Here is a 288,358-nt window from a genome sequence, read left to right as displayed (position 1 = left end):
GTCAGGAGGCAATGCAAGGTATCAGACACAATTACTCTGTGATGTGAATCTATGTGACACATGGACAGCTTAAGTAGTGTCTTGACCACCAGGCCAAATCCTAACCCCACAAACTGTGTTTTAGTAAGATCTTCAGGAGATGTTGAGAACTAACAATCTGATGGGAGTGGGTCTGTAGCATCAGGCCCTCCAAGCTACCTTGATACAGAAAGTGGTAATGAGAAAGAGAGCTTCGCTTGTCAGAAAGGTTGCTGATGGGGTTCTGGGGATTCCTATCTGTCTCTTTGCCTACACAGGTCATTGTACTTCCGTGATGCTATCTGGTGCATGTGATCCCAAATGCTTCTGTTCACCAGAATGACTAAAGTGCTGTATATCTATCCATTCATGTGCACATTCATTTATTCACCCTACAAACTATTATTGGCCATTTGTGTTAGGCACTTTTCCAGGCATGCCAATACAGTACAAAACTAACTAACTAAATAAATAAATAAATAAACAAATATTATTCTTACTCTTATGAAGTTTTGATTCAAAATGAGATTTCAGAATATAAATAGCAACAGTAACAAAATTACCATTAAAATAATAAAATAAAAACTACGGGACAGAACATGCCATGTTGGGGGAGGAGGATGGTGAAAATGAATGAATCAGTAAGTACCTCTATGAATAAGTACTTTTTAAGCTGACCTGAAGGAGGAACAGACGGTAACTGAAGAGAGAAAGCAGCCTGCACAAATGTCTCCAGAGAAGCAAAACCTGGGTGTGTTCCATGATCTAAAAAAGCAAGTGCAGCCAGAGTGCAGAGGACAATGCAAAAGTGGTATGGTTTGAGATTGGAAAGCTAGAGTGGATAGGTCAAAGAGTGCAGCCAGAGAGGCCAGGAGAAGGGGAGATTTCCATACAAGTCTGAAATGATCATTATGAGAGCAATGAGAATAATGGATTTCAGCAGAGGATTGGATGCAGAAAGATCAGTTTGAAAGAGCCTGCAGAAGTAGCCTGAGTAAGCATGGAGTGATGGACAGTGGCACAATGGAGGGAGAGGAGGAGCAGGTGACGCAGTGACAAGTTACCCTGTATCTCAGGAAGCTGTTGCTCACTGGGATGACTTCCAGCCCCTGTGGACTCATAGGTGCCCCCTAGACCTGGCAACTGGATCAAGAAGGGGTATGCATCCTTTTTGTACTCCTTCAGTGCCATAAAGCAGATCCTTGCTCTGAAATCTCTCCTCCTTGTGCCACCAATTCAATATTACCTCTGAGTTTCTTTCTGCTAAGTGTTGCCCTCCTACTGTTCTTTTAAAGTGCAGGTCCCACAGGAAATTGAAGCTCTGAGCTGTCTTTGAGAAAGCTGAGTACATGAGTTCCCTCCAGATAGAGGCAGGTTACAGGAGTCCCTTGCTACAAGGCTCACACTCTGCTGTGACCCCGCTTTCCCTCTAACCCAGGTCAGGACAGGGATGTGATGTGACTGACACTTTTTACCATGCACATGGCCTCTGGTGATTGGAGGCTGACACTTTCCCCAGCCCTCCCTCCAGGGTGCCCCGTCATCTCTCCCTGTGCAGCTGACAGCCTCTTGGCACTGCTGACAAATGACTCATTTCCAGCCACATAAAATGGCTTCAATCTTCTTTTTTTTGAAGTCTCACAGATTACCTCCTCCGCCCCCTGCTTTTCTGACAACTTCACTCCAGCAGTGCTTTATGTTAAAATCCACACTTATTATGCCACAGTGGGTCTCGCACAATTAGAGTTCAGTTTCCATCACAAATGTTGATGCGTCTGCAATGACCTGCAATGGCTTGGTGCTCCTGCAGGTATTTGACCTTCACAGATAGAGCCATTGTCTTCCACACTGTACACCCACTCTCCAGGGTGAAAGGAGACTGTTCCTCCTTCTATAGCCGCCTTGTTTTTGATCATGCAATTCCAGCCTGAACTGTCATAAACCAAGGTGTTACTTCATATGCCTTTTCCCTCTTAGCTAATCATTTGCCAAGTGCCCTTATTTCTTTTGCTTTGACAGCTCTCTGCAGCTCACTGCCATGCCCCTGGATCACCATCGACCTTTTTTGGAATATTGAAAAATTCTCTATGTCCACCTTGCTGCCTCCTGTCCTTCCCCTTCCAAAACAGCCCTCCAAGTAATTGTTCTAAAATTCAAGTCACTTCATCTGCACTAATTGCTATAAACCTTTTCATAGCATCTCACTGACCTTGGGACAAAGTCCTCAGCTTAGAATCGAAAGCTCTTCCTACATATCTCTTGAGCTGTTATTCAGATCACCCTCACCTGAACCCTACTGTGCTCTTAAGGTACTAAGCTATCACAGATGCCCCCTCTGCCACAAACACACACACACACACACACACACACAGATACACTCTACTTGTTGGCTCCATCATGTATTTGCTCAAGCTCTTTCTTAACTGAATTGCCTGGTTTTCTTCTTTCTTTACCTCACTCTTACCTTCTGATCCTACAAGGCTCATTTCACCTCCAGGAAACTTTTCATGGCACGCCCTCCGTAAGGGACTGAGGGCTTCTTCCTGAGACTCAAAGACTCTGCCCTCCTCTCTCCTGCCATGAATTTCATCGATATTGCCTTATTTGTCTTCTGTCCCACTGAGCTATAAGTTCATTGAAGGCAGTATCGGTGCCTTAGGCAACCCTGCACACCCAGAGAAAGGTAATTAACCACAGAATCAACTCATTCTTTCAGCCTGCAGCTCAGCTTTGATCACAGTTAGTGTGTGCATTATGGCCTTGCATATGTGATGCACGTTAGACTCAGTCACCCACTGAATATTCACAGAACACCTGTAAAGAAGTCATTTTACTGACTTCATAGATGAGAAAAAACCAGGCTCAAGGTATTGAGTAACTTTCTTGTTTTCACGTACCTAGGAAAACCCAATGTAGTACTTACTGAGAGACATCTATGTGGATTCAGATATAAAACAGTCATAGTTAGGCCATGAGAGTTCAGAGGAATTTGTGAGCTACACTGAAGTTGGAGTCAGTGTGAAAGTTACTGCAAAACAGAGTGTTACCCTAAATATCAACACTGTGGTGAACAAAGGTGGAGGGCTCTGAGGGATAGAGAGAGGCAGGTAATAAAATGTCCTAGTACGAATGCACAGTTGCCAGTTCCCAGCTATGTGATGAGAGCCAAAGCCTAACTCAGCTTCCTCATGGGCACCATGAGAATAATGTATACAGTAGGAATAGTAAGTCATTTGATTATTGCAAGGCACAATTTTACACAAAGATACAATTGAAATGTGTGTGTGTGTGTGTGTGTGTGTATCCCTAACAGTGTACTCTGTACGGTGACAAACAACAAGGCTAAGTATATAGTAGCTATTTTGTGTATTGCCATTCTAATTATCTATTGTTATAGAAGAAATTGCTCCAAAACATAGTCTTATCAAACACCAGTTTTATTTTGTGCATCAGAAGAGCTCAGTTAGTAAATTTGTTTCTAACCCATGGAGCACTAACTAGCGCATCCAATCCCAAAATGACTTCCCTCACTTGTCTGGTGCCTGTAATGCGATGTCATTTGTGTGAGGAAAGGACCCCACTTGTCAGTGGATCACACAGCTCAGACTGCTGACCAGAGTGCTTACAGAAACCAAGCAGACCAAAGTAGTCTCTCCAAGTAGCTTGAGCTTTTTCCCAAAGCTGTGACTTGTTTTCCAAAGAGGAAAAGAAACTGAGCAGAATCCTCAAGGCTTCTTATGTGAGCTGCAGAAGTTACAGCAAGTCACTTCTCTTTTTTACTTAATAAATATAAATTTACAAATACAACTTTTGAATTGTTGCGGCTTTTCCCCCCATAACCTCCCTCCCACCTGCAACCATCCCATCTCCCACTCCCTCTCCCATCCCATTCTTCATCAAGATTCATTTTCAATTATCTTTATATACAGAAGATCAACTTAGTACATACTAAGTAAAGATTTCAACAGACTGCACCCACACAGCCACACAAAATATAGAGTACTGTTCTAGTAGTAGTTTTACCATTAATTCTCATAGTACAACACATTAAGGACAGAGATCCTACATGGGGAGCAGGTGCAAAGTGACTCCTGTCGTTGATTTAACAATTGACACTCTTATTTATGACATCAGTAATCACCGGAGGCTCTTGTCATGAGCTGCCAAGGCTATGGAAGCCTCTTGAGTTCACCAACTCTGATCTTAATTTTCACAAGGCGATATCAAAGTGGAAGTTCTCTTCTCCCTTCAGAGAAAGGTACCTCCTTCTCCGATGGCTCGTTCAGAAAGTCACTTCTAACACATTCTCTTCATTAAACGACTGACAAAGATCAGTCAATATTAAATTAAATTAAATTCCATCTTTCAATTGCAATTTGGCAAAAACTTGTGGCCATCTTTCATCTGCACTACACAACTGATACTACAAATGGTACTTGTGATGCTAACATTTAGAAACAATAGTAGGGGGCATAACAGCACAGCATGTCAAGCTGCTGCCTGAAACACCAACATCCCATATGGACACTGGCTCCAGACCCATTTTCTCAATTCCCTGTTCAAGCTATCTGCTAATGGCCCTGGAAAGCAACGAAAGATGATCCAAGTGGCTGGGCCCTTGCTACCCATGTGGGAGAACCTGATGAAGCTCCTGGCTCCTGACTTCAACCATGCCCAGCCCTGGCTGTTGCCACCATTTGGGGAGTCAACAGGCAAATGGAAAATATCTCTCTCTCTCTCTCTCTCTCTCTGTCTCTCTCTCTCAACAGGCAGATGGAAGATCTCTTCTTCCTCTCTCTCTCTCTCTCTCCCTCTGTGCATGTGTGTGTCTCTCCTTCTGTCTCTAATTCGTTCAAATAAATAAATACATTTTTTAAAGTAGTAGACACTCCACTGCAATGAGCATGTTAGAGTGTGCAGAAAAACAGATGACTGGGAGATGAAACTACCAAGAAACTACTGTACCAGTGTGATAGAGTACAAAGAGCAGCAACATTCTGATCACTCCTTTACATCTGCAAAGCCAGTGAGAACTTAACATGTGGACTTTCCACCCCCATGGGGTCTGCATATAAACCAGGGAGTCAAGGACAACAGCATGAAAGGGAAAAAGAATGATAGGAACATTCCTGCGATTTCTTTTCTGACTCACACGAAAGAAAACAGCCGACTCTCCCCAGCCTCCTTCTGTCTCTTGCCTGATGGAGGTCACACTGAGTTATTTTTCTAAACTGTAGAGGTAAGAGGATAAAAGGTCTCAGCTATCTTGGCCATCACAAGCTGGAGTTACTCATGGGGAACAAGGCAGGAGGCATAAAAAGGACACAGCAAAGCAGATGTTGTACATGAAAGACACTTTCTAGCACAATGTAGTTCACATTTCTTCCCTTATGGTGTGCGCTCATTTTTGTTTAACCATGTGGGTTTTTGTCACCACAAGATATGTATGGCCTCTTTTCTAGTTCATTGATCTTGTGAAAAAAAAAATGTAACATATCTCTTTGGGGCTGACCTATTCTTACCTGTTAATTCTATTAATGTCTCTGCTATAAGCCTGAAACCTAGGAAAGACATAAATAATTTAATGCCTTCCCTTGTTCTTTTTAAAATGAAGTCCTGATACCAATAAAAACACAAAATTAAACACATATAAATGTCCATTTACACACATACATACACACACACAAACACTGACTCACACTTTTCATTCTCAAACATGCCCCATTGGGACAATGAATTATAGTTGCCTTAACTTTCAAATATACATGGCATATACCAACATATACAGCATGCAAATATAACAATATCAAAAATATGACACACCAATATAAAAACATATACATACTGAATTTCCTGTCTCAAAAATACACATAAAGATATTCAATCACTCTAAATTGTCCAGGTACACACACACAGAGATACTTGTGAGAACATACAAATGCCCTCAATTTCAAACTTTCAAATCCCTGCCTAAATCACCTTTCCCATACCAAAAACACATGCCTGTTCACACAGACCTTCAAACCCTTCAGTAAGATAGAAATTGAATAAAACTATGCACAAAGAAAAGAAATAGTAAATACATATTGACAAGTAAACTGACATACCCCTCAAACCTTCCTACAAAAATGGCACATCCCAGGTAACTATAAAATTGTCATGAACACAAAAAGGTGCTCATGTTCAAATGAACTCCTTCATATATACATACATGTACCACCAACAAATCAAAACATCATCTATATACAAAAATTATTGTGGGGGCCAGTGTTGTAGTGTAGCAGGTAAAGCCACCAACAACATCCTGTATGGGCACCAAGTCATATCTTGGTTGTTCCACCTCTGATCCAGCTCCCTGCTAATGTCTTGAGAAAGCAGCAGAAGATAATTCAAGTACATAGACCCCAGCACATATGTGCAAGATACAGATGAAGCTCCTGGATCCTGTCTTCTGCCTGGCCTAGCCCTGTTTTGTTTTTTTTTTTTTTTTTTTTCAGCCATTTGGGGAGTGAAACACTGGATGGAAGATTCTCTCTCTCTCTTTCTTTCTCTCTCTCTCTCTCTCCCCCCCCTCCCTCTCTCTCTCTCTGCCTCTCTCTCCCTCCCTCTCTCATGTGTGTGTATATGTGTGTGTCTCCCTCTTTCTTTCTCTGTAACTATTTCAAATAAGCTTAAAATTTTTAAGTAAAAAATTACTATAGATATGAGCATCTTTTTTAAATACAAAAATCATACCAAGAATATAACAAAGAAAATATGCCTATGCATAATGCCTCTCTCTCTCTCTCTCTCTCTCACACACACACACACACACCTGCCCATAGTTTGTTTTCTCCTCCCACCAACATATACCCTATTTCTTCTCAAAGCTCAGCCTTCACTCAGAAAAGCATCACTGCCAAAATCTCCCTAGAAACAAAAGAGTCTACTTTTCTTTTCAACAGAGACCTCTTAGTGCAAATGATCCCTTTGCCTGAAATGACTCCTGCCTCTCTTGTGGCCCAGGCTCACTGCCCAGGCCACCAGCATAGATCCTGGAAGCACTTTTACAGTGCTTTAATTGGTCCCAATCTAGACAGCCTAATAGATCTGGAACCCTCAGAGGAAAGGAAATCACACTTAAGATGGATGACTGTTAATATTGAAAGCCAAGGGCCAGGTGTTGAGGGAAACCATTGAAACCAGCATCAGGACCTCAGCTTTAGTGTTCCCTTTGCCACACATTTGTAGACGGACCTGGGGCAAGCTTCTGTCACTCCCTGGTCTGACTCTCTCCACCTATAAAATTAGAAGTTTGGATTTTATGGGTTACTTTATAAGATCCCTGGCTGTGATTCGTAGTGTATGAAATTAGTTTCTGAACCAGAACCTGCTAGCAAATAAGAACTCTTATTTTGATTAAATAATATACTGAATCCTTCTGCATAAGTGTTATGGGGAGAGCTATACAAAGTTCAGACTCTTTACAACTCATATCAAATCCTTGCTCTGCTCTGAATTAATTAAATAAACCTGTACTTATTTGTTTAGTAACCGCTTTGTGTCAGATGCTGTGCTGAGTAGGAGATAAGAGACTCATGAAACAACCTCTTTGCAGCAGTTTAGATAAAGGGGATGCATCAACAAAGAATCTTCATATAAGTAACATAAATGCAGTGAAAGTGATATTTCTGCCTTATTATCATCCCTACAAAAATCAACCTCTATCTTCTTTTTCATATTATCCCACTTCAGGCCCTGGGTTACATACAGATCAACTTCCAAAAAACTTGAGGCAAGCTCCAAGTTGTTTCACAACCCATCCCTGTTGTGGTGCCAAGTCACTGCTTCTCGTACAGCAGGAAAGGCTAAGCAGTTCATACCCTTTCTTGAGGTTATGCGGTATTGCACAGCACTGATACTTAATTTTATTACCTTTATCCATCCAGCCTTTGGTACTTCAGCTCGTTGGGTTCCAGCCGCGATTAATTGGTAGAGCTCCCACTGACTCCTGATTAGCTGCTTTTGATTAGGGCCTAATGACTTCATTCGGCCCCTAATTCTGGGGGACGAGTTGCAAACCTGCCTGAAAACTGCTCAAACATAATTACATTTTCCCAAGCCCTGAAGACATCACTTAAACGCTGCATACACAACATGCTCCCTCTCTTGTCCCTCTTCCTCATTGCCTCCGGACCACCCTGCACAGAAACAAGGCAGAAAGGCAGCTTGTGGCTCAGCTCCTGGCTGCTAGAGCAGATGTCACAAGAAAAAAGCCTGGAAGCCAACAGCCTGGCTCCTAGGAGGAAGTCACCCCCCACAGCTCTAACTCCACACACTGCGTCCGAAGGAAAGGCATGGTGTGTAAGACTTTCCCCGAAGTCTTCACCTTTCACACTTGCAGCTTGCCTTCTACAAGAACAAAATGACACCGACACCCTTGCACTTGGCCTTGATTTCTGGCTACGCATACCTGGAAGCCTTCGACCAGTGACCCACAGCAGAGGTCAGAAGACGTCAAGAAAACAGTCTGCATCCCAGATCTGAACAGTCCATTTCTCCTGCTGCTCACTGATGCTGATGCTGCCTCTGACCTCGCAGACCACAGATGCTGACATCCTAAAGAGCAAGATGGTCTCAGATACACAATCTTGCATAAGCATTGAAATCTCATTGTGGTGCATTTGAATATGCAGATTCTCAAGCTTTGGAGGCTGCATACAGAAGATTCTTGTTTACTTCAACATTTCATTTTACAGATGTATTTTTTTAATGTAAGTCATTTGACAAAGTTATTGAACAATCACCACATGCCAGATGCTATGTTAGGCTCCAGGCAAACTCAGAGGACCAAGACTCCATCCTTTGTCTTTATGAGCTCACAGTCTACTATGGAGGCAGATCTTGTGATTGATAGATCAAAACACTACAGTAACAGTCTGGGATGTAAATGGTGTCAACTACTATATTTATGTGTGTGGGGAGTTATGGTGTATATAAATTTGTATAAATGTACAATATGTATACATTTGTACATATGTATATGAATATACTGAAGTTTAAGCCATTTAAAAGAAAGGAGTATTTAAAATAAGGAGAGTATTCTCTCTTTCCCCTATCCCTCAAGGTGTTCCCAAATATTATCAGCAAATACTATCAGCATTTTATATTCATGTGTGCACCTGCTTAAATTAGGGAAGTGAAATTCAGCTCTAAAAATATGACTCGCCCAAAGTCACAGAGTAATATGATGATGACAGAGACCATTATGGCTTTTGTACTCTCAGTCTAGTGCTTTTTTAAAATGGTTTTATCTGGCTCAGGAGACTTGCCCAGCAATCTTAATATTGGCTGGATATGTGCTCAAGAGCACAGCACCTTGCAAACCAACAAATGTCTCAAAGCAAGGTGTAAATGGAGGACATCTCCCACACAGATCCTTCTACAACTACCCAGTTTCTCCCTAATTCCCTTATATTGCCTTTTTACCAGGGTTCTCTACAGCATTGAACAATCTATCCATGGGTGACGCTGGCTACCACATGGACTCAGTGTACCACACAGACCATCTCTGAGGCTGGTTCTCCCTACACAAGAAAATGATTGTGTTCCATTCACTCCTCCTCTGTATCCCAAATCTCCAGCATTTGTTTTTGAATTTGTGTGTGTCTAGGCTGACATCTTCAGAGACCCCCTATACCATGTGTTTGTCATAATAATAGATGATAGTCCCATTTGGGGCAGCTCTGCAGTGAGTAGAGGACTATTATTACCATGATACATGGTAAACACAGGGCATGTCACAGAACTTCTATTAAATTCAGTAGAGAATGACCATACCTGCCTATCAAGCTTTTTTGTGGATTAAGTAACATAAGGAACTTGTAATGTCAAACATCAAATACTGTCTGGCAACACAATGAGGTTTAATTAAGTAGTCACTGAAAAAAAAAAAAAAAACAAATGAAAGATGAACAAATGGCAGTTTCTAATTGTTCTCTGAGTCAATAAAATAGCTAGCTCTTAATTTTGGCTTTAGAGAGGATTGGAGAGCATTTCAAGCACATGGAATGGTAACAACAAAGGCAAGCAAGTATGGAGAATCGGGTATTTTAAGTGTCTATAGGAAAATCAATGTGTTTAAAGTAGAGGATTTATTCACATCATTCATGAGAGAGATACTCTATGACAGCTACCCGTACTGAGTTCACTCTTGATATATGTTTGATAAATAATACTAAGAATAAGCAAACACCAAACTGATGAGAAAGTTTAAGATGATTATGGAAATTTTGTAAAATTCCCTCAAAATTCTCATTTGGTAAGGAAACTAAATGGGGTTGCTTTGTGTCATGTTCCTGAGACCCCAGGACACTGACACCTCCTGGTAAGTAACTCAAAGTCTCACAGGCCAAGAAGTAATCACACAAGGAGTTTTAGCTGAAATAGACCAAAGAATAAGGCTGCATTTGGGTTTTGCACAATTTTAAATATGCTATAGCTTGCTTTTGAAGTATTTACCTGTCTTTCTTTGCACAAGCTGAACAAATTGAGGTGGCAATAAATTGATGAAATGAACCAAACTGCATTTTCTTCAGTTTGCTGAATTAAGGTTTCTCTCTCAGAGAACTGAAACTTGGGAGATTTCAACAAGCATTGTTTCTATGGGAATTAATGATACATCGGTGGCAAATCGAATTTTTTGTGATGTTTGGTGATCAATGGGGGAAGAGTTATCCTTGGAAAAGACAGAGAGTACTACTGCAAATAACCTGGCTTTTGCCCAAGCCCTGATTCTATGATTCAATGGTGACACATGTTTTCTTTGATACCATTATTTTTAAATTACAGCTTCATTTATTGAGCACTTGCCAGGTGTAAGGAACTGTGCTAAGGACTTTACACACATTTAATTTAACTTCCAGAGCCACTACTCTGTGAGGTACAAATTATCACCCCCATGTAGCAAATAAAGAAATTTTATATCAGAGAAGCCAGTCAATTTGCCTAGTGTCCGTTGTAAACTGGTAACAAACTGCAACTCAGATAGGGATCTCTATGATTTCAAAACCCAACCTAATTCACTTTATTTACTTCTATGGCAAGGCCTGATATGAAGTACTGCTTTGGGGTAGAGTGAGGGTATTTACCCAATAATGAAACAAACAGACCAGTGAAGAATTATATTTGCAATACTTTATTTTGGAGCTAAGAAAATTTGAAGTATCTTTCAAAAGTACATGCAGTACAATTGAAAACTGCAACCAAAAGTAACGTGGAGGATCTACACCAAAATAAGAACTACTAAAACACAGTTGTATGGTGTCTAGCACCTAAAAGTGATTATATTTAATTAGTAAAATCAGCTTTGAGCTTTGTGCCTGCTAAAGTGAAAAGGGATACATAAACAGTTGCTTATCTCCAGTATTTATAGAGAAAAAATACCAAATGTTCAGTGGATACAAAACCTTATCATCCCATAAAGAATGATAGTACAGTCAACAGACATGCATTGACAGTTTACTATGTATCAATCACAGAGAAGTACCAGCTAAGGATATGATGGGGAAACAAACAGGCATGATACTTGTCTCTTCAAGCGTATTTGCCTCTTAGAACTTAGCCTATTTGAAGATAGGTCCCCCAAAAGAATCTGAAAATTTCAACTATGCCAAGGGGTACTGAAACAACAACTCAATATAGGAGCCCAAGAAAGGCTTCCTAGTGAAAAGTGATATTTAGTCAGAACATCAAGTCATATTTAAGCAGAGGTTGAAGAATGAGTATTAGTTCAATAAAGAGTAAGGAATCAGGGTATTGGGCAAGAAGAATGTGCCTGGTAGAAGAATGGCGTTTGTAAATGCTCAAAGGTATATTAGAATATGTCATTTACAGAAGTGAGAGAAGTCCAGTGTGGCTATAATAACACAGGAGTCAGAATGAGAGATGAGGTTAGGATGCATACAATCAGGTTATATTTGGACCGATTCACACTGGCTGTTAAGAGCACACTGAGCATTTCTCTTCCATCTAGAGTGCTAGCCTTAGATAAGCAGTGGTGGAGATGTTTATACCAAGTGAATGACGAATACTATGCATGCAAATTTCTTTCACCAAGATGTACCAGTTTACCTCTCTAAAGGACCGTATTTCAAAATGGCATTTCTGAAAACAAAGTACTTTGGAGGAACAATTGGTGGAAGCTAAGATCAGAGGAGACTTCTTGGAAGAGTTGGTGCTTGGCTAATGGTAACTCTGAGCTAAAGTTCAGTCTAAAACACTGAATTCAGCATCAGTCAGCAGTGAATAAGTGGTGGCAAACCATAACTATTCAATCTAAGGAAGAGCCAATGTGCTAAGACATAGAATCTGCTTAGTCATTTGAAAATTATAGTAGGATATTCAAAAAGCAGTTTGTTTTGGAAGATCCAGTAGGCAATTATTACTAACAAACAGTAATCTAGTGCCTAGAAAAATGGGCAGGACTGAAACACCCAGCAGAACTTACGTAATTTAGATAGCAACCCAATAATGATATCTGGGACCTCAGAATGTGCCTTCCTCTTAGGAAAATGCAGAAACTCAATAGCTGAATTATAGGGGGAGAGTATATAACTTAGTCTTATGTCAAAAAATCCATAATTTTTGTTCTGCATCTTCTCCTTATTTTGTGGTGTATCAAATAGGTTAGGGCAGAGGCTACATGTGAGCCTGCAACTGACCCATTTATGTAGAGAGAGAAGACACAAATAGGAGTAGGCAAATATTTGCTGAAATTGGAGTGTGTGACTGGGTAAACAAACTGGTAAAGATAGAGAAAGGTAGGTAAATAAGTAGTGCGGTTTTGTATGAAGAAGATGGAAAATTCTGGTAGAAAATGTTGGAAAAGTTAATAGCCAAGTATTTAAAGCACTAAACAGCTTGGCCCTATTAACTTAGCCAAGTATTTAAAACACTAAACAGCTTGGCCCTAAGATGCTTCTACTTCACCCAGCAGTGAATGGGGGCCATTGAGAGTATTCAAGCTGGAAAGCCAGTGATGTGCTAAGAGTCACACTTGGGGATGAATCTGGTACTGATGCATATATATGGAATATGAAAGAGAGAAGAAGAGGACCGAGAGGCCTTGTATCCCTAAGGAAATTAAGAAGTTTCCACACCAATAGAGTAGACTCCTAAAAAGTAACAAGGAAAGTGGCATTGGTGAGTACAATTCCCCATTGTTTTAAACACTTTTCCTCTCCCCATGTCTCCTTCCTCTGTTCCAATCACTCACCAGTTTATTGATTTCATTTTCTTTCTCTCTTTCTCTCTCCCACTCAGAAGATTGTTTCATGGGAAACTAACACCTTGAAAATTATGGGAGAGGTTCCAAGATGGTGGAATAGAGAGGGAGCTTATTGCTCTGGTCTAGGAGTGGATAACTTAAAAAAAGTGGAGAGAATGTAGTCTCAGAAGAGTTAGGGAGAAAATGACAGAGGAAATTCTACACAAGAGAGAGGGACACAGCGGACCTACGTGGAGTGTGTGGATGCCCACAGCTCAGGACTCCAGCAGCCAAGAGCTTTTGCACCAGCATAGGAGAGTGAGTTGAGGCCAGACTGCAGCAGCCCAAGCCACTCGCGATCTAGCTGCAAGAAGACCCCAGAGGGAATCTGGCTTGGAGCCCCATGGTGGATAGTGTTCCTACCAAACTTTAAAAAAAAACGGTGAGGGAGGGACATGTTTCTCTCGTCCCAACCAACTTACAATGCTGTCCTGTAACAAGCTGATAGAGCAGGCGCCATTTTGGATGTATGTTAACAGCTATGCCAGCTTCTGTCCACACCCAGCAATCAGCCAAGTGGAAACTCCTGACTCTGGTGGGGAAAACTAACAGGGGGCTGAGTGCTCATAACAGTAGGAGACTTGTGTGCTGGACCTGGAAAAAAAAAAAAAAAAAAAACCTGAAGCTGGGTGAGAGGACTCACAGTATGGCTGGGACTGTGGGCAGTCACTGTGGGAGGACTTCACACATTTAGGGCTTCCTGGTTACCTGCCGGGAATTTGAGCTTTCACTGTAGACTGCACAGATCCTTTGTGTGGTCCTTGGGACAGAGCAGACAAATATTATACCCACTGAGGCTAGTGCTCAGGCACTGATCTGCTTTGAGGAGAGGAGCTCAGCTGAGTAGAATAAAACTCCCTTCTGATAAAAAGAGACCAAGTAGGATTTCTCCCTGGTGTGCAGGATGGTTCAATGCTCGCAAATCAATGTGATACACCACATTAACAAACTGCAGAAGAAAAAATATATGATTATCTCAATAGATGCAGATAAAGAATTTGATAAAATATAACACCCTTTCATGATGAAAACTCTAAGCAAGTTGGGTAGAGAAGGAACATTCCTCAACACAATCAAGACAATTTATGGCAAACCCATGTCTTGCCTGTTATTGGATGGGGAAAATCTGGAAGCATTCCCACTGAGATCTGATACCAGACAAGGATTCCCACTCTCATGATTGCTATTCAATATACTCCTGGAAGTTTTATCCAGAGCCATTAGGTAAGAAAAAGTAATCAAAGGGATAAATATTGGGAAAGAGGAAGTCAAACTACCCCTATTTGCAGATGATGTGATTCAATATAAAGGGGATCCAAAAGACTTCACCAAGAGACTATTAGAACTATAGAAAAGTTTGGTAAAGTAGCAGGATATAACATCAATACACAAAAATCAACAGCATATGTACACTCAGAAAATGCTAAGACTGAGACTGAACTTCTTTTTTTTTTCTTTTTTATTTAGTAAATATAAATTTTCAAAGTACAGTTAATGGATTACAATGGCTCCCCCCCATAATTTCCCTCCCACTCACACTCCTCCCATCTCCCACTTCTTCTCCCATTCCATTCACATCAAGATTCATTTTCAATTATCTTTATGTACAGAAGATCAATTCACTATATATTAAGTAAAGATTTCATCAGTTTGCACCCACACAGAAACACAAAATGTAAAATACTGTTTCAGTACTAGTTATAGCATTACTTCACATTGGACAACACACTAAGGACAGATCCCACATGAGAAGTAAGTGCACAGTGACTCCTGTTGTTGACTTAACAATTTGACACTCTTGTTTATGGCATCAGTAATCTCCCTAGGCTCTAGTCATGAGTTGCCAAGGCTATGGAAGCCTTATGAGTTCACAGACTTCACTCTTATTCTGACAGGGTCATAGTCAAAGTGGAAGTTCTCTCCTCCTTTCAGAGAAAGGTACCTCCTTCTTTGATGGCCCCGTTCTTTCCACTGCGATCTCACTCACAGAGATCTTTCATTTAGGTCCTCTTTTTTTTTTTTCCCCAGGGTGTCTTGGCTTTCCATGCCTAAAATACTCTCATGGGCTCTTCAGCCATATCCGAATGCCTTACGGGCTGATTCTGAGGCCAGAGTGCTATTTAGGACATCTGCCATTCTATGAGTCTACTGTGTATCCCGCTTCCCATGATGGATCGTTCTCTCCCTTTTTGATTCTATCAGCTAGTATTAGCAGACACTAGACTTGTTTGTGTGATCCCTTTGACTCTTAGACCTATCAGTGTGATCAATTATGAACTGAAATTGATCACTTGGACTAGTGAGATGGCATTGGTACATGCCACCTTGATGGGATTGTATTGGAATCCCCTGGCATGATTCTAACTCCACCATTTGGGGCAAGTCCAATTGAGCATTTCTCAAATTGTACATCTCCTCCCTCTTATTCCCACTCTTACATTTAACAGGGATCACTTTTCAGTTAATTTTAACTGAGACTGAATTTCTAAAATCTATCCCAATGATAATAGCTACAAAAATAATACCTTGCAATAAATTTAATTAAGGATGTCAAAGATCTCTGCAATGAGAATCAAAAAAACATTAAAGAAGGAAATAAAAGAAGATACAAAAAATGGAAATATCTTCCATTTTCATGGATTGGAAGGATCAATATCATCACAGTGTCCATTCTTGCCAAAGCAATTTATAGATCCAATGCAATTTCAATCAAAATACTAGACATTCTTCTCAGATATAGTAAAAATGAAACTGAAGTTCATATAGACACGCAGGAGACCTCCAATAGCTAAAGCAAACTTATTCAACAACTACAAATCCTGAGACATCAAAATACCAGATTTTAAGACATTTCAAGACAAGGCAGTTATAATCAAAACAGTCTGATAGTGGTACAAAACCAAATCAATAGACCAATGGAATGGAATAGAATCACCAGAAATCAATCCAAGCTTCTACAATCAACTTAAATTTGACCAAGGAACTAAAACCAATCCCTGGAGCAAGGACAGTCTCTTCAACAAATGATGCTGGGAAAACTGGATTTCCACATGCAGAAGTATGAAGCAAGACCTCGACCTTACACCTTACACAAAAAATCCACCCAAAATGGATTAAAGATCTAAATCTATGACATGACACCATCAAGTTATTAGAGAACATTGGGGAAACCCTGCAAGACATTGGCATAGGTAAAGAGTTCTTGGAAAAGACCCCCAGAGGCACAGGCAATCAAAGCCAAAATTAAAAAATGAGATTACTTCAAAATGAGAAATTTATGCACTGCAAAAGAAACACTCAGGAAAGTGAAGAGGCAACTGACAAATGGGAGAAATTATTTGTAAACTATGCAACTGATAAAGGATTAATCACCAGAATATACAAAAAGATCAAGAAACTGGACAACAACGAAACAAACAACTCAGTTAAAAGATTGGCAAAGGACTTAAACAGACATTACTCAAAAGAAGAAATTCAAATGGCCGACACATGAAAAAATGTTTAAATCACTAGCCATCAAGGAAATGCAAATCAAAACCACAATGAGGTTTCACCTCACCCCAGTTAGAATGACTTTCATACAGAAACCAACAGATAACATATGCTGGCAAGGATATGGGGGAAAAGGTACCCTAATCCACTGTTGGTGGAATTGTAGACTGGTGCAGCCACTTTGGAGGACCGTATGGAGAGATTTCAAAAATCTTAATATAGACATTCCAATTGGCCCAGCCATCCCACTCCTGCAAATTTACCCAAGGGAAATGAAATAAGTAAATAAAAGTTATGTGCAGGGTGGGAGCTGTGACGTAGTGGGTTAAGCTGCTGTCTGCAGTGCCAGCACCCATATATGGGCACCAGTTCAAAACCTGCCTGCTCCGGTTCTAACCCAGCTCTCTGCTATGGCCTGGGAAAGCAGTGAAAGATGGCCCAAGTCCTGCAACTATGTGGGAGACCTGGAAGAAGATGCTGGCTCCTGGCCATTGCGTCCAATTAGGGAGTGAACCAACAGATGGAAGACCTCTCTCTCTCTCTCCCTCTCTTCCTCTTTCTCTCTCTCTCTCTCTCTCTCCCTCTCCTTCTCTCTCTGTGTAACTCTGACTTTTAAATAAATAAATCTTTAAAAAAAAAGTTGTCTGCACTTCCATGTTTATTGCAACTCAATTCACAATAGATAAGACATGGAATCAATCTAAATGTCCATCAACCAAAGACTGGATAAAGAAATTATGGGATATATACACTATGGAACACTACATAGTGGTAAAAATTAAAAAAAAATGAAATCTGGTCATTTGCAAAAAAATGAATGAATCTGAAAAACATACTTAGTGAAATAAGCCAGTCCCAAAGGGAAAATTACCATACATTCTCCCAGAACCTAAAATGAAATCTGCAGAAGTGAAATTGACACTGAGAAGGGATGACCTGAGCTGTCCCTGTCTTGACTGTGGTGGAACAGTTTTGGGTTTTTTTGATTTTTCATTTTTATCTCTTCATACTATTTGTTGAACTCACTACTTAACATGGAGTTATCATATGTGTATAAAGTCAAATGAGGATGGATCTCAGTAAGAAATAAGAATGAGATAAGAGAGGGAGGAGGAAGTTTGTAACTGTAAAGCTGTATAGTTCTGTATATAGTCCTAAGGACTAATTTCTAAGAGTACAGTTTAAAAGCTTGTCATGGGATCCCAAATCCCATTATGCTGGGTTATAAAAATGTCATCTTAAGTGTTAAAGTGATCATATGAATAGGATTAAGTGTTAAAGTGACCATATAAATAAAATCAAGTGTTGGGTAATTATAATAGAATTATAAAGGAGAGAATGTTCCAACATGGAAAGCAGTCCACACAGCAGACTCAAAGAATAAGAATTTCTTTAAGTAACACTCTGACCTCAGAATCAGCCTTTAAGTCTTCCTGGTCTGGCTGAAAAGCCTGTGAAAGCATTTCAGGCATGGAGAGTTGACTCAATGACAAAAAAATATTCTACATGAAGAATCTCTGTGAGTAAGATTCCAACAGAAAGAAGCAGTAATCAAAGAAGGATATACTTTTCTCTAAAGGAAAGAGAGAACTTCCACTTTGCTTATAGCCTTGTCTAAATGCTAAAGGAGTTTGTGGATTCAAAATGCTTCCATAGACTAGGCAGCTCATGCCAAGAGCCTCGAGTGGTCACTGACATCAGACATAAGAGTGTTAATTGTTAAATCACAACAAGATTCACTGTGCACTAACTCCCGATGCAGAATCTCTGTTCTCAATGGGTTGTATTATGAGAGTTAACTGTGATACTTATTTTCAAACAGTTTGTATGTGTGTGTGTGTGTGTGCAAATTGTTGAAATCTTTACTTAATATAGAGTTGGTCTTCTGTGTACAAAGTTAATTGAAAATGAATCTTGGAGAATGGTACTGGGAAAGGTAGAGGAAGTAAGAAGAGGGGTGAGAGTGTGAGTGGGAGGGTGGGTATTATGGGAAGAATATATTTATAAGTTGTACATGTGAAATTTGTATTCCTTAAAAAATAAATTAATTAATTAAAAAACCATTCAAAGAAAACAACAAAAAGTTATGACTGCTTTATAATTTACCTCAAAGTTTTAAATTTTACTCTGTGTAAGTATGACAATTATTTTTCCCATTAAGTTGGCAGTTACCAATGCCATCTTACTAGTTGCAGCCATCTGGGGAGTGAACCAGCAGATGGAAGACCCCTCTCTCTGTCTCTACCTCTCTCAGTAACTCTGTCTTTCAAATAAATCTGTCTTTCAAATAAATAAAATAAATCTTAATTGATCATAAAGACAGGATTAAGTGTCAAAGGGATCACATAAATAAGACCAGAGTCTGCTAATAATAATTGATATAATTAAAAAGCAGAGAATGATCCAACATGGAAAGCGGGATATATAGCCAACTCATAGAATGGCAAATGCCCTAAACAGCACTCTGGCATCAGAATCAGCCCTTAAGGCATTCAGATCTGGCTAAAAAGCCCATGAGAGTTTCGCAGGCTTGGAAAGCCAAGACAAGACACTGTGGCAAAAAAAAAGATTTAAATGAAAGATCTCTGAGTGAGACCCCAGCAGAAAGAACGGGCCATCAAAGAAGGAGGTACCTTTCTCTGAAGGGAGAAGAGAACTTCCACTTTGATTATGGCCTTGTCTAAATAATGTCAGAGTTTGTGAACTCAAGAGGCCTCTATAGCCTTGGCAGCTGATGACAGGAACCTCGGGTGATTACTGACGTCATAAATAGAACTGTTAAATCAACAACAGGAGTCACTGTGCACTTGCTCCCCATTTAAGCTCTCTGTCCTTAATGTGTTGTACTATGAGAAGCAGCAGTAAAACTAGCCTTTATACTTTGTGTGTCTGTGTGAGTGCAAACTGTTGAAATCTTTACTTAGTATATACTAAGTTAATCTTCTGTATATAAAGATAATTAAAAATGAATCTTAATGAAGAATGGGATGGTAGAGGGAGTAGGATATGGGATGCTTTGCCTGTGGGAGGGTGGTTATGGGGGAAAACCTGCTATAAGTCAGAAGTTGTACTTTGAAATTTATATTTATTAAATAAAAGTTTTCTAAGAAAAAATATTGATATGTCATGTTCTGTATTCCTATCTTAAACTACAAAAAAAAGAAGACTGGGTATGAGAATGTTAATTTGTCAGCGAGTCCTAATTCCTTTTAAAGTGCTGCATGGGGCCGGTGCTGTGGCACAGTGGGTAAAGCTGCCGCCTGCAGTGCTGGCATCCCATGTGGACACCGATTCGAGTCCACTGCCAAACTAGCTGTCTGCTATGGCCTGGGAAAGCAGTAGATGATGCCACAAGTCCTTGAGCCCCTGCACCCACTTGAGAGACATGGAAGAAGTTCCTGGCTTCAGATAGGGTCAGCTCCAGCCTTTGCAGCCATCTGGGGAGTGAACCAGCACATGGAAGACCTCTCTCTCTCTCTCTCTCTGACTCTCCTTCTGTCTTTGTGTAACTCTGACTTTCAAGTAAATAAATAAATCATCTTAAAAAATAAATAAAGTGCTGCATGCAATTTCCTATTAAAATTTCACTAGGGTAATCTATAACGGGGGCCGGCGCTGTGGCACTGTGGGTTAAAGCCCTGGCCTGAAGTGCTGGCATCCCATGTGGGCGCCAGTTCTAGTCCTGGCTGCACCTCTTCTGATCCAGCTCTCTGCTATGGCCTGGAAAGTAGTGAAAGATGGCCTAAGTCCTTGGGCCCCTACACCCACATGGGAGACCCGGAAGAAGCACCTGGCGCCTGGCAGCTGTAGCCATCTGGGGACTGAACCAGCAGATGGAAGATCTCTCTATATATATCTCTACCTTTCTCTGTAACTTTTTCAAATAAATAAAATAAATCTTTTTAAAAAATCTGTAACGAACTTAACCTAAAGCTCTAGGGTAGGAGCTAAAGCAGAGACCTACCTGATCAGGGCAATGTCTAGTGGAGCTGCAAGGTTGTGGCTCTAACCTGTAAGAAGTGAATCATAGACAAGCAAGGCAATAGGGCAGGGCTGTCTAAGGTATCGAGAGCCTGGCCCCCAACAATGTGATAGGATGCCATAGAACTTTAGAACCTAATATTTGTCTTTTCTGTCTCGGTTTGCCTCCATTAAGCCTTTTCATTTTCTTGTCTCTCTTGTTCGAAATGAAACAGCACCATGGCTCAATAGACTAATCCTCCGCCTAGAGGCGCCGGCACACCGGGTTCTAGTCCCAGTCAGGGCGCCGGATTCTGTCCCGGTTGCCCCTCTTCCAGGCCAGCTCTCTGCTGTGGCCCGGGAGTGCAGTGGAGGATGGCCCAAGTCTTTGGGCCCTGCACCCCATGGGGGACCAGGAGAAGCACCTGGCTCCTGGTTTCAGATCAGCATGGTGCGTTGGCTGCAGGGCGCTGGCTGCAGCAGCCATTGGGGGGTGAACCAATGGAAAAAGGAAGACCTTTCTCTCTGTCTCTCTCTCTCTCACTGTCCACTCTGCCTGTCAAAAAATATTAATAAAATAAAAAAAGAAAATATAGGAAAAATAAACAAAAATAAATTATGAGAGTTGGGGCAAAGAATGTGCAGTATGTAATTAAAAAAAAAAAAGAAAAGAAAATGTACATACTGTACCTGCCCCAAATTGTGTTTTGGAAGTAGCTATATTTTGATTGTATAGAGACTCATAATTTAAGGAGTTTACCTTGAAGCTCAGATCAAAATATGGATTTTGAATTTTAAATCCTTTTTGCACTGAGTTAAGACATTACAACTTTGAGAGATGGAATGAACGTATGTTGTGTGTGAAAAGAACATCAGTTTTACACAAAAATCCACTCAAAATGGATCAAAGGCCTCAATCTATGATCTGTTACCCTCAAATTACTAGAGAACAATGGGGAGACTCTGCAAGACATTGGTATAGGCCAAGACTTCTTGGAAAAGACCTCAGAAGCACAGACAATTGACCCAAAATTGACAAATGGGATTATATCAGAATTAATGCACATTGAACAACACATTAAGGACAGCGATCCTACATGAGGAGTAAGTCCACAGTGACTCCTGTTGTTGACTTAACAATTTGACACTCTTATTTATGGTGTCAGTAATCTCCCTAGGCTCTAGTCATGAGTTGCCAAGACTATGGAAGCCTTTTGAGTTTGCCAACTGCGATCTTATTTAGACAAGGTCATAGTCAAAGTGAAAGTTCTCTCCTCCTTTCAGAGAAAGGTACCTCCTTCTTTGATGGCCCCGTTCTTTCCACTGGGATCTCACTCACAGAGATCTTTCATTTAGGTCCTCTTTTTTTTTTTTTTCCAGAGTGTCTTGGCTTTCCATGCCTAAAATACTCTCATGGGCTCTTCAGCCAGATTCAAATGCCTTAAGGGCTGATTCTGACGCCAGAGTGCTGTTTAAGACATATGCCCTTCTATGAGTCTGCTGTGTATTCTGCTTCCCATGTTGGATCATTCTCTCCCTTTTTTTTTATTCTATCAGTTAGTATTAGCAGACACTAGTCTTGTTTATGTGATCCCTTTGACTCTTAGACCTACCAGTATGATCAATTGTGAACGGAAATTAATCACTTTGACTAGTGAGATGGCATTGGTACATGCCACCCTGATGGGATTGAATTGGAATCCCCTGGCACATTTGTAACTCTACCATTTGAGGCAAGTCAGCTTCAGCATGTCCCACATTGTACATCTCTTCCTTCTCTAATTCCCACTCTTATATTTTGCAGGGATCACTTTTCAGTTAAATTTAAACACCTAAGAATAATTGTGTGTTAATTACAGAGTTCAATCAATAGTATAAAGTAGAACAAACAAAAAAAAATACTTAAAGGGATAAAGTGTTAAGTTGTTCATCAACAGTCAGGACAAGGGCCAACAAGACACTATTTCTCATAGTGTCCCTTTCAATTCAAAAGGTTTCCTTTTTGGTGCTCTGTTAGTTGTCCCTGATCAGGGAGAACATATGATATTTGTCCCTTTGGGACTGGCTTATTTCAGTCAGCATGACGTGTTCCAGATTCCTACATTTTTTTACAAATGACCAGATTTCATTGTTTTTTACTGCTGTATTATTCTATAGAGTACATGTCCCATAATTTCTTTTTTAATTTTTTTTTTTTGGCAGGCAGAGTGGCCAGTGAAAGAGAGAGAGAGAGACAGAGAGAAAGGTCTTCCTTTTCCATTGGTTCACCCCCCAATGGCCGCTGCAGCCAGTGTGCTGCAGCTGGTGCACCGCACTAATCCGAAGCCAGAAGCCAGGTGCTTCTCCTAGTCTCCATGAGGGTGCAAGGCCCAAAGACTTGGGCCATCCTCCACTGCACTCCTGGGCCACGGCAGAGAGCTGGACTAGAAGAGGAGCAACTGGGACAGAATCTGGCGCCCTGACCAGGACTAGAACCCAGTGTGCTGGCTCCAGAGGTGGAGGATTAGCCTATTGAGCCGCGGCGCTGGCCCCCATAATTTCTTTATCCAGTCTACTGTTGATGGGCATTTGGTTTTTTTTCCAGATCTTATCTATTGTGAATTGAGCTGCAATAAACATTAAGGTGCATACAGTTTTTTTGTTTTTGTTTTTGTTTTTTTGCCAATTTCATTTTCTTTGGGTAAATTCCAAGGAGTGGGATGGCTGGGTTGAATGGTAGGGCTATATTCAGGTTTCTGAGGAATCTCCAAACTACTTCTATAGTGGCTTTACCAGTTTGCATTCCCTCCAACAGTGGATTAGTGTCCCTTTTCCCCACATCCTTGCCACCATCTGATGTTGGTAGATTTCTGTATGTAAGTCATTCTAACTGGGGTGAGATGAAACCTCATTGTGGTTTTGATTTGCATTTCCCTGATTGCTAGTGGTCCTGAACATTTTTTCATGTGTCTGTTGGCCATTTGGATTTCCTCTTTTGAAAAATGTCTATTGAGATCCTTGGCCCATCTCTTGAGCGGGTTGTTTGTTTTGTTGTTTCGGAGTTTTTTGATCACTTTGTAGATTCTGGTTTTATCAACCCTTTATCTGTTGCACAGTTTGCAAATATTTTTTCCCATGCTATTGGTTGCCTCTTCACTTTCCTGACTGTTTCTTTTGCAGTACAGAAACTTCTCATTTTGATGTAATCCCAATTGTTAATTTTGGCTTTGACTGCCTGTGCTTCCGGTGATTTTCCAAGAAGTCTTTGCCTGTGCCTATATCTTGCAGGGTTTCTCCAATGATAGTGTCGGGTTATAGATTTAGGTCTTTAATCCATGTTGAGTGGATTTTGTGTAAGGTGAAAAGTAGGTGTCTTGCTTCATGCTTCTGCATGTGGAAATCCAATTTTCCCAGCACCATTTATTGAATAGACTGTCCTTACTCAAGGGATTGGTTTTGGATCCTTGATCAAATATAAGTTGGCTGTAGATGTTTGGGTTGATTTCTGGTATTTCTATTTTGTTCCATTGTCTATCCATCTGTGTCTGTACCAGTACCATGCTATTTTGATTACAACTGCCCTGTAGTATGTCCTGAAATCTGGCACTGTGATGCCTCTGGCTTTGTTTCTGTTGTACAAGATTGCTTTAGATATTTGAGGTCTCCTCTGTCTCCATATGAATTTCAGCATCATTTTTTCCAGATGTGAGAAGAATGTCTGGTATTTTGACTGGTATCACATTGAATCTATAAATTGCTTTTGGGAGAATGGACATTCTGATGAAGATTCTTCCAATCCATGAGCATGGAGGATTTTTCCATTTTTTGGTATCCTCTTCTATTTCTTTCTTTAAGGTTTTGTTATTTTCATTGTAGAGATCTTTAATGACCTTGGTTAAGTATATTCCGAGGTATTTGATTGTTTTTGTGGCTATTGTAATTAGGTTTGATCATAGAAGTTCTTTCTCAGCCGTGGCACTGCCTGTGTATATAAAGGCTATTGATTTTTGTGCATTGATTTTATATCCTGCTACGTTACCAAACTCTTCTATGAGTTGCAATAGTCTCTCAGTAGAGTTCTTTGGATCCCCTAAATAAAGAATCATATCATCTGCAAAGAGGGATAGTTTGATTTCTTCCTTGCAATTTGTATCCCTATAATTTCTTTTTCTTGCATAATAGCTGTGGCTAAAACTTCCTGAATATTGAATAGCAGTGATGAGAGTGGGCATCCCTGTCTGGTGCCAGATCTCAGTGGAAATGCTTCCAACTTTTCCCCATTCAATAGGATGCTGGCCGTGGGTTTTTCATAAATTGTTTTGATTGCATTGAGGAATGTTCCTTCTATACCCAGTTTGCTTAGAGTTTTCATCATGAAAGGGTGTTGTATTTTATCAAATGCTTTCTCTGCTTCCATTGAGATAATCATATGGTTTTTCTTCTGGATTTTGCTTATGTGGTGTATCACAATGATTGATTTGTGAACATTGAACCATCCCTGCATTTCAGGGATAAATCCCACTTGGTCTGGGTGGATGATCTTTTTGATGTGTTGTTGCATTCAATTGCCCAGAATTTTATTGAGGATTTTTGCGTTTATGTTCATCAGGGATATGGGTCTGTAACTTTCTTTCAATGTTGCATCTTTTTCCAGCTTAGGGATTAAGGTGATGTTGGCTTCATAGAAAGAATTTGGGAGGTTTTGCTCTTTTTCAATTGTTCTAAATAGTTTGAGAAGAATTGGAATTAGTTCTTCTTTAAATGTCTGGTAGAATTCGGCAGCAAATCCATCTGGTCCTGGGCTTTTTTTTGTTGGGAGGGCCTTTGTTACTGATTCAATTTCTACGTCTTCATGGTTCAATTTAGGTACATCGCATGTGTCCAGGAATCTATCCATTTCTGATAGATTTCCCTGTTTGCTGGCATACAAGTCCTAGTAGTAATTTCTGATGATTCTTTTTATTTCTGTGGTGTCTGTTGTTACGTTTCCTTTTTCATCTCTGATTTTATTGATTTGGGTCTTTTCTCTTCTTTTTTTAGTTAGTTGGGCCAATTGGGTGTCAATTTTGTTCAAAAATTTTTTTTAAAAAACCAGCTCCTCATTTGGCTGATTTTTTGTAATTTTTTTGGATTCAATCCTGTTGATTTATTCTCTGATTTTAATTATTTCTCTTCTCCTACTAGATTTGGGTCTGGTTTGTTGCAGGTTTTCTAGATCCTTGAGATGCATTGAAAGCTCATTTATTTGGTGACTTTCCAATTTCTTGATGTAGGCACCTATTACTATAAACTTTCCTCTTAACACTGCTTTTGCTGTATCCCATAAGTTTTGATGTGTTGTGCTGTTATCCTTATTTACTTCCCGAAAATTTTTGATTTCTCCTTTGATTTCTTCTATGACCCATTGTTCATTCAGGAGCATGTTGTTCAATCTCCATGTGTTTGCATATGCTCAAGGGATTCCTGAGTTGCTAACTTCCAGCTCCATTCCATTGTGGTCTGAGAAGATGCATGGTATGATTTTGATTCTTTTGAATTTGCTGACACTTGCTTTATGGCCTAGTATGTGGTCAGTCCTAGAGTAGGTTCCATGCACTGCTGAAAAGAATGCAAATTCTTTAGTGTAGGATGAAAAGTTCTGCAGATATCTGTTAGATCCATTTCGGCTATAGTGTCATTTAAATCTGCTGAATGTGTCCTCAAAGAAGGCCCATTTTCCCAATTTGGTGTCCAGAGGACATGCAAACTCACCACCAGTGTTATCCAGATGAGTCTAAACCCACTTTTCCTTCCATAAATAAGCAGTGACAGCAGTAATAATAATAATCCCAACACGACAGTGGTGCATGAAGCCCTGTGTTCAGCGCATACCTCATCGCTTTCCCCATAATAACTTTGTGTGGTCAACACTAGCACATCTCTTTTATAAGTAGAAATGATAAGGCTCACAGTACATCTTACAGGTCTTAAATGTCTTGCCCATATTCATATTGCAGCTAAGTAGCATCACTAAGATAAAACACAAGTTTTTTTTTTGTTTGTTTTGTTTTGTTTTGTTTTTTTTTCACTCTCACATCTAACATTATCAAGCACACTTAGCTGACTGGGTCATTATACAGCCTTGGATCTTTACATGACCCCTGAATGAACACTTCTCAGGTTTCACAGCCTTTAAGCCACTGTGTCAGCCCCCTCCTGATTTATATATCTCTAGAGAGGGTTGAACCATTTACTCTCCACTGGCCCAATCAATTGAAGACTGAAAGTAGTGCAAATAAAGACATGGAGAAATAAATGCAGGAGAAAATAAGTGAGTGAATGAAGGAGAGATGCAGCAGAACACTGAAATCGAGCTCTTAAATCAGTGAGTCATACCGTGGAGGCTGGTGTCTGTGCCAGGTATGAGATAATTATACAAGTTTGGGTTGAGGACAATTCTAGAAGAAAGGGGCAGAAAAATCTCCCAGAAGTATCTGAAAGCTGAGGACACAAGTCAGTCGTATAGGACAGATGAATGCACAGTTCAGGGCTGGAGCCACTTCAGATGTATCCAACAGATAAATAAACACAGGCAGAGCTTTTCATGCTGGTGAAAAGGATGGGTAGGGTGGAAGCTCCAACATCCTCCTGGTGCCTTTGTCACAGGTTTCGCTACAGGCTTCACTCCAACCTGTGTCATCAGGAACAGGACACAGGTAATGGAAGAAGCACAGGTCCCAGGAAGATCAAAGGCGCATGCTTTTATGCCTCAATTAAAGTTCTCCTTGCAAGGCTTTTAAGCACAATTTAGTCCTTTCTGCACTGGGCTGAGCCAGATGCAAGGACAGGAACTGGGTTTTTTTGGAACACAGAGCCCCATAGTGTCTATAATTAATTGTTTCCTCCTGCTAAACGGAATATAAAGCATGGCCTGCGTGTGAGGATGGAAACTGCGCTATTCATAGGGCACCAAGTGGGTTGTCTGTCCAAGACTGCCTGTTACAGCCCGATAAGGCTTCAGGACACAGAAGTTTGAGGTAGGGAATTAAGAGATAGAGTTCTAACCAGGAAGAGAGGGGAAGTGGTAGGGTAATGGAAAATGAGAATTCGCCATGTGTACTGCAGTGGAAAAAACTTCCACTGAGAGACAGAAAACACATTTTGTTGTGCTATGGAAGCAGTGCTTTCTGTGTTGCCTTCGGAGTTCACAGAGATCCTGAAGTCCTACTTTATTGCAAGAAGAGGATAACAACACCTCCCTCAATGATTCTTGCATTGGATATATACTTTGTTTTTAGGAAAGTTTATTTTCATATTCTCTTTCAGGTTGATAGTCACTAATAACCTTCCTATGGAACCCTGAGCAAGTAACTGTCCTTGAAAACAAATCTCCCTAGAGTGGAGTACTCATGTTTTCTTTCTAACACAGGTACAACCATGTTCCTCAGATAGGTTTGTGTGGTGGGTACGCAGGAATGACTTGGAAAAAGTTGCATTTGCAAAAGTATCCTAAGGTATTAAGTTGGTTACACGAAGGAAATACAGCAAGATGAAAACCAGTGTGAAAGAAAGCACTGGGGATCAGTGAACTGTTGGAAACTGAACCTTTTATGCACAGAAAGTCTAACCTAAACAGGACTCAGAGGTTCATTTAACTTAGCATAATGCCCACCGGGGCCATCTATGCTGCTGAAAATGGCAGGATGTCCTAGTGAACAATATTTTACTTTATACCTAACATTTGCTAAAAGAGTAGATCGTATGTTGTTTTTCACTATGAATAATAATAATAATAGTAATAGTATAAATGTGATAGAAGACTTTAGGGAGTGATGGATATGTTTAAAGCCTCAGTGATGACGATGGTTTTGTGAGTGTATACTTATCCTCAAACTCATGAAATTGCATGCATAATATATGTACAAAGTTGTATATGTCAATCACACCTCAAACAAATGATTAAGAAAAAAAGTAACCAGGAACCAGAGGAGATACAAACACACACAGGCAATGGTCCACATTTTAATGATGCTTTATTTTTTTTAACTTTTATTTAATGAATATAGATTTCCAAAGTACAGCTTATGGACTACATTGGCTCCCCCCCCATCACTTCCCTCCCACCTGCAACCCTCCCCTTTCCCACTCTCCCTCCCCTTCCATTCATATCAAGATTAATTTTCAATTTTCTATATATACAGAAGATCAGTTTAGTATACATTAAGTAAAGATTTCAACAGTTTGCACCCACGTAGAAACACAAAGTGAAAAATACTGTTTGAGTACTAGTTATAGCATTAAATCTCAATGTACAGCACATTAAGGACAGAGATCCTACATGAGGAGTAAGTGCACAGTGACTCCTGTTGTTGACTTTACAAATTGACACTCCTGTTTATGGCAAATGATGCTTTATTGAAGAAAAGAGCAGAAGAGCTACTGTGCATCCGACACCTTCTTAATGTTAAAGAGATTTGATGAAAGTCCAGATGCAATCTATCTGGTTGCATAACTGTGTTCTCACCACTATGTCTCCCTTCCCCCTATTCTGTTGCGTGGAAAGAAGCCTCATTCAAACAGGGGCTACAAGGCCTGGAGCAACATTGGGGGTGAGGGGAATGGGGGTGGGGGATGTGTGGCAGCCACTCTCTCCCTTCTCTAACATAAATCGTATTTCCTTTTTTAGAAAAAAAATATTTTTTCATTTGAAGGGCAGAGTTACAGAGAAAAAGGGAGAAACAGAGACAGAGAGTGAGGTTTTCCATCACCCAAGCTGAAGCCAGGAGCCAAGAAGGTCTTCCAGGTTGCCTACAAGGGTGGGAGGGGCCCACAGACATGGGCCATTTTCTGCTGCTTTCGCAGGTGCATTAGCAGGGAACTGAGTGGAATTGGAGCAGTGGGACTGGAACCAGCGCCCATACAAGATGCCAGGGATGCCAGGTATGCAGGGAGTGGATTAACCTGCCATGTCACAGTGCTGGCACCAAGAAATTGGATTTCTAAGCCTCAAACATGGTTTGCACCATCCCATGTGCATCCCATGTGTCCGTATGTTCTGCCCCCCCCCATCCAGGCGGATCCCTGAAGTAAAAAGATACCACTGTTTTCAGAGCAAGCTATATATATATATATATATATATATATATATATATATAAAATCTCCAAAGAAAATTTTCAATTCTTTCACTTCAAATAACCCATTCATTCCCCAATGGCCAGGGAGAACTCCAGGAGTCGGAACGTTTCCTCAGTAAATAAAGGGCTGGAAAGCAAATGCACCAATACCACCAGCTTTCTTGCTTTCATTCCCGCACCCACGCAGGCGACAGCTGCAGAGGCAGGCACGTGCTTGCCAGCCAGTCTCAGCTAAAAAGCGGGCTCCGTGCTCCAGTGCAGAGTCAGGGGAGTCCACCCTTTCAAAGTCCCATTTTGAAAGCAGCCGGCTGCTTGAAAGGCGGCTCAGATGTCATTTGCTCGGCCGTACAAGCTGCAGTACAAGCTGCACAATCCACTCGCCGCGCCGCCGGGTCCTGCGGGGCTGTGCAGACCCTGGGAGGGAGCGAGCCAGCGAGAGAGTCGCCCTGCCCCCAGCCCCACGCAGCCGGCAGGAGAGTCCAGCCGGCAGTGCAGGCTTCTGGTCCTCTGGGGTGACTGACCAGGGTGAGCCTCTTCCACTGAGACACGAGGCCGCTGCAAGAATGCCCATGGGATTTGGGGCGTGAACTGACGCCCCAGTTCTTCTTTTAAGTTTCCTTCCTTCAAAGTTTTCTATTTGAAGCTGTTGAGTTAGCCTGATAGAAGCGTAAGAAGAAAGAGTAGCAAAGAAAACAAAGGGGAGAAAAAAATCACTGAAATTTTTCTTGGAGCAAAGAAAAAATGATAATTAAAAAAAGGGGGGTCTTGCAACCAAAAAGACAAGGATAAGCACACGGAGAGCTCCTCCTACCCACACGTGACCCTCTGCATTCCAGGGGCTACACCAAGAACTACCCTGTTGGGAGACAGGGCTGTGGGAGCTGAGGCACAGCCAAGGCAGGGGGCTCCCAGGGAAGTCACCCACAAGAACTGCCCCAGTTAACCCTGTGTTTCCCTAGGAAGCTTGGCAAATTACTTTTGTAAGCATACTTTTAGTTTCAGAGTAATTTAAATTTACAAAATATAAATTATGAAATAATATAGAGTCCCCCTGTATCCCAGCCTCAGCTTCCCCATTGTTAATGTGCCCTATCAGTGTGTTCTGTTCATCACAATTAATGAACTACACCCAGCTTCCCCTATTTTTTATACAAATGCTCTCTACCTCTCCCACCTTTTCCATTTTCTAGTAATTATCATTCTGTGTTCGTATTGAGGTTTGCTTGTTTGTTTTTTAATTGCAACACGTGAGAGAGAACATGCAGTACTTGTTTTTCTGTTTTGGACTCATTTTACGTAACATGATATTCTCCTGTTCGGACCACTTCACTGCAAATAGCAGGATTTCATGCTTCTTTAAGACTGAAGAGTATTCCATTGCATATATTTTTACCACATTGTCTTTATCCATTCATCTGAAGACGCACATCGTGGTTGATTCCGTATCTTAGTTATTGTGAATAGTGCTACAACAAACACTGTGGAGTAGGTATTTCGATACTATGATTTCATGTCATTTGAATTTATACTCACTAGTGGGATTGCTGGATTATTCATCCCCAAAGAAGGCTCCCCTATCTCATTGACAGACCCTCAAAAACAAGTTTAACTTTGTTTAATTTATAGAGGAATAAAATAAATCTCAGAAGTAGTAAGTAACTTTCTCAAGTTAAACCAACCTGTGGTGCTACTAAGGCCTGGATTCAAATACAGTTCCTGTGTCCATCAATACATCATTCTGTCTGCAAGCAAAGAAAACTAAGAGTGCTAGCCCAGTCTTCTAAAGAGATGGGAATCTCGATGCAGATCCACAGACCATTGTCTGTATAAGACCTTGTTAAATAAGCAAAGTCACTGTACTTGTCATTTACTCACTCAACATGTGGACAATATCTGTCAAATGGAAAGGCTGCGTGTGGCTGAATAGAAAAAAGTATTAAGACACTGAACAAGGTTGTTCTCAGAGTTGTGGGATCTCAAGAAGCAAAGAAGTCGTATGCACAGTAGTCCCCTCTTATTCACGGGAGATATGTTCCAATACTCAACTGGATTCCTGAAATCACAGACAGTACTAAATTCCATATTCATTACATCATGACAGTACTTTTAGGACCAAAATTAAATGATGTGAGAGTTCCTTGTATACAAACCCTGAGACACCAAGACAATCAATCTGGGGACTGAGATAGCTACTAAGTGACTAATGTACAGGTAGCATATGCAATACGGATACCATGGATGACGAGATCTGTTAAGTCCTTAGCAGAGAGGGAAGGATGGCAGGAGTTTTACCATACTACTCAGAACATTGTCCACTTTAAATCTCTTCAATTATTTGTGACTGTGACTTTCCACTTCATATATTTGGACTACAGTTGGCCACAAGTAACTGAAACTGAGGAAAGAGACCTCTTGGATAGGAAAGGGGACAACTCTACAATGATACATATAGCAGAGGAATAAAAGAGAGGAAAGTATGGAAATTAGCCTTTATGAAGAGGAAAGTTGAAATGATAGTAAGACACAAATGATAGTCAAAGTTTGTCTAGCACAAGTCAACACTGGTCAAGAGCACTGGCTCAGTTAACTTCTTAGTTCCTTGGAATCATATTCAGCAATAAAGTGATTGTGGATATTAAAATAATCATATGTGCAGAAGGCGTAGAATGGTGCTTGGCACATTTTAAGTGTTGAGTAAATACCTGATCTCCCTTTTCAAGCCCTGTTGCAAGCATTTTGCATTTATAGCCTCACTTACAATCCTAATGACAGTGCCATGAGGTATGCAAATGGATTCTATTTTACAGAAGAGGAAACTAAGGTACTAAGAATTTATACCACCTGCTGATGCTCCCTCACATAGTAAACAAGGAACCAGGGTATAGACTCAAAGCAGTTTGATTCAGGGTCATTCTTTTTCTATTTTGCCAGTATTGTGCCCAGGACTCAGAAGTGTGCATTTAAATTTCACTCAATCTAGAGGTTCACAAGCATGCCTTAACACTTCCCCTGTGATGGGTATCTGCTAAGTATTGGGAATGCAGAGTAAAACAGCACCCAACACCAGGTTCCAAAGAGAACCTATCATATCCCTGCTGTAATTAAAGACTTTCTTTAAGATTAATTTTTATTTATTTGAAAGGCAGAGTGGATTTTCCATCCACTGATTCACTCTGCAAATGGCCTCTCTGGCTGGGGCTGGACCATGCCAAAGCCAGGAGGCCAGAGGGGTTCAAGCCCCTGAGCTGTCCTCCACTGCTTTTCCCAGGCCATCAGCAGGGAGCTGAATTGGAAGTGGAGCAGCCAGGACTCAAACTGGTGTCTATATGGGATGCTGGTATCATAGGCGGAAGCTTAACCTGCTACGCCACAGTGCTGACTCCAATTGAAGACCTTTTATAAGGAGTGGTGATGCTTGCTGCAGGAGTTAAGATGTCACTTGTGTTACCTAAATCCCATATAAAGTGCACAGGTTTGAATCTCAGTCCCACTTCTAATGCGAGCTTCCTTCTAATATGCACCCTGGCTCAAGTTATCTGTGTTATTACTTCCTGTGGAAAAGACCTGGATTGAGTTTGGCCTGGCCCAGCTCACCTGTTGTGGGCATTTGGGGAGTAAACTGGCAAATGGAAGACTTCTCTCTGTCAAATAAATTGAATAAATAATAATAAAAAATCAAGTTACACATATTCCAATATTAACTCTCATAGCTATCTAATACCTTTATTTCAAACAAATTCTAACCCTGGACTTACATAAACTTCTTTCCTCTACTTTTTCTATGTTGTCTAGCACACTGAAAACTTGAATGTAACTCAAAAGTAATAGTAAAGCAAAGATCTTAAGGAGAGGTGATCTTAATAAATCACTTATCCAGTACAAAGATATTCTTACCACATCCTCAATGAGTTTCGAATGTCTCTGGAGATAAAAGAATAACCATGGTTGGGGGACTATCTCTTTCCATAGGCACACAGTTCCAAGTCCCAGGTTTTATTCTTACAAGAAACTAGGTTCCACCCACAATTCGACTTCTGACACTTGGAATATACAAATCTAACCTCTTTGAGGATGACTTTTTGTTTAGCTGCTCCGCCTCCCCCACTTTAAATTTTTCTTCTCTAAAGTTCACAGCTCTGTTAACAATAGATCCTTCCTCAGAGAATGTTATTTTTAAGGTTCAACCCAATCATTCCCTTCAATAAGCTCCAGAGCTTGTCAGAATCTATCTTAAAATAAAGATGTAAGACAGAAGCAAAACTTTTGGTCCCACCAGAGCCTTGTAGCTAGCCTTCTGTTTGAGCATTCTACTTCCCTGAATGTAGTCTGAGTATGCATTCATTTTCCTCCGCCTTGGGAATGAAGATTTCGGTGCCAGCAGCAATATTGTTAGTGCATCTGCATCTCTGTTGGGGACAGGGGAAGCAGGTAATTAATTGTTTCTCTTCTGCACAAGGCAGCCAGCTTTCTTTGGAAAAGTTGAGCATTCCTCATCCAGCAGTGGTTTCTGCAATTAAAGCTATCCACAGCCAGGAGTTTGATTAATAGCTAGGAGGTTTCTCCTTTGCTGACAAATGAGAAAAAGGTAAATCAGATAGGGAGAAGCTGAGTGCATTTGCTTAGCACCGGTCTGGCTAATGTTCTCTCTGAAGAAAGAGCTGCAGTGATTTCCTAGGGACTGAGAGGGGCAAAATTCTCATAGAAGTTTGCACAGTAATGGACTCATGAAAACAGATGTGCCTGTTCCTCCACAGCAGAACAGAAAGGGCTGTTATAAGGAATCTCATATGGCCCAAAAGGATAAAGTTAATGGTCCCAGTGTTCCTAAGGTCATGGAAACTGCAAAGAGTCAAGGCTACCTGTAGCAAGATGGACATTTCATGAAGTCACGGATTCACTTGGTTAGATATGGAAGGGAGCAAGGGGACAGTTGGACACAACAATTACAGTGGAAGAAACTTGGGGCCAGTGCCGTGGTGTAGCAGGTTAAGCCTCTGTGGCACCAGCATCCCATGTTTCCCAGTTTGAGTCCCAGCTGCTCCAATTCTGATCCCACTCTCTGCTATTGCCTGGGCAAGCAATGGAAGATGGCCCAAATCCTTGGGCCCCTGAACCCACATGGAAGACCTAGAGGAAGCTCCTGGCTCCTGGCTTCAGATTGTCCCAGCTCCGGCCATTGTGGACATTTGGGGAGTGAACCAGTAGACAGAAGACCTCTCTCTGTCTCTCCCTCTCCCTATCTGTAACTCTGCCTTTCATAATTAAATAAATCTTAAGAAAGAAAGAAACATAGCATTGAATCCAGTTTCCAGTCAGTCTTCTTGCTATGACACCATAACTGCTTGTGGCAAAAAGTTCATTTAATGACTAGAATAAGCTGTGTAAGAGAGAAATCATTTCCTAAATCCTGCTCATGGTTCCTGGGCTTTCCCTCTGCAAGTATCCCAAATAATGAACATTCCCTGCCTCCTAGAAGGTGAGAAGACAGGGCCCTCTCTCTGGAGCACCAAGGGCATTCTTTCCCCTCTACTGAGCATCCCAAGTTCCCAGAACATCTATGGAGGTATGGAGGGGATTAGAGGTGAAAGATGGACCCCAGAAGGCCAAATATGAGCCACGGAGCTAAGCTGTCAACAAGAAAACAAGCCAACAGAGGCAAAAAGCAGAGGCTTTTTGGGGGCAGGCTAGAATGCTAAGCGCTCCCCTTGGAGCAAAGCTGAGTCAGAGGCTGTGGATGTGAAGGTGACATTACCTAGCCCCAGGCAAAGGAAAATCAGAGATTCAGGCCAACAGGCATTATCAGGAGTCTCAGGAGTTAGAAGTGGTATGAATTCCTTCCCAGTGAGTTACTTTGGACCTGGAAACATTCTAATCATTGCAATAGGAAGGCTCTTGGATGTCCTGTGTTCTGTTCCCATGAGTGAATCACTGGGAGTTTCAGTGGTCCAGATGTTCAAGGGTAGGTAAGGCTTGAGAACCAGGTAGATGCAGACTCTTTCAGAGGGTCAGAAGGTGGGTGCACCTATGAGAAGAAAAGTCATGCTGTATGTATAAGACAGAACTTAGATTTAATTGGCAACTTAACCATCTCAGTCTCTAAGGCCTGCTTTCCAGCTATCAGATGGGTTTTGTGATGATTGAATTTGATGATATATATGGTGCTTGATACAGTGCTTGACACACGGAAAGGATAAGAATCATAATCAATAATTATAGCAGTATAATGATATTAATGTAGCAGTAATATAGTAATTATGATAAACTAACAAGCAACAATAATAACAATCCATTAATGTAGCATACACAGTTGGAAACATAAATTAAATTAGGAATTGCAAACTATGGCCCATAGACCAAATCCAATCTGCCACGTGTTTATACACAGCCCTTAAACTAACTATGTGCTTTACAGTTTTAAATGATTGGTGGGGGAGGTGAAGAAAAAGAATACAATTTCATGGCACGTGAAAAGTGTTCCAAAGTCAAATATTAATGTCCATAGATAAAAGAGTATTGGGAGTACAGGCTACCCACTCATATTCATTAACTTTGGGGACTGAAATACCAGGGTTAAATTGTTGCAATGGGGATTCTGTGGTTCTCAAAGACTAAAATATTTACTGTTCGGCCCTTTTCAGAGAAAGCTCGCTGGCCCTGCCTCCTCTCAGGCTTCCTACCTGCCATCTCTCTTAACTCAATGTAACACTGATTTCCTGGTTCTACAAGCTGTGTGTGGCAGTGCTTTTCTCACCCTGGTGTCCACTGCAACCACCAGGAACTGCACCTGCATCCTCTGACACAGGAACAGTGCTAATTCTCCATGTGGATGTAGACTGATAGACAACAATATCCAACTCCCCACAGGCAGTTGAAATAACTATTTTCCCCAGAGTGTGTCTTCCTCCTCCCCTGTGCAAACGCACGTGCTCTTTGCAAAGTCCTAACAATTCAAGTCATAATGGAAGGGAATCTCACCCATTTTATTGCCATAGTTACCAAGATTGCAAGTTTAGATGCTGTATTAGCAGTAAGAGCACGGTAATAATAGAAGTCAGGGAGGAGGGGACAAAAAGGATCCTGGCTCCTGTTTCTCCCTACAGCATCCTTCAGGGCAAATATACCAGAGACAGTTTGCATTAAATTGCAAAGTTGGCTGTTTTCTTAAAAAAAAAAATAATTGCTTTAAAATCTCTTGCCTTCCCCTGACTGATTAACCCTCACATAGCCCACCTCATCCTGAAACAATGAAAAGGAGGTTAAAAGAAGAGTAAGTGGCCAGGGTTACCATGGAAACCAAAGTGGAAGGCAAGTGAAAGTCAATTTAAGGTTTAAATGCATATGAAGCAGATGTATGTGTGCAGGCACATTTGCATATAGATGTCCATCTCCCTTCCTCTCCACGAACTATAATGTGTTCTTCTTTCCGGGCCCACCTCTGGACCTTTCCCCTCCAGGGAAATTGTCCTGACAATTTCAAGCCCCAGTAATCTCTCCTTTCTGGAACTCCATTTGCACTGCAGTCTGGACACAAGAATCCACGTCTTAATATATGCTGTCCTGTTGAAGAATCATAAAAGCCTTTGAGGTCACTAAATCCTCTGTGTTGTCTCTTTGCTGTGCCTTTGCTCTTGCTGTTCGAGCCACCTGGAATATCATGTCCACGCTCTTCACTGCTTAACTCCTGCTCTGTCCCCAAACCCTGTGTGGACAGCGCTTTCTCTGCAGTGCCATTCTTGATCTTTTGCTTCTCTCCAGCCTCCCCACATTGCTCACACTGAGCTGTAATTGTTGCTTATAGGACTGTCAACCCTTCAGACCCTGATGCATCAGCAGAGAGTTACTATGTGTTACTTTGTATATCTTCATTGCCAGGCACACATGTGTATACACACAGAGACATGGATCCTTCAAAAAGTCCATGGAAGATGTGTGTTATGAAAAAATGCACGAATTTCCTAAATTCTTGCACCCAAATAATTAATTACATTTTTATATTATTTTATATATTTTTAAATATTTTATATTAATTACATTTTATATTAATTACATTTTTCCCATAAATTTTTGAAGTTCATCTGTCTGTGTTCATGTGTGTGTCTTATAAATGAATGCTAGGTTAATTCAAATCACATATGCTGGATCAAAACATCCATTTCCATGTGCCAAGACTAGTTGCTAAATTTTACCATTAAGCTTTCTAATTTGTTAGGGTCGTCTTCAATTAGTAAGTTGCCCAATGTACAGTTTTCCCCTGTTGATTCTAAACAGCATTTTGAATTGTACGGAAGGTGCAAAAAGAAAAAACCTTCCATTCTTTTCTGAAAAATCTTCCATTTTTTCTGAGCTATAAGAAGTGCAAGAAAAGTGCTTAAAAGGTCTTGGGAGTTCTGGCACAAACAAAAAACTCAAAGCATAATGTTTCACTAAGTTCACTTCTCAAAAGAGAAACCCAAGACGGAACATTTTCTAGAGGATACAGAGAGCAGCTTCAGAGACAGCAAATGTTACTTATGAAGCAGAATTTCTATGTCAAAAGGAGAGACATGTACAGCTGAAAAGTTGTTTAATATTAGAAAAACCTGTCATGCAAGACAGTGAGTCCCCCAGCCCAGGGAGAATTCAAGTGAGCATTGCATGAGCATATACATCAGAACACAGCATAATATGTGTTCAATAAATTTTAAAGAAGAAATTGGACTCTGTGGTTATGGAGGTAGCAGTGGCTAGAAGTGATGGAAAAATATGCAGCACTAAGTAACACATGCTAAAATGAAGCTTAAAGACCAAGCAAAAAGAACTGTGCTTTCAGCAACAGTGGTTCTTCAGGAATCAGGGGTTATGGAAAGATTTGACGTAGAAAGTGACATGGTCATTGGTATGCTATTTGAAGACCACTCTGTTGGAATGGAGGATACAAGCCCGGAAAATGTTATTCAGCTGTTGTAACAGCCCAGGTGATGGAGGCCTGAATTAAAGCAGAGCGGCAGGGGTGAGAGAAGGGACATTAGGGACATAGTATCAAAGTAAAAGAGACATTCCAGGTAGCTTCCACGCGCTGTCTGCCTCTCCTATGGCTGTCCTCCTGGAAGACAAGACCGCCTTCCTTGTTTGCAAGAGCAGGCTTGCACTGTTGGCGGGGCTGCGAAGGTTGCAGTCACCTTGAGTGGATTCCCCACGCAGCTCAGTGAGAAGCAGAGCCTTCTCTCTGCTGCTCTGTCAGCTCCACTTTGCATCAAAACTGCTTTGTATGTCACCAAGTTATTAAAGTTGCGGATTGTAGTGCTGTGTCAGGCGATGCTGTGCTGAAACTGGGTCAGCGAGGACTGCCTCGCAGGCAAGACGTGGGCTCCTAATGTCCCCACGTGCTATCCCCAATTGCAAAGACTCCGGCAGCCTCTCCCCAAATGCCTTTGAGAGGAGGAGGGCAGAATAACCCCCATAGCTTGGCCTTTCTATTCAGCAGCTCTGGTGGTAAATAATTTCCTACACGAAGATTTGAAAGGGGCTCCTCTGTTCTCTGAGACAGTCTTTGTACTTACGGAGATGGCAAGGTCTGGCTTTTCAAGTCTCTTTTGAGCCCTTCCTTTTCACAGATAGAATGTCTAGAAGAAATGAAGAATCAGCTGTTTCAAATGCTGGGCATCTAAGTTTCCTCTCTGCTGATCCAGGCATTCCAGGGACAAGGGAAACGGGGGAAAGAAACAAACAGAAACGTGGTCAGGCACGAAGGGAGTACATCAGGAAGAGACGCAAAACTCTACTGTAGAAGGAAAAAGCACACAGCAAGGGAGGCACAGAGATGGAAATTTGGGGCCATAAGAAGGAAAGGATTCCTGGTGGGCCTGTTTAAAGACAGGGGAGGCTCCCTCAATTTAATTCAATCTGATGTGTTTCATTCAATTAAATCCAGTGCCTGTATATGGAACATCTACCACGTAACAGTTTTAAGATTCATCCATGAACAAAACCAGCAAAATTCCTGTCTCTGTTATAGAAGTTTATAGTTTAACAAGAGAAAGATAATAAATGATAAATAAATAATGAAATAATAGAATTATATTGAATTTTAGAAAATGACAAGCTATGGCAAAATATTATAATTTATGCAAAATTTCCTAGGTGGAAATCTAGGGGAAAATTCATGGTGAGAAGGACAATAGTTACAGAAATGGACAGAGAGAGGGAATGATGAAAAAGAATGTAGGAAGGACAAAGTTGTCATCTTAAAAAGGGTATCTGCAGTGACCACATTAAGTAGGTAGTATTTAAGCAAAAATTTAAAGAAGGGAAGAGAGTAATAACCAAATGGATTATGTGTGGGATGAGAAATAGATAGGGAGAGACAGGGAATGGTGAAGAGAAATGCCAGAGGACTAGGATACAATCACAAAAAGGGTGTCTGGGGAAGACCCTATAAAATAGGTACTATTTAAGCAAAAATATGAAGAAGGAAGAGAGAATGAAGCAAGTGGATTATGTGGAGGAAGTGTGCTCCATAAAGAGGGATAACTTCAGCTGATGGTAGAATATCTGGCAGATTGAAGGCACAATGAGGACACAGGTTGGAGCCACATAGTTAACAGAAAGAATAGTAGGAAATTAAGTCAGGGAGAGCTTGATAGGTTCGTATAAGGGCTCTAGCGTTCATCAAGAGATACAGGGAGCCTTTTCTTCAGAAGATCATAAACTGTCAGGAGAAGGTAGAAGAACATCATCTAGAAAGGGTATCCTCGAATAGAGACTGCATTTGTACAACACTGTGTTCACCAAGGGACACTAAGCAGTGTCTGAAGAGATGTTTGATTGTCACCACTAAATCTAGTGTGCAGTTAGCCTCCAGTAAATACAGCCCAGGCAGGCTCTTTAACATTCTACAGTGAACAAAATAAAGAAGTATCCAGCACAAAGTCCGCAGTTCTGAGGTCAAGAACTTCCACTTTAGAAGAAAACCAGTCTTCAGTTAGCTAGCAGTCTACATGTTCTTTGGGTAAAGTATATCATCACTTTTAGTGGAACCAAGTAGGACAATTTAATAGTTGGGTAATATAGCATGTAGGATCTATGGTACTTTCAGGTATATCAAAAGAGAAAATGTAGTTGATGCTGAACTTTGTTCATTATTATATCAACATGCTCACAGAATATAGTTTTTCTTTAATATAGGAATAAATCCATGGGGGAAAATGTGGGTATAGTTTCAAAATTTATGATGTGTCTCTGGAACCCAGTAGCCATGTTGTCCTCCCCTGTCCTTAGATCTGCAACTCCTCTGCTCTCTTGAACCTTCCATCTAGCAGCTGTGTTCCCAGGCCAAAATCTTGTCCAGCCATTTTTTCTTTCCAGGCAAGCAGAGTTAAGCTGAGGAAAGCAGTAGTCGTGGAACCAGAGAAGAGTGCCCTCCGAGCTACAAGGGTCTCAAGATCATGTTCTGACTACTCAAAATCTGTTCTTATTTTATAAGATAAGGAGGTGAGGTCCTGAGAGGGGAGGAGAACTGACTAACTTGTGCCAGAGTTGGAACATGGGCAATTGTCTCAGGGCTCATTTTACCAGTTTTAATTTTCAAATCTCATGTTTGGTTTTATACTGACTTCTCAAAATCCTGATACTTATGGGAAAATAAACCAACCCCCCTCAATGTCATTCTTTGTAATTTCCTAACTTCAAATTTCCAAAGCTCTTTAATATATTATCTCATCTGGTAGTTAAAATAAGCTTGTGAGATGGAGAGACAGCAACTCTTATCAGGCCTTTTCTGAAATGTAGAAACTGAGAGTCAGGGCTTCATATAACTTGTTCTAGGTCGTATAATGGTAGACCCACAGATTATAATTGCACCTCTTTCAAGACTGCCTTCCAGTTTACCACTTTTTATTATTTCTGATATGTCACATGGTCCCTGGAATACATGTTGCATTCAACAAATTCCTATTGAATAAATAGTTGAACCACTGAACCAATTATAGATTAAAGCATGTTTCCAGAGAAAATAACTACAAATATATGGAAACAAAATGAAAATGAGTCAGTATCAAAACTCCAAACAGTCTAGAAATTACTGCTTGAAAGAGTCAAATAAACTAGATTATTCTACTGACTTATTCATCTGTGTGCTCTGTCTTGCTTTTGTCTTTTAGACCAGGGCCATTCCCATTCTCCTGTCTACTTCACACTTGAGAAAAGGTCCTGTGTCCCAGCTTAGAAGTATGCTATGTCCTAGATCAGGACTTAGGGCCTCCCCAGCATGCCAAGCTTTTAGGTCCAGTCTGACCTTCTCCTACACACTGAGGTCACTTCCTGGATGGCCCATATGTATGCCTTATGCCTCTACCTTTCAGTCTAATTATAAGAACTGGCTCTTTATCCCCACTTATTCATTTATTATTTCATCACAAACATACAATGATCACCTACCATTGGTCCTCATTCATTCTCCCATTTAGTAGCAAATAAATCTAGAGCACTTACTACTTTTGGGGAATGTTGTCTGGTGCAGAGAAATCAAAGGAAAAAGGAGATAGTCTACCTATCTAGAAGCTGATAGTTTAGATGGATATTTAAGAGTGCAATAAAATGACAGCTCTGAACTAGGGTGATTAGACAGATAAAGCATGGGCGAAGTCCTCCAAGAAGAAACAGTGACAAATGACTGATGCTGTTTGGAACAATAGAGTGCTGGGAGAAGGCTTTAAAAAAGAGTAGAAAACACTTTAGGGATAAAGTGGAAGGATACTCAAGACAGAGAGAACAGTACGAGCAAACTCAGATATATAAGGACCTGTGTCAATTCTGAGAAAGGTAGAAGCATCCTAATAATAATCCCACTACTGAGTTCTTGTGATAGGCTGGATAGTGGGTTAAGTATTTTCACACATGGGATTAACAAGTATTCCCTTCAGCTCTCAGATTTACCCATTTACCAAAGAAGCTCTTGCCATAAAGGGGATGCAAGTGACCCAAAATTCTATTACTAATAAGATGAGCCAGTCATTGCACACAAATCCTTCCATGTCCAAAGCCCCATTTGTAGACCCAATACTAAGCCTTTCCTTCATTTTATAGAGGACCATGTAGGTAAATTTCCTTATTCAAAGATCACATGGCTATAAGCATTAAATGCAAAACTAGGTCTGGGTTTTCTTTCTTTTCTACTACCTCACATTGCTGTTCTGTGAAAGAATTTGGTAAAGACATTTCAGTGTAAAGACAGAAGCATTTCGACTTCTGTGTTTCCACAAGTTAGTGACAAGAATTAAACTACATAGCCACAAAAAAAAAAAAAATGTTACCCTTCTGGTGCGAATAGATCTATCAATACAAATTGCTTCTGAGCCTTTTGCATCATGAAAGGGAAAATGCACTAAGCTAGAGAAATTTCAGCAAACAATGAAAGGGAAAGAAAAATAATGGGCTGAGGGAAAGCTACTGTAGTCCTTTGGGGAGAAATGGGAAAATGAAGGTAGTGGATTTCAGATTGAAGCAGTGGAAGCAAGCACTTGAGAATTCAGGGAGTCCGTAGGCAGAAGCAAGGAATGTACAAGATGCATGAAATAAAGAGGACAGCGAAGGCTGCTCTTGTATAGAGAAGAAAACACAACACACATCAGTAAAGACGGCTTTGTCTGAAATCCGCAGAGGAAAAATGGGAAGGGGTATGGTAAGAAATTAATGGAGGAAAAAGCAGAGTTGGGACTAAGAGTCCCACTTGGCAATGGAGCACACATCACAGAAGAAAGAGAAATGCATGACAGATAAAGTTACAGTTTGAGACAAAAATATAGTAATACAAAAAAGAAAATCCTTAAAGGATGAAAATAGAATCATACAAATAAGGAGAGATCACAAGTCAGAGTAGGGGGCATATAACACAGATACAAAATAAAGAATCTGGGCTCTGAGAAAACAACAAGTGGGGATCATTTGAGCATGAGAAAAAAGGCAATGTGGGTTGAGAAAATATAAATGATTTGGGAAGAGAGCCAGGGATGATAGCTAGTACTTCTTGATATTGATTTTACATATGCTGTATTATTTAATTATCCTAACCTTTCTAGGTTGCCAGCATGTACAGACATGGATGCCAGGTCCAGGAAGTTTTAAAGAGCATGGCTAAGAGGAAGTTCCACCTTCAACAGTAGTAGGACTTGGAGAAGGATTAGGGTACACCTATGTCCAGAGTAATTCCTTTGCCCATACTTCAACCTGCTTCTATCAGGGTTGGTGGGCTCTACATCCATCAATACAGAAGAGCATTGAGTTTGGAAACTCTATTTAGAATACTGTTTAATGCTAAAATATAACAAATAATGATGTTAAACTGTATCATGCAATGTTCTCAGTATTGGGAACACAGAGGTCACTCCATAAATGTTGGCTTTCATGATTACACTAAACCAAAAATTGGACTTGGAAAATTTATGCATTTCAGGTATATGGAAAAATAGAGATTTTTTTCAAAGAGAGTGGAAAAGATGTTACAATTTCCAAACATTTGGTTCCTGAGAGCTGATTATAAGCATCTTGTTCCAATTCCACATTATTGACATAATGTTGAAATTAGCCATGGCTGAAATAATTACACCACTGACACTGACAAATAGTATCAAGACTTTTTACTTCTCTGGTCTCACCCACAAAGAACCATTTATTAAATATTCACTTGTTGACCCTTGAACATAGCCACAGGAAGGTATATGATGTCAGTTACATACTAGCAAAGAGAAAACAACTTGTTTTGTTAAAATGAATTTGCTTTTCCCGTAAAACATACACAAACATACTTGTAGAAATAAAATTATTATCTTTAAAAAGTAAAGATGAATTATTTAGAAGATTTTAATTCTCAGCAAAAAGCAAAGTGTTAGGAAATGGCTGTGTACAACCCATGAAAATTACTTGTTTAAACTTGGAATTAGACAACAGATATTGAGACACCTACAATAAAATTCTGAAACATAAAGACCCAGAACAGTCAAGGTGATTCTGAGCAAGAAAAATCAAGCTGGAGGCATCACAATACTTGAATTCAAAGCATACTACAAAGCTGTAGTGATTAAAACAGCATTGTACTGTCATAAAAATTGCTACATAGATCAATGGAACAGAACAGAGAGCCCAGAAATTAACCCATTATGTTTAGACTGTTGATTTTTTACAAAAGTGCTCGGACCATATATTGGAATAAGGATATTCTTGTCAACAGATGGAGCTATCAACACTGGATGTGTATTTGTAGAAGAATGAAATTATATCCATACCTCTCACCATATATAAAAATTAACTCAAGATGTATCAAAGACCTAAACTTAAGACCTGAGACTACGAAGTTACTGAAAAAAAATGAAGGAAAAATGCTCAAAAGCATTGGTGTGAGGGACAACTTCTTGGACAGGACTCCCAGAGTTTAGGCAACAAAAACAAAACTAAACAAATAGAGTTATATCAAATCCAAACACTTCTGCATGGCAAAGGAAGCAAGCAATAGAGTGAAGAGACAACAACAGAATGGGAAAAATATTTATCAGCTACTCATCTGACAAAAGATTAATATACAGAATATGTTAGCAACTTAAAAACTCAACAACAACAGAAAAAAATGAACAAACGACCTCAATAGACAGTTCTCAATAAAGGAAAAACAAACAGCCAACAAATATGTGAAAAATTATTCAACATTACTAGGCATCAGAGAAATGCAAATCAGAACCACAATGAACCTCACCCCATCAGAATGGCTAAAATCCAAAAGACAGAAAGTAACAAATGCTGGTGAACATGCAGTGAAAGTGTTAGATAGGAAGTCAGATATGAGCTTATGTGTGTGTGACAAAGGCCTAAAGAGTTGATATCTAGGTCATCTGTCTCATGCTGAATTCTTGCATGAAGCCAAGAACCCTGCCATTCACCAGTAACATTTTGGCAACCATGAAGGGATTTTGAGAAGACATTGAAGGTCAGTATTCCTTCCCTCAAGCAGGACCAGATCTGTGAAAGTGACCATCAAGTGTCTGGCACCCCACAGCTCTCCGAGAATGAGGAGTCCCCCCCTCCCTGTCCCCTCGGCCACAGCTTAGCTAGGACTGAAACTCCAGAGGTATTGTAAGGAACAGGAGGGGCAATTGGGAAGAGTAGTTGACTGAGAGCCTGGAGACTCCCTGAGCTGGTTTTGGCTTCCTGGTGGCCAGATGGCAACCTGAGAACCTTGCCTCTCTCTTGGAAGGATGCCTGGTTATGCTGCCTACTGCTACGCGAGCAGGGCTTTGCTTCAGTCGAGGCTAATATTGACCCTCCAGGCAGACTTGGACAACTAGGTAGTGGGCAATCATGAGCGACAGGAGGCTTCGAACACTCACGCAGCCCCCAGACATCAGGGCCTTTCCCTATGCTCTACTCCAGTTGAGATGCCTCAAGGGCACAGCTGGAGATTTCTGAGGGAAGGTGAAGGCACTGGCTCACATCTTTTCCTCTGTCACTTTCCCCCTTCCTCCTCCCAGTCTCCCTCTCTTTGTTTCTCCTCATCTACATTCCTATACCACTAACCTTGGGGAAGGGAGAGGGAAATTCCACAGGTCTCTCAACCTAGGGAAAAGTTTTGACCAATAACCCTTTCCAATCTGGTAAAAGTTTTTCTGTCTTTGCAGCTTATGGTAGCTCTGGTACATCTTGAAAAGTTTTTGTGCACTGTCTATTTCTGTTGCTAAGTTTTGATTGCCTGAGGACTGAATCTAAAAAGGAGCTAAAGTTAACTATCTGTTTTTAATTGACTGATTGCAGTAGCCCTGATTGGATCTGGCTTTGGCTGAAATATTCGAGTTGAATGGATTAAGATCTCACCTTGGCAGCTGTTTTACTTGGACTAGGTGATGCAAACTTCCGTTGTGTTATAAAGCATTTGCTATAGGAGGTTCCCAGCACTCTTGGTGAAACAGCATGCCAACCCAACCCCACGGGCATGCACAGTCATCCCAGGCCTGCTGCACCCACATAGGCACAGCCAGATATCTCTGGAGAGAGCAAGAGCACACCCCCAGATGCTTTTTTTCTTCCTCTGCATTTCCAATACAATACCCTTCCTCAAGAGGAGGTGGGGAGGGAAAATGCCTCCAGCTACTGTTGGCCTTACAGTTTTCCCCACCTAAGGGATCCAGAAAAACCTTAATCCATTAACCCTTTTCAACCTGATGGATGGGTCTTTTTGCAGTTAATGGAAACTTAAGCAATGGGCTCATACACTGATGATTAGCTCTTTTCTGTGCTGCTATAGATAACTTTTCTGATGAGAGTTTACACGTGTCTTGAAGGTTTCACATTTTTCTATTGCCAGTACTGAGTCTTGATTGGGAAAACTGCAACGTGAAGTTGTTTACATTATTTGTCTGTTTTTAATGTTTCAGTGATTACCTTAACTCTGATCAGATCTAGCCCACAGCCTTGGTTAAAATGCTCAGGTTAATCTTCTATGAGTTCCAATAGTCTCTTAGTAGAGTTCTTTGGGTCCCCTAAATAAAGAATCATGTCATCTGCAAAGAGGGATAGTTTGAGTTCTTCCTTCCCAATTTGTATCCCTTTAATTTCTTTTTCTTGCCTAATAGCTCTGGCTAGAACCTCCAGAACTATATTGAATAGCAGTGGTGAGAGTGGACATCCCTGTCTGGTCCCAGATCTCAGTGGAAATGCTTCCAACTTTTCCCCATTCAATAGGATGTTGGCTGTGGGTTTTTCATAGATTGCTTTGATTGTATTGAGGAATGTTCCTTCCAAACCCAGTTTGCTTAGAGTTTTCATCATGAACGGGTGTTGTATTTTATCAAATGCTTTCTCGGCATCTATTGAGATAACCATATGGTTTTTCTTCTGCAGCCTGTTAATGTGGTATATCACATTGATTGTCTTGCGCACATTAAACCATCCCTGCATACCAGGGATAAATCCCACTTGGTCTGGGTGGATGATGTTTCTGATGTGTTGTTGCATTCTATTGGCGAGAATTTTATTGAGGATTTTTGCATCTATGTTCATCAGAGATATTGGTCTGTAATTCTCTTTCAGTGCTGCATCTTTTTCTGGCTTAGGAATTAAGGTGATGCTGGCTTCATAGAAAGAATTTGGGAGGATTCCCTCTTCTTCGATTGTTCTGAATAGTTTGAGAAGAAATGGAATTAGTTCTTCTTTAAATGTCTGGTAGAATTCAGCAGTGAATCCATCTGGTCCTGGGCTTTTCTTTGTTGGGAGGGCCTTTATTACTGTTTCAATTTCTGTCTCAGTTATGGGTCTGTTTAGGTTTTCGATGTCTTCCTGGTTCAATTTAGGTAGGTTGCATGTGTCCAGGAATCTATCCATTTCTGATAGGTTTCCCTGTTAGCTGGCATACAAGTCCTTGTAGTAATTTCTGATGATTCTTTTTATTTCTGTGGTGTCTGTTGTTACATTTCCTTTTTCATCTCTGATTTTATTGATTTGGGTCTTTTCTCTTCTTTTTTTAGTTAGTTGGGCCAATGGGGTGTCAATTTTGTTTATTTTTTCAAAAAACCAGCTCCTCGTTTGGCTGATTTTTTGGAATGTTTTTCTTGATTCAATCCTGTTGATTTCTTCTCTGATTTTAATTATTTCTCTTCTCCTACTAGATTTGGGTCTGGTTTGCTGTAGGTTTTCTAGATCCTTGAGGTGAATTGAGAGCTCATCTATTTGGTGCCTTTCCAATTTCTTGATGTAGGCACCTATTGATATAAACTTTCCTCTTAACACTGCTTTTGCTGCGTCCCATAAGTTTTGGTATGTTGTGCTGTTATCCTCATTTACTTCCAGAAAGTTTTTGATTTCTCTTTTGATTTCTTCTATGACCCATTGTTCATTCAGGAGCATGTTGTTCAATCTCCATGTGTTTGCATATGCTCTAGGGATTCCTGAGTTGTTCATTTCCAACTTCATTCCTTTATGGTCTGAGAAGCTGCATGGTATGATTCTAATTCTTTTGAATTTGCTGAGACTTGTTTTATGGCCTAGTATGTGGTCAATCCTAGAGAAGGTTCCATGTACTGCTGAGAAGAATGTAAAATCTTTAGCTGTAGGATTGAAAGTTCTGTATATATCTGTTAGATCCATTTGGGCTATAGTGTCATTTAAATCTACTGTATCCTTGTTGATCTTCTGTCCTATTGATCTGTCTATTTCTGAGAGTGGAGTATTGAAGTCCCCCAGTACTATTGTATTGGGGTCTAAGTCTATGGAACTCATAGAAGATTTTGGCAAAGTAGCAGGGTATAAAATCAATGCACAAAAATCAACAGCCTTTGTATACACAGACAATGCCATGGCTGAGGAAGAACTTCTAAGATCAATCCCATTCACAATAGCTACAAAAACAATCAAATACCTTGGAATAAACTTAACCAAGGATGTTAAAGATCTCTACGATGAAAATACAAAACCTTAAAGAAAGAAATAGAAGAGGATACCAAGAAATGGAAAAATCTTCCATGCTCATGGATTGGAAGAATCAATATCATCAAAATGTCCATTCTCCCAAAAGTAATTTATAAATTCAATGCAATACCAATCAAGATACCGAAGACCTTCTTCTCAGATCTGGAAAAATTGGTGCTGAAATTTATATGGAGGCACAAGAGACCTCGAATAGCTAAAGCAATCTTGTACAATAAAAACAAAGCTGGAGGCATCACAATACCAGATTTCAGGACATACTACAGGGCGGTTGTAATCAAAACAGCATGGTACTGGTACAGAAACAGATGGATAGACCAATGGAACAGAATTGAAATACCAGAAATCAACCCAAACATCTACAGCCAACTTATATTCGATCAAGGATCTAAAACTAATTCCTGGAGCAAGGACAGTCTATTCAATAAATGGTGCTGGGAAAACTGGATTTCCACATGCAGAATCATGAAGCAAGACCCCTACCTTACACCTTACACAAAAATCCACTCAACATGGATTAAAGACCTAAATCTACGACCTGACACCATCAAGTTACTAGAGAACATTGGAGAAACCCTTCAAGATATTGGCACAGGCAAAGAGTTTCTGGAAAAAACCCGGGAGGCACAGGCAGTCAAAGCCAAAATTAACTATTGGGATTGCATCAAATTGAGAAGTTTCTGTACTGCAAAAGAAACAGTCAGGAGAGTGAAGAGACAACCGACAGAATGGGAAAAAATATTTGCAAACTATGCAACAGATAAAGGGTTAATAACCAGAATCTACAAGGAGATCAAGAAACTCCACAAAAACAAAACCAACAACCCAATTAGGAGATGGGCCAAGGACCTCAATAGACATTTTTCAAAAGAGGAAATCCAAATGGCCAACAGGAACATGAAAAAATGTTCAAGGTCATTAGCAATCAGGGAAATGCAAATCAAAACCACATTGAGGTTCCACCTCACCCCGGTTAGAATGGCTCACATTCAGAAATCCACCAACAACAGATGCTGGCGAGGATGTGGGGAAAAAGGGACACTAACCCACTGTTGGTGGGAATGCAAGCTGGTCAAGCCACTATGGAAGTCAGTCTGGAGATCCCTCAGAAACCTGAAGATAACCCTACCGTTCGACCCAGCCATCCCACTCCTTGGAATTTACCCAAAGGAATTTAAATTGGCAAACAAAAAAGCGGTCTGCAGCCTAATGTTTATTGCAGCTCAATTCACAATAGCTAAGACCTGGAACCAACCTAAATGCCCATCAACGGTAGACTGGATAAAGAAATTATGGGATATGTACTCTTTAGAATACTATACCGCAGTAAGAAACAACGAAATCCAGTCATTTGCAACAAAATGGAGGAATCTGGAACACATCATGCTGAGTGAAATAAGCCAGTCCCAAAGGGACAAATACCATATGTTCCCCCTGATTGGTGACAACTGACTGAACACCAAAAAGGAAACCTGTTGAAGTGGAATGGACACTATGGGAAACGGTGACTTGATCAGCATAGCCCTGACTGTTAATGAACAACTTAATACATTATCCCTCTTAGTAGTTTTTTTGTCTGTTCTACTTAATATGACTGGTTTAATTCTGTAATTAATACACAGTTATTCTTAAGTGTTGAAATTTAACTGAAATGTGATCCCTGTTAAACACAAGAGTAGGAATAAGAGAGGGAAGAGATGTATAATTTGGGACATGCTCAAGCTGACTTGCCCCAAATGGTAGAGTTAGAAACATACCAGGGGACTCCAATTTAATCCCATCAAGGTGGCATGTACCAATGCCATCTCACTAGTCCAAGTGATCAATTTCAGTTCACAATTGATCATAATGAAAGGACTAAGAGTCAAAGGGAGCACATAAGCAAGTCTAGTACCTGCTAACACTAACCGATGGAATAAATAAAGGGGAGAGTGATCCAACATGGGAAGTGAGATACTCAGCAGACTCATAGAATGGCAGATGTCCTAAATAGCACTCTGGCCTCAGAATCAGCCCTAAAGGCATTCGGATCTGGCTGAAAAGCCCATGAGAGTATTTCAGGCATGGAAAGCCAAGACACTCTGGCAAAAGATCTCTGTGAGTGAGATCTCAGTGGAAAGAACAGGTCTTCAAAGAAGGAGGTACCTTTCTCTGAAGGGAGGAGAGAACCTCCACTTTGACTATGACCTTGTCTAAACAAGATAAGAATCGGAGAACTCAGAGGGCTTCCATAGCCTTTGAAACTCATGACTGGAGCATAGGGAGATTACTGATGCCATAGACAGGAGTGTCAATTGGTAAAGTCAACAACAGGAGTCACTGTGCACTTACTCCTCATGTAGGATCTCTATCCTTAATGTGCTGTGCATTGAAATTTAATGCTATAACGAGTACTCAAACAATATATTTCACTTTGTGTTTCTATGGGGGTGCAAACTGTTGAAATCTTTACTTAATGCATACTAAACTGACCCTCTGTAAAAAAAAAAAAAAAAAGAAAGAAAAGAAAAGAAACTATCAACTCCCAACTTGACTCTCACTGGGATTAAACATGACAATAGGTCTGATCTGATTTCATCATCATTAAAAAAAAATCATCTATTATTTTTCACTTTATGTTTCTGTGTGGGAGCAAACTGTTGAAATCCTTACTTAATGTATACTAAGCTGATCTTCTGTATATTAAGATAATCGAAAATGAATCTTGATGTGAATGGAAGGGGAGAGGGAGTGGGAAAGGGGAGGGTTGTGGGTGGGAGGGACGGTATGGAGGGGAAGCCATTGTAATCCATTATTCGTACTTTGGAATCTTATATTCATGAAATAAATAAATAAATAAATAAATAAAAAATGCTCAGGTTAAACGTACTAATTTTTGGCTAAATGGTTTGACTCTCTGACAGTTAAAGTTCTAATCTGAGTCTTGCAACTTTGAGGCTTCCAGAGTTCCCTGGAACTCTCAAAGGATGAGACTCTAAATTTGTTAAAGTAACAACTGTGGCGTCAACTCAGATTATGCAAAGTGCATTTAAATGTTGTAAATAATGTCAGACCTATGTTGTATTCATGTTTTTGCTTTCCAGTTAGAGTGGTCTTATAAAAATGAGAGTAAATTATGTGTATACAAGCCTTTATGTTGTTAACTAAAGTAAGCCAATACAGATTGGTTCAGAAAATGGGGTTAATCCAAATGCCCTCCAGTTCACTCAGTTTTACATATCTTTGATATGCTTTAAACTTGTTTCTTTTAAAGATGAAGATCTTTTCAAAGTTGTAAACACACACTAGTGTCCATGTTTACTGTTCAGGAGGTGTTATCATTAGTTACTTAAAAGCATGGATGTAATTTTGACTTTTAATTCAGATAGTGGTGTGGTATTCATTAGTAACTTTGTCTTAAGTCATCTATGCATCGGTGCTAAGTAAAACATGGGAAAATGTATTATGTATACTTTCAACATCTTAAATGCTGTAGGGGAGACTGAGTTTGTTAGCATGTAGCCTCATAGGATGTCTATACATGACAATTCAGGACTATGTAAAAGTAACTATGGATGTAAGTTTCAGAAGGTGTGAGCAAGTCACAAAAAGTTTTAAAAAGTTTATGATTTTAAAATATTGTTTACAGAGTTTTCTATAAGTTGAGTGTTAATGCCAAAATTATACTGACCTAAAGTTGAAGTCTGATCTTCTTTACAACAATGTATATGCAATTTTAAATATGCAAATTTAATATGCAATTTTTAAAATGCATATTAATATGTAAGTAAATATCTGGAAATGGCCTGAATTGTAAATCTTAAAATCTACCTTTGTAAAAACTGTAACATCTCTTTTTAACAGTGTCTGCTTAATCAGTTACTCTGCCATTTCTAAAGTTAGGTCATGTAAGCTCTTTTTGACTCTGTTAAATAGTTCTAAGTTATGTGATGATTTCATGTTCAGGGTTTTTATTTCTGGTTTATTCGACAACAAGAGACATAGAATTCTTGTTCTGCCAAAGTAATCTATTGTGTACTCTACTGTCTCTGTTAAGTTCAAATTGATGAAAAGCATTAAGTCATAAAAAGTTTAAGTTATTTTAAATATCATTATGATTAGATCTGGTCTAAAAGTGTCAAAATAACCCTGACTAAATGAATGGCTATCATTTCAGGATGTTAAGGAATTCTATTTTGACCAGATACTCTTGGTACCTTTAACAGATGTTCTGAAGATCAAAGTTCTGAATTCTCTGGACTTTTGATATCCCCAGAGGGCCCCTGTAGATGTTTTAAGATTTATCTGTCATCTTGCAGAGATAATAACCAATCGGGCTGTTTAGATTAAAAGTGCTGCCAATATGTGAAATGATGCTAAACTTCAGTTATAAACGTTTTTCTACCTGCTCCAGTCTCTGGCTCAGAAGCCAGATTATTTAAAGAGGAACTGACAAAGTCTCTATCCAGCTAATGCTGAATAACCAGGCATTGCTAGTTCAAATGTATTGCTAGTTTAAATGTGGATCAAACAGAGGTCTAGCCAAAAGGGAGAAAGTATTCCAAAAGAGACTTACAGATGATTGGAGATGGTTATGTGGCAGAGGCTAGCGAACTGGGTTCCAGGAGCCCAAGAAAGCTCTAGTGTCCACAGGCTACACGGTGATAACCCAGAAGCACAAAAATCTAAACTTATGGGTTACACCATAAGACTAGTTAAACCCGGAAACCCAAGCCCATAACCCACTGGCTATGCGGTAAATATCTGCAAGCCAAAGGATGACAGAGATGTCCGCCACAATTTCTCCTCTAAGTCAGGCTATGCAGTAAACACTGGCTATACGCTAGTTAAATCTGAAAGCCCAGGAGGTCAGGCTAAGCAACCAGAGAGACTCGACTCGCTGCCTCACTTCTCCTCTTTTCTCTTCCAGAAGGGAAGTTACTACTGTTCTTCAGGACTCTCCACTGTGATGGATGGTTGATGCCCAGACCTTATATAAGGGATGACTGACCTTTTCTGTAATAATGCCTGGGCGCAGTAGAGAGGACCAAACAGCATAGCCAGAATGAGAAGTTAAACTATGAAATAATATTACAGCTAGATTGATTTTTCTGTGTACAGAGTAAGTGGGCAGAACTCCCCTTTTAAACCAAATTGGGGGACAGATAGGAAGTTGTACTGATGACCTCAAAATATATAAACAGGTCACCACAGTTAATCTTACCTAAAAGGTAGTTGTTCTCCTAGGCACAGTCTTAACATGTTTTTTTTTTTTTTTTAACTTTTAACTTTTACTAAGTGTCAGAATTTGCCCATGACTATAGTTTTCAATGTCACCCTGATAATAAAGAAATCTTCAAAAACCAGGATTGGATTGAGCACCCCCTTGACTGACATCATAGAGGCTGCCTTCGTGGTCCACTTTATTAGAGACCAGGAGAATGAGGAGCAAGCTAGCAGCAGGAGCAATGTAAAGATAGGCAACAGGCCAATCAATGGCTGCTTAGCACGGTGATCTGCCTTCAAGGAGACCCAGCAAGGCCAGTGCTCCCCAAACGGCACCTGTTTCTGATATGAGGAGCAAGGGCATTGGGTGAGCAGCTGTCAATGACAGAAACCACCTTCTGTCAGCTCTGCCAAGAGCAAGGCCACTGGACATGGAACTGCCCTGGGTGTCGAAGGACTCCTGATTCAGAACCACAGACCCTGTCACTCGGAGCTAAAAAGCCTTTGGCTCTGCCCAGCCTCTGCCCAGCTTCCAACTCTAGCCACTGCTATTGAGGGGATGGCCTAGGGGCAGTGAAATGTAAGTTGCCTATTTGTACCAGCCTCCTATTCAGCTCTCTTCCTAGTCCAGCAAGTCAACAGGGTGCCTCCCTTTAGGGAGATTTGCATCTCTTGCAATTCTCTTCCAGCACCCCATGGATAGGTCTGAGCCTCACATACCCAGCCAGGCCTTAAAAGTCTATCCAAATAGTATTCAGCTTGGAAAGCCTGTGGGGAGCAACTCGGACTAGACTAAGTTACTGGAATTAAGACTTATTCTATGCATCTGCTCTCCCACAATATGGTGCTGAGAAGGGAGTAAACAACTTCTACGCAGCTGCCTCTCGCCAACTTGAGTGATGACCTGCATGAGCTGATCCTGCTCCTGATTGGAGGAGAGCAGCGTACTCGGCGTGTGGGTAGCAGAGTTGGGATTGGTGGAGGAGGACTATAAAGGAGGAGAGAGACAACATGCACCAGGAACATCTATCTGAAGGAACACCTGAGCAGCCCCCGAGAGAGCCGGCCAGCGGTGTGCCGCTCCCCCGCGGAAGTGGGGAAAGTGGCAGGGGAAGCCGCTCTTCCACGGAGGTGGAAGGATTGGCAGCCAACCCAGGAAGAACCAGCAGCAAACCCGGGAAGGGTCCAGCAGACAAAAGAACAGCGCAGGGTCCAGTGTCATTCCTCCGCGAATGGGGGAGCAACAAAAGCCCTTCCTGCCAGTTCCTAAAAAAAACGGGGCTTTCAGTAACAGCAACTTAGATAGTCCTGCACCTATTGGACAGGTCCTCACTGAGGACTTAAAGGGCCTATCTCTTAAGTGGGGTGCACAATAATCTAAAATGTAGATGGTTAAGTGTAAATAATTTGTTAGTCTGTTTCCTTTCCCAGACTGAGACTCTGATCTTATACATTGGCTTAACTTCTAGACATCCAGAGGGCAAAAAAAATCATAGCCAGTCCATTAGAGTGTTAATTGTATCCCTTATCCTCACCCCTGGGGAGAGAAATCCAGTCACAGAGAGGATATGAGCCATGCAGCCAATTCCTACTTCTGCAAACTTTAGGCAGTCCCAGCTTTTCTCTATCAGGTTACAGGTTCCTAGATACAGAGAAATAGCACAGTTCCTATACCAGGCTCTCAACAGGGAGCCAAAGCAGAGCCCCCTCCTTTGGGAGAAAGAGCAAACCACAGCCTTTGCTAAGCTAAAGGACTAAAGCCGGCCGGCGCCACGGCTCACTAGGCTAATCCTCCACCTTGCGGTGCCGGCACACCGGGTTCTAGTCCCGGTCGGGGCGCCGGATTCTGTCCCGGTTGCCCCTCTTCCAGGCCAGCCCTCTGCTGTGGCCAGGGAGTGCAGTGGAGGATGGCCCAGGTGCTTGGGCCCTGCACCCCATGGGAGACCAGGAAAAGCACCTGGCTCCTGGCTCCTGCCATCAGATCAGCGCGGTGCGCCGGCCACAGTGCGCCGGCCGCGGCGGCCATTGGAGGGTGAACCAACGGCAAAAGGAAGACCTTTCTCCCTGTCTCTCTCTCTCACTGTCCACTCTGCCTGTCAAAAAAAAAAAAATTAAAAAAAAAATAAAAAATAAAGGACTAAAGCCCCTGCACTAGGATGCCAACATAAGGGACCTAAAAGCCCATTGACTAACACAGATTAAGTTTGGTTCACAGACAGAAGCAGCTTTGTCCTAGATGGAACCTTCTTCTCAGGGTATGCAACAGTTACAACATGGCAAGCTATTGAAGCTCATGCTCTGCCCCCAGGAACTTCTGCTCAGTTATCAGAACTGATCACTTAACCAGAGCTCTAAAACTAGGTAAGGACAAGAGAAAATAACTCCCAGGGGTTTCGACTTCCACCTTTATTTAAACCTACTCAGGAAAGGGAACTTACCCCAGGGAAGGCTGGCAAATAGATTTTAAGCAGATGCAACTCAATCAAGGCTGCAGTAAGGAAGGTTAAGAAGAAAAGAGTTCTTTGAATATAAAAAGGACATGGCTTATAAGAATGACTTTATCCTGATGGCTAGTTTACTCTAGACTGGAATGGAAATGATGGAATGTTTCAAGAAAGTTGAAGAGGGTATGTGGAAGTCACAAAAGGTTCTGAAAAAAGAAATATTGGACATGCTGGCACCATGGCTCACTAGGCTAATCCTCCACCTGCGGCACCGGCACCCCAGGTTCTAGTACCGGTTGAGGTGCCGGTTCTGTCCCAGTTGCACCTCTTCCAGTCAAGTTCTCTGCTGTGGCCCAGGAGTGCAGTGGAGGATGGCCCAGGTCCTTGGGTCCTGCACCCGCATGGGAGACCAGGAGGAAGCACCTGGCTCCCGGCTTTGGATTGGTGCAGCACGCTGGCCACAACACACTGGCCGTAGCGACCACTTTGGGGGGGTGAACCAATGGAAAAAGGAAGACTTTTCTCTCTGTCTCTCTCTCTCACTGTCTAACTCTGCCTGTCAAAAAAAAAAAAAAAAAGAGAGAGAAATATTGGACATGCTAACTGTCATTCATGGACGTATCTGCCATACTCCAGGAATAGTGTTTCTGAGTCAATCAGACTGGACAGGTACAAACCCAAATTTGTACTTTCCTGGACAAAGCCAAACAGCTCCAGGACCAGGCCAAGCAAGGCTGGGACTTCTGGCCTGACATCTGGTCATGGAACTCCTGGCTATTTCCTCTCTTTGGCCCAATAACTTCTGTAATCTTGCTGCTTCTCTTTGGACCGTGTGTTTTTATTGCTCTTGTTCTTTTTTTCCATAACAGAATAGAAGCTGTTGAACTCCAAATGGTCATCAGACAAGGCTTCCAGCCCATTCCATTGGACAACTTGAGCAGCCCTCTGGAGTGAGCAGGACAGTCTTTCCAAGGCCATTGTCGCACACCATAGGACAGATAGCAAGAGGAAATACCCATATCTTTCTCGACGCCCATATGTCAGCTTTAAAGAAGCTACAGAAAACAGAACTCCATCCATTATCCCAAAGAAGAATTTTGGGTATTCCCTCTTGAGGGGGGCATGTTAGGTAGGAAGTCATATATGAGCTTATGTGTGTGTGACAAAGGCCTAAAGAGTTGACATCTAGGTCCAGCATATTCATCTCAAAGTCATCCCAATAACCTTCCAGGGGCAGCCCAGTATTTGCATCCTGCCCTGCTCCTTCTACCCGATAACCTGCCAAGTGGGGGTCCCAGCCCCTTCTGCCTGATAATCTTCCAGGTGCAGCCCAGTATCTGCATTTCAAATATGCACCCTGCCCTGCCCCTGCCCTGCCCTGCCCCTTCTACTCAATAACCATCCTTCCTCTAAGGCTTCCTCTAAGGCTCCTCTAAGGCAGGACAGCACCAGCCAGGCTTCCCCCTGTCTGATAACTTCAGGGGAAAACTCAGAAAGGAATTTTTCATATTTACATCCAAAAAGTCATTTGTTCCAAGAGGAGCAGAGGGGGGAGGCAAGACCCATCCCCTTAAAGACCCCCAGCCTCAACCAGACTGTGCACCCAGCCCTCTGCCTCTATGCTGAGGCACTGCCTGGCCTGGCCAGGTGTACTCTCTCCACTCAACCATGTAACACTGCTCTCCCCCAGTCTGAGTGACTGAGCACTCTCTCTCAGGTTCTGTCTGGAGAGGTGCCTATCTGTTCTTATAGATGTCCCTTCCCTAATAAACCTTGCTATTTTACTTTCCACTACTCTCTGTCTCACGCTGAATTCTTTCTTGTGTGCCATTCACTGGTAACAAAAGGAGAACACTTTAACACTGTTAATAGGAATCTAAATTAGTGCAGCCACTGGGGAAAATGGTAGGGATATTCCTTAAGAAACTAAAATAGACTTGCCATAAGATCTAGCAATCCCACTACTGGGTTTATACCCAAAAGACATGAACATGTTGAATCAAAGAGATATTTGCACCACCTTTTTTATAGCAGCACTGTTCATAGTAGCCAAAATTTGCAATCAATTTGCAAGGTGTCCATCATCAGATGAATAGATAAAGAAAATGTGGTATTAAAAAAAGAAAATGTAGTATATATATATACATATATATATAATAAGATAGTATTCAAATATGAGAATGATATTGTACCATTTTGTAAAGATCTTTTTATTTATTTGAAAGTCAGAGTTACAGGGAGGGGGGATCTTCCATGTGCTGGCTCACTCCCAAAATGGCTGCAATAACCAGGACTGGACCAAGCCAAAACCAGGAATAGGAGCTTCTTCTGGATCTCCCACGTGGGTGCAGAGCACTTGGGCCATCTTCTATTGCTTTCCCAGACACATTAGCAGGGAACTGGATTAGAAGTGGAGCAGCCAAGACTCAACCTGTTGCCCATAAGGGATTGCAGATGTTGCAGGCAGGAGCTTCATCTGCTATGCCACAGCACTGACCCAGAAATCCTACCATTTGCAAATTTGATCAGAGCTGCATTGTAAATGCCAAGTTGAGTATTGTCAACTTGGTTATTGTAGAACAAAAGGAGAGAAAGATATTCCTGGATTGGCTGATTCCACAATGGCTCATCACCAGGGTCCTAAAAGAGCCAGCAGAATTCACAAACTCTTCAATCTCTCTAAAGAAGATGGAAGTATACCAGTGTGTTGTAAGAAAGCCCTTAAACAAAGAAGTTTAGAACTATATGACCAAAGCACCCAAGATTCAGCGTCTAGTTACACCACGTAACCTGCCACACAAATGCCAGCTTACTGCTCTGATGAAACAGCACACCAAGAACAAGGAAGAGGCTGCATAATATGCTCAGCTTTTGGCCCAGAGAATGAAGGAGGCCAAAGAAAAACACCAGGAACAGGTTGCCAAGAGATGTCGGCTCTCTTCTCTGAGAGCCTCTACTTCTAAATCTGAATCCAGTCAAAAATAAGGCTTAATAACAACAAATAAATAAGATTGGGTTTCAGGGAAAAAAAGAAAACACAAATGCACGAAGTAAAAGAAAGAAATGCCTGTGTGTAGCAGTATTTCTGTAAATACAGTTTTTTAAAGATACATTTAATTATTTATTTATTTGAAAGGCAGAGAGTTACAGAGAAGCAGAGGTAGAGAAAGAGAGAAGTCTTCCATCCACTGGTTCACTCCCCAGGTAGCCACAACGGCCAGAGCTGAGCCGATCTAAAGACAGGAGACAGGAGCTTCTTCCTGGTCTCCTGTGTGGATGCAGAGGACCAAGGACTCGCGCCATCTTCCACTGCTTTCCCAGGCACAGCAGAGAGCTATATAGGAAGTGAAGCAGCCGGGACTCGAACTGGTGCCCATGTGGCATGCCAGCACTGAAGGTGGTGGCTTCACCCGCTATGCCACAGCACCAGCCCCTGCAAATACAGTTTTGTAAAACATTGTTTTATACCTCTGTCAAACCAATTGTTGAGAATGTCATACTACTATAGTTTTAATGATCTGTGATTTAAAATGTACTGTAAATGGTGAAATGATCATTTTTTCCATTCAATTATTGTTTATAGCCATTGTTTATATTACTACTAAACTAGAGTCTTTTTGGTTTGTTCTTCTTAAGCTTGTCTGGTGAAGCATTAAGCCTTTTTACTGTAATGTAAATTCAATATACATTATCTCAAAAAACTAAAAAAAGAAAGGAAGTGAAAGGAAGGGAGAGTGGGTGAGAGTTACAGAAATGGTGGGAGGGAAGGAGGAAGGAAAGATCATTGTATTCTTATAATTGCATTAACTAACTATACTGAATCTGTAAAAAACTAAAAATTTTTAAAAATCTTAAAATTAATTTTTTTAATTCCTAAGCATAATAAAACATTTATACATTTCCAGAATAAATGTGCAAATGGTCAAATTCTGGCTTTGCTATTTACTAGACATAGGATCTTAGGCAAAGTAATTAACTTCTCTGCTGTAACTTCATCTGTAACATGAGAATAATAATAATGCTTCTCAGTGGAAGTCAATAGGACTTAGCGAAGCAATGCAAGTCAAGTGATTCACACAGTGGCTGGGACATGGTGATTACTCACTACATGCTGGCTTCCATAACCATACATATAACCATGCCTGGGAAATTGGTCCAATGCCTGTGCAAGCACAAATGGAGATGCACAAGAGGAAACAATGTTCCCTTAACTGATTAACCCAGGGTAATAACTGAAATAGATCCCTCAAATGCTGAAGTATTTGAAACATCATATTATGTATGCTTAAACTCCTCCTGAAGTAGGCAGGCATGCAGGTTAAAATTGATTAGGTTTGTGAGCTGGAAGACCATGCCTTCGCCATGCCCCTGTGTGACCTCATCACCCTACCTGGCCACACCTGGGTGCCCACCAGCCAATCAGGTTAATTAACCACTCCCTCTTGGAAGTGGGTTAAAAGCCGGGACACGGTGTGGCCTGGGCCCACTCTTCTTCCCTGGCCTCTTGCCAGGGCGGGGGCTTGCTGTAGCCCTGCGCCTCCAGGGTGCATGGCCTTCGGGCCATGTGCTCTAGGCTTCCTGGCCTAGATGCTTTTCCATGTGGCTTGTTCCTGGTGCTTGGTATGGACCCCTATTTACCTCTCTCTCTTAAATAAAGCTCTCACTCTCCTGTGCATCTTTCTCACTAAAGCTTAAAATATACCATGCTGCCTCATTTATCTGTGTCAGTATTTAGAATTCTTCTCTAAATATTAGGCAAGAACCCTCTTGGGCTTATTAATATTGGGGATTTAGTAATAAGCCCATGGTGAAATCATAAGGCACCCCAAATTCTGGTAGCACATGTGGTACCCCGGGTAGCATTTCCAGGGAACTTTAAGGGGCCACATTTTAGTGTAGATTTTAGGGGGTCATGTCCTATTTCACTCCCAGAGCAGGAGAGGACTGAAAATACATTAACTTCCGTCCTGTGTAACAAGATGAAAGAGCTTTATCAGTGCCTCAGTATCTGATCACCCAGGGAGCTTTAAAAAATATGTACTTTTGGTTCATAATTCAGAAAAGTTTCCAGTCCCTAAAGGTTCGTTTCTACAAATCTCTTTTTCAAATCACTCTCCTTCAGAAGATTTTGGCTACGAGTTTGGTGAAAACTGAACTAAATCTTGGTTCTGTATCTGTACACCAAAGCTTGGTTATTTCATGTCTAGCTGCAAGCCTGGTCCCACCACTGGAAGCTTTTCTTTCATCAGACTATGCACCAGCATTCAGGGCTACCAATAATCAAGACTGAGGACCATTTGGAAAGCCACTGCCTCTGGGGAAGTGAGTTCCAAATTTGGTGAGGTTTGGTTATTAGTACGCTGGATTATGTCGGACCAATACCTTTCTGTTCCTCTATAATGTACAATCATTGCTTTTAGCATTATCTCTCAGGGTCAAGCAGAGTCTACATGGGTCAAAAGTCAGCATATGACCTGGCTTCCTAGGTGTCTTTGGGAACTATCCAAGAGAGCCTAATAGGCCAGGCATACTACCTGGGTATAATACACTGGTAAGCATTTGTTGTAGCTCCCATCAGAGAAGGCCTCCTGGGGACTGGCTCTGTGGCATAGAGGGTAGAGCTGCCGCCTGCAGTGACATTCCATATGGGTCCCAGTTCGAGTCCCGGATGCTCCAATTCTGTTCCAGCTCTCTGCTATGGCCTGGGAAAGCACTAGAAGATGGCCTAAGTCTTCAGGCCCCTACACCCACAGGGGAGACCTGAAAGAAGCTCCAGGCTCCTGGCTTTGGATCAGCGCATCTCCAGCAGTGGCAGCCAGATTGGGGAGTGAACCATTGGATGGAAGACCTCTCTCTCTCTCTGCCTCTCCTTCTCTCTCTGGGTAACTCTGACTTTCAAATAAATGAATAAATCTTATTTTTATTTATTTGAAAGACAGAGTTACAGAGAGAGATAGAGACAGAGAGAGAGGTCTTCCATCCGATGGTTAATTCCCCAATTGGCTGCAACAGCAAGAGCTGCGCCGATCCGAAGCCAGGAGCCAGGAACTTTCTCCGGGTCTCCCACATGGGTGCAGGGGCCCAAGGACTTGGGCCATCTTCCACTACTTTCCCAGGCCATAGCAGAGAGCTGGATCAGCAGCCAGACTAGAACTGGCGCCAATATGGGATACCGGCACTTCAGGCCAGGGCTTTAACCTACCGTGCCACAGTGCCGGCCCCTATGAATAAATCTTAAAAAGAGAGAGAGAAGGCTTCCCATAAGAAAAGGAGTTTTAACTGGACCTTAAAAGAAAGAATCTGGGAAGTTGGGAATTAAGTATTGGGAAATGGTGAAGCTCTGCTTTTAGGAAGGTACAAGCAAGGTCAGGGATGAGTTGCAGCTCTGGCACTCATGAGATGGTGTGGTGGATGGATCGCAAGGGAAAGAACTGGAGGAAATAGACCTTCCCCTGCATGGGCTTTGCGTACAGGGAGACGCCACACACAAGCATGGATCAACACTTATTACAATCCAAGAGAGCCTGAAATATTGTCCTTCCGGATACTATATTCCAGGGCAAGTTTAGGAGATCTGGAAGAGAATGACTTGTCAGTGTATGGGAAATGAATGATAGCGTGAGAGTCACTGACAATCCCACTCTTCTCTTTCAAACCCTCCAAGGGACTAAGAAGCACGTATTTTTTTTCTTTGTTTATAAAAGGTTTCTTTCCTTTTGTAACTGCCAGCCTAGATAGCATATCTTTTCCCTCTGGTGTTCAGTATAATAAAACCAGATGCAAAACCATGACCAGACAGCCTCTGCTAGTGGATACAAAAGTAATAATAATAATAATAATAAGCCCAATTTTATGTCATGCATGCTAGGAGTTCCCATTCTGAAGGGCTCCTCTCTCTACCACTTGGGGCCCTTTCTCAAATTAAATTACCCTCTACCTGTTGTCACCACAGATATATACATAGCTCTTGAGCTATTGAGATAAATGACCAGAGCCCAAGTTCTTGGGTCAGGCCACTGGAGACATCGCAGTTGCCGTCTTCTCCCAGAAAGAAAAAAAAAAATGTGTTTCTGGCCTGCAATTTTCCACTTAATGCTTTATGGGAAAAAGCTAAAAACGGCTAAGCTTTCTATGCTTCCTGATCTTTGAGTTCCCTTGGTAAAAAGGTCAAAAATCCCTTTGACATTCATCAAAGCAGTTGAGGGTACATTTGTGTATTCTACTCACTGATCTCTTGGGTCCAATCTTTCCTCCTTTGATTCATCCACCAAACCATACCCTGTGTAACTGGGTTGAAGTTCATTTTGCTTATTTTGCTTCTTGTTCCTTTCCCAGTTTTCAACACCTTAGGAGATATTTGGGGCCCTTGTTAGCCTGACTCCCTGCTGTCTATGAAACATTTTGTTCTTTACCTCATCAATGTTTTTATTAATAAAAATAATTATAATAATAGCATCACAAACTGAGGTTTCACTATATAACTTTGTGCAAATCATTTTCTATTCATCATAGTCATTTATTGTGTGCCATTATAATTCTCTGAGGCAAATGTCTACATTATCCTCATTTTGCCAGACAAGATGAGGAAATTTAGAAACCGTAAGGGTAATTAACGTGGCCCAAGCCACACAGCTTATATCTGTAAATTAGGTCTGTCTTCTGACAAACTCAAAAATCACTAATCTTTGCTTCTTTTGTATTGAACTATAATAGAACCTCATTTTACATGTCTGTCTCTCTGTCATTTAAATCATCAACTCCTAGAAATTAAGAATAATATTTTGTTCCTCAATGTCTCCTGTCTTAACTGGAATAAAGTCATAGTAGGCATTTAGCAAATGTTTCTGAAGTATGTTATATCATATTATCATATTCAATTTCCTAGAAGTAGACAGGGGTGAGCTTTGAACCCAAGTCTAGTGCCAGACTGGTTCAAATCTGACTTCTGGATACATAAAAACCCAAGGTTGGGTTCTTAGCTGATCTATGTCTCAGTCAGATACCGTTTGTATAAGAGCCCAGATGAATTAATTCACATCAGGTACTTTGAAGAGTGCCAAGCATAGAGGAACACCTCCACAAATGCAAGCTATGATTGTCAATTGGCTACTTGATGACTCAAAGTCCTCTGTATACATTTTGAGGAATGTGCCCATCGCACTGCTCACCCGGTCAATCCAGCTAGTCCTAGACAATCCTTTTGTTTTGTTTATTTTTCTTTTTTTTGCGGTATTCCCATTAAGGACTGGAAAGATTTTTCCATCCAGGATATGAGGGGTAAAGATCTTACAAGACAGGATTTTTTTTTTTTTTGAGAATTATTGATTTACTTTACAAAGTCAACACATTGCAGCAGGAATAAGCAGATCAGGCTTGAATCCAGGCCACACCTGTCACTGTCCCTGCGACATCAGGCAGAAATGAAGCCAGCTGGGAGCCATGGGAGAAATCAGACTAAGTCTAGCCAACGTGCCCTGTCATACAGAGCTCTTTGGAAGGTTTCCTTTTTTCATGTTTCACATTATTTCCCAACAATGAGTGCCTCCTTGAGGGCAGGAAACAGTTATTTCTTCTCTTCATATGATTTTTTTTTTTTTTTTTTTACAGGCAGAGTGGATAGTGAGAGAGAGAGACAGAGAGAAAGGTCTTCCTTTTGCCGTTGCTTCACCCTCCAATGGCTGCGGCAGCCAGCACACTGCGGCCGGCACACCACGCTGATCCGAAGGCAGGAGCCAGGTGCTTCTCCTGGTCTCCCATGGGGTGCAGGGCCCAAGTACTTGGGGCATCCTCCACTGCACTCCCGGGCCGTAGCAGAGAGCTGGCCTGGAAGGGGGGCAACCGGGACAGAATCCAGTGCCCCAACTGGGACTAGAACCCGGTGTGCCGGCGCCGCTAGGTGGAGCCTATTGAGCCGCGGTGCCGGCCCCTCTTCGTATGTTTTTGCCATCTGGTATAACACTTTATATTCAAGGAGTAACCTCTGGTTGCTGGTTCTACAGCTGTTCATTTCTAGGGGATGCATTCTATTCATCTGGAGTGTCTATTCTGGAGAAGCAAAACAGCCATGTCATGAATCTTTGACTCTTTAACATAAAAATAAGGGAAGGAGAAATTACATAACCCTGTTATGCAATTAGCAACAATTTTTACAGCTAACAAGATGTTTGCTTTACAAGAGTGATGCTCAGGCTGGCGCCTTGGCTCAATAGGCTAATCCTCCACCTTGCAGCCCCGGCACACTGGGTTCTAGTCCCGGTCGGGGCGCCAGATTCTGTCCCGGTTGCCCCTCTTCCAGGTCGGCTCTCTGCTGTGGCCAGGGAGTGCAGTGGAGGATGGACCAAGTCCTTAGGCCCTGCACCCCATGGGAGACCAGGAGAAGTACCTGGCTCCTGCATCGGATCAGCGTGGTGCGCCAGCTGCAGCGCACCGGCTGTGGTGGCCATTGGAGGGTGAATCAACGGCAAAGGAAGACCTTTCTCTCTGTCTCTCTCTCTCACTGTCCACTCTGCCTGTCAAAAAAAAAAAAAAAAAAAAAAGTGATGCTCTTATCCTGATGGCGCAACTTTCCAGGATGTTTGTCTATTTCTTGAAAAGGAGGGTGGGGTCACCTCAATTCCCGGAAAGCATGACAAATCACAAGTCATATTACATCAAGTCTGAGTTATAACTTCCACAGTGTCATTCAGCAAGTTTGTAGCAATATCAGGTTGAGAATTTGGGCTCTCTGAATCATAGATATCGCAAAATAGAGGAATTAGTGCTAAGAAATTATTTGGCTTTCCTCCTGGTTATAAACTCCCCATCTTATAATAAGAGTACACCAAAAATATTCATAAGTCTAAGTGAGACCTAAGTGCTCTACACGGTGCTAAACTCTTTGTGTAAACACTCATTTAATACATTATCCTTAACTGAGACATATGCAAATTAAGATGTCCGTGCTGTTCTTTTGCTTAAGTAAATGTTCCCTTTCCCTCATCCTCTACCATGGTCCTCCTACAGAATGATTCTTTCAAAACTTCCAGCTCAAACAGCGCTCTTCTTCTGTAAGGACTTTCTGGAATGTTCCAATAGCCAATTGTTGGTGCAATTCTGAGTGTGAGGTTGTGTGTGTGTTTCAACACATCTTTCTTGCCAAAATGAATCTGAACTTCACAACTTTGAATCATGTTTTTATTATTTATTTCTGCAGCATCATGGGTGTTGTAGTACACTAATAGCAGAATACTTTCTTCATACATATTAGATGGCAAGATGAGTAAAATGAAGAAAAGTTTCCCAAGGAAAAAGAAAATGAGAACCTTACTTCAACAATACCAAACTGTCCAACAAATATGTGCAGTAGATATTATCCTCATTTCAGCTGAGACAAACAAGACAGGCAATGCAAGACTTAGAACACAGGTTTGTCTGATTGTTGAAGCTTTGATTCTCCGGAATACATTCAGAAAAGGGAAGGAACAGTCATTGTTACGCAGAAACAGTTAATGGTGTTTCCACATAAGAAGGGAAGGAAAAGAGTGAAGAGAGAATAAGAATCATAGAATAGAATCACTGGAAGACTGACAGGGACAAGAGAAGGAGGGAGAGAGAGAGAGAGAGAGAGAGAGAGAGAGAGAGAGAGACTGGGCAAGAATCAACTTAGTGTCCAATAAAAATGTACAAAATAAAGGATATGATGGTGACATAACAGACAGGTTAAAAGGCAGTCAAATTGAATTTCACATATTTGGAAGAGCTTTCTTTAAAACTGTTTTGGCAGCCAGAAGAGTGAAGGGCAGAGGCTTGGCCCGCAGCAGGCAAAGTGGGAGAGTGATTTAGAGGCAGATGCTACAGCTCAGATAGGGAGTACTTATTCCCACTGCTTGAGAAGGGAAGTGCCTGGGTGTTCTGGCAGCCTGGCAGAGTACACCTTCAGTAATGATTTGCAGTGGTAAATGGATGAGGGATGGTTGTAGCCCCATAGTGACCCAAGGGACAACCATGAATGGCACTTTATAAAAGCAATTGGGAAGAAATGAGGAAGCTGAAGGCTCTGCTATTACCAATCTCCAATTGTGAGATTTATGAGGAGAGTTTACTGTCAACTAGAAAGAATTCACAGATGGTGAAAGGCAGAAGGGGTCAGTGGTGACTCCATAGCAAAGTGTAGGAGCCTGTGAGGTATCATTTTAAATGTCAAACTGGGGAAACAGGAAGGATAATTTCAAGCATTAGTCCAATGCTCAAATTTAGACCAGCTGTATTTTTCTCCTTAAGATCATTTGAAGTGGCCAAGTGTACATATTGCTGAAATACAAGACTTGTAAAAATGACATAGAGATTAATTTATAAGCTTTCTAAATACATAGACAACATAGAAGGTATTCTTGGGATTATATGAGGTTACTTCAAAAAGTTCATGGAAAATGGAATTAAAAATAAGTTTATTTTAGTGCAAATGTTTGAAACCCATGCATATGTAAGAAGTCTTCCAAAAGGTCATGGAAAATGTGTACGATGCAAAATCTGCAAGGGTTCCAAAAATTTTTTGCACAAAAATAAATTAGTCTTTTAATTGAATTTGCCTTGAATTTTGTGAATTCCCCCTCATACAAGGCCACAAGGAAGTTCTTCCTTCAGGGAGTTTTCAGTCTAGTAGAATAACTCCTCATATTCATATAGCACTTTCCTAGATGTCTTTGAATCTTCTATTTAATTCTTAAACTTGTCATCAAAATGACTGATTAACTAATTTCATCCCATAGATGAAGAAACAAAGAGACAAGAGATCAGGAACTTGCCTTTGTCAAACAGCTAATCAGTGGTGAAGCCACTTCACCTTCTAATCATGTAAACTTCTGTCTCCATTGCTTTTTGCCTCTACTCATCTGGGTTGATAGCTAAATCCTTTTAAGAAGAGGATGTCCCATTTTTATATGGTTTCATGAGGCTTAAAATGTTAGAACCACGTGCTCAGGACACTGAAACATCTGTGTGATGGAGTTACACCTTTAATCATGGAATAGAATTGCTGGAAAGGACATCTGCTCCAACTTCAGCATTTTAGAGATATGAAATCAGTCCTGGAGAGATAAATATGTTAGAATATCAGAGAACTGACATAATCCTCAAAAGTCATTTAATCCATCACTTTCCAGTTGGCCATCTTTTTCGTGGTATCTTCAGATGTTTTCCCACATCTGCATACCCTTTACATATTACATTTTGTCGTCTCCCTTTTTCTCTTAATAATAGCTCCACATTGCAAATTTAAAATATTTTCAAGCATTATTGGTTTCTAACCATTAACAAGGCCCTAAATACAAAGCAACAATTAAAATAAAAACAATCATCAAACATAATATATTTTGGAATAGCACGTAAACCCACACGTACAACTTCAGCATCACATCTGGGCACCGATTCATGTCCTGGATGTTCCATTTCTGATACAGATCCTTGATAATGGCTTAGAAAAAGAAGCAGAATGTGGCCCAAGTGTTTGGGCCCCTGTCACTCACATAGGAGATTCATATGAAGCTCCTGGCTCCTGGCTCCTGGCTTTGGTCTGGCCCAGAGCTGGCCATTGAGACCCTCTGAGAAGTGAACCTCCAGATGGAAGATCTTCTCTGTGTCTTTCTGTCTCTCTCTCTTGTCTGTAACTTTTGAATTTCAAAATAATAAATAAATCTTAAAAATATATTCATTTTATTAACCAGTATATTACACTCTAAAAACACTAATTCAGCTTAAATGTTCCATGTTACAGGTAAGAGACTTGAGCACAGACTTTTAGTGAGTGGCAAATATACACCTTTATCCACACTACTTCCATTTATACTCATTTTTCTCATGCTAGCAACTGGCAAAGATGATCCCTGCTCTTAGGGTGTTGGGTTCTCAGGCAAGACAAGAAATTGACACACAGTCAATCCAGACAGTGATGGATGAAGACAGCAAAGACTCACAGGACCTAGCAGTGAGCTGAACATAGCACTAGCTAGAGATCCATTCCCTGATGTTAATTTCCTATTTGCAAGTAGAAGTGTCTAGTCCAGTTATTTCCCCTGGGGAGTAATAGACTCCTTCGGAAGATCTGGAGTCTCAGAATTAAAGGCCAAAATTGTCTGTCAGGGCTGACTGCATCCCTGCCCCCTCAGTGGTAATGACAAAGTGGTTCCTGGGACAGAAAACTGGCAAAGACCCAGCAGTGTCTGTCTTTAAACTAGTGATCTTGGTGTTTTCCAGACAAAGTCATATTTTTAATCAATAGTAAAAGGCAAGCAGAATGCTCTGTTTGCAAAAAAGCAAAAAATGAAGCTAAGTTTACTTTGATTTATTTTGGACTGTAAAATCAGAAAAACTAAAGTTGGCAGCAGGAGCCTCAGGGTAGATTATGACATTTATCTAGTATAAGTTTATGCTGGGTTTCAGCTACCAAGGACAATGAAGAAGGGAAATGGACAACATATAAGGTGGAAATGAGGAAAACCAAACAATTCCCAAGTCACAAGGTCTAAACAGATATAGTATGCCAAGAATCAAACAAACCAGCACTAGTATCTCAAGAAATCTGTTCTGCTGGAATTCAGAAGAATCAACTAGAGTTATATGAATCAAATAGAGTTATATGATCAATGTGATGCCTTCTTTCTTTTATCAAGAATTATCACACATTCTGTTCTGCTGACCTTGCCTTGGCTATCATGAATCTTAGCAATAAATCTCAAGGACAAAATCTGTAACTACATTAAACATGGGCTATTATTCTCCATTTTTATTAAAGCAGCCATTCTCAAACCTGCACATACATGAAAGTGAATTTATTTTAGTATATAGATTCATTAAACCCAACCTCTTTTACTGCATCAGAATTCCTAGCAATGAGAGTCATAAAGATAGATGACAGATGATAGATAGACAGAAAAAATCAAGATTTTAAATATCAGGAATCAAATGTTTAAAAGTCAGAGTGTGAGCATTTTGAGTCTGATGAACTTTATCATTTTGATTTATTTCTATTTTTAGTGGTTCCATTGAAAATATCTCAGTTGTAAGCCATCTGACGTTCTGGATGAAAATAGAATACAAATGAATGGTGGGAGAAGAAGCTAGAAAAAGATGTAATAAGAGGGAGTGTCCCAGTGACCCAGAAACACAAGGGAAAAAAATCAGATTGAGCATTTTAACCTGACTTCAAGATCTCAGAACAGAAAAGACTTTTCAAACATTTGAAGAGAGACTTTTGGTACTCTTCTGAGAAATGAAATCAGAGACAATGTGACATAATATTTATTTCCCCTCCTCAATTCAATATACTGCCTTTCAGGAAAACCTTTAAATAGAAAAGAGTGTTTATTCCTTTCAATGGAAGTGGGCTGACCTTCAAGAAAGGGTCTAAAGAGAAAGATAAGGCAGAATCCCAGGAACAAGATGGGTCATGCCTGGACATCTCAGAGGTGGACCATAGGAAAATGGAGGAATAGGGATCAGGAGAAGCCACTGATAGGCCTCAAGTTGGCTTGTTTTCGGTCAGTTCTGTCTTGCTTGACTCATGGGAGATTGAGTGTTGTTGGTGTGAGGCAGAATTCAAATTGGCAACTGACTGGTTTTGATTTAATTACATGGTGAAATAGTTTCTTAGGAGCATACAACACAATCTTTTCTCCTAAATGTGGGTTTAATTTTCAACAAAACGTTTCTCACATAAACATCATGTTGTTTCTAAACACTTCTTTCCATTCCCAGAACTGCTTGCAGCCTTTCAGAAACCCATTATTTTATAATTATAATCAAGACCATTAGGACAGGACAATCTGTGCCAAAAAGCACATTTACACTCAGAATTGTCACTTAGCCTATCACAGGAGGGATCATCTCTATTTCTGTAGAAATCAAGGAGAGTTGCAGACTCTGCTGTTTAAACTTTCCATTTCTAGATAGCATGGGAGTTACTGACCTTGCCTTGATTATTCTCCAGTCACTTCTCTGACTACCCCAGGCAGAATAGGCCAGGATGCTGTGGCAAACAGTTACTTGGTAGAAAGACTGCAACTGAGGATCAAGGCTAATTTGTGGACACATCCTGATGCTGCCCCTTCCTATTAGACAATTCAGTCTTTGCATGGTAATTTCTTCATCTGTGAAATGTGAAAATTATCAGTACATACATCATCAGAGATCATGTTAACATGTATTAATACATTTGATTGTTATCAGATGCATTAATACACAAACAGCCTCAGTCACATAGCAAAAGCTTAACGGAATTTCATTATTATTGTCACTAATACACATAAGCTTTGTGACCTAGGGTGAGTTTCTCATCCTATGTGTGCATCCATTCCTCATTGCTAAAATGAAGAGTGGCCCCTAACTCTCAGGGTGGCTGTGGCAGCAATCAAATGAACACATGGGGTGCTCAATGTACTTAGTTCCTTTTGATCAATCACTTACTCCGCAGGTTTTGCTTTGAGCTGAAAAGTTCAGGGATCACTCTACTGGAAACCCAGAGTGTGTGATCATATTCCAACCAACTGGAAAGTTTCCACCCTCCCTAGCAGTTCACTGTTCACTGCAACAGCATTGTGTTCCATTATAAATGAGCAAGGTAAGGCTTCTGCACCTGTGGAATTTCTGGAAGCAGCAGGTGGTAATTCAGTGTGTCTTTCAGATCCCAGAAGCTGCCTTGTCCTTCCATTCTCCTTTCCTAATTGCTGAGACTTGAATTTGTCTATCAGTGTGAAACCTCCAGTCTTAGAAATTCCCAGGATCTGGCATACAAGGTTTGGGTCTTATCTGTTCTCAACAAAGCCTCTTCAAATAGTTGAATTTCACTTCCCTCCACTTTCTATGTTATCTTTATAATAGACCAATAGTAACACATAGAATGGCACTAACAATTCAGAAATACAAACTAAAATTAGAGTGATTTAGAAACTCATGTGAAATTACATTGTGAGGATGTGGTAGAACCAGGATTCAAATTCAAGTCCACTGTATTTATTTGCTACACTGGCGCCTACACAAAGGAAGTCTATATAGAATTTTTATTTACACTCTCTATACTTAGTAACTATGACTAAAATAGTCCCTCATAGAAATATTGAAGTTAAACTTTCAAGGCACTCTTCTCACGCTTATCAAGACTTCTACTTTCTTCTTCAATTAGTGAAATAGATTGTTAGTGTTCCAGGCATTATGGTCGAATTATAAATCTAAAGTTCTGTTATTTGGGTTTGTTCATCTATCCAAGTTAAAATAAGGGAGAGTAATGGTTTCCAAGGGACATGTTATCCTGTTCCTTATCCAAACAGTCGGACTTAAATCCTCTATTAAGATGCATTGAGAATTTACATACTCAGATAGTATCAGCTTAACCTCCTCACTGAGTTGATTGCAATGACACATACTTGTCATTTGATGAAGTCATTGAAAGAAACACCTCATTTAAAACTATGCAGCAGAAGAAATCCCTGAGTAAAGGATGTTAGATAACTGTTATAAATGTAGAAATAGCTGGACCTATGAGGAAATAATTAGGATGGGTCAAATAGGGTCCATTTGCATGTGTGCCCTTGGAGCCTGTGGAAAATAATTTGTTCTATCAGAAAAGAGATTTGAAGTTGGAGCAACTTAATCTATCATTCTTAGAGTAAATAATTTATTTCAAGCCATGCTTGGTGTTTTACACAGTTCATCCTTTAGTCCAATGCCAATCATTAAAAATAGTTCTTTCTTCCTTCCTTTCTTTTTTTCCTCCCTCCCTCCCTCCCTCCCTCCCTCCCTCCTTCCTTCCTTCCTTCCTTCCTTCCTTCCTTCCTTCCTTCCTTCCTTCCTCTTTCCTGAGGAAGATGGAGAGAGACAGAGACACACACACACACACAGAGATAGAGAGAGAGAAAATCCCCATCTACTGATTCACTTCCCAAATTTCCACAATGTCGAAGACTGGGCAAAACTGAAACTTGAAGCCAAGGATTCAACCCTGATGTCCTATGTGGGTGAAAGAAATCTAATCGCTTGGGCCATCACCAGTGTCTCCTAGGGCCAGCATTAGCAGGAAGCTGGAACCAGGGATCAAAGCCAGGTATTCCAACATGGACCACGGGGGTCTTAAACAACATCTTAGCTGCTAGAATAACATCTTAAACAACATCTTGGCTGCCACCTCCCAACAGTCATCCTTGCTTCAGTCTTTATATCTGGCTTCTAGTTCTGAGCCCTGGCCATAGCAATGAGAAGACAAAAATAAAGAGCAGCAGCACTTACATCACATATGAAATAAGAGGAAGGCATTAGAGAAATCATCTCATATAGGTGGCTATTTACCATTTGATTGATTTGGGATAGGTTACTGAAATTCTTACAGCCTTGGTTTCCTAATGTGTAGGGATAGTCTGAGAATTTAAATTAGAAATCATATGTAAGGCAGTAAAATAAGACCTTAATAGCCAGTGAGGGGAAGCATTATTAGGAAAGTGGCTGAGAATATTGAAACAGACAACAGCAACAGTAGGAGACAGCGCTGGCAATCTAGAGTGGCCTGAGAATGGGGTCCTTAACTGGGAAGCACAAAGGACAACATCACCAATAGAGACAATGCTTTGCTCATTCAGCAATTCTTCCAAAAACAACGTTGCCTGTGGATTCTTTGCCAGTCATCATGCTCAGTGCTAGAGAGGTGTAGGATAAAAGCAGATGTGCTCCCACCCCTCCCAGAATTCTCAGGTTATCACACAAAACTCTACTGTTGGTTTCTAGAATGGCAACAGAGTCTAGAAGAGATTTTTGGTCTGACAATGCCAGGGGTAAAGGTTGAGTCAGAAAGAAACTATCTAATTACAATTATAGTATCTTTTGTGGTCCCATATATTGGGGAAAACAGCAATTACCATGATGCTGCTTTGTAGATCATGCAATACTCCCCGTTGTATCCCTTTCCTAAAGCCCCAAAAGAGTACTCACACCTTTGTGTTGAATGCATATTATTTTAAACAACATTCCTATTACTGTTTTACACTCTCAAATAAGCAAAGCTCAAGGCATGCAGCTGGTAAACAACAAATCTTAGTTTTTGGCTTTCCCAAGATACCGCACTACTCATCATGGAGCTAGCGGAAAAAGATTATGCTCAAGCTTACTTCCAGTACCTTTCTTTCCTCTTTTTGGTTAATTGTCCAGACTTTCTACTGCTAATTGATTAACCCTGTTGTCTATGTATGCTTTGTTTAAAGTTCCCATAAGTCTTTTATGGTAAGAGATGTGTTATAAATGAATCATTCAGCATATATAATATATAGATATATACATTTGCATTTGCATTTGCTTGATGATTCATGGTTTCAGTTGAAGAGCCCTTGACTAGTGCCAGCCACAAAGAGAACCACAGAGGTTTCACTTCTCATTTTGCCAAATTTAAGCATGAAGCAATGGAGTGTAGTAGAAAATGAGCTTCCCTGAATAGGCTGGAGGCCCAGGTTCAACACTTGCCACTTGCTTACTCTGTGGTCTATTGGCAATAAATGAGTTTCATTGAATCTCAGGTTTAACATCAGTACAATGGGGAAAGTAATTCTTTATCTGCTAATTCATCCATGGTTATAACGGTGTAAATACGTCCCAGGATTTGGGTTATCACAGGAATAATGTGTTCTAATTAATATCACTTTCTCTATATTCTATGAGTTCTCCCTCTTTCACTCACAGGGTTTAAATGATTGCAAAGACCCCATCCTAGCCTGATTTTTCTTTCTTCCCCTTCTATTTCTATTTGCAGCATTGTTTTCCCTTCGTATTCACTTAATCTAAGATTTCCAGAATTCTTATCTGGGAGGCCACTGATGAGAAGGAGACCAATGTCAGCTTACTTTATATAGGCAAAATTCTAGTTGAATTTGTTATTCTGTTGAGGATCCTTGTATAGTTGCTTTAACTAAAACACATACATAGAGTGTATATTACATCATGAATACAAGTACATTCACATATGGCATGTGCATACACAAAATCACATGATCTCCAGCATTCTCTGAAACTTACATAGACATTTGTAGATAAACAAACATGCACAAACAGAAGAGTGGAAAACATGTTTCAAGCAGCCATAGATGTCCACCTTAAATTCACATATTCTCCAGGGAATATAATTATAGTCTTTCCCACATACCTATGATTGCAGATGCAAATTTGCATATACACTAACAGCTACATGAACACATGGGCATGTGCAAATACTTCTTCCATTTCCACTAGCATGTAGTGTATAGATGAGACATATACACACATGCAGGTATGTACAGCTACCCTAAAAATGCTCAAAGCAAATAATACACAAATGTAGTCCTGCACGTAGTTGTATTTCCAGTTTTGACACCTGGATTTTCTTCTCTTTTCCTTTTTACAAGTTCATTGTTTTATAATTGATATACAATAAAACTTGACATAAATGTATTTAATGTATCCAATTGATAAGTTTGGGCATATTCATATACCTCTGAAACTATTACCCACAATGAAGGCAATAGATATACCTATCATCCCAAAAGTTTGCTTGAGTCCCTTGTATATATATGTATGTGTGTTAAGTACAGTTAACGTGAGATTTACATTCTTAACAAAGTTTTAGGCGAATAAGACAGTATTATTCTTTTTAAGCTTTATGATAAACAACAGATCTTGAGGACCGATTCATCTTTCACAGCTTCAACTTCATAAAAAATTAACGATTGCCTATTTCTCCGTTTCCCCCACTTCTGGCCCCTAGGAACCACAGCTACATTCTCTGCTTGTATAAGTTTGGCTATTCTAGAATTTCCTGTGGAAGCAGACAGTATTAGTCTTTCTATGACCAGCATATCTTATTTAACATAATGGATATCACTTTCACAAATGGTGGAATTTCCTTCATTTTAAAGCCTGAATAATATTCTAATATACACATATAGATTATGTTTTCTTTACCCATTTATCTTCTTATAGACATTTAGGTTCTTTCCCTAACTTTGCTGTTGTGAACATTACTGCAATGAACATGGAAATATGGACATGTACCTCGAAGTGGGATTGCTGGATTATATGATGGTTCTATTTTTAATTTTTGAGAGTCCCCCATATCTATTTACATAATGGCTGTAGAAGGGTGTCAAATTCTTCACATCTTTGACAGCCTTTTTTTTTTTTCTTAAATTAATAGCTTTTCTAACTGGTATGAGGGAACATCTCCTTGTGGTTTTGATATAAAACTTCCCTAATGATATGTTCTTTGCTTTCTTTGAATATACTGTTTTGATGAAGCTGAATGAATGGAGTTTTCTGGGAGCTTACCTAAACAGGAGTGTGATCAACTGTGTCTACATTGTTTGCTCAGTGAAATCCTTTCTTTCTTAAATGTGGTCAGAGGCGGATGTCCAACAGGAAACAGCAGTGTGTACTCCCCACCTTGAATCATTTCATAAGCAGATCTCCCACCAATGGGGAAGGTCAAGGGAGAGACCCATGAAACACCACCTGGTCTAAGAAGAAATTTCTGCTGAAACTCATTTCAGGGGTCACTGCCACAGTATCAGCTCAAATGTGTTTGGAATCAGCAGGAAGAGGTGACCTAAAGTCATATCTACATCTAGAGCAAATTGCTCTCTGTGAGATCAGGAAGTTGGACTATATCCCCTCCCTTATTAATAAGATGCCTCTTTCAAACACATTCCTTTAATATTGCCTCCATGATAATCATAACTTAGTAGGTGAGAACTTTAAAATGATATCAAGTTACAAAGTGACAGTTATTTTTAGTATTTCCTTGAAAAATAGTGGTTGAATATGGATATTTCCAGTATGTTTCTAATAAACTTATTTATGATGTGGGATTACAAATAAGATATAAAAAATTAAAACTGATATTTATTAGACATATGTCAAGAATTCTTAGTTAATAAATAGAACTTGCTAAGGAACAACCAGCTTGTATTACTCAGATTTCCTCAGGAATTAGTTACAAGACTATAGCCTTTGTAAGGAAATTAATTTAAAATACAAAGGGAATTCTGAATCCAAAACTTTCTGAGTCATCAAGTGGAATCTAAATTGTATTCAGTATAAAAAAGGGAAAAGTGAGTAAATACCAAGTTCAGTTGAAACAACCACAACTGTTTTTAAAATGGCTTAAATGTAATAACGTAATTACCACCTGAAAGATTGAGGAGGACAATGTCCCTTTCTATCCCTATTGAGGTTCATTCTTTTTGTTCTAATTCAACTTGATGGGGTAAAAATTGAATTGACTTTCTGAATTTTAACACAGTTTTTATTCCCTCAGCCTTGTAAAGTTCATGAGACTCGCAATCCTATGTATTTTGTTCACTATTGAATCACTTGCCTTTAGCATAATGCCTGGCATTTTGCAGCATTTGATACTTGTTAATTGAAAAAGTCTTGGGTTCAGCCGGGCAGGAAGCCCCTCAGGAGTATTTTCCTCCTCAGATCAAAGTCATTGCTTCTTGTTGGTTGTTTTCTGCCCTTGCCATTCCCTCTGGACTCAGTGTTTTTCCATCCAGTAGGGCTTTTCTGAGCCGTCTCCAGAAGATATGCCGCCCCAGGACAGTATCTTCCCACTCCAAGTAAGTGTTCCTGCTGAGAAGGCGATACAGCTCCACCCGCTGCCGGAGTAGGGACTTCTCCACCTTTTGCAGGACAATGAAAATGATACCCGCATGGCTGCTCAAAAACTGCCAGGTCTGAGCAATCTCATATTCAAAGATACACCAGCGGCTCTGGATGAAGTGCTGGGACACTACAACAATAACCTTCCGGCTCTTGTGGAAACCTTCCTGGATGATGTTGGCAGCGATGGCCACACCAGGAATAAAGTCTCTATAGTGAAGGCAGAGCCGAAAGGGAGGCACTCCTTCTTCTAAGTTCTTTACTAACTCATTTCTCACCCAGTCCTCATCCTGGCTTGAGTAGATAACAAAGGCATCATAGACGCTTTCACCCCTACCATACTTTCTTCGGCCAACTAGAAGCATCAAAGGAAAATAGAACTTATAAACCAGAACTACAGCAAAAGATACCACAAGCACACTGAATACTGACACGCTAATGATGGTCTTGCTTATCTGACAGGTGGCATTTGTAAAACTCAGCACAGGCATATTTGGAGGTGTGATGCACACCATTTGTTCAACTTCCACCAACAGCCTCCTCTGGTCTTTGATCCACTGCATGAAAATCTGATGTTCACAATCACAAACAAAGGCATTCTTAGTAAGATGTAATAAAGTTAGATTACTTGGAAAATGCTGCTGCCCTGGCTCTGTAATATTTCCTATGTGATTGAAACTTAAATCCAGAACCTGGAGGGAGTAGAGACATTTATAAGTGAGTGTATCCAATACCAACAGGTTGTTGTGACTCATATTTAGTGACTCCAGTCTGGGGAGTGACTCAAATGCTCCCTGGTACACCTGTTCTAGTTGACATGAAGAAAGGTCCAGGGTGGTCAAGCTAGTCATCTCTGTGAAGATATTCAGAAGCCTGTTGTCCTGGAAAGCATTTCCAGCCATTTTTAAGACTCGGAGACTGTATAAACCATCAAAGATGCCACGGAAGGCAACTCGGATGTGAGTATAGGAAATGTCAAGGTAAAGGAGGTTGTTGAGTGATAAGAATATTGAAAATTCATTGATGTTTCTCAAATTGGAATGTTGGAAATACAGATGTTCCAGTTGTTCTAAGCCCACAAAGTTTGATGTCATGGTAATAACACCATTGAAGCTCAGATTTAAATGCTTGAGTTGGGTCAGTCTCAAACTATTCACAGAACAGCAGCTTTGGAGACTCAAACCATTATTGCTGATATCTAGAAACTCAAGGCTTGGTGTGTTAAGTTCTGGAAAAGTTCTCACACCTTTGTTGGCAGTGAAAATAAGTCTTCTGAGAGATGAGAGCTTCAAGAAGAAAATATTTTCACTAAATTCACAGTTAATAAATTCTAATGATTTCCAGCTGAAATCTTTAGGAAAAATTTCTTGGTTGTCTATATACATATGCACCAGAGCCATTACAGAAACATTTCCCAAACAATCAAATAAGTCAGTAATATTGCCTTCGAGGTCATCTATGTATGCTAATCGGAATTCTTCAATAGCCAAATTGCAAAGTCCCTCCAGGGCAGATTTATCAAAATTTTTCATGTTTCTTTCATTTTTAAATTCTCCCAAAACCAACCGGTGAACTTTTAAACCACTCAGCCCTTGAATACAGATCTTCATTATATTTGTACTTTTAAAATTACTTTTCAAAATCAGTTCGTGGAGTCTAATTGCTTCAAAGGCACCGGGTTGGATAAAATCTATAGGGTTCAAAGACAGGTCTAAAGAGAGTGTGCCTAGGGGCATTTGATGTAGAACACGCAAGTCTTTATGATAAATATTTTGAATCTTGTTATTTGAAAGGTCCAGGTGCTCAAGGCTAGACAGGTTAGAAAAATAGTCAGGAATACTGAAGGAATGGATAAGATTATGGGCCACATTAAGCTCCTTCAAGGTTTTGAGATGTCCAATAGGGAAGTCCCCTAGAGAGGTCAGGTGTGTCTCCACAGCCACTAGTTTCTGCAAATTTGATAGTCCAGAAAAAGCTTGTGGGGATAAGCTTTGGATAGGGTTTCCTGTCAATATCAAGGTAGAGAGATTCTTTAGGCCTTGGTATGCATCATCTTCAATTGTATGAATTTTACACCTGCAAGGAAAAGAGATACATAGTATATAATATTTCTGTTGACTAAAAATCCAAAATGCAATAATAAAGTTAGTCATTCAGCTCTTTCCATGGATACAGTGTTCCTTAGGATTCACATAGGCAAAGAGATGAAGTAGGGAAGAAGATAAAGCTAAGAGCAACTAAGAAGCCTTACAGATTCAGTATTATCATGTTGATCAGAATGATGAATGCTTTATTATTCACACTAGATAACGTGAGAAGTAGAGGCAGAAAGTCCATTAGAAGGCAATCAACTAAAGATCAATAATAAAGCACATCAAAATTTTGTGGTTGATAGAATATATAATAGCCCTGAAACAAATTTAGCCATACCACGGCACACATAAATATGGTCATACACCTGACTGGTACAGATGATATGATGGATGTTAGTTGCTAGCCAAATCACTGATGAATGTCAATTTCAAAGATATAAAAAATTACACATAAGTTTCACAGATACCCTTAATGTTTATAAAAAGTGCATATTTGAGAGCCAGGTGTTTGAAAATGTTAGTGACAGGTGATAGCTGTGAGTTTCATGGAAGAAAAGGAAAGTGTGTCATGAGAATTTGCATCAGGGGAACTGATCTAAAGCAGGCTTCCCTGAGAATGCTGAAATTAAAATTTGAAAGGTCAGTAGGCGGTAATTAGAAAAGGAGGTTAAGTGAACAGCAGATAAAAAAAAACTAAAATAGACAGCAACCATGGTATGTAGAGTGCTGTGGTGTGATGTGAATATTTGTCTCTCCAGACTTAGGAATTTAGTTTCCAAAGTCATATGTTAATGGTACTAAGCAAGTAGAAACTTAGTCTAATTATAGTGTTTAAAGGCAGGGGCTTTTACAACTGATTAGGTTGGATTAGGCCATTAGATTCAGACTCCCATGATTGAATTTTGATGCCTTGAAAAGAAAGCACATATATATGGAAAGATATGCATACTCCCTGTATCTTGCTATGTGATGCCCTGTGCCATTTCAACACCTTGCCTAGTAAGCATGTCATCACCAGAGGCCAAACAAATGGGATGCAACCAACCTTGGACTGTGAACCTCAAAATCCATGAGCTGCAATGAACTTCCTTTCCTTATACTCAGGTATTCCATTTTAGTAATAAAAATAAACTAATACATACCAGACCCATGAGAAACAGCTTCTTAAGCTTGAGGCAAAAGAGGGAATTAGAGAGGTATAAGAAGGAGTTGCAGAGAAAAGACATTTACAAACAAAGCAGAGGATTACAGGCCAGATAAATTGTTTCAAGAGAAATGGAAGCCTTGTGACATACTATATTCATGGAGATTTGCTACAGATAGGACTTTTATGCAGTCAACAAGCAGCAATTTTACAGGAAAACTCCTGTTAGCCTTGTAGGTGCATGGCCATCACAATTTTCAAATGAGTCCTTTCCTAATACAACCTGATTTACACTCACAATGTTTTTAATCTGTCCTTTTCTTTTCAGGAGGCACACGGTTAGTAAAATCCTTTTGGCCAAGCTTTTGTTATTTATTGGTAAGTGGGCAGAGTTTAATGGGAGCAGTAGTAAGACCAAAGGAAGAAGGAGCAAAACACTGGGTGTTGGTGTCTCTACAGTCCTTTCTCACACATGATCTTGGGAACCAGTTTTTTCTCTTTTGATTTCAGTTATCTCATTTCTAAGTGAGGCAGCTGAACATGATTATTTCTCAAGTTCTTTCTTTTAGTTACATGATTGTATATCCCATAATCTTACATAAATATTGCTATCTATATATTCGGCAAGAAAGGAAAGGTCTTGCTGTGTCTCTGTCTTTACGTGAGACTCATCACTTTAGAGAAGTAGAATAGTAAGATGAAGATATCATTTAACTTGAAAAGAGATACGAACTTGAATCTCTAGTCTTCTGCCACCAAGCAATGTCAATGTAAATAAGTCATTTAAAATCCTGAGGTCTCAGTTTCCTCATCTATTAAAAGGATCACACACACACACTTGAAACACAAATTACACAAACACACACACATACACATACACATTAGGGGAAAAAGGCTGGCTGCTCTATCACAAAGCACTCTGAGAAAAACAGTTGTCTACCTGAGCACTACACAAAAAGGCAAAGGAAGTATACTTTATTATTTTATTTTTTTAAGATTTATTTGTTGATTAATTTGAATGGCAGAGCAACAGAGAGAGAGAGGGAAATACAGAGAGGAAGAAATCTTCCATTCACTGGTTCACTACCCAAATGACTGCAAGACAAAGTGAGAGCCAAGCTGAAGTTAGGAGCCAGGAAATCCACCCAGATCTTCCACATGGGTGGTAGGGTCCTAAGTACCTGAGCCATCATTTGCTGCCATCTCAGGCAGGCAGTTATTAGCAGGAGGTTCAATCTGAAACAGAGCAACCAAGACTCAAACTAGCACCCCAATTCTGGCTTAGCCTGCTGCTCCAGAACATTGATCTTTTTATTTTGCTATTGTTTGTCCTTGCATGAATTCAGAATCTTATATTGGCTAATTTCTCTCTCAGCATATATTTAAGGTCTCTGAGAGAAGTTTCTTGTGTATTTGTAGAATTTAAGATGAATTCTAAGGGGCACTGTGTGTTAAGAAACCACTTCTTATGTTACAAAAAGGGATGAGTATTGGTTTATCTACCTCAGTGCAGTTCTTTACAGAATTCCTAGAAAATAGACATTTAGGACCTAATAAAAGGATGTTATAATATTTTATACTCTTAAATGTATTTGATAAAGCTTACATACATGTATATATGATATTTATATTCAGTCTGACATTTAACCCTGTTGGGTTATCAATTTTACAGACACAAGAATTCAGACTAGAGAGACGAACTCTCATGTCTCAAGTCACCTGATCATAAATTTTGGAGGAAGACTTGCTTCAGGCCTTTTGATTCCATTTAGTTCTATACTCTATACCATTGTCCTAAAAATGTTCTACTCCGTCTTTGTTATATTTTCTCAGTATCAGAATTAGAGTATAAAATATCAGATGCTTAATTTTCAATAGGAATATCTGCTCTGAAGGTGACTCAGGAGTGTTCTTTTGGTGCAGCAATTAGTATGTCACTGGAAATGCCTGTATTTCATATTATGGTGCCTGTGTTTGGGTCCCAGTTCCACTTACAATTCCATCATAGTGTTATTGTGCACTCCAAGAGGCAGCAGGTAATGGACAATATATTGGGTCTCTGTCACTCATGTGGGAGACCCAGATTGAGTGCCAGTGTCCTCATATCTGCTTGGCATAGCCTAACATCATGTGGGGGGGGGGGGTGAATCAGCAGATAGAAGTTTTCTCTCTACCTTTCACATAAATAAATAAATAAGCTAATAAATATTTATCAAGACTTTTTATAATAAAAAGCATATGAAATGTTTCTGCATTTTGCCTTATCCCTTTTAGAGAGTATGAGCCATTATCTAGTTCAAATTTTTAACAAGGCCTCTGTTAAGGAAAACTCTTTAAGGGTTTGGTTTCCCCCAAAACAGTGTTAATGACTTACCCGCCCTATGAATGACACACTTTCCTGCATCAGAAAGGAAAATCTTAGTCACTGCCCAGTTCACTGCCTGGAGCAGATATGTTCCTTGTTCTTGACATCTTGTCTCCTCCTTGTTCCCTATTCTCTACCACACTTTCAGCATTCCACACATTGTTTGAATGCCACCCAGGACACAGCAGTCCTCTTGACTCTTCACAACACAGAAAGCCTCTCTTCTAAAATATACAATATGTTATCTCTAGTTTCCACATAGTTTATTACCTAATGTCCTATGTTGCCACCCTTATCTCAACTTCACCTTCTAAAAAGTCACAGTTAGATAACGTTTGTCAGAGGTCTATTATGTGTCCAGCACCTTGCAAGGACTTTAATATATTAACCCTTTCAATAGGTTATAGCTCCATTAATAACACTATATTTTAATATACAAATGCATTTTATTAATAAGACTATTTTATATAAAGTATAATACATAAATATATAAATATTTTTGTTTCTTGGCAGGGTGTACAACATTGATCAAGTAGTTAATAAATATCTAGTCTTGAAATAACTTATTAATGTACTTTCATTTCTTTAAAGAGTATACAATATAGATCAAATGGATAATAAATATTTGCTGGTGAAAGAGTTTAACTTAATTTCTCTCTTTACTTCAAAGAAAATCCAAAGATAGAATTGCCTTAGCTGTCTTATGAAACTGCCATTTTGCAGATGAGAAACAGAGACCTGTGGAATAGAAGTAGCTTTCCCAAGGTTACACAGCAAATGGGATATATGTTTAATGAATAAATAAGTAAATGAAAATGAGACTGCAGCAGCCAAAGTCTCTGGCTCAAGAATGAAATGATAGAATAATTCACATCTCACCTTCTGGAGAATTCAAAAGCTGATTCATTACCTGGATAAATCCAGAAAGTGCAGTTCTGAGACATGCAAGAAGCTATGGCTGCCTAAATGCTCCAGGAGGTTAAAACTCAGATCCAGGTTCTTGGTTGAGAAGGGAATGTTGTCAGGGATTTTGTAGAGATTCTTCTCCATGCACTGGTAAGTAATATTGGGAACGACCTGGAATGATCAGACATTAAGTGCAATGTTTTCTGCTTGTACTCCCCAACTCTCCTCTATACCAGAGACTAAGATGCCTCTGGTACAAACACCAGAGCTAGTGGATCTTCTTTCATTCATCCATCTATCTATCCAACTAGCCATCCAGCAGGCCATCCACTCGCTTAATACTTATAAAACATCTTACTCTAGATTAGGCAGGAACTAGCACACTACTACACACTTGATATTCTAACCCAACTATAACAATGCCAACATTTACTAAGAAATAATGAAATCAGGCAGGTGTGATAACTGGCTAAGGCTCTTTAGTCTGAAAGCCAAGTACTTAATATCAGCTCTTCTGCGTGTTTTGAAGTAAAGTCTTAAAAAAAAAAAAAAAAAGAAAAAGAAAAACCAGTGAACCTCATTTTACCATACTTAAAACTCTGTTAATAAAATATTCCTAACATTCTCAATACATCCTTCCATTGCCTACACCCTTGAGGAGACTTCTATTCAAGATCTCCAGGACTCCCCACAGCCATTGTTTAATCTTTGTCAGTTATATTCTCTTCCTTGGCTCACTGACCTCTGAGAAGAGTGATACAGAAATGTGGGAAATCTTTGGATGCATGGATTCCAGTGGTGGAACAAAGCTAGTAAAGGCAAATATTTCATACTGCTGTGGCTCCTGCACTGATTTCTGGTATCCTTTCCACATTCTTTCTAAGCTTTATTCTCTAAATATTCATCTAATTTCTAATTTCCTTCAACAAAATCCTTGCTTAAGTGAGGTGATTTTGATTTTCTGTAGCTAAAACCATTAGAATCTGTTTAAAGAATTACATAAGACAAGTATTCAAACAGTTGTTCAAAGCCAACTTCAGTGTAAATGGGCAATAACTATTAATACTAATTACTTTAATTATTATGATTCCTTTACTATATGCCAGAATATTTCTTTTGTTATATACTGTAACTTAATCTTCATATAAACCTTTTTTTACAAAGATCTAGAAAATAGGATTTGAGATTAGCCTATATGTCTAAAGTCACAGAATTCATCCAGACAGGTTCTTACTACATTTTTATGTATACTTACATTTTACCTACCATAAGTGCTTCAAAGATAATACTACTTAATAGAAGCAGGGCCAGGCACTCTTCCATTGCCCTCCTTCATTTTACTTCCCAGGACGTAGCACTACTCAACTTTACAGTGTCCACGTGATTGTTCCCTACCTGTTGTTCATCTTCTGCACTAGATTGCAAACTCTGATGTTTTCATTTACCACCTTGTCTCCAGCACTCAAAAGAGGGCCTGGAAAATGGCCAATTCTCAGAAAATAGGTGTTGAATAACTGAATGAAAAATTGATGGTTACTGATTGAAAGAATTTCCCTTTAATATGAATAGTACATATTTTCTGCTAAGCACACTGGCAATAAAAAACAAACATGATATGGTTCCAGATTTCAAAAAACTCCCTATCCAGTATAAGAGTGAAGATTGGAAGAAAACTAGCATTGTCTAAAAGGATCGTAAAACAGGCTTGGAAAACTTTCTTCTGGTTCAGAGTAAATAGAGATCATTTTTTGTTCCAGGAAAGGCTTTCTAAATGGGTTTTGAAAGGTAATTAAGGCCTAGATACATGGAAAGAGGAAGAAGGTTATTTCATGAGCAGAGAACAGCATAAGTAGGGAAAGGGCAAAAAACTAATTCAAAATAGCTGGTGAGCAGTGGAAGGAGTGAAACCTAAGCCAGGGGGAAGCCAGGGTGTAACTAGACGGCTTCAGTCTTTGTACTACAGAAATGCTTTCAATCATTTAACACATACAAATTGAACAGCTGCCATGTGCTAGGCATTGGGGATATAGTGATAAATAAACCAGCAATGATCCTACTTTTTTATAGATTCTATCCCAAAGCTAAAGACAATGAACTCATAAACAAAAATATATGATATGCTCTAGAAAAAACAAGCCATTTGGGGGGAGTAGAGGTAAATAAGGAGGATTAGGGAGTTGACCATAGAGCAATCTGGGAAGACAACCTTGAGGAAGAGACATGTAAGCACAGATCTGAATGACAGGAATGATTGAGTCATAAAAATGAATAGATCTGTACTGTCTGATTTGGTTGCCACTAGCTATGCAAAGTTACTGAGTACAAGAAATGTGGATAATCTATAGCGAAATGTGTGATAAATGTAAATCTTACACTAAATTTCAAAATTTAGCACCAAACAAGAGTGTAAAACATTTTCTTAATATTAAAAGATACATTTTGAGTGCTCACTTCCGCAGCACATATCCTAAAAGATACATTTTGAAATAATATTTTGTCTATACTAAGTTAAATAAAATATTATCAAAATTAAATCCACTTGTTTCCTTTACATTTTTAATGTGACTACTAGGACGTTTAAAACTACATATGTGGCTCATGTAATATTGTTGTTGGACAGCACTGATCAAGGGGAAAAAATCCTGGATAGAGTAAAATAGTCAGTGTAATGGCCTTGTGTTGGGAAACTGTCCTAATTTAAATGGAAAGTTATTGAAAGTCTTGAAAGTGAATGATTTCTTAGATCTGAACCTCCAGAAAAAAACAATCACAATGAATAAATAACAAAGCAAAGGTTGCAGAATTCTTCACAAAGTGGAGGAGGGAATGGAGTGAGGCAGCAGCTACCATGCACGCTTCACCACCAGGGTAGCCAAGGGTCTATCCTAGGATAGCTCAGCAGATTGCTAGGGCTGTAAGTTTGGATGACTGCCAGACATGGTGCATGGGGGAAGGGAAGAGTCAAATGTAGGTGTGATTTTATGAAAGGAAAGCCCTGACTGAAGGTCCTATCCCAGTAACCTAAGAGCAGGAGGAACACAGAGAGGAAGACAAGGAGTAGCGCTGGGCGGGGAGAGGACACTGGTAAGGAATTTGTTCTTGGTGTATTCTGAAGTATACTGTTTTCTCCCATGTCCTCACCTTAGAACACTTGCTATGCTTCTCCTGTTTCCTGCCTCAACCTAACCGACTTTCCTGCCTGTTTCAGAGGCGACTGTGGAGCCTCTGCAAGGGAAAGTAAGAAGTGAACTCTGTTGAACTCTTTTACCCTGTATGCAGTTGCCCAACAGCTCACTGTTAGTTCATGAAGAAAGAAACCATTGCATTAACTGACTCCCTCCCTCCCTCTGTCCCTCCTTCCCTCCTACTCCTTTTTCTCTCTCTTTTTCTTTTTCATTCTACTTTTTTGCAACCTCTGGAAAAAAGTATATGACTGGATACAAAAGTCTGAAATCTACTTAGAAAGTTCTTTCTCTTGAGAGACAGAAAATGCCATCTTCTTCCTGGGGCTGACGTGAGCCAAACGTAGTCTTGAAGCTGAGTATGCAAACCACCAGTGGGAAACAAGGACATGGGAGCAACATTTTTGCAACCCTTTGCTGAAGGAAGCCCTCTTAGAATTATTTTACAAATGTGAAAGCTAGACTTAGAGTGGCTTAAAAACTACTTGTAGGCCATATATCCAGGAGGTCACAGAACAGTGATTTTAAACAGGTCTATCTAACCAACAGCCCCTAATAGCCCTCAAAAGCCCTAAATGAGAAAAGACACCACTGGCTGCCTGTTAGTGCCCTGTTAACAATGAATTATTTGCTTCCTGTGGTTTCTTGAGTCCTTTAGTAATTGAACTCATTTTTGCATAATAAGCAAACTAGGATTCGCAGCAGGAAGTTCTGAGCAAGGAGCAGAGTTTTTAAAGCAAGGAAAAGCTTACAGGAGATGAAAGGACCCCAAGAACATACCTCCACACAGGGCTCCCAGATTTCTGGTCTCAAGTAAGAAAGGAAGGCCATGGCTGGGACCAGAGTCCCAGCCAGGCGCAGGCGAGGCATCATCCTGGCATTTTCTGTGAACAGCAGTGGCCGTGTGAAAACATGATGCCCTGGACACTCCCGACTGGGCAGACTCTCGGAGGTACTGATAGCTTCTCTCCTGCTGAGTCGATGCCCCACAGCAATGACTGCTTTTAAAGTAGTTCTGGGCTAAGGGGCAAGAGGAAGTGAAAGTGCCAACCTTAGCATCTGGACTTTTGTTTCTCTAACATTTGTCGCCCCTGCCACAGAGGGGAAGTCAGAAGAAGAAGAAAACACTGGCCGGCCAGGGGCAGCAGCAACAGCAAGAGGAAGCTGGACTTAATCTCAGGAAGTCATCTGATCTCTGGGCTTGGCCAGTGTAGGAAAACAAGCAGACTCTGTACAAATAGTCCAGGACAATGGTGGTTTTCCACTTTCATCTTAGTATTAGCTTGAAAAGGTTGCCATCCCAAAGTACTGCAGGCTGGGTGCATACGCTGCGGGGGGGGGGGGGGGGTATTTCCTGACAGTTCTGGAGTTTCTAAGTTTGAGTTCAAGGTGTCAGCTGGTGTGACTGTGTCCTAATCCCTCTTTCTTATAAGTCGCCAGTAACACTGGATGAGGGTCTACCTATATGATCTCATTTGAACTCTTTAAAGATCCTGTCTCCTGCAGCAGGCATTGTGGCACAGATTAAGCCAGAGCTTGCACGTATTGCCAGCAGTCCATATTGGAGTTGGGTCAAGACCTGCCTACTCTGCTTCCAACCCACTATTCTTGCTAATGTGCCTGGGAAGGCATCAGATGATGACTCCAGTACTTGGGCCCCTGCCACCCATGTGAAAGGTTAGAATGGACTGCCTGGCTCTTGGCTTCGGCCAGGCCCAGTCCTGGCTGTTGTGACCACTTTGGGAGAGAAAAAGCAGATAGAAGATTCTCTCTCTCTCTCTCTCTCTCTCTCCTTCTCACTCTGCTGTTCTTCCTTTCAAAAATAAAACAAAATTTTTGAAGAGATCCTCTCTCCCAATGCAGTGCCATTCTGAGGTTCTGAAGCTAGGACTTCAATGCATGTATTTTGGGTTCACTCTATAATACCATTCAATCTTCTGAAAACACTCAAACATAAGAATGTGTCAGTCTAAAAAGCAATCAGAGGAGATTCTCCAATGAATAATGATATTTGGGGTGGGAGATGGGGATTGAATAGCAGAATATTACAATGAGAAACAACAGTATTGAGAGGGAAACAGGCCTATATAGCAAAATATAGGTGTATCCAAAGAGACTGAGACAAAGGACAAATTGTAAAGGCAAAAATAAAGAGTATTATATCAGACATCTTGAAACAATAATCTTTGGCCACAATGATTAATAAAGAGGGTGATGTTGGTCCAAGGTTGAGCAGACATTTGCTAAGCAGATGTCCTTGCAAAATGTTATCTGTGTAAGTCTGTGATTGTCTTTGTGCAAGCTTGTGTTCTAACAGCTTTTTGTGATAGTTGCTACTAAGTAATCATGCATGAGAATCTTCCTTCGTAACCTCCCTGATTATTTATTTATAGAGTTTACACAAGTGATTCCATTCAAATCTGACAATTTTCATATTCTTTTCAAAAAATCAAAAGCAATGTCACAGTGAAATACAATTTGAAAAGTACAGAGATGTTGACAGAAGTTTGTGATTCAGCAACAAATATACTAAAGTTCAATTCCAGGCTGGATAATTTTTATGGCTATGTGGCATTGTTCAATTCACTTACATCACCAAGTCTTCATTTTTGAACCACAAATGAGATAATCATAATTCACACTTGTGGAATTCATATAAATAAAGCGATGTGGCGGTAGGCAAATTATACATAATTCCAAACCTCACTTTTACAATCTTTAAAATGGAGATACAGTGGCCCCTGCTTATCTAGTTTCACTTTCAGCAATTTCAGTTGCTCACAGTTAACTGTGGTCTGTAAAACATTAAGTGGAAAATTCCAGAAGTGAAATGTGTACCTTTCTGAGTAGCGTGTTGAAAACTCATGCTGTCTCACCCTGTCCCTTCTGAGAGTGGAATCACCCTTCATTCGATGCATTTATACTACGTGAACAACCCACTGATTAGTCATGGGTAGTAGCTGCCCTGTTGACAAGATCAACTGTCCCAGTATCACAGTGCTTGTGCTCTAGTCACCCTTAAATAGCAACCCTAAGGCTACATCACAATACCTGCCACATTCATCTCACTTTATCCAACAACATAGGCGTTGTAGCACTGCACATCCTCACAAGAAGAGTGAGTACAGTATATTGAGACATTTTGAGAGTTCACATTCATATAGCCTTTATTGAGTATATTGTTCTAATTATTCTATTTTGTCTTGTATTACTCTCTTTCTGTGCCTAATTGATAACTAAGCTTTATAATGGATACACATGTATTCACATAGGAGAAAAATAGGATATACATGTTTTTACCCTGTCCAGGTTCAGGCATCTACTGGATGTCTTAAAACATATCTACTTCAGATAAAGGGAGATTAGTTAACTTACATAAATGCATAGTTCAGTACCTTGCTCTTCAATGTATCCCACAAATGATAGTGCAGTGCTCTGAATAAAATGGGGACAAAATGGGCATAATAAAATATACCTTGAAGGATTTGCATGGGAGCAAATGAGTTGGCATTTGTAAAACTTTCAGGAAAGTATGTAGAGAGTAGAAAGTGAAATGTAAATGAGAACGTAATTTAAAATGAGGCTATTACTGGCACTGTGCCCTAGATAGCTCTATCAAGATGTCTTGCAGGGACCTCAAAGCCCACGTCTATAACCAGGCTAGTGAGGGGGCCAATCATAGTGGACTGAGCGCAAGCTTTTGTAGACTCCTTCACCACACCTGTAAAAGTAGCCTAAAATTATGCCTGTAAAAACTTTGCTGTAAGGATAAACTTAGACTACTTACATAAAGATTTTAGAGAAATGCCTTCGGCAGAAGAGGTACTCAATAAAGTTGAGCCACCTGGAAAGTTGGTAGTGTTTCACTTCCACATAATCATCCAACACAGGATCTCTTTGAGTTTCCTCCTCTCACTGATTTAATTTTTTCACTAAATGTGGAGAAGAGGGCTTCAAAAATTGATGGAAAATATTCATTATCTTTCTTTGTTCCATTAATTTTTGAAACAACCTTATATTAATGCTATTTTTATTCATTTTCTGTACAGATCCTTGTCAACACATAAGGGCATATATCCCAATGAACAATCATAAATTGAAATTAATCCTATATTTATGTCCAAATAATCCCATCAAAAGTGGAAAATATTCTAAGTCAAAAATACATTTAACACATATAACCTACCAAGCACCATAACTTGGCCACACAGTATGCTGTAGAAAGTCATTTGTTTTCCCTCAAAATCATGTGGCTAACCTGGAACTGTGGCTTACTGCCAATGCCCCGTATCATAAAAGAATGCCCTACTGTATTTTACTATCTTGGGAAATGCAGAAAATTCAAAACTGGATGTATAGTATCTTGTGACTATGTATTACTTTTGTATTCTGCAAAATTGAAAAATCCTAAGTCCAATCATCATAAATCAGGGACAATCTGTGTATTTTTTTCTGATTTAAAAAATCTGTTCAGAAGGCAGAGAGACACACAGAAAGACAGATAGACAAGAAAGAGCATCCACCCGCTGGTTCACTCACCAAATGCCCAACATGATCTCAGTGGTATTGGAGCCAAAGTCAAGATCCACAAACACAATCCCAGTCTCCCACATGGGTGCTAGAGTAATAATTACTTGAGTTTTCATTTACTTTTTCCCAAGGTCTGCAATGGCAGAAAGCTAGAGATAGGAACCAAACTGGGATTCAGGAACAGGCACTCCAATATGGGATATGGTCATCACAACTGGCATCCCAACTACTTGGCCAAATGTCTCCTTGCACCCTATTCTGTGCTTGGTGTTTTAGCAAGTGTTCTTACTTACTAAGAGAGACTGCATCTGCTGGGAATAGTTGCTTCTTAAAGATAGCAAATGATGAACTCTAAAGCAATCTCATACACAAACTAATCAATCCAGATCTATAATTCAGAATCACCTCCTGTGTCTGGCTCTTATACACAAGGAGGCAACATTATTCTGCCTGAGTCATCACAAGGACAGGTAGTAGACAACTAGAGACAGTCTCTACACCTCAGGGCATGATGAAATGACTCAAATTAGTCAAATCATCCTATCTTCGCTTGATTTTTCTCACAGACACCAGAATAAAGGTCCATTTCATGCATGTCCCTAGCTTCTTCTGCTTCCTATGGTGCTTCTTCATGTGGCTTTGCATGGTGTGGCTTTCCCTATCCTCTTTACTCCTAGTAACAAGCTATCCTTCCAATGATCATCAGCATCTTACCTGTTGACCTTACTATACCAAAACAATACTAAAACCTAAATTTTTTTAACTTTTATTTAATGAATATAGATTTCCAAAGTACAGCTTATGGATTACATTGGCTCCCCCCCCATGACTTCCCTCCCACCCACAACCCTCCCCTTTCCCGCTCTCTCTCCCCTTCCATTCATATCAAGATTCATTTTCAATTTTCTTTATATACAGAAGATCAGCTAAAACCTAAATTTAAAAATGTTTTCACTAAGTGCTAGAAATTTTATATATAAAATAATTCTAATATATCAGTTTTTATATCTGTTGGCCTTGATATTAAATATTTCTCATGGCCTAGGCAAGTACAATTTATAGTTAATGAATGTCCCAGAGTTCAGGTTCACCTCTTCCAATGTCTCAATTTTCACTTCTTCCAGTTATTCACTCATCAAAGCCATAATCCTAAAATACAAATAGGATCAAATCAGACCCATAATCCTAAAATACAAATAGACTTATCTCATGCCATGTTAATAATATTCTGAGACTGTTTATTTGCCTAGATTCCAAGCCTCCTGGTCTCCTCCCTACTCCCATACTCACATACAGACACACTCCAGCACATAAGAGTAGTATTGTGTTATTTCAGTACAAGTATAACTAAACCACACGACTAAGACACAGCGCCCAAGTACAAAGAATGACATAAATGAATAATAAGCAAATATTCTTTGTTCTCAAGGGGAGAGGACATCCTTTGATGCTGAAAATGAGACCCAAGAGAGAGCTACAAGAAGATCCTCTAAACTATGTTTCCTGAGATAAGAACACATTTGTTTTATAAAAGTCTTCTCAACAATTTTCTGACCAATTTCTGAAGAATTCCTGCTGGTGCTCTATAAATATGTTTCTTTTTCATAAGAATGAATGAGATTAACACATGTTATGCAACAACTTTAGCAATGACTTTACTCAAAAGTATCTCAGTTCTTTATGCCTCTTCCAAAAGACAGGTAATGGATGGAATACAAAAAAGAAATTGTATGCCACTTGGTTTTCAAATTGCATTTGATAACTTTGATGGAATTACTGATGCAGTATTACAGTAAGGTTAGACAAAGGTGATTATTTATCATCATGGGCTCATACTTTCCACCACAATAGAGTAAAATCAAACCCTGAGCACAGTATAGTAGACGTGACCAGAGGCATGGCAAGACTCTTGGTTTTTTATACCCTTCATGAAGAGCATGATCAGCTCAGGAACATAATCATACAGGCAATAGAAAAATTCCATCATTACCAGAGAGATGAAAGAAGTATTTGATAATGTTTATCATATACTACATGATATTATTTTTTTTAAAAAAAGGCAAGACTGATCGGTTTCAGGTTAAGCTAATTGTTATAGCAACCTCCAAATTTCAGTGACTTAACAAAACAAAACTTTATTTCCAGTTCATGAAATGCTCAATGAAGACATTTTATTAAAACTGTTCCCAGGAATGATTCATGTATCTAAACACTTTTATCGCATTATTCTGTGTAAGTTGATGTGTTTCTTCTAAGTTTCCTATGGAATGTGAAAAGAGCAGTGGAAGTGACCCAGATATGTAGCTATCTATACTGCATCATTTTGGACATGCATAATCACCTCTCTTACCCTGTTGGCTAGAACTAGCACAAAATCATATCAATAGCAAGCGCTCTCTACAACCTAAGCTTAAGCCTCCATTCCCTATTGCAAGCACACATACACACATACACACATACACACACATGAAAACATATATGCAAACACATGCACACATGCACACACACTCACACACCAGTGGCTGCTGGGTTTTGCTTCACAGCACAGATCATATACAATGGAAAGGGAACACAAAGTTTGTTTATTAGTGGCACCATGACCTTATTTCATTTAATTTATATTTCATGGTGATTAAAATATACTAATAAGAGTGAACAGAGAAGAAACTTGGTGTGTTTCCTTAATTGTAACAAAAATATATCGATATGAGACTTTAATAATAGGAGGAGCTGGGTTATATGAGAATTATTTGAAATACTTGACACTTTTTGGTTTGTAAATTTAAAACTATTCTAAAGTAAAAATTTATAAATAAAGAGTCCCTTGCTTAGCATATTTTAGAACCAAGTGTGATTCCATCCCACTATCCAATGTTTCTAAGTTTCACATTTTTTCATAAGTTAACACCTCTCAAGCCAGAGTATGTATTTTAATTGACAATACATTATGATTGGCAGACATTTTATTTCTTTTTTAGTAGCAATTAAATTAATAATACATTTTTATAATTAGTGGAATATCATATTCAATAAAGAACAGTTTGTGTAAGAAGCAAAAAATAAGCTCTGTTCAAGTAAGTTAAAGGAAATAAATGGTTAAACATAGAAAAACAGATTTGTTTCCTAAGGATTCTTTAGAAGACATTTACTAAACTAATGTGTATTTTGCATCTATAAAGAAGGAAGAGCACCCAGTGTTTTCTGAATTTTTTGACCCGTGCAACTCTCTTTTATCTTTAGATACACATTACCAGTCCAGTATCCATTAATGTGCCAAGGACCAACGTTCCTGTGGTGTATAGAACAGAAAATGCTGCTGTTAGAAACATTAAGCATATTCTCCTGGTCCCGGTGACCTAATTCCTGTCTATAGAGCTGGGTTCTTACATTAAGTACTGCCCTGTACACCTCAGTGCTTTTCTCCCAAATATCTCTAGTGCAAGGGGCAAGTGAGTGCACCCAACACTATAGGAGCTATCAAGATAAACACCCTAAGTGCCTACCTCTATTCAGCCCAAAATATCTATTATGCCTTCAGCGATTTTTAAAATTTATTTTGAATCTATCATCTCTGCATGATCTACATTTACCAACAGAAAGTAAACTCCATGAGGCAAAAGTTTTGTCCAAATTCATAACTCTTCAGTTTGCTAGTAAATATTGAGTTAGTCAATGAACCATATATCTGAATTTGTTTTTAATATGTATCTGGTATTTTAGAGTAGTTACCATGCCATATTTCCAAACTGAGTAATATGACTTTCTTATAAGATGTAGAGTGATTACTCTAGAACTTATATTTTTCCATCTTCTTATCTGGGGATACATGCAAACCAGTTTAAGCAATTCTCAAAAGCACAAACATGTAGCAAAGGGATCAGTATGCAAGTCTTTCTTGCAGGAAACATTGTTTCATTTCCTTGGGTTAGAAAAATCCTGGGGCCAGCACTGTGGCATGGAGGGTAAAAACTGCCATCTGCAGTGCCGGCATTCCATATGGGTGCTGGTTCCCAGCTGCTCCACTTTTTTTTTTTTTTTTAACATGCAGAGTTAGACAGTGAGAGAGAGAGAGAGAGAGAGACACAGAGAAAGGTCTTCCTTGTTTCCATTGGTTCACACTCCAAATGGCCTCTATGGCCGGTGCGCTGCAGCTGGTGCACTGTGCCAATCCGAAGCCAGGAGCCAGGTGCTTCCTCCTGGTCTCCCACGTGGGTGCAGTGCCCAAGCACTTGGGCCATCCTCCACTGCCTTCCTGAGCCACAGCAGAGCCAGCTGCTCCACTTCTGATCCAGCTCTTTACCATGGCCTGGGAAACCAGTAGAAGATGGCCCAAGTCTTAGGGCCCCTACACTCACGTGAGAGACCCGGAAGAAACTCCTGGCTCCTGGCTTCAGATCAGCCCAGCTCCAGCCATTGCAGTCATCTGGGGAGTGAACCAGCAGATGGAAGACCTTTCTCTCTCTCTCTCTCTCTCTCTCTCCCCCCCTCTCTCTCTTCTCTCATTCTCTATCTCTGCCTCTGCCTCTCTTTTTCTCTGTCTTTCAAATACATAAATATATCTCTAAAATAGAAAAAAGGGAAAATCGTTATTGTCATCATCAGTTGTGAAACTGAGAAACAGTAGATGCATCATGGCCAGGATGTTTTTCCCTACTTGTTCTCTCTCCCTACATTGCTTCCAAGCTCCACAGTGAATCCCTGCTTCTCCAGTTAGACCCTGAAAAACACTGTGAGTGATGTAGAGAAGGCTATTTTTAAAATGTTTCATCATTCTATTTACTTCTTGGCATCATCATTTCCTACTGTGTGACTTATTTTTAGTATTACTGAATTTCCTTAACTATACAATGAAAACAACTTACACAATAGCCTAGTTAATATTATTTGAGGGTTAAATGAGTGCATATATTTGGATAAAAATGTAAATATTACAGTTTTATGAAGGTGTTGACTATCATCTGTTCATTCACTCATTCATTCACCAAATATGTACAGTGTACTTGACATATGCAGGTACCATTGTAGAGTCTAAGGAGACAACAATGAACAAAACACACTCCTGTTTGCATGGAGTTTGTGTTTTAATGAAAAAGTCAGTAACAATTATATGTAAGTACATGATACAATACACAAAGACAATAGAGTCCATGAGCGAAAATTGAAGAGAGTAAGAAGGATAAAGAATCATAGATGGCATGGAAGTTTTTTTTTTTAAGATTTATTTGTTTGAAAGGCAGAGTTATAGAAACAGAAGGAGAGACAAATCTTCCATCTTCCAGTTCACTCCCCAAATGGCCACAATGGCCAGGGCTGGGCCAGGCTGAAGCCGGGAGAAGGAGCTTCATTTTGGTCTCACACATGGATGCAGGAGCCTAAGCACTTTGACCATCTCCCACTGCTTTCCCAGGCAGATTAGCAGGAAGCTGGATCAGAAGTGAAGCATCTGGGACACAAACCTGCACTCAAATGGGATGCCACCATGACAGGCTGAAGTGTAAACCACTATACCACAACATTGGCCCTAATTACTGAAGCTTTAAAAGGGGGTAATTGGTATGGTCCTCGTGAGAAAGTGACATTCTGAGCAAATTCTTAAATAAGTTGCTAGCTAGGCAGATAGCTGGGGAATAACATTCCAGTTAGTAGTGGTTTTTATCCTCAACTGGAGGCAATATCGTCCCCTGAGAAAATTTGCCAATGTCTGAAGACATTTTTGGTTGTCATACCTTGAGGGTATGGACTTTTGCTACTGGAATCAACAGAATATAAGCCAGGGATGCTATCAATCATCCCTCAATGCACAGGGCATCGGAAAGACTCCCAAATCAAAATATCTGTAAAGCCACAATTGAGAAATACTGAGTTAGAGGGAAAGCCTATGCCAAGATACAGAGAGAGGAAAGTGCCAGAACCAAGAAGGACAAGAAAGAAGCTGGCAGAGAGAGGTGCAGATGGCCAGATAGATCACTTAGTGCATTAAGCCATTAGAAAAACTTTGTATCTGGGCCAGCGCCGCGGCTCAATAGGCTAATCCTCCACCTTGCGGTGCCGGCACACCAGGTTCTAGTCCCGGTCGGGGCACCGGATTCTGTCCCGGTTGCCCCCCTTCCAGGCCAGCTCTCTGCTGTGGCCAGGGAGTGCAGTGGAGGATGGCTCAAGTGCTTGGGCCCTGTACCCCATGGGAGACCAGGAGAAGTACCTGGCTCCTGCCATCGGATCAGCGCGGTGCACCGGCCGCAGCGCGTCGGCCGTGGCGGCCATTGGAGGGTGAACCAATGGCAAGAGGAAGACCTTTCTCTCTGTCTCTCTCTCTCACTGTCCACTCTGCCTGTCCAAAAAAAAAAAAAAAAAAAAAAAAACCAGCTTTGTATCTGAACACTGTTTTATACTTGCCCACATTCCCTAGGTGAGTATTGTCAATCCCTCCTCAGTATAATCCCAACAACCACCTATCATACTCAAGAATGATTGATTTCCACAACTAGGCTTCTGGCTCCTTGGTGATAGCAGCCAAAGCTGATCAACCTTGGAGTTGGCGCCGTGGCTCACTTGCTTAATCCTCCACCTGGGGCACCGGCATCCTATATGGGTGCTGGGTTCTAGTCTCGGTTGCTCCTCTTCCAGTCCAGCTCTCTGCTGTGGCCCGGGAAGGCAGTGGAGAATGGCCCAAGTGCTCCGGCCCTGCACCGGTGTGGGAGACCAGGAAAAGCACCTGGCTCCTGGCTTCAGATCGGCGCAGCGCACCGGCCATAGCAGCCGGTGAACCAATGGAAGGAAGACCTTTCTCTCTGTCTCTCTCTCGCGCTGTCTAACTCTGCCTGTCTAATAAAAAAAAAAAAAAAAGCTGATCCACCTTGGCATATCCAATGTATATCCCCGTGTCTAACACCTTGGAAAAATTTAATGGATGTTAGGTATATCAATGGGTATGATAGTAATTTTGGATAGTAATAGAAATTGTTTTGGATCTCATATATAAACTTATAAGATAGAAGAGAGGACAGATTATGTATGTTAAATTCATACTTCTAGTTCTAATGTGTCTTTGTTACTAGTACACAATAAGTGCTCAATAAACATTGATTGAATAGAAGAATGAAGGAATGAATAGTTTATATGTAGTCAGTCCTTCTCTTGATTGCTGGTCAGTTTAATTTCTCCTCTTTTTAGACACTATACCACTCCCTCCACCAAAAAAGGAAGGAAAAATGTAAAAATAGTATTTACTCTTTTTCTCTATAAGACACATATGGCAAAATAGTCTGAGCTGGTGTTTGATGAGATCCTGTGCTAGACTTGCAAGTCAAATCATAATGTGTCATTTTGGACAGCATATGCTTCTGTAACCCAGACTTCTGTGAGGCTATCTTTGAAAGGAAGATGGTAGGAACATGAGAAAATTATATTTGTCAAGTAATTTGTTCACGCTACAAGTGATTCTTCTTCACAAGATAGAATCTAGGAATCTTCAAGAGATCAGACTGGAAAATGATGGACAAATACACACATAGGGAAAAATGCATAGAACACTGAAATGTATCCAGTGAGCAATTTCTTTGAAATTTGAGAGATAAAATTCAATCCCTATGAAGTCCAAAGGATGATGTAATTTTCAAAGCAACATCGATTATGAAACAATCATATTTCACAGGTCACTAGCTTTATCCCTAGCTATTGTGAAGCCATGTGAGAGTCCTTTTATGAGTTATTCCTTTCACTGCAGAAATTGTGCTACTTCCAAACCCTGATCATTATGTGTTCTTTCCTATCTCCATAGACCCTTGGTCTCAGCCTTTCTTTTTCTTTTAAAGTCCTGGCATTATATTTTTACAGACTTACATATGTATTGTTAGTTATTCCCTGCGTGAGTTGGTACTATTAATAGGTAGAGACAAGATGAACCCTCAAATCTGAAAGAGCATGACTCAAACAGGTTTCCTTGGTAGATTGACCATCAGGGAGAGAGGCGTAAAAACTAAATGTAAACCAGAAATAAACAAGAAAACTAGAATAAAAGTAAATAAAAGAACAGTATTCAATTATTTTATAATTTATGCTTATGCAAGTATTTCACTCTTTTCTTGATTTGAATGAAAATCGGGGAGAAACAAAAGGGAAAACCCCCCCTACTGCCCTGAGGCACCAGTGGAGAGGATGCTGCAGAGGGAAAGAAAGTGAATAAGCAATTGGATGTGACACTGTGGAAAGGGATGATCACAGGGTAACATAAAAATACGTTTTGAATACTAAACACAAACATGGTTCTATCTTAACTCTAAACTTTATTCAGATCAAAGGAATCACACCTTTTTCAGCTAGTTCCTGAGTCTTCTCTGGTTATTTGTTAACCATACCCTAAACCCAGTATCACTTATTCACACATATCAGGTCAAATGATCTTGCTTTTTATTAGAAATACTACCCTGGCTCATATCCTTCTCAAATCAGGAATGCTCTTAGGATAGTACCTATGCATTTAATGTATATGCAGTTTACATTACATCATACTCTGAAGTCAAATAAAAATAAACTGGAAAACATGGAAGGAAGGAGAGAGGCAGGGAGGAAGTAAGGAAGGAAGGATGGAAGGAAAGAAGAAAGGAAATTAATTAGTAAACTTGATAGCTAAACACATTTTAAAAGGTGAGCACTGGGGAAAAAAAACCTAATACAATTGCACCCCCTACAAAAATAAAATTATATGATCTTCAATAAAACATATGTGGAATCTAAAAAAATGCAAATAAAAGTAAAAAAAGGCTTCATTCTCTAATAACTTAAGTGAATGATATCTCCATTTCCTTCTAAGTTGTTCTTGGATTCCATAGTCTGGGATACACAATGAAACCTGTAGGCCTAGTTTTTTATAGACTCTCAACAGGCATTTGATTCATTTCTACCAATAGGCCTTTGCTTCCAACTCCTTTCTGGTCCAACTGGAAAATACATGTTAGGGAACTGACCATTTTAAAATTTCTTCTACTCTTAGAAAATGGTTTCCATGGAGGTAGCTCATTCCTATCTAAATTCCTCACCTTCAAATGTGCTGAAAAGTGAGTTTGAAATTAGACCCTGAGCCATATGGCAAAGCTGAATGGTAACATATGGTTGCAGATTGCTCAATGCTTATCTACAGCATCTTTAAGCTCGCCTTCCATCTTTCTTTACCCAGGAGGCAGTGGTAAGGTTGGAGCTCTGTATCCTAGACTGCTCTGTCCTTCATGTGGGAAAATGAGATTTGTAATTCAGCATCCATGATAAGCTTATTTTAGTTTTTTCGTCATGGTGTGAAAAAGGTGCAGAGAAATATCTAAATTTCCCCTTGAGATCAATTGGACATAAACTGATAGAGGATTCAGTCTGTGAATTTGAGTGGACTATCCAACAAAAATGTGACTTTGGCTATCTTGACCAGGTTTCACTTGCATATTCAGGTTTGCTCACAAAAATTGCATGTGGGAACAAATTCTCCATGCAAACAGGAATCTACTACTGCACAATTAATATGAGGAGTCTTCTAAAATTTCCTAAAAAATATGTGTCATAATAAAACTGCATGGATTCAAAAAGCATTGCACTAGAATAAACTTACATTTTAATTCCAGTTTTCCATGACAAGGGGAGAGAAGGATTCTATAGACAAAATATGAAAACTATCTTTTATTAACATGAAGGAATGTCTGAAGAGAAGGATATACAAAGGGAAACTGAATCAAAGAGAAAGAAAAATTAGATTTTCAGGACTGATATCTGAACATCCTGGTCCACATCCTTCTCTGCTCCACCACCAGTATCATCGTTACAGCAAGGATGAAGAGTACTGCTGTAATCGAGTCAAAATCTGGAAAGCTTGATTTGGTCAGTTGGTGGTCTGGCCATGTTCTACCATGAGTTTTTTTTTTTTTTTTTTTTTTTTTTTTTTTTGACAGGCAGAGTGGACAGTGAGAGAGAGAGACAGAGAGAAAAGTCTTCCTTTGCGGTTGGTTCACCCTCCAATGGCCGCCACGGCTGGCGCGCTGTGGCCGGCGCACCGCACTGATCCTAAGCCAGGAGCCAGGTGCTTCCTCCTGGTCTCCCATGGGGTGCAGGGCCCAAGCACTTGGACCATCCTCCACTGCACTCCCTGGCCACAGTAGAGAGCTGGCCTGGAAGAGGGGCAACTGGGACAGAATCCGGCGCCCCAACTGGGACTAGAACCTGGTGTGCCGGCGCCACTAGGCGGAGGATTAGCCTATTGAGCCGCACCATGGCTTTTTTTATGGGACCAAACTGCCTATCAGGGAAGCTCCTATTTTCATGAGCCTGGAGAAATCACTTGTAAAAACCAAAATGGATAAACACATGAAATTTTTCATACAACTAAATCTAGTAGAAGTAGGAATAAGCTGTATTAGAGAATTTGTCATTATTTTAACCAAAATACCTGAGCAATGCCACTTATGAAAGAAAAACATATTTTAGCTCATGGTTTGGAGGTATATAGTGCAAGATCAGGAGTGGAGGCTAGCAATGGTGGAAGGTGTGCAGAAGAATGATTTGGCGAATCAGAAAGCAGAGATAGGGAACACTGTTAACATAAAAGAGGCTCCACCTCAGCAGCTTAATCTAATCTAATCAATTCCCAAAACCTCACCTTGTCTATCAACATAATACTCTGAGGATCAAGTCCTTAACACATGATACTTTGGGGGATACATAAGTACTAAGCAAATTGTAACACAAGTCCGACTTTATTATTCCAACTGTATCATTACAGTATGCAAGAGTAATTTAAAAAGTTCTTGTAACACAGAATTAAAAAGATAAAGTTATCTGGTACAAAAAGTTTTGAAACCCATGCATAATTCTTTATAGTTTATCATAGCCACAAACTTTGTGAAGAATCCTTGAACTAACAAATAATGAGGAAATCTTTTAATTTAGAAAATGGGAGACCCATCTCAAAATATTCTGGTAGAGAAAAACATGAGAGAAAAGGGGGCTTAAGAACTTTGAAAGATAACAAATCAGTGTGATTCGTATCATCGTAACCATTGCTATCATATTTGAGGTACAGTGTGTATGCCAGAGAGTCATTTTGATAGCCATCAGTCACAGTGCTATTCAGATTTACACCACAAATCTAAAGTGTATGTACAATTCAATGGTTTTTATTATACATAACAAAGCATTCAATCATCACATCACCACAGTCAATTTTAATACACTTCTGTATCCACAAAAGGAAGTTCAGACCCTTTAGTTTCACTGGTCTACTTCTTCTCCATTGTCACAGCCCCAATGGTTCCTCCAAAATTTACATAGAAATAATTTGCCAATTTTTCACACTATTTGTTGAACTCTACTTAACATAGAGTTAATCATATTGTGTAAAGTAACTGAAAATAGATCTCAGTAAAAAGAGTAGGACTATGAGAGGGAGGAGGAAGAGGGTTGGGAGAGTGGATGGGAGGGCAAGTACTGTGGGAAGAATCACCATGTTACTAAAGTTGATGAAGCTTGTATTTCTTTTTCTTTCTTTCTTTCTTTCTTTCTTTCTTTCTTTCTTTCTTTCTTTCTTTCTTTTTTTTTTACAGGCAGAGTGGACAGTGAGAGAGAGAGACAGAGAGAAAGGTCTTCCTTTGCCATTGGTTCACCCTCCAATGGCCGCTGCGGCTGGCGCGCTGCAGCCAGCGCACCGCACTGATCCGAAGGCTGGAGCCAAGTGCTTCCTCCTGGTCTCCCATGGGGTGCAGGACCCAAGCACTTGGGCCATCCTCCACTGCACTCCCGGGTCACAGCAGAGAGCTGGCCTGGAAGAGGGGCAACCGGGACAGAATCCGGCACCCCGACCGGGACTAGAACCCGGTGTGCCGGGGCTGCTAGGCAGAGGATTAGCCTATTGAGCCGCGGTGCCAGCCTGAAGCTTGTATTTCTTAAATGAAAGGTTTCTGGGGAAAAAAAAAAAAGAAATCACTTGCCACTGTGATAGTAACAAGAGATGCAAGAGACGGGGCCTCTGAGTGTCGATTAGATCATGAGGACCCCAGCGTCATGAATTCATTACTACCATCATCAAGAGAGTAAAATATTATTATGGCAGTGGCTGAGTAACCAATTACCCAGTCTGTAAAATTCTCTTCTGGCAGCAGAAAACAAAGACACTAAACAACCACGAATCCACTTTCTACCTTTATTTTGGTCTGAGAAAGAAAAAAGAAACAGAAAGAAAGAAAAAAAAAAGAAAGAATGTAATAAAAAAATAAGAGAGCTGTTCTTCAGCAGTCTAAACAAGGGCTGTTCTTTGTTATCGCTTCTCCAAGGTGATTTTGTATTTTCCCCTTCCTCTTTTCTCTTTCTTCCTCCCCCTTCTTTCCTTTTTAAAACTTAATTGTCTTTAAAGAAGAACCCAGGGATGATGCATCTTTTGTGAGCTCTTAGACATAACTATGACTCATGTTCTGTTGCTGTTGCTTTTGGCATTTTATCTAAGAATGCAGTGTCCTAATCTGAGATAATAAGTATTGATCACTAGTTTTTCTGATAAACTTTTACAGTTTTCATTCTTATATTTAGGTGTTTTATCCATTTTCAGTTTATTTTTGTATATTATATGACCTGAGGATTCATTGTTTTGAATGTGACTGTTCATTTTTTCCAGCATTCTTTGTTTAAAAGGTCTTATTTTCCCAATTGAATCATCTTTACATCCTTCCTAAAAATCAGTTGAACAAAAACACATGGACTTATCTCTTAACTCTCCATTTTTTATACATTATTTATACATATATTTGTATGTACATATGTATGAGAGGCAGAGAGAGAGAATACCACACTGTCTTCATTACTATTGCTTTGCAGTATGTTTTGAAATTGAAAAATAACCAGTTCTCCAATTTTACTGCTATTTTCCATATTTTTTAAATCTTCAGGATCTCTTTAAATACCATGTGAATTATTGAATCAGTTTGTCAGTTTTTGCAAAGAAGTCTGCTAGGATTTTGGTAGGGATTGCATTGAATTTGTAGTTCAATTTGGAGACTATTCTTGTCTCAATAATTTTCTATCTTCTAATTAAGGAATGTGAAAAATTTCCAATTTATTAAATGTTATTTTATTTCTTTCAACAATGTTTTCCAATTTTCACAATATAAAATTTGTAGCTATTAAATTTACTTCTTCTTTTTTCTAAATATTCCAAACTCTACATTGCAAGCTTTTAGAAATATAATTGATTTTTGTGTGTTGATCTCAAATCCTGCAATCTTGGTGAACTCATTTTCTAATTTTATTAATTTTTAGTGGATTTCTTATATACAAGACTCAATCCACTGTAAAGGGAAAGCTTGTGTGCCTCCTTTTCAATATGGGTGCCTTTCTTTTTCTTAATTTATTCAGTTAATCTGCTTGTATAAAGTTAAATAAAAGTGGTGGGAGCATACATTTTTGTTTTGCTCCTGCTCTTTGAAAGAACCATCCAGTCTTTCACTAAGGATGTTGCTGTCTCTGAGTTTTTCATGGATGCTCTTTATCAGTTCTGAGAATAATGAAGAAGTAGCTATTGTTTTTATTATGTTGACATTATCTTTCAATATTTATGGTTCTTTTGAATTGTTCCTGTGTATTAATATTATCATATAGAGTCATTTCCTGAATCAAGTACCATTTTCCTTCCATTTCCTTTGTACTGTTATTGTCAAATATGTTAAATTTCTGTATGTTATAGGCTGAACAATGCATTATAGACAATTTACTTATAAAAATCTTTCCTAAGTCAATCAGGAACAAAAAAAGAAGAGAGTTGTGCATTTATACTGGTTTTTGCATTTACATAAATAACTTTACTGGTGCTCTTCTGTGGATAAAAATTACTTTCTAGACTGGCAAAAAAAAAAAAAAAACACCTAAATGAAAGATCTCTGTGAGTGAGATCCCAGTGGAAAGAACGGGTCTTCAAAGAAGGAGGTACCTTTCTCTGAAGGGAGGAGAGAACCTCCACTTTGACTATGACCTTGTCTAAACAAGATAAGAGTCGGAGAACTCAAGGGGCTTCCATAGCCTTGGAAACTCATGACTGGTGCATAGGGAGATTACTGATGCCATAAACAGGAGTGTCAATTTGTAAAGTCAACAACAGGAGTCACTGTGCACTTACTCCTCATGTAGGATCTCTGTCCTTAATGTATTGTACATTGAGGCTTAATGCTATAACGAGTACTCAAACAGTATATTTCACTTTGTGTTTCTATGGGGGTGCAAACTGTTGAAATCTTTACTTAATGTATACTAAACTGATCTTCTGTTAAAAAAAAAAAAGAAAAAAAAAAGAAATTATCAATTCCCAACTTGACTCTCACTGGGATTAAACATGACAATAGGTCTGATCTGATTTCATTATCATTTAAAAAATCATCTATTATTTTTCACTTTATGTTTCTGTGTGGGAGCAAACTGTTGAAATCTTTACTTAATGTATGCTAAACTGATCTTCTGTATATAAAGAGAATCAAAAATGAATCCTCATGTGAATGGAAGGGGAGAGGGAATGGGAAAGGGGAGGGTTGTGGGTGGGAGGGACGGTATGGGGGGGAAGCCATTGTAATCCATAAGCCGTACTTTGGAAATTTATATTCATTAAATAAAAGTTTAAAAAAAAATTACTTTCGGCCGGCGCCGTGGCTCAATAGGCTAATCCTCCACCTTGCGGCGCCGGCACACCGGGTTCTAGTCCCGGTTGGGGCGCCGGATTCTGTCCCGGTTGCCCCTCTTCCAGGCCAGCTCTCTGCTGTGGCCAGGGAGTGCAGTGGAGGATGGCCCAGGTGCTTGGGCCCTGCACCCCATGGGAGACCAGGAGAAGCACCTGGATCCTGGCTCCTGCCATCGGATCAGCGCGGTGCGCCAGCTGCAGCGGCGGCCATTGGAGGGTGAACCAACGGCAAAAGGAAGACCTTTCTCTCTCTGTCTCTCTATCTCACTGTCCACTCTGCCTGTCAAAAATAAAAAAAAAAAATTACTTTCTAGAGTCACTTGTTTTTAGTATAAATAATTGCCTTTAGCATTTTTTAAAAGCAGGTTGTCTAACAACAAATTATTTGCTTTTGTTTATGTGAGAATATCTTTATTTTAATTTCAGTTTTGAAAAACAGCCTTGTTGGATACAAAATTCCTGATCAACAGAGATTTTTCTTTGTTTTCGTTTGGGTTTTATTTGAGTATTTTGAATACAATTGTCCCCTTATCTGTGGACTATTCATCCCAAGACCTCGCATGGATGCCCAAAACAATGTATGGTATCAACCTCTCTATATATAATGCTTTCTTTCATATATACAAACATTTGTGTCCTCCATCCATAATTGCAATACCTTCCCCATTTCAATTAAGCACTTATCATGTTCTTTGGCTATAATTTTTGCAGTTTTCAATGCACCAGCAAAATTCAAATGAATTTTTCCCCAAAATTCACATTTTTTCTTCTTTCTTTATAATTTCAAGGATATAAGAATTATTATAATCATAGGTCTTAGTAACCTCAGTATATGATTTGTTCTTTCCATATTAAGTTGTGAACTTCCACCATTTCCATTAAAGGAAGTTCTTTCCATATGCAAACTGCCAGTATTCTGGCATTTTGGAGTCATTATTTAGTTAAATAAGTGTGACTTAAACACGTGTATTGTGAAACTGAGACAGCTGATCTGATAACCAAGATGTGTATTTAGTGACTAACAACAGATGAATAGTGTATTCAGGAAGGATATGCTAGGCAAAGCAATGATTCACTTCATAGAAAAAATGAAATGGGACATTGTGAAATCTCTTCATATTACTCAGAATTGTGTGCAATTAAAAATTTATGAATTACTTATTTCAGGGATTGTTTTCCATTTAATATTTTTTAGACCATGGTTGAGCAAAACCAATGCTGGGCAGGAGTTACTATAAGCATCCCAATGTTTTCTGGTCTCCATTGTTTCTGATAAAAAGTAGATTGCTAAGCTCATGGAACTGAAATTTCAATTTTATTCTTGGTACTTTTAAGATGCTGTTCTTGTCCTTCACTTTCAACATTTTTGCTATGATATATCTATGAAGAGCTTTACATTTATTCTACTTGGCATTCATTGAGCTTTCTGAATTTTTTCACAAAAAAAGTGGAGAAATTTTCAGGTATTATTTCTATATACTTTCTGTTACTTTCTCTCTCTCCCCTTCTTCTCATTCTCCCATCATACAAATGTTGATGTGCTTCATAACATCCTACACACCTGAAAGTATCTCCATTTTTCTTCTTTTCTTCTGTGCACTTTGGAATACATCCTCTCAATTGATTTCTCTTCTAGTTCCCCTGTGTTTTATCCCTGCTCATTCAAATGCATTGCTGTTTCCTTGCAGTGAATACTTCATTTCAGGCCAACTTTTCAACTACAAAATTCACGTTTGCTTCATTTTAATAATATCTCACTTTTTGATATCTTTTTTATGTGCTATGATCTTGTCATTGTGTCCCTTTTCTGTTTTCATGGCTTCTCTTGATTCTCTTGGTATGTTTATAATGGCTCCTTTCATACTTTGTTAAATCCAACACTCTCACAAGCAGCTTCTATTGCTTTTATTTCCACAGTGTACGAGTAATACTTTCTGATTTCTTTGCTTACCTCATAGATTTTTGCTATTGCTGGAAACAGGATACACATTTTAAATAACACATTGTAACCACTCTGAATCCGGTCCCCTCCCCTGGGGCTTACTTGTTATTTGCTGTCCTCTTCTTTAGTGAATGGCTGGATTTTATATAAAAGTCTCGTCTCCCACTACCACCTGAAGTTTCTGTTGCTATTTCGTAGCAGGTACAGCCTTGAGTATGACACCATTTCATTCTGCGAGGACAGTCATTCTGGCAGGATTTATTCTCAGCATCTTCCTACTGCATATAACTGCTATGCTCCATTTTACTGTTGTGTTCAAAAATCCCCTGAGATGTAAATTCCTCCATAGGCTTATACAATCCAATTCAGGGTCTTTTAAAGGGATAGTTGCTTAGTTCATTTTTTGAAATTTGTGCTGACCACTGAAATACTCCTCTTGGCTGACTCCTTCTTTGCCTCAGAAAACTAGCTTATCTTCAATTTAGCCTATATCTAAAAAGAAATTATCAATGTACTCTCAAATTTCATCACCAAAACATTCACTTGTTTTGAGAGAAATTTTAGACATGAATTTCATACTATTTTGCAAGTCAAGATTGCTCTTTCGGGGAATGATTAGGCACTATGCTTTTTTTTTTTTTTATGATCTGTAATTCTGTTTTTAATTCTCTTAAGTCTTGTGATCACATATTTTAGAGGTTTTGTGCTGATGGTATCTCCTCTACCTTAGTCCTTCCATTGAGTTGGCAAAAGCACCATTACTAAACACAAATATACAGTAGTTCCTCAGTTTTATGTGTTTCCAAATGGCTGCTTATAGACAATCCTGAATTTTAACTTAGTCTAAGGTAGTAAAGAATTCAACAGGAAGTGTAACTTGTTACTCCACCTGGTCATGCTGACGTTCAAAGCACCTGACCTTACAGATCATCTATGAAATGTGAGAAGTGTTAAATATTCTTTATTTGATATGCATAAACCACACTAAAATGCCTTTCAGTAAGTAAAAGGCAGAAGTTTAGATACAGGAAATTCTAATGAGATTGCCACAGCTAAGACCAAAAATACGAAGTAGACATTTCCAAATGTCTTCAGCTCTTGCCTTAGGCAGGTAAAGAACAAGTGAATCTTGTTCAGTTCTGAGACAGTGAGGCAATTTCCCCAGCATTTAAATCTAAATCCAATCTCCCAACAGGTTTCGGGATGGCATTGACAAGTTTTGTTAGGTAAGTCCAATCATATCCTTAGAAGGGGAAAACAGTGAGGGCATTCACTGAACTGGAATTACTACCAAAATTTCCTATTTAACCACACAAGGCAATATTAGACTATTAGACAAAAATATTCTGTCAGCCATTCATGATCTGAATTCTGGTGTATGAGAATTAAATTATGGTGCACATAAAAAAAGTCACAGGACATTGCTGTTTTGTAATAAATAAGGCAGTGGTCAGCTATTACTCATTCGTAGCTTTTTTGAGATAAGCTATCAAGTCTGCCCTTTCATTCTTCTTCTTAATGCCAGCGAAGATCATTTTGGTTCCAGGGATGTATTTTTTGGGATTCTCCAAATACTCCATCAGAGTGTCCTCTCCCCAGGTGATGCCTTTGTTCTTGTTGGCGTCTGTGCAGGAGAATCCAACGGCCTGACCTGTCTTCCGCCCGAACAGACCATGGAGATTTGGTCCAGTCTTGTGCTTGCCTCCCTTTTCCACAGTGTGGCACTGGTCACATTTCTGAACAAAAATCTTCTTGCCTTTCTCAACATCACCTATTTTTAACTCTCTCGCTAGTAGCTCACGCCCCAAAGGACCGCACTGGGAAGCTGGACGTCCCGCTCTCTCTAGGCACTATGCTTTTAAGGCATGTGACTTTCCTCAGAAAAAAATTCTGAGCCAGTACCCTTTTCAGTTCTTCCTGGTTTGCCTCTCCCAGCATGGAACCAATGCCTTACCAACTGGAATAAGGGTGATTGGGATTCCATATTCTTAGTAGTGAACATGTAATATAGAGCCACTATCTCATTAGTAGGACTCAAGAGGGGGGGAAAAAAAAACACCTGATCTCTTCGGTAAACCCAAGCAGAACTTAGTTTCACAACAGGTAGTGGCAGCATCATGAGAAAAGCTGACATCTCTTCCCTCTAGGCAAGACAGTTCCTCATCTACAAATTGGGGGTGCACAGGCAGGGAAGATGGAAGCTTCTACTCTTGAAACCATCAGTTCAGAGTCTCCCTTCTGTCTCCCTGGGAATGGGGAGTGAGGGTGTAATATGGGGTCCATATCACATAGGTTAGCATTAATGCCTCAAACTTGAATGAAATTTCCTGAATAAATAGGTGTTGATTTGCTCTGTGTACTCTGGATCATTTCCAGAGACACTGAATACTTGTGTGGTGTGTGCGTATTAATAACTTTCATCAGTATCTATGAGCAACGTGTTCATAGAACTCCTCATATTGCCACATCAACAGTGGGGTTCAAACACAGATAATTTTTACAGCAAAGTTCATATCCCAGTGTGAGGGCAGTAGTCACAAGGCAGGCAACGAGAACGAAAAGCAGCTAAGAGAAGCAAATGGTGCATAAAACAGGAAAGATGAACAAAGATGAGTAATGGACAAAAAAGAGGGAGAAATAAGGCAAAGAAAATAGAGGAAGAAGAGATGTAAGAACAAGTGCCACATCGTCATAACTGCCTGAGGCTGAATCAGACAGAATTTGAGTGTGGATCAACTGACAAAAGATTGATATCCCTCATGCTGGTCTTTCAACAAATAACAGTTTTCTTTCCAATATCACCCAACTTTTCACTGTTCATGTGCCAAGTTCCCCAGAGGTGATCTTGAGAGAGTGAGAGACAGACAGACAGACAGAAATCCTTCCTACATTAAAGGATTAGCTCAGAGACCATCTTCTCTATAAAATATTTCCTTATTTACACACTGCTGCTTTGACTTATTTGATTTTTTTGTAATATGTTTTTTAAAGATTTATTTATTTATTTGAGAGGTAGAGTTACAGAGAGAGGGAAAGACAGAGAGAAAGGTCATCCATCAGCTGGTTCGTTCCCCAAATGGCCACAACAGTCAGAGTTAGCCAATCAGAAGCCAGGAGCCAGGAGCTTATTCCAGGTCTCCCAAGTAGGTGCAGGGTTCCAAGCACTTGGGCCATTTTCTATTGCTTTCTCAGTTCATAGCAGAGAGCTGGATTGGAAGAGGAGCAACCGGGACTTGAACCAGCACCCATATGGAATGCTAGCACCACAGGTGGCAGATATACCTGCTATGCCACAGCACCAGCCCCTACTCTTTTCTAATATTTACCTGTATCTCTTATGAAATTATCACTTCTTCCTCCCCTTCAAGTTTCCTCAACTCCTGCTTATTCCTATGTCTAATCTTCTGAGATATCTGCAGAAATCCTTCAGATATGTTCTCTTTCCTGATGTTAGCCAGAACAATTTTATAATTATTAATTCTAATACATATATATATATATATAGAGAGAGAGATACTTTTGAAATTTACAGAAGGAAATTAGCACAATAATATGCTCATATTCTTCCATCCACCAAATGAAGGAATAATGTTGAATGAATGAATTGAATAAAGTAATGTCAAAAATAATGAAATGTGCATTCTCTCATATTGGAAGACTAAGAAAAGCAACTCAGTAACCTTAGAGGAAAATGGAATAAATACGGAACAGGGAAGCCAGGATTCTGTTCTTCGTGGCTCAGTCACTAAACTTGCTATGTGATCTTCAGCACAACACCCATGTCTCTCCTTCAGTTACCTATCTGTAAAGGAAGGAGCTGTACTAAGGTTTCTTTATCTTTGTTTTTCCTGCTCCGAGTTTCTGGTATGCTATGCAAAGAGTCCTGCATTTAAAAAAAAAAAAAAAAAAAAAAAACACTGAAAGGGTAGCACATTTCCAGGGAATTTGAAATTTAAGGACAAGATCTATTTTTTTTAATTAAGTGAAAAAAAAATATAGAAAAGCTGATGGCAGCTACAAGGTGCTGACTCCACTTCAGCTTCCAAAAGGACATTTTCCTCTCCTCCCTCAATTACACAACCAATCGAACAAAGAGCCTATAACTTAGAAATGTTTATTTTTCACAAGGAGAATGCTGCACATAACATCCTGTCTCTCCAGAGTTTTCAGCCTAGATAATTGGATCAGTCTCATCTCACAAATGCTGCTAGCACCCAAGTCTGTGGAGAACTCTGTTTTAAAATTGCCACTCAGAGTTGTGAGGGATTTTAACATCTCAATTGAATGGTTAGCAAAAGAACAAGATTTGAAGAAAATGAAAAGATGGACTGGATAATACAGAGGAAGGAAATTCATGTCCTTCATTGCACAAAATGTACTCTTCATTTAAACAGAGGTTTTCACAAGTTAAAAGGTCCAAACACAAACACATAAAAGTATAATAACAATTAATCCAACAATAAATGGTAATCAATTTCTACATGAAGGATTGCAAATTCAATAGCTAACTTTACAGAGGAAATTGGGTCACTTCAAACTTCTCCCAGATCACAAACTTCATCACTGTTGCTATAATAATAAAGAATTCTCCAAATAAGGCCAGATTTCTAAACAGCAATTTTCCAGCACCTGTCAAATGCCGGTAACACATTAAGAATCTCACTGAGGGGGCAGGCACTGTGACTTAGGGCTAAGCCTCTACCTGCAGCGGCGTCAGCATCCCACATGGATGCTGATTCAAGTCCCTGCTGCTCCTCTTCTGATGCAGCTCTCTGCTATGGCCTGGAAAAGCAGTTGAAGATGGCACAAGTCCTTGGGACCCTGCAGTCACATGGGATACCCAAAGGAAGCTCCTGGTTCCTGGCTTCAGATAGGCTCAGCTCCAGCCATTGTGGCTATCTGGGGGAGTGAACCAATGAATGGAAGACCTTTGTCTCTCTCTCTCTCTCTCTCTCTCTTTCTCTCTCTAACTCTACCTCTCAAGTAAATAAATAGAATCTTGGAAAAAAAAAAAAAAGAATCTCACTGAGGGGGTGAACATTTGGCCTAGTGGTTAAGATTGTTAAGACACTTCTTGGGACAGCTGAATCCCAAATTAGAGTCCCCAGGTTCAAAAACTGGCTCCACTCTCAAGTTCAGATTCCTGTTATTGTGAATCCTAGGTAACAGAAAGAAATGTCTCAGGTACTTGTGTCCCTGCCATCCATGTAGTGACCCAGATTGAGTTCCAGATCCTTGCTTGGGTGTGGCCCAACCCCAGCTATTTCAGGCATTTGGAGAGCGGACCAGTGGATGGGAGTTCTGTCTGTCTTTCTCTCTTGTCTGTCTCTCAAATAAAAAAAAAAAAAAAAAAAAGCTTTAAAAAATGAGTCTCACTAACATCAAGGGAAAAGGATATCTAAGGAGATGCCAGGGATATAAATTCATCAAATCAGAGTTTGACCTTCAAAAAATATTTTATTTAGAGTTGCTTCTCTATTCAGAAATATTGTGACATTGCCTATTGAATGAAGAGGTATTTCACTTAGGAGGAGGAAAGGAAGATATATTGTCCAAAAATTAATTTCTTGTGAAACCAGTTAATCAAGATTCTGTAACCAAAAGAGTTGTGGTCAAATGTAGAAGGAATACATGATGGGGTAGGAGCTGTGGTATAGCAGGTGTATCTGTCACCCTCAGTGCTGGCATCCCATATGGGTGCCGATTCGAGTCCCGGCTGCTCAACTTCCAATACTGCTTTCTGTCATGGCCCAAAAAAAGCAGTAGCAGATGGCTCAAATCCTTGGGTCCCTGCACCCACTGGGAGGCCTGGAAGAGGCTCCTGGCTCCTGGTTTAAGATCAGCTCAGACGGTGCCGTGGCTCTCTTGGTTAATCCTCCACCTGCGGCACTGGCAACCCATACGGACGCCGGGTTCTAGTCCCGGATCGGCACAGCACTGGCCATAGCAGCCATTTGGGGGTGAACCAATAGAAAGAAGACCTTTCTCTGTCTCTCTTTCTTACTGTCTATAACTCTGTCAAATAAATTAAAAAAAAAAAAAAAAGATCGACTCAACTCTGGCTCTGGCCTTATAGCCATTTAGGGAGTGAACCAGCAGATGGAAGACTTCTCTCTCTCTCTGCCTCTCTCTCTCTCTCTGTAACTCTCCCTTTCAAATAAACAAAATAAATCTTAAAAAAAAAAAAAAGAAGTAATGCATGGTAAGCACCAAAACAGAATACATGTAGCAGATTCTACCCAACTTGAATGAAGGTATCATGATAAAAAGCAGACGATGTTGTAGGAGACAAATTTGAGTTTGAAATTTTGCTTCATGATTTGCCAGTTGTGTAACTTGACCTACCACTCCATTCCCATCTATACAATTGATTTTAAAATGTTTTCTTCATGAGATTGTGTAAGGCTCACATGAAAACATAATACACAAAATACACAGTACAAAGCCTAATGTACAGGAGTTATGCGAGACGTGTAAAATGCTATCTTCATTTTTCTTTCCATCAAATTAAACTTAAAGTGGTTTATATCCCTGATTTTCTTCTCTGGATACTATTGGTGTGTAATAATGATGTTGACTCATAATTGAAACCCTGTTAGCCACTCCACTGCATCTTGTTTGTCATTTCCCTCAGGTTGTATATATACTTCGTCAGCTATATTGAGGTTACAGGAAAGGGTACTGGCTCCAGTGTCAAGAGACTTGAATAATTTCCTAACTAATTTGCAGTATTGCTTCAAGCACATCACTAGATCTTTCAAATAATAATTATTCCATCTGTAAATAGGGACTCATAATTCAAGCTCTATACTCTCTCATCTATCTGGATTTTTAAAAATGTTCACTAATGTGGGACTGGCTCTGTGCCATAGCTGGTAAAGCTGCCACCTGCAGTGCCAGCATTCCATATGGAAGCCAGCATTCCACTTCCAATGCAGATCTCTGGTTATGAGTTGGGAAAGCATTCTTGGGCCCCGGCATCTGCATGGGAGATCCAGAAGAAGCTCCTGGTTCCTGGCTCCTGGCTCCTGGCTCCTGGCTTCAGATCGGCCCAGCTCTAGCCGTTGCAGCTATTTGGGGAGTGAACCAGCCAATGGACAATCTCTCTCTGCTCTGCCTCCCTGTAACTCTGCCTTTCAAATAAATAAATATTTTTTTAAAAAATTCACTAATCTGAATCTTCTTCCCAAATTACCTCTTTTACATGCAATTCCCAACACTTATATTAAGTCTATAAAGCATTTTGCAATTGAGAAAGTGCTTTCACATTCATTGATTCATAAGCCCTGCCAACCAATTCACTTTGAAAAAATGATTTCACTTTGTTTGGCTCAGATAAACTCCATCAACCATTCTCAAGTGTGATGTGAGAATTAAATTTCTATTCTATTCTAGCCCATATATATGTATGCATATATTTATAAATATTTACATATATAATATTTAGTTTAATATATCTCTTAGTCTACCATACTTAGCACACTTTATTTTTTAAATATTATCTTAATTTTAATTTTTTGAGTTTTTAACACTTTCAATATAGTTCATAGATTCACATCTGAGAATATAATCATATTTCCATTCTTTTTCCTTCCCACCTCTTCTCCTACTCACCCTACCTCTCTCTTTCTTCACCAATCTCCCCTTCACTCTTTCTTTTTAAGATTTATTCATTTATTTAAAAGTCAAAGTTACAGAGACAAGGGGAGAGACAGAGAGGGAGAGAAATCTTTCATTCAACCCCCAGATGGCCACAATGGGCCGAGCCAGTCAGGAGCTAGAACTTCTTCCAAGTCTCCCATGTGGATGTCAGGGGCAAGAGCACTTGGGTCCTTTTCCACTGCTTTTCTGGGCCATTAGCAGGGAGCTGGATCAGAAGTAGAAGAGCCAGGACTCGAACTTGCACCTATATGGGAAGCAGGCTCCACGGGGGTCAGTTTTACCTGCTATGCCACAATGCCGGCCTCTCCCTCACACATTTGAGGGAATGTATCTTTAATTTACAATGCAATCAAGGCCTTAATTCTCCAGTAAATAAGGAGTTCAACAAGTAAAAAAAGACCATAGTATAGTAGAAATGTAGACAAGGGCTGTAAACAATACTCAAATGGAAAAATGACTGTTTAACTCATATACAGTCCATTTCAAAGTAATCACAGATCATTAAAACTATGGTAGTATAATACTCTTAACCATTAGTTTGGCAAAGGTATAAAACAAGTTTGACAAAACTATATTTCCACCTAAGGGAGAACATATAGTACTTTTGCTGTCTTTTCATGCCTAGCTTATTTCATTCAACATTATGTCCTCCAGTTGTATCTATTTTGTTGCAAATGGTAGAATTTCATTCTTTTTTGTAGTTGAATAATATTGTATTGTTTGTATATACCATGTTTTCTTTATCCATTCATCTTATCATGGGCACATTGGTTGATTGCATAGTTTTGCTATGGTGAACAGAGCTGCAATTTTTTTTTTTTGACAGGCAGAGTGGACAGTGAGAGAGAGAGACAGAGAGAAAGGTCTTCCTTTGCCGTTGGTTCACCCTCCAATGGCCGCCGCGGCCAGCGCGCCGCACTGATCCAATGGCAGGAGCCAGGTACTTATCCTGGTCTCCCATGGAGTGCAGAGCCCAAGTACTTGGGACATCCTCCACTGCACTCCCTGGCCACAGCAGATAACATGGTGGTGCAGGTATCTCTTTGATACGTTTTCAAGTTTTTTGAGTATATAGCCAGTAGTGGGATTGCTAGATCTTATGGTAAGTTTATTTCCATTTATTTAGGAAATCTCCATTCTGTTTTCCAGAGTAGTTAGACTAATTTACATTCCCACCGACAGTGTACAAGTGTTCACCTTTCTCCCCATCCTTGCCTGCATTTGCTACTCTGTCTTGGATTTTAGCCATTCTGATGAGGTGGGGTGATATCTAATTGTGCTTATGATCTGCATTTCCCTGATAGTTAATGATGTTGAGCATCTTTTTCTTTTTTAAAGATTTGTTTATTTATTTATTTGAAAGGCAGTGTCCCAGAGAGAGAGAGAGAGAGATCTTCCATCTGCTGGTCTACTCCCAAGATGCCTGTAAAAAGCCAGGACTGAGCCAGGACAAAGTCAGGAGCCAGAAGCTTCTTCCAGGTCTCCCAGGTGATGCAGGGGCCCAGGAAGTTGGGCCGTTCTGTGCTGCTTTCCCAGGCACATTAGCAGGGAGATGGATTGGATGTGGAACAGCTGGGGTACACACTGTTGCCCCTATGGGATGCTAGTATCCCAGGTGGCAGCTTAACCCACTATGCCACAATGCCAGCTCTGAGCATTTTTTTTAATCTTTGTTGGCCATTTGTATTTCTTCTTTTGAGAACTCTCTATTGAGGTCATTTGCCCATTTTTTAACTGGGTTGGTTATTTTTTAGTGTTTTTGTTGTTTTTTAAGTCACTGATATACTATGGGTATTAACCCTTTGTTGGGTAGATATCACAAATATTTTTTCCCATTCTGTTGCATGTGTCTTCACTCTAATGATCATTTTCTGTGCTGTGAGGAAGCTTCTGGGGTTAATATAATCCCATTTGTTTACTTTTATTTTGGTTGCCTGCGCTTTAGGATTCTCATCCAAGAAATCATCACCTATACAAGTAGCTTGGAGTGCTTCCTCTCCATATTCTTCTAGCGAGTTCATAGTTTCAGGTCATAAATTTAGGTCTACCTAGTGTTGATTTTGGTATATGGTGAGAGCAATGTATCTAACTTCATTCTTCTGCATATGTACATATACTTTGGCCAATACCATTTGTTTGAAGAAATTATCTTCTTTGGGGCCAGTGCTGTGGTACAGTGGGTTAAATCTCTGGCCTGAAGCACAGGCATCCCATATGGGCACCGGTTCTAGTCCCAGCTTCTCCTCTTCCAATCCAGCTCTCTGCTATGACCTGGGACAGCAGTAGAAGATGGCTCAAGTCCTTGGGCCCCTGAATCCATGTGGGAGGCCCGGAAGAAGCTCCTGGCTCCTGGCTTCGGATTGGTGCAGCTCCGGCAGTTGCGGCCATCTGGGGAGTGAACCAGCAGATGGAAGACCTCTCTTTCTGTCTCTTCCTCTCTCCGTAACTCTGACTTTCAAATAAATAAATAAGATAAATCTTTAAAAAAATTATCTGTACTGCAATGTATAGTCTGAATAATTTTGTGGAAAATATGTTGGCTGTGTTTACATGGGTTGATTTCTGGACTTTTTATTCTGTGCCATTGAGCAGTTACTTTAGCAAGCAGTCATCTTTCCTTTCCCTATCATACAGCTTTATTTTTTAATTAATTAATAGAATCTCTCACACCTTTGATACATGCATAGAGAAACAGACAACTTAAAACAATGAATCATAGGACGGAGCTCTCAAATAATAGCAGAAAGCATGGCTTTGTACTATGCTATATCAAAAGTAGAGAGTCCAAAGTACATAAGTACATTTTAAGATTTTCCCAGAGTGCTATTTCTACAAGTTGCATCTACAGAAGTGAAAGTATATTAATACAGAATTAATCAGTAAGCAGAATTCTCCATTCTTGATTGACGTGGTATTAATGGAAAATGAATAGGCAGTTATCACCTAACTTTCAAAGTGAAACCCACAGTGTTGAAGTCAAAACAACCAAAGTCAAGGAAATGAGTCTTTGAGTGATCCATCTATAGAGAAAGGGAAGCAAAAAATCTGAACATAAGTAAAGATAATTTTCAAAGTTGTGTTCAACCTAAATGATAGAAACAAAACTATAAGCCCAACCATTCCTAAGGACACTCAGACTATATCTGTCATCATCACTAAATGAATCAATTACAGGATATTGGTCTGAGTTATTTCCTTTGTGCACACAACATCTTCATTCTGCAACTAATTTACAGATCACACTATCAACTAGTTGTACAGAAGTTCTTAAATCTTTGTCCTAATCTGGTCTCTGCCACCACCTACTGCTGAGGCTGAGGAAACTGGGCTTCAGTTTCTCATTCTGAGTTGATTTCTGAATCCTTCTTATGTGACTGTTCTATGTTTCTTTTTTATATTTCTTGTTATCATACAGAAGTATTAATACTTTTGATTTTTCTTTCTTTTTTCAAAGATCTATTTACTTATTTGCTTGAAAAGCAGAGTATCAGGTCAGGGAGGGAGAAAGAGAAATCTTTCATCCCCATATGACTGACAGCCAGGGGTGGGCCAGGCTGAAGCCAAAGTAATGAAACACCATCTTGGTCTCCAAAATGGAGTTGGGCCATTGCCTACTGCCTTCCCAGGTGAGTTAGCAGGAAACTGTATTGGCAGCAGAGTAGCAGGGACTCCTTCTGTCACTCAGATATGTGAGACAGCAATCACCAGTGATGAACTAACCAGCTGCACCACAATGCTAGCTATATCTTAATTTTTTACTTGTGAGATTTATATTTCTGCTTTTCTTGTTACTATTTGAGTGCCTTTGGAAAAGTTAATAAACCTCTCTGTGCCTAAGTTTCTTCTGAAAAAGGGGGGAGGGAGGGACAGTAGCTACCTCACAGGGTAAGTATGAGATTAACTAATCTGGAACTATGTTGACAATAGTTTTGAAACAAGGTTGGATTAATAAATGCAAAATATAGTTGTGATATCTCCAAGTAAATTAAAGTTCTTTTGTTTTCGTTTGGGTGTTTGTTTTGTTTTGCTGTATTTAATCAGACTATGACTTATATCTCCCAAAGTAAATTTCTGCAAATCCCATCATAGTTAAGACAGTGATGATATGAAGAAAAACACCCAACAAACCAGAACTAACTAAATAGATACATTAGTGATTCAGATATCTTGGAAACTACCTTTGAAATGTGCAATGGTGCAGGTTTGCAGTAGGGAGGGAAAGCATCCTTCTGAACAACAGGCAGTTTAAATAGTTGTGTGTGTGTGTGTGTGTGTGTGTGTATAGTACATCCTCCAGGCAAAGACTGGCTACAAGAAGACAGCAGATCTGTGCAGAGGCCTGTGCATCTGTGTTTCTAAGCATTCATTACTAGAATGGTCTGCAGATTTCAGGAAGCCCAGTGTAGAACTGAGACTCAGATTCCACAAGACTCCAATAAGGAACGTGTACACAGGAGCACACAGGAAGTTGCTTAGATCTTTTCGTTTTACATGTCCTTCAGTTCAAGGTCATCTCTTTAAAGCTTTCTCAACAACCCATCTAGAGGTATTTTGATCCCTTTTCTGAGTTCTAGAGGAACAGGAACTATGCTTCTCCTAATTTTTAGATGTAGACATAATGTCATGTTATTTATGTGCATACTTTACTTTGAAGCAGCAGAGTATGGACTTTGAAGTCAGGCAATCTAGGTTTTTATTCTAATTCTTATACATACCATCTTATCCACTTTGGACAAATTCTCTGAATTTATGGAATTTACATGTAAAAGCTGTTGTTGGGAAAAAGAAACAAGAAAAACATGTAGAAATACAATATGCATTGAGTTGTCATTCACATCTTTTCTCACTAACTGTATGTCTGAAAGTTCTTTGATGTCAAACATTGTTCTATTACAGTGAAATTCTCTCGTGAAAGAAGATTGAGCATTTATTTCACTTGATTTTCTGCCTCAGATACTCTTCGGGCATCATTTGCAGAATAAAACACATTTGAGATGTTAAAATGGTATTTTCTATTGCAATGTACACAAAATTCAGGGTATAGAGCCTTCTGCTATGTAGTCATCCCTAGGAGAGTAGACATGTACCAATTATATACGGTGGTATCAGTAATTTCTAAACTCTCCAAGCATCCGATGAATCAAAAAATAAAACCTCCAGGTACACACAGTGACTATTCCTGGAAAAATCGAGTCAGTTTTCAGAGGACTTCAAAGAATTGTTAAATATAGAACATTAAATGAAGGGGGATCGTAGATTATTCCTGATATTCTGCTTTCATATTGACACAGGGTTAGGAATCCTTAATTGAAATATATAGTTTTACTATATGCAATGAAAACTGGGTCTTAGAGAAAAACAATTAAAAATCCAGATTTAACTGCAACGTACATTCACACACACACACAGATATACACACACACGTGTGCATATGCACATGCACACACCAAAGTCAGGGACCTGATCTGTACTGCAGGGGGAAAACAACCAATTAAGCCAACAGGTAATGAACATTCAGAGATAATTACCTGTAATACTCAAACACAAGTCTGATGATTAATAGCAATAGATTCCATGGAGGTGATTAATAAAGAGTCAGGCAGTGTGGAGATAATATATAAATGATTAATAATGAAACTTTCCTCAAGACTTGAAGGAAAGAGGAGGGAGGACTAAGGAGTTTGTCTTTCTCACCAGCTGCCACTAAGACAGTTTTGTGGCATTGAGAAATACCAAGGAGAAGTTGAAGACAGTAATTTACAAACAGAAATGATTCAAATTGAAATCTTGAGCAAGTTATTTAACCACTGCTTTGATGCCTTTTGAAAATGCAACAGAATGATATTTCAGACTATTCCTAGCTTTACACACAGACTATCACTGTTTCCCTTAAATGTTGGTTTCTAGATAATGAAAATGTAGTTACCGAGAGATAGAAGAAAGATTGGGTCAAAATTAAGAGAACCTAATGTTGAATATTTGCCACCATTTAAAACTGAGAATTTCTGAGATTCAAACTTCAGAATGATGATTCACATCCCTGAAAAACATGTGTTGAAAATTAGTCACATTTGTGCAAATTAAACTATGGACCCATATCCCTGAATGGGTTATCTTTCAAAACTCACCTCTCTAAGAAAATTCAGAAAAAAAAAATCCTTCCTTCCAGAAAAAATAATAATTCTAAAATGGAATGGAGACAGTTAGGAAATCTGTCCGGCTATCATCTAATGTGCTACATGTGGAATCTCAAAAGTTTTGCCAAACAAAATCCTTGATTCCTTTGATGCCAAGGTTTTTGAACCTGAAGCACAAAATAATGAAAAAGAAGCATTTTTCATGAGGAACAATTCAAAAGAAGTGGATCTAAGTAACTAAGTGGAAGGGACATTCTCGACAAATGTAGACCAATCTTCACAATTTCTTGACAAGGAAAATGATAACATTAAACTGATTTTTCCCCAAGATAGTAAGTTGTGAGGAAAAACCACAGTCCTGTGTCACATAATGAAGTATTGGTCAATGGTGGCATGCAGGTACCATGGCAGTTCCATAAGATTATACCACCCGGTAACTCCATAGCCATTTTAGATTATGTAAGTAGACTCAATGGTGCTCACACACCAACAAAATTGCTAAAAAGTGCATTTCTTAGAATATATCCCTGTCATTAAGTGGCATATGACAGTAAATGAAATCCAGTCTTGTACTGGATCCTGGACTTAGAATAAAAAATTCCAAGTTATTGGTACCTACTTTGTCACTCACTAACTGAGAAATCAAGGAAGTGAAATAAATTTCTTTTCTCATTGTTTCATGTCTGTCTTCAAAGACTGCCAGTGCAGACATTCTGATTCTGAGATTCATTTTTTATTAGACATATTCACAACAAACAAAGTACATCAATGTTGGTCCGAAAACTATGACGATATGGAATTAGAAGGATTTTCTCTTTCCAAATTCTCATTTTATATTTCAAGCATAAGGCGAAAGTCATGACAAACAGAGCACTGACTTTCCTGATTTTTACTACTTTTGTGCCTATTAGATCCTGGAAACTTAATACCCATTGGAAAAAAAAAAGTACTCTCTGCTTGCTTGCTATGTGGGGATCTCTTAGGGCAAAGATATTTGGCTATATATTTTGAGACATTAACTTGTTAATTATAATTTCCATGATATTTTTAGAAATTTTTTATTCTGCTAGAATAAATTAATTAAAGGACTACTCATTGTGCAAGTCCAAAAATGTCCACAATCGAAAATGTCCTTATTTGGTCATTCTTGGTAGTATCTTTTCCCAACATTATGAGACAATTTCATTCCCAAACTTTTCCCTTACTTAAAAGCTACTACAAACCATAATATATGTTTGGTGGTTAAAATTGGATGAACTGGAAGGCAAACATACTTGTCTTCCACACTTTTCATTAAATCCCCAAAATGTCATTGTAACTTATCTCTGACCCTTTAGAGAAAACTGTATTACTCAAAATGTCCAGCACTACCAGAAGTTTTTACTCTTGGTCTTTTATTCCTGGGAGCTGTAATCAAAAACTAAGTCTTATGTCTTCATTAGGATGACTATTCTGGTTTAGCTTACAGAACTTGTTATCAAATTAAATATGAAGAAATGAAACATACAGATAGTTATTTTGACCTCATCATCTTCATTCCATCATCATCTTTATCATCATCACCATCATCCATCATTGCTGCCCATATAGCGTCATTAAGTTTCAAGAACTATCTTCTTTTACATATACTAACATAATGAAGTAGAAATGAAGATATATTCTTAGCTTGAGTTACAAAAACTTAACTTGAAAGCATCCTATTGAAATGTCCTTTTTTACCATTCTAATAGAGACTCATCCTACACACAGATATCTTAGAATAAGAGTACCATCCAGTGGTTATGTGTTTACCCATTAATATTTCTTTCTCATAAAAAATGCATTATTGCAGGGGCTGGCACTGTGGTGTAGCAGGTAAAACCATCACCTGCAGTGCTAACATCTCATATGGGTGCCAGTTCCAGTCTCGGAGGCTCCACTTTCGATCCAGCTCTCTGCTATGGCCTGAGAAATCAGTAGAAGGTGGCCCAAATCCTTGGGTCCCTGCAAACACATGGAAAGACCCAGAGGAAGCTCCTGGGTCCTGGCTTCGGATCGGCACAGTTCGGCCTTTGCAGCCAACTGGGGAGTGAACCAGAGGATGGACAACCTCTCTCTTTCTCTGTGTAACTCTGACTTTCAAGTAAACAAATAAATCTTTTTAAAAAAATGCATTATTGCATCCAGTGGAGATAGTCATAATGCTTTTCACTAAGTAGAGTTTTGTTATTTTAACTAGAGGTTAGTTCTCTGATTCTTTTTTTTTCAGATTTTATTTATTTGAGAAATAGAGCCACTTACAGTGAGAGGGAGAGACATAGAGAAAAGTCCTCCATCTGCTGGTTCACTTTACAGATAGCCACAACGGCTGGAGCTGCTTCGATCTGAAGCCAGGAGTCAGGAGCTTCTTCCAGATCTCCCAAGCAGGTGCAGGGGCCCAAGCACTTGGGCCATCCTCCACTGCTTTCCCAGGCCACAACAAGGAGCTGGATTGGAAGAGGAGCAGCTGGGACCAGAACCAGTGTCCATATGGGATGATGGCGCTGCAGGCAGATGATTAACCTACTACTGAGTACAGCGCCGGCTCTGTGTTCTCTGATTTTTTTACTGGTTGTGATTTTTTTCCTCTTTCCCAAATTTTGCTATTGTTCACTGAGAATGAATTACATCTTTGCTTTGATGACTCAGGCTTGGTTATATGGCTCACTGGGACAATGAAATATATTTGACTCTAAAATCAATCATAGCAACCAGAAACTTTGCATTGACTTGTATTGTTTAGTTTTATCTCATGCATCCTTGCCCTGCACCATTAAATAAATAAACCAAAGAAAAGCACAGCCTACAGGCACTGCTTCTTCAACTTGAGTCTTGGAATGATAGACAGTTGAAGCAAACTGACCAAACTCAGTTTACACAAAAGCCTTCCAGTTCACATGGCAGCCTGTAAGGGAAAAAATATTTTCTATAAACTACTGAAATTTGGGAGTGGCTTGTTATGCAGCATTGTTTTAGCAGTAGATAGCTAATACATTCCTATATTCTGTAAATCTTATTAATCATCTCTATTGCTCCTACCTCTTCATCGCTCAGATCTTATTGTTACTTTCAGTAAATAGATATTCTCCCTTTAATATTTTCCTCAAGGTTCTATTTGGGAGTATACAAAATCTCTTACAATGATTAATAATCATATATATGTTTTTCTGATAAATTTTCATCAAAAGGTAAACTTAATTAAAAATATTTAAAAGTTTTAGAATGACTTTATATACAATATGGCCATTTTACTATGTTTTCAATTTTAGTCTTGTAACACTACCTCCAGATTGCCTGATTTTGAGTCCTGTGTTCATTCCTTAGTAAATGTGAGCTTTCAGACAAATTTTTAACCATTTAGTGTCAGTATTCTCACTTATAAGCGTGAAAAGCGGTAGCATTTCTAGTCCAAGGTTTTTAGCTAGATAACGTTAGTTCATATGTTTAAAGTGGTTTGAACAGTCCTGGAAAATGGCAAGAGCTCAATAATTTTGTCAGTTTCATCATCATTATCATCCTCTTCATCAATCACATTTCAAAGCCTATGAATGGTGTTTCCTTACATTAATTAGGTTTATGTCAGTGTGTTTGCAATTAGCAGATACTTCAAATTCCTTCTAATGAGAAGATAAAATTACTACCCATAATTCTGGAAAACATATTACAATATTCAATATGTTTTAATAGTCTTCAAATAGTCTTCACAAGAAATCTCTAAGGAAAAAAAGTACAAGTGGTAATCACTCAAATTTTAATGTAGAAATACTGGCTGAAAGAAGTTAAAGGATTTACCCTAAAATGCTGTAAATGTTTATTAAAGAACCGACTTACACTTTTTAAAAGCAGCTTGCCCATGAGTTGAATCTAAACCAATTTGGGATTTAAATATCACTGGGAAAGATATTTGTTAAATAAACTTAAAAGTCTATAGCATGGGGCCAGCGCCATGGCTCACTTGGTTAATCCTCTGCCTGTGGCGCCAGCATCCTATATGGGTGCCAGATTCTAGTCCCGGTTGCTCCTCTTCCAGTCCAGCTCTCTGCTATGGTCCGGGAGTGCAATGGAGGATGGCCCAAGTGCTTGGTCTCCTGCACCCACATGGGAGACCAGGAGGAAGCACTTGGCTCCTGGCTTCAGATAGGCACAGCGCGCCGGCTGTAGCGACCATTTGGGGGAGTGAACCAATGGAAGGATGACCTTTCTCTTTGTCTCTCTCTCTCACTGTTTAACTCTACCTGTCAAATAAAAAAAAAAAAAGTCTATAGCAGGCTGCTGGTGTCTATATTTCTCTGGAGAAAGGAAAATCTTTTTTCTTCTTCTTCTCCTAATTGAAATATTTGATCAACTTTCATTGTCAGTAAATTCAGTTGGGTCTGAATTTAAAAAATAGGGAATTAAAAGAGGCATTGGGTATTTGGTTCTCAGGAATTCAACAGTCCCTATTGTATTTATCATTCCTTTAAACCCTCCACTAGATGGCTTTCCTATAGCCTGTAATAGTTCAATTTTATGTCTTAAATGCTGTAGTCTGTCTTCTCTGATTTCTACTATTCAGAACTCATCTGTATGTATTTTGTTTATTTCTACCTTTGTAATTTTAGCCCTATCATACTCCCTCCAGTACGTCTCCAGCTCTCTCTTTAGTGGGGCAGTGTTTCTTGAACATCATAAAATGAATCTCATTATTTACAAATAATTAATTTTAATTTACCCCAATACATACTGATCTACTTTCTCAGTTTAAATCTCTCAGTCCCACACAATAAATATAAAAAATGAGAGTTTTGAGAAAGTGATAATTCCAGTTAAGAAGAATTCCATTATATGTTTTTATGGATTTTTAAAAAGATTTTTTAAAATTTATTTGGAAGACAGAGTTACAGAGAAAAAGGAGAGATAGAGATCTTCCATCTACTGGTTCACTCCACAGGGCTGAGCTAGACTGAAGCCAGGAACCATGACCTTCATTTAGGTCTTTCACAGGTGTGCTGGGGCCCAAGGACTTGCCATCCTCTGCAGCTTTCCCAGTTGCATTAGTACAAAGCCGGAACACAAGTTAAGCAGCCAGAACTTGAACTGGCACCCATATGGGATGTCATCTTAACTGATTATGTTACAACACTGGCCGCTATGGATTTTCAAAAGAAAAATAACATAACATTAAATATTTTGTATCAATTCAAAGTGTTGAAGTCATGATATATTTCAGTATTTTTCATGACTGAATCTAGGAGGCAGAGAGCTATACTAGCATTGCTATTTTACATTTATACAGTATATATCACACTTCTTCAAATATAAGTATCATGAAGGCTAAGACATAAGAAAAGTTGAGGGGTTGATGTTGCAGCATAGTGGGCAAAGATACTGTGATACCAGCATCCTACATGGGTTCCTATTCATGTCTGAGCTGCTCCACTTCCTATCCAGCTCCCCACTAATGGCCTGGGAAAAGCATCAGAAGATGACCCAAGTGTTTGGGTCCCTGCCACCCACATGACAGACCTGGATGAAGCTCCCGCCCCCTGGCTTGAGCTTGGCCAAGTCCTGTCCATTGCAGCCATCTGGGGAGTGAACCAGAGGATGGAAGATCTCTCTTTCTCCCTCTCTCTGTGTCTCTCCCTCCCCCAACCCTGTAACTCATTTTTTAAAAAAAGAAAATTCGAATGGCCTTTAATATTTAAAATTAAAGCATTTTCTCTCATTATAAAATAGTATTATATGACTATCATAGAAAATTCATTAAATATGGAGGAAAAATTAAACAAGACAAAACCCAACTTCATTGGCTCAACTCAGACTGACACATATGCCAGACTATTTGGCAAAGTATTGTTAGTTTTCTTTTATTTAACATTTTCATTTTATTTGCTGTTTGCTAATTAAAATGTAGAAATAGGTAATGATTATACAAGGTATCTTCAAAAAGTTCATTGAAAATATGTATTACTTTAAAATTATATATCTTATATTCCATTTTTTTCACAAACTTTTTGAAGTACCTATTAAGAGATATCATTATCTTGATCTCACATAACAAAAATAACTGACTCACTCAAGTTTGTGAGAATAAGCCAGAAAGACCAGTCTCTTCTATCCTAGCATTCTGTGTTCATAATCTTCTCTATTCTGTTTCAGAAACTCCCTCAATGCCTAGAGAATTTCCTTTACCTCTCTACCTACAAAATTTTACATATTCTTAAAACCAACATTAGCATGGTACATAACATTTACCTTTGCAGTTAGAGCTGTTTGTACATAATATGCCTGTATTCTGGAATCAGATGCCTATTCCCCTGGAACCTTAGATTCCTCACTTATAAATGGAGATAGCATAATATACCTAAAAGGGGTCATGGGAAATAAATTAAGCAATACATGGATGGCCCATGACTAATAATTAACAGAGTCGTGATTCAAAGCAAAACTAAAAATACAGTGTTGCCTCACAAGAATTTAAAGCTTCTTAAAAACAGCCCTGTCCCATTCACCTACTACAGATCTCTCACACAACCTGTGTTATGAAGGAAATGCCATTCCCAGATTTGCTATGCACCAATTCTGTGACCTTAGGCCAATTCTAACCTCCTGAGCCTAGGTTCTCATCTGCAAAGTAGACACACTAATAGTGTCTACTTCATAGGAATGTGATAGAAATTACATTAAATGATGCACACATCCGGTATACAGTACGAACTTCAATAAATGATTGTCATTTTATCATAACAACAAAAAATAATGAGCTGACTAAACCTATGCCCTTTTTGTTATTCATGACTTTCTTCCGTCTCTGCAATTTTCAAACTTTGTGCCTGCTGTTACTACTCTTCAGGGATGACAGCAAAACTCCCTCAAAAGAAAGCAAAACAGTTGTGAAAGAGATAAATTTTTGCAAAAGAAGAAAGAAAATAGGGCAGAAAGGACAAGTCAGGTTGTCACATGAGAGCTTTTCCACAGGCTGGGTGCTCACCATCTGTCTCCTTACGCTGTAGCATTCCTTGCTTATATCACATCCACTCCTTGAGATGTCTTCACAGAACAAGGAGGAAATTAAAGCAGCTATCTTCTTTCTAGACAACATATGGGACAAGACAGATGGGAGAAGAAATGAAGACATACATGGGGAAGCGTAAATAAGTTGGGGTGAACACGTTGTGGCACAGAAGTTTAAGTTGCCACTTGAGATGCCACATCCCATATCAGAGGGTATGAGTTCAAATTCACGTTCTGCTTCCCATCCAGTTTCTAGCTGGTGTGTTCCCTGGAGAGCAGCAGGTGATGGCTCAAGCAACTGGGTCCCTGCCAACCAAATGGGAGACCCTGCTGAGCTGCTAGCTCCTGGCTTTGGTGTGGTTGATCCCTGTTTATTGTGTGCCTTTGAGGAATAAAACAGTAAGTGGAAGATCTGTCTCTCAATCTCTATGTTACTCTGTACCTTTCAAATAATTAAAGTTTTTTGTTTGTTTTTTGTTTTTGTTTTTGTTTTTATGAGTAAAGTAGGGGCCAGAGCTGCTGTGCCTGTGGCACGGGCATCCCAGTTAGAGTCCTGGCTGCTCCACTTTTGACCTAGCATCCAGATAATGGCCTGAGCAAGGGAAGATGACGCAAGTGCTTGGTCCCCTGCACCCACGTGGGAGACCCGGGAAAAGCTCCTGGCTCCTAGCTTCGGATACACCCACCTCCAGTTGTTGCAGTCGTTTGGGGAGTGAACCAACAGATGGAAGACCTCTTTGTCTCTCCCTCTTTCTGTCTGTAGCTCTGTCTCTTGAATAAATTAATAAATTTTTAGGGGAAAAAAGGGTAAAGTAGGCTATTCAAGGAGAGGTGGGGGTATATGAGAAAAGAAGAAAGGAAAAAGGGAGGACAAGAAAAGGAGGAGAAAGTAAAGAGAGCAATGACAAAGTGAAGCAGAGAAAAAATATGAGCATGGATTTAAATCACAGGAAAGTGAACACAGAGTACAAATGAAAGTGACAAAAGGAAATGTGAGAAAAGTAATGAAAAGAAGACACAGGAAGAAGCAAAAATTGAATGAGTGAAGAAAATGAAATCAATGGAAACTAAAACGAACAATTAAGTGAAATAAAGGCACAAGAGCAAAACAGGGAAAAGGAAAAGGGAAATTAGATGAAAGGTCAAATACAGATAAAGAAGGAGAAAAGGTAATGACATTGGTGCTAGGTATTAAGACACTGCTACTTCTATCACAGTCAGCTTGGGCTGATATAAGCAAACACACAGAGTGGGTGGCTTGAGCAACAGAAATTTATTTTCTGGCAGTTCTGGAGAATGAAAATCCAAGGTTAAGTTGCCAGAATGGTCAACTTCTGAGAAAGGCTCTCTCCCTGGGCTACAGATAATTGCCTTTTCATTGTGTTCTTACATGGAAAAGAGAAGAATAAAAGAGCATTCACTCTCAAGTCTCCTCTCCTAAAGACAAAGTTCCCATCTAGAGGGTTCTATCATCATGGACTCATCCAAACCTAATCATCTCCCAGAGGTCTTACCTTCACATCCCGACACATGGAGATTATAGGGCTTCAACATGTGAATTCTGGAAATTCAGTCCACAGAAACTACTATTAGGAATAATAATAATAAACACAATAACAATGGAAAGTAGGAATAATGGAGTTAATGTAGCTCATATACTTTGTGCTCTAAATGACTTATTCTGTTATAGCCACCTTAATAATGCCCTAAGGTATACATAGTGATTTTACAAATAATTAAAGATAGGTATCCATATTTACTTTACTGCCTCTGATAGTAAGTAAGAGCATATTTTGTCCTAAATGCCTCTGTATCGATTTTGCAGAGCACTAACACTTTTTCTATATTGTGATTTTAAATATAAGATATCAAGTGATTTTCTTTCCCCAAGGGTCATGCCATATAAAATCATCTCAGGATATTCTAGGAATTCCTTTTCTTCCCAGGCCACAATGGGTATTTCCAGACAGAAATGTGGAAGCAAGAAGGATGGATAGCCCTCAGCTCAAGGATATGAAACATCTTTATCTAACCTGAATCATTTTTTAAAAGATTTGTTTATTTATTTGAAAAGCAGAGTTGCAGAGAAGCAAAGGCAGAGAGAGAGAGAGAGAGTATTCCATCCATTGATTCACTCCCCAAATGGCCACAATGGCCAGAGCTGGGCCAATCCAAAGCCAGAAACCAAGAGCTTCTTCTGAGTCTCCCATGTGGGTGTAGGGGCCCAAAGATTGAGCCATCTTCTACTGATTTCCCAGGCCATATCAGAGAGCTGGATCGGAAGTGGAGCAACTGGGACTTAAAACTGGCATCCATATGGGAAGCCAGCACTGCAGGTGGCAGTTTACTTGCTATGGCACAAAGCCAGCCCTTCTCTGAATCATTTTTACCAACTTAAAAATTGATTATTTAAGAAGCAGAGAACTAGAGTGACAGAAAGATAGCAACTTAATAGCTAGGTTTAATACCCACTCCCCATTTATATCAATATTTTCAGCAATGCTTGATCTATGCTTTTCCTGAATCAAGGACCCAAAAGAGATATTATTTAAGATAGGTATTTAAATGAGGTCTGAAGTAACTCCAGGTAGCTCAATAATAGACAACAGGGAAGATGAAGCTTAAACCCATGGATCGCATGGGTTACAGATTTACCTCCACACTTAGTCAAAACAATCCTACATAAACAATTCATCTCTTTCTCCAGATCCAAGTGATAATCACTAAAATTCTCTGACTTCTCTGGCAGATGCAGCAAGTTGAGATCTGTCGAATTTTATAGCTTATAAAAACACAAGAGGGTTTTGCTTATCCATGTAGCTCCCTTTCTGGCCTCTCCACCAGGAGGTCTCTGTCTTAAATAAATCTTGCTTTTAAATACATCTTGCTTTCTTTCCATCTTGTCTGTGTGGAAATTCTTCTTCCATGTGAGACAAAGAGCAGAAGTAATCTTTTCTCTGCTGCCATTTCATTCATAACCTTTTGGTGCTGTGACTTAGCTAGCAACTCCAATGTGACTCGGATCCCACTGGAGTTGGATTCAAGCCACAGTGTTGCATCATCATCTAACTGGATGGGTGAGCAACCGGACTGCTCTTGCTTCTGTTTTTACTTCTCCATAGTAACTCTCATTTTCTCGAAAACACCGGGTTCCTTTAGCCAGTTAAAAACAATTAGCATGGGTGCCAGCCTTAGGACCCAGAGGCTAGGCTTGCTGATTAGGCTAGAGCAAACCCCTGGAGCTGAGACTCTATCCTAAGCCCGCTGGTCTCCAATGTGGATTGGCCCTTCCTGAAGGAAGTAGGAAAAGGCCTTGAGATGAGTAAGAATTCTGGTCTAGGGGCGGGCGCTGTGGCTCAGTGGGTTAACGTCCTGGCCTGAAGCGCCGGCATCCTATATGGACACCGGTTCTAGTCCCAGCTGCTCCTCTTCCGACCCAGCTCTCTACTATGGCCTGGGAAAGCAGTAGAAGATGGTCCAAGTCTTTAGGCCCCTGCACCCGTGTGGGAGACCCAGAAGAAGCTCCTGGCTCCTGGCTTCGGATCAGCGCAGTTCTGGCCATTTGTAGCCAATTGGGGTGTGAAACATCGGATGGAAGACCTCTCTCTCTCTGCTTCTCCTCTCTCTGTGTAACTCTGATTTTCAAAAAAATAAATAAATCTTTTAAAAAAAAAAAAACCCTCTGGTCTCCTCAATTCCTACAAACTCAAATTCCTAGTCCGATTAATGGGTATTTCCTCCTAACTGACCTCTTTGTTCTATTTCCCTGCATTGCTACAATATGCATTCAATTCTTTTCCAGAGTCTGTCATAGGATCTTTGGGTCTATTTAGTAAACCACCAGAGTCCCTTCCTTATTGTGTTTGACTATTGCTGAGGCTTTTAATCCCCTGTGGAGGAGAGCTTTTATCAGGTGACCATTGCCCTCATTGTTGTAGTTTTGCCTGAGGGTTTCTAGACAGGAATCTAGACCAAATAAATTCAGATACTATTGAATATATGTGGGTTAATCCATATGATGAAGTCTTGGACTTCTTGAGACACCTCTTGACCTTAGTTGCCATCACTAAAGCTGGTTTGACTGACAGCCCCATGATTAGACATTTCCAGTATTGGTTTTTGACCTGGAGTATAAGGTTATTTTCTCTTTACAGGGCCTCCAGTTTATCTCCCTCTAGCCTGCCTCTTCATGGGCTCTTACAGGATCCTCTTATAGATCATTGCCCTTTATTCCATCGCCTAACAAATTCTCCTCCTTAGGAATCTCTGGAGGGTGCCCATCTGCTCTGATGGATGCCATCTCCCATTAAAATTACCATAATGGTGAATAATCTCCTGTGGACTTCTCATCCTTGGTATATAGGCCCCTAGTCCACAGTCACCCTTGGGACTTGTCATGCAGCTGCCTGATGATTGCTTCTTTCAGAGGCAGTCCCAAGCAGCTGACTGTTGAGTAGGCATCATTGGCCTAAGATATTTTGGGTGAAAAAAAAAAAAAAAAAACCTAGACTCAAATTCAATTAGAATCTACAAAGATGTCTTTGGCAAATAACAAGTTCATGCATGAGAATTTGGTTCAACTGTAATAGGACATTGGGTTTAAGATCACTGCCTAAACATTTTGCATTGTAACTTTCCAAATTCGTTTTATAACTTGTTTTTTTTTTTTCATCTTTTATTTAATGAATATAAATTTCCAAAGTACGACTCATGTGTTACAATGGCTTCCCCCCCATACCGTCCCTCCCACCCACAACCCTCCCCTTTCCCACTCCCTCTCCCCTTTCATTCACATCAAGATTCATTTTCGATTATCTTAATATACAGAAGATCAGCTTAGTATACCTTAAGTAAGTATTTCAACAGTTTGCTCCCACACAGAAACATAAAGTGAAAAATAATAGATGATTTTTTTTAAATGATGATGAAATCAGATCAGACCTATTGTCATGTTTAATCCCAGTGAGAGTCAAGTTGGGAATTGATAATTTCTTTTTTTTTTTTTTTTTTTTACAGAAGATCAGTTTAGTGTACATTAAGTAAAGATTTCAATCGTTTGCACCCCCATAGAAACACAAAGTGAAATATACTGTTTGAGTACTCGTTATAGCATTAAGCCTCAGTGTACAGCACGTTAAGGACAGAGATCCTACATGAGGAGTAAGTGCACAGTGACTCCTGCTGTTGACTTTACAAATTGACACTCCTGTCTATGGCATCAGTAATCTCCCCATGCACCAGTTATGAGTTTCCAAGGCTATGGAAGCCCCTTGAGTTCTCCGACTCTTATCTTGTTTAGACAAGGTCATAGTCAAAGTGGAGGTTCTCTACTCCCTTCAGAGAAAGGCACCTCCCTCTTTGAAGACCTGTATAACTTGGTTTTAAAAGTTTCTGATGAAATAGCAATCGATAATCAGCTCTTGTCAGGCCCCTAAAATGGATTTTGCAGTCTCTGGTTTTTGACACTGATCCCTAGCTGGTATTGTGATGCCTCCGGCTTTGTTTTTGTTGTACAAGATTGCTTTAGCTATTCGAGGTCTCCTGTGTCTCCATATGAATTTCAGTATCATTTTTTCCAGATCTGAGAAGAAGGTCTTCGGTATCTTTATTGGTATCGCATTGAATCTGTAAATTGCTTTTGGGAGAATGGACATTTTGATAATGTTGATTCTTCCAATCCATGAGCATGCAAGATTTTCCCATTTTTCGGTATCCTCTTCTATTTCTTTCTTTAAGGTTTTGTAATTTTCATCGTAGAGATCTTTAACGTCCTTGGTTAAGTTTATTACAAGGTATTTGATTGTTTTTGTAGCTATTGTGAATGGGATTGATCTTAGAAGTTCTTTCTCAGCCATGGTATTGCCTGTGTATACAAAGGCTGTTGATTTTTGTGCATTGATTTTATATCCTGCTACTTTGCCAAACTCTTCTATGAGTTCCAATAGTCTCTTAGTAGAGTTCTTTGGGTCCCCTAAGTAAAGAATCATACCATCTGCAAAAGAGGGATAAGTTTGAGTTCTTCCTTCCCAATTTGTATCCCTTTAATTTCTTTTTCTTGCCCAATAGCTCTGGCTAGAACTTCCAGAACTATATTGAATAGCAGTGGTGAGAGTGGGCATCCCTGCCTGGTCCAGATCTCAGTGGAAATGCTTCCAACTTTTCCCCATTCAATAGGATGTTGGCCATGGGTTTTTCATAAATTGCTTTGATTGTATTGAGGATGTTCCTTCCATACCCAATTTGCTTAGAGTTTTCATCATGAACGGGTGTTGTATTTTATCAAATGCTTTCTCGGCGTCTATTGAGATAATCATATGGTTTTCCTTCTGCAGTCTGTTAATGTGGTGTATCACATTGATTGATTTGCGTATGTTGAACCATCCCTGCATACCAGGGATAAATCCCACTTGGTCTGGATGGATGATCCTTCTGATGTGTTGTTGCATTCTATTGGCCAGAATTTTATTGAAGATTTTTGCATCTATGTTCATCAGGGATATTGGTCTGTAATTCTCTTTCAATGCTGCATCTTAGGAATTAAGGTGATGTTGGCTTCATAGAAAGAATTTGGGAGGATTCCCTCTTTTTCAATTGTTTTGAATAGTTTGAAAAGAATTGGAGTTAGTTCTTCTTTAAATGTCTGGTAGAATTCATCAGTGAATCCATCTGCTCTTGGGCTTTTCTTTGTTTGAAGGGCCCTTATTACTGATTCAATTTCTCTCAGTTATGGGTCTGTTTAGGTTTTCTATGTCTTCCTGGTTCAATTTAGGTAGGTTGCATGTGTCCAGGAATCTATCCATTTCTGATAGGTTTCCCTGTTTGCTGGCATACAGGTCCTTGTAGTAATTTCTGATGATTCTTTTTATTTCTGTGGTGTCTGTTGTTACATTTCCTTTTTCATCTCTGATTTTATTGATTTGGGTCTTTTCTCTTCTTTGTTTTAGTTAGTTGGGCCAATGGGGTGTCAATTTTGTTTATTTATATTCAAGGCTTTATTTCCAATTTTGGGGATGATAAAAGAGACAGAGATTTCGTGTTCTGTTGAAGCAATCTATTATATTATGTTTTCTTAATGTCTCCTTTAAATTCTGATTGTTTAAAAACAGTTTTTTTTTTTTTTTATTAAGAGCTATGGCTTGTTTGAATATATACTTGTTCTAAAGCATTTGAGTAATCACTTTGTAACAGTGATCAAATCTGGCCTAGATTATGTCATGATGTTAAGGGGTCTTGTTTCTACCAGATATTTTAAACTTTCTTGGCATCCTTGACAGGCATTCAGGAAAAACTGAAATTCTAACTTGTTTGGACTTTGATATTTCCAGTTGGCCCTTAGAAATATCAAAGGATAGAGCTCTCATTGTAAGACACTAAATAATAAGGCTATTTGGATTATATTAAAGGTGTTGTCAAGATGTGAAGTGGTGTTAAATTTTAAGTTACAATAATTTAAAGTGCTACTGACACAAATGTCCAAATGTTACAAAAATCTAATGATCTTGTGTTGTTATCAGACATGATGGTTATCTTAACGAGAAAGGCCCAGAGGCCTAAAAGGGACAACCATTTTTATAAAACCTTGCAGGTACTTTCAAAAATGCTGTGTGCAGTAAGCAAATACCTTTTCTTGTTGAATAATGAATTTATAATTTTAAATATGGCTAGTTAAGTTTTTTTGCATCTACAGTTCTGTATTCTCCAGACACTAAAAATCAGATTTATTGTTTATGAAAGTTAAAAAAACATTGTTCTGTGTTTAAATGCACCTTCTTTTAGGTTCCAACGACTGTTTTTTTCCCTGACTTTTAGTATATTCAGTACTTTGTGACAGTTCTGTAAGCAAATAAAGCCAATAATGGACTAAAGTTCCAACTGAGGAAAAGTATGGTTTATTCAGGTTACTAAGAACAGGAAGCAAGTTTAATCAATTGATGGCAATTTAAAAAAAAATAGTTAAAGATTTTAAGAAGCTATTACTGAAACTGCTTTTTGTTCTATCTTGTATGTTATATTATACATGTGTATATATTGTATGTCTCCATGTGAAAATTTAAAGAGCTTTGTTTTATTTGGATTATTGATAAATGATTACTCATAAATTTAAACTGCTAAATTAAATAAATACACCTTTTTTTAGGTTCACATGACCTAAATAAATCTCTTTATCAGATATTTTAAATTTATCAGATATTTTAAAATTTTAAAATTTTAGTAGAAAGAAATTAAAAATATTAAAGTCATTGACATGTTTGTGCTTGGGGTTTGCTAGTCAAACAAGTTACACTTATGTTAGATATTTTAGCAGTGTTTCCAAATGCACGTACTCTTGTATTGAAATTTATAGAAAGCATTGAAGCTTTTGGAAAATGTTTTGATAAGTTGTTATTTGACAGTTAAAATTGCTTGCTAAGTTTTCATTTGATATTAAGTTATTGACAATAAGTGATCTGGGGAGCCTGACTTTTTCCCTCAGTTCTCTATTCTCTTCAAGATGGGAAAATGATTCTATTCTGAAGGACTCTTTGGGATGTACAATTTGATCTTTAGACCTTATAAAAGGGATGACTAACATTTTCTGTAATAATAACATAGTCAAAATGAGAGCTTAAGTTATGATTTCAGTTAGATTTACTTTGCCATGGGGGCAGTAAACAAGCAGAACCTCCCTTTTCAAACCAAACTAAGGGAGAGAAAGTTTTATTAATGACCTAATGACTTCAAAATGTATAGATAAGGTGGTCATTATGTTTGATCTTAAAGTGAGGACATAGCTTTCTTCATGGGCACTGTCTACCTCATAGAAAAACAACAATCAGAACAATTCTGTGGCCATAAATTTCTAGCTTAGGCCACCAAAGGTTAGGGATGTGACTGAGCATATTCTTGGCTGACATTAAACACTGAACTTTTAGGTAGGAAGTCAGAAATTTAGCTGATGTGTGTGCGAGAGAGACCAGAAGACCAGCACCTAATTGGGAACTCCAGAAGCCCAGCATCTTGCACTTCAAAGTCCTGCTTAGACCCTGATAACCTCCCAGGTGGTCCCAGCCCTTCCCCTAAGGAAAGCTCCCAGGAGAATTCTCTCCTCAGGACCAAATGGGTTACCTGACCTAATAACATGGGGCAATAAAACCTTCACAGATGCTCTAAGGGAAGCCCCTTTACTCTTCCCAGCACCAGCAAACCTGGGGAGGAATTTGCTATTTTTCACCCAACAAACCCTTCTGCTAGGACTCCCCATCCTTTGTCCTGGAGGAGAGGGCGAGGTGGCTAAACAGATTCCCTTAAAAATCTAGGGAGTCCAAACAGACTGCGCTCAGCCCTCTGCCTCTCCGTTGAGCCGCCTGCCTGGTCTGCCCAGGTGTATTCTCTCTATTCAACTATGTAACCTCGCTCTCCCTCAGGCTCAGTGACTGGGCGCTCTCTCTGTTCCTTGCATTCTGATGGATGCCTCACTTCACTCTTTGTCTCACACCTCAAGTCAACTCAAGAACCCTATGGCTTCCACAGCCTTTTCTCCAGTGACAAACGCGGTGGTCCACTTCACCAGAAACCAGAAGGAAAAGGAGCAAGCCTGGCAGCAGGAGTAAAGTGAGGATAGGTGGCAGGCTTTACACACTGATTTGTCATCAAGGAGATCCAACAGGCCAGGCCACCCCAGATGGCATTGGCTTTCAAATGTGAAAAGCCAGGGCTATGGCTGGACAGAGGAGTCAGCTTTTGAAGAGCCCTGGCAACTCTGCCAGTCAAGAGATGGGTCACTGGGAACAGACTGCCCTGGAGTCAAAGGACTCCCAGGTCAGAGCCACAAACCTTGCTGGCTCTAAGCTGAAAAGCAGAAGTGAAGATTCTGCCCAGCTTCTTCCCTGTTAAAGGAACAGCCAAGTAGGGTCAGGGGCCCAAGCACCTGGGCCATCCTCCACTGCCCTCCTGGGCCACAGCAGAGAGCTGCGCTGGAAGAAGAGCAACCGGGACTAGAACCCGGCACCCATATGGGATGCCGGTGCTGCTGGAGGAGGATTAACCAAGTGAGCCATGGCGCTGGCCCCGGTTCTTCTGTTTTATCCTGAGCAAACCAGGCAGAATGAAAAGGTTATAAATCAGGTCTTTTGATGGATTTGTCCCTGCCCTGTAAGGATTAACAATTTCGTCCCTAAGATCATGCTTGAAAACCCCACTACCACCAGCCCCTTTGGGTTTTACCTCTTTTGGAACCCCCCTCCTAGCCACCTTGCCAGAAGGTCTCTGACTTAAATTAAAAAAAAAAAAAAAAGTAAGGAACATCAGCTTCATAAAACACAGAATTTCTTTACATTAATTTAATTTGTTTTAATTGCACTGTAAAAACTTTGTTGGTTTTTATGTAAAGGAAAATAACCCCAAATTTAATTCCTGGAAAGAAAGAAAAAAAAAAAAAAAAACAGTAGCAGATGATGGCATTGAATCTGCCCCAAACAAGTCATGTAGTTGTGACTGGGTGTTGGATCTAGAACACGGGAGAAAAAAAAAAAAAAAACATAAAATAGAAAAGCATTTCTTCAAATCAGAAAAGACAAGAACAGAGCAATTTTTCTTCTAGAAATTAACCCTATTATAACTCAGGGTCAAGTTCTAAAGATACCTGTAAAACAATATATGTTAAAGCATTCTTTAGAAAATTAAAACAAGCACATGCACAAACATTTGAAAACAATCTCAGTGCCCATCAATAGAGCACAGATAAAAGAATCTGTGTTCATACAGCAAATAGAGAGTATTCATTAACAGGATGTTGTGATTCCATATTTAGTGACATGGAAAGATAACATCTTCCTAAATGTAGAAAGAAGATCACAGGAGACATGTTCTCATTTTTGTAAAATTCCTCCAAATGTGCACACACATGTGTGTGTGTGTGTTAGTGCATGTGTTCAGGTGCAGTCAGAGAAACATAGAGTGAGAATGAGAATACTCACGAGAAAGAATAGATGTCCAGGAAACTTTTAGCCAAAATATTAATAGCAGTGGGCATTTATGTGATTTACAGAATATCTTTCCTGTACCTTTCAATATTATTTGAATTCTTTTTCTAAAGCTTAAAAAAACTTAAATACACTATAATACAAAAGTCTATGTGTATATATAATGTATATTATACAAGTATGATTTTGAAATACAGTAAAAGAAAAATTTTGCTGGGTTCATCTGAGCCCAACTTATAATTTAAAATATATACCCTTCAAAGACCTCAAGGAAACGAAATTGAAACATTAATTTATTTTGGTTCAAGAATTTAGAAATCCATGCATTTAAGACACTCTTCAAAAAGCTGGTGGAAAAAGTATTATGAAAAACTATTCCTGAATTTTAAAAATTTTGCACCAAAATAAACTTACCCTTTAATTCTATTTTCCTCAAAGATTTTGCTGTATGCTCATGTTGTTCAAATTCTTTCAAGTGATTTAATATGAATTTAATGAATTTATAATCAGAAAAATGGAAGGCCACACAAGTACACACTCCCCATATTGATGAACATCCTCTCTTCACACCTGGTTTTGTTCTGTTCAGACTATTACTGCATATTACACCCTCCCCACCCACCATTCTCATTAAGACCAGACCAAACTAATTGCTGTCTTAAGTCTTTTTTATAAATTCTTTAAAAGTGTCCCTGGTAGCCAGTGTAGTGCCTAGCACATGATAGATGTTTGGTAAACTTGAGTTGATAAACAAATAGAAAGCCATGGATATCCAGGTAGAAAGTTGATTATAATTCAGTTATCTCTTCAATACACCAAACTTCCCTGCTTTTACTCTTACTCTTCTGTTTTCCCACCAAAATCAGGGCTCTGCCTATTAAGTATCTACAAACTTTCCAAAACTTGTAATAATCTATCCATATCTTGTTATAGTCTTCTGTCAATACCTGCTAAGCATCTTCTACATGACATACACTTTATTAGATTTTGTACATAACTTGGAGGAGTTTGTGAAAGGAGTTTCATGCACCCAAGAGAATAATTAAAAGAACAAACACTAGAAAAAGAGGTGAAAATCAAGCTTTAAATAGAACATTTATTTTGTATATAAAAGCCCCAATATATTCTATAAATTTTGAATACCCTGTTCTTCCTTAAATTTTGTTTCGAGTGCTGCCATTAACTAGCCAAGTTTTTTTTTTTTTTTTTTTTTTTTTTTTTTTTTTTTTTTTTTTGCTCTTGGAGTCTCTCCTACAACTTCCAAGTCTTTTTTGTGCTATTCTCCATTATGGGACACTTTGGTATCTTGAGGCTCTGAAGTATATTCTTTTTTCTCATATTTTGAAAAGACCAAAAGAAAAAATGCCATTCATTCCTTGTTCAACATCTATGTTCCAATTATTGTACTGTTTGTCACATAATATCCAGTGATTCTCAAAATGAGAACACTGCATGCTCTGCACAGTTATGATGCTGAGATCCTCCATGTCTTCCCCTTCAGAGATGAAGTTGCTCAAGGAAGCAGTCAATACATCCTGAAACCGGGGTTGACATCCTCTTCAGGCTGTCACTAAAACTAATTTTTTGCACTGTACTCCTCTAAAATGCAGTGGGTCTTTTGACAAAGGTCATTAGAACCAATGTAACACAATCACATTAGAACTTTCTTTAGGGGATATTGTAACATGCTCTGATTTAGCATATTTGTAGTAGGTAGATGAAGATGGACATTGGCGGAAACAAATTCTGGGAGATGATTCCATTTTAATTTACTGCAAGTGCTCTTTATTTTAATGGTTTAAAGGTCAACTTTGCCTTAAACCCAACCACAAAATTACTTTGAATTCTTATTTTTATGCTATTTAGATAGTGATAGTCTCCAGAGGCAGCATGATAAAGATGGAGTCAATTTTGCTTATTCCAACAATGAAGTCCTCAGCATGGGACACGGGGACACTGGTGTTCTCAGTTCCTCTCCCTAAGCCTGACAATTCACATCCTTCTATTTTTTTCTTAATCCTAAAGGTTTTTCAAATGTATTTACACACAACTACTAAGTGCAAGTTTATCTAAACAATCCATTTCCATTATAATTTGAGGGGAATTTCTTCTTTATTTCTCCCTCTGGTCATAAACTTGTTTCTGTGTTTAAACTTCCCAAGAAATGTTCCTTTTAACATGCAAATGTAGTTTGAATAAAGAGTCCTGAAGTGTGTAACTATCTCATGATTCAGATGAGACAATATGTACCGTAGAGATTGAAAAAACAAATGTGGCAAAAATGTTAATAATTGATTAGCTTAGAGAATGTTATGCAGATATTTTATATCCTTCTCGCAAATTCTATAAATACAGTATTTCAAAACAAATTTCTTTGAAATGGCAGGAAAAAAGAAATATCATTTTCCAAGGTTTTTTTCCCTACATAATCCCAGTCTAAAAAGAAGTAGCAACTACTTGATGATTCATCCTCCCCCAGGAATGAATATGTTAAATAACCCCAGTTATTTCTTCTCACTCTCTGTACACATATCTAGGCCAGCCTAATTAGGGAGGTCTGGATGTGGGGGCCAAAAGTCTAATTCTATTAAGAAATTAGTGATGGAAGATAAACAACTGTACTTGATTAGTTATCTCTTTCATAAATCTGATACTATAAGAATTATTAATGAATGTCTATTTAGGGGATGAATGAATGAATAATTAAATGTCACTCATCATCTCTTTGATACCAACCCTAAACCTTATTTTTTAATTGCCTCCCTCCATTTTCTCGAGGTTCACCTATTTATGGAAATACATAGCATGCTTACCTGCTCATAAACTATATAGACAGCACTTGGAAATACACAGGTGCAGAATATCCAACACCTTTAGGAACAGGGTTAGCAGTGGAGTGATTTACTAAATTTGTTGTTCTTTTTTTTTTTTTAATTTTTTGACAGGCAGAGTGGACAGTGAGAGAGAGAGAGACAGAGAGAAAGGTCTTCTCTTGCCGTTGGTTCACCCTCCAATGGCTGCCGCGGCCTACGCGCTGTGGCCAGCGCACTGCACTGATCCAATGGCAGGAGCCAGGCACTTATTCTGGTCTCCCATGGGGTGCAGGGCCCAAGCACCTGGGCCATCCTCCACTGCACTCCCTGGCCACAGCAGAGAGCTGGCCTGGAAGAGGGGCAACAGGGACAGAATCCAGCGCCCCGACTGGGACTAGAACCCGGTGTGCTGGAGCTGCAAGGCAGAGGATTAGCCTAGTAAGCCGCAGCGCTGGCCAAATTTGTTGTTCTTGTTGAAAGTGCAATGACAAACAGAATGTCATACCCTACTCCAACATTTGAAAGCATATATAAATAGTGATAAACTATCAGTTATATTTATTATGCACTTGGTAAATATCAAGCATTGTTCTAAGTCTCATTTATGTGTTAATTCATTTATTCCTTACGATAGCCCTATGATCTGTGTTATCATCCCAGTTTTACAAATGAGAAAACTGAGGCACAAAAAGGTGGTTATTTGCCCAAGTTTGCACAGGGACTAAGTGTCTGAGCCTAGATTTTAACCAGGGAATCTAGTTCTCCAGGCAACGATCTTGGTACAACCCACTACCTCAATAGACACAAAGAAACCCATCTAATCTAAGTACATATGCACTTTTAGGTTCAGACAAATACTCAATTGTGATGAAGACTTTAGGAAAGCATGCTACTAGCCCAGAGATATTTACTCTTGGTTCAAGGATTAAACCCATGCATATATAGTTAGACCAAAACAAGGCAAGCTGGGGCAAATGCTATGACATCTGTATATACAAAGACTAGTTGCCGGGTGGAAGGTAGCAGCAGTCAAATCACTGCTGTGACACCCATATGGTATATCTGAGTGCCTGGTTTGAGTCCCAGCTCAGCTTCCTATCCAGCTTCTTGCCTTTTGCACTCTGGAAGGCAGTGGGTGAAGGCTCAAGCGGTTGAGTCTCTGCCACCCACATGGGAGATCCAGATTGAGTCCGGCCTGGTCTGGTCCCGGCTGTTGCAACATTTGGTAGGTGAACCAGCAGATTGAAGCTCTCTGTCTCTGCCTTTCAAACAATCATTTGTAAAAAGAGCACCTGGAAAATAATAAATGAAAATATGTAAGTTAATAATCCAGAAATATATTATAAGGATTCCCCAGAGCCTCAAGTATGAAAGTTCACATGATGGTTAATTTTACACGTCCACTTGGCTTGGCCGTGGTACCCAGATACTCTGTCCAATATCATTCTACATGTTCTGTAAACATACTTTTGATGAGATTAGTATTTAAATCAGTAGCCCTTACATGAAACAGATCACCTTACATAACATGACTGGATCTTGTCCAGTTGAAGGCCTTAAAAGAAAATGTTGCATGAGAAGGAAATTCTGTTTCCAAACTGCCTTTATACTAGCACTGTAATTTTAATTCTTCTTTGGGTCTCCTGTCTGGCTTGTCTGCAGATTTCAGGCTTGACAGCCCCAAAATGAGCTTCTTAAAATGAGTCTTACTCGTTTAAGCGCATATTATACTTGTTCTGTTTCTCTGGAGAATTCCAATGAATACAGTTCATATTGTTATCCAGTGACAAGTACTATGGTATGGCTGAAATGTAACACTGTATAAAGATTATGCAAAACATAAGACCAAGGGGCTGGCGCTGTGGTGCAGCAGGTTAACACCCCAGCCTGAAGCACTGGCATCCCATATGGGCGCTGGTTTGAGTCTCGGCTGCTCCTCTTCCAATCCAGCTCTCTGCTATGGCCTGGGATAGCAGTATACCCACGTGAGAGACCTGGAAGAAGCTCCTGGCTCCTGTGTTCAGATCAGCACAGCTCCAGCCATTGCGGCCATCTGGGGAGTGAACCAGCAGATGGAAGACCTCTCTTTCTGTCTCTGTCTCTACCTCTCTCTGTAACTCTGTCTTTAAAATAAATGAAATACATCTTTAAAAAAAAACATAAGACAAACAAGATTGACCAATGTCAGATCATGGAAGATCTTAATTATCAAGTGGAAAATCTTGTTTTTCATTCTATGTATAATGGGGTCTTAGAAAGATTCTGTGGAGGGGAATGACACAAAGACCTTTAGAAAATCTGATTTAACAAAACTGTGTAGGATGAATCTGAGATGGGTAAGACAGAAGGTAGTTTCTCAGTTACTTGAATATTACAACAATCCAAATGAGAAAACCCAAGAACTCATAGAATACTACCAATAATTGAATGAAGGTGATAATGAAGACAGATGAGTGAATGATAAAAGTTTTAGGTTGTTTTTTGATTAGTAATTTTGAGAGATCGTTCACCTAAAATACTTTGCAACATACATAGCTTATTCATGCTCTTGGATAATCTTAAATCATCTCACCAGGCTGTTATTTTCCTTCTTTTCCTGCTAACCATAAAGATCAGAACCTTCAGTCCTAATCCTATTATAGGAAATCCTCTAACACCCTGGTACCCACTAAGTGTGACTGATAGATTTTTAGACCTTAAGCTCCATCTTCTCTAAGGATCATGCCCTGATTCTTCCAGAAAGAAACTATCTCTAAGCTCCAGTGATGAACAGCAAAAAGAAGAGATATTCAGGATATCGTTTTAAGAGCTCTCATGATAACAAAATATACCTTATTTGGAATCTCTGCTCTTAAGGGTAGGAAAAAATATTATTTTTAAGATAATAAATTTTATATTTACATTACAATTAAAAGCTTAATGATTCCACTAAATAAAAATATAACACATAAAAAGTAAGATGTTAGTAGCATAGAAAGTGAAGCCTTTGCCTGCAGTGCCTGCATCCCATACGAATGCCAGTTCAAGTTCCGGCTGCTCCACTTCTTTTTTTTTTTTTTAAGATTTTATTTATTTATTTGATAGAGTTACAGACAGAGACAGGCAGAGACAGAGAGAAATGTCCTCTATATGCTGGATCACTCCCCAAATGGCCGCAATAGCTAGAGCTAAGTCAATCAGTAGCCAGGGGCTTCTTCTAGGTCTCCCACATGAGTGAAGGGGCCCCAGCACCGGGGCCATCATCCAGTGCTTTCCCAGGCCACAGGCAGAGAGATGGATCAGGACAGGAGCAGCTGGGACTGGAACTGGCACCCAGATGGGATGCTCGAGCAGCACCCACAGGCTTAGCCTACTATGCAGCAGCACCAGATCCCCCCACCCCACCTTGGTTGCTCCACTTCTGACCCACCTCCCTGATAATGTGCCCAGGGAGCAGCAGAAAATGGCCAAAATACGTGGGCCCCTGAACTCATTTGGGAGACCTGGAAGAAGCTCCTGGCTCCTGGCTTCAGCTCTGGCCATTGTAGCCATTTGGGGAGTGAAACAGCAGATAGAATATGTCTGTCTCTCTGTCTATCCTTCTCTCTTTCTGTAGCTGCCTTTCAAATAAATAAATAAATATTTTTAAAAAGAATTATTTATTAAAAATGATCATATTCCATCAGGAAAATAGGCAAGGGCTATAAAAATGATCAAAGGAAAAGATATTCTTTGCTTCTTATGCTTCTGGAGATCATAAAGTCTGGAAATCTTATGAAAATCACGCAATTAAAAATTCACTTATGGGCCGGCGCCGTGGCTCACTAGGCTAATCCTCCGCCTTCCGGCACTGGCACACCAGGTTCTAGTCCCGGTCGGGGAGCCGCATTCTGTCCCGGTTGTCCCTCTTCCAGGCCAGCTCTCTGCTGTGGCCCGGGAGTGCAGTGGAGGATGGCCCAAGTGCTTGGGCCCTGCACCCCATGGGAGACCAGGATAAGTACCTGGCTCCTGCCATCAGATCAGCGCGGTGCGCCGGCCGCAGTGTGCTGGCCGTGGCAGCCATTGGAGGGTGAACCAACGGCAAAGGAAGACCTTTCTCTCTGCCTCTCTCTCACTGTTCACTCTTCCTGTCCAAAAAAAAAAAAAAAAAAAAATTCACACTTATACAGTACATGAATTTACTACACACAATATCAGAGATTCACAGAATATGCCTCCTTTATCCATATATCATCCAGAAATATGTGTCTAGCACAGTGCTCACCAACATCACACCCAATGCTGAGTGAATAAATTTATTTAGAAGAGTCTTGCTCTCTAAGAACTCTCTCATCCATATCCAAATGTACTGTTCTGAGCTGTTCACCCATAAATAGTAGGAAGATAAGCCAAAGATCCTTTCTCCAAAGAGTCATATTAAGAAGATAAAAGGGATACAAACTCAAGAGAGACAGTGGTTCTAAGAATCTAGAAATAAAAGTCTGCTCTCATGTGTTCCACCAGCCTGAAATCAAATCCCAGGTCACTCATGACTCTTCTGAAAATCTGTCTCTCTCTTTCTTTTTTATAAAAGAGTTAGTTAGTTAGTTAGTTAAAAGTCAGAATTACAGAAAGAGAGGGAATGATATGGGCACAGAGAAGGGTGGGGGGAGAGAGAATGTTCCAACTACTGGTTCACTCAAATGGCCACAATGGCCAGGATTTGCCCCAAGCTGAAGCCAGGAACAACGAGATTCTTCCAAGTTTCCCACATGAGGGCAGGAACCCAAACACTTGGCCATTTTTCACTGTTTTCTTAGATGCATTAGTACGGAGCTGGATCGGAAGTGGAGTAACTGGACTCACACCGGCACCATATGCGATTCTGGCCCTGCAAATGGTGGTCTAACACACTGTACCACAGTGCCAGTCCCCTGAAGATCTCAGTCCCTTGGTGATTTGGCATCTTTCCTTAAAACCATGAATAATACCATCCTGAAAAAGATATTCTGAAGGTTAGAGAATATGTAAGGAGTACAAAGTCAGTAGCACTGATATCAAATACAGGTAATGAAAACCAGAGATAATAGTGATTTTGTTTGTTCATCTTCTTCCAAGAGCATTTGAAATGTACACATCTCAGTGTGCTACTTATCCCTGAATGTAGCCCTGCCCACCATGAATGAGATTTGTAATCCCCATGGTCTTTCTTGGGAAGCCTGAAAGAAGGTATGTACCAGGTATGTACCATGGGCTCACTGGGTAACTCATGAGGCACCAAGTTTTATAAAAATGAAAACTCATTTGTTTCTAAATCCTAAGGATGAATTAGAATCACTTGAGAAGCTTAAACACACACACACACACACAAACACACACACATACACACACACACACAAGTACCCAAGCTCTCCTCTGATCTAGAATCTGAATCCCTAAGAACAAGTTTTAATTATTCCCCATGTGATTCTAAGACACCAAGAGGGTTGGGATAAATTTCTCAGTCTAATGCTATCCTTGGAAAAATAGGAAAACTGAGACATAAAGAGTGGGCTGCAGGTGTGAAGTGCAGAGTCAAGTCTCTTCTCCAGGTCACCTGATTTCTAGCCTACAGCTTGTTAGGACGAAGTTTGTTTCTCAAAATGCCTCCCTGTACCCATGTATGTCAGAACCAGCTGGGACACTGTTAAAAATGTATCATTTCCAGGCTCCATCCCATGTTTATTGACTCTGAATCAGAACTAACAAACACTTCAGATAATTCTCGAGACTGAATGTGAAAATCACTTTATGACACGACACTGCCACACGTTGAAAGTCCCATTACTCTTTGTAGATAGAATCTGATGTTTTTGGCAAATATAAATGAAAACGCAGAGGAAGGAGAGGATATCACTAGATGAGGAATTCAGGGTCTATCTCTAGTTCTGCTGTCTACTAGCTCCTTAACCCAGGTGCATGATCTGGAAACCTCATAAAAATGAATAAGAAACACACACTTTCAAATTTAGGAATTGGATATCAGTCATTAAGAAGTTTTACATTCAGCTGTCATGACTTTCTGCAGCATAACTTCTATTGCTCCAACTTCCTCAAATGTGAAATGGCAATTAAACATGGGCATCACAGAAATATGAGTATTTGATGTGATATTGTACGTGAAGTACCCAGGACAGTGTGTGTTGTATAGCAGATGCTCAACAATATTCCTGTCTCTGCCTCCAGTTATGAAATTCTAAGTGGTTGCTACCATGATATTCACCCTACAGTGGGTGCTGCTGGTGTGATTGGGGTAGAACTGGATAAAGACGTACTTACTCCAGACAGCGTAGACTGAAGAAGTTGTAGCCACTCCAGAATTTCTACATAGGAGCCACAATTAGAATAGCAATAGGGCTTGTGAGATTTGTCTTGAGGCTGTATTCATTGTACTGAATATATTCCATTTACCTAGATTATCTGTACTCAAAGGGTGCTCCACATAATAGTAACATCAACATTAGAAAGGAACATGCTAGAAAAGCAGAATTTGAGATCTCACTTTCATCTTAGTGAACCAAAATTCTTGTTTTAATAAAAATAACTGGTTGAGTCTAGTGTACTTTAAAATTAAGAAGTTCTGGGGGAACATAGTCAGTAAAAGCCGCCACCTGCAGTGCCAGCATCCCATATGGGTTCCAGTTCGAGTCCCAGCTGTTCCACTTCTGATCCAGCTCTCCGCTATGGTCTGGGAAAGCAGTAGAAGATGGCCCAAGTCCTTGGGACCCTGTACCGGTGTGGGAGACCCAGAGAAGCTCCTGGCTCCTGGCTTCGGATCGGCCATTGTGATCAGCTGGGAAGTGAACCAGAGGATGGAAGACCCCCCCCCCCTCTCTCTCTCTCTCTCTCTCTCTCTGCCTCTCCTTTCTGTGTGTAACTCCGACTTTCAAGTAAATAAATAAATCTTTTAAAAAAATTAAGAAGTTCTGGATTAGTCTGTGTATAGCAGGGTTTAGAAGGGTATTTATTGAGATTATAAGGCAGGAAAAAACTACCCTGCTATTTCTCCATGCAAATTCTATGTTAGAAGCAATATAACATAGAGGTTTAGGGTAACCCCCGGATTCACCATCTTTCAGAATGCAAGAGCTAGATTAAGAGGGACAAAGAGCCTGAGCAATTCCTCTAAACAGTCATTTCTAAACATCAATTTTAAAATGAGCACAAGAATACTTTTTAAAAATGAAATTTTATAGAGAAGCTAAATATAAAGCAAATATAAGTACAATTGTTCTACTTAAAATAGAGGAAGATGCACTGGAGTCCAACACATTCTCTCCCCACATTCACCCAGAATAATTCAAGGCCACCTCCACAGAGGCCTGGTTTAAAAACCTCTGACATATAAGTACTTGCTTTTATAGGTCAATTGGTGTAAGATATGTGAGGGCAAGGGGAAGTGGCTTGAACTTAAGGCTGTGTCCTGAGTTGAGCCAAGTGAGTGAATGAGTCACTTACCAAGGTGTTCCATGTTCTGTGTGATTGCACACTAGATTAGGGTCAGAAAACCAATATTTGCAGCATGTGGCATCCAGGTCAGCTCTACACTGAGGTGTAGTAAATTGGTGGATAGCTCCAGTACTCAGTAAGGAATTAAGGCATTCATAAGCAACTGAGACATACAGCTTCTGTCCAAGCAGTACATCACCTTGATGTCTGCTAAGGTGGTTCTTAAATAAGACATATTTGTCAGAACTAATACACTGGGAGGTAAATGAACCTACCAAGGAAATGAATTTTGCAGCTGCTAGTGCAACTATCTAAAGTGGGGGGGGGGGGCTTAGAATCAAATTACTATAGTCAATCCCTCAAACACATCGTGAGAAGTCAATGAGAGAAGCAAGTTAGTTGCACAGCATCATTTTTGTAAATACATATGGAAGCAAAAGATTTTCTAGGGCTGAAGGTCTGATTTTCCACTGAGCTTCTTATTAAACGGAAATTCAGAGGCTGGAGCCAAGGTCAAACACAAGGTCCCCTAGAAGATGAAATACATGCAAATATCTAAAAATGGTAATGTTTGATCCCAGTGGTCTTTGCAGCCTACTGCAGACTGTTCAGACTGACAGTGTATTAAAACCAAATATGCACAAGGAGATAAACGCTTCTGGTAGGGGAAATAGTCATTTTGAATAGATATGTTAATACTAATTATTATTATAACCAAGTTTGATTGAGGAGTGATATCAGGTCTGCTATAATTATTAGTACCATGAGGTTAGCTTACATTTATTAAGTTCCTACTCTCTGCCAGACACTTTACATGTATTATGTCACCCTTATTCACTGCTGACTGTCCAGCAGGCAGAATATTTCCTGGTGCATAAGAAAAGTTGACATAGATACATGAAACAAATGTATAAATTGAAATCACCTCACTAACCCCTAAGGATAGTTATTATCATTTTCTTTATACAGAGAGAAACAGAAATTTGGAAAAATAATGTGTCTTTCCCAAGATCCAACAGACACCAAGCTTCAGAGTTGATATAATACCAGATCCCTTCCAGACTGGATTAGGTATGGATGGTAATGATAATAAAAATTTTTGAATATCTACTTTGTGCCAAATAATACAGAAGCAATTTTACACATTTTATTTCCTCTTATCCTTCTACAAACTTCTTATAGTGTCAGTGTTAGGATTACCCTCACAAACAAAAAAAAATAAGGCTTTGCAATATTTTAGTCTGTTTTTTTTTGGTATTATAAGAGATTCATTTTGAGGGCCAGCATTGTGCTACAAAGGATTAAACTACAGCTTGCAACACTGGCATCCCATATTGGAGCACATATTTGAGTCCCAGCTGCTCCACTTCTGATCCAGCTCTTGGCTAACACATCTGGGAAAGCAACTGAAGAAGCTCCAAGTGCTTAGTGGTCTGCCATCCATGGAGAAGACATGAATGGAATTCCTGGCTCCTGGCTTCAGCCTGGCTCAGCTCTGGATGTTGAGGTCAACTGGGGGAGGGAACCAGCAGATGGAAGAATTCTTTCTCTCTGTGTCTCTCCCTTTCTCTCTGTCATGCGGCCTTTCAAATAAAATAAAATGTAAAATAAAAAAATGAGATTAATTTTTTTAACTTTTATTTAATGAATATAAATTTCCAAAGTACGACTTATGGATTACAATGGCTTCCCCCCCATACCGTCCTTCCCACCCACAACCCTCCCCTTTCCCACTCCCTCTCCCCTTCCATTCACATCAAGATTCATTTTTGATTATCTTAATATACAGAAGATCAGCTTAGTATACATCAAGTATGGATTTCAACAGTTTGCTCCCACACAGAAACATAAAGTGAAAAATAATAGATGATTTTTTTTTAAATGATGATGAAATCAGAGCAGACCTATTGTCATGTTTAATCCCAGTGAGAGTCAAGTTGGGAATTGATAATTTCTTTTTTTTTTTTTTTTTTTTTTTACAGAGGATCAGTTTAGTATGCATTAAGTAAGGATTTCAACAGTTTGCACCCCCATAGAAACACAAAGTGAAATATATTGTTTGAGTACTCGTTATAGCATTAAATCTCAATGTACAGCACATTAAGGATAGAGATCCTACATGAGGAGTAAGTGCACAGTGACTCCTGTTGTTGACTTTACCAATTGACACTCCTGTCTATGGCATCAGTAATCTCCCTATGCTCCAGTCATGAGTTTCCAAGGCTATGGAAGCCCTCTGAGTTCTCCGACTCTTATCTTGTTTAGACAAGGTCATAGTCAAAGTGGAGGTTCTCTCCTCCCTTCAGAGAAAGGTACCTCCTTCTTTGATGACCTGTTCTTTCCACTGGGATCTCACTCGCAGAGATCTTTTGCCAGAGTGTCTTGGCTTTCCATGCCTGAAATACTCTCACGAGCTTTTCAGCCAGCTCCGAATGCCTTTAGGGCTGATTCTGAGGCCAGAGTGCTATTTAGGACATCTGCCATTCTATGAGTCTGCTGAGTATCTCACTTCCCATGTTGGATCACTCTCCCCTTTATTTACTCCATCGGTTAGCGTTAGCAGGTACTAGACTTGTCTATGTGCTCCCTTTGACTCCCAGTCCCTCCACCATGACCAACTGTGAACTGAAACTGATCACCTGGAACAGTGAGATGGCATTGGTACATGCCACCTCGATGGGATTGAATTGGAATCCCCTGGTATGCTTCCAACTCCACCACTTGGGGCAAGTCAGCCTGAGCATGTCCCAAATTATACATCTCTTCCCTCTCCCATTCCCACTCCCATGTTCAACAGGGATCACATTTCAGTTAATTTTCAACACTTAAGAATAACTGTGCATCAATTACAGAACTAAACCAGTCATATTAAGTGGAACAGATTAAAAAACTACTAAGAGGGATAATGTATTAAGTTGTTCATTAACAGTCAGGGCTATGCTGATCAAGTCACCGTTTCCCATAGTGTCCACCTCACTCCAACAGGTTTCCCTCTTGGTGTTCAGTCAGTCGTCACCGATCAGGGAGAACATATGGTATTTGTCCCTTTGGGACTGGCTTATTTCACTCAGCATGATGTGTTCCAGATTCCTCCATTTTGTTGCAAATGACTGGATTTCATTGTTTCTTACTGCGGTATAGTAGTCTACGGCCATACCACCCTGAACGCGCCCGATCTCGTCTGATCTCGGAAGCTAAGCAGGGTCGGGCCTGGTTAGTACTTGGATGGGAGATTAATTTTTTAACTACTCTGGAGGTGGAAAGTCCCAGGATCAAGGGCCCTATCTTTTGGGAAGGCCTTATTGATGCATCATCCCATGATGGAAGATGAAAGGGGAAGCCAGCATGTTCACAAAACATGGAGGAAGGTATCCAAATCCATCCTTTTTATCGGGAAACCATTGCCATAATAACTTCCCACTACCAGATAACTACTTTACTCTACTTATGAGGGAAGAGCATTTCAAAGGTTCCATTGCTCAATATTGTTGCATTAGGGATTAAGTTGCCAACACATGAAATTTGGGGGAAATATTCAAACCGTGGCAGTTAGATTAAATTATTGCCCAAGTCCTCATAACGAGTATGTGATACAGGCAGGAGTGGCTAACTCCAAACCTAACCAGTCATCTCTGGTCTACTCACTTTGTCCTACTCAGCACACACACATGATTCACACACACAATAAAACCCTACTCGCAAAGACAAGATTTAGCCGCAATGCTAACACAAGCCTTAGAAAAGCGTATTTGAATGCTTGCAAGGAGTTAGTTAGGAAGTGAGTCTACGTTACAAATCTTTTGGAATTAGAATGCAGCAGGTTATTTTTTTAAAACCTGGTCATTAACTAGTAATTTTTCAGCATTTAGAAAACAATGTGTGGAATTCCTAAAATGAACAGTATTTCTCCAGTTTTGAGCCTTTGGAGAGCAGGAATTCTTGTATCTTATTTTTGTCTCCCTGATCGTTCACTCAGTACCCACCACACAGAGGTTCTTAATAAATGGTGGAATTAAATAAATATGAAAATCAATAATTAGTTGAGATGTAAGTGCTTTTTTTCAGTTCTAATGTTACTATAGGTAATTCTAATAAGCTTGAAGATTAAAATACTCCTTTTCAGAACCATTATGTCTTTTGTCTTATCAGTGAACAACCCTAAAGGAGATAATAATACACACTCCACACTTTCCAGCCCAGATTAAGAATTTAATACACTGGGAGGTTGGAATCAGAAATAATCTCTTCCTAAGATTTGATACCAAAAATGGTAGATGTGCTGCTTTTAAATGAGATTAAATTCAACAAAAGTCTGATTAATGAGTAGTTACTTAAGTGAAATTTTCCTTATACCACTCATTGCCAAGAATACAATTAGCTGGTTCCCCTACACTAACCCGGAGGGATTTCTGGAAGAAGAAACTAAGTCATATTCTCACCTGCAGTCTCTTGAATATCAGACAAAATTGAGTAAGATTTCCTTGAGTAATTTTCATATCCCCCTTTCTTAAAGCACCTGACAATCAACCACGCTCTTTTGCTTTCATTATTCCATTTGATCATCAACAAGAAGGAGATGTGCAAGTGTGAGCAAAACAGAAGTCAAAAGAGTAGTAGTATTTTCTCAAGTGTGCAATATATCAGAAAAATAAAATATCTGTCTTATGATTCCTGTGGTGTAATCATTTGGCCTTTCCTAAATGCAAAGCAAGTCCCCATTGTCTCTGAGCAGCATCACGTTCTGGTGAAGCTAGCATTGACTTAGATGTCGGAGAGGACAGTCAAGGTTCATTTCTGCCCACTACCATCAGTACGAATTTAGATAAATAACTTAAGAGCACCAATTTCCTTATCCATGATCCAAGGATTTTACTCTCTTCATCCCAATATCAGTTTGAGGACTAATCATGATACTGCATGAAACATACCTGCACATGTCAACATACCACATATAAGTTCTTTATTTTCCTCTCGAGTAATAAGCTTACTATGCAAACAGATTTTTTTTCAGAGTGGTAAAGAAAGAGATTCTGAAATGATGGTGAATGTAGGTCAATGGTGGACAGGACCACAATGAGGAACCCTTGTTAGGTTGCCTGGGGTACTGCCTTCATGAGGTGCTTCTACAAGGGAACCCAGGATCAAGGTCATTTATTTTGTGGCTACTGAGGATCTACACAGTTGTAGATTGACTATTTCAAGGCAACATAGAAATACAAAAGTTAGATGCCTCATATCAAAGAATTCCACGAAGCTAGCATGAGTAATGAAATTGGCCTATATTCACTTCAGGGACTCACTCCTTTATTTTTACCTGCATTCTAATATAGATGTGAAGGGACATGAAATCTTGGAAATGTTGCTTGAATAATTTGATGAAAAAGTATGCATGGCACATTGAAGTTTCCAAGATGCTTTTCACAGACAGGTATTCTTACACATAGCTCTCCCAGCAACACTCTGGATTAGGATTGTACTGCCTTGTTAAACTTATATAAAATTGCAAGCCACTGTCAAAAAAAACCATGAAGTTGGTAGATAATAGAACTAGAGCCTGGGCCTAGTTTCCTAGAACTCCTCCTCAATGTTCTGTTACTTCTATAACATGCTGAATCTGCCATCCTCCTAAGTCCCAGAGTTATGAGACAAGTCATAACTCTGCATATGAAGCTATCTTTCTAATATTACATTATTTGTACCTGGATCATACATTACTGAAAGACATCTCCCTCAGAATAAAGTCAAACTGATAAGACATGAACCAAGCTTCAGCATCTAAGTCATATAGTCACGCATCAACATTACATAGAGCACTATATTATGAATGTTCTATTATTCCAAGACATAGGGTTTCTATAAAAATATCTACTCCTAGCTCTTTCTCTTGGTTCACCATGGTGTCTATCATCTTAAAAAGAAAGAAATAGAAAAAGACTTTGAAATAAAAATACAGCTTCTAACCTATTAGCCATAGTATGGTGGGTTAAATGTCACTCTAGCACATCAAAACAGATGTTAACAAATATTAACATTATAATATTTCATTCATCTTTTATTATGAATTCAATAAAGCTTATTATCAGATATAACCCCAGATCAACAACTCATATAAGACTATGATTAAATAAATTTTTATAAGGTTTAAACAAATTCACTCCAAATTCTTTTACTACGGCAAACTCAGAAGTACAAACAATTATTAGCAATCCTTTTCAGACACTGTATTAAGCTCAAACAAATTATATGTGCTTAGAGTTTCATGTTGTTCAAAGTCTAAAATTAATTTCTAAAATATTAATTAAATAATCAAACACATGAAATTCTAATAAGCAGTTGTTACTTACTTGTCACTTATCAATATAAACATTTATAAAATAAAAGCACACTTTTTTCTTGATAGCTGGAAGTTTGTGTATTAAGGGATAGCATATAAAAATCAAGTTCAGTTCAACTCTGTTGATAAAAAGAAATTGTCTCTGGGTTTTCTCAACTTACCTCCCATGAATAGGATGATGGACTCATTCTAATCCAAGCAAACCAGAAGACTCACCTTTGGAAATGAACTTTCTTAATACTTAATCCTATGAAGTGTAGTTTCCAGGTTTCCCAACACATAAGAAATTAAAATCAGAAAATTAAAATCTGAGTAATTTTCAGGCAATAAACAGAGACAGAGAAACGATAAAACACAGGTATAAAAACTTATGAACATAACAAATGCAGCTATTTGATAGAAGTCAAAAGTCCTATATACCTCAGTAGGATATCTCATGTGAGAAGCCAATGAAATAATAGAATGAATTATTAACATATTCTAGGCACAATGTGAGCACCGAAGAAACAGATGTAGTAAAAGATACTAAACAACAATAAACCAGGGCAGTACTGTGTCAGAGTAAGATATCTGATCAGATGCTCATAATGCCAACTATAAATAACCACAGAAGGTTAAATGAAATCTGTCAATCTCTACTGAGCTCTTCAGAAAGTTTGTAATATACATCATAAGATTTTCTTAGAAGTAATTTTAAGGAAAATGTGTTATCATGAAAGAAATAAGCTTTATGTTTCAAAAAAAGTCAATTAACAGAATGTCTCATTTTCTGTGAATGCCAGCAAAACAAGAACAGTCTTGAAAATATTTATCGCTTTTCTATCTTATTTTAAACTTATATACCTGATTAAAGGTTATGTGTCTATTTTGTTTAAGATTTATTTGTTTGAAAGGCAAATTTACAGAGAGAAAAGGAAAGAGGCAAATTTTGCATCTACTGATTCACTCCCCAAGTGACCACAGTGTCCAGGACTGGGCCAGACCAAAGCCAGGAGAAGGAACTTCTTCCAGGTTTCCGACATGGGTGCAGAAGCTCATGCACTTGGTTGGGCCACTGTTTTCCTGGGCACATTAGCAGGGAGCTGATTCAGAAGTGGAGCAGCCAGGTCTCCAACCAGTGCCTGTATGGGATGCTGGCATAACAGGAGGCAACTTTACCCACTAAGTCACAATGTTGGCCCTAAAATTATGTGTCTCTTATCCAAAATTACCTATTTCTCATTCAGCAGGTCAGTTGAGATTTTACTCAGGGTGCTATCTGCACTTGGTTCTTATCTGCTCTCCATTCCTGCTTCATGTATTCATCTAATAAATGGATTCACTCAAGCTTTACTTATCACTTACCTCAGTCAACAAAAGATTTAAGGCAGCTTACAGGAAAACATACAAGCTGAAAAAGAAAAATAAATACATAAAATGATGATAAGGGAATATATTTCAGTGAAAATACTTATGTTCATCAAAAATAGAGATCAGACATATTGGAGATATCTGGCAAACAAGTGGACCAACTGAACCCTCAGATTTAAGCACCATGGGATGTGGGTAACAGTAGTCAGTATAAGTAAATAGATGGATGGATGGCTATATAGAGGTGGTTGGATAGGTGATAGATGATAGATAGATAGAAAATTGATAGATGATAGATAGGTATATATATATATGTTGATATAGACATAAATATATCTACTCAGTAAAAAATAAAAGTGGGAATAAGAGAGGGAGAGGAAGAGGGGTGGGAGTATGGGTGGGATGTCAGGTATGGTCTGAAGAATCACCATGTTCCTAAAGCTGTAATTATGAAGTGTATGAAGTTTGTAACTATAAAGCTATATAGTTCTGCTTACATACCTATAGACTTATTTCTAAGGGTGCAGTTTAAAAACTTGCCATGGGATTCCCAAATCCCCTTAATCTGGGTAGTAAAAATACCATTTTAAGTGTTAAAGTGATCATATCGATAATATTAAGTGACTGGTAATAATAATAGATAGAATTAAAAAGGAGTGAATGCTCCACCAGGGGAAGCAATCCACACAGCAGACTCATGGAATGAAAATTGCTTTAAGTAGCACTCTGACCTCATAATCAGCCCTTAAGGCATTCTGGTCTGGTTGAAAAGCCCAGTAGAGAATTTCAGGCATGGAAAGGCAAGACACTTTGGCAGAAAATGTCCTACATTAACGACCTCAGTGGGTGAGTCCCCAGTGGAAAGAAGTGGTCATCAGAGTAGGAGGTACTTTTTTCTGAAGGGAGGACAGAACTTTCACTTTGCTTATGGCCTTATCTAAATACTGACAGAGACTGTGGACTCAAAAGGCTTCCATGGCTTAGGCAGCTCATGTTAAGTCAGATGATCACTGACATCATACATAAAAGTATGTATGTTAAGAGTTAAATTAACACAGGAGTCACTGTTCACTAACTTCCCACGCAGGAATTCTATCCTCAAAGAGGTATATTGTAATTATGTCTAAGTGTTCGCAAAAGATGTATCATTCTTGGGTGCTTTTTAAGTTAATTAAGTTTCTAAAAGCAAAAAAAGAAGAAGTGAAGCTAACTTCAAGATGCAATGACTGGCCGGCGCCACGGCTCACTAGGCTAATCCTCCGCCTGCGGCACTGGCACCCCGGGTTCTAGTCCCAGTCGGGGCGCCGGATTCTGTCCCGGCTGCCCCTCTTCCAGGCCAGCTCTCTGCTGTGGCCAGGGAGTGCAGTGGAGGATGGCCCAGGTGCTTGGGCCCTGCACCCCATGGGAGACCAGGAGAAGCACGTGGCTCCTGCCTTCGGATCAGCCATGGTGGCCATTGGAGGGTGAACCAACGGCAAAGGAAGACCTTTCTCTCTGTCTCTCTCTCTCACTGTCCACTCTGCCTGTCAAAAAAATAAATAAAAATAAAAAAAAAAATATTTAAAAAAAAAAAAGATGCAATGACTTTGAACAGTCGTTGCCTTGACTTTTGAAGAACAGGGTTTTTTTTTTTTTCATACAAATTCTTGAACTCTTTACTTAATATAGAGTTGGTCTTCTGTGCATAAAGCTAATCAAAAATGGATCTTAGAGGAGAATGGTACTGGAAATAGGTGAGGAGGAGGAGTATAGTTGGGAGAGTGGATAGGAGGGCAGATAGGTGAGAAGAATCGCTATATTTTTACATTTGTACTTATGAAATGCGTGAAGTTTGTATTTCTTAAATAAAAGGTTTCTTTGGGGAAAAAAAAGAAGGAAAAGAAAGTTCCACCCTCAAGGGAAGAAGTGGTGTCTTTCATGGTGGAACAATGCCAATAACATTGCTAAAGTTCCAGAAAGGATTTCTTTTTCCCTGCAAGAATTTAACCAAAGCCAGGTGGAGTGCTTCACAGACCTGGTCTTGTTTCCCTTCCCTCATCTTCAGGACAGAGTGTGCTGGTCAAGGGTGGCCAGGAGGAGTCTAGGAAGCTGCTGACTTTGGGGCCCGGGTGTAATTTTCTGACTTTGTCCTTAGAGCCCTTGAAGCAAGGAGAACTGGTCTGTACAGCAATCTCTTCATTGTATTTTCTTGGATTTTTCTTTTGTTTATTTGTTTGTTTGAAAGTCAGAGTTACAGAGAGAGAGAGAGAGAGTTTGGTGGGTAGGAGGAGGAATCTTCCATCTGTTGGTTCACTCTACAAAGGGCTGCAATAGCCAGGGCTAGGCCAGGCTTAAGTCAGGAGCCTGGAACTTCCTCCAGCAGTCCAAGCACTTGGGCCATCTTCTGCTCCCTTCCTGGGTGCATTAGCAGGGAGCTGGATTGGAAATGGAACAACCAGGACTTGAACTGTTACTCAAATGGGATGCCACTGTTGCAGGCAGCAGCTAACCCACTGCACCACTATGCCAATCCTCTTGGGTTTCTCTTATCTTGGCCATAAAACTCTGCACCTGTTGGGGAGTTCAGTGAAGACTTGCAGCCTATGTTCTGTTGTTAGCCAGGGACCTCAGCCTGGGTGACAAGGGAAAGCACTGAGTAAGGGTGTCTGGCTCAGCATCTGCATCAGAGGGGGAAAGACTGACTAATGGCAAGAGTGACAAATAGGGGAGAAAAAAGACTGGACTTGCTAATTTGAGTAATCACTAAGGTGAACAATGTGGGAAACAATAAAATTTCAAATGCCGTGAATGTCTGGGGAAAAAATAAATATATCTACATCTACATGGATATCTTTATCTATAAATATCTGTCTCCTAAGGGAAAATAAGAAAAGAATAATCTTCTGAAGGAATAATGACTTCAGTTACAGTACCATCAAATCTATTGTTGATCCAGACAGCTGGAAGGGTCTATGTGCTATAAATAAAACAGGAAGGTTGTAGATGAGCGTATGATATTAAGCATAGAGAAATAGTCTACCTTGCCACAAAGCCTCTCTGAAAGGATGAAACGTAAGTAGGGATTGGGCATAAGGGGGTGGAGGTAAAGGATCCCCTTCAACTGATGGCTCAAGCTACTGATGGCTGCACTTTGCAGGTTGGTAACAACCTCCAACAGGAAAGTCTGAAGCATCACCAGAAATTATGCACAAAGGAGCAGAAATATCCTCAAAGGAAAAGCAGCCTGCATGGCAAAGAGAGGACTTGCGACATGGCAAGTGTTGCTGAAGCAATGGCAGCCACCAGCACAGCCTTGCTAAATCAGCAACAGCGCTCATGTAGACTGATGCATCCTCTGGATGGGAAAAAATGCTTAGGTTTGTCCTTCCTGCTGCCAGCTAAGGAGTTTCAAGCTTTCCCCACCATTTCTTTCCATCCACTGCCTTCCAAGGTCTGTGGTGTAATTGATTTACTGAGTCTCTAGGTTTTTATGATACATAAAACAGAAAATAAAGAACCACATAGACCAGAGGAAATAAGGAAGAAAAGACAGAAAGTTCATGAACTGTAACTGAAAAAGAAAATATTTCTTAAATATCAAAGAAAGCCTGTAGAGAGATGGAATAAAGAAAGTTTTAGGTTTCTTTGGGTTTTTGTGGACTATTTTAAGGAATTGTGCCAGAAAGCTGATAGGATATAAAGGAAGTAGCTGCTGGAAAAAAGGGTGGAATTTTCCTCAGTGTAGATGTGTTCTATGAATGGCATTACGACTATGATATTCAGGGTTGCGTGTAAAGATAAATTTATGCTGAAAACACTTTAGGTTGACAGGACCATGTTGCCCATTATGGTTCCTATGACTGGATCTCAATGGACATGACTTTGCAAGAGCTATCCCAGCAACATCTTTTTGGCCATCTGTAAGAAATTCCACTGTCCAGCACAAGTGCAGTCCCCAAAGGAACAGGGGGAGCTAGAGGAGCAAAATGTGTCCATGAGCATATGTGAGAAATGTCTGGGGACTAAACAAACAACATCATCTCTGAATGGATGGGAGATTAAATTTTGCAGAAGGGAGGAGATTTGCATATCCCAGAGCCAGTCCAACTTGAATTCTTGTTGCTAATGAATTCGCAACCTGGTAAAGTGGGAAAATGTGGATTCCATGTAAGTCATAATAAGAGGATTCCTCTCTGTGCTTATAAGACTGATCCCAATCACCTAAGAGACAAATAGAAATTACTTTAATATGGCAGAAGCTCACCATGATCTGACTTTCACTTCAGCATCAACTTTTATGACTGCTTCCCTTGTAATGCACACATCATATCAGTGATTCTTAACCGTGGGACATTTGGCAAAGTATAGAGACACTTTTGATTGTCACAGTCTGAGGGAGGGGAAGGATACTTCAGGCACTGACTAATACTGAGTGGTGGATCCTGATAAACATTCTGCAGCCTGTAGCACAGATCCCACAACTAAGAGTTATTTGGCTCTGTCAATAGTACCATAGGTGACTATTGTAGATATATTGGATTTTTTTGTAATGATTCAATTTTTTAAAGATTTTTTATTTATTTATTTGAGAGGTAGAGTTACAGACAGTGAGAGGGAGAAACAGAGAGAAAGGTCTTCCATCAGCTGGTGTACTCCCCCGTTGGCCGCAACAGCTGGAGCTATGCCGATCCAAAGCCAGGAGCCAGGTGCTTCTTCCTGGTCTCCCATGTGGGTGCAGGGGCCCAAGGACTTGGGCCATCTTCTACTGCTTTCCCAGGCCATAGCAGAGAGCTGAATTGGAAGTGGAGCAGCCGGGACTAGAACCGGTGCCCATATGAGATGCTGGCACTGCAGGTGGAGGATTAATCTATGCAGCGCGGTGCTGACCCCGTAATGATTCGATTTGCCGTGATTCCTCATGAGTTCTCTCTCTTTTTTCCTTCCTTCTTCCATCCATCTCCTTCTCCCTCCCTGTCCATCTTTTCATTTTGTCACCATTGCAACTATCTTCTCCTGCTGGAAAGCATTCCCTATTCTAAGTGACCATCAAACTGTTCCTCCTCCACATCTGCACTCATAGCTGATCGACTTTTTGAGAACTCCCTTGGCTTTCAGACAATGACATGTGTTCTGTTTCTGTGTTTCTGCTTTGCATTTTGTGTACACTTTTATTAAGACAATATCATAATTATTGGTAATTTCTTAATAGCTTCCCCCAAAATGCATGTATTATGCTGTAAGTTCACTGAATCAAGGAGGAGCCAGACCTTTTCATCTTTGTTTCTCCAACACTTAACTACTTGTGATCAATAAATATTTGTTGAATAAATGGATCATTTAATCTCTAAGATAGTTTCTTTCATTTTTAAATTAGATACAATAACAGCTGCTTTGCCTTTACATATTTCTTGTCCCAGCTTCATGAGATAATAGGTGTCAAGTTACTTGCTGTTTCATAATGATCATGGCCTCTATTTACGAAGTGCCTCCTATGAACTTACCACTGGGCAAGATGCTTTACATGTGACACTTGTAATTGCCCCAAATTTGTAAGATGTGTGCTGCTATTCCCCCTCTAAACTGGCAGGGATAACCAGGGATAAGGAATTTAAGGGGGGTGGGTATGGTGGGAAGAATAACGATATTCCTAAAGTTGTACTTATGAAATTTGTATTTCTTAAAAAATAAATTACTTTAAAAAAAGAATTTAAGTGACCTGTTTTGGATCACAGAATTAGTCAAAATAGCTGATTTGGGACATAAATCTACTTTTCAGGAGTGAGTAGAAGATAAAAGTCTTGACATTACTGCAAAAACCTAGGGATTCAAAAAGGGGAAGATTCCCAAAGATGGGAAATTCAACACAGTGAAGGAAAAGAATTTTCATTTCATTCACCTGACCAACCCTGAGACCTTTCTCACAGAATGTGGAGTTTCAGTAGCACCATTACACCCACCTGATTAATCAGCATTACTGTTTGTTTGTGCATGGAAGATAACTCGTTATGGCAAATATGCATTACAAGGTCATAATATATGCATTTATTCAATTAAGTCTAATGTATTATTTAAGGCTCAGTGTGTGGTATTTATCACTAGCAAATGCTAATTTATACAGATTTTCAGAGTCTAATTAGGTGCACAGCTTGGAAGGATAGCCTGTTTCTTTGAATGTGCAGCCATGACTTACCCTACTCTAGGCCAGCATATTTACTAAAGGTTCTAGCAACCTATGCCACATATACACTGTGATTTATAAACATTGAAGTAAGTGATTGGACACCATTAGCATGGTCTCCAGTCAATTGCTTGGAAATTCACTACCATCACTTCAGAGAAGGATCATTCACTCCTAAAACTTCTCTTAGAATCATGCCCTGTCTTGCACATCAATGCCCAACATTAGCATCTGTAGTCCCTGTAAAACCAAAATGCCTGTAAGGTACATTCAGGAGATGAGGGAACCTTTGAAACATTCATTCAATAAGCAAGCACTGAAAAGTTAATCTGTGCCAGGCTTGAGACTGGGCATGGAGGGTACAAAGATAAATGAGGCTGGGCCTCTGTGTCAGCAGGAAGGGTATACAGGCTGTAAGGGCACACATTTTAGCATCCCCCAGTCCAGAGATACTCTTGAATCTGTCATTCACTGGTGGTATGATCACAAGCAAGCCACTTTAACTCTAATCCCCAGAGTCTGTGTTGATAACAGGGAAGAACTTACCCAGCTTCACATTGTTGTTATATGTAGAAAACAGTGTTGTTATGTAAACATTCAAACAAGGCAAATACCTTATTACATTTAAATCTTGTAAAAGGCTATCTCCAAGCTACCAGAATAAACCAACAGTGCCTTGTAGCCTTGGAGTATTTTTGTTGTCAGGCTTGAGGGCATTTTACCAGAAATAGTTTGAGAGATGAAATATTTAGCAAAGTAAGGAGAATAAAATAAGGCCCTTTTAACTTAGTGTAAACATTTCTTCCTAAACCAAAATATGAAAGAATTATATTTGCCAACCTATACTTACTACCAGTGTTCTAAATTAACATTTTACTGCTAGTGTCATCAGAGAAGTAAGCAAGCCATCAAAGAGATGGGTAGTCAATACTTCCTTCCACATAACCTCCCTCTCCTCCTTACTCACCCTTGTTTTCAACTAAAGCAACTTCCTCTAATCCTTTGGAAATGGTACAGTTCCCTAGGTTTGGGGTTTTCTCGTATCATTGTCTTAGCTTGGAATGAGCTCCCTTCCCACCTCTATCCCAAATCTTACCTTTAAAGCTTAGCTAAGAATAAGTAACATTTTTTTGAACCCATCATACATGAACTGATTAAGTACTCTATTTGCTTTAAGTAATGAGTATTTTTTATCACCCCCATTTCACAGAGGAAACAACTGAGTCCTAGAGTGGTTCATGGACTTCCCCCGGATCAAAGAGCTCATGTGGTAGAACTAAGATTTGAAGGCTATGATTCAGCCTTGCATCTCATGCCCTAAATGTCTATACTTTTCTTCCTGTGGTTGTTTCCTGGAATGTTCTCCCCTCCTCTGAGGTTCACTTATGTTCACTTTATATCCTTTTATGTTATTTTGAGTTCCCATCTCCTATTTTTCTTCTACTAAACTAGTTGAGGGCTGAACTTATTTCAATTGGTTTTTTAATTTTCTAAGAAAAGAGGACATACAGTAGAGGTTCAATGAATATGAGTGTAGATATGGTATGGCTGAAGCAAACCTCCAAATTTTCGCAGAATGGATGCTGCTTATTTTAACATCCAAGAGGTCACTTTTGAACAGGGGAAATCTAGGGAAAGATTCTCTGATTAAACTAGGAATTTCCCCCTTCCTTGTTTGCTCTCTGTGTAATACTTTGGACTGAAAATGTTAGTGTATAAACAGACTATTATGAGTGTGTTAGGGACTTTTTCTAAAGGAGTAGATTCATCTCAAACAGCATGAAATGAGGATTGAATGAGGAAGCGACTATAAAGAAGCCAATTTGTTTTCTGAAACATGAAAGGAAAAAATATAATTTAACCAAGAAATTATCTCTAAACGTCCAGGGAACCCCCTGCCTGTCCAAACAGACAAAACACACAAAGACTCCATGTGTATCTTCTTGGGTTATTAATTTGGCACTGGCAGTGAAGGAGAGCAGTATTTGAAGTCCATGAATGCACATACACAAGACAAGAAGCAGAGGAGCCAGCAACTGGAGAATGTGAGAGAATAGCAAAAGTTGGGAGCATTTTGAATGCAAATGTGGCACAATTAAGAGAGTTAGATCTCTGAGCCTTCCATCAGCTCTTGTGTAATGGACAGTAGGCCTTTCTAAACTTGCTTAATATTAAGTATCACCTGTGTTGATTGCTAAAAGCACAGATTCTCAGCCTCCTTCCCAAAGCTTTTGAGTCAAAATCACTGGAATCTTGAAACTCCATAAGGGTCTCTAATGATCTTTGGACTCCACTGAAGCAGAGAAACATTGCCTTGAACAAAGTAATCTGAATTCCTGTTCATTGTAGGTGAGGGCACAGGAAATAGAGTGTCCAAATCTCCAGGAGAGGTAGCAGTGAGGGCTGCATTGGGAATTAGGAGATCAGCAGGTCACTTAAACTCTTGGGCCCTCAGTGCCTCAATCTGTGGAACTGACCACCGGTGCCACCCTTTTCTCATGTGGTGTTTTCTGAAGCTGATTCTCATGTTTCCGAGTGACAGAGTCTCAAAAGCCACCCCATCATGATCCCACAACTAAAAGGACAGAGGTCTTCCCCAAACAAATTCCTTATATAAAACTGCTGGTCATGAGTCTATCAAATGGGTTTCCAAGATGGTCTCCAATCATTGCAATCAACTAACATTTGTGCCCTACTACAACCTGTTTCCATACTGGGTTTGGTGTACCAGAGTAATTCATAAGATATTGTGAAAATTCAAAAGCACAACTTCAAAGGTTAGTCATAAATAGCTTTGCAACTACCACCTTGCTATCCTGGATCACTATTTCTTGGAGAAATAGACACCATATTACAAAGAAACTCAAGCAAGCCCATGGAGAAATTCAGATGGCCAAGAACTAAGGCCTTCTGGAACAGTCACCATCAATCTGCCAGTTTTGCTGTCTTGGAGGCAGATTTTCAAATCCCAGTCAGGGTTCCAGATGACTCCTATCCAGGTCAACATTGGCTGCAACTTCCTGAGAGACACTAAGCCAGAATCATCCCTATGACTCTCCAGAAATTCCAATTCACAGAAACTATGTGTAGTGTTTGAGGTGGGGAGACGTTCATTATTGTTGTTTTAAGTTGCTATGTTTTGAGGTTCTTGTTATGCAACAACAGATGAATACTACATACCCTCCTATGTGTCTGATAAAGGCTTAAAGCAAGCGTAGTGGTTTATGGCATATATATCAATTATATATATAATCAATATATATTATATATTATATATATTTTCTGTATTATTTATATATATTTTATATTATATAATCAGTTATACATATATATATATATAAATCTGGTAAAATAACGAAGACAAAATATTGAATCCCTACTAAGCACTTCACATGTATAACCTCATTCAAACTTCTCAAAACATGGACAACGTTATCATTTTAAAGAGGACAAAACTCAGGCTTAGAAGAGTCAAGATATTCAAGGCATTTGATTAAATGTGAAGCTGGAACTTGAAACAACATCTGTTTCAAAACGGACTGTCTACTCAGGGTCTCCTTACTGTATCGGAGTCTCCAGGCCATGTGTATCAATCCTATCTCACCCCTGGTTGAATGTGTTCCATTCCACTTGACTTGACCTTGACATCTGTAGAAGGACAATATTTTAAGCTGCCACGATATATACATGGATGTAATGGAAGCCAGTCTCTGTAAAATGGGGGAAATAGCCACTACCTCACATGGCAGCTGAAAATAACTCTATTTCATAAGGTTTATGCCATTGTTTTGTAAACTCTAATAGCCAATGCAAAAGTAAATCACTGCTTTAACATTATTACTGTTATATTTGTCTATGTCAAGCTTGAAGAGATTCTTGGAGTAAAAGAACCAATTATGACTGCCCACCTGGACTCTATGGAAAGGACCCCAATTTTAAAGGCAGTCGATAGATACTTCTTTCCCAGAATGTGCGACAAACTTCAAACAGCTACTTATTGTCTTCCAGCTATAATTGATTATGGGATGAGAGTTGTTTTGTCGATCTTGCATCACAGTCTTTGAATAAAAGGTTTGTAAATAATAAACACAGCACAACACACACAAACGCGCACGCACACACACACACACACACACACACACTAGTCTCTCTTGAATCCCACCCATGCACCCTCTTCAACTTGTATCCCTTTGAAATGGTCTTTACAAATAACAATTTCTGACAAAAAAGTTTCTTATGTTAGGTCATAAATAATTATGAGAAAATCATATTGAATTAACTACCTCAGATACCCACCTTGGGGTCCTCCCTGGTAGAGATGAGGGGTTGAAGAGGGAGGTAGTGGGAAGAAGATGGGGGTAGAGAAAAAATCCATGCCTAGAATTTCCAAGCCAGAAGGAAATTTGAACAGTCTTTTTTTTTTTTAAATTAAAAGCACAAATCAATTTCACTCATACTCTAAAAGCAGAAAGAAAGGGGGAATTTGGTGACATTTAGAAATAAAGGATTTCTAGAAATTGATTGTAATTTAAAAATTGAAATATTTTGCCTTTGTAAAACAAAAATGGAGAAGAGCTACAATTTACACACACACACACACACACACATCATCATCATCCCATCAGCCCTACCAATTCTCATTTGGCCTGTGTGCTTGTTTTTCTGTCTGCAGAGGAAAAGCAGAAATCATGCAGAGCCTCCTTTTTGATTTAGGGGTTTCTCACTCTTCTCCTACAGCATTGCTTTCTCTGCCGTGGCCCAACAACACACACATCACTGAAGAATCTTCCAGTACCCTTTCCTTCCTTTTCTGGGAAGACTGCAGATTCTAACCCTAGCTAATCTCTCACATGCACAAGGTTCCTACTTCACAGCTATGGAAAAGAGTGTGGAAACTGAGACTAGTGGAGGTAGAAAGAGGAAAAGAGAGAGGCTATGCAGACTCGGAGAGCACAAGACAGAGAGAATGTGGGGCAGGGACAGAAACTGAGGAGTCAGGAAAAAATTGTTTTTTTCTTTAAAAATATGATTTGAATCTCTGCAAGAGATCTAAGAAAAATCATCTCCCTAAACCTGGGAATCTCCTGGGACCTAATACTTCATATTCTCTTTCTTTCTCTCTCTCCCCTCAATTCTCTTCCTTTTTCTCTGTCCTGCAGCCCACATACAGCTAAAAAGGATCTTGCTACTCGCCTACACTACTACCATTATGCCCTCCACTGCATACACAATCACACACCATTTATACACAGTCATATACACAATTACATACTTACACAATCACACACACGTATGCAATCATACAAACACAGTCACAAACAGAACTACACACACAGCCATACAAATCACATATACAGTCTTACACAATCATACTTATCACATGCAAACAATCACGAAAGAGTCACAACACATCCATAGTCACACACATAATCACACAAACATACACACAATTTCTCATATGATTACACAAGCAAATACAATCTCATGTATATGATCATAGCACATACACCGTAGCGACACATACGTACAACCATGCAAGTAAACAATCACATATACATAAATGTACACATACACAGCCACACAATACACAACCATATACATGTACACATGCACATTACACACTTCTGAATACATTTCACAAAAAAAGCAAAACGCTAGGGAAGCAGCCTGAGCAAGGAGGCTCAGCTGGAAGGGTCTGAAAGAGCCCCCTTTCTCTCAGGGGCCCTGGCGACAGTGGTTTGTTCCCATCCCCAACAACACATTGGATAACGTTGTCTCACTTCTTCAACCAAGGTAGCACCCTTCAACCAAACTACCACCCCTTAACTGCTGTAGATACACCAAATAGGAAAACATTTACATACATTGGACAACAGGGTCTTAACAAGCTTTGCTATTTTCTAAAATGGATGTAATCCACGGAAGCTTCTATCTCCCTGGGCTGCACCTGGCTCAGCATCTCCACTACTTCCAGGGAATCTAAGCAGACCAGAGATTCAGTATTACAGCTTCCTTTCAGGCTCTGAAAACTGGCATCTTCTCCTGGAAGCCCTACAAGCAGCTTTAGCCTTTGGCCTGGGGCACCCTTTTGCCTAGCACTTTTACAAATTCACTCTTGAAGGAACCGTGGAGATGTTCCAGCTTTTTGTGGCCTTGCACCACCATCATGTGGCCAAAGCTAGCACTGCACCCACTTAAGCTTCTAGGAATGAATGGCTGACCCTCAGCTGAATGAAGTGGGGTGCTTTCCTGTTCCTTGTGCGGTTATATCCTGCAAAAGCTATTTGGAAGCTTTTTACACATCTTTTCATCTGTTAATAATCTGTTTTCAGGGAATGCCTTTTCCTCATCTACTCTAAGAAAAGTATTATTAAAAGAAAAAAACTTTCCCACAGGACCAAGAACAAGCAATCTCACAAACCTTCGAATATGTTTCATATCATTTATTGTGAATGTAGTACTTATCAAAATTCTAAGCTTTATGGAAATTAAGTGTGTGCACATTTCTCCCACCTAGCAGGACGTGACTGGCAGATGGCAGTGATGCATTTTTTTCACACTTTGGAAATAGTAGGGTGCTTTTAAAATGCATATTAAAGGAAAAAAAATACTTCAAACAAATCTCTCCCTTATTCCTTAGCAACCCTACATTTCCTTACCTGCCTGACCTCTTTCTTCCTGTTCCTGACACATGATGAGCTTTGTGGCTGATTCACCTGAGCAGCCCTGCCCTTGAGTTAGTCACTTTCCCTTTCTGAACCTTACTGTCTCCATCTACAGAATGAGAGGATTGAATCAGTCTAATCCCTAAGGTCCCATTCAGATAGATGTGGCAGCTTTAAACAAACCTATGATTTATTAACAAGTGGGACTTTCAAAACATTGTTTTAGTGTTAAAATTTTTTATTAACATGAAATGTTTGAGCATTTTAAAGAGTACACTTCTATAGGTGTATTATTTCAGCATATATACACATAGTAAACAGATCAAGCCAAGTGACTTTTCTTTGTGTTTGAAACCTAACAGCTTCTCTCTCCCAACTCTTTATTCGACATAATACATCATTATGAACAGTGCTTGGAAACCCCAGAACTTGTTACTTCTGCCTGACTGTGTTACAGTACCCAAGTGTACTCAGAAAGACAAACTGCATCTTTCCCACTTACCCCCAAAGGCACATGAGTCAGTTACACAGATTACACACTTAATAAATACCTGTAAAGAAAGCTATTAGATGGGAAGCTGATGCACCTGGGAAAGCAGTGGAAGATGGCCCAAGTACTTGGGCCTGGACACCCAGATGGGAGACCCAGAAGAAGCTCCTGGCTCCTGCTTTAGCCTGACGCAGCCCCGGCCATTGCAACCATTTGGAGAGTGAACCAGCAGATAGAAGATCTCTCTCTCTCTGCCCCTGCCTCTGCCTTTCCTCCTCTGTAACTCTGACTTGCAAATAAATAAATAAATCTTTTTTAAAAATTAAAATAAAAAAATAAAACTGGCCACAGAGCAGACGTACACCAACAACATCAGACATCTCCATTCAGAACTCACATTTAGACTTTCTGTCTCCCGATACAACTATGCTGTCAAATAAGCAGTGTCAAGGGCTGGTGACATTAAACGTAGGCTGTTGTGGACTTTTCCTAGAAATCTTCCCAAAAGAGAAGTCACATGAACAGCCAAAGGTATCTGGCTCTCACTGAGAGGCAACTAATGCAGCAGAGAGAACATAGCACAAAGCAGACACAGGCAGGGAGCTGCAAATAGTGGCAACACTGGCCATATACTCTTCATCTGGCTTCAGAAGACTCTCTCAAGCAATAACTTCAATTTGTATCATGTGAAAAATCACTCTGCTCCTTTGACCAGAAATCCTGGACAGAATTCTCCTCAGGTTCATCCCATTCTATCTCAGAGATCGTCAGACATATTCCAGCCCAACATCTCATTGTCACAAATGCACAGAAAGCAGTTATGATCTGGGAGTTCTCTTCTATGTTTAGCATAAGCAGGCATAAGCTCATCAGTACAATACCTATGGCACTCTTCCTTTCACATATACTAACAGACCTTCTAGAATATGCCAGGCAGACATCTACTCCCAATGCAACCACTTGAAGAATCATTGCACTGGAAGCATAGAGTTAGGTAATGGCAGGCAGTCTGACTGCAACAATCAACGCTCACAGTCTCAAGTGAAATAGTCACCAGGAAGCCCTGGGAGTTAGTCAATGAAAAGCTCAAAGCCTTAATACTAATTGCTGGCTTATGCATCCCTTCTGTGTATATTTTCCTGATGAATAGAATTATGATTATTTAATTTGTAATGGACCAGAAGGCACTGTTTTTGCCATGGCTGATGGCCAAGAATTGAGAACACTGAGACTAAGAATTTTTCAAAATATTTCTAAAAATGAAAGTGTAGTTAGAAGTTTTTCTTCCTTGCTGCCAATATTGCAAATGTGTCTTTTCATATTGATATGGAATAAATTACCTCATTTATTTATTTGGCTGTCTTTTGTGGTTAAGCTATAGCACAGGGTTATCACAGGAATCACAGGAGTATACAGTTCTCAGGGACCTTAGAAATGGACTTGTCTAGGAAGTTCAAATATGCAGCACTGGTGTTGCCCTGCCCCCAGCTCTCACCAATGGCAGATCATGCTATTCCATCAAGCCATTTGTGTCCTGGGAATCTCATCAGCTTACTATTCCAGATTCTTCAGGGTTGGCAGTAAAGAAATATGTTGAAACTAAAGTCTACTGATGATGACTTCTCAAAGTTGTTAGGAGGATCTGAGCTAGAACTCAGATTTTTCTAGTCTCCCTTTGGAAGCTTCCTAAGGATAAGCATGATCTCATTTTGCCCCTTGGATTTTTTTATTATTATTCCCAACACATGTATTACAGTTCTATTTAGTGTTTACCCTTCCACTATGACATCCACAATAAGAGCCTACACTCTGCCTTCAAGAATTTTATAATCTAATATACTCCATCTCTGTAGGCCTTGATATCTTTTCTCAAGGGCTTTCCAATACTAAAAATATCTACTCAAAAGGTTTGCTTCCCACTAAGATTCTAGGTTTGCCTTTATCTACAGTGATCTTTGTCCCCACCAGCTACTCACTTGCTCTTCCTATGTCCTTCCACACATTGGGTTATACATTAAAATCAGACTTCTGTTCAGTTACTTGTGTAACTGCCTATCAACTCCACAAGGCTGGGAGTATAAAACCTTAGAAAACATCTTTTTCTCCTATGATGAATAGAAGATGCCAGGATATCCTAACCTTTTGATGAATGTTGATTGAATTAAATTTAAATCTTAGAGAGTTAATGAGAACTGGGTCTAGAAGTTACTACTGGAATACATCGATTCAATTTTCAGCTCCAACTCCTAACCAAAGCTTCCTGTGAAGGTTTACCATAGAAGGCAGCAGTGATGGTTCAAATGATTGTGTTCCTGCCACCAAGGAAGGCTGTATTGGATTTCTTTCTCTTGGACTCAGCCCTGTTTCCAGCATATCCCAGAATTTGTGGGTGTTTGGGGAGTGAACTAGCAGATGGTAACTCATTGTGTTTCTCTATTTCTTTGTGACTCTCAAATAAGTAAAATATTTGGGTAAACAAAATCTAATTCCTAGAATTACCACAATTAAATATAAAATTACATAATCTTTGGAATCATGTTACCCAAGACTGGAAATAGGGGCTCTTTAAGGACAATCCTAGTTAATTAGTAGCAGCTTCTAGAGCAGCAGGTTCAACAGGAAGGAGTTCTGTGTTTGATTTCTGATGTTTTCCCAAACTGAGAACAGAAGGAGTGATCAAGTCCACACCCTGCCTATTAATTTTAAAACTTGTTTTTTAGAATTTATTTTATTTATTTGAAAGACAGAGTTATAGAGGGAGGTAGAGACAGAGAGAGGTCTTCCATCCACTGGTTCTCTCCCCAAATGGCCGCGATGGCTAGAGCTGCACCAATGTGAAGGCAGGAGCTTCTTCCTGGTCTCCCATGTGGATGCAGGGGCCCAAGGACGTGGGCCTTCTTCTACAGCTTTCCCAGGCCATAGCAGAGAGCTGGATTGGAAGAAGAGCAGCCGGGACTAGAACCAGTGTCCATATGGGATGCCTGCGCTTCAGGCCAGGGCTTTAACCCACTGAGCCACAGCGCCTGCCCGTAATTTTAAAACTTATGTGATATAGTAGGTGGGCTGACATTTAGAATAGAATCTTGAATTTGAGTGGTCTAGCACATCTCATCTTTCCAAAGTTTTAGTTTCAATATTTGTGAGATGAGCTTTATGTTTCTTCTCCTTACCTGACCAGATAATTGAGGTCTTGAATGTATTTCACAAGCCATAAAGCAGTGTACAAATGTTTGATTACACTATCCCACAGAGCCCTGGCCCCAGCAACCTTGCATTAAGCAGAAATAGAAAATGCAGTCCTAGGGCCACAGCTGTGACGTAGTAGATTAAGCCTCCACCTGTGGTGCCAGCATCCTATATGGGCGCCAGTTCACGTCCTAGCTGCTCCTCTTCCAACCCAGATCCCTGCTGTGCCCTGGAAAAGCACGAAAATGTGTTCCAAGTGCTTGGGCCCCTGCACCCACGTGGGAGACCCAATAGAAGCTCTTAGGTCCTAACCAGATCATTCCAGCCATTGCAGCCATATGGGGAGTGAACCAGCAGATGGAATCTCTCTCTCTTTCTCTCTCTCTCTCTCTCTCAAGTAAATAAAATCTTTTTAAAAAGGAAATGCAGTCCTAATAGCAATATACTTTTATTGCAGCAAGTCCTTTGTTATATCCAGTCTCAGCATTATCTTAATGTGCCAAGTTTTATTTTCTTCCTTAAGGCAAGCTTCTTCCCATTATATGGGCTTTCCAATAACTGCTTAGCTGTTTCATCTACCTGGAAAAAATGTCCTGAAACCTAACCTTTCAGAAAATTCAGAAGTTGCAGATCAAGCCATGAACGAAGGGCTAAATATGACAGAAAAAGTTGACAAGCCAAAATGGTCCAGAGTCTCTAGTCTCTGGTTCCACAGACCCAGCTCTTCCTCTAGCTGTTCAGTGTTCCACATCTTTCCATGCTCATTTCAAAGGCCATCGCCTTGGGAAGGGATGAGCTGATCACCATTTCCAAACCAGTTCCAGCTTCAGCTACTCCTCACCAATTTTATTTTTCCCCAGCCCTTATCACTATATGAAAGTATCCTTTATTTATCTGTTAAATGTTTGCCACCAGGGAAGACACGGTATTTATTTTGTTCACCACTGTGCTCCCCATGGATTGAAGAGTGTATATGGAAGGCACTCAATACATTCATGTTTGTTCAATGAATAACTGGCTTTACTGAGTGCTCAAAGATTGTCTTTTGAGAAAATTAATAATTGCTTTTGGCTGGGAGCAATTGTTTTTTCTTCATTTTAATCTTAAAATGTGCTTGGTTATGTATGGATAAATTATTCAAGTTGTAGAATATCCAGAAAGGTTCCTGAGGCCTTCTCAAGGGGCGTTGATTCTGCTAATTCTGCCCTTTAAACAGAGAATGAACAAGACAGGTAACTCAATCCAATCACAGTAATAACTTTTTAGAATTTCCGGACAATAAATAAATAAACTAACTCTGCTTGCTGTCCAAGATGAAGCTTCTTGTTACTTCAAGGAGTTTATTCTATTTTTTCTTTTTTCCTATTCTCACCAACGTTCTCCTACCCTCTTACCCCACCCACATAGAAACCCAGAGAGAATTTATTTCACTGAATTTCTCATGAGCCAGAAATGGCAGCTCATTACCCGAAGACAGCAGGAGAAGGGGAGAATCAGGGCACTAGGTGAGCAGAGGTGAGAAAAAACAGTCATTGAAGAGTACACAAATCATCCGCCTGGCACACAACCAGACTTCCTGCCACCTAAGGTGTCTCCAATACCTTTCTACATGCAGGGAGAAGGAGGAAATGGATTTGTTCTTCAGAAGCATAGAGCAAGGAAACCCACAGAGGTTAAGTGACTAGCCCAAGGTTACCCAACCCTCCAGGTGATCATGGCCAGCTGTAAGGCCTGAAATGTGCCCCTTCAATCAGCAGTTCTCTCTGAAGCTGTTCTGGCACCTGGCCACTTGCCTCTAATTCTCCTGGCTCTAAATAAGAAGAGAATTATGGAAGTGAAACAAAGTTAATAAAAATGAAACTCACCCAGACCCTACAGGGATGGACAGATCAGAAAAGACTGTTTATTAGTGCATGAGATGGCACAGAAAGTGAGTGTTTATTGGTTATTGGTTTACAGTTATTTGGGTTTTTTCTCAGAGATGCTCAAGGCTCTCTCTGACTTAATTTTGAAAGTTTTCAGTTCTCTCACGGATCTTTATAGGGCTACAAGCATCCAAAAGACAGTGCAAAGATTGAGAACAGGACTATTTTTAGGACTGTTGTTTAATGTAGGACAAACTGCTTGAGCATGGAAGGAGATGGGATACAATGATCCGAGGGTGGCTTATCTGCGACACTCTCACTCCTGTCTCTGACCACTGTGATTGCTTCAAAAATAAACATAAATATCAAGTCAAGTGAATGAGAGAACTCTCTGAGATATTTCTGTAATTACGTACAAATACTGTTTATCTTCTTTGGAATATAAATCTTCAAGGAACACCCAGGTGTAGAACTCTGGAATCAACATCCCAAGGTCCACAAAAGCTCACTGCAAGATGAGGAGGCAGAGTTCAGCAGGTGTAAGGAAAACACCAGGGCTTCTATCTTCTGAAGGGGCTGCAAATGGCCTTAGCACTGTCTCTGTCAACTAATAGACCCTGCACTACCCCATGGTGCATGTGCGTGAAGTATCCTCTTCTTTGTTGATGGCAGGCGTTCCCTAATCTACTCCCCACGGGATGCAACTTTGGAAGTATCTCTCCATGATGGTCACCACGCAGCCTCCTTGATTCTCCATTAGTTGCTGCCTCTGACTGCCTCTTTAAGGTTTTCATAATCTCACATCAGATCTCCCAGATTCTCCTTCACTTCCTACACCCCCCACTTATGTTTATCACTTCTCCAGGAGCTGTAATCATTTTTCATTTCCTCTTGGGTCTTGGCACCATTTCTTAGGATGATTCACTGTCATCTTTCTGCAAAGTGTGGTGATGGACCATGTAGAAAGACACTCAGCCAAGAGTGGGGGAGTCAAGCCAAAGAAAGAGGAAGAACCTGTAAACTGAGTCCTGAGATATGATGGAAAGTTGGTCTACTGAAGAATAAGAATAAAAGAGTGATCCCAGGGAAGGCGAAAGAATGTTCTGAAGCCCTAAGTTGGGAGAGCTTTAAGTTCTCGCTAAACACAGCATAGTAGAACATACATGAGGAGAGGCTGAAGTGGTTGGGAATGGGGAGATTTTGGGGGTCCTCGTGAAGTGGCTGGGTTTCATCTTCAAGGAAATAGGGAAATATTAATGTAGGTTTAAATACAGCCTTGATCCCTGATCCATGCTCACTCTCTTTCCTTGTCACTGTCCATCAAATCACCTTGGGTATTTTTGTTCCTGGCACTTGTCCCTCTCCCTCAGGTCTTTTCAGACAAGCTCTGTGATTTAATTCTGATGAGTTGTGGTCTTTATTTTGATCATTTATCACCCATTCAAAATCTTTTGGAACCTGGAAAGCTCTCAGGAGATTGTTAGGGCCTCTTAAGGCCACTCAGACTACTGTGACTTCCGTGATGTATCTGTGTCTCCTTTGGATTCTCAGGGTCTTTCACAATTCTAGGTGTCTTTCAGGGGCTGAACTTAACTTGGAGGTGTCATGATCCCCACTGTGGATGACAATATTTTTGTTGGTATGACTGTTAGTATTTTCAGTACATGGCTTGGTGATTCTTATCTATAACAGAATTGGTTAGAACCAACTTGCTCCCTCCATCTTCAGAAGTTGATGCCATAAGGGACTAAAAGAGTTTATGCATTTCTTGAATGTTTTTGAACCTGCAATAAAAGAGATTCCATCTCCCATTGGTTTAGGAGCATATCCGTCATAATGTATTGTATATTAATAATCTGCGGTTTATCCCCTTTTTCCAGTCTTTTTTTTTTTTTTTTTTACAGGCAGAGTGGACAGTGAGAGAGAAAGAGAGACAGAGAGAAAGGTCTTCCTTTTGCCGTTGGTTCACCCTCCAATGGCCGCCGCTGCCGGCGCACCGCGCTGATCCGATGGCAGGAGCCAGGAGCCAGGTGCTTTTCCTGGTCTCCCATGGGGTGCAGGGCCCAAGCACCTGGGCCATCCTCCACTGCACTCCCTGGCCACAGCAGAGAGCTGGCCTGGAAGAGGGGCAACCGGGACAGAATCCGGCGCCCCGCCCGGGACTAGAACCCGGTGTGCCGGCGCCGCTAGGCGGAGGATTAGCCTAGTGAGCCGCGGCGCCGGCCACCTTTTTCCAGTCTTAAAAGAGCTTAGCACTTAATGATTTTCTCAGAAGCAACCTTGCATAGATGTTTCCTATATTTGTGTTTTACTTTCCACTGCACTTATTTTCAGTCTGATTTTCAGTATTTTATTTCTTTCTATAAATTTAGATACTATATGCTTTTATTTTTCCTAAATATTTATTTATTTACTTGTTTATTTATTTTTTTATTTTGAAAGGCAGAGTTACACAGAGAGAGGGAGAGATGGAGATAGAGATAGAGATAGAGATAGAGATAGAGATAGAGATAGAGATAGAGAGAGAGATTTTCCATCTGCTGGTCACTACACCAGATGGCCACAATGGACAGAGCTGGGCCAGGCCAAAGCCAGTAGTCAGGAGCTTCATCCAGGTCTCTTATGTGGGTGGCAAGGGTCCAAACACTTGGGCCATCCTCTGCTGCTTCTCCGAGGTAATTGGCAAAGAGCTGGATTGGAAGTGGAGCAGTGTGAACGTGAATCAGCCCCCCTATGGGATGGTGGGTTTGCAGGCAGCAGCTTTACCTGTTACACCACAATTCCACCCCCTATTTGCTCTTATTTTCCTGACCTCTTAATACAGAAGCTGAGTTCATTCTTTTCTAATATAGAGATTGGCCCGGGAAGGCAGTGGAGGCTGGCCCAAGTGCTTGGGCCCTGACCCGCTTGGGAGACCAGGAGGAAGCACCTGGCTCCTGGCTTCAGATGGGTGCAGCGCACCAGCCATAGCGGCCATTTGGGGGGTGAACCAACAGAAGGAAGACCTTTCTCTCTGTCTCTTTCTCTCATTGTCTAACTCTGCCTGTCAAAAAAAAATATATATCAATTTTGTCTAAAGAACTCCCCAGCTCCATCTCACAGATTTTTTATGTTGTTTTCTTGTTTTAATCCATTTCAAAATATTTCAAATTTGCCCTATATTTTCCCTGATGTGATATAATTAATAGTAGGCTATTCTATTTGCACATAGGTGTAGCTATTCCACGTAATATTATTAATTTCTAATCTAACTCTTTTGTTAAGAAAATACAACTTGAATGATCTGAATGCTTTCAAATTTATTGAGACTTGGTCTGGTGGTACTGATGATGCTCTATTTTGGTGACTACAAATACTTACTTGTACTTCAGAAGTTGACCACTTCATGTTCTTCCTAGTTACCCTCTTACTGAGAGAGTAGTATTAAAACTTTCAACTATAACTCTACTTATCTATTTCCTTTTTCAATTCTATCAGATTTTGTTCCATGTATTTCTTAATTATTTAAAGAATTATAGATTCACAGGAAAATACAAAAGTAAGTTCTCAAGTACCTTTCATCCAGTTTCTCTTAGGAGTAAAATCTTGTACAGTCATAGTTCAATATCATACTCAGGATATTGATTTGGAAAAATTCATAGCACATATTATAGTTTAACTGGTTGTACACCTTGCCAACTGTGTGTGTATAAGCAACCTTATCACATATGTAGATTTGTGTATTCCACCAACACAGTCAAGATGCAGAACTGCACTGCATAGAGTGCCCTCATACTTATATCTACTTTTCCTCTACCAAAACCCTCATTCCTAAGCTCCATTAACAACTAATTTGTTATCAAATTCTGTAATTTTATTATTTCTTTTTTTTAACTTTTATTTAATGAATATAAATTTCCAAAGTACAGCTTATGGATTACAATGGCTTCCCCCCCATAACTTCCCTCCCACCCGCAACCCTCCCCTTTCCCTCTCCTCTTCCATTCACATCAAGATTCATTTTCAATTCTCCTTATATACAGAAGATCAGCTTAGCATATATTAAGTAAAGATTTCAACAGTTTGCACCCACATAGAAACACAAAGTGAAAAATACTGTTTGAGTACTAGTTATAGCATTAAATCACAATGTACAGCACATTAAGGACAGAGATTCTACATGAGGAGTAAGTGCACAGTGACTCCTGTTGTTGACTTAACAAATTGACACTCTTGTTTATTTTTCAAAATTTGCTTAAGAGAAATAAGAAACCATATGACTCTTAAGGACTGACTGACACTCAAAATAATTCCTTGGAGAAGGATCCAAGCTGATGCATGTACCAATAGTGACTTCCATCTTGTCACTTAGTAGTCCATGGTATGCAGGCACCAGCATTCACTCAACCATTGTTCTATTTTTGGACATGTGGGGATCTTTTCCCTGTTTGGGGATATAGTGCCTAATATTGGAGCATTTGTTTCCAAGTTTTGAGAGTTCCTTGTTTATGCTATATATTTCACTTTGTTGGATATGAGGTTACGAAATAAATTCTTAAAGATTTACCTCGTCTTTTCTTCCTTCTAATAGTCTTTCACAGAGCAGATATATGGCACTAAGTGTTGCATGTGTTCTAAACTTTTAAATGCATACACTTAAAATCATTGTGTCTCACTGATGAATTGAACTTGTATGATTTTAAAATAACCACTTTTAATCTTGTAGTAGTTATTGTTCTGAAGTCTATTTTGGCTTAAGAATTAATGAAACTATTCCAGCTTCCTCTAATGAGTTTTTTTAGTGTATATACTTTCCTATTATTTTGCTATTACTATATCTTTACTTAAATCTCACTTAGCATAGGTTTGTAACATGTGTTTTTATGCAATCTTATAATGTATGGTTTTATGAGCAGTTTCTTAGCCAGAGTTCAGAAAACTTTCTTTAAAGAATCAGACAGTAAACATGTATGATTTGAAGATCATATATTTTCAATTGAAACTGCTCAACTCTTGCAGGGCAGTAAAAAGCAGCCATAGACATGCTATAAATAAATGAGCATTGCTGCCTGAACACAAAACTTGGACACTATGAGACTGAACTTGCCCTGTGGTCTGTAGTTTGCTGACTGTTTAGAACACATAGATTTAACACAATGAGCAACATGTTTGTGTTTAAATCTATTATCATGACATTTCTTCTTTTGTTTATCTTAACTGATTTTTGTCCTGCTATCATCCTGTGCCGCTTTATTTTAGATTAATATAAGATTTTTAAATTATTCTATTTTACTCCACTATGGATTTTACAGCTTCATACTCCCCTTCTATAGTTTAAGGTACAAATCTTTAATTTATCATACATAATCTATAAATAATTTTATATTACTTCATTTTTAATCTGCAGTTTCATGACAACATACTTCCACTTTCTCCTCAAATCCTTTCTGCTATTGTTGCAATAAACATTTCTTCTCCATTTTAATAAACCTGAAAATTAATTGCTCATCTTATTTTTTACTTACAACATGTATCAAAGCTCTGATGATTTAAATTAAGAAAAACATTCTTATATCTTTTTTCTCAATCTGTGTATTAATCAAAATGTATCACATCCATTCTGCCTGTAAAATATTTTTAAACATTTCTCTTAATGTAATTTGCTTTCAAAACATTTTTAGCTTTTATTTATTTGAAAATGTCTTTATTTGGAGGCTGTTTTTTGTGGTGCAGTGTGTTAAGCGTCTGTCTATGATGCTGGCATCTCTAATGAGTGCCAGTTCCAGTCTTGGTTGCTCTGCCTCCCAACATCCCCCTGCCAGTACACCTGAGAAAGCAGAAGATGGTCCAAGTACTTGGGCTCCTGCCACCCATGTGGGAAACTTGCATTGACTTCCTGGCTCCTGGTTTCAGCCTGCCCCAGCCTCAGACATATGGTCATTAGGGAATGAACCCGTGGATGAGGAACTCTGTCTCTCTGCCTCCCCTTCTCTCTCTGTAACTTTGCCTTTTGAATAAATAAATAAAGCTTAAAAATGAATATGTCTTTATTTCAATGTTGTTTTTGAGCTATCTGTTGAATGGTTTTATTTTTTTCCAGACTTAGAAAGATTTCCCTCCACTTCTTCACGTTGAGTACTTTCTGACAAAAAGACTATTTGCATTCTTATTTTCATTCCTTGATATACAATGCCTTCTCTTCTTCATTTAAAATTTTTCTGTCACTAATTTTCAGCTATTTTATTATAATATAGCTTGGTGTGTGTGTATGTATATGTATGTGTATATGCACACATGAGTGAACATGTATGAGTAAACAGGAGTTTGCGTGTGTTTATGGTTATTCAGTGTGGGCCTTATTGCAGCTTTTAGCTTTGTAAGCTCAGTTTTATTAAATTTAGAAGATATGTGGCCATTACTTTTTCACATATGAAATACTTGTTATTTTTCCATGAAGGAAAATGGCTTTTTCATTTTTTTTAAGATTTATTTATATAGTTGAAGGCAGAGTTACAGAGAGGCAGAGGCAGAGAGAGAGAGAGAGAGAGAGGTCTTTCATCCACTGGTCACTCCCCAGATGGCCAAAATGGCCAGAGCTGCACTGATCCTAAGCCAGGAGCAAGGACTTTCTTAAGGGTCTCCCATAGGGGTGCAGGGGCCCAAGGACTTGGGCCATCTTCCATTGCTTTCCCAGGCCATAGCAGAGAGCTGGATTGGAAGTGGAGCAGTCAGGGCTTGAACTGGCACTCATATGGGATACCAGTGCTACAGGCGGTGACTTTATACACAATGCCATAGTGCTGGCCCCTTATTTGTTTTTAATCCTTTCTAGGCAGGTAAGGACCTGTATTTAGTTGGTCTCCATTGCCATGTGTCCAAGGTCATTAATCCTTCCTTCACCAATGTCTAGTGTAATTCTTGTTTCAGATGTTTGAATCCCTCACTTTATGAGTTTCATTTAGTTCTGCCTTAAATGTCCTATTTTTCTTTCATCTTCATGCTTTATTTACAATCTCAAGCATATGTGCATATGAATTAAAGCTTTCCTTTAATTCTATAATCTATATAATATCTTAAAATATATTTATTTTATCTCTTTGAAAGACACAATTATAGAGAGGAAGAAACAGAGGGAGAAAGAGATCTTTCAAGTGGTGGTTCACTCTACAAATGGCCACAATGGCTGGGACTGGGCCAGGCAGAAGCCTGGAACTCCATCTGGGTCTCACAAGTGGGTGTCAAGAGCCCACATACTTGGGTCATTTTCCAGTGCTCTCCCAGACAGAGTGGCAGGGAGCTGGATTACAAGTGGAGCAGCTGGAGCTGGAACCAGGGCTCTGGTAGTTGATGCTGGCATTGCAGCAGCTTAACCTGACTCGCCACAGTGCTGTTCCCATCTATGATGTTTCTGAGTTTATCAAATTACTTGTTCATTTTCTTCCTCATTATTGATAATTTTTTCCTCCATCCGTCTAGTGAAATTTTTTTAAAGATTTGTTTATTTATTTGAAAGTCAGAGTTACACAGAGAGAGAAGAGGCAGAGAGAGGTCTTCCATTCGCTGGTTCACTCCCCAGTTGGCCGCAGTGGCTGGAGCTGTGCTGATCCGAAGCCAGAACAGAGCTTCTTCCGGGTCTCCCATGTGGGTGCAGGGACCCAAGGACTTGGGCCTTCTTCTACTGCTTTCCCAGGCCACAGTAGAGAACTGAATCAGAAGTGGAACAATTAGGACTCAAATCAGCGCCCATATGGGATGCCGGCACTGTAGGCAGCGGCTTTACTCGCTCTGCCACAGTGCCTGCCCGTCTAGTGAATTTTTGTACACTGAAGAAAATTATCAGTTTTACATTGCTGTAAGCTGGAATTTGTTGTATTCTGCTGAAAAGTGTTAGCTTCATTTCTCTCTTTTAGGGGTTAGGTTATGTTATAATTGGTTTTGTTGTTTGTATATTTTAGGTATGCAAACTGTGCAATCTCTGTTGCAATACTCAATCCTGCTGTGGTAGTCTGGCTACAGGCAACATGTAAACACAGGAAACAATGGACTTGACTGTGCCCATTATTTCCCAGAAACAGAGGTCCAGCCAGACTCGGTTATGGTTTGTGTATCTCTAATTCAGAGCCTATTTTTCTGCTCCCTTAGGAACTAGATTACTCTTTGTTGTAAGGCTAATTTAGGCTAACTGTGAAGACATGGCCTTTATAGGGTCTCTAATAAATGACTCACGTATTGACTCAAGTGCCTCACTCCCTTAAATCTGGCTTGAGGAAGCATGGACAGTTACCAGTCCTGCATGAGCTTGCAATTGTTCATCTTACAGCTTCTTGGTAAATTCTCTTTCTTCCAAAGTTGTTACACTCCAGCCTCTTCGGGTTTCATCATGGCCGGCGCCACGGCTCACTAGGCTAATCCTCCGCCTTGTGGCGCCGGCACACCGGGTTCTAGTCCTGGTCGGGGCTTCGGATTCTGTCCTGGTTGTCCCTCTTCCAGGCCAGCTCTCTGCTGTGGCCAGGGAGTGCAGTGGAGGATGGCCCAAGTGCTTGGGCCCTGCACCCAATGGGATCCCAGGAGAAGCACCTGGCTCCTGGCTTTGGATCAGCGCGGTGCGCCAGCCGTGGCAGCCATTGGAGGGTGAACCAATGGCAAAGGAAGACCTTTCTCTCTGTCTCTCTCTCACTGTGCACCCATTGCCTTGTATTTGGCCAAAGACTCACAGGGACTCTTGCAGATTACTGAATTTTTTCTCCTCTTGGAGAAAAGCTTCACAAATGCTTAGCACTTTTGTTTTCAAACTATCAATCTCTTAAATACAGCAAGAATATTGGAATCTGTTCACAGTCTGAAAACTTTCTTATTTTTATTTATTTGAAAGGCAGCATTAGAGAGAGAGAGAGACAGAGACAGAGAGCACAAGAGAGATCATCCATCCTCTAGTTCACTCCCCAAATGGCCACTACAACTTGGGTCTGGGCCAGGCGGAATCCAGGAGCTGGGAGTTTCTTCCAGTCTCCCACATGGGTGCAGGAGCTCAAGCACATGGGCTATCCTTGGCTGCTTTCCCAGGTGCATTAGCAGGGAAAGGGAGTAGCCGGGTTTAAACTGGCACCCATATGGGATGCCAATATCACATTTGGAGGCTTAACCCAGTTTGACACAACATTGGCCCTTGAAAATTCTACTAATTCTTGACAGAAAACATCATCAATAATAAGACTCACCCCATTTACCTGAAGCTCACAGACCCTATACTGACTTCTATCCAGTTTCTGCAAACGGCCTGTTTACTATGTTTTGTCTAGTTTTCTAGTTGATGATGGTAGAGTAATCTGTACCACCTTACCTACCCAAGACCTTAAGGATGTCATTGTAGCACGCACTGGAAGTGGAAATATCTCCACTAACATACACAATTAACTATTTATTCATGTTATTGTATCTTCACAATGATATACCTTTATTATTCCCACTTTAAAGATGAGGATATGAGGACAGTGGATTTCAATACCTGTCTAGTGTTACATAACTAACAAATATCAGTCTGAGATTTAAACCAGGTTTTCTGACACTCGTAACTACTGCAATGGTCATTTCAACACAGCAAATATATATTTTTAAAAATATAGTTTTTAAAAAAATATAGTTTTTAATTATATATCTTTAACATGTATTTTTAAAATTACTTTTTGCAAAAATGTAAAGTTATAGCACATATTAAATAATATTTTCTATAAAAGAATTTTCTAAATTTGCCTGGTCACAAAAATTATTTGGGACACCCAATAAAAGTACATTTTGCCAGTCTCTCCTCATGGATATTTTCTGAGTCAGTGAGACCTTCTTTCAGTAAGTCTAAGATGAGCCCTATACTTCTGTTGCAATAGGAGATGCCAATGATCAGACAAGTTTCCAAAGATTCTATGTAAGATGCTTTTTATTGGCAACGTAAGATTTAATTATATGGATATTTCATAATTTAATTTACAGTTCTCTGATGGTAGATTGTGGGGTTTAATGACATATTTATACTGAAGTAACACTGTGATGATCAGACAAGTGCTCATCTCTGATTATTTCCTTAGAGAACCATGGCATTTTTTTTTAATTTAATTTAATTTTTTTTTTTTTTTTTATTTTTTGACAGGCAGAGTGAACAGTGAGAGAGAGAGAGACAGAGAGAAAGGTCTTCCTTTTGCCGTTGGTTCACCCTCCAATGGCCACCGCGGCTGGCGCACTGCGGCCGGCGCACCCCGCTGATCCGAAAGCAGGAGCCAGGTGCTTCTCCTGGGATCCCATGGGATGCAGGGCCCAAGCACTTGGGCCATCCTCCACTGCACTCCCTGGCCACAGCAGAGAGCTGGCCTGGAAGAGGGGCAACCGGGACAGAATCCGGCGCCCCGACCGGGACTAGAACCCGGTGTGCCGGTGCCACAAGGTGGAGGGAGAACCATGGCATTTAAACACATTTCCCTAGCTCAATGACTGAGTTTCTTATTGTGGGATTCTAGCATCAGTCCTTTTTCTGGTGCAAATATTCAAATAATGTGACCACACAGAGATGCAACACATACTAACTATCAGGAAGAAAGTGACACATAAAGTTTATGTGTTGAAACTTAATGGTTGACTTTTCTCTAGTATTTGCCAGTTTATATGCATTAAGCACTCAATAGTATTATGTTAGGTGTTTTCCTGTGTACCTCATTTGATAATCTCTACAATCCCACAGGGAATAATACCCTTAATTTTTACATGAGTAAAATTGAGTCTAACAATAGTAATCCTCAATAATTAGTAGATGATATTTGATACTAATAAGGGTCGTACTACCACAGATCCCATAATAGGCACACAACTATTGTATATAATTCAGTGCTTAAGACAACTATGTTGTTTTGTAATGCTATTACCGTGATTATATCAATAATAAAGTAGCCATAATTATCTTCATTTTTCAGGCTAGGATATAGAGAAAATCTCTGAAAGGCAGAAATTTTGCTTACACTAAAAAAAGATAGCAAGTGGCAGATCTAGTTTTTGGATCCAGAAATATTTCATTCTTAGACTATTTCTGTTTTCCAACATATTATAAATGACTTCAATTCACCTATCATCAAATTCTTATTTTCAGACTTAAAAATATTCCCCACACCTTCAGTATGACTTATAAAATTTGGAATTTAGGAAAGTCAAACAGCTAACTGCAGACTTGTATTTCTGGACCATGAGAAAAGGCAAGACCTTATGAGTCTCAGTAGAAATAAAGGTTCTCTTTCATTCTGTTGGGAAGGAACAAACTTGGAGCCTAGAGACGACAGACAAGTGTATTGACTTGGACCAAGCTCCAGCTGGATTTCAGCTTTCTGTGGAATATTGAGGAAGCAGAAGCTAAAGGCACACAAGAGGTAAACACATGACTAGGGAACTGTACGAATTTAATCTTAAGTTTAGAAGGCAAATGAATCAATCTGTCTTTGTTCCTACTCTGCTACTCTGAGTGGAGTCATCCAGGGAGGGAGCGTAGGAAGAAGGCAGACTTGACATTACATATCAATTTGAATCTCCACTTAATAACTAGGTGTGCTTGAGCAGATCATGCCCTCCTTTAGAGTCCTGGTTTTTCATTTGTAAAGCAAGACAAAATCTAATCAGAGGGTGATTGTGATGGTTAAATGAGATAATGTGACTAAATGCCTAAGCTCGCTATTGAATTCATAGCTTACCCTTATTATGTGACTGACATTTGCCTTTCCAAAAGGCTGTTTTTCAGAGTGCATCTGTCTTGGTTCTCCCAGAAGACAGTTGTCATTTCAGCTCACTATGATACATAAGTTGGTTTCTGAGGAACGGTCCATGAGGCAGAGGCAATGGTTGGCAGTCACAGAACAAGAAAACCCATTAATCTTTGGTTCATTATTTTACAGGCAATGTTAAAATCAATTTGAGCTTACAATTGGAATGGTACCTCCAGGATTGTAATTTCAACCCTCATATTCACATTAGAATCTCAATTTACTTTGGAGATTATGCTCAAGTGGAGATGATCATAATAGCACCTATGTATCAAGAACATTATGAACATCAAGGGAGATACTTGGTTCTAATTCTGATTTTATTTGTCCAGTTCTGGGCTCAGCCATTTTGTCTCTCTGGACCAATGCCTATACCATCAAAAACAAGAAAATAGAAACTTATAGTTTAAATCCTTTTTAGCTCTGTTATTCTGTGAGCCCATGACTTTACTAAAGTGCCATCAAAATAGATACCACCTAGGTTGCCACACTTCTAGTCTGAATACTTCCCACTCTATAATATTCTCAAGCTCAAGACTTGTACCTGTGGCTCGGAGGAAGTCTTATTTGAATTAAGAGATGCTTAGTATGCTATTTTCAAGTTACAACCCCTTCCTGATCCCCAGAAACCCTTCACCTTACTTTTGTCCCAGGAAATTCACCTCCATTCCCTACTTGTTGTATTCTCTTATGAAACTTGCAGTTTTGATTGACACTGAGGATACATACCAACCATGTGTTATAAGACCTGGTTTTAAGCTCCTGCTAGTCTGCTGTGCTATCAATAGCTAGACTTTCACTTACAAAGGAAATACAAGAAAAAATAAATTTAAAATTTTAGGCCTATCACCTATACAAAATTAAAGAGTGATTGATTTACTCACTGCTAGCATAGTTCAAGGCCCAGAACCCAGACATTAAGTTTGGATGGCAAGAACTGATTAATAGCAGAATAATTGCCTAAAGTGAGCTGTCTCTAGGGACTGATGTAGCTAGAACTATAAAATCGCACCATTTTAAGGTCCTCTGACTTGGAAAACATCTCACTCTACACAGTATGTGCAAGTCAGCGCATTCTGTTTACATTTCTATGAGATCAGAGAGAGATAATGAAAATCCACACCCATCACCTGAGTCTTTATCTCAAGTGTATTATTTTCTCTATTTATAGAGGAATTAGGAGGATCAAAATTAAAGTAAACTTGAATGAAATTGCTGTCATTTTATCCCATCCTGAAGCCATGACCTAACTCTTTGATATGGGTTAGTATGCTGAAATTTACTCATCTTCTACATTCATGTTTATATACTTCTTTTTTAAAGGTTTTTTTTTTTTTTATTTTCAGTTGAAATGAAGAGAGAGACAGAGAGTGACAGACAGACAGAAAGATCTTCCATCTACTCAAATAGCGGCAACAGCCAGGTATGGGTCAGGAGAAAGCCAGGATCCAGAAACTACCTTAGCCTCCCATGCAGGTGGCAGTGACCCAAGTATTTAGGACATTTTCTGCTGTCTTATCAGGCACATTTGCAGAAATCTAGTTCAGAATCAAAGTAGCTGCTTCTCATATAAGATACCAGTATCATGAGCTGCACCAAAACCTACTGTACCACAATGCCAGCCCCTCCATACTTCTAATCTATAAAACAGCATGTTACCTTGCTCGTTTAGAATTTATTCAATTGCATCCAGCTACACATAAAGTAAAAATGGATTTTTCCAAACAGATGTGCCATTAAAATCCTTGTTTTTCCCTGTTCAGAGTGAGTTATATTCCTCATTTGCAACTGCAAATGTTTCTATATAATGGAAAAATTATCTTCCTCATAAAAAAATACACACTATATATGTCATAGGAATAACATTCTGGGAATATAAAGATACAATAACTAACATATTTTTAATCTGTTGCCATAGTTTAATTTCTAGGTACTATGATAAGGGATAATAATCCAGTGATGAATAAAATACAGACCTTATTCTAAAAAAGTTCAGTCTAGTTGAAGGGACAAGTACCTACTGAAACAACTGCAGCATAGTATTCTTGACCATATTTATAAAAAATTCACAGGAGGAAATTATTGTTTCTCTAGAAAAGTGAGAAAAGATTCTATAGAGCATTTCTCCTTTTAATTGGATATGGCAGCTTTCTTAGAGGTTTGTGTGTGTGTGTGTGTGTTTTGACAGGCAGAGTGGACAGTAAGAGACAGAGACAGAGAGAAAGGTCTTCTTTTGCCATTGGTTCACCCTCCAATGGCAGCCGCGGCCGGCACACTACGCTGATCCGATGGCAGGAGCCAGGTACTTATCCTGGTCTCCCATGGGATGCAGGGCCCAAGTACCTGGGCCATCCTCCACTGCACTCCTGGGCCACAGCAGAGAGCTGGCCTGGAAGAGGGGCAACCAGTACAGAATCCGGCGCCCCAACCGGGACTAGAACCCGGTGTGCCGGCGCCGCAGACGGAGGATTAGCCTAGTGAGCCACGGCACCGGCCTTAGAGGTTTTTAAAGTTACAGCAATGGGCCTATTTACCACCATCATCACCACCATCACCCCCAGGGAACACTTTTGTTTGCCACAACTTGAATGTCTAGTGAACAGAGGTCAGAAATGCTTAAAAACATCCTATAATGAACAGACATTCCAAATCGTAGGAAAATCCAAAGCTTGAAAGACTTTGAAGTAGAAATATTTTAATAAGACATTACAGAATAAGGTGAACATAAAGCCAAGAGTCATGATTAGTTCATAGTGATGAAAATGTCTTGATGTAGAGAAAATAGATTGAAGACAGATGACAACTGATGTCTGGGGGTAAGCGTTTTGAACATCACTCTATGGGTGTGGGAAGCTACCAAAGTTCTTTTAAGGTTGTTAGAATAAAGAGGACATCCTGAGTTTGAAATGGAACAATATAAACATGACCAGTGTTTTAATTGTGACTTTGAATACGTGAAGTGAAAGTAAAGACTCCCACAGAAGACAGTTTCGAGGAACTGTGAGGCTAGGGAAATCGGTGATGCCCAGAATGATGCCAGTGATAGTCATTATGAAGGAATCCATTGGTTTGGCTTCCTTCTAAGAAGGTTTATTGCATTCTGAGCCAAGCAGAAGCCCTTATGCAAAACAGCCTTTTCCATCTTCCCTGTACCATTTCTATCTTCACTATGGACATTCTGCCAATTGATCTTGGAGGAATTAAATATTTTTATAATGAGTCAGATGCTGGTGACAGGTGCCGGATTGACGACTCTGGAGGAGGAAGCTTGAAGTGCTCACGTTCTTCACACCAAGATGACAAGAGGAGTTATGTGTGCTGAAAGATTTATCATCAAGCTGTCCACCAACACCTCTTTGGCCTCCAGAAAGTGGTTTAAAATTAGACACAATCTGGAAGCCTTTTAGAGCCAAAAAGGAGTGTGACGTCATGTGGATGTTCTTTCCTCTTGTTAACTTTGGTGAAAGCAAAATGGAGCTTGTATTCAAACAAGGTCTATGATTATAATCAAGAGGTTTCAGTTTGACATTCTCCAGTCTCCCTTGTGCACCATCTCCCCTTTGTAGAGTCTCTGGATTTTAAAGTTAAAGGAGACGACAAGATCACTTATTGTACCTGTTCCATTTCACAGATGAGGAAAGTGGAGGCCAGAATCAAATTCATGACTTATTCAGGATTGCACAAGTTGTCATGAAAATAACTGGAAGGACCCATAGGACCCATAATTCTTTTTTGTTGACTGCTGTTCCACTCAATTTCTTTGTAAGTGGCTGTTTCCTTAGCCAGCTTGATTACCTATCCTGCCCCACTATCCTGCTCACCTCAGATATTGATCATAATAAAATTATCATTATGGAGTGGCTACCCTGAGCCTGATATGTACTAGCCTCTTCACACAAATCAACTCTGATTTTGCAACAATTTTGGGAATTAAATGTTATTGTATTGAGGAAACTGAGTATCACAGAACTTAAGATGCCTCAATATCACACAGTTTATAAATCATTTATCTATAACTCAAGCCTGGGACTCAAGTCTCATCCCATTATGCCATGCAACCTATCTCGGGGTGCTTCAAAAATGTCCCTCTGTTCTATTCAATCATAACTGTCATATCTGCCAATTGGTCCTTTTGAAATAAGTGTTGGAAAATCCGACTGCTTGCTTTCATTCACACTTTTTTGAGGGAGATTTATTTTCCGATACTAGTATTTTCTTTCATGTCATTTTATGCGTGATCTTTCCCTCTTCCAACTTGCTGAATGCCTTTATCATGGAAAAGTGTTTGATTTAGTCAAAGATTTTTATGCATCCTTTAAGATTATCATGTGAAATATATAATTAATATTATATTGATAATTAATTATTATGCTCAACCAACCTTGCATTCCTGGGATTACTCCTCCTTGCTTATAGTATAGAATCTTTTTTATATTACAAGTTTCAGTTTGCTAGTATTTTATTGAGAATTTTTGCATCTATATTCACAAATAATAATGGTCTATCATTTTCTTATTGGTGCGATCTTAATATCAGAACAATGCTTGTACATAAAATGAATTTTCATTCTTCTGTTTTTTGAAGATTTATTTATTTATTTGAAAGAGTTATGTAGAGAGAGAAGGAAAGGCAGAGAGAGAGAGGTTTTCTGGTTTTTTTTGGAAAGGTTTGAGAAGGCTTGTGATTAATTCCCTTACCAAGAGAAGTGGAGTCACTTCTCTGTGAATTGAAAAAGAATAATTAGGCTTAAGTAACTTCCTCATCTCTCACTTGCTCTCTGTCTAGTCCTTTAAGTGTTAGCAATGAAAGACATGTCTTGTCCTATCATGACCTGTCAGTGGATATGAAAATCTGTTAACAATGAGATTTAGTATTGGAAGGACCACTTTCTTGTATTATAAGTCATTTTCTTTAATATCAACTTTATATATCACAAACTTTATATTTTGAATTTTGGTTGCCTTCATGTTTTGACTTATTTCTCAATTGGTCCAAAATCTTTACTAGAAAGATTTATTAATCATTTCAGTCCTTTTAGACCTCAATAGTATTAAAACAGAAACCCTCAGTTTATGCCTCCCAGGAAGAGGTATAGACATAATCAGAAGTAACTAACTAAAAGTTACCACAGAAGCCAACGTGGTATAAAATGGATTAAGCTGCCACCAGCAATGACCGCATCCCTTATGAGTGCCAGTTGAGCCCCAGCTCCTCTGCTTCTGATCTAGCGCCCTGCTAATGTGCCTGGAAAAGCAGCAGCAGATGATCCAATCTCTGGGCTTCCGCACCCATGTGGGAGACCCAGATGAAGCTCTTGGCTCCTGGCTTCAGCCTGATCCAGCCCTGGCCTTTGCAGCCATTTGGGGAGTAAACCAGTGAATGGAATAACTCTCTCTCTCTCTCTCTCTCTCTCTCTCTCCCCTTTTCTCTCTCTCTCTCTCTCTCTCTGTCTCTCACTCTGTAACACTGGCTTTGAAATTTAAAAAAAAAAACTTTAAAAAATAAATAAACATTACCTCAAACATTACCAAAAAGACTATGGGATTTGGCAGCTCAACACTTGAGCCATTGAAGATACTAAAGACACATATTTTATATATAATAAATATAAATGTAATAAAGATACAATGTAAGTTTGTATGGTAAAGGTATAAAATATGCCACATAGTATTTGCATGTGTACCTACTGTCTTTAACCTACTGCTTTTCCTGTGTATTAGCAGCATAAAATTAAAGCAAGTCTTTCCATCCTGCTAAGCCTGTTTCCACCTCTGAAATGAGAATTAAAATATTACCTGTCTAATCAAAAGTTTCTTTTACATCTGACCAATGTCTGCTGGAGTTGGCTTTTACTAGCTCACAAGACCTGTTTGTGTATATTTCTTTCCAATTCCACAACTTTCCCAGGAAGTTAGGAAATGTTAAATTGATGAGGCAGTTGTTCATCATATACCAGCATATCTCATCTAATCCCGTTTCTCTCTGGCATACGCAACATATGAAAGCTTTGACTGCCCCTTCTGCTTTCAGCTGAAAGTTTCTTGAGCTGGATTTATCCCTTGATAGAGGATAGATAAAAGGGAGAAAAATACAACCATGTTTGTCTGCCACTTAGTTTCCTGAGAAACAGTTTCTATGATTTAAGATTCTCTCACTCCCTATTTATCTCTTGCCAATTACAGCTTAGAGAACTTAGTCACCCACATGAATAGATGACTTCTAGCTTCTTTGTGGCCCCTTTCCAACCAATCCATCTCCTGTGTATATCCTTCTAAAGATAACAAACCAATAATTAGTGTGGTAATTAATAGTTTACAAAGTGCTCCTAGGATTTCACTTGTATTTAATCTACACTACTCCTCTAAATGGTGTTTATTGCCCACATCTTTCAGCTGAGAAAACGGAGACTAAAGAGTCAGTGCAAACATCTGTTCCTCTGAGTATGCCCCCATGCAACACCAGAGTGCTGGGTTTGAGTCCCGGCTGTTCCACACTTCCGATCGATCCTGCTTTCTGCTAGTGGGACTAGGTGGCAGCAAATGATGGTCCAAGTGCTTAGATCTCTAACACCCTCATGGGAGACCTAGAGGGGTTTCTTGACTCCTGGCCTCTGCCTGGCTTAGCCCTTGGCATAGCCCTGGCTGTTGTGGGTATTTGGAGAGAGAACTAGTGGGTGGAAGATCTTTCTGTCTCTCCTTCTCTGTCACTCTGTCTTTCAAATAAAATAAATACATCTTAAGGAAAAGAAAAAAAAAAGACAGGAGACAGACCAATGTCATATATTCTGGAGTCAGACCTGTATTTCAACTGAGGTATACTACTGACTAATTTTGCACTTCCATTCAAAAACTCCTTTATGAATCTCAACTCCTGTCTTTAAGTGGAGTCACAGCACCTACCATGCAGGACGGTTATGAGGATTTCAGGATTTAGCACAGGAACTGGTAGTCAGGAAATGTCTACTCTTATTATTAGGAGTCTGCTGAATTTGACATTTTGGAGTATTTGTGTCTTGGTATTTTATTTTTTCTTGGCATCCGTAGCTGTATACTCAGCCTTTTCGCAATTCATGTATGACCATATTACTCTGTCCATTTTAAGGTTCTGTTATATTTCCTAGTACTTTGTGCCTTTTTACAATGTGGTATGTTCCTTAGGATTGCATCATGGACCTACTGCTTAGTTTCTTACACATTTACTCTGACTTAGCTCATTGGCTCCAAAGCTTATTTGTTGATCATGGCTACTAAATCATTTATTTCCAGTCAAACTACTTTCTTTACTTTAGAATCATGTCTTTACTTGGCTTACTAAGAAAACTTTAAACTCATTGGGTCCAAAATAAGACTCCATAGCATGATTTACAAACTTGTTCTCCTTTGATGTTTTCAACTTCAATTGATAACACTATCATTTACCTAGTTATCTAAGCTAGAATTTTCTATATCAGATCTCACTTTTCTCCATGGTCTTTTTTGATACTATATTTTTTTCTATTTTATACATGTCTCCTGACTGTCCTTGTAGTGGGCTGAATGGCAACACCAAAAACATGACCACATCTTAAGCTTTAAATGGTAACTTATTTGGAAAAATACTCCTTGAAGAAGTATTTAAGTTAAGAATCATGAGATAAGGAGATTATCCAGGGTTATTCAAATGGATCCTGAATGCCATTGAAAGTATTTTTAAAAAGGCAGAGAGGGGCCAGCATTTCAGCTCAGCACATTAAACCACTGCCTGCAATGCCTGCATCCCATATTAGAGCACTAGTTTGAGTCCCAGTTGTTCTTCTTCCAATCTAGCTCCCTGCTAATGCACCTTGGAAAGCAGTGAAAGATAATCTAGGTAGTTGGGCCTTTGCAACCTACTTGGGAGATGCAAATGGAGTTCTAGTCTCCTGGCTTTGGCCTCGACTGACCCCTGCCACTGTGGCCATTTGGAAAATGAACCAGTGAATGGAAGATTTCTGTGTGTGTGTGTGTGTGCCTCTCTCCCCCACCCCCTTCTTTCTCTGTCACTCTGACTTTTTTTTTTTTTTTTGACAGATAGAGTTAGACAGTGAGAGAGAAGAGACAGAGAGAAAGGTCTTCCTTCCATTGGTTCACTCCCCAGATGGCCACTACACTACAGCTGGAGCTATGCCAATCCAAAGCAGGAGCCAGGTGCTTCCTCCTGGTCTCCCATGCAGGTGCAGGGCCCAAGCACTTGGGCCATCCTCCACTGCCTTCCCTGGCCACAGCAGAGAGCTGGACTGAAAGAGGAGCAACCCGGACTAGAACCCGGCTCCCATGTGGGATGCTGGTGCCGCAGGCGGAGGATTAACCAAATGAGCCACGGCGCCGGCCCCTGTCACCCTGCCTTTCAAATAAATAACATTTTTTTAAAATAGAGAAAGGCAAAGGGAGCTCCAAGGTCCACAAAGAGAAAGTGATGTGAAGACAGAGGCAGAGATTGGAACAATGTGACCAAAGCCCCAAAACAAAAAAACAATGCTGACAACCTCAAAAACTAGAAGAGACAAGGAGTAGGCTTACTCCCAGAACTCCTTGAGGCAGTATGACCCTGTCAAAACCTTGATTTTGGACACTGGGTCTCCAGAACTGAGAAAGAATACATCATGGTTGTTTTAAAGTGATAATTTTGAGAGAATTTGCTACGGTGGTCACAAGAAACCCTCTTTTCTCCATTACTAGTTTCATGCCTGTGTTCTGACTCACGCTTTTTCATGTTTGGATGATTCCGAGAGATTTCTCTCCCTATTTCCAGTCTGGTCTCCCTCCAAACTATCCTCCAACAGATGCAAATTAAGATCCTGCCACTTCTTTGCATAAAACATGGTAAACTCCAATCTCCTTAACATAGTATTTAAATCTTTCAGTCTGATGTTTCTGTCTTCTCCGCAGTCACACTTTGTCTCTCACTTCATGCTTCATCACATTGACTCCTTATGGTCCCTACACTCACCCAGTTGTCGCTTTTCCATGCCATCAAGTTTTTTATGCTGTCTGCTCTTTTTGTGCTCCATTCCTTTCCCACACCGTTTTTCTTTTGTAACTCTGAACTTACCATACATTTCAATAATTAAACTTATTGTTTAATATTTATTTCTCAGCATGCTGTCAAATTCTTGAAAGTAGAAACCACCACATTTTATTTGTTTTCCTAGCAGTGATTTTCCTGATAAACTTTATTTTCCAAATTTGCAGGTATTCCTAGAACTTGGATGAAAATAGACACCCTGCAAAAGTTGACTGCTGAAATCAGTCAGCTTAGATTGTCTTCTGATCTAGCTATCAACCTCCTGCCCAATGCTCATTATCACAATGACTTTAATGTCATATTAAAAGCATTGTCCAAAAAAGAAAGGGGGGGGGGGTCCTGGAGTTGACATTTAGCCTAGTAACTAAGACAACTCTGTCCTACTTTGCAGAATATGGGTTGGATTCCCAGTTCTGGCTCCTGACTCCAGCTTCCAACCAATGCAGATTCTGGGATGCAGTGTTGATAGCTCAAGTAATTGGGGTCCACCATTCATACAGAGACCTGGGTTGAGTCTCTGGCTCCCAATTTCAATCCTGGTTCAGGGCTGGTCATTGCAAGTATTTGAGGTTGTAGATCAGCAGATCTCTCTCTCTGTGTCTCTGTCTCATCTCATTCTCACTCTCTTTCCTCCCTCTCCCTCTCCATGTGTGTCTCAAACAAATACAAAAATTAAATGTTTTAATTTTAAAATATAAGAAATGAAGGGAATGAGCATGTAGCTAATGATTAAGATGCCCAAGTTCCTCACTGGAATAACTGGGTTTGGTATCTGGCTCTAGATCCTCATTCCAGCTTCCTGCCAATGCACATCCCACACATGTGGATTGAATTCCTGGCTTTCAGTTTTAACTCCAGCCCAGCCCCACCATGGACATTGCAGGCATTTGGGAAGTGTACCGGAGTATGGGAACCCTGTCTTTTTGTCCTGTCTATGTCCATATCTTTTTTTTTTTTTTTTTTTGACAGGCAGAGTGGACAGTGAGAGAGAGAGAGACAGAGAGAAAGGTTTTCCTTTGCCGTTGGTTCACCCTCCAATGGCCGCTGCGGCCGGCGCGCTGCGGCCGGCGCACCGCGCTGATCCGATGACAGGAGCCAGGAGCCAGGTGCTTTTCCTGGTCTCCCATGGGGTGCAGGGCCCAAGCACCTGGGCCATCCTCCACTGCCTTCCCGGGCCACAGCAGAGAGCTGGCCTGGAAGAGGGGCAACCGGGACAGAATCCGGTGCCCCAACCGGGACTAGAACCCGGTGTGCCAGCGCTGCTAGGCGGAGGATTAGCCTAGTGAGCCGCAGCGCCGGCCCATATCTTTTTCTTTTTGTTGGAATGTAACCATAGACTCCTTATCAATATAAATCCATAAATCCTTTAATAATGCTGAGTTAAGTAAAAGTGTGGTTCTAATTCTTTTGGAAGCTTTCTGCAATTGACGAAGGGGGCTTGCTCTTTTCTCTGTTTCTAAGTTATATTGACATGGTATCCCCATTCCATTAGATATTTTGCAGATTTTTCTCTTACTTTCTAATACACACTGTATAGGTAGATAGATAAACATATATAAATATATATGCATATACATGCTTGGGCATATTTTGTATAATTGATATATATATATATCCATAAGTACATAAACACATATTTATAGTGGTATCTGTATATATATAAATATATATACATACACACATATATATGTTTGGTTGCCATCTCTGTACTTTTCTCACCATATATATGTCTGTGCTTGTGTGTGTGTGTGTGTGTTTTGCATATCATCTCACATTATTGAATCAATATATAGGAAATATACTTTGGAAAAAAGATAATAACCAATGAAACTGTAAATCACACTTTTTAGGCTTTTTATTTATTTAATTTTTTATTATTTTTATTTTTTGACAGGCAGAGTTAGACAGTGAGAGAGAGAGAGACAGAGAGAAAGGTCTTCTTTTTCCGTTGGTTCACCCCCCAAGTGGCCGCTACGGCCGGAGCATTGCAGTTGGTGCACTGCACTGATCCGAAGCCAAGAGCCAGGTGCTTCCTCCTGGTCTCCCAAGAGGGTGCAGGACCCACGCACTTGGGCCATCCTCCACTGCACTCCCAGGCCACAGCAGAGAGCTGGACTGGAAGAGGAGCAACCAGGACAGAATTCGGCGCCCCAACCTGGACTAGAACCCGGGGTGCCAGCACCGCAGATGGAGGATTAGCCTAGTGAGCCACAGCGTTGGCCTTTTTATTTGATTTTTTACATGTATTTGAGAGATAGAGGGAGAGAGTGTTTCCATCTGCTGGTTCACTCCCCAAATGCATGCAATGGCTCCAAGGGGAGGAATGAAGCGAGGAATCAGAAACACACTCCAGGGCATCCCAGGTGTCCCACACGGATTGTAAGAACACAATTAACTGAACAATCACAGCTGCCTCTAAGAACTGCATTAATAAGTAGATGGAGTCAGGAGCCAGAGTAGCTGTCAAATCCAAACACCCCAATGTGGAACATAGACGCTTAGCTGCCACAAAATGAAATCCAAAAGCTTAAAAGAACTTAGCAATCAATAGTCCAACCCCTTTATTTTACAGATAGCAAAACTGGAACTCATTGAAGGTATTTGATTTACCTGTTTTTACTTGATAAAGGAGGAATAGAATTGAGACAAGATTTTTTGGTCAGTTTACTGTGGTTTGAGGGTTAATCTCATTTTCCCCATTCTATGACACTGAAGAACAAACTTTTGTTATGATGCTCTCTGAAAACATCTCTAGCTACAGAATTAAGTGGTCCATTCTTGGGGCTGGCACTGTGGCATAGCAGGTAAAGCCGCCACCTGCAGTACCGACATCCCCTATGGGTGCTTGTTCAAGTCTCAGCTGCTCCACTTCTCATCCAGCTCTCTGCTACAGCCTGGGAAAGCAGTGGAAGATGGCCCAAGTCCTTGGGTCCCTGCATGCACTTAGGAGACCCCGAGGAAGTTCCTGGCTCCTGGCTTCAGATTGGTGCATCTTAAGCCATTGTGGCCATCTGGGGAGTGAACCAGCAAATGGAAGACCTCTCTCTCTCTCTCTCTCTCTCTCTCTCTCTCTCTCTGCCTCTCTGTAACTATGCCTTTCAAATAAATAAATAAATGTTTAAGAAATGGCTTTCATCTTTATAAAAAATAAAAGAGACTCTCTGTTTCTGTTATTTTTCTGGTCACTCCCTGGTCTCTATCACCCTTGCCAGCTCACAAATGAAATTTTAAAACATAATTTCCTAGAGAATAAGAAAAAACTTCTAACCACATGTCATAGTCAAGTGGGTTTTTCAAGGAGTACAACACTAATAAGATTTAAAATAAGACAGAGGTTTGCAACAGGTGATGATAACTAGAATGTTACCCCAATACATATTTGACATGATTTTGAAACCAATACGATATTTTGGTATTTGCTCACAGTTTCCTCTGGGTAGAAAGAAAGCAAAATATCCTATAGAGGAAGATAATTGTGCCATAATTCTTGCTGGTGATGATTATGGTTGTCTAACTCAGGACCAGCTTACCTGCAGGTACGAAGTTGTGCCCGACGAGGCTATGCGTCACTGTTCCCACGTTAGCAATTTCAGAGCCCTTGGGAAACTATTCTATGAAAACAGTTATGAGGTTTTGGTCAAAACAATTTCCTAAACTCTGTCATCACCACTTGAATAAGGATTCTTTTCTCTGATACATCAATTTCTGATGTTTGTTTTGTTTACACTTCCCAGTGGTTCAGGATTTCTATATTTAATCTCAAGATCCAAGAACATAAGAGTGTGAGCTATACACGAGTTTAATCTCACTCAGATAATTGGATAATATTTAATATTCCTACTAACTAGTCACCAGGTAAATTTCTCTTGATTAATAACTCACTGACTCATGAAGTAGACCAATATAATTCATAGTACATACAACTATGAAGACTTTTTTCCTTTTTCTGAGATGTAGCTTTCCATAAATTGCATTTGATGAATCTATTTCTGCCTCCTAGAACTGCAAGAGTCAATCAAATCCCTTTTGTCAGTGATAAATTTCAGGCAACTGAGGACAGCGTTAACTTCTAACCACTTGCAGGAAGACTTCCAAATCTCCCATTATTTGTCTCAAACAGGGGCCATCACTGAACAGGATTGTTCAGAGGTACTCCATGCCCATTTACTTGGCTGGAGTTTCCCTAGAAGTAGACCTATGAGACAAATATTCATGTTTAAATATCTTATTAGGGAAGTCATCCTATTAGGTGAGTGAGAAATGAAACAGGAATAGAGTGGTGACCAGTAGAGAATGAGCTATCAATTAAGTTACCATTGATGACAGTAGAAACTAAATCTTCCTTTGAGGTTAATTTGGAACACATGCCTCAGGATGATCAATGAGGAGAGGGAGCTGGAGTTTTCACTCAACCATTTCTGTTGATCACTATTTTAAGGGAGTATTTGGGGAATATTGATTCACCAGAACTGGAGAATACAGCAAACTAGCCATGTACCAGCATACAGAAAACTTCTATCTCCCCTGGACTTGCTCACCAGATGAGGTACTTTAGAATAAAGGAGTAGGGAATTATTGTGTCAAAAGTGGAGACATACATACACACACACAACACACATACACACACACACATATTCCTCCTATAACTCAATGCTGTCAGTACAGCAAGAGTCTAAGATTATTTTTTGCTTATGGGCCAAATCCTCTCTGTTTCTTTTCTATCAATAAGTTAAGTTAGAAAAGAATCAAAATAACAAAGTTTTTTTGTGAGTGAAGATCTTATGAAATTCACATTTCAGTGTGTACAAGTAAACTATTATTGGAACAGAATCACACTTATCCATTTATGTGTTGTCTATGGTTGCTTTCACACTACAACACACAGATGAGTAGTTGCAACATAGAATATACGGCCTGCAGACTGAATGCTTACTGCATTCTTGTTTTAAAAGATTTACACAGAGATAGAAGGAGAGGCAGAGAGAGACAGAGAGAGACAGAGAGAGAGAGAGAGAGAGAGATCTTCCATCCTCTGGTTCACTCTCCAACTGGCCACAACCACTGGAGCTGCGCTGATCTGAAGCCAGGAGCCAGGAGTTTCCTCTGGGCCATCCACATGGGTGCAGGGGCCCAAGGACTTAGGCCATACTCAACTGCTTTCCCAGGCCATAGCAGAGAGCTGGGTTGGAAGTGAAGCACCCAGGACTCAAACTGGTGCCCTTATGGGATGCCGGCACTGCAAGCAGTGGCTTTACCCACTATGCCATAGCACTGGTCCTGCTTACTGCATTCTTACAAAGTAACTTTGTGGATCTCCTCAGTATAACCTTGAACAAGTCTGAGTTCTGAAGAAGTAAGACAGAAAATTTTGAAGAGAGACTGATTAATATTAAAAAAAACTAAGAATTAAATATACTACCTGTAATATTCTAATACCTGTAAGTGCCTTGAAAGTAAAGGAATAAGGCCACAAAATGTTGATAACGAGACTTCCCATTGGTATAGTTGAGTTAGCTATAATCATATTGAAAGAATTATAATCATGTTTATATGACAGGAAGGGCATAGTCACACACACATATTTGAATTATATATTTGTAAACTGTCTTAATGTCTTCTGAAGCTTGAAAGGAAGCCTGTGGCCTTATAACTTTCTTGTCTCCCTCCTATGACCACATCCCCTGCCATGAGCTCCCTTGCTCATTAGGATTTATCTATCCTTTATTTCTCTCCTATTTATTCTTCAAACATACTCTTTGATTTTGCACCTTGAGAGTTCCTGTTGTTTCCAGCTTTACAGCCCCCCACCCACCCAGATCATTGAAAGACTAATTCCTTTTTATATATCAGTTTTTAGCCAAAACATGACCAGATAAGGGAAGCCATCTGAAGTGTCCTTGTCCCACCATCCTAGGTGTTTCCTTCAGAGCATTGACCTTGAGCCAAAGTTGCAAGTATGTGGTAGTTATTGAATCACTTTCAGACTTTCTGTCTTCCCCACATATATAAAATAGACTGTGAGCTTCAGGTGGGCATGGGTTTTGTCTCTCCTGGTCATTACTCTAGCACCAGCTCCTTAACAAGTTAGATTTGTATTAGGCACCAAATAAATGCCCAATGAATAAATGAATGTGTAGTTTGTAAGAAGATGGCAAAATCATGAAATGTTTAAAGCCATTGTCATTTGCTGAAATGATACTGGTCTCATAGACCTGGGTTTCAATTCTAACCCTGCCATTTAAATTAGAACACAATGAAAAAAAGAAAAAAAAAAAAAAAAGAAAAAAGGCCGGTGCCGCAGCTCAATAGGCTAATCCTCCGCCTGCGGCGCCGGACCAGGTTCTAGTCCCAGTCAGGGCACCAGATTCTGTCCGGTTCCCCTCTTCCAGTCCAGCTCTCTGCTGTGGCCCGGGAAGGCAGTGGAGGATGGCCCAAGTGCTTGGGTCCTGCACCTGCATGGGAGACCAGGAGAAGCACCGGGCTCCTGCCTTCTGATCAGCACGATGCATCGGCCGCAGCAGGCCAGCTGCGGCAGCCATTGGAGGGTGAACCAACGGCAAAGGAAGATCTTTCTCTCCATCTCCCTCTCACTGTCCACTCTGCCTGTCAAAAAAAAAAAAAAAAAAAGAACACAATGACCCTAAGTGAGTTTCTTAACTTCTTCCATCTATCTTCTTAATTACTAAAAGAGATAACATATTTTTAAGATGAGATAACAACACCTATCTAACATGACAAGTTGTAAGCTTTAATGGGATCATAATGTCTGCAAAACTGTTGGTAGAATTGTTTCCTCTGCATTATCATGACTATTAGGCTGAAGCTGGCAAAGGCCTTCTGGGGGACAACACTGTTTTACAATCTTACGATGCAAACCCAGAGCCAGAGGTACAGGGCGGAAAAGGGATTCCTGTGGGGAGCAAACCGGACTAGACTGTTACTGGAATTAAGACTTATTCTATGCATCTGCTCTCCCACAATATGGCGCTGGGAGAGAAGTAAACAGCTTCCGCACAGCTGCCTCCAGTTCAACCAATTAACTGTAGGACTTGCTCCTGATTGGAGAGCAGCGTACTCGGCGTGTGGGCAGCCGAGTTGGGATTGGCGGAGGAGGACTATAAAGGAGGAGAGAGACGGCATGCACCGGGAACATCTATGGGGAACATCTAAGGGAACCTGTGCAGCCCCCGAGAGAGCCGGCCGGCGGTGTGCCGCTCCCCTGCGGAAGTGGGGAATGCGGCCAGGGGGAACTGCCCTTCCACGGAGGTGGAAGGGATAGTAGCCAACCCGGGAAGAACCAGCAGCAAACCCGGGGAGGGCCGAGCAGACGAAAGAACAGCGCAGGGTCCTGTGTCGTTCCTCCACGAAGAGGGGGAGCGACAGATTCCATCCAAGCTTCATAGGGTGCTCAGCTGCAGAATCAGGACTGAGGTTTGGATGGGTATTCTTCAAGTTCTCTATACTTTTCCTCTACCAGCCAAACTTTATCTTAACACCAGACACAAATTATGGGCATTCCCGCAGGTCTTAGATGTTAAAAGTAATGCCATGTATAAGTTCTTTGCTAAGCAAATGATATTTCGGTGAAACATTTTTGTAGCAAATTCAGAGGTTATCCCTCTCATTCCTCCTGCAACCTGCAGCACAAGCAGAGGTGGGCAGTGCTGAGTGATTATATTCTGATTTTCTTAGCACTTTTAATATACCTGTGTTGAGTCATTCCATGTCCTGGGACTTTAGTGCTCACTCTAAGTAACGTGGAAAGATGACTAAGCCATCCTGTGCCTGCTTACCTTGCTCTCTAGTATCCCATGAGGATGAACCATCTAATATCTCTGGAGTGCTAAGTTCTGCAAAGAGATGCACTCCATGAAAGCAAGTACTACTCTGCACCAAATAATAATTGGTCTAGGGAATTGGAACTTGATTGTACTTCTCTGTGGCAGATAATTAGCCTGAGAAATGAAAGGGGAATGTGGTAGGATAGCACTATACACTAGAAGTCCTGGATTGGGAATTTGGTACTAAGCGTGATGAGAATTTGGTGTGTGACTTTGTGGAGTTTCTGAAACCACTATAAATCTGAGTTTCATTGTCTATGATAGGTGATGGTTGTAATATATTATGTTTCTGTCTCTTCCTTGAATAACTTGCTAAGTTTATTAATTATAAGGTAGAGTATAGATGTGAAAAAATCAGGCAAGCATAAAAGGCTAAGGGGCAATAAATAGGAAGGAGTGAAAAGAGAGAGAAAAAAATAGGAAAACCATAGTGATGAAATTGAGATGGAGTCAGGTAGGGACAGGATGGGCAGATTTGCATATCTGGAGTTCAGGAATGAGGCAGCTGAGATGGGCTAACAAGATTGAAGAGTTTCCATAAGAAACTGTGTTCATGAAATTCGTACTCATTTTGCCCCTTCCTCATGCCTTCAGCTGCCTAGTGGATTGTCTTCCAGACTTGACTGCTTCTGATCTCATCCTCCCCCAACCCCCACTTCAAAAGAGAGAAAAAGGCACTGAGATCATCTGTTTTGGGCTTTCCCAGTGGATTACACTCTACTCATGGGCTTATGGCAAGAACAAGAAAATCATGTCCTCCCAATTTCTCTCCTCTTACCAAAAAAACAAATAAACAAAAAACTCCTGCAAATCCAAAGTCCCACACATACTACCCTCTTGTCCCCAGAAAACAACATCGCCTCCACTCTAGCACCAAGCACAGAGATGGCAACATTGCTGTTTCCATGGTGATAATGAATGGCAACAGGCAGTAATCAAGAAGGGTCGTTGGAGTCGGAAGTTATTACAGACTGCATTTAAAGGGATATAGCCACCCTTAAAAATGAAAGGTTGCATTTTTAGAGATTCTGCTGCTCCCAGTCTTCTAGAAAACAGTTAACCTGCTGTTTTCCATGCCTTTTTTTAAATCTCTTCCTATTTGCATAGTGGGATCAGGGTGGTCAGTTTGCCATCAGAATATCCTAAGCACAGTCTGTAGCTGCCCACATCCTAAGATAACATGGACCCAAAAGAAATCCTTCTCCTATCCCTGACCCTACCTGAGATTTCAATATGACACATTCACATATCTGTATATTTACATTGGAGTTCCAATGCCACTGAAAGTCCAATATTCTTATGTATTGGGCATTGTAGCTGCATTTCAGAGTAGCAAATCCCTTCATTGAATTCAGGCTCAGAACACACGAACTTGAATATCAGTCATACACCCAAAATGGTTACCTTGGACATGTCCCTTAATCTCTCTGAGCATCAATGTCTTCATCTTTAAATTAGAAATGATAAGATTTAGTCGGTTGGGGGGATTGCCAAAAAATGTATTTCAGATAAAACAAGGTAAGAGTAAAATAATTTGTGGTATGACTTTGAAGAAACTATTTGTATTTTCGGAGTGACTTGCCTCCCAGCCTATGAAATGAGGGTGTACCTCCTGCTCTATCTGATATTTGATTGCAGTGACCATCAAGTGAAATCAGCAATGCATGTGTACTTACACATAAACAGCACAGTATTGCCCAGGAGCAAGTTATCATCATTCACAAAGCATCCTTTATGAACAAGATTGGGTTAGTAGTCACATGAAACTTTTTCCTTGCTGAAAACCTTCCATTTCATACCTCAAGTCGTGTTTAATTAAAGTCCAATCTTCCAGGAGGTCAAAAATAAATTCCTCATGTCACCCTGTAATTTACACATGTATCTTTACTGCTCCATCTCAGTCTCCAAAGAGAATGTTTTCTAATGGTCTTAGTGACAGCCTGAAATAAACAAGTTAATATAGAAAAACACTCATTTGATCTAGGGAGCAAGAGAATTGGTACTGAAACAGTTTTACATTACAGGTATTTCTCATGGAAAACCTACAATTATTTTTGAGATATCTTTGTGAACTAAGATTTAAACTAAATTGGATGCCATTAATTTCCTTCTGACTGATGGTCTCAGTTTTTTAATTGGGTAACGGCTAAGGCAGGATGCAATTTAGATATACAATGATCCATCTCCTATATTAAGAGGTATTAATAATAATATTAGTGATTAATTACCCATGTCACCTCACAGAGGTTCAAATGCAAGCACAAGTCAGCCACAGCAACCCAGGAAACTCAGCTCTGTTTATTCTCATACTGGGAAGATGTGAGCCTGTATCTTCACTGTATAAATCTTATCATTAAATTCTCTTTTCAAAGTATCTCGTATTTACTGACTTATTGTGAAAATAAATAAATAAATAAATAAATAAATAAATAAATAAAAACTCTCCACTGCCTTGAATCTGGAACTTCAGAGGTTTTTAAGTCATCTGAAAATAACACCATTAAGTGTTTAACATAACATTTTTATATCACTATAGAAATTTAATTTGGATTTCCTCTAACTCCTTAGGTTAAAGATGATAAAGTAATCTAAACTATTGTCATCATTATTGGCATTATCAATATTATTATTATCAACCTTTTATTATTTGAATTAATTTGATCTTAAATTTTGATGTTATAAATTTGAAGCTCCTAAAATTATCCTATATATGTTTAGCTTTACTTATTACAGATTTCCATTCCTACCTCTGGGAGAGATGATTAGTCTGCTTACCATATTCACTTTTTTTTTTTTTTTTTGACAGGCAGAGTGGACAGTGAGAGTGAGAGACAGAGAGAAAGGTCTTCCTTTGCCGTTGGTTCACCCTCCAATGACCGCCGCGGCAGGCGTGCTGCAACCAGCGCACAGCACCGATCCGATGGCAGGAGCCAGGTACTTATCCTGGTCTCCCATGGGGTGCAGGGCCCAAGCACTTGGGCCATCCTCCACTGCACTCCCTGGCCACAGCAGAGAGCTGGCCTGGAAGAGGGGCAACCGGGACAGAATCCGGCGCCCCGACCGGGACTAGAACCCTGTGTGCCGGGGCCGCAAGGCGGAGGATTAGCCTAGTGAGCCGCGGCGCCGGCCCTACATGCACTGTACAAAAGAGTAAAATGGCAGTGCCCTAGAAACAGTACAACATTCTTCTTTCACATCTCCCAGTTTGAGATCAAGACTTGATTAGCTCACATATGGATTGTCCATATTCTCCTGAAGATTATTCAATACCCAGTTGTCTAGTGCATTCCAAGTGCTTTATCAGTCATGGTCATTTCCATCATGTGCAGCAGATGATATAAAAGGAAGTCAGGCTCATTCTTGAAACACTTCATTCTGCACTATGGACCACCTTACTTCCTCCCAGTCTCCCACTCACTGACCAGCAAGAGCAAGTTAGCAGCCTGGCCCAGGCCCTTGAGTTGTTCTTTGTGGGGAGCAGCCCGGACTGGACTGAGTTACTGGAATTAAGACTTATTCTATGCATCTGCTCTCCCACAATATGGCGCTGGGGGAGAAGTAAACAGCTTCCGCACAGCTGCCTCCAGTTCAACCAATAAACTGTAGGACTTGCTCCTGATTGGAGAGCAGCATACTCGGCGTGTGGGCAGCCGAGTTAGGATTGGCGGAGGAGGACTATAAAGGAGGAGAGAGACGGCATGCACCAGGAACATCTAAGGGGAACATCTAGCTGAAGGAACACCTGTGCAGCCCCCGAGAAAGCCGGCCGGCGGTGTGCCGCTCCCCTGCGGAAGTGGGGAATATGGCCAGGGGGAACTGCCCTTCCACGGAGGTGGAAGGGATAGTAGCCAACCCGGGAAGAACCAGCAGCAAACCCGGGAAGGGCCGAGCAGACGAAAGAACAGCGCAGGGTCCTGTGTCGTTCCTCCATGAAGAGGGGGAGCGACAGTTCTTTATAACTATTATCTCTGCTATAAAACAAGCTTTCCTAACCTTGGCAATATTGGCATTTGGCATTATAATGCTCTGTGCATTATAGGATGGTAAGGTGTCCTCTACCTACCAAATGCCAGTCACATTTTGTGACAGCTAAAAATTATTCCCATGGAGCAAAATCACCCCTACTTGAGAACTACTAGAGGTTAGGACTGAAAGGTGGAAAGGCTTGACCTCCAAGACAGCACTAAGACCTTTTTTAGTAGATTATACAGAGCCTTTGAATGTTTGTTAGCATATTGAAAACAAATAAAAATGGAAAAAGAGAAGAACTGATAGAAAGAAATGAAAGAGATGGGAAGACAGGTGATTAGGCTCAGAACTAAGCTAAGAGAAATGAGGACAAACAGTGAAATAAAACGTCTAGAACTGAGAAATATTTTAGCCATAAAAACAGTTAAGACTAAGTGAATAATTAGCTGTGTGTAGACAGATAGAGAATACTTGAGATAACCTAAAACTTTCTACTTGATAACAAGACTAATTGTGATATTGTAATCAAACTTGGATTTGTAGTCATCTTATTTTATTATGGTAACCATATAGTCCAGTATCTCAATGACAACACAGTGACCACCAGAGGATCATGTGTGTATCCTTTGCAACTTTATATCTACCCAGTGTCTAGAACTAAATACTAGTGGTTGTGTTTTATTAAAATACAAGCAATATGCTAGTATGTATGTGAAGCACATTTCCTAGAATCCATATAAAACCTTTGAAAAATAGAGATCTTGGTGTTTTGGTGCAGCTGTTTTTGTTTTTGGTGGGTTTTTTGTTGTTGTTGTTTTGGTTTGGTTTGGTTTGGTTTTTGTTTGTTTGTTTGTTTGTTTTTGCAGCAAGTTAAGCCATTGCTTGCTTGCAATGCAGGCACTCCCTTTCAGTTTGCCTATTCAAGTTCAGGTTGCTGTGCTTCCAGCTCAGCACCCTATTAATGCACCTAGAAAAACAGCAACAGTTGGCCCAAGTATTTGGGCCCCTGTTACACATATGGGAGACCTAGATGGAGTTACAGAGTTCTGGATTCTGCCTGGGCCCAGCCCCATTTTGTTCATTTTGGGAGGGTGAACCAGAGGATGGAAGATTCTCTCTCTCTCTCTCTCTCTCTCTCTCAAATAAATAAATTAATAAATCTTTAAAGGAGATATAGATCTTATCCCCATTTTATATCTGAGAATCATCTAGAAACTGAGAAGTTAGGGAATTTGTTCAAAGGAACAAGGCAGAGCAAGGTCAAACTTTCAATCTGTCTGGCTTCAAATGTTCCTTCCTATGTACTGCTGTGCCTTTAATTAAAAGCCTTTCCTAGTCCATGTATCTCCTTCCCTCCCCCCTCTCCTGCCCAACCAGATGAATTCCCTACTTCGGAATGGAAAAGCTAAGGACAAAGAAAAGTTTTTCTCATCCTCTCCCTCCTCTCCCCTCCACCTCTCCCATTTTCTTGATTTGGGAATTTGTGTCTCTCACACAAAGGGATACTTCACCCTTCTCCAAAGCACAGGGCAACAGCTTAGCAATTGCCCGCAGGCATCTGTGAAATTGGACTGTACTTACAAGGCCAGAATGTTTGGGCTGAATGTCAATGAACCTAAAACATGATCGAATAATGTACCTTTCACCACCACATGTGAGTTAAATGATTAGGAGCAAAACTTCCAGAAGCAAAACTGCAATATTTGATCAAAGCCAGAATGTTAGGTGAAAATGGTTGGAAATGGTTTATCCAATACCGAGTCTGGTTTGTTTGCGACATCCCCAGCTGTACTTCCATGTGTTTAGGAAGTTCCAAGGCAAGGAGGGGATACATAATCATGGACAGTGATTACTGTCTTTGTGTCTCTTTGAGAACTGCAAGTACATATTATCAGTTCTATATTGGAGATGATTATCCAAGGCAAAGAGAAAGTGGGAGCTGGACCATGTCAAGCACCCTAGAATTATGAAGAGAGTCTCTGAGGGTTACTCAGTATACCAAACATAGTACTGCCTCCATGATGGGATATCAGTGTAGAGTGGACTATGCTTTCAGTCAGCAGTGGTCAAGGCTTGTAACATTGAGATTAAAGATAATGATAGTGGCAGAAATGAGTATGATATGCCTTTAACGTTGGTGGAAGATGGACATATAATAGAAAGTCCTCTGGCCATAGAATTATATGCACATCAGCATTAAGCAAACTTGCAACCAATTATAACTTTCTTAATAAAAGCTGGACATAAGCCTAGCTTAGCTAATAGTCTTAAACAGTGCCTACTTCTCACTGAACATTTACTCAAGGCAAGATCTTGTCTTTGCAATGTCAGTAAAAGTTAAGTCAAAATCACATTCACCAGTGTCAAGGAAAAATGAGTGAGATACACAAGAGTGAATGTATTTTCCTGTTGGTCTAGTGTCAAGGCACTCTAAATGGTACAGCCTGTGTTCAGAGCTCTGAAACAAGCCCAAAACAACAGAATAGAGATTTTAGGACATCCTACTCAGGAAGAAGGTCCTGGTACTTTCAAAAAGAGAAAGAAATATTCTCACTCCTTGTCAATATTTGTGAAACAGTGTGTAGTAGATATCAGCCACCATACCATATCAACTTTCAGAATATTACTTAGTCAGCAAAAGATGGACAGGAGGAAGTTCTGCTTCCAGTAGGGACTTCCACAGGGCTAAGATGAAAAGAGATAAAGAATCTTCATGAAGTTATTAAGGCTACCTTTTCACTTCAGCTTCCCCCAGATCATTGATGATAGCAGCCAAAATGAAGATGTTGTTTCTGAGAGCAGATGACATAACTGACAACAATTCTAGGTAGAATTCATATCAGTCAAGCACCCCATCAGTCCACTTTCTTCTTACTTTTTTAAATTTTATTTATTTGAAAGACAGCGTTACAGAGAAAGGTAGAGACACAGAGAGGTCTTCCATCTGCTGGTTCACTCCCCAGATGGCCACAAAGGCCAGAACTGCATCAATCTGAAGCCAGGAGCCAGAAGCTTCTTCAGGTGCAGGGGCCCAAGCACTTTGGCCATCTTCTACCACTTTCCCAGGCCATAGCAGAGAGATGGATCAGAAGAGGAACAGCCGGGACTCGAACTGGCCCCTATATGGGATTCCAGCGCTTCAGGCCAGGGCTTTAACCCACTGCACCACAGCGTCGGCCACCACTTTCTTCTTACTTTTAAAGAGAGGAGATGATGAGTAGAAAAGCTAATGTCTGTTAATGGCAATACACCTAATATTTGAAAAACCATCTCTTTAGTGCATCTGAATTTGGCTTTCTTTCACCTTTTCTATCTCATGGCAAAGATTTGACAAGCAAATGCCTCAAATCCTCATAAAGTTAAAATGATCTGGCTCCACCGTTTCTTGGCTAAGTGTCTTTGAAAATTACTTTAAGGCCCTGGGCTACAGTTTCCTTAGGGGTAAGATGGGGACAATGGGATGTGCTTCTCAGGACAGTATTAGCATAAAGTGAGATAACTCATATAATATGTCTGCTTCCAGCTCTGTTACCTTAAGATGGTTATTTCTCTTCTCTGCACCTCAACTCTTCATATATAAAATATGGGGGAAATGCAATTAAAAATAAAAAGTGCTAGCATTTGTCAAGTTCATGTTATGTGTTAAACATGATATTAAATCTTATTCCTCAATATGAATACTTGTCAATGCATGTGAAATTTGGTAGATTACAAAATCATTTATTTAAAAGCATCATGTCCAGTAAATACTCCTGGAGCTTTTAAACCATTATATTTGGAGCAAGACCTTATGATTCCATAATTTTAAGAACTGACACTGGTGAGTTTTATTTTCAGGCAAACTGCAAAACCAATTAGGATGATTGCAAAGATTAAATGAAATACTAAGTTTGACATAAGATATGTATATGTCACATAGTAGGTATTCACTAAGTGCTTTTTCTCTACCCAAAGTTTCAAATGTCTATTTTTATTTTATTAATGCATAAATTACATATAGAAAAATGCACAATTCAAAAGTGTTCAGTTCAATAATTCCTCAGAATATGAAGATAGTCTTCCTCATGCAGATCAAGTAATTGATGTCACCAGGAGCCCTGAAGTAACTTCCTTCCTATTCCAGTCATTGTTGCCCCAAGAGTAAACATTACCCAGTGTTCTAAAGTTATAAATAATTGTTTTCTGCTTTTGAAATTTGCATAAATGGAATTATGCAGAATACACTCTTTCTTAAATCTGGTTTATAAGAGTCTTCCACAAATATTGAGTTAAATTGGGTTTATAAGAGTCTTCGATAAATATTGAGTGTTTAGTACAGTTGTAGTCTATTCAGCAGCATCATTGCATGTTTTAGTTTTCCATAATGATTTTAGCCATAGTTCTCATCTACTCAATTTTTATTATATACTACATGCTTGACCCTTTGCATTCACCTTACAATGTTCATCTATAAGAATAAATTATAGATTGGATTAAGATGGAGGAATAGGGAGGGAGCTTACTGTTCTGTCTAGGAGAAGATAGTTTTAAAAAAAACCTGAAGCGTGCAGTCTCAGGGAAGAGTTAAGAAAAAAAAAAAAAGGCAGAGGAAACTCCACACAAATTAGAACACAATTAGGACACTGTAGGCCTATATGGAGTGTGAGGACATGCACAACTAGACCCTAGCAGCCAGGAACCTCAGCACCAGTACTAGAATGAGGTGAGACCAGTCTGCAGCAGCCCAAGCCACCGGCAATAAAGCTGCAGGAAGAGCCTGTAGGGAATCTGGCTTTAAGCCCTATGGGGGATATTGTCCTGCCAAGCTAGAGGAGAAAAAGGGGGAGGGCAGTTTGATTGCACAGGTAATCAAAGCCAAGATCAACAAATAGGATTACATCAACTTGAGAAACTTCTGTACTGCAAAAGGAACACTTAGCAACATGAAGAGACAACCAACACAATGGGAGTAATTATTTGCAAACTATCCAACTGATAAAGAATTAATAACAAAAATATATAAAGAGATAAGAAACTCAACAACAAAACAACCAGTAACAAAAACAACAACAAAAACAAACAACCCAGTGAAGAAATGGACAAAGGACTCAAACAGATATTTTTCAAAAGAGGACATCCAAATGGCCAACAACACATGAAAAATGCTCAGGATCACTAGCCATCAGGGAAATGCAAATCAAAACCACAATGAGGTTTCACCTCACTCCCATTAGAATGGCTTTCATATAGAAATCAACAAATAACAAATGCTGGCAAGGATATAGGGACTCTAATCCACTGTTGGTGGGAATGTAAACTGGTAAAGTCACTATGGAAGACAATATGGAGATACCTCAGAAATCTGAATATTGACCTACCATATGACCCAGCCATCCCATTCCTGAGATTTACCCAAGGGAAATGAAATCAGTATATGAAAGAGTTATTTGTACTCTCATGTGTATTGCAGCTCAACTCACAATAGCCAAGAGATGGAATCAACCAAAATGCCCATCAACTGAAGACCGGATAAAGAAATTATAGGGTAGCTACTCTATGGAATACTACACAGTGGTTAAAAAAATGAAATCTTGTCATTTGCAACAAAATGGGTGAATCTGGAAAACATCATACTTAGAGAAAAAAATCCAGTCCCAGAGGGTCAAATACAATATGTTCTCCCTGACCTGTGATAACTAATAGAGTTTCTAAAAGGCAATCTAGAGAGGTGAAATCAACACTTTGAGAAACAATACTTTGAACAACCTTTGTCTTTAGTCTTGAGGAACAGTTTTTTTCACCCTATTTGTTGAACTCTTAACACAGAGTTAATCGTATGTGTATAAAGTTAAATGAAAATATACCTTAATGAAAAATGTGAGTGGGAATAAGAGATGGAGGAGGAAGAGGGATTGGAGTGTGAGTGGGAAGGTGGGCAGGGTGAGAATAATAACCATGTTCCCTAAGTTGTTATTATGTATTGTATGAAGTTTGTAACCTTAAAGTTGTATAGTTCTGCCTACATTCTTAGGGCTTACTTCTTCTTTTTTTTTTTTTTTTTTTTTTTTTTTTTTTTTTTTTTTGACAGGCAGAGTGAACAGTGAGAGAGAGAGACAGAGAAAGGTCTTCCTTTTGCTGTTGGTTCACCCTCCAATGGCCGCCACGGCCGGCGCGCTGCAGCCGGCACACCGCGCTGATCCGAAGGCAGGAGCCAGGTGCCCCTCCCGGTCCCCCACGGGGTGCAGGGCCCAAGGACCTAGGCCATCCTCCACTGCATTCTCGGGCCACAGCAGAGAGCTGGCCTGGAAGAGGGACAACTGGGACAGAATCCAGCGCCCCTACCAGGACTAGAACCCGGCGTGCCGGCGCCGCAAGGCAGAGGACCAGCCCATTGAGCCACGGTGCCGGTCCTAGGGCTTACTTCTAAAGGTACAGTTTCAAAACTTGCCATGGGACCCCAAGTCCCCTTGAGCTGGATGATAAAAATAGCATTTTAAGTGTTAAAATGATCATATGGATAGGATTAAGTGTTAAAATGATCATATAGATAGGATTAAGAGTTAAAGAGATCATATAAATAGGGTTAAGTGTCTGGTAATAAAAATAGATAAAATTAAAAAGAAGTTAATGATCCAACATGGGAAACAGTCCATACAGCTGACTCATAGAATGACAAACACTTTAAGTAGCACTCTGACTTCAGAATCAGTCCTTAATGCACTCTGGTCTGGCTCAAAAGCCCAGGAGAGCATTTCGGGCATGGAAAGCCAAGACACTGTGGTAATAAAATAGCCTACATGAAGAACATCAATGGGGGAGACCCCAGTGGAAAGAAGTAGTCATCAAAGAAGTGCATACTTTTTTCTGAAGGGTGAAGAGAACTTCAACTTTGCTAACAGCCTTGTCTAAATAGTGACAGAGTTTGTGGATTCATAAGGCTTCCATAGCCTATGCATCTCATGTCAAGAGCTTCAGGTGCCAAACTGTACATCTCCTCCCTTTCTTATTTCTTATTTTCCTCCCTTTCTTATATTTAACTGGGATCACTTTTCAGTTAAATTTAAACACCTAAGAATAATTGTGTGTTAATTGAAGAGTTCAACCAATGGTATTAAGTAGAACAAAAAAATACTAAAAGGAATAAAGTAGTAAGTTGTCCCTCAACAATCAGGACAAGGGCTGATCAAGTCATTGTTTCTTATAGTGTCCATTTCACTTCAACAGGTTTCCTTTTAGGTGCTCAGTTAGATGTCACCAATCAGGGAGAACATATGATATTTGTCCCTTTGGGACTGGATATTTCACTCAACATGATGTTTTCCAGATTCCTCCATTTTGTAGCAAATGACTGGATTTCATTTTTTTACTGCTCTATAGAGTACATATCCCATAATTTCTTTATCCAGTCTTCTGTTGATGGGCATTTAGGTTGATTCCATGTCTTAGCTATTGTGAATTGAGCTGTAATAAACATTGAGGTGAAGACATCTCTTCTATTTGCCAATTTAATTTCCTTTGGGTAAATTCCAAGGAGTGGGATGGCTGGGTTGTATGTTAGGATTATATTCAGGCTTCTGAGGAATCTCCAAACTGACTTCCATGGTGGCTTTACCAGTTGGCATTCCCACCAGTTCAGTACATGCTCAATAGGACTTACCCCTAATGGGAGACTTAGAAATGTGCCAGGAGATTCCAATTCAATCCCATCACGGTGGCATGTACCAATGCCATCTCACTAGTCAAAGTGATCAGTTTCAGTTCACAATTGATCATAATAAGTGTCAAAGTGATCACATAAACAAGACTAGTGTCTGCTAATACTAACTGATAGAATTAAAAAGGAGAGAACAATCTAACATGGGAAGTGGGATACACAGCAGACTCATAGAATGGTAGATGTCCTAAACAGCACTCTGGCCTCAGAATCAGCCCTTAAGGCATTCAGATCGGGCTAAAAAGCCCATGGGAGTATTTCAGGTATGGAAAGCCAAGATACTGTGGCAAAAAAAAATGACCTAAATGAGAGATCTCTGTAAGTGAGATCCCAGTGGAAAGAACAGGCCATCAAAGAAGGAGGTACCTTTCTTTGACGGGAGGAGAGAACTTCCACTTTGACTATGACCTTGTCTAAATAAGATCGGAGTTGGCGAACTCAAGAGGCTTCCATAGCCTTGGCAGCTCATGACAAGAGCCTCGGACAATTACTGACATCATAAATAAGAGTGTCAATTGTTAAATCAACAATGGGAGACACTGTGCACTTACTCCCCATGTAGGATCTCTGTCCTTAATGTGTTGTACTATGTGAATTAACAGCATAACTATTATTCAAATAGTATTTTATACTTTGTGTTTCTGTGTGGGTGCAAACTGTTGAAATCTACCTAGTATATGCTAAATTGAACTTCTTCTGTGTATAAAGATAATTGAAAATGAATATTGATGTGAATGGGATGGGAGAGTGAGTGGGAGATGGGATGGTTGTGGGTGGACGGGAGGTTATGGGGGAGAAAAGCTGCTATAATTCAAAAGTTTTATTTTAAAATTTAAATTTGTTAAATAAAAGTTAAAAAATAAAAAATAAAGAGCTTCGGTGACCATTGACTTCATACGTGAGTGTTAATTGTTAAATTAACAACAGGAGTCACTGTCTACTAACTTCCCATGCAGGACCTCTGTCTTCAGAGAGTTGGATTATGAGAGTTAACAGTAAAACTTGTTCTCAAAGATTTAGTGGAGAATATTCTTATGTCTCATAAATTTTAGTTATGCTTATTGCTTGTTTTCTTAGGTGCTTCCTTAATTAATGATAAAACGTTCTCAAGGACTTACTTTCTTTTCATGTATTAAATGGAATATTCTCATGTCTCATAAGTTATAGTTATGTCTAAGTACTCACAAAAGATGTATTATTCATTTGTGGTTCTTTAAAATTAATTGTCACCCTCCCAAAAAAAAGAAGTGAAATTAACTTCAAGATACGATGATTTTGAACAGCCCTTGTTTCGACTGTTGAACAGTTTGTGTGTGTGTGTGTGTGTGTGTGCAAATTGCTGAACTCTTTACTTAGTATCTTCTGTGTATAAAGTTAATTGAAAATGGATCTTAGCAGAGAATGGGAATGGGAGAGGGAGGAGGAAGAAGTGTGGGAGTGTGGGTAGGATGGCAGGTGTGGTGGGAACGATCTCTATATTCCTAAAGTTATACTTATGAAATGCATCAAGTTTGTATTCCTTAAATGAAAGTTTTCTTTGGGAAAAAGTAAATAAATACCGTAAAAATTATTACAGATTTGTGCAATACAACAAAACAGGTATTCCTAATGTGGCACTATGGATATTTAGGACTTTTATTTTATATGTTGTTTGGAGGTGCTACCCTGTCCACTGTAGGATGTTTGGAACATCCCTGACCTCTACCCACTGGATGCCCATAGTGCCCCTCCCAAGTTTTAACAAGTAAAATTGGGCCAGCGCCACAGCCACAGCTCACTAGGCTAATCCTCCACCTGCAGCGCCGGTACCCCAGGTTCTAGCCCCGGTCGGGGCACCGGATTCTGTCCCGGTTGCTCCTCTTCCAGTCCAGCTCTCTGCTGTGGCCTGGGAAGGCAGTGGAAGATGGCCTAGGTCCTTGGGCCCTGCACCCACATTGGAGACCAGGAGGAAGCACCTGACTCCTGGCTTCGGATCAGCGCAGTGCATGGGCCACAACGGCCATTTTGGGGGTGAACCAACAGAAAAAGGAAGACTTGTCTCTCTGTCTCTCTCTCTCATTGTCTAACTCTGCCTGTCAAAAAAAAAATAAATAAAAAAGTAAAATTGTCTCCAGACATTGACAAATGTCCTCTGGGCACAAAATTGCTGTGGCTGAGAACCACTACTACATAGTAACTCATAAATTATGCTAGAAAAGGGTTCTATACCTTGAACAGACTTGAGGATTCCCATGGTCAGCCACTGGTCAATTTTAGGATTTCTTTGACCTTATTTCTTCAGCTGTGAAAAGAAGTAATAAAAACAATCAAGAAAAGTGGATGAAATATGATGTACAACATGCTTGCTTTTGTGCATTATAAGAAACAGTAGTAGGTATCAATTTTATTTAACCTTACAATAACCTAAAAAACAGTAGTTACATTTATCTACATTTTTCAGAAGATCAAACGAAGTACAGAGAGTTTAAACCATTTTCCCAGCATCACTTTGTTCTCAAAGCCTAAAGGTAAGTGGGCCCGGCTGGATTGCCTTAGCCACCAACCCTACTTCAGTATATCAAGGTGGGATTGGTAAGAGGGACAGGGGGCGTAGTATAAATCAATCCAGGAGGCTAAGGCTTTGTATGGGTGGTGAACAGTAACCATTAGGAGGATACAATCGGACATCAGCAGGGTGGGGAGGATGGGCAGATTAGTATTTTCATTAGAAAGATAAATTTAACTTGGGGGAGATTATGGAAGAGCATGAATAGGGGAGAGTACTTAAATTGAAAATTCAGACCAAAGGTATAATTTTGTCAACTCTCATTATAAACACTTAATCACTTACAAAATAACTCTAAAAGCATACCTAAGGGCTTAATGAGTCACATTTTGATTTTTAAGTGTCAGATTCCATGCTGTCAGGAAGGGATAGCTGTTATTACCACATTTTATTTATTCCAAAATACCAAGCAAGTAATTGATGGAATAAAAATAATGATTTTATTAAAGGAGGTTATAAGCAGAACAACAGGAAATTTCACTTGTATTTAAGCAGTCATGGGCTGTTCCTTCAACGTTCTGGACTCCTAGGATCCAGTCACACTCCTCTGACTGCAAGCTCTGTGACCTTGGTCCCTTCTCCCACCCCTACTCATCAGACCTCCATGTTCCTACCTGTGAAATAGGAGTGGGAATTCAGATGAGATGCGATCAGGTCTCTTTCTGTTCTCATATACAAGCAGAGTTTGCTCCACACTTGTGAACAGTGGCAGTCTTGCTGGCTGTCTGCTTTTTGAAAAGGCCACTAAGTCGTAGCCCTGGTTTTGGCAGAGCACTGACCTTTTCAGAGAAAAAAAACTATGGCCAGACATTCTGTTTTGGTTGTTCCAACTTACTGATCTGTCCTGCTCCTTCTCTGATGAGAAACCAAGCATTCTTCCTGCCCTCTCCAACCTCTCTCATCTTTGCAGTTACAAAAGGTTTCTCTCAAGCAGGCTCCAAGCTCTCAGGCACCCCTAGCCTCTTAGCTTGTTAGGACTGAGAAATGTCCAGACTCACTCCACTAGTGAGGCGCAGGGACAAAGGCAACACTCCACAAAGGACACAGTTAACCACGGGGCCTCTCACCTCCTGGTCTGGTTTTTATTATTCCTCATCTGAATAATCGTGAGTCATATGTTTCATTTAGGCCTCTATTGATCAAATGCAAAACTGGAGGGACTTCAAGATTAAGATTGTTAAGTAGAAGAAAGAACACTTAAAAAGAAATGGACTAAATGGAGCTGGTGCTTTAGCATAATGGGTAAAGCTGCCCCCTGCAGTGCTGGCATCCCTTATGGAGGATGGTTCGAGTCCCAGCTACTCCACTTCCAATCCAGCTCTATGCTATGGCCTGGGAAAGCAGTGGAATATGGCCCAAGTCCTTGGGCCCCTGCACACAGGTGGGAGACCTGGAAGAAGCTCTGGGGTCCTGGCTTCAGATCAGTTCAGTTCTGGCCATTGTGGCCAATTGGGAAGTGAACCAATGGATGGAAGACTTTCTCTCCTTCTCTCTCTCTCTCTCTCTCTGCCTCACTTTCTCTCTGTGTGTGTAACTCTGACTTTCCAATAAATAAATCTTAAAAAAAAAAGAAATGAAATATAATGGATCCCATGATGAAGGGTGGGATTTGGTTAATTTTAATTGACATAAAATCTACTTTTCACATCCGTGACTACTAGACCACAGTTTTTTCAAGCATAAAATATATAAATAAATGATTCACAACCAGAAGATTTTTCCATCCAGATTTTCATACACAGAAAGCACTGACCTCTATTTAGAGCTCCACAAAGGCAGGAATATTGGTTTGTTTTTGTTCACTGATGTAGCTCAAGTCTCAATGTACCTGGCAAATGACAGGCACTCAGTAGACATTTGCAAAAGAGTTTTCTGGTTCCTACGAAAGTGTTAGCACCACTGAACCACTTGTTTTGATAGATGTATAATAGAGAGAAAAAACTCAAAACCAAAATATGAAACTCATACCACTAAAATTATTGCTACTTATTCCAGCTTGGACAAGACATGTCTTCTCTCTAAAGTTTAGTTTTCTCAAAATACAAGTAAATGTTCCCAATTTCACAGAAGCAAGGATTCAACGTATAAATGGAACATAAAAACCTGATACAAAGGTGAGGTTTTTCGCCAACATAAAGCAGCTTTTCTTAGCCTAAGGGTTGGCTTCAGGGAAATCTCGCAACCTGTATAAATGAGTGCAAAATCATGTTGTTGTTGTTGCTTTCTTTCCTATAAAACTGAGTCCTCAGTTTTCATTCAGGTCTCAAGGACATTCATGATATCCAAAATGTAGAAGCCACTAATGTAAAGTAATTTATTGACACTGGCTATTCAAACTAACCCTGATGTCTTAGCTGATGTGCCAACTCTGAGTCCCTGGTTCCTCACTCAACAGGTTCATCACTCCTTACCTGGACTGTAAGTATCTTACCTGACTCTTAAGCTCCTCACTCATCAATTTACTTCCAGAGCTGTTGGTCTTTCCAAATGGTGCTGGCTGATTGTTTCTCAGCCTGCACCATTTCATTCTGGTGTCTTCCACTTCAAATGATTGACTTGGACCTCCAGTAGCCTTGAACCTATGTTTCAATCACCTTTTTATCTCTCTCTGCAAGTTTCTGCTATCCTGCTGATTCTAGATGCCCATAACCACAGCTGATGCCCAGCTACATCTGCATATGTTATTGTTTTTTAATTTTTTTTAACTTTTATTTAATGAATATAAATTTCCAAAGTACGATTTATGGATTACAATGGCTTCCCCCCCATACCGTCCCTCCCACCCACTACCCTCCCCTTTCCCACTCCCTCTCCCTTTCCATTCACATCAAGATTCATTTTTGATTATCTATAATATACAGAAGATCAGCTTAGTATACATTAAGTAAGGATATATCTATAATATACAGAAGATCAGCTTAGTATACATTAAGTAAGGATTTCAACAGTTTGCTCTCACACAGAAACATAAAGTGAAAAATAATAGATGATTTTTTTTAAGTGATGATGAAATCAGATCAGACCTATTGTCATGTTTAATCCCAGTGAGAGTCAAGTTGGGAATTGATAATTTCTTTTTTTTCTTTTTTTTTTTTTTTTTTTACAGAGGATCAGTTTAGTATACATTAAGTAAAGATTTCAACAGTTTGCACCCCCATAGAAACACAAAGTGAAATATATTGTTTGAGTACTCGTTATAGCATTAAATCTCAATACACAGCACATTAAGGACAGAGATCCTACATGAGGAGTAAGTGCACAGTGACTCCTGTTGTTGACTTTACAAATTGACACTCCTGTCTATGGCATCAGTAGTCTCCCTATGCACCAGTCATGAGTTTCCAAGGCTATGGAAGCCCTCTGAGTTCTCCGATTCTTATCTTGTTTAGACAAGGTCATAGTCAAAGTGGAGGTTCTCTCCTCCCTTCAGAGAAAGGTACCTCCTTCTTTGAAGACCTGTTCTTTCCACTGGGATCTCACTCGCAGAGATCTTTTGCCAGAGTGTCTTGGCTTTCCATGCCTGAAATACTCTCATGGGCTTTTCAGCCAGATCCAAATGCCTTTAGGGCTGATTCTGAGGCCAGAGTGCTATTTAGGACATCTGCCATTCTATGAGTCTGCTGAATATCTCACTTCCCATGTTGGATCACTCTCCCCTTTATTTATTCTATCAGTTAGTGTTAGCAGGTACTAGACTTGTTTATGTGCTCCCTTTGACTCTTAGTCCTTTCATTATGATCAATTGTGAACTGAAATTGATCACTTGGAATAGTGAGATGGCATTGGTACATGCCACCTTGATGGGATTGAATTGGAATCCCCTGGTATGTTTTTAACTCTACCATTTGGGGCAAGTCAGCTTGAGCATGTCCCAAATTATACTTCTCTTCCCTCTCTTATTCCCACTCTTATGTTTAACAGGGATCACATTTCAGTTAATTTTTAACACTTAAGAATAACTGTGTATTATTTGAGGGGTATAGAGTTACAGACAGACAGAGAGAGACAGAAATGTCTTCCATCCATTGATTTAATCCCCAGATGGCCACAATGGCCAGAGCTGAGCTGATCCAAAGCCTGGAGACAAGAGATTCCTCTGGGTGTTCCACACAGATGCAGGGTCCCAAGGACTTAGGCCATCTTCTACTGCTTTCCCAGGCCATAGCAGAGAGCTGGATCAGAAGTGGATCAGTCAGGACTTGAACAGGTGGCTGTACAGGATTCTGGCACCGCAGGTGGAGGCTTAGCCCACGATGCCACAGCGCTGGCCCTGCATCTGCTTTTTTTTTTAAAGAATTATTTATTTATTCGAAAATGAGGGTTACACAGAGAGAGAAGGAGAGACAGAAAGAGAGAGGTCTTCCATCCATTGGTTCATGCCCCAAATGGCTGCAAAGGCCGGAGCTGCACCAATCCAAAGCCAGGAGCCAGGAGATTCCTCTGGGTGTCCCATGCAGATGCAGTGGTCCAAGGACTTGGGCTATCTTCCACTGCCCTCCCAGGCCACAGCAGAGAGCTGGATCAGAAGTGGAGCAGCCAGGACTCGAACTGCTGCCCATATGGGATGCTGACATTACAGGCAGTGGCCTCACATGCTACGCCACAGCGCTGGGCCCCCTGCATCTGTTCTAATATAGCATCTTCCTTCATCCCCAGCTGTCTCCCTTCTTGCTTTCCTCCAAGTCGGCTTTCCTAGGCAACTACCATTTACTTTGCCATACACCATTAATGAGTTAACTAATGCATTCATTCAACAAACATCATTTCAGAACTTCTACAGGTTGGCACTAAATAATGAATCCTTTTTTCTTTCATGAAACTTGCATTAGCGCGAAAAGAGAGAGATAAATAAGGTCTGGCCTTAGCCTTCACAGTGGACATACAATGATGAAGATTTTGCCAGCACTGATTTTCAAAATAAAATTTTTTGCTTTTACTTTATGACAATGGAGAGTCATTGAAGTTTTTAAGCAAGAAAATGACATGTGCAAAGTGATATTTTAGGAAAGTAAATCTGGTGAAATATGCAGAGTTGACTGAAAGTGGCAGCGCCAGGGGGCAGGAAGTCTATTGCTGTAATTGTTGAGAAGAAAGGTAATTAGGGTCTAGGCTGAGATGGTGACTCCGGGAATAGAGAGGAAGTGGAGCGATATTGAAGGCATTGTGAAGAATCATTGCATGGTGTGCAGAACAATAGAAGAATGAGCAAAAGGTGATTCCAGAATCTTAACAGACAACAGGCAGAACTTCAGTCCTGTCTCCTCTACTCTCCTGCCTGTTTGCCTCTCTGTGTAGCTATGTGGCTTTTAATATCTCCTTGGCATATATTTTAAGCTTCAACTGCCCTGTCTCCGTCCATCGCCCACACTGTCATTAAGTGACTTCTGTGTCACGGAGGAAATTGCAGGCTTGGATTGCCCAGGTGTCACTAGAAAAGACTGTTCAAAGGTCAGCTCCTCCCCCAGTTTCTAATGACCCCGTCATTTCCTTTCACTCTCCCTCCCCAGTTGGATTTCAAGGATTTCATGGGGAAAAAGAGAAAATAATCAATAGAACACCCGTGTTGTGGCTCCTGTCTCACCAGGGCCAGCAAGAAACATCAGGAAAAACAGCAAGGGCATTCAAGGAGAGTCCTCCAAGGGGAGGAGAGAGGTGTGGCAAGGGAGACTCCAGCACCTTCCATGTCAGCTTGCTGAACGCTGAGTGCAGTTGGTAATTACCAATAAGTGACAGGGCGCTGACCCACTGAGAAAACCAGGCTCCAGGAAAGTTTGGAACGATGCTTGGGGCTTTCTGGCTGATCCCTCCTCATTCTTCCTCATGTGATCTTTCCAAAGGTGCCTTCCTGCACAACCTGAGCCATTTCTGTATGGGACATAAAATCTATCATTAGCTTCAGACTCAGCATTGCTGGTGTTGTGTGTGAATCACCAATAGCTAGGTAGTCTCAAAGTTACGCAGATATCCTGCCCTCCCCAACACCCCACTTCTCAGTGAAATTAACCACCACTTGTAAGACGGGTTGTCAAAATCCACCAGTGAAAGATATTCCTAGCATTTTGCTCTGCTCTGCTCTGCTCTTCTTCAGACAGCATTGATGCAAGGACTAAGAATCTAGCATGACCTTCAGTCACTTTCTCTAGGATCCTGAGAATTTCTAAACATTGTTTGTTCTGTTCCTTGGGCCTCCTACTCACCACATGCCTAACAGTGACTTATATTTTTATGTCTGTATGATCAAATAAACCACATTGTCGTTCTATCTGAGTCTCTATTTTCACTGTCTGAATCCTTTTACTCCCTGGTCCCAGAGGTTGGAATGTGTTACAGATAGAGAAAGCAGCCAATGTAGAAGCAGTCAGTGTAGAAGGCAGAGATAGAAAGATCAAAGGCAGGATCCTCTCAATTACGTTCTGGGTGCTAAAGCCACTCCATTCCAGATTGCCTTCGTATGCACCATCTGATTTAGGCTTCACAGTAATCCTTCCCAGGAACATCACTTGCTCATATTATGCAGATGGGTGGCAAAAGCCTGAGAGAGGTCATAAGATTGCTCAAAGTAATTGGCACAACTGGGACCCTCAACCAAAGCTCCGAGGCCCAACGCTTTCATGAGGTTAAGAAAAGGCAACTTCACTGGGTTTATACTTTTTCCTAGGGCTCATTCAAACAGTGCCTTCAATCGGTAGTTGATCAAGGCTGAGACATATACACAGTCACACTTGAATTAGTGAATACAGAAGTATAAAGCTAAATACTCCATTGTGCAATTTAGTCAGGGCTTTCTATGAAATTTCAGACAAAAGGAAGAGTTGTCTCAACGTACATGCTTTCTACCATTCGGTCAATACTGCAATCTCAAGTTACCAACACAGTGCTCCCTGTATGCATAGCCACTGATCCCACAAACATTGGTGATCGGTTGTCAGCACTGCACAAAACACAAATAAGCAATTAAAATAAAGTGGCCTAAATGCTGCATAGCCAGGAAGTAGGTATGGACTCAGGGTAGGCATGCAAGAGTTAGGCTCTAATCACTCTGTTATGCTACTTCACATGTGATGACTGTGGTTCAGAATAGTTAACCTGTTTGTTCATGGCTACAGAGTTTGTGGTACATGGGAGACCTGGGTAGAACTCCTAGTTCCTGGCTTCTACCTGGCCCAGTCCTGGCTATCACAACTGGAAAGTGAACCATTGGATGGAAAATCTCTCTCTCTCTCTCTTTCTCTCAATCTCTCTCTTTGCCTTTGAAATAAATAGAAAGTTTTTTGAAGGACTGTGATAAACTCTATGTGTACTAAATAGAACAAACTTCAAGATACATTGTTCAGCCATATAAAATAAGTCACATAATATATTACCACTGTTATTTGGAGGAAAATGTGCTTCTGTATTTATTCATTCATCCATTCACTTATGCACTTTTTAGGCATCTTTGGAAGAGAATCTAAGATATTGATAACTGAGATTTCATCCAAAGAAGAGTCTGAAAATAAGAAAGGGAGAGGAATTTAGTTTTCACACTCTAAACTTTTCTACTATTTTAATGTTTAGGTTATGCTTTGTATTACTAGAAAACTCTGACATGAAACATGTACTAGTCCATAATTGATTGAAGTGAAATTCAAATCCAAGTTTCAACACCTGTGATATTTTTGTTGCAATAAATCTTACTGAGAAAGAAATACAGAGGAGCTTAGATTGGGTCACAAAAACATCAGGCAGGCATGTGAGCTGTGGTTTTAAATGGACAAGGGCACAGGAGTGTAAATGACAGTAGCATGGTGCGGAAGGTTGGTCCTGCTAAGGCAGCTGGCGCCTACCAGGTACTTAGACCGATGAACCTTGATGGAGAGGAGTTTAAGCCGAGGAGTTGCTTGCTGTCTGTGTCCTTCCTTTGGACAGGATCCCAGATCTCACTCACCAGGAGAATCTTGTATTTGGGGTCATTTTCCTGAATCTTAGCATTATTAGCAATTGTATCAAATTGTCTTTTCCTAAAGGTCTCTTCATATATGCCAGGGCTTTAATGTTAATTGGACAGATTGTCTTTGGATTTGAAACACAAACTATGATTAATGAAACAACTGTTAACGAGTTTGGCCTGAGGTGGTTCCTCTACCTCTCTTCTCCTGCTGGTGCAGATGGACAAGGTCCTGCTGTGTGTTTCTGACCAATGTGCCTGGCATGAGGAGATTGGCAACTTGTTCTGAGAACAGTAGAATTTTAATGTTTTTTTTTAAATGTGGATTCTATTCTCCTTCATTTTCTGGATGGGGAAATTTGAGTCCCAAAGAAGGAGAAGGTCTTGCCTCAAGCAATTCAGGGATAGGGGTGGCAGAAAAGGAACACAATGCAGAACTAGACTTTTTTCTAAAAAGGCGTTGATCTCCACTTTTATCTCTGCTCTGCCTTCACTACCTTCTTTCTATTTCCTCTGTCATTTTATTTTTATTTTTTTAGGATTTATTTATTTATTTGAAAGAGTTACACAGAGAGAGGAAAGGCAGAGAGAGAGAGAGGGAGAGAGGGAGAGAGGGAGAGAGAGAGAGAGAGAGAGTATCTTCCAACTGCTGGTTCACTGCCCAGATGGCCGCAACGGCTGGAGCTGTGCCGATCTGAAGCCAGAAGCCAGGAGCCTTTTCCAGGTCTCCCACGCGGGTGCAGGGGCCCAAGCACTTGGGCCTTCTTCTACTGTTTTCCCAGGCCATAGCAGAGAGCTAGATGGGAAGTGGAGCAGCTGGGTCTCAAACTGCCGCCCATAAGGGATGCTGGCGCTTTAGGCCAGGGCATTAACCCACTGCTCCACAGTCCCAGCCCCTCCTCTGTCATTTTAGTTATCGGACTGTTCCAGGTGCATTGATTAGTATAGGTGTTTTCCACTCATCACTGGCAGGTGTTTAGTATCGTAGAAATTGACCTCACAGCCATGGAAAACAGCTTCCTCTCTACTTCCTACCAGTTTTGTGATCTTGCAGATTCCCTATCACTAAAACTAGCATAATGACACTTGCTTTAGAGGGTATTGCAAGGATTAGGAATATAATACATGTATTTCAGCATATAACCTAAGTGATGATATGTTCTCATTATATGGCAGTAATTTTTCTCACCTATTTTCACCTGCTGCTGAGTTTGGTTTGGCCTCTCTCACAAATCAATCCATCTTTACATAACTGCTGATGTGCACCACGTAAGATTTGCCCTCTCCTATGTGTTAGTTTTGGCATAGAAACAATCTGAACCTATACATCCCTCTTCTCTTGTATGAACACCTAAAAATGCATAGTAACTTTACCAGCCAAAAAATGAAGAATAAAAACTAAGCTCAAAAGAATTTAAAAGGATAAAATTAAAAGGAAATACTTAAATACCAGAAACAAAGAGCAAACAATGATAAAACCTTTAAAGAACACCAAAGAGAACTGTAGCAATAGTTAACCCAAACATTGATACTTTGGGAATAAGGATATGGCTTTAATGCCATTTCAGGGGTGGAAAGTGCAGTTTTGGTCCTCCATGAGGCAAAAACAAATTGGAATTGAGATCTTGCCATGAAATCGTGACTCTGAAAAAGTACTAAAAAATTCTAACCAGTAACCTAAAATGTTGCCAAAATGCTTTGCCTCTGGTCAGAGACTTAGGTACAAGGGGGAAAAAGGAGGGGAGAGAGTTCCACAGAAGAGAAAGGGTTAATCCTGTCCTCTCTGCATCCAATTGCAAGGATGGTATTTAAATCTACACCATTTTCACCATGCAGGAATCTCAAGCTAAGAAATTAAACGGGAGAAGGGCATTGACTTCTCCTGGAACAGAGCCCCACATTGCATCTAGCTGTACCTTAGGTAAATCTCCCCTTCTCTGCAGCCAGCTGACCTCTCTGTGATTTTCAATCTACACCACATGCTTTTTTTAAGGACCTTGACACAATAGATAATATAAGCAGCAGATCAGAAACCTTTGGATCACTGAGCTAAAATATCCGAGAATATTGTACAGAATATAGTAGAGTAGAAATATGAGAGGAAAAACAATTATTAGTTACATAAGATTAAATAAGAGTATTGAAGTTAATTTTAAGAAGAATACAGTGCAAGGGACCAGTGTTGTGATGTAGCAGGTAAAGCTACCACGTGCAGTGCTGGCATCCCATATGGGTACCAGTTTGAGTCCCAGCTGCTCCACTTCCCAGCCAGCTCTCTGCTATGGCCTGGGAAAGCAGTAGAAGATGGGCCCCTGCACCTACATGGGAGACCCAGAAGAAGCTCCTGGCTCCTGGCTTTGGGCTTGGCCCAGCTCCAGCCATTGTGGTTATTTGGAGAGTGAGCCAGCAGATGGAAGACCTTTCTCTCTCTCTCTCTCTCTCTCTCTCTCTCTCTCTCTCTCTCTCTCCTGTCTGTCTCTGCCTCTCTGTAACTCTGCCTTTCAAATAAATCAATAATACCTTTTTTAAAAATGAATACAGCAGAAAATGGTGTAGAATCAATTATTTAAAAGAGAATTGTTGACATTTCTAGATATTTTTAAAAGGAATCTTCTTAGCTGAGCAGGTAAGACACTTGCATCCCACCTCCGAGTCCATGGGCTCAGTTCCTTGCTCCAGCTTTGAGCTCTACCTTCCTGCTAATGCTTATCCTGAGAAGCAGCAGTGATAGCTCAGGTAACTGGTTTCCTGCCACATACAGGCAACTTGGAATGAGGTGCTGGCTCCTGACCCTGGCCAAGCCTAACCTACTTTTGGAGCATCTCTTTATCAAGCTTGCTTACTCTCTCATTAACACAATAATGTAAAATACTCAGTGTTTCCTTATCATTTGTGGTCTCCGACTTGGCTAGAGTATGTAATCTGTTCTGTTTGTAAATTAAATATGCTTACTTGTCAGGTGGTATGCCTCTACCTGTGTCGGGCTCTTACTACCATGCGCTGTTAACAGTGAACACAAACTCATCCATCTTTCCTTCCAGCAGGCAAGTCTGAGGTGTATTCTACACAGCTTTCCAGGCATAATCTGGGGTGGCAAAGTGTGAGCAAATACCAGTTTTCTATGGTAATACTTAGCTCCATAACCATTTCTTACATTGAATCTGTCTCCATTTTTATTGTATTTCTCTGTGTTTCACTCCTGCTTCCTGGGATCCCTAACTAAACTAAACTCTCTATATGAAAGCCTTGGTTCACACTCTGCTTTTAGGGAGACCACAGCTGGTAGATGTTTGGTAGTAGAAATGGCCCTGGAAATCAGACATTCAGGATGGTACTACAGATGTGAAGTAGTCACCAATTAGATAGTAATGAGAACCCCATTGCTAGTGGGCAGCTATGTAGTAACATCACAATTACCAAGAATTTCCCATGAAATGCATTTGAATGAGGTGCCTGCCAGCAAGTCAGCACTAGAACCAATAGCACTTAGATGTGGAGATGATAACTGCAAAGAATGGATTGTATGGCCTTTATTAACTGCATAGGGAGCCTTGCAAAAAGAAAAATATACCCTTCTAAAATAATATAGCCTTCCCTTCTCACTTTGTGATCTTTTTCATGAATCATATGTTATATGATATTAATATATCCACACTTGCTTTAAAGAGAAACAGCACTTGCTGGCGCTGTGGCTCACTAGGCTAATCCTCCGCCTGCGGTGCCAGCACCCTGGGTTCTAGTCCCGGTTGGGGTGCCGGGTTCTTCCCAGTTGCTCCTCTTCCAGTCCAGCTCTCTGCTGTGGCCCGGGAAGGCAGTGGAGGATGGCCCAAGTGCTTGGGCCCTGCACCCGCATGGGAGACCAGGAGGAAGCACCTGGCTCCTGGCTTCAGATTGGCATAGCACGCCAGCCATAGCGGCCATTTTGGGGGTGAACCAACAGAAGGGAGACTTTTCTGTCTCTCTCATTGTCTAACTCTGCCTGTCAAAAAAAAAAGAGAAACAGCACCTATGTGTATTTATATAATTTACATATGAAGCAAATATGTCAAAACATTAAAAATTGTTAAATTTATATATGCTCATTGAAATCTTCTTTATACTTTTCTGTATTATTTTATATAATTTAAAATAAAAATAAAAAGGTAGAAAAAAAGTAACAGGCCAATATCAGCCAACTCTCAACTCAATATAGAATATAAACCAAAAGACGTTGAAAATAATATCATGAGACATTGAATTCCTTTAGCTATAAGGAAGACAATATTGAAAATTAGATGAGATTGAATTGTAAAGTTGACAAAACTACAGGAAGGCTAAATAAACAGTCTTGACAGATTTTCGGAGTGAAGGCTACACAAACGAAGAAGGCTTTTCTACTAGAAGATTTCCCTAAGCCTTCTAGACTAGTTGAAAGAGCCCTGACTTTCTAGGGAAAAACAATTGCCTAGAGTCCATGTAGAGACCTCCTTTGAGCTACTTGTCTCACAAGACTATGCCTGTCCTCCTGTTCCCTGTCTCCCCTCATTGCTTCCAGACCAGTAACCAAGTTTGGGTCTCAGTAGAGCCAGAGCTGGGAAAGCAGCCTCTTTTTTTTTTTTTTTTTTTTTTTTTTTGGAGGGATTGGCTAAGCATACAAAGAGAATGTGAGAACTCACCAGTGCAATGGTCAAGAATCAGGAAAGCAAGCAGAAAAAATCGTAAGAGTTGAATATCAAACATGGAATATAAGCAAAATACAGAAAATTTCTGGACATGAGAGGCTTTCCTGTGAATTGAAGTTTTAGAATACAATATATGGCCGGTGCCGTGGCTCACTAGGCTAATCATCTGCCTTGCTGCGCCAGCACACCGGGTTCTAGTCCCGGTCAGGGCGCCGGATTCTGTCCGGGTTGCCCCCCTTCCAGGCCAGCTCTCTGCTACGGCCCAGGAGTGCAGTGGAGGATGGCCCAAGTTCTTGGGCCCTGCACCCCATGGGAGACCAGGAGAAGCACCTGGCTCCTGCCTTCGGATCAGCGCGGTGCGCCGGCCGCAGTGCACTGGCCGCGGTGTGGCCATTGGAGGGTGAACCAACGGCAAAAGGAAGATCTTTCTGTCTCTCTCTCTCACTGTCCACTCTGCCTGTTAAAAAATTTTTTTAAAAAATCCTATTTACTAATACTTTTAGAACAACCATTTCACTCTCATACATTACCAAACTGAAAGAAAGGAAGGGAAGGAGAAAGAAGAATTGGAAGCATGGAGATGCCAGGATATCCTAACCTTTTGATGAATGTTGATTGAATTAAATTTAAATCTTAGAGAGTTACTGAGAACTGGGTCTAGAAGTTACTACTGGAATACATCGATTCAATTTTCAGCTCCGGGCCGGCGCCGCGGCTCACTGGGCTAATCCTCCGCCTTGCAGCGCCAGCACACAGGGTTCTAGTCCTGGTCAGGGCGCCGGATTCTGTCCGGGTTGCCCCCCTTCCAGGCCAGCTCTCTGCTGTGGCCAGGGAGTGCAGTGGAGGATGGCCCAAGTGCTTGGGCCCTGCACCCCATGGGAGACCAGGAGAAGCACCTGGCTCCTGCCATCGGATCAGCGCGATGCGCCGGCTGCAGCCTGCCAGCCGCAGTGGCCATTGGAGGGTAAAGGTAAATGAAGACCTTTCTCTCTGTCTCTCTCTCTCACTGTCCACTCTGCCTGTCAAAAAAAAAAAAAAAAAAAAGAATACAATATATGCTCTATAATGGTGAATATGTTATATGCACTGGAAAAGAATGTGTATTCTGCTCTTGTATGTTGAGTAAAATTTATTGATGTTCAACTAGTCTATAGTTTACATGTTGTGTAGTTGTTCTATCAAATGCACAGAGAAAAAATAGTTAAAACTTCCAACTACAATTGTTGTCTATTTCTCCCTATGGATGTATCAATGCTTTGTGAAACTCTTTTATCAGAAAGATAGACATTTAGTTATCATATATTTAATAAGAATTAAATCTTTTATCATTTGAAATGTCCCTCTTTACCCTTGGCAATATTTCTTTTCTTGAAGCTTATTATGTGCGATATTAATATAGCAACACCAATTTCCTTTGTACTAGAGTTCATATAGGAGTACTTTTCTCCAATCTTTTACTTCAAACTTCTATGCATCTTACAATAAAGTGTCCCTTTTGAACAATGAATGCTTGGGAACTTTTGTTTAAACAGATTTGAAAAATGCACTCATTTAATCATAATGTTTGTTCCATTTACATATAATATAATTAAGATTACAATAGCTTCTTCTAAGTCACAATTTTGCTTATTATGGTTTCAGTTACCTCTGGCCAACCACAGTCTGAAAATATGAAACAGGAAATTCCAGGACTAAAAATTCCATAAAGTTTAAATTGTGTGCTTCTCTGTGTAGTGTGATGAAATCTTGTGCAGCCTCTCTTTACCCGCCCAAAGATACAGCTCATCCCTTTGTAATGCTGGCTAGACTGCTGGCTGTTCCACTTCAGATCCAGCCCTCTGATAATACACTTAAGGAAGCAGAAGATGGCCCAAGTGGTTGGGCCCCTGAACGTACATGGAGACCCAGATGAAGCTCCTGGTTCCTGGCTTCTGTCTGGTCCAGCCCTGGCTGTTGTGACCATTTGGGGAGTGAACCAGCAGATGGAAGGGCTTTCTCTCTCTCTTTCTCTTTCTTCCTCTCCCTCTAACTTTCCCCCTCTCTCTCTATAACTGTCTTCAAATGAAATAAATAGATCTTTTTTTTTAAAAAAAAAGAAATGAATGTTATGAAAATAACTTGCATGTATTTCCAAACGATTTTTGCACCAAAATAAACTTATCCTTTAATTCAAATTTCCACAAAGTTCTTGAAGCACATTTGTATTCAATCATCTATTTACAATTTGCAGGACTCTGCATTGCTTTCCGTGCATTTGAATTTTCATCTGTTAGAATTTTACTTCTGCCTAAATTATTTTTTAGTATCTTTAGTGTGCAAAAAAAGATTGATTTTTGTTTGCCCTAAAATGTCTTTATACATCTTCAATTTAAAGATAAATATTCATTGGATAAATATTTTTAGCTAACAGTTATTTTTGGTTATTGTTCTTATCAGCACGACAATGTGTCATTGCACTGACTTAAATCTTCCATTATTTGATGTAAGAATTCAGCAAACATTTCCCATATGTGATAGGTAATTTTTTCTCTGCCTACTACTAAGATATTTTTCTTTATCTCTGGTTTTCAGTAATTTAATATGATGTGCTTACTTGTGATTTTCTTCATGTTTTTCTGCATGAGTTTCCTGAAATTGTTGGATTTATGAATTGCTGTTTCTGACTAAATATAAAAATTTTTGACCAGTGTTTTCTTACATTTTGATTCTTTCTCTCCTTTCCTTCTGGAATTCTGATTTAGATAAATAGGCATTTGTACCACAGGTCATTTGGGGTCTGATATTTTTTATCTCTTGTTATTTCATCAAATTATTACTTGAATCTTATATAACATATATTTATTTTGTGTTTTAGTTCTAGAATATATTGTTTTCGGCATTGTTGAACTTTTAATATCTTTTCTAAAATTCCACAACTCTTCACAAGCTGTGTTCAGATTTGCCTAAAAGTTTCTCAACATAGTTGTCTGATTTGTCTTAGATTCCTTGTGTGCTAATTCCAACATTCTGAATGGCAATAGATCTGCTCATTTTGACTGATTTTTTCCTTGACTACAGATAATATCATCATGTTTAGTATACTATCTAGTAAGTATTATATTATAAACTAGATAATGTTTATGTTTATTTATTAATATTATAGAATCTTCTGTCGTCTTCTGCAGAATATTGAGTTTTGTTCTGGGAGACAGTTGAAATACTGGCAGAACATCTCATCTTAGAGTTGGGCTTTGGAAAAGTGGTCATTATTGGTTTTTTCCTAAATTCTATTAAAAATTATTTAAACTGGAAACCTGTAGTTTCTTTAGTGACACCATTTCAATGAAAACCCAGTATATGTGGCAATTATCTGTAATATGACTACACCTGAATCCAAAATTTTGTTCCAAAGTCCCTAATCAGAAATTTAGGACTTCTAGGTATAATTTCAGCTGTGGGCTCCTTGCATACTCACCAATATTGGTGTACAGTTCAGATTCAACCAAGGATTTGAAGACAATTTATACTCAGATTTGGAATTCCTTCTTCTGGTGTCCACCCTCTTCAGTACCTCCTCCTTTAAATTTAGACTTGCTCTGGAATTCTCAAACTCTGTGAGACTATACATTTTGTTTAATTTCTAAGGAAACATGTATGAAGATGTTATGTTCCACATACTTCATATAATTTCATATATCATATTGCACTTTGTGAGTTCTTCCATATTATATTCTTGACTTTGTTAGACATAAATCATGATGTAGATGAAGCACAGATAATGAGAGTTTCAAGATAGAAGACTGACTGAATTATCATATGTCATGACCTATCTACAAACATTCGCACTAGGTTGCTATGTTAATGATTCATTGAGTCAGTAAACTAAAGTTTCAGAGCCTCTAGTCCACTCCTGCAAAGTCAACCTCATAATGATACCTTAAAATAAGATACTAAATGCATGCATGACGTTTATATACACTTCTTTACTTACACATACAAATTCTGATAATATTTTTACTTACAGGTTTATTGCCAAACTCATTAGCTACCTAAATATACAAAGAACTATTCTATTGTTTTTCCAAAACTTAAATATTACAGTAAATGTAAATGCATGTATTTTGTCTCATTTTGACTTCTTTTGTTGTAGGCATACCACCCTGTGCCTTTTGAAGATAAAATTCTCCCACAACTTTTATCTGTTCAAACTCCTTGGGACTATCTGTCCATATATCTGAGGTCATTTGGGCTATATTTGTCTCTCAAATGTACCATTTACTATGAAGTCTTTGACAGTACAGTTTTCTCATTAGCATTCAACATTTAAGATACTGTAATATTCACATCTATGGAATCATTTTTGTGATGTCAAATCAAATTCTTAACTTAGCAAATAAGTCAATAAATTAATTTCCTGGTTCTTGAAAATATCTTTGTTTACAATCTATTACTGAAAAAAAGAATAGTTTTCATATGACAAACATTAAAGTAACAATGAACACAATGGCAGATGAAAATGAATATTGTCATTTTGACATTAAGATGTGCAAGCTACATGCTGTCAAATCTGCTATTAACACGTTTAAAGTTAAATTTTGTCACTTGTTAACAAAAATCCAGCATTGACATAATTATGAAAAACAAATACAGAAATCAGCTCTGAAATATTTTGGTTATAAGGTGTTAATTTAGAAAACTGAGGAGATGCAAATATTATTTGTAGGTCATCATCAAAATAATAACCAGCATGAAAAACCAAAAACAAATGTATCCTCTGAGGCTTGGTTTATAATTATGAAAAATTAATGGGGTTACTTTTAATCAGATTAACAACATGGCCTCTAGGGTCAAGCTTTCTGAATTTCAGTGTTGACCACTAGGCATGCAATTTTGGGCATACACTGCGTTCCTGTTTACTCAAATTTAAAATGACAATAGTAGTGGTATTAGATGTTGTCTGTTCAAATTTGCAATATCCCTGCATTTCTAACTTCTCCCCCTGAATTACAAAGCTTAGATTATTAGCCACAATTCTGTATCTCCTTGCAAGTTTTCTAACATAGATATTACCAATGGGAAATAAATGTGCAAGATAACAGGCCAAGAAGAAAGGAAGAGCCATTCTTCCTTTGACTCAAGTCTCAATGATGGCAGCAGACTAAGATGGATACCGATAGTGGCAATGGTGCTAGCAGCATCAGGCAAGATGTTTCCTCAGTGAAGGTGGTAGCAGACTTTTGTAGTAGGAGTGTCACAGCCAGATCCTACAGTAGCAGCTGCAGTTAATTTGTTTCAGTTTTGTTTTTTTTTTATAACTTTTATTTAATAAATATAAATTTCAAAAGTACAAGTATTGGATTATAGCGGCTTTCCTCCCCCATAAACCCCCTCCTGCCACAACCATCCCATCTCCCACTCCCTCTCCCATCCCATTCTTCATCAAGATTCATTTTCAATTATCTTTATATACAGAAGATCAATTAGTATATACTAAGTAAAGATTTCAACAGTTTGCACCCACACAGAAACGCAAAGTATAAAGTGATGTTTGAGTACTAGTTTTACCATTAATTCACATAGTAAAACACATTAAGAACAGAGATCCTACATAGGGAGTAAGTACACAGTGACTCCCGTTGTTGATTTAAAAATTGACACTCTTATTTACGACATCAATAATCACCCGAGGCTCTTATCATCAGTTGCCAAGGCCATGGAAGCCTCTTGAGTTCACAAACTCCAACCTTCTTTAGACAAAGCAATAATCAAAGTGGAAGTTCTCTTCTCCCTTCAGAGAAAGGTACCTATTTCTTTGATGGCGCATTCTTTATGCTGGGATCTCACTCACAGAGATCTTTCATTTAGGTCATTTTTTTTCCATAGTGTCTTGGCTTTACATGCCTGAAATACTCTCATGGGCTTTTAGCCAGATCTGAATGCCTTAAGGGCTGATTCTGAGGCCAGAGTGCTGTTTAGGACATCTGCCATTGTATGAGTCTGCTGCGTATCCCGCTTCCCATGTTGGATCGTTCTCTCCTTTTTAATTCTATCAGTATTAGCAGACACTAGCCTTGTTTATGTGATCCCTTTGACACTTAATCCTATCATTATGATGAATTATGAACTTAAACTGATCACTTTGATTAGTAAGATGGCATTGGTACATGCCACCTTGATGGGATTGAATTGGAATCTCCTGGCATGTTTCTAACTCTACCATTAGGGGTAAGTCCAAGTGAGCGAGTGCCAAACTGTACATCTCCTCCCTCTCTTATTCCCACTCTTATGTTTAACAGGGATCACTTTTCAGTTAAATTTAAATGACTAAGAATAATCGTGTGTTAATTAAAAAGTTCAACGAATGGTATTAAGTAGAACAAAAAAATACTAAAAGGGATAAAATACTAAGTTGTTCCTAGACAGTCAGGACAAGGGCTGATCAAGTCATTGTTTCTCATAGTGTCCGTTTCACTTCTACACATTTCCTTTTATGTGTTCAATTATTTGTCACTGATCAGGGAGAGCATATGATATTTTTCCCTTTAGGACTGGCTTATTTCACTCAGCATGATGTTTTCCAGATTCCCCCATTTTGTTGCAAATGACTGGATTTCATTTTTTTACTTCTGTATAGTATTCTATAGAGTACGTATCCCATAATTTCTTTATCCAGTCTTCTGTTGATGGGCATTTATGTTGATTCCATGTCTTAGCTATTGTGAATTGAGCTGAATAAACATTGAGGGCAGATAGCACTTTCATTTGCCAATTTAATTTCCTTTGGGTAAATTCCAAGGAGTGGGATGGCTGGGTTTTATGGTAGGGCTGTATTCAGGTTTCTGAGCAATCTCCAAACTGATTTCCATAGTGGCTTAACCAGTTTGCATTCCCACCAACAGTGGGTTAGTGTCCCTTTTTCCCACATCCTCGCCAGCATTTATTGTTGGCATATTTCTGTATGTAAGCCATTCTAAACAGGGTGAGGTGAAACCTCATTGTGGTTTTGATTTGCATTTCCCTGATGGCTAATGATTCTGAATATTTTTTCATGTGTCTGATGGCCATTTGAATTTCCTCTTTTGAAAAATGTCTAGGTCCTGGGCCTAACTATCAAATGGATTGTTTGTTTTGTTGTTGTGGAGTTTCTTGATCTCTCTGTAGATTCTGGTTATTAATCCTTTATCAGTTGCATAATTTGCAAATATTTTTCCCATTCTGTTGGTTGCCTCTTCACTTTCCTGATTGTTTCTTTTGTAGTACAGAAACTTCTTAATTTAATGTAATACCAACTATTAATTGGCTTTGACTGCCTATGCCTCTGGGGTCTTTTCCAAGAAATCTTTGCCTGTGCCTATATCTTGCAGGGTTTCTCCAATGTTCTCTAATAATTTGAAGATGTTGGGTCATAGATTTAGGTCTTTAATCCATGTTGACCAGATTTTTGTGTAAAGTGTAAGGTAGGGGTCTTGTTTCATGCTTCTGCACAGGGAAATCCAGTGTTCCCAGCACCATTTATTGAATAGACTGTCCTTGCTTCAGGAGTTGGTTTTAGATCTTTGATCAAATGTAAGTGCTGTAGATGTTTGGACTGATTTCTGGTGTTTCTATTCTGTTCCATTTTCTATACATCTCTTTCTGTACCAGTACCATGCTGTTATGATTATAATTGCACTATAGTATGTCCTGAAATCTGGTATTGTGATGCCTCTGATTTTGTTTTGTTGTATGAGATTGCTTTAGCTACTTTAGCTACTCGAGGTCTCCTGTGCCTCCACATGAATTTCAGCATCGTTTTTTCCAGATCTGAGAAGAATGTCTTTGGTATTTTGATGGCTATCACATTGAATCTACAAATTGCTTTTGGGAAAATTGACATTTTGATGATATTGATTCTTCCAATCCATGAGTATGAAATATTTTTCCATTTTTTGGTATCATCTGCTATTTCTTTCTTTAAGATTTTGTAATTCTCATAATAGAGATTTTTTACCACCTTGGTTAAGTTTATTTCAAGGTATTTGATTGTTTTTGTAGCTATTGTGAATGGGATTGATCTTAGAAGTTCTTTCTCAGCTGAGGAATTGCCTGTGTATACAAAGACTATTGATTTTTGGGCATTGGTTTTATATCCTGATATTTTTTCAAACTCTTCTATGAATTCCAAGAGTCTCTTAGTAGAGTTCTTTGGGTCCCCTAAGTAAAGAATCATATCATCTGCAAAGAGGGATAGTTTGACTTCTTCCTTCTTAGTTCATATCGCTTTTATTTTTTCCTCTTGCCTAAGGCTCTGGCTAAAACTTCCAGAATTATGTTAAATAGCAGCGGTGAGAGTGGGCATCCCTGTCTGGTACCAGATCTAAGTGGAAATGCTTTCAACTTTTCCCCATTCAATAGAATGCTGGCTGTGGGTTTTTTTATAAATTGCTTTGATTGTACTGAGGAATGTTCCTTCTATATCCAATTTGCATAGAGTTTTCATCATAAAAGGGTGTTGTATTTTATCGAATGCTTTCTCTGCATCTATTGAGATAATCATATGGTTTTTCTTCTGCAGTCTGTTAATGTGGTGTATCACAATGATTAATTTGTGAATGTCGAGCCATCCCTGCATACCCAGGATAAATCCCACTTGGTCTGGGTGGATTATCTTTCTGATGTGTTGTTGCATTCTATTGGCGAGAATTTTATTGAGGATTTTTGCATCTATGTTAATCAGGGATATTGTTCTGTAATTCTCTTTCCCTGCTGCATCTTTTTCAGGTTTAGGAATTAAGGTGATGCTGGCTTCATAGAAAGAATATGGGAGGATTCCCTCTTTTTTGATTGTTCTGAATAGTTTGAGAAGAATTGGAGTTAGTTCTTCTTTAAATGTCTGGTAGAATTCAGCAGTGAATCCATCCGGTCTTGGGCTTTTCTTTGTTTGAAGGGCCTTTATTACTGATTCAATTTCTCTCAGTTATGGGTCTGTTTAGGTTTTCGATGTCTTCCTGGTTCAATTTAGGTAGGTTGCATGTGTCCAGGAATCTATCCATTTCTGATAGATTTCCCTGTTTGCTGGCGTACCAGTCCTTGTAGTAATTTCTGATGACTCTTTTTATTTCTGTGGTGTCTATTATTAAATTTCCATTTTTCATCTCTGATTTTATTGATTTGAGTCTTTTCTCTTCTTTTTTTAGTTAGTTGGGCCAATGGGGTGTCGATTTTGTTTATTTTTTCAAAAAACCAGCTCTTCGTTTGCCTGATCTTTTGTAATGTTTTTTTTTTATTCAATTTTGCTGATTTCTTCTCTAATTTTAATTATTTATCTTCTCCTACCTAGTTTTGGGTCTGGTTTGCTGCCATTTTTCTAGATCCTTGAGATGCATTGGTAGCTCATTTCTTTGTTGCCTTTCCAATTTCTTGATGTAGGCACCTATTTCTATAAACTTTCTTCTTAACACTGCTTTTGCCAAATGTTTTAATATATTGTGTTGTTACCTTCACTTACTTCCAGAAAGTTTTTGATTTCTCTTTTGATTTCTTCTATGACCCACTGTTCATTTAGAAGCATGTTGTTCAGTCTCCATATGTTTGCGTATGCTCTAGGGATTCCTGAGTTGCTAATTTCCAGCTCCAGTCCATTGCGGTCTGAGAAGATGCATGGTATGATTTTGATTCTTTTGAATTTGCTGACACTTGCTTTATGGCCTAGTATGTGGTGAATCCTAGAGTAGATTCCATGTACTGCTGAGAGAATGTGTATTCTACAAGTGTGGGATGCAAATTTCTGTAGTTATCTGTTAGATCCATTTGGTCTATAGTGTCGATTAAATCTGCTATTTCCTTGTTAATCTTCTGTCTGGTTTGTCTGTCTATTTCTGAGAGTGGAATGTTGAAGTCCCCGAGTACTATTGTATTGGAGTCTAAGTCTCCCTTTAAGTCCTTTAACATATCTTTTAAATAAACCGGTGCCCTGTAATTAGGTGCATATACATTTATAATAGTTACATCTTCCTGTTGAATTGATCCCTTAATCATTATATAGTGCCCCTCTTTGTCTCTCTTAACATTTTTGTGTTAAAGTGCATTGTCTCTGATGTTAAGATGCCTACGTCAGCTCTTTTTTGGTTTCTGTTGGCATGGAATATCTTTTTCCAACTTTTCACTTTCAGTCTGCATGCACCTTTGTTGCAAAGATGTGTTTCTTGTAAGCAGCAAATAGATGGGTTTTGTTTTTTAATCCATTCAGTCAGTCTGTGCCTTTTAACTGGGGAGTTGAGGCCATTTACATTCAATGTGAGTATTGATAAGTAGTGAATTTGTCCTGCCATTTTCCCAAAGATATTTCTAACATATGCTTTGAACTTCCTGTGATCTTTTACTGGGAGATTTTCTTCCTTTACCTTCTTTCATGCTTATGCCCATGTTACTGTGTTTCTGTGTGTAACACATCTTTAAGCATCTTTTGCAGGGCTGGACAAGTGGTGGCAAATTCTTTCAATTTCTGTTTGCTGTTAAAGGTCTTTATTTAACCTTCATTTACAATTGAGAGCTTTGCGGGATATAATATTCTGGGATGGCAGTTTTTTTTCTCTTAGTACTTGGGCTATATCTCGCCATTCCCCCCTAGCCTGTAGGGTTTCTGATGAGAAGTCTGCTGTGAGCCTAATTGGAGATCCTCTGAGAGTAATCTGGCATTTCGCTCTTAGTTGCATGTAATTTAATGAGGTACTGTTAGGGCAGTAGTGACTCCATCCAGTTCTTTATTTTTGTATAACACGCCTGTTCCTTTATTTTCCTTTTTTGGTTTTTTTGTTTATAGTTTTTTGTTTGTTTTTGGCTGTTTCAATGCCTCCAACTATTGAATTGCTCAATTCCATATATGCAATCCATATTTGCCTGAAATACATAAACTAGTTTGTTTTTTTTGATGACTTATTGACTGAAAAAATAATTTTGCCAGCATAATAGAGGTTTCCATGATGATTCACATAATACATGTAAAAGTACATAGAATATACCTAGGAATATAAAAACCCTCATTAACTGTTAGCTTCTGCTTTTGATATAGTAATTACTCCTTTGAAGATGTACTACACTCTCTTGAATGTCAAATAATGTGTAGTTGTCTCTAGAACGCTGTAAATGTTATTCTATGAATATAGAAGAAACTTTCCAATTCTTCCAAAGATCCTGGGTTTTCATTTGTTAGTTTTAACAAAAGTTAATTTCACTGGGAGGGGAAAAATGTAAATACAAACTGGGTTAAATCACACAAGATCATGATCAGTTTGCTAAGTATTCTAAGCTTTAGTTTTATTGAGTGGCAATAATAAAACCAGCCTGCACAAAAGCAACAACTCAGCTGGTATATACACACAACATACCCAGTGTGTGGCACGTAAGTATTTATTAAAGGACAGTCATTATAATTATTTTATTTCTTGTAATTAAAACACATGCTTTCACATAAAATCTTAGCTTATAAAAAGTAGAACTTTGTTCTGTTAAAGTTTTCTGATTTTATTCATATATTTATTTGAAAGATGAGAGAGAGACAGATATATGAAAGAGAGAGAGAGAGAGAGAGAGAGAGAGAGAGAGAGAGAGACCTTCCATCTGCTAGTTTACTCCCCAAGTGCCTTCAACAGCCAGGGTTGGGCCAGACAGAAGCCAGGAGCCTGGTACTCTACCTAGATCTACTACTTGGGTGGCAGGGGCCCAATTACTTGGGCCATCATCTGCTGCCTTAGAAGGTTATATTACCAAAATGCTAGATCAGTAGCGGAGTAGATAGGACTCAAACCAGGCATTCAGAGCAGGGGTGAGGAAGTTGCCATGTAAGGCCTTTAAAATTATTTTGTCTGGCCCAGCCAAGGCAACCACAGGTAAGACTTGAAATCCAATAAATCTAAAGCTAATTTTTAAAATATTGAATCCTTTTATTTTTATGGAGTCTGTGACTACATTTCATGTTTTATCTTTATTTTAATTTTATTTAAGGTATACAAATTTCTATAGATTCAGGAACATAGTGATTCTTCCCACCCTATCCTCTCTCCCTTTCATGCTCCCGCTCTTTTTCCTCCTCCCTCTCCTATTCACATTCTTATTTTTTACAAATATCTCTTTTCAATTAACTTTACATGCATAAACTCAGTGGTAGAGCATTTGACTGCAGGCAATTTTTTTAATATACATTTTCCAAAATTTTTGAAGACCCTGCATATTCATAGATTTCTTTTTTCTTTTTTTAAAGATTTTAATTATTTATTTGAGAGGCAGATTTGCAGTCAGAGAGAGGGAGAAACAGAGAGAAAAGCCTTCCATCTGCTAGTTCACTCCCTAGGTGGCTACAACAGCTAGAACTAGGCCAATCAGGAGCCAGGAGCTTTTCTGGGTCTCCCTTTAAGGTGCAGGGGACCAAGCACCTGGGCCGTCTTCCACTACTTTCCCAGGCCATTGGCAGAGAGTTGGATTGGAAGAGGAGCAGCTTGGCCACAAACCAATGCCCATATGGGATGCTGGCACCACAGGTGGAGGCTTAGTCTACTATGCCACAATGCTGGCCCCTGAAGGCTAATTTTTAAGTTGATAATTTTGTATGGGCCACAAATGATGTCATAAATATCTAAATGACCATTGACAGAAAAAATGGCTCCCCATACCTGTACAGAATCCATGTTTACCAAATGGTGTATTAACTGCTATACCAAACACCCACTCCTGCAAAGTTTACTGAATTTAAAATATGAGAGCTTTTCTATGTCAGGATATAAGACATTTTAGAATGGCTGAGTTCTGATCATCTGTGTGCAAGTACTGTGATTTATGTCATTATTCTTCTAGACAGGGACATTTTGAGTGTCTTTAATAGTCTGTTCTTATGAATAAAGTTGAATGAGCACCTTTGATTGTATTTCTTTGCACTTATCCCCCAATATATTTTTGTAAATTTGACAATTATTATTTTTATATAGTGGTCAGAAAATCTGATTAATGAATGAATTTTTCTTGTGTGTCAGCAAAATTTCTCAGAAATCTTTGTTTTTCATTCAAGATGGGCCTACTTAAAGGTATTCCTCTGTGACACTAGAGACTCAGAATCGCCAGTGTGACCCCAGAGGAGAGAGTCTGGGGCCCTGCAGTCTCTCTAATTACTCTCTCCAGCTTGATGGATGGCAAAGGGAGATCGATGCCTCTTGGCCGAGTAATTTTTACAGAGCTGTAATACAAGATCATTTTTAAGGGAGCAAAACTGGAGCAGCACATTCTACTAATGAGGTGGGGAGTGGAGTAATGAGTAGTGTTGAGTTCGAAAATATCATGATAAAGAGAACTGCTTTAGAGCAGAATGACTGGGCCAGTGATTAAGGAGCAAGGTTGGGAATAAATGATCCCAGGCACAGGAGAAAAGCATGTGCTTCCCGAGGCTTTCAGAGGTCATCCAGTCCTTCCCTTCTACCAGGTAAAACTAGAGAACATTAGCTTAGAAAGGAGTTTAAACACCTGTGGGTCTGTGTCCATCTGTAGGACTAAGTGCAACCATGGATACAGGTATAGGGGTTCAAGAAATGTAGAGTAAAAGGAGTCTTTTACTTAGAAGAGTTACAGCACATAATATGAAACAAAACAAAACCAGAGCAGAGTAATATGGCAAAAATAGCATCTACCAATGAAATTTTATCCTTTGTCTTACATTTGAAAAACAAAAAAGTTACCAATAAAATTGAAAGCTTCATTCTTCTCACAGATCCTTGTTATTTCAGTCCACTAAAACAATATATGAGAATGTAGAGGTGTGTGTGTGTGTGTGTGTGTGTGTGTGTGTGTGTATTTGGTCCGTTTTTCAGATATCTCCAAAAATGTCTACCACCGATTTCTTCCTTTCTCCTGTGCTGATGATCCTACTCTTATCAACATTCCCATCACACTGAATCTGAGTTGTGACCTATATTGACCAACAGGTATAATATTTTGGAACTTTTGACCACAGACCTTAAGAAGTCTGGAAGCTTCTGATTCCTCTCTTTGCAAAGGCTATTGGCTTGTAAGAAGGCCAGTTACCTTGATATCTCAGTTTAGAGTCATGCTAAGCTAGCCACAAGTGGCCATGTGAAAAACCTACAAAGATTCATATCTGTAAATAAAGTTTGCTTAGCACTTCTAGCCCAGGCAATCTGCCAGCTGAATTCAGTTTACTGAGAGACTCCATACCACGTGATATAAAATGCAAGACTCAATAGATGAGCCCAGCTTAGCCAACAGAATTGTGAGAAAAAAATAGTAAGTTGTTATATTAACCTGGTTAAGGTTTGAATCAGTTTGCTGTATATCAATAGATAAATGAAATTCTCAAAAATATTTACATAAATAGAAATATTTATAGTGTGCAAAACATTGTAACTAATGGTCAAATAAAATTTTTTTAAAGATTTTATTTATTTATTTATTTAAGATGTAGAGTTACAGATAGTGAGAGGGAGATACAGAGAGAAATGCTAGTTCACTCTCCAAATGGCCGCAATAACCGTAGCTGAGCAGATCCAAACCAAGAGCCAGGAGCTTCTTCCAGGTCTCCCACATGGATGCAAAGGCCCAAGTTCTTGGGCCATCTTCTACTGCTTTCCCAGGCCATAGCAGAGAGTTGGATCAAAGAAGAGCAGCCGGGACTAGAACCAATGCCATGCCCATATGGGATATCAGCACCACAGGCAGAGGATTAACCTACTGCACCACAGCATGAGCCCTCGCAAATAAAATTCTATAAGATGGGACCTCTTATGGGTAATAACAATGAACAATGGAAAAATATTTTAAGAAGAAACATCAAATAACTATTTGATGGCAGTGGAGGGTAACCTAAAGTAGGTGCATCCTCAAAAGGAATTTGACACCTAGAAGAACAGAAAAGTTCTCTCCCATAGCTATGTATCTCAGCATAAAGGCTAGCCCTGATTTACAACATGCAGAGCAGCTAAAACTGCAATACAATGTCTACAGCCTCTCTGACTTAAAAAAACTGAGGTCTGGGACACTGTAGAAGTGGTTAAATCATTGCTTAGGAAACCCCAAACCCATATCACAATCTCTGTATTTGAGTGAAGCCTCCTCTTCCAATCTAGCACCCTGTTATTGCACACCCTGGGAGGGAGCAGGTGATCAAATATCTGAGTCCCTGCCATCCTCAAGGGAGACCCAAATAGATTTCCAGGCATCTAACATAAGCCTAGGGGCCGGCGCTGTGGCGCAGCAGACTAATGCCCTGGCCTGAAGCGCCGGCCTCCCGTATGGGCTCTGGTTGGAGACCCAGCTGCTCCACTTCCAATCCAGCTCTCTGCTATGGCTTGGGAAAGCAGTAGAAGATGACCCAAGTCCTTGGGCCCCTGCACCCGTGTGGGAGACCTGGAAGAAGCTCCTGGCTCCTGGCTTCGGATCGGCACAGCTCTGGCTGCTGCGGCCAATTGGGGAGTGAACCAGCAGATGGAAGACCTCTCTCCTCTCTCTGGGTAACTCTTTCAAATAAATAAATAAATCTTAAAAAAATAAGCCTATCCCAGCCTCAACTGTTGCAGGCATTTGGAGAGCAAATCAGCAGTAACCTTCACTCTCTCTCTTTCTCTCTCTCTCTACCTTTCAAATACGTAAATTAATATTTTTGGTTCTTTTTCCCAAAAAAAAAACTTATTTAAGGAATACAAACTTCATGATTTCATAAGTACAATTTTTGGAATATAGTGATTCTTCCCACCATAGCTGCCCTCCCACCCACACTCCTACCGCTCCTTCTCATCCCTCTCCCATTCCTAGTCCCAGTATCCACTAACATCCATTTTCAATTAACTTTATACACAAAAGGCCAACTCTATACTAAGTAAAGAATTCAACAATTTGGAAAAAAAAAAAACTGCTCCTCAACAGTCCAGACAAGTCAATGCATCTCAAAGTTAATTTCACTTTTTTTAGAAACTTAATTAACGTTAAAGAAGCATCCTAGAATGGTACATTTTTTGAAAAAACTTAGACATTACTTTGAGACATCAGCATATCCTCCACTTAATACATTAAAAGAAAGTAAATCCTTGAGAATGAGTTTTATCATCAATTAAGGAAGCACCTAAGAAAACAAACAACAGAGTTGGACACTGAGGCATAACTAAAACATTTGAGACTTAAGACTATCCCCCATTTAATACACTAAAAAATAAATCTTTGAGAAGAAGTTTTACTGTTAACTTTCATATTCCAACTCTTTGAGGACAGAGGTCTTGTATGTAAGTTAATTTAACAATTAACACTCTTATGTATGACATCAGTGATCACTGGAAGCTCTTGACATGAGCTGAATAAATGAATATTTTAAAAGAAATAGAATACAGCACCATCTTGTAGCTACACAATACAATTTGACTTTTTGTAAGGTAGGATTTTACTTGAACGTATGAATAGAGAAAAGCTAATGATGAGCTATCCTTAAATGAATATATCTTATTACCACATATTGTGTGTATGGTGTGCATAAACCAACTTAGTTATTCCTCAAACATGGGTTCATATTATTATTACGACTCTAACATGAAGAAAATAATTCTTAGAAAAGTTAGAAAACAAGTCTAATTTTCTTGGAAGTAACCAAGTTGCATATGTGTCTTGCTTTGTCTAATATGCATCTAAATAATTGATCAATTATTCAAATATTGTTAGACTTATAACTTTAAAATTGCTCTAATTTCCAAAGTCATCTTAATCCCTGAATTTGTCAATATTCTTATCTGACCATCTTTGCTCCCAACATATTATTTTTTAAATTGAGGTGTCCTAATATATAGTCAGATTTGCATGAAAACAGTTAAAGTGTTTACTGAATAGCTAAGATATAAACATGGTTCAAAATACTAAAGAATATGCTATCTCAATCCGCAGCAACACTGTTCTTCATATCAATGACCAATGCTATCAATTTTCTGTGTATGCCTTGCAACAGAATTTTGTTACTATCCAACAATATTTAGAGAAAGATATTCATTTTCTCCTTTTCATACAAATAACTGAACACTATTCATATTACTCCTCACTTGTTATCTGCCAAGATTACTTACACATGAGTTCATTCTTGTAAGTGAAAATATCCACTGTTGTTTTTTATGATTTCATAGTATTCCAGGACATGGGAGTTATCTATGTATGTTGCAAGTAATTATTGGAATGCTCTGAGTTTTAGAAAGAATGGTGCAACAAAATTTTAATTCATCATTTCTGTGGCTACTTAAGTACTTTGCTACAAAAGATTACTGGAGAGATGGAATTGTTGTTAATATGCTGGTACATTTTTAATTTAAATGTACACTTTCAAACTGTACTCTGTCTAGTTCTTACCAGATTAGAACCCTACCAGCAATGGACAAGAATGCTAATTTCTTTATTTCCTCATCAATCAAGAAAATGGTGAGACTTTTAGAGATTGGATAATCTGAAGAGAAAAAAACTATTGTCTGCATATAATTTTCATTAGCCTTGCATGCAATTTAAAAATCTGAGCAATCCTCAAACAATATAAACTTAAAGAAATCTAACAAAGAAATATTATAGCCAAATTTCTAAAAAATAGCTTAAAAAATCTTGAAATTGTGAGAGCAACAGCGTCTTACATGTAGAGGAAAAACAATTTGAATTACAGCCAAGTTCTCATCAGAGAATATGGAGGCCAAGAAGAAGTGCCACAGTATTTTTCAAGTGCCAGGAGAAAGAATTACCAATCAGAATTCTATATACAGGAAAATATACTTCAAGAATGAAGGTAAAATCAAGACATTTTCTGATAAAGGAAAACAAGTAGAACTTGTCAACAGCAGACCTAGCCTGAAAGAAAGGCTAAATAATTTTCTACATAGAAAAGAAATGATGAAAGAGGAAATACTGGAAATATCAAAAAAAAAAAAGAAAAGAACAATGATAAGAGTAAAAATACAGCTAAGTAAAGCACATTCTTCCCCTCTAGGGTTAACAATCTTATATTTGACAATTGAGGCAATTTTATAATATTGTTCGAGGTGGTTTTAAACATACAGAGGAAAAAGTTAAGACAACTATAATACAAACAAGTGATGGTAAAGGGATGTAAGGTTTCTACGCTTTATTAAGACTGGTAAGATACCAATAACAGTATGCTATTTGAGCTATCTGTATATAATGCAATATAAATAGCAATGACTTTAAGTGTGATACAAAGAGACAAAAACACTGCAAGTAAATCAAATGGAATTCTAAAAATATTTGTGCAACCCATTGGCAGGCTGGAAAAATAACAGAGAATGCTGAAAACAGAGATAATAGAAAAAATAAAATGGAAGACTTAAAACCCTAATATAACAGTTATTAAATTAAACTAAAATAGTCTAAAGAAATTTAATGACAAAGCCGGCACTGCGGCTCAATAGACTAATCCTCCGCCTGCGACGCTGGAACACTGGGTTCTAGTCCCAGTCGGGGTGCCGGATTCTGTCCTGGTTGCCCCTCTTCCAGTCCAGCTCTCTGCTGTGGCCTGGGAGTGCAGTGGAGGATGGCCCAAGTGCTTGGGCCCTGCACCCGCATGGGAAACCAGAAGCACCTGGCTCCTGGCTTCGGATCAACGCGATGCACCAGCCGCAGTGCACCAGCCACAGTGGCCATTGGGGGGTGAACCAACGGCAAAAGGAAGATCTTTCTCTCTGTCTCTCTCTCACTGTCCACTCTGCGTGTCAAAAAAAAAAAAAAAGAAATTTAATGACAAAGATTTATAGAGTGTATTTAAAAATAGATATCACTGGGACTAGCACTCTGGCATTGCAGGTAAAGTTGCCACCTTCAATGCCAGCATCCCGTTTGGGTGCCAGTTTGAGTCCTGGGTACTTAATTTCCGATCCAGCTCTCTGCTATGGCCTGGGAAAGCAGTGGAAGATGGCCCAAGTCCTTGAGCCCCTGCACCCACATGGGAGACCTGGAAGAAGCTGCGGGCTCCTGGCTTTGGACTGGTCCAGCTCCTGCCATTGCTGTCTTTTGGGGAGTGAACCAGAGGAGGGAAGACCTCTCTCTCTCTCTCTCTCTCTCTCTCCCTCTGCCTTTCAAATAAATAAATAAATCTTTAAAAATAATAAAAATTAGGCCAGCACCGTGGCTCACTTGGATAATCCGCCACCTGCAGCACCAGCACCCCAAGTTCTAGTCCCAGTCAGCACAGTGCATCGGCCGTAGCGGCCATTTGGGGGGGTGAACCAATGGAAGGAAGACTTTTCTGTCTCTCTTTCACTGTCTAACTCTGCCTGTCAAAATAATAATAATAATAATAATAATAAATACATATCACCTATATGTTGTCAACAACAAAATTATAATATAACAATATAAATAGCTTAAAATTTAAAATACGTTTTAAAAATAATGCAGGAATGGCTATATAAACATCAGGTAAACAGACTTCAGAACAAGGGGAATCACCAGAAAGGGAGGAGGGGTAAGAAATTTTATAATCATAAAGAGACCAATAAGAAGAGTATTTAGCCAAGTGTTGTCCCACCAGGAGTGCCTGGGCTTGATTCCCACCTCAGGTTCCTGACAATACAGATCCTGAGAGACTGTGGTGATGGCTCATGTAATTGGGTTCCTACCATCCACATGGGCAACCTGGATTGACTTCCTGTTTCCAGGCTCTTTTGCCTTGGCCCAGTCTGGACAATTACATGTATTTAGGGAATGGAAGGAGTCTCTCTCTCTCTCTCTCTCTCTCTCTCTCTCTCTCCCCCCTCATAAATTAAAAAAAAAAAATTAAAAAGGACCAATCTACCAGGATGACATACCAATGCTCATGGTATATGTTTTATACAGCACAGCTGAAAAATATAAGAAGCAAAACATGATGGAAGAGAAAGGAGAAATATAAAAGTTGTGGACTTTGAAAACCCCTCCTTTGCAATTGATATAAAACTAAACAGAAAATCAATATATAGAAAAACGATATAGGAAAGGATTTAGAAAAACTCAACACAACCAAAGAACACACAATATCTAAACAGAACACATTCAACATCAGAGTACACATTTGTCTCCAAGCACCCAAGAAACTCATACCAAAATACACTATGTTCTGGGACATTAAATCAATATCAACAAATGTGAAAGAATTGAAATCACATAAATTTTGTTATCACAATTTAATCTAAATAAAATCCAGTAACAGAAGGATAACAAGACTATCTTCAAACACTTGGAAATTAAACAGCACACTTTAAAATTTTCATGGCCTGCTGAGAAAGAAGTTGTAAGATCAGTCTAATTCCCAGTTGCTACAAAAAATGGTAAAAGCCTTGGAATAAATTGAACCTAGAATGTGAAAAATCTCTACAATGAAAATTACAAAACATTAAGGAAAAAAATAGAAGAAGACACAAAAAATGGAAAAATTATTTCCATATTCATGGACTGGAAGAATTAATATCATTAAAATGTTCATACTACTCAAAACAATTTACAGATTTAATGAAATCCCAATCAAAATACCAAGGACAGTCACCTCAGATCTAGAAACAATGACCCTAAAATTCATATGGAAACACAAGAGACCCTGAATAGATAAAGCAGTCTAAAGCAATGAAAACAAAACTATAGACTTCAGAATACCAGATTTCAAAACATGGTAGAGGGCAGTTATAATCAAAACATCCTAGTACTGGCACAAGCATAGATGAGTGGACCAATGGACCAATTAGAGATTCCAGAAATTAATCTACACGTCTACAACCAACTAATCTTTAACAAACAAGTTAAGATCACTACATGGGGAAAGGAAAGTCTCCTCAATAAATGATGTTGAGAAACTTGGATCTCCACATACAGAACTATGAAATAAGACTCCTACCTTACACATTATACAAAAATCAACTCACAATGGATCAAGGATCTAAGTCTAAGACCTGCAATAATCAAATTACTAGAGGAAAACCTATAGGAAACACTGTAAGACATTGGCATAGGCAAAAACTTCTTAGATAAGTCCCCAGGAGCATAGACAATAAATGCAAAAGTAGAAAAATAGCATTAAATCAAGCTGTGTCTGCACAGCAAAGAAAACACTCAATGAAGTAAAGAGACAACCAACAGAATGGCAGAAAATATTTGCTAACCATACATCCAATACAGGATTAATAATCAGAATATAAAGAAAGTCAACAACAATCAAACAACCAATATCCTTAAGAAATGGGCTAAGGATATGAGCAGGAATTTTTCAAAGGATGAAATACAAATGGCAAATGGATATATGAAAAGATGCTCAAGATCACTAGCCAACAGAGACATGCAAATAAAAACTACAATGAGGTTTCACCTCCTCATGGTCAGAATGGCTATCATGCAAAAATCAAAAAATAGCAAATGCTGACAAGGATGTATGGGAAGGAGTACCCTAATGCACTGTTGGTGGGAATGTAAACTAGTACAGCCATTAGGGAAGACAGCATGAAGATTCCTCAGAAATCTGAAAATAAGGCTATATGACTTTATCATCAAACTCCTGGAATTTATCCGAAGGAAAAGAGGCAAGAGAGAGAAAAAAAAAAAAAAACAATGGTTACTAGGGTTAAGAGGATGAAATGGAGCTATGCAAGTCCAAAGATACAAAGCAGAAAATATGTGTGATGAACAGTAACATAGGTCTAATGTACAACATGAGGATTAAAGCTAATAACAGTGCATTGCACTCAGGATTTTTGTTAAAGGTGTATATTATAGCTATTCTTTTTTATTTTTATTGAAGATTAAAAATATACATATCATGTACAAATGAGCAACCCCAAATGGGTAATATACCTAGATACCTAGATCTATACAACTTTATAAAGAAATATAGGAAACAACTTTTTTTTTTTTAGTTTTTATTTAATGAATTCTTTTTTTTATAGATACAACTTTAGGAATATAGTGGGCTATTCTTGATACAGGACAGAAAAATGTGTTTGATTGTGGTTTCATTATAGTAAACATTTATAAAAATATATGTATTTATAAATTTATATATATGATTGATATGTGGTTTCACTATAGTAAACATCTATAAGTATATATATAGGTGGATACACACATATAAAAACATACATATATATGTATCTTAAACATCATGCTGTATATTGAAAATATACACAATTAAATATATTATAAAAATACATAGAAAATAAAACCAAAATAAACCCAAAGCAAGAAGAAAGAAATAGCAGAGGAAAAGTCAATGAAATTGAAAGCAAACCAGCATAGAAAATCAATTAAACAAAAAGATGATTATTTGTAAGGATCAAATTAAGAAACTTCTAGGAAAAAATGATAAAAAAAAATTGGATTTATAATTTATCAGTATCATGAATGAAGCACAGGGCTTCACCACAGATTTTAGAAAGTATCATAAGCAGAATAAATGAATGTAATGAGAACAGTACATGCATAAATTTGACAATTGTAGATGAATAAACCAATTCCTTAAGAAGCACAAACTTCTGTACTTCATCCAGTATGATATGGCTCATTAGGGTAGTCCTAAAATTATTAATTTATTTTAAGTCTCCCCAAGATAAACCTTTTAGGCCTAGTTGCTTTCACTGGCAAATTCTACTAAATACTTAAATAATTAGTAACAATTATACACATTTTCTTCTAGAAAATAAACGAGGAGAGAAAAATTTACATTTCATTTAATGAAACTAGTATCAGACTGTTCCCAAATCCTGACTGTACAAAGATAATATAAAAAAATAAAAAATGCTTATGACAAACTTGTATTACATTCAAGGATTTAAATTCTTTAATGAAACATTAGAATATATGAGTGAGCCATATATCAAAAGAAAAATGCACAATAAGCAAGTGGTAGATATAGTCTGGCTCAATATTCAAAATATTGACTAATATTTCAGCCAGATAAAGGCTGCTTCAATATTCCTTTTTTTAAAGATTTGTTTTATTTATTTGAAAGACAGAGTTGCAGAAAGAGGTAGAGACAGAGAGAGGTCTTCCATCCGATGGTTCACTGCGCCGATCCAAAGCCAGGAAGTAACCAGGAGCTTCTTCCAGATCTCCCACGTGGGTGCAGGGGCCCAAGGACTTGGGCCATCCTCTATTGCTATCCCAAGCTATAGCAGAGAGCTGGATCAGAGGAGGAGAAGCTGGGACTAGAACCAGCGCCCATATGGGATGTTAGCACTGTGGCATATCTGTTATGGCATCTTGGTCTAGCTAGGCTGTGATAACAAAATACTTTAGTTCCAGAAGTTGAAGGAGATAAAGAATACAGGAAAATGTAATGAAATATTGATCAAAAAGCATTCAGTATTTAATCATTTATAAACATTGGAAGCTTGTTTCTCATAGTTCTAGAAACTGGACAGTTCAACTCAAGGCGCTAGCAGACCTGGTGATTTATGAGGATCCCTTGCTCAAAGATGGAATCCTTTAGGTGTCTGTACATGGCAATGGACTAAGGAGTTTCTTTGAGTCTTCTTTGTGGGGGCAGTGATCCCACCCACAATGGTGGAGTCCTCGAATTAGTCAATCCCAAAGGTCCCACCCCTTTATACTATCACATTAGGTTTTGGTTCCTATACATGAATATGGATAGGACACCAACATTCAGACCATCATACATGGAATGCAATTTAGCAAAAACAGAAAACACACAAACTATAGATACGTATCTGGATGAATCTCGAGATAATTATGCTTAGTGAAAAATTCTACCCCAAAAAGGCTACATACAATATGACTTAATTTTATATAACTTTTGAAATGATAAAATTATAGAAAAGAAGAACATATGAGTGGCTGACAAGTGCCAAAGGACAAAACAAAGAATGGAAGTAAATGTGGTTATGAAAGGGCAATGTGAGAGACTGTTGTGATATAAATGCTTCAGTGTTAGTATCTTGTGTGTTATATTGTGCTGTAGTTTAGCAGTATTTATCCCTTGGGGAAACTGTGAAAAACATACCTGAGATCTCTATAAATTATTTCTTACAATTGTATGTGAGTCTACAATTATCACAAAATAAAATTTTAATTAAAGTATTGAGTTTTCCTGAAAACTGGCCTATCTTCCCACTTGTTCAAGTTTTCCACAGTATATCACAATTTCCCTTCAGATAAATCTTCAACATTTTTTATTTGTTACTAATGTAAATGGTATTTTTACTTCCATTCTATTTCCTGTATGTTTGTTATTTGTGTTAGTGAAAGATATTGACCAGTATCCTAATATTTCCCCATCAATTTTATTGAATTCTCTGGTTATTTGTAATGGTTTTCCCTTTGTTCTATTAGGTTTTCTAAGTATACGATCATCTTTTCTCAATTTGTGATAATTTATTTTTTAGGTACAATTCTTTTTTTTGGTACAATTCTTTTTTTTAACTTTTATTTAATAAACATAAAATTTCCAAGGTACAGCTTTTGGATTACATTGGCTTTTCCCCCACATAACCTCCCTCCCACCCTCAACCATCCCATCTCCCACTCCCTCTCCCATGCCATTCACATCAATATTCGTTTTCAACTATCTTTATATACAGAAGATCAACTTAGTATACTAAGTAAAGATCTCAACAGACTGAGCCCACACACACACACAAAGTATAGAGTCCTGTTTGAGTAGTATTTATACTTTTAATTCACATAGTACAACACATTAAGGACAGAGATCCTACATGGGGAGTAAGTGGACAGTGACTCCTGTTGTTGATTTAACAATTGAAACTCTTGTTTATGGCATCAGTAAACACCCTAGGCTCTTGTCATGAGCTGCCAAGGCTATGGAAGCCTCTTGAGTTTGCCAACTCTGATCTTATTTAGACAAGGTCATATTCAAAGTGGAAGCTCTCTTCTCCCTTCAGAGAAAGGTACCTCCTTCTTTGATAGCCTGTTCTTTCTACTGGGATCTCACTCATGGAGATCTTTCATTTAGGTCTTTTTTTTTTTTTTTTGGGCACAGTGTCTTGCCTTTCCATGCATAAAATACTCTCATGGGCTTTTTAGCCAGATCTGAATGCCTTAAGGGCTGATTCTGAGGCCAGAGTGCTGTTTAGGACATCTGCCATTCTATGAGTCTGCTTGTATCCCACTTCCCATGTTGGATTGTTCTCTCCTTTTTAATCCTATCAGTTAGTATTAGCAGATACTAGTCTTGTTTATGTGATCCCTTTGACTCTTAATCCTATCATTATGATCAATTGTGAAATGAAACTGATCACTTTGACTAGTGAGATGGCATTGGCACATGCCACCTTGATGTGATTGAATTGGAATCCCCTGGCACTTTTCTAACTCTGCCATTTGGGACAAAGTCCCATAGAGCATGTGCCGAACTGTACATCTCCTCCCTCTCTTATTCCCATTCTTATGTTTAACAGGGATCACTTTTCAGTTAAACACCTAAGAACAATTGTGTGTTAATTAAAGGGTTCAACCAATAGTAATAAGTAAAACAAAAAAAAATACTAAAAGGGATAAAGTATTAAGTTGTTCCTCGACAGTCAGGACAAGAGCTGATCAAGACTTTGTTTCTCATAGTATCCATTTCAATTCAACAGGTTTCCTTTTTGGTGCTCGGTTAGTTGTCACCAATCAGGGACACCAATCAGTCCCTTTGGGATTAGCTTAATTCACTCAGCATAATGTTTTCCAGATTCCTCCATTTTGTTGCAAATGACTGGATTTCATTTTTTTTTACTGCTGTATAGTATTCTATAGAGTACATATCCCATAATTTCTTTATCCAATCTACTGTTGATGGGCACAAAAATCAACAGCCTTTGTATACACAGGCAATTCCTCAGCTGAGAAAGAACTTCTAAGACCAATCCCATTCACAATACCTACAAAAACAATCAAATACCTTAGAATAAACTTAACCAAGAATGTTAAAGATCTCTATGATGAGAATTACAAAATCTTAAAGAAAAAATAGAAAAGGATAAAAAATGGAAAAATCTTTCATGCTCATGGATTGGAAGAATCAATATCATCAAAATGTCCATTCTCCCAAAAGCAATTTGTAGATTCAATGTGATACCAATCAAAATACTAAAGACATTCTTCTCAGATCTGGAAAAAAAACATGATGCTGAAATTCATGTGGAGGCACAGGAGACCTCGAGTAGCTAAAGCAATCTTGTACAACAAAAACAAAGCTGGAGGCATCACAATACCAGATTTCAGGACATACTACAGGGCAGTTATATTCAAAACAGCATGGTACTAGTACAGAAACAGATGGATAGACAATGGAACAGAAAAGAAACACCAGAAATTAATACAAACATATATAGCCAACTTATATTTGATCAAGGATCTAAAACCAACTCCAGGAGCAAGAACAGTCTAGTCAACAAATGGTGCTGGGAACACTGGATTTCCACATGCAGAAGCATGAAGCAAGACCCCTACCTTACACCTTACACAAAAATCCACTCAACATGGATTAAAGACCTAAATCTACGACCTGACACCATCAAGTTATTAGATAACATTGGAGAAACCCTGCAAGATACAGGCACAGGTAAAGACTTCTTGGAAAAGACCCCGGAAACACAGGCAGTCAAAGCCAAAATTAACAATTGGTATTACATCAAATTGAGAAGTTGCTGTACTGCAAAAGAAACAGTCAGGAAAGTGAAGATGCAACCAACAGAATGGGAAAAATATTTGCAAACTATGCAACTGATAAAGGATTAATAACCAGAATCTACAAAGAGATCAAGAAACTCCACAATAACAAAACAAACAACCCACTTAAGAGATGGGCCAAGGATCTCAATAGACATTTTTCAAAAGAGGAAATCCAAATGGTCAACAGGCACATGAAAAAATGTTCAGGACCACTAGCAATCAGGGAAATGCAAATCAAAACCACAATGAGGTTTCACCTCACCCTGGTTAGAATGGCTCACATTCAGAAATCTACCAACAACAGATGCTGGTGAGGATGTGGGGAAAAAGGGACACTAACCCACTGTTGGTAGGAATGCAAACTGGTCAAGCCACTATGAAAGTCAGTCTGGATATTCCTCAGAAACCTGAATATACCCCTACCATACAACCAGCCATCTCACTCCTTGGAATTTACCCAAAGGAAATTAAATTGGCAAATAAAAGAGCCTTCTGCACCTCAATGTTTATTGCAGCTCAGTTCACAATAGCTAAGACCTGGAATTAACCTAAATTTGTGATAATTTCATATATTCATTTCCAGTGTTAATATTTTATATTTCTTTCTTCTTCCATGACACTTCCTAGCACTTCTGCAAAAAATATTAAATAATAACTGACAGTTTCTTGGTTGTTATGTTTGTTAATTGTATGTTTTTCATTTATTTGTTCCTAACTTCAACGCAAATGATTTTAGCATTTAATCTTTATCTTCATTATGTAGCATATTTACTATGTTAAACAAATGCTTATCTTTGAATAACATTGTTACATATGATCACATATTCTCTCTTTCAAGAGGACTCCAATGAAGTCAATAGAAATACTAGGCAACCAAAGGATAAGCTGCGTTTTCTAGTAGCTACTTATCAAAGGGTAAAGTGAAACAAGTATAATTTAATAATGGTTTTATTTAGTACAACATATAAAATAATGCTATTTACATGTAACCCTTATAGAATAACTATCAATAAGATATTTTACATTTCTTTAGTACTTAGTCTTTGAAATTAGCTTTGTGTTTTTTCTATGTCAGCAAAGGGAGGGAAATAATAAATACAGTGAAGAGACAATTGACAGAATGGGAGAAAATATATGCAAACTATCTGATAAGGGATTTATTTAGAATATATACAGAATTCAAAACTTGACAACAAAATCAAACAATGCAGTTAAGAAATGAGCAAAAGATCTGAGTAGAAATTTCTCAAGGGAAGAAATACACATGGACAACAATTATATGGAAAAAATACTCAAAATCTCTAACCAGCAAGGAAACATAGATCAGAAACACAATGAGCTGTCACCTCATTCCAGTTAGAAAAACACCAAAAAAATAACAAATACTGGCAAGGATGTGAGAAAAAGGGAACTCTTACACACTGTTGGTAGAAATTCAAATTAGCACAGACATTATGCATAACATCTTGGAGGTTCCTCAGAAAACTAAAAATAGGTCTGCCATATGGCCTAGAAAGCCCACTTCTGGGAATATACTCAAAGGAAATGAAAATAGCATCTGAAAAAGATATTCACACTCCCATATCCATGCTGCACTATTCGCAATAGCAGTCATGTGGAATCAATTCAGGTATTATCAATAGATAAATAAGTAAAATGTAGGTTTATATATACAATGGAATATTACTGAGCCATACAAATGGATAACATTCTAACATTTACAGAAAATTTGAAGGAATTGTAGGTCATTATGTTCACAGAAATGAACCAGACACACAAATACTGTATGTTCTTTCTCACATAGAGAAGTTTTTTTTCTTAAAAAGTAGTTTTGAACTTAGAGTATTGTTTACCAGTGGCTGGTAGGGGTGGGGAGAGGTAGATGGAGGGAGGTTGGATAACGAATACAAAAACATAGGGAGAAAGAAGTAATGTTCTCTAATGTTTCACATCACAATGGAGTGACTATTGTTCACACTAACATAGTATCTACAATATAAGAACTGGAAGAAAGGAGTTAGTAGCATACAAACATAAAGAAATAAAAATGTTAATTGCCTCATTTTATCAGTTTATGTTGTATACATGTGTTGAAATACTGTACTGTAGCCCTTAAGTATATAAGTACAATATAACAATCAAAAGTTACTTAAAACTTGATTTTTTAAAACTTAGACTAAAGTTCAAATGCTCAATAGCTGCATGACTTGAGTTGTTGTATTACAGATCTGGACCTATTATTATAAGTCTAATACTGTTTCATTTTCTTCAGGAAAATGCTTGAAGTCTTTACCTTTGTCCCAAATGACTTTATAGAAGGTTCCATGCTAGAAATTTCTCCATTACCCTTATCTCTGGGCTTCTGAAGAATTATTTCTCCTACTTGGAATCCTCTTCCTCTTCTTCCTCTTTGCTTGGTTAACTGTCACCTTTCCTGCAGCTCAAAGCTAGCCTTTCCTACTCTCAAGAAACCTTCCTTGCCTCAAGTCTGAGTTGGGTTTCTGATCTTGGCATTCTCATCATAACCTGTTTCCAACATTCCTTCACTCTTTTTTCCCTGTGTCAGTCTAAATTCTAGAGCAGAAATTCTATTTTTCTTCCCATATCTCCATCATATAGAACAATGTACACAGTAGGTACCCAACAATCATTCTTTGCATAACGAACAGATATTATCTTCTGAGTTAAGTCTTTATTCAAAACAGGGAAAAACAATATATCTTGTGAATTTATGAATGAGAAAAGAGAAAAACTTACAACTTGTGAGAAGGAAGAACTAGTATGGAGTCTTAGAAGTGGATAGAATATCAGAAACATACTTGGCACATATTAAAGCTTGAAAATGATGTTGTCTTAACATCCAAGTTGTATTGTTGGCAGAGGAGGTAGCATAATGCGTAAGCGCCTGTTCATATCTTATTGGGGAGAGAGATGCAAATTCTAAAGAATAGACCTCTTTGCTTCAATGCTGAATCATTGTAAGTTTAAACATTTAATGTTGTTATCTTTGTTTGCTTTGTTGGGGTAACTGTATGAGAAAGGGTCATCACCTTGAAGCTTTAGAGTATCTTGCTTATGTAAGTGTATGTAAGTATGTCAGTGATCCATTTTGGGGGATGATCACTATCCACAGAAATGTGCAAATAGTGCCACTGAGGTATTTAGATTTTAAAAGTCTCTCTCCTCTCTAGACTTAAAATATTCCTCACTTTCTAAAACATTTTTCTTGCTCCTGGCTCATCCTATGGCCCCTCAAACAGAATAGAGGTGCATTCATTTTCAAAAACTGACAGCCAGCGTGACCTAAGTGCTATGAATCTTAAGAAAATTACCAAATAATAAAAAGTAGCAATAATGGATCCATGTAGCACACAATTATTATATATCAGGTGATCAATTATCTGCATCATCTCACCTAAATGTCATAGATTTTCCAAATAAGTAATGGGCTTAAGGTCACATGGTTAGCCATTAACTAAGCTGGGACTTGTTCCCAATCTGTCTAATTTCAAGGCACACATATGCACACATTATATTTTATTACTTGCAATTTATCAAACCATATAGAAATTCATTACTGAAAATATCAGCCATCAATCTTTGATTTTGACCAACATTGGAACATTTGTGTATCATTCCAATTCAATCACCTCCAGGGAAATGTCACATCTGGCCCTATAATTGTACCAAAGAGAGATGCTTGAGGGTCTGCCACTTTCATTTCCCATGAGAGGATGAGCAAAATGATTGACTCAGATCCCTTCACAAATAGAGAGCCCAGCAGCTCACCGTCAGATGTCTTCTGTGTAAGGGTCAATTAAGATGTGTGCTTGATTGTAAACCAAGGAAGTAGGAAACAGATGGAAGAATTTGGTCACAGCAACTGAAGGCACTTCGACAGCTGCTGGGTGATTACATCACCAGCCACTTGGCTTTCAGTGAAGATTGTATCTTCCTGATAACACTTAAACAGAAGCAAACACATTTGTCTTTGTGATCTCATCTCTGAAGACTGTAACACTTACAGAGCAGAAACACGGTATTGTTTGATCCTCGGCCAATGGTACTCAGCTTTGACTTCATATTAGAACCACCTAGAGAGCTTTTTAAACATCTCACTCCTAGGCTAACCACCCCAGAGACCAATTACCTCAGAATTCCTACAGGTGAGATCCAGGCATGCATATTCATTAAAGCTCTTCTCTCCTTAAGATTCCGATGTTCAGCCAATGAAAGAACCATTGCCCCTAAAGATATTTCTTACTTTGTCATAGTCACCAAATGAAAAGTAATGGGGCAAATTAGTATCAAATTAATTGCATTGAGAAAAGAAAATGTAGTATCTGCAAAACACATTATTTGAAATATTGTGTAATTTTGGAAGGAAGTTATATCACAAAGCATATGTGCACATATATATGCATATACTATGTATATTTTAGAAAAGTATCTTATCAAATTTTAAACATATTATATTTATATGTATTTGACTATATAGACCCGTATGATAAAGCTTACGAATTTTGTTTACTATTTTTATCTTTTCAATCGATCAGTTTCTGATAAATATATTTTAATGTCTATTACTAATGATAGGGTGTTTCCCAATTTTTTAAGTAATGATTCAAATTTTGTTTTTCTATTTGGAGGATATGATACTAAGTGTATCTATATGCATCATTATGTAGTTTATTAATTGTTTTATTTTATTATTGAGTAATGTATTTCCTTATCCCTAGCAATGTTTTACCTTGGATTCTATTACCTTGGTATGAATGTTACTTCATTACCTTCCACTAGGTTGATATTTGCATAGTATAACATGGGCTTTACTTTTCAAATTTATTTTGTGATTTTATTTTAGATAAAGAACATCATAATTAGCTTTTCAAACTCCAGTCTAGCCGGTGCCGCGGCTCACTAGGCCTCCACCTTGCGGCGCCGGCACACCGGATTCTAGTCCCAGTCGGGCGCCAGATTCTGTCCCGGTTGCCCCTCTTTCAGGCCAGCTCTCTGCTGTGGCCAGGGAGTTCAGTGGAGAATGGCCCAGGTCCTTGGGCCCTGCACCCACATGGGAGACCAGGAGAAGCACCTGGCTCCTGCCATCGGATCAGCACGGTGCACCGGCCGCAGCGTGCCAGCTGCGGCGGCCATTGGAGGGTGAACCAATGGCAAAGGAAGACCTTTCTCTCTGTCTCTCTCTCTCACTGTCCACTCTGCCTGTCAAAAACATAAAAAAAAAAAAACCTCCAGTCTAATTTTATGTATTACAATGGAAATTTTTATTGATTTAAACTCACTGAGATTGCAAATACACTATTTCCAGCACCTTTTCTTTTGATTTATATTTATTGATGTGTTTTCTATACTTATGCTTCCTCTCTGACGTTTCAGTAGTTACGAGTTTTGCACATAAATTTAAGAGTTTACCTGTTAATTCTTTTCACAGTTAAAAAATAACATAAATTTTGGGGCGGCACCATGGCTCACTTGGTTAATCCTCCGCCTGTGGCGCTGACATCCCATATGGGCGATGGTTCTAGTCCCGGCTTCTCCTCTTCCAGTCCAGCTCTCTGCTGTGGCCCGGGAGAGCAGTGAAGGATGGCCTAAGTGCTTGGGCCCTGCACCCGCATGGGAGACCAAGAAGAAGCACCTGGCTCCTGGCTTCGGATCAGCGCAGCGCCGGCCGTGGCGGCCATTGGGGAGTGAACCAATGGAAGGAAGACCTTTCTATCTCTCTCTCTTACTGTCTATAACTCTACCTGTCAAATAAATAAATAAATAAATTTTAACCATGTGTGTAGGTATTCTGGATTTTAAAAATACTTTAGAATACATGATTTATCACACTGTATCAGTCTTCATCATAGTGCTTACAATTTTGTCTGTTCTATATTTTTAACATAAACATAATTGTTAATTTTACATTCAAAAGTAAGCTAACCTTGTTAATACTTCTGTTCTCACAGAAATGTTTCTATTTTCTTTTTGTAACTTCTACAATTGTCTCTTGTAGCTCATATCTTCACTCCTGGTTCACATTTCTTATTTTATAAAATGTATTCTATGATAGTTCAAGCAGGAACCTACAGATGTTAAGTTTTCTTAGTCTTTCAGACCTAAAATAAATGGTTTTTCTTGCCCTTAAACATGACTAGTAGCATAGATGATTACAAAATATTTTTGATTGAATCAATTATTTTTCCTTTGGTCTTTAGGCAAAAGACATATTCTATTTTTGGTCTAAATTCTGTTCCACAGTGGCTGCTCCATCTTTTATCTGTGTGAATTTTTAAATTACACTTTTCCATTGCTTTTCTATTTTGCTAAATCAGTAAGTATTGATTTGTTACAGTGAATTCTTCTGCATGGATTTTTAGATGTATGGATTTCTATTTCTTCAGTTTTGGAAAAAAAGAGAAAACAGATGCTACTTCACTAAATATTTCCTTTTCTTTTTTGTCATTAAGTCTCCTGGAACAAGACCTAGTTGGGATATAAATGGAACATCTAATTTATCCTTGATATCTCTTTCCCTTCTTATTTCTCTGTCTGCTTTGGTTTGGTTTGCATTTTTGTTTTCCTTAGTTTCTTCTCTGCAAAGAATTGCAGGTTATATTTTTTCAGACTACTCCAAATAATCTTTGTTTTTACTGTTTCTTAACTAGGATTCATTTCTTTTTGTGTTTTTTATTTAAATGATGAATTATTCATTTTCAAAATCTCTAATTGGTTCTTTTTCATGTCTATGTTATTCTTCTGGTTTTTTTTTTTTTTTGCTTGTTTTCTAATCTCCGTTGTGATTCACATATTTTTCTGTGTGATCTATCTGTATATTCTCATTAACTTTTTTGTCAAACATTTTACAGATTTAATTTAATTCACAGTAAATTCATGTTGTGATTATTGGTTTTGTTGACTAATAATTTTTTTAAAGATTTATTTATATACTTGGAAGTCAGAGTTACACAGAGAGAGGAGAAGCAGAGAGAGAGAGGGAGGTCTTCCATCCAATGGTTCACTCCTCAATTGGCCGCAATGGTCAGAGCTGCACCGATCAGAAGCCAGGAGCCAGGAGCTTCCTCTGGGTCTCCCACGCGGGTACAGGGGCCCAAGGACTTGGGCCATCTTCCACTGCTTTCCCAGGCCGTGGCAGAGAGCTGGATCAGAAGAGGAGCAGCCGGGTCTTGAGCTGGTGCCCATATGGGATGCTGGCACCTCAGGCCAAGGTGTCAACCCGCTGAGCCACGGCACTGGCCCCAGCTAATTTTCTTAGTATTAACTTTATTCATACTGGAAAGTGTGTGTTTGTGTATGTTTACATTTTCTTTTTATTTTTGTTTTTAATCCTCTTATACCTCCTTGCATAAGTCACTATTCATGTGCAAATATTCATTGAATGACTACTGTTCATTGGTCTCTAGTTAAGCTTTGGGAATTGCTAGTATAAAATACATAACAAATAAAAAATCCTCCATATGTTGAGTGTACATTTCAGATGTAGACAATAAATATAACATATATATAAATCATATAAGGGGGCCCTGGTCATATAATTGCAGCTATTCATCCATGGCTCTTAGTCCAGAGTGTTAGGGATTCCTACTTCTCAGTGACACAGAGAAATATGATTTCAAATGTAGCACACAGACTGGTGCTAACCCACAAACTGTAACCTCTCCTTGCTGAGAAAAGCATAGAAATTTAGAAAAAGGCACTGGAAACTTTTATATCAACTTGACAAAGTAATTTTATTTCTGTCAAATCTAATACAACAAAACTTGTCCTTGTGTTTTATATGTCTATTTTTATTCCATTTGCATTCACTGTAATTGTATTTTAATAAAAAATGTATGGGATAAAAAATAGTGTTCTGTCAATACAGCATGTCTAAGAAGCATTAATATAGAAGCTCTTCAGATATTGGAATCATCCAGTAGAAGCTGTGATTATTTCTGTATTATAAAGAATGTCTGTGTCCTCCCTCATCCCAAAGTGTGCAGTGCAGCAGAAACCAAATCCTGTAGTAGTGATGTTGGAAACTTGTTTCTCAGTTTCCCTCTCTGTGGTGGATAACCTCATTCCAACTTTAAGTAGTCAATTTTGTATGGACTCTTCCAATTCTAATTATCTGGTAGGAATAGAAGCATATCTAACTTTATAGTTTTAACAAAAAAAAGGTTCATCTGCATTCTGAGACTTCCTTTTTTAAGAGATTATTTATTTACTTATTGATTTGAAAGGCAGAGTGACGGAGAGGGAGAGAGGGCTTCCATCCACGGGTACACTTTTCAGCTGGTTCACTCCCCAGATGGTGGCAGCAGCCAAGGCTGAGTCAGGCAAAGCCAGGAGCCTGGAACTCCTTCACGTCTCCAAGATTGGATACCAGCACTGCAAGCTGTGGCTAACCCACTGCACCACAACATTTCCCAGAGCATTTTGAGATTTCTGCTTGGTTCAGGCTGGCCCCCAGAAGCTGAGTACAAACTTCCTGATTTTAAGAGTTGGTTTGACCTGTCTTTTATACTACAGTGTCTAAGTGTTACAGCAGGTTATAGTGCAACAAATGAAGGCCTTCAACAACCAGGCGGTCAACCAAATGCTGCTACAAAGATTTACTCGGCTCCCCACCCAAGAGACAGCAACTTGAGACATCATCCCATGCCAGTGAAGAGTACCTCCATCGCCCCATGTCAGCAGGAAGCAGCTCTAAAGACAGATCATCGTCCCTCTACCCCTCCTGGACTTTTGGGACTAATGTAATCCCATACAACCCCTGCTTTATAAAAAACAAAAGGGGGGATGTTAGGAAACTGGGGCAGTTTTAGCCAGGTGGCTGTATTGCCCAGCTACCTGAGCCAGGCTCCACCCCCATCCTAATGGGATTCGCTGCTCCTGCTTCCCTGCGCGCCCTCAGGTGAAGTTTTAAAAGGGCCTGTTCCTGAACACGTGCTCTCTTGGTTCTTCTCTCCTGGGCTCTCTCCTCTCTCTTGGCTCTTGGTTCTTCTCTCTTGGCTCTGCTCTCCTCTCTCCTCTTCTCTGCTCTATCTTCTCTCCTTGCTAGCTCCTCTCCTCTCTGTTTCTCTCTTATATTCTCTTTCTCTCTTTTTCCTTCACTGCCCCTTCACTCCGGTCTGTAGGGTGTTCCCCAATAAACCCTTCCCCTTAAAAAAAAAAAAAAAGAGTTGGTTTGAAAACTGACTTACTGATTGACTTCACCAAGTCACTCAGCTCTGTTGAAAGTTATAATGTATAGCAAGTCTTAGAGAGAAGAAAGGGGAGTTACTGTTATAAAGAAGGAAAAGATATACAGAAAAGTACAGGGGCTTCCCCCATGCCAGCTATTTGCACAAATCCAGGTCCATCCCAAATTTCTTATGTGCTTACAAAATACCAAAGTTGGATGAATCACTCTCCTTGGGAATAGCAAAGGCAGTAAAAATTTACTGTTGCAAAATGCCAGCAATTTGTCCACAGCAGAGTTTTGGAGTCTGGTTCCAGTTATAGAGTGCTCAGTGAACCCTGCCTCTGGCTGCTGTAGCATCGCTTGCAGATGCTTGTGTATTACAGCTGACACACCACCAAACTCTTCCCCATTGTCAAAGCCTAGGAGCTGTGACTGACAGGCACCAGACAAGGTACGGAAGAGCACATGGCCTTGACACTTTACAATGTGTATTTACCCAGATATGGTTGGTGAAAGGATTTGATTCACTTGAAGGCTGATCTGTGAAAACCTGATTTGTTTATTGTTTCTCTTCTCTCCTTCACTTCAAACTCCTTTACTGTCTGTTGTCTTTTGCATATCCAGACTCCAACATTTGGCTACATTCTCTCCCGAATACAGGTCAAATTTCATTTCAAAAATTATAATAACAAAGACTAATTCTGTAGGATAAAGTCATATCTAGACTTAGGTATTTGACTCTTAGGTAGTCTTTTCCTTATCTGGTTACACCAAATTTTAGCCCTTGTACATTTTCTTTTAACAGTATCTATGTAATGTTTATTCTTCCTTTTTTAAATATTTCTTTATTTACTTGAAAGACTGAGTTACGAACAGAGAAAGGGAGAGGTTGTCTAGTCACTGGTTTACTCCCCAAATGGCCACAATGGCTAGAGCTAGGCCCATCAGAAGCCAGGAACCAGGAGCTTTTTCTGTGTCTCCCACATGGGTGAAGGGGCCCAAGCACCTGGGCCATCATCCTGTGCTTTCCCAGGCCACAAGCAGAGAGATGGATCAGGAGAAGAGCAGCTGGGACTTGAACTGGCACCCAGATGGGATGCTAGAGCAGCACCCACAGGCTTAGCCTACTATGCAATAGCACCAGATCCCCCCACCCCACCCTAGGCTGCTCCACTTCTGATCCACCCCCCTGATAATGTGCCCAGGAGAGCAGCAGAAAATGAAAAAAATACTTGGACCCCTGAACTCATTTGAGAGACCTGGAAGAAGCTCCTGGCTCCTGGCTTCAGCTCTGGCCATTGTAGCCATTTGGGAAGTGAACCAGCAGATAAAAGATGTCTCTCTCTGTGTCTCTCCTTCTCTCTTTCTGTAACTGACTTTCAAATGAATAAATAAATCTTTTTTAAAAAATTATTTATTAAAAAAGATGAAAGCCTACCAGGAAAAATAGGCAAGGGTTAAAAAAGTAATCAAGGAAAAGGAAAGATATTCTTTGCTTCTTATGCTTCTGAGATCCTAAAGTCATTGAAAATAAACATATGAACAAAATAAAAGACATGACAGACATTTGGAGAAGAGTTGGGAAACTTTGACTGTGGGCTACGTAATAGGCAGCTACCACATCTGTGTCAAAGCGCTTGGTTTGATAATGGCAATATAGTTACATAGGACAAAGTCTGTAAGATATGGAGATATATCCAAAATAGGACTTCAATATCATGTCTATGAATTACTTTCAAAAAGTTCAGAAAAAAAAATGTGTTTATGTGAACACATATACGCTCATATGTGGTTAAAAATACAATAAAATGGGAAATAGAGAAAACACCAACTCTGTTTTTAAAAGATTTATTTAATTATTCATTTATTTATTTGAAAGGCAGAGATACAGAGAGAGAGAGAGATTGATCTTCCATCCACTGGTTCACTCCCAAAAGGCTGCAACAGCTGGGGCTGGGTCAGTCCAAAGGCAAGAGCCAGGAGTTTCTACCAGGTCTCCCACATGGGTGCAGGGGTCCAAGCACTTAAGCCATCTTCTGCTGCCCCCACAGGCACATTAGCAGGGAGCTGGATCAGAAGTGGAGAAACCCAGATTGGAACTGAGGCCCATAAGGGATGGTGACACTGCAGACAGAGGCTGCACCACAGTGCCAGCCCACCTTTTTTTTTTTTTAAGGTTTATTTGTTTTTTTTTTCAACTTTTATTTAATAAATATAAATTTCCAAAGTACAACTTTTGAATTATAGTGGCTTTTCCCCCATAACCTCCCTTCCACCCGCAACCATCCCATCTCCCACTCCCTCTCTCATCCCATTCTTCATCAAGATTCATTTTCAATTATCTTTATATACAGAAGATCAACTTAGTATGTACCAAGTAAAGATTTTGACAGACTGCACCCACACAGAGACACAAAGTATAGAGTACTGTTTGAGTAGTAGTTTTACGGTTAATTCACATAGTACAACACATTAAGGACAGAGATCCCTACATGAGGAGCAGGTGCACAGTGTCTCCCATTGTTGATTTAACAATTGACACTCTTATTTGTGATGTCAGTAATCACCCGAGGCTCTTGTCATGAGCTGCCAAGGCCATGGAAGCCTCTTGAGTTCACCAACTTCGATCTTATTTAGAAAGGTACCTCCTTTGATGGCCCATTCTTTCCGCTGGGATCTCACTCACAGAGATCTCTCATTTAGGTCATTTTTTTGCCACAGTGTCTTGGCTTTCCATGCCTGAGAAACTCTCATGGGCTTTTTAGCCAGATCCGAATGCCTTAAGAGCTGATTCTGAGGCCCGAGTGCTGTTTAGGGCATTTGCCATTCTATGAGTTCTCTGCATATCCTGCTTCCCATGTAGGATCATTCTCTCCTTTTTAATTCTATCAATTATTATTTGCAGATACTGGTCTTATTTATGTAATTCCTTTGAAACTTAATCCTATCTTTTTGATCAATTATGAACTTAAACTGATCACTTTAACAAGTAAGATGGCATTGGTACATGCCACCTTGATGGGATTGAATTGGAATCCCCTGGCACGTCTCTAGCTCCACCATTCAGGGTAAGTTTGAGTGAGCATATGCCGAACTGTACATCTCCTCCCTCTCTTATTCCTACTCTTATATTTAACAGGGATCACTTTTCAGTTAAGTTTAAACGACTAAGAATAATTGCATGTTAATTAAAGAGTTCAACCAATGGTATTAAGAAGAACAAAAAACACTAAAAGGAATAAAATACTAAGTTGTTCCTCGACAGTCAGATCAAGGGCTGACTGATCAAGACATTGTTTTTCATAGTGTCCGTTTCACTTCTACACGTTTCCTTTTACGTGCTCAATTAGTTGTCACCGATCAGGGAGAATATATGATATTTGTCCCTTTGGGACTGGCTTATTTCACTCAGCATGATGTTTTCCAGATTCCTCCATTTTGTTGCAAATGACGGATTTCATTTTTTTTTTACTGCTATATAGTATTCTATAGAGTACATGTCCCATAATTTCTTTATCCAGTCTTCTGTTGATGGGTATTTAGGTTGATTCCATGTCTTAGCTATTGTGATTTATTTATTCATTTGAAAAGCAGAGTTACAGAAAGAAAGAGATAGGGAGGGAGGGAGGGAGAGAATCGATCCCATCCACTGGGTCTCTCCCCAAATGGCCTCAATGGCCACAGCTGGGCCAATCTGAAGCCAGAAGCCAGGAGCCTCCTCCAGGTCTCCCAGGTGGGTGCAGAGATCCAAACACTCGGGCCATCCTACACTACCTTCCCAGGCCAGCAGCAAAGAGCTGGATCAGAAGAGGAGCAGCTGGGACCAGAACCAGCACTTAGTGGTTCTGGGATGCTGGCACCTCAAGTGGAGGCTTAACCTACTGTGCCACAGCCCTGGCCCCCACAATGTTCACTATTAAAGCAAAATATCCTCATGTGTTAATCTCCCAGTGAAAACTAGTATGCATATTCAAGTGTTATTTTGCTTAATCTTCATAATAATTTGTTATCAACATATCAAAATAACTTCTGTTTCACAGATTCAGAAATGAAGTTCAAAGAAGTAAATCAATCAAAGTTTCATAATCCTTAAATTGTAGAAAGCAGGGATTTTTTACTTCTATGTTCTTTCCTGTGAAATATTCTATTTTTCAGGTAGTTCTATAAAGATAATTTTTTTCTGGGAAACTTTGGGTGGAGGACAAAGGTGATATATTGTGTATTTTATATCCTGCCATCAAGAAGTGAATGCTCAGTGAGTGGGTTGCTAAATATTTATTAGGATGGACTATACTTTAAATATCCATTGACTCCTTTCCATTTCAGATATTGCAACTACTCACACAAAATTGGTAATGAAAGTATCAGCTCAATATGACTAGAGTAAAGGAAGCAGTACCTTTTATCTCATTCTGTTTTTAGATATTGCAATTTAAGGACACAGAGGGTGTCATCCCTGTTCAACCTTCAAGTCTAGAAACATAAACTAGTGTTTCTACTAGGCCAGTGAAGGTAGAATAATGGAAGCCAACTATGGGATGAGACAGAAGAATCCTGCCACATAGTAGTCTAAGGCAGGTTGTTTAATCCATCAGAACTACAGTTTTCAAATCCACAAAAAGATACTGATTATAAAAGTACATACATGAGGTTGTACATGTAGGTAAAATAAGTCTAAGCAAAGCTCTTTGTAAACTGTTAAAGGTCCTGCAAATATTGGTTCTTATTTTGTCCATGTTGCATTTTTACAAACTGCATAAATTCTATTCTAAAGGTTGGGTTAACTTGCTGAAGTGTCCAACTTCTCTGGACACATGGGGCAACAGTAATTGCAGTTAAATATAGCATGACCTTTAGAAAATCATTGAACCTTTCTGTGTTGCTGGGCTCCTCATAAAACAATCAAATGATGTTATCCTTATTTTGTCTTAAGATGAGCAAGGTTGTATATAATTGGGACTATATAATCACACATTTTCAACCCCAGGTCACAAGTATATATGTGTGTATTTATGCACAAACTCTCTTTTTCCATATGAAGTATAAATTCCTTGAAATCAGGAACCATATTTCTTTTTGTCTGTAATGTGTAGAATGGAAATATAATTACTGATTTTTGGAGCAGGAAAAGACTATGGCTTTATTCAGCCTAAACACTCATTTTGTAGATAATGAAATAGGAAGCCAGTGGCCTAATAATAGGTGATTTGCCTGAGATCACTCAACAGAGGCTGGATTTAAAACAGATTTTAGCTCCTTGTTCATTCTATTATACTGTATAGTAGATGTTTGACATACACTATTTGAAAGAATGAGAAATAACAAAAAAGCATTTTACATAGTACAAAGTAAGTTCATAGGTAAAAGATGTTTTAGTAAATACTATGTCTCACAAGTTTCGAATTTTATGCTAATCTGATTGGAAAATCTCCAAAAGATAGTTGTTCAGTTTCTGAAATCCTCTGAATAGAGAAAGTTTCTGGAAGAATATAGTAAATGTCCAATAAATATAAATTGATACATGAACAAAAATTAGAAGGGGTTTGTTAGGGTTTAGATCTGAAGCTTGATTCCCTGACTTACTAAGCCTCTTATACTTTACATAATTTTGTTTTCTTAATATATTGATTAAATTTATTTGATAAGCAGAGAGAAAGAGTCTCCCATCTGCTGTTTTATTTCTAAAAGCTCACAAGAGCAAGGGCTGTGCCAGGACAAAGTTAGGAGTCAGGAATTCAATCCTAGTCCCTCATATGGGTGATACAGACACCAATACTAGAACCATCACCTACAACCTCCTGGGTTGTTCATTAATAAGAAGCTGAAGTGCAGAGTGGAGCCAAGATTTGAACCTAAACATTCTGATATGGAATAAAGACATTCCAACCAGCAGTTTAACCACTATGCCAGACACCCTCTCCAACTAGTATAATTTTGGACAACACTGTAGCTTGATCCTTGCATCCTAAAGTGGAGATAGAATGACCTGCCCAATCTACCTCAAGAGGCAGCATGTCGGTGAAATTTATCTGAACCTGTAGAATCGGGTCTACTGAATGACTCCCATTTTATGCAATGGCTGTTATTCCTGTATTTTGAGAAACATCACCCTTTTCATGGAATTATACTTTCCCCTCTTATCATGAGGGTGATTGTCAGTGGAATCACCATGTTGTGGTACAAACCTGACCCTTTGGTCAGAATTATCAGGTCTGGAGGTACATAATACGCTCAAGCTAATGCAGTGTTGCCCTTCACTTAGATTTTAGCGTTGGAGCTGGGAGTCAGGCAATCACTCTCTGAAACATAAACTGTGAGCTTTCATCTTTCCCCAGCATTTCTTTTGTCCCCTGTTCTCTAGCTACACACCTCCAATATTCCAAATTATGTTTTCTGGCTTTTCTACTTTTCCCAAGAAGACCCTTCTCTCAAATGTTTGCAGAACTCACACATTCTCAAGTCCAAGATCTCCTTTTAATGGCTATCTCTAACTGCCTAACTAAAGTGGCAGCCCTGGGCGTGCTGTGTCACATGACTATTTCATCTTCATGGCTTATCTCAGCATCTGAGGTTATTTTATCTACTTACATGTTTACATATTTATTGTCTGACTTCCCTACAAGAATAAAGGCTTCCTAAGGCAACAGTTTTGTCACATTCACCCATGCTTCCACAGAATGATGCCTAATATATACAAGTATTCACTGATGCAGAAGTTGCCAAGATGCTGTGACGCTCATCATGATCTTTCAATGTAGGCAGCATTAACCCCCTGTTACAGTGAAGAAACAGAAAGCATACACTCCCAGGGCAGAGTCAAGAGCATAAGGTATACAGCTATAGAAGAAACAAAGAGGGGAGTAGTCACCTACCACCTGGTCAGGATGGTTTCTCTAAAATCCATCTGCCAGAAGTTTATTGATTTTGTGTCAGCAGGACCAATTTGTGCACTTTTTTTTGTTTTGTTTTTGGTAGGGGAATTGAAGATAGTTCGGTAGAAGTATGTAGGATCTGAGCAGCTATCAAATGTTACTCAATGCATTGAGAACCATTAAGGAATACATAGAAACAGAGAAGCTCTACCATATAAACAGAATGTCCTTTTCCCTGTTTGTGTCTAGACTTCTTTTTGAAGCAATTCCTCCTTACATGATATGGCCCAGAATATCTGGAAAACACATGTATCACTTCTGTTGCAGGTGCCAACCTACTAACAGGAATCCAACTTTCTTATCAGCAAGGCTGGATAAGCATTAATAATAATAGGAGAAAAATGGATGCCTTCTCTGCTTCTTTGTTTTCCATTGGATACCAATGGGGTTTTCTTTTATAACAGATAAATATATTTTATAAATATCCAGGAAAGAAAGCCAATAGCAGGCAAAGCAAGAGTGACCCCAACACATGCTTCTCCCTGGGGTATTTGGAATATGATTCTGTTTGTTTGATTTCCACAAAGTTGAGCCAAGCTGAAGCTGGCAAAGGTAATTATTCCTCCCTTGACTTGGCTGCCAAGTCAAGAAAGCAGCTGAGTTCTGGCCTATTTTTCATTTTATATAAACCTCAGTCAAGACAGAAGAATACATTTAAGATCACTCAAAGAATCACATATTATTAATAATATTTAACTGAATAAATAACATTTTAAATCAACTCATTTCATATTTGGAGCAATCCCCAAAAAATCTATATTACTTATTCAAGTTATATTGAAATCAAGTCACATTTCAATGTCTCGTCCAAAGAGCAAGTGTTGTGTCAGAGGTTACGCCATGTTTGGGATGCCTGCATCCCATGTCACAGTTGCTGGTTCTAGTCTCAGCTACTCTCCTTTCATCCAGCGTTCTTGCTATCGCATCGTTGGTTTCAGCAGATGATTACTCAGGGTTTTGAGCCCTGCCACTCATGTGGGAGACGTGGATGAAGTTCTGGGCTCCTGAATCTGGCCTGCCCAGCCCTGGCTGTTGTGAGTATTTGAGGGATGAACCATGAGACAGAAGATCTCTCTCTCTCTCTCTCTCTCTCACACACACACACACACACACACCCACATGTGAGTGCGCATGCACACGCATACACATACACACACTGTTTTTCAAGTAAATGCAAATAAATAAGTATTGTTTCAAAAGGTAATTGCTTTAAATAAATAAATCAGCAAATGACTTGTCCAAGATGACAGAAATTAACATCGAATTTGAACCTGTGAACACTGGTCTATTTCTATGCTGCCACACAGATCAACCCAGCCAAACTCTGCTTTTAAAGACGGGACCTGCCTGTGATATTCCTGCTTCACATGATACCACAGGAGAACGTTCCCATTTCACACACCCTTACAAATTCCTCTGCCCAGAATCTGGCTGTATAACAACTCCTGCATTGCCATAGCAACTGCCATGTCTGTTTTCATTCCCCATTTCATATTATTCATCTCAAAGCAATTTTGTAGACAGGTGTGATTGCAGGTTATACACAGGGAAGCACAGAGGGCAAAAACACGTCAGTGGCAGACCCCAAGTCCAGAATACTCAGCTACCTGCAAAGCCTGGAAGCTGGTGCCAAGACCATTTTTGGCTTGGGACAAATGGCTAGCAAAGGGATGTTCCCCGCAGCAACCCTTCTCTCCTGAGCAAACAGCCTAGGAGGCTTCCCACTTGTGTAACTTGTGACTCCAGGAAGGTATTTTAATCTGTCCGAACTTCAGTTTCTCCTCCATGCAATCATTAAAATGGTAATAGTAGAATCTATTTCATAAGGCTATGGAACAAATTAAACACTGCAACGCATTTATAGTTTCTAGAGAAATGTCTGACATTTAGTAAATGCTCAACAAATTGTAATTCTTTGCAGATTTTCCTTTTTATTTCTTTATCTTTATTGCTGTTTTCAGGAGCCTTGGAGAAGCTAACCCTGATAAACACTAACGGACTTTTTCAGACTTGCTTCCACCTGTAGGGCTGACTTTAGCTTTCATTTTAATTGTCCTGAATAAACATTTGAGATTTATTTCCCTGATTGCCTACAGTTTCCCAAGAGTTCACCATGCCTGCTTGTTACCTCTCTAGAAATAGCGCAGGATCATGTGGCTCACCTGTATTCATTGCACATAAGACCAGCTGTCTCCAAGACCGAGATGCTAGATTTCAGCCACGTGGGTCATGCCCCGAGACCCAGGCCAGGAGGTTTCCCTGGACTAATTAATCCTTGGAACATCACTGTACACAAACACATGCACCTGGGAGGTCTTTGTGGGAAAGGACCCTGAGTATCCACTTCTGTATCTCAGTGACTGGTTCAAGTCTAGACACAGAGGGTGCTCAGTATGTGTTTGCTGAGCAAAATTCTATGTAAAGCCCTACCTGTAGTAAACTCACTGGTAAGTGCAACAACATATCAGTTGATTAATTCCCATGGTGAAAAATTTTACATGTGTTATCTTAGGAAAGGCTCCAAACAAACCAGTGAAAATCTGCTGTTACTGACGTGGGCATTTGTTTAAGCAATTAGGTTGCCAGTTGGGATGCCCATGTCCCAGATTGGAGTACAGGGATTCAGTTCCTGGCTTCACTACAGACTCCAACTCTCTGCTAATGCACATAGGAGGTAATGATGGAGGCTCAAGTAGTTGGGTCTCTGCCACCCAGCCTGGACCATTGCAAGACTTTGGGGAGTGAACCAATGGATAGGAGATTTCTCTCCCTCTCCCTCTCCCTCTCTCTCTCCCTCTTTCCCTCTCTCCCTCTCTCTTTCCCTCTCTCCCTCTCTCCATTCTTCCCTCCCTCTCAAATACACAAATGAAAATTTAAAATTAAAAAAAACTATATATTATCAGTTCCCCAATTTTAGGTATTGGAGAACTAGACTTCAGTGTGTGTAACAGTGCCAGAGCCAAGACTGAGCCCAGGCTTTGGGACTTGAGAGAGTTATTTCAAAGGTCATTTCTTCTCAGCTTTCACCTAATGCCAGGGCTCCTACCATTCTGAAGGCAGCACCTGAAAAGCAGATGCCTCCATTGGTGAGACACTTCCTGCTTCACAAGGCAATGTGGCTTTGGTTTTAGAAAGTGATCACTACTAGAAAGTTATTCACATTGAAGCTAGTCATTATTGGAGTTCCTCACCTTTCAGCTCTGGATTGAAGTAAGGCCTCATGGCCCTTTCTGTGTTCTAGCCTTTGTGCTAGAAATAAGTAAGTCCCCTGCCAAATCCAATCCTGGAATATGGATGTAAAGCAGGGAAAGAAAGACTATGGAGATTCCTCAAAACCTGAATATAACCCTACCATTCAACCCAGCCATCCCACTCCTTGGAATTTACCCAAAGGAAATTAAATTGGGAAACAACAAAAAAAAACCGGTCTGCACCTCAATGTTTATTGCAGCTCAATTCACAATAGCTAAGACCTGGAATCAACCTAAATGCCCATCAACAGTAGACTGGATAAAGAAATTATGGGATATGTACTCTATAGAATACTATACAGCAGTAAAAAAAAAACACACACAATGAAATCTGGTCATTTGCAATAAAATGGAGGAATCTGGAAAACATTATGCTGAGTGAAATAAGCCAGTCCCAAAGGGGCCAAATATCATATGTTCTCCCAGATCGGTGACAACTAACCGAGCACCAAAAAGGAAACCTGTTAAAGTGAAATGAACACTATGAAAAACAGTGACTTGATCAGCTCTTGCCCTGTACTGTTGATGAACAACTTCATACGCTATCCCTCTTAGTATTTTTTTGTTTGTTCTACTTAATACTATTGGTTGAATTCTGTGATTAATACACAGTTATTCGTAAGTGTTAAAACTTGACTGAAAAGTGCTGCCTGCTAAATATAAGAGTGGGAATAAGAGAGGAAATAGATTTACAATTTGGGACATGCTCAAGCTGACTTGCCCCAAACGGCAGAGTTAGAAACATACCAGGGGATTCCAATTCAATTCCATCAAGATGGCATGTACCAATGTCATCTCACAAGTCCAAGTGATCAATTTCTGTTCACAATTGATCATAATGATAGGACTAAGAGTCAAAGGGATCATATAAACAAGAATAGTGTCTGCAAATACTAACCAATAGAATAAAAAAGGGAGAGAACCATCCAACATGGGAAGTGAGATACACAGCAGACTCATAGAATGGCGGATGTCCTAAACAGCACTCTGGCCTAAGAATCAGCCCTTTAGGCATGCAGATCCTGCTGAAAAGCCCATGAGAGTATTTCAGGCATGGAAAGCCAAGACACTCTGTAAAAAAAAAATGACCTAAATGAAAGATCTCCATGAGTGAGATCCCAGTGGAAAGAACAGGTCATCAAAGAAGGAGGTACCTTTCTCTGAAGGGAGGAGAGAACTTCCACTTTGACTACGACCTTGTCTAAATATGATCAGAGTCGGTGAACTCAGAGGGCTTCCATAGCCTTGGCAACTCATGACAAGAGCCTAGGGTGATTACTGATGCCATAAACAAGAGTGTCAATTTGTTAAGTCAACAACAGGAGTCACTTTCCACTTACTCCTCATGTAGGATCTCTGTCCTTCATGTGCTGTATATTGTGATTTAATGCTTTAACTAGTACTCAAACAGTATTTTTCACTTTGTGTTTCTATGTGGGTGCAAACTGTTGAAATCTTTATTTAATATATGCTAAGCTGATCTTCTGTGTATAAAGAGAATTGAAAATGAATCTTGATGTGAATGGAAGGGGAGAGGGAGCGGGAAAAGGGAGGGTTGCAGGTGGGAGGGAAGTTATGGGGGGGAAGCCATTGCAATCCATAAGCTGTACTTTGGAAATTTACATTCATTAAATAAAAGTTAAAAAAGAAATACTATGGTAAAAATTATATTCAATTAAATTTTAAAGTGATGGTAATGATGCTAACACTTCACCAACTTTTTTTCCAATATTTTTCTCCCATACCTGGGTGTCTACCTCCAGAGTTACAAATAAAGAACATTGGCCATTGGCATAAAAGTAGCCATCGTCTGGCTTTTGGATCACAATACCTACAATGTTGACTACCTAGTATATCCTGCTTTGCATCCCCTAAAAGTAAACAACAGGCTTGGAATTATTGAATGGATTGAGGTTACTTAGCTTTGATTTTTTTCCTGCTACACTTCTTCATGATAGGCTGAATGCAAACCAGAGTCTTGGTGTTACGGGTGGGCTCTGACATACAAGCAAAAAGAGATTTTGAAAAAATTGTATTTATTAAAGCTTCAGCCTTCCCTTTAGCTCCAGGATTGATCACACTGTTGAAGGAGGGGAAAAGAGGAATTATTGGTATGGTTCAGGAAAAAATAGCACTATATGTTAGAGACTTGGGCCTCTGTGTCACTAGCATATACTGTGGGTACCCACTTCTGTCCCAGTGGCCCATGCCAGAGATCATCTGAAGACCTCCAGCATCTGTCTCTATCTGAAAACTCTCCCTCTGGTTTAAGGAGTGGGGCGGGATGGAAGAGCCAATGAGTTCACGACCCAGGAACAAAACCAGCAAGGGATGGGAATTGAAAGCCAAATACTCCGGTCCTTGATCCTCAATGGAATAATCCTGAAATTTATTCTTTGTGGTATCTACAGAAGTCCCTCAATGACACATCCATAGCTGGCATTCCTTTCTTTGGCCACTTGCTCTTTCCCTCATCTTGTTTCCTGGAATGGCCTCATTAACAACCACTTTGCACTCAAATTTTTGTTCCAAGGTTTGCTTCTCAAGAAATTAAACCTGAAAGTCTTCTTATCAATATTTAAGTGGAGAACATAACATAATTTAGTAAGGGAATTCAATAATTGTAGTTTTTTGCACAAGGCTTGATCCCAAGGGTTTTTTTTTTTTTTTTGGTTGGTTGGTTGGTTGGTTTTTTATTATTATTATTTATTTGAAATGCAGAGTTACAAATAGGCAGAGGCAGAGAGAGAGAGAGAGAGAGGTTGAGAGATCTTCCACTGGTTCACTATCTAAATGGCCACAACACTCATAGCTGGGCCAATCCAAAGCAGGAGCCAGGAGCTTCTTCCAAGTCTCCCAGGACCTGGGCCACCTTCTACTGCTTTCCCAGGCCATAGCAGAGAGCTGGATCAGAAATGGAACAGCTGGGACATGAACTGGCACCTGTATGGGATGCCAGCACTGCAGGCAGCAACTTTACCTGCTATATCACAGTGCCGGCCTGCAACCACAAGTTTTAATAAAAAGAAGTTTCATATACATTATATTTTTCTTCAGCTCTTTATCCTTATTCCGTCTTCATCCTTTTTATCATTTCCCTCTTCTTTATCCTGCTTCTTCCCTTCCTTATTTTCCTAAAATAAGGAATTTTATCTAGGATTGGCAGTTTATTAGTTATAATGCAGAATATTTTTAACAAATACTCAGAAATGTCAAAATTAGGGGACACAGAAATAAGAAATTGGGAACCAATTTTTATAACCTTGATAATGAATAAGATGCCATATTTGGGCTCAATTTTCGCAACTGCATATGAATACACTAAACCTTTGTGAGTAATAAACACATATCACAAGGCTCTATAAGCTGTGTATGGGACACAAAAGCAAGATGGACACTTTTAAGAGTAACCAAAAAGAAAGCTTTGATATTATCATATTTAGAAGTCTCAGTGAAGACCCAGCAAACAATGGCTCATTGCCAGTTTTTGCAAATAATATTTTTTGGAACACAGAATCATTTATTTAGGTATTATCAATGGCTACTTTTGAACTACAAGACAGAGTAGAGTAGCAGTGGCTGTGCAGTCCACAAAGCCTGAAATCTTTATTATCTGCTTCATGGCAGAAAAATCTTACTAATCAAGGCCATTATTTTAATTTTAAAATGTACATAAAGCACAAAAAGGTATGCACAGGAATATTATGTTTTTATATAAAGTCACATCATGGATAATATATGTTGTTCTCAAGTTTCCCAGTTGCATTTTTCTTTACTTTCCTTTGACAACCCCCCACCCCCCCCCCCCAAAAAAAAAAAAAAACACTGTGGACAAGATAGCAAGCCAATCAAAATCCAAAATAAGCCTTGAGTTTTTGATTTTTAAAAGAGATATGAAAATCGAGATTGAAAATGATAAGCTTAAACAAGGCAATATTGTTTACCAATTAGAAGCCCCGACACCCTCATGTCTATCCTAATGGGCAAATAAAATCTTCTCTAAGCATTGCTCAGGCCTTAGCAGTTCTATATATAACAAACATGGTCCTTTTAAAAACAACCCAAATTATACATAATGCATGCTCATATTCTTAAACTGATCTGTTAGAGGTTCTAAAAAAAGATTGAATATATTTCAGTTTTCCCAAAATGTCTCTTTCTCCAACACCAACTATTTTTTCTCCCTACAGAGCACCAGAAATTCTGGAGATCTTCCTAAAAAATTTAAAAAAAAAAAAAAAAACAGGTCTGAACATGTTGTTCCACTGCCTAATAAATTTATCATCTTTTAGACAGGATTAATTTCAAATACTTTGATTCCCCATATCTTCGTAACTTTTCAATCTTGTAGCCTGATGACATCCCCACAATGTCACTTTGCATATGCAGTGCCAGGCTCCTTTATTGCGATTTTCTGAACCATGTACTTTTGCATACCCAGGTTTTTGTTAACATTGTTCTCCCTCGATATTAATATCTTTAAATGTCCTTATTTCTTACTCCTGAGTCATCTCCCACAGCCTTCTTTAGTTGTCTTGATTAGATTTAATCTCTATTCCATTCTCCTTGATGTTAGTTAATAGTTCTAGTATCTACTCAGCTGCCTAAGGCTATGCTCTGGAATAATTCTTAGACCTTCCTTTCCTTCACCCTTCATAGTCAATTCATCACCCAGCTTTGTCCATCCAACCCTCAGGGTTTTTTTTTTTTTTAAGATTTTATTTATTTATTTATTTATTTGAAAGGTAGAGTTACAGACAGAAGAGGGAGAGGCAGAGAAAAAGGTCTTCCATCAGCTGATTCACTCCTCAGATGGTTGCAGTGGGCTGGAGCTAAGCTGATCCAAAGCCAGGAGCCAGGAACCAGGAGCCAGGAGCTTCTTCTGGTCTCCCACACAAGGGCAGGGACCCAAGCACTTGGTCATCTTCTACTGCTTTTCCAGGCCACAGCAGAGAGCTGGATGGGAAGTGGAGCAGCCTGGATTTAAACTGGAGCCCATAAGGGCTGCTGGCAGTGCACGCGGAGGCTTTACCTGCTACTCCACAGCACTGGCCCCCATCTGAAACTTTTGGAGTCTTCACATCCGCAATACTCTTCATCACTCTTTGATTGCTTGTCCTGATTTTTCACACTAACAATGAGAAAAGTAAATTCATTTGAGATGCTTTTCATAACTCCTAAAACTACATCAGAGTCTTCCTTACCACCATGCTTTATAGCACTGGTTTCATTCATTCAGCTTATTGTCAGTTGTCGTTATATATTTGTTTATGAATAACTCTAGAATGTTTGTCTTTTCTACTAGTCTGTAAGCTATGAATTTATGAATCATGTTGTCTTGTTCAACACTATTCACTGTGCTCTTGGTGTTTCATATAAAATAGACTTATTAAATGTTTGCTCAAAGAATAAGTGAACAAGTGAATAATTTAATGAATGAATGAATTATATATCATGCTGAACATATAGTACATTGTTGAGCTCAATTGCACTTGCAATAGCTTATTTTGTATCAGATTTTTAAATATGTATTCTTGTTTTCCTTTATGAATGGTAAGAACTCATGAACAGATAGCATCAACTATTCAGCATGGTTTCTTGCACATTTCCTTGGAGTGGAGTCCTTAATAAATGTAAGTTGATTGGAATCTGATACTATACTCATTTGATTATAATGTAGCCTCCTTGAGTATAAGCACTACATTTGCAGCTTTTAATATCCAACACATAGTAGGTGTTAAGTAAATGTTAGAGAAATGGACGCAGGCATACATGCCTTTACCAGAACATCAATAAACAGCATTCTACCAAGGAGTTCAGGAATGCAGAAGCAATAACAGAGTTCTGGCCTTTCTCCTATAAGCATTTCCTGTTTAGAATTTCTGGGTCATTTTCTTCAAGATTACTTCAAGTCATTACATGTGTCTTACTGTATCCTGCATAAGACATTAAACAATGCCTGTTATTCAAAAAGCTGTGTAAGATCTGGGCAATTTTGATTGTCCACATTAGCCCCTGCTTTAAGGTACTCATATTGGAAACAGAGAAGTAGATGAATTTATAATGATGACACAGGTGTGGTAGAAGCTGTTGGGTGTCCCACCTTTATAGGGCCAATATTTTTGAAAAGATGCTTCAAAACTAACCCAGAAATAAAAATTGCCAATACTCTTAATTGGAGAAACTTCTTTGTTCACCTTTTAAATTCTCTATGAATTTTTACATCATTAGAAGCAACTCCTAACCTAGTGATGGTGTGATCACTTTACAATCATATTTCTGCATTTTTACATACCCACAAACAACACTTAGCACTATGTCATCTGTTAGAAAAGGTACCTATATTAATACCATACATAAACATTGTGAACTTTCTCTTTTAATCTGAATATCATGTTTTTGTCTTCTACCCTGGTTAAGGCATGCAAATCTAGAAATTCATTTCCATTGCTAAGTAGCATTCCATTACTGTGTCTTATTTTGGTTTCATTTTGCCTCCTTACCTGCCTTGTAACAGATAGATAAAATTAGCCTTATTCCCCTTTTTAATTAGAAATTATACATTTCATTTGGATTAATTTACAGAATATTCTTCAATTTTAACATGCGTGCTATAATTTATAAGGTTTAAAATAAATTAGCATTTCTGTTTTCTACATGAATTCTGTGAGGCACGTAGTTATCTGATAACTATAAAATCCTTTCTGCCACCCATTTAAGGATATTTCAAAAAGTTAATGGACAAATGGAATTAAAAGATAATTTTATTTTGAAGAAAAATGTGAAATCCAGGCATAGTTTGTTAATAATATGTGTCTCATTCCTAGACCTTTTGAAGATCTCTTATAAAAATGGCTTCCAAAACTTTTTGCACCAAAATATATTTATCTTTTAATCCAATTTTCACGAAGTTTTGGAAGTTCCATCACACAAGCATATGTGTATACAAACACATATCTATGCATACTTTTGATGTTTGTACTTTGTATTAACTACATTTAGTTTAATACTGTTTACTCAATAATGCTTCTTGTATCCCACACTTTTCAACTAGGTTCAATTTCCTTTTTACTCTTTAATAGTCCTTTTAGAGGGGCTAGTGCATAAGCAACTAAGTCCTTTTAATTTTGAAACTATTTTCATCTTAATCTTATTTCCAAATGATGGATTAACCTGGGTACATAATGCTAGGTTGATAGCTATCAGGCTAATGGTCATCCTTCTGTTGGTGATCTCTCTGGTTCCTTTCTGTAGCTTTTCAGAATTTGCTTCGACAGCTTTTCATATAAAATATCTTTTGGGGCCAGCACCTTAGCTCACTTGGTTAATCCTCCGCCTGCAGCGCCGGCATCCCATATGGGCACCGGGTTCTAGTGCTGGTTGCTCCTCTTCCAGTCCAGCTCTCTGCTGTGGCCTGGGAGGTCAGTGGAGGATGGCCCAAGTGCTTGGGCTCCTGCACCCACATGGGAGACCAGGAAGAAGCACCTGGCTCCTGGCTTCGGATCAGCGCAGCGCCGGCCGTGTTGGCCATTTGGGGAGTGAACCAGCGGAAGGAAGACCTTTCTCTCTGTCTTTCTCTCTCACTGTCTATATCTTTACCTGTCAAATAAAACTATATATATATATATACAGATATATATATATATCTATATATCTATATATATATAGATTGTTTTCTTTCATCTTCCCCAGAAATTTGAATGTTGTTTTGATTAATGTTTAAAACTGGAGAAAATAACCAGCCTATTTCTTGATGAATATCACTCTCCCCTGGATTTATATTCTCTCTATTAGATGTGGGAGGGATATTCTTATTCTATTATCTACATCTGACTTTATCTTTTATCTGTCTTCATGATTATGGGAAGCAACTTCCTTTTATTGTCTTGCATTTCCTTTTAGCAGTGAACTACATTGTGCATGATTTCCTCAAAGTTATATGAGGAAATCCATACAAGGATTTCAAAGCTTTTCTTTACCAAAATGAGATTATCTTTCAATTCCATTCATCTAGAAACTTTTGAAGTACTCTCATATATTCTGACCTAATTAATCTTTTCACAATTTTAACATACTCCAAAATCTCTTTTGAATCACAAAATCATCTGATTTAGGAATTCATACATTTGTATCCTATTCTGACTCTCCCTCTTTGTGGTTTGTTTCTCCGTGTGAGGTATAACACTTAGTAGAAAACAATCTCTCTCGAGGTTTATTGTTGTATTCTGTGCTCTGTGATATAGAAGCTTCTCTGTAAGTTCTATAAGCATTCACATATTTAGGACCTATGCTTCCTCTCGCAATCTTCACAATCCAAAGGTTATGTGAATTCGGATTCCACAGGCATGTTTGGTTTAGGTCAAGGATATGGATTTCTCACCGGATCCCCCTGATGGGGGACTGAAAGTAAGGGATTGGTTGTAGAGCCTTCATTCCATAGCTGGGGGTTTCTTTGAGGCTCCTTTCTTTATTTAGACTTCCAAAGCATCCAGGTTAACATGGCTCATATCTACACATAAGTCTAACTACTGTGAGTGGTTCTGTAACCATCTCTGTTCACAACTCCAAGACAAGGTCCATTTCAATGCTGGCATTGCAGTTTTCCTTTTTGTGAGCTTTGAGATTAACTATGTATTGATTATTTCCTTTATCTTTCTCTGCCGTGATTATGCATGTGAAACAGGAGATGAGGTATACCCTTTCATATATACTCAGGTCTCCATTTTCCGAGCTAAGCCTGAAAACATAATGGACTTAATCCTACCAAAAGGAAAGGAAGGGTATAACAGGTAAGGAAACCAGCACAGGATAGAAGTGGGAAACAGCACTGTGGGCTCCTTCTTGGTGATTTAGTGCAGGTAGTGCTTGGCACTGCTGGCAACTTCCATACAGCCTGCCGCCCAAAGACACTGGACAGTGTGGGCTAGCAGGAGAAGTGCCTGCACAAAAAGGAAGAAGTGTATATCAGATCAACCTGGGTCAGGGCCAAGACACTGTATGTGCTGAGGAACCAGGTATGGTGGTGGTGGTGGTAGTGGGTGATCAGTGTGAACCAAAGAGGAGTCAGAGAACAGAGACCATGAGTGTCTGCTGTACTTACCTCTCAAAACATGCTGGGCTTGGGACAAGCCAAATTGGACATTTCTGACTAAGAAGCACATGTGACTGAGCAAATCACAGACCCTGTGTGTGTGTGTGTGTGTGTGTGTGTGTGTGTGAAATGTGTATGTTCCTATGTCTTACTCCAGAGGGAAGTCAAGAAGTCAAGGTTGGGGAAAATATTTCTAGCATAACATTAATCTTCTCTGTTATCCTCATGGCTGGTCTTTCATGGTGTATTTGCATGGTATTAAAAACCTGGTTGCAGAGTGCAAGAGCATCTTTGT

General features: G+C 39.4%; 2 protein-coding genes across 4 annotated transcripts; both read right to left on the bottom strand.

Moving 5' to 3' along the window:
• Window positions 1–75,795: 75,795 nt before the first annotated feature.
• Window positions 75,796–89,463, bottom strand: TLR4 (toll like receptor 4). 3 transcript variants are annotated; one of them, XM_008273277.4, is made up of 3 exons: window positions 89,068–89,463; window positions 85,079–85,276; window positions 75,796–80,673 (listed from the first exon to the last, which is right to left on the bottom strand). In XM_008273277.4, exons 2-3 carry the CDS (start codon window positions 85,141–85,143, stop codon window positions 78,414–78,416), a joined length of 2,325 nt encoding a protein of 774 aa, XP_008271499.2. In that variant the 5' UTR covers window positions 85,144–85,276; window positions 89,068–89,463; the 3' UTR covers window positions 75,796–78,413.
• Window positions 89,464–110,381: 20,918 nt separating this feature from the next.
• LOC138846216 (cytochrome c-like) lies at window positions 110,382–192,721 on the bottom strand. Its single transcript, XM_070061408.1, has 2 exons — window positions 192,572–192,721; window positions 110,382–111,295 (listed from the first exon to the last, which is right to left on the bottom strand). The coding sequence occupies exons 1-2, from the start codon at window positions 192,719–192,721 to the stop codon at window positions 110,903–110,905; spliced, it is 543 nt and encodes a 180-aa protein (XP_069917509.1). The 3' UTR covers window positions 110,382–110,902.
• Between the last annotated feature and the right edge of the window lie 95,637 nt (window positions 192,722–288,358).

The sequence above is a fragment of the Oryctolagus cuniculus genome, chromosome 1, assembly GCF_964237555.1.
Source record: "Oryctolagus cuniculus chromosome 1, mOryCun1.1, whole genome shotgun sequence".
In the NCBI taxonomy this organism is placed as follows: domain Eukaryota; kingdom Metazoa; phylum Chordata; class Mammalia; order Lagomorpha; family Leporidae; genus Oryctolagus; species Oryctolagus cuniculus.
This window is presented reverse-complemented; position numbering and strand designations above follow the sequence as displayed.

Bases quoted from the DNA above. Each gene is read 5' to 3' on its own strand.
- TLR4 (XM_008273277.4), bottom strand. From the start codon at position 85,143: ATGTCTCAGAACTGCACTTTCTGGATTTATCCAGGTAATGAATCAGCT. The intron at 80,674-85,078 runs GTGAGATGTGAA...TTTTCCTTGCAG, and splicing joins GCTTTTGAATTCTCCAGAAG to GTGTAAAATTCATACAATTG.
- LOC138846216 (XM_070061408.1), bottom strand. From the start codon at position 192,721: ATGACGTCACACTCCTTTTTGGCTCTAAAAGGCTTCCAGATTGTGTCT. The intron at 111,296-192,571 runs GTGAGCACTTCA...TTAAAAGCATAG, and splicing joins GTCATCTTGGTGTGAAGAAC to TGCCTAGAGAGAGCGGGACG.